This window comes from Macaca fascicularis, chromosome 2, assembly GCF_037993035.2.
Source record: "Macaca fascicularis isolate 582-1 chromosome 2, T2T-MFA8v1.1".
Lineage (NCBI taxonomy): Eukaryota > Metazoa > Chordata > Mammalia > Primates > Cercopithecidae > Macaca > Macaca fascicularis.
The window spans coordinates 162323204-162611561 of record NC_088376.1 but is presented as its reverse complement, the minus strand read 5'-3'; the positions used below and the strand labels follow the sequence as shown (position 1 = coordinate 162611561).

General features: G+C 39.1%; 4 protein-coding genes, 1 long non-coding RNA gene and 1 pseudogene across 11 annotated transcripts; 3 read left to right on the top strand and 3 right to left on the bottom strand.

Annotated features, from left to right (window-relative positions):
- The first annotated feature begins 22619 nt into the window (after positions 1-22619).
- NDUFB4 (NADH:ubiquinone oxidoreductase subunit B4) lies at positions 22620-28476 on the top strand. Its single transcript, XM_005548045.3, has 3 exons — positions 22620-22827; positions 27276-27419; positions 28356-28476. Exons 1-3 carry the CDS (start codon positions 22648-22650, stop codon positions 28416-28418), a joined length of 387 nt encoding a protein of 128 aa, XP_005548102.2. The 5' UTR covers positions 22620-22647; the 3' UTR covers positions 28419-28476.
- Positions 28477-53779: 25303 nt separating this feature from the next.
- Positions 53780-107865, bottom strand: HGD (homogentisate 1,2-dioxygenase). Of its 3 annotated transcripts, none has more exons than XM_005548044.4 (14): positions 107711-107865; positions 102496-102567; positions 101595-101683; positions 97123-97228; positions 79334-79393; positions 77529-77620; positions 74311-74345; positions 73411-73490; positions 72748-72847; positions 70793-70917; positions 68063-68167; positions 64753-64879; positions 59794-59975; positions 53780-54138 (listed from the first exon to the last, which is right to left on the bottom strand). In XM_005548044.4, the coding sequence occupies exons 1-14, from the start codon at positions 107723-107725 to the stop codon at positions 53989-53991; spliced, it is 1338 nt and encodes a 445-aa protein (XP_005548101.1). In that variant the 5' UTR covers positions 107726-107865; the 3' UTR covers positions 53780-53988. The 3 variants fall into 3 exon arrangements, with proteins under 3 accessions (XP_005548101.1, XP_015301870.1, XP_073889477.1); XM_015446384.3 differs by having other exon boundaries at positions 79340-79393; XM_074033376.1 differs by lacking the exons at positions 53780-54138; positions 59794-59975; positions 64753-64879; positions 68063-68167 and having other exon boundaries at positions 70793-71093.
- Positions 107866-110618: 2753 nt separating this feature from the next.
- RABL3 (RAB, member of RAS oncogene family like 3) lies at positions 110619-149990 on the bottom strand. 4 transcript variants are annotated; one of them, XM_005548043.5, is made up of 8 exons: positions 149816-149870; positions 144148-144239; positions 131961-132090; positions 128640-128754; positions 121402-121552; positions 117146-117217; positions 113575-113613; positions 110619-113009 (listed from the first exon to the last, which is right to left on the bottom strand). In XM_005548043.5, the coding sequence occupies exons 1-8, from the start codon at positions 149859-149861 to the stop codon at positions 112944-112946; spliced, it is 711 nt and encodes a 236-aa protein (XP_005548100.1). In that variant the 5' UTR covers positions 149862-149870; the 3' UTR covers positions 110619-112943. The 4 variants fall into 4 exon arrangements, 2 of the variants coding, with proteins under 2 accessions (XP_005548100.1, XP_045241422.1); XR_012431669.1 differs by lacking the exon at positions 121402-121552; XM_045385487.3 differs by lacking the exon at positions 131961-132090 and having other exon boundaries at positions 149816-149990.
- Positions 149991-150090: 100 nt separating this feature from the next.
- Positions 150091-187164, top strand: GTF2E1 (general transcription factor IIE subunit 1). Of its 2 annotated transcripts, none has more exons than XM_005548042.4 (5): positions 150091-150141; positions 155302-155779; positions 174445-174616; positions 180090-180331; positions 185086-187164. In XM_005548042.4, the coding sequence occupies exons 2-5, from the start codon at positions 155332-155334 to the stop codon at positions 185511-185513; spliced, it is 1290 nt and encodes a 429-aa protein (XP_005548099.3). In that variant the 5' UTR covers positions 150091-150141; positions 155302-155331; the 3' UTR covers positions 185514-187164. The 2 variants fall into 2 exon arrangements, with proteins under 2 accessions (XP_005548099.3, XP_005548098.3); XM_005548041.4 differs by having other exon boundaries at positions 174415-174616.
- On the bottom strand, positions 166230-203013 carry LOC135969405 (uncharacterized). The gene is made up of 2 exons (XR_010584649.2): positions 202978-203013; positions 166230-166427 (listed from the first exon to the last, which is right to left on the bottom strand). It is a non-coding gene; the product is annotated as an uncharacterized lncRNA (long non-coding RNA).
- Positions 203014-209426: 6413 nt separating this feature from the next.
- On the top strand, positions 209427-210263 carry LOC102146262 (nucleosome assembly protein 1-like 1 pseudogene; annotated as a pseudogene).
- Positions 210264-288358: the final 78095 nt, after the last annotated feature.

The following is a 288358-nucleotide window of genomic DNA, read 5'->3' as shown; positions in this document are numbered from 1 at the left end:
GATCGTTGCATATCTCTGTGACTATATGGAAAGCCACGGAATTCTACACTTTTAAAAGGTAAATTTTAAGTATGTGAATTATATCTCAATAAAGCTGTTATTAAAAAAAGATTTGGGGCTGGGCACAGTGGATGATTCCTGTCATCCCAGCACTTTGGGAGGTTGAGGTGGGAGGATCACTTGAGCCCAAAAGTTCAAGAACATAGTAAGACCCCATCTCTACTGAAAAAAAAAAAAAAAAAAAGATTCGGACCAAAACAGACATTAACAGACACTATAGAAGGAAACTCAGAGCAGGAAACAAGGTGAATATAAAGAGAACATTTGACTTCTGGGACAGCCAGCCCTACCCCCATCCAAAAAAGTACTTTGGATGAGAACAGAGTAGGTTTAGTTCAGGTTAAAGACAGAGGCAGCCAAATTCAGTGTAGGAAGCAAAGAGAATTATCCACAAAGCTGAACTGACCTTGCATCTTCTCCAGCTGACCCACCTGTAAAGAGTTAACACCTCTCTGATCATGCTGGCTTTGGTAATATGGGTGCTGGTTCACTCAAGGCAAGAGGACCACATTTGAGCTGATGTCATGGTGACAGAAGGTGCAGAGGGAAATAAGGGAGAATCACACTCTTCAAACCACAGTAACAAGAAAGGCTTCCCAAGCTCTCAGGAGGTGGCAAGGAAGGAAGGTGATAATAGTTAAGTCACCAGCTCAGCTGCCAGGGAACTTCATGGTTACACTTGAGTTCCAAGTATATTACCAGTGACACCCAAGAGGCCAGAAGAAGCCTGTGCTCTATTCCTTCTGTAGTAGCCGCCACAGCACCTTGCAGAGGTTGGGCCTATGAGAGCCCTTAGTAAATACTTGGAAAAGGCGGATAAATTAAGAAATAGATGAGCACACAACTCCAAAGGGCAAGGGAAGTACCCTGAATGACAGAAGCCAGGGCCAGGTGCAGCCTTGTTCAGTGCATTGGAGAGGAACTATCCTTGAACGAGAAAGATAAGGAGATGCCTGCTCTTTATCAGAGCCATCCACTCATCCATCACGGGACTTGCCTGGCTGAGTTTAAGCAGGGCCATGTCTCAGGCGCATCTGGACACATCCGTCTGCTATGGCATGCTTGGTATGCCTCATTTCTCACCTTCCTCCAATTCCTGGGCAGAAACTGTAATGTGTTGATATCATTGTGTGAGATAGAGCCAAACTTTGTATTGTTTAGAAACAAAACATCCTAGAAGATGCACTAGAAGATGCACTTGTCACTATGTCCTTGTCACTATGAAGATATTCTGCATAAGAGCAGGCCTTTTAAAATTTGTGTTTACTGATTTGAAAACAAAACAAAACAAACCTCTCTGTTCTGTAATTGCGTTTGGTGATCAGGGAGAGCAATGATACTAGGGTATGATCAAATGTTTTCCAGTCCTGTGTTTTTCTCCAAGTCTGGTCCTCTGGGTGAATGTTATGCATTTCAGGGAGCCAGGGAATAGATCTAACTATGCCTTACAAAATTAGCTTAATTATAGATTCAGCCAAGGCATGGGAACTCAGTAACTAATTATGTATCTAGAGCTTCATATGGGCATTGGAGCCAAAGCTCCATAGAACTCTTTATGTAGTAAATGAGAGGTTAAAAACAATGGCTAAATACCAATTGTTTTAAATAAATTATATGAGTTCAGTAGTGAAAAGAATTGGATTTGGGAGTTGGGCAGATCTGGGCTTAAAACCTGGTTACTTCCTTCAGTTATGCCTTTAGTAAGTCTGCATTGATCACCTACAATGTACAAGGCATTCTTTTAGGCATTGACAATAAAAGCACAAATGAGAAAGACAGTCTGTATCCTCAGAGAGCTTACAGTCCCACAGCTACACTAAATACCTGTTATCTTTAAAAGGTTACTAAACCTGCTGGGTGCCGTGGCTCATGCCTGTAATCCCAGTACTTTGGGAGGCTAAAGTGAGTGGATCACCTGAGGTCAGGAGTTAGAGACCATCCTGGCCAACATGGTGAAACCCCGTCTCTACTAAAAATACAAAAATTAGCTGGGCATGGTGGTGGGCACCTGTAATCCCAGCTACTCGGGAGGCTGACACTGGAGAACGCTTGAGCCCAGGAGGCGAAGATTGTAGTGAGCCAAGATCGTGCCACTGTACTCCAGTTTGGGCAACAGAGTGAGACTCTGTCTCAAAAAAGAAAAAAAAAAAAAAAGGTTACTAAACCTTTCTGTGTTTACATCTGTAAAATGAAAACAAAAACAAAAACAAATTTGAAGGTTGTTGTAAGGATTAAATTGAATACCATAAACAAAATGCTTCGAATATTGCATTAAAATAGTATTGCTTCCCTTCTCCTTATGTATATCCCCTTGGTACCGTTTTATCATTTGCTACCACTTACTACTACCTTTAATTGAACATTCCTAGCTTAAAGGGAGACCAAATGTGTCAGGGGTTTGAAATGGAAACCCCAAAGCAACTCCATTAGGTAACAGTATGTGTTGTAGTTGAGGACATGGGGGTTGACATCAGAGAGACCCCAATTAGAAACTAACCCTGTTACTTGCTGATTTGGAGCAAGTTATTTAACCTCTCTGAGCCTCAGTTTCCTTCTCTGTGAAGGCTAATAACCCTATTCTCCCAGAGTTGTTGAGAGGTTTAGTGAGATGCTATATGTAAAACACTTAGCTCATTGTCTGGTACATCATAGGTGCTTGGCAACGATTGTTACTCTTATTTGTTTGTCTTACTTTTAGAATATCAATTTTTAGGGCTGGCACTTGTCTTGAATAGCATTATGGCCAATTTCTCATTTTACAGATAAGGAAACTGAGGTTCAAAGCAGGTTGGCCAAATCATACAGTTAGTTGGTGTCAGAATTGGAATCTCTGATTCCTGCCCCAGTTTTCTTTGCCTCTACTTCATGTTCAGGGGTGGATTTGACTAGAATATTGGTTTTAAGGAACATTAAGTTCACACATGTAGGATGTGGTAGGAAGCCTTTTTCCTTTCCCAATCCTCAGTTTCTTCTTGTACAGTGATGGAGTTGTCTAAATGATTCTACTCAAGGTTTTGAGACACAATGTCTTTTTGAAGAGTAGCTAGGAAACACAGGTAACCATGGACAACTTCACTTCACCTGCCCTTGCTAGGTTCAAGCTCTTGATCTTCCAAAGATTAGGTGCAAACAGATGGAAGATTGTAGCCCATGTCCTCCCCTACAAGGCAACCATGCCTGGCCTTCCAGGTGGCTGCTCTTTCAATGGAAGTGATTTTTAAACTGCAGATCATAACTTATTAGTGAGTCTTGAAATAAATTTAGTGAGTATTTCAAAAATGGAAATAGAAGTGATTTTAAAATATCAAAGTATGCCACAAGTTATAATAATCAGTATTACTTTGTGAAATCCTTGTTATATATGTCATATTTGTGTGTGAATTTATGTACTGTGATGTCACAATTTTAAAAATATTTTTTACCGTGGGCTGTAGTCCAAAAAGATTGAAAACTACTGCTTTAAGACATAATTTGTGTTTCCTGCAATTTAAAACAATTCTCACTTTTAAATTGCACATTATTCATTACTCAACAAATGTTTATTGAGTGCCTACCAAATGCCAGGCACTCTTTTAGGCACTGGGAATACAGCAGTAAACAAAAGAAACAAAAATTCCTGCACTCATGGAGCTTACCTTCTGGTGGGAGAAACACAAGCAACACATAGGTAAGGTACAAAAGGTAGGAAACACAGGAGAAAGGCAAGAAGGAAGGATGAGAGGAAGGAAGGAAGAAGGAAGGAAGGAAAGAGGGATGGAGGGAGGGAGGGAGAGAGGGAGGAAGAAAGAAAGAAAGGAAGAAAGAAAGAAAGAAAAGAAAAGAAAGAGAAAGAAAAAGAGAGAAAGAAATAAGAAAGAAAGAGAAAGAAAGAAAGAAAGAAAAAGAGAGAAAAAAGAAAGAAAGAAAGAAGGAAGGGAAGAAAGGAAAAAAGCAAAGGACATTCATAAACATTTAACCCAGTAAAAACACTGTTGGCATTTTGGTGTATGTCCTTACTGACTTCATCATATGCACATGTCATTTATCTTGCCATTTAGAGGACTTCCAGGTAATAGTCCTCACATAAATGTGCAGGATGCTGCTGACCAAAGTCCTGTCCTCTGAAGCATGAAAGGAGAGGCTCTGCTTTCCTCTCTGCCTGCTTCCCTCCTCCCTCCTTCTTTCTCTTCTGTATTAATTGCACTACCAGGCCCTTGGCCTTGGGCACAGAGACTTCTGCTGCATGTTAATTAGGCACAGCACCATCTGACCCTGCTCACTGGGAAGTTCTATGTCAGAGTTCTGTTGCATACTGTCCTTTAATAGCCTTAATGATTTAATCATTTTATAGATTGAAAACATTGAGGTCCAGAGAGGTTGTGACTTGTCTGAGTTCTGACAAACGGTAAATGGAGGCAAGAGTCTGAAATGCCTTGGGCTCCACCGCCTGAGAGCCCGGGTTTGGCCCCTTCATCTGCTGTGCATTTCACATTCCTTTCTTATTGTGCCAATATAGTCAAAAGAATTTTTTTTCTGATACTAAGCTGTGATTTTAAGTTTTTGTTTTCTAACAAGTACAAACTGGTTAGACTCGTCCTGGCTTAAGTGACCGTTAATTTAGTAAATCTCCTTGGTTTTTGTGACTTCTATGCTAAAAGTCTTAAAAATAAATGTAATAAGAAGCTGCCCTTGGGTCCAGCAGAGAAGAAGATAGAATTGGATCCTTTTCAAAGCCAGTGTTTACAATCACATGCCTCTGGCTTTCTCGTTTACTTTAATAAGCTATGTCATGAGGTAACTTTATCTTTACAGATACTTTTTTTTTTTTTGAAGGAGAGATGGTTTTTAGCAGAGAACAAGGAACTTAAAATCAAGAGGTTTGCGTTCTAGTTCCAATTCTGTTAAGTAACCCTAGACCAGTCACTTGCCCTCTGTGAGCCTAAGCTGTGGTCAGTGGGGCCTCAGGACTTCCAGGACATATTTCTGGGCTACCACTGGAGACCTACAGTGAAGGCTCAGAGGCTGCCGTCCCAGAACCACACTGCCCCCTTGTCTCCCTCCCTCCCCTACTCAGAGCAGCTCTCCTTTCATTTGTTTTAAAGGGTACAGTCTGCATAAGATTTTATTTAAAAGAAAAGTTCTGCTGTTGTCAGTATATAAAAATCACCAGACCAGCTAGATGATCTGAAAGATCCTTTCCAGCTCTAACGTTCTGGAGTGTCTGAGTTTAAAGATCGGCTCTTGCTTTTTTTTTAGCTACCTCTTTGCTCCATGGACATGCCAACCGATCACCTCTAAATTATAAATATTCTCTCTGCTGCCCCCAGCTGACTGCAAGCTATGTATTATGCTGGCTGTAAAGATCCTGGAAATGAGCTTGTCTGCTACTCCTGCCCTAATAATGTTGTGACCGGCAGGGAAGAACATTTGTAGCAGTACTTATTTGCTAACCAGGGATTTTATTTTATTTTATTTTTAAGCTTGCATTTGTTTTAACCGCTTGGGAAAAACAGTTCCAGAACTATCCCCAGCCCTGACCAGCACAGCAGCATCCTCATTCATATGCTGCTGCTTTGTCTGGCAAAAGGCATTCTGCAACACCATTCCTAATCGCTTCCCACTGTGGTAAGCAGCTATTTGGATTGGATCCCACATCCTCTCCTGGACATTTTGTTTGTCAGGCTGTCTGTCTTACTGCATGCTCCCAAAGTTTCCTCTGAAAGCCAGTGATCTTTGGCTGCCACTGCAGTCCGGCCAGGCCTGAGCCAGGCTGTGCCTGCACTGCCCTACCTAGAGCACCACATCCCTCTCTGGTGCTGATTTATTTCACATGCACTGTGCCTGCTTTGCCCAGAGTAGAGCAAGACCAATTTTTCCTTTACAGATAAGTGATTTAAACTTTCATCGAAAATTCACTGGTGCTAAAAGCAGACGAAGATAAATCAGCATTTTCTACTCACTACATGTCAGTAAGGTTCAAGAATTTGCTGCTAGATGTGTAAATCAGGATATAGGATGGGAGAAGCAAATGCTGATCGCACTCTGAGTGTTTCTTACCTCCCTTCATCCTTATAATAACACTCCTAGGTAGATATTCTCATCTCCATTTGTTAGAGGAAGAAACAGGCTGGGGGAGGTAGAATAACTTGTCTAGACACAGTTAGGAAGTGGCAGATGCAGGAATTGAACTTGTTCTATCTGGCACCAAATGCCCTGTTCTTTCCACGACACCATGCTGCCTTCTTGATGAGCATGCTGACTCATTTGGGAAGTTATGTAAGCTTGTAAATCACATTGAGATTCCCAGATAATGTGACTGCATAAAGAAGAACAAAGTGCTGCCACGAGTGGCTTTGGTGCAGTGACAGAAGCACAGGGGAGAGGCTCTGCACTGTCGAGAAGGGGTCAGCAAAGCTGTTGAGAGGAGAGGGGCTGCACCATTGGGCCCCAAACCACAGGCGATCGTTTATCTCTTCCCTTCCCAACCTGTTCTGTAAATAAACAGGTTTTAATTATAAATATATGAATAAAGCTATCTATTCATTTAATTCACAGACAGTTACTGAAAATCCAGTCCAAGCTTAGACCACCTGCAGAAGGTATGCCAAAGGTGCCCAGGGTCAGATGGCTTGGCAGCACTCCAGTCACCTGCATCAGGCGAAATAAGCAAGGTAGATCTTTAGCATCATCCACATATGCTTTAATTGACTGGGGGAGTGTCATAATCAGATTTGCACTTCGGAAAGTTATCGCAGGCCTCTGTTGGGAAAGGGAGAAGGGAGGCAATGCAGTGGTGCTGTCAGTGACCCACCCACATCCAATTAGTATGCACCCCACACTCCCAAGGCCTGTGACCCTCTGTGCTCTGGCTTGGCAGCATGCACAGCCCATACACAGTGCAGGAGGGCAGGCCAGACGTGCTGGGTAGTTGATGTCCCTGAGATCAGCCCTCAAACAATGATGAATGGGAGAGTTGATGGGTAAACACCCCAGCTTCCTTGCCTGTTGGTTGGGATAACTCTAAGTCGTATTCTACTCTGTGTCTTAGAGTTTCTCAGTGAGGTGGAGCTCCAGTGGAGTTTCTCAGTGGCATGGAGCTCTGCAGTGCTTAGTAACACGTCCTTTATTGACTTCTTCCACTTCCCTGTCCTGCTCTCTGAATCAGCTCCCAGGGTTTCCTGAGATCACCTCTCAAATGAACTATTTATAGTAGAATCCATGTTCCAGGTTTTGTTTCCAGAGGAAGTCAGATAAAGACCATTCAGAAGCTGGTGTGGTGGTTCATGCCTATAATCCCAGCACTTTAGAAGGCTGAGGTGGGTGGATCACTTGAGGCCACGAGTTGAAAACCAGCCCAGCCAACATGACAAAAGCCTCATCTAAAAAAGAAAAAAAAAAAAAAATACCATTCAGTACCTCAGTGTCGAGATGGATAATGTGCACTAGACAAAGGGAACAGAAGTGGGAATGGAGAAGAGGGGGTTACTATGAGAAATATTCACTCTGAGATTTAGAACTTCATTATAAGAAACTCCTACATTCAATAGTAATAATTAAAAAAAAAAAACAACAAAAAACTAACCCCTAGTTTTAAAAATAGGCTAAGGACTGGAATAGACATTTCTCCAAAGAAGACATACAAATAGCCAACAGGCATATGAAAATGTTCAACATCACTAATCATCAGAGAAACGCAAATCAAACCATAATGAGATACCACCTCACACCTGCTAGGATGGCTGTTATATATATAAAGATAACAAGTGCTGGTGAGGATGTGGAGGAAACTGGAACCCTCATGTACTATTGGTAGGAATGCAAAATGGTGCAGCCACTATGGAAAACAGTGTGAAAGTTCCTAAGAAAATTAAAAATAGAACTACCATATGATCCAGCAATCCCACTTCTGGATATTTATCCAAAAGAATCGAAATTAGAATCCCAAAATGATATTAGTATACCCATGTTCATTGCAGCACTATTCACAATAGCCAAGATGTGAAAACATCTTAAATGTCCATCAACAGATGAACGGATAAAAAGAAAATGTGGTACATACATACAATGGAATATTATTCAGCTTTAAAAAGGAAATTTGGCAATGTGTAACAATATATATGAACCTTGAGGACATTACACTAAGTGAAATAAGTCAGTCACTGAAAGGCAAATATTGCATGACTCCACTTATATGAAATATCTAAGATGAAGTATCTATGATTCAAATTAATAGAATCATAGAATGGTGGCAGCCAGGGCTGGGAGGAAGAGGAAATGGGGAATCACTAACAATGAGCATTGTGTCTCAGTCAAGCAAAACAAATCAGCTCTGGGGAGCTGTTGTACAACCTTGTACCTATAGTCAACAATGATGTATTGTATACTTAAAATTTTGTTAAGAAGGTAGATCCTGTGTTAAATGTTATCACGATTTTAAAAAACTGGTTAAATGGAGGGGTAAGAGAGAAAGGAGGGAGAGAAAAGACTCTACAAGAATTCTGGGTCTGTTGCTTAAGCTCCTGGGTGGATACTGATGCCTTACACTGAACTACAGAATACATTTCAGGGGTAAGAAAGTAAATCCAATTTCGGATATGTAGGAGAAAGTGACATCTGGCTCTGTGATGTCATTTGCAAAAATGAAAGTGCCCCCTTTGCCAAAAGCATCTTCCCAAACCTCTTACCATAGTGCTTGAAATTCTCTATTACTCACTTATTTGGCTTGCTTTTTCCAGAAGACTATTTTTAAAATGCTCCTGAGATTATTGATACTTTTGTTACGTGTGATAATAGCATTGTGGTTATGTAGGAAAAAACCTCCTTAACTGTTAAAAATACATGCCAAAGTATTTAATGGATAATATACAACACTGTGAGGGACTGCTTTCAAATAATCCAGCAAAAAGAAAAATGAAGGGTATATGTAGGGGGATGGATAAAACAACATGGACAAAATATTTAAAATGATAAAGCTTGGGAATGAATACAGAGGGTCCATTATATCATTTCCTCTACTTTTGTGTGGGGGAAGTTTCCATAACAAAAAAATAGAAGTTACCCTGGTATTTTTAAAATGGTCTTGGCAGGATATCTTATCCAATTGTCTTTAACACCTGTGAAAGAACAACCACAAAAGTGTGTTTTGAAACTTTGGTTGGGTTTCATATATTTAGAATATTTAGAAGAAAAGGAGGCTGGTTCTTTCAAAAAATAGACTTGTAAGGAGCTGGATTTTAAAAGAGAGAAGAAACCAAGATTCAGATGTAGAATTTCATATGTTTTTTGCCAGCCATGTGATTCCTTCCACCATTTTCCAGAGCATAAGAAGGCATCTCATGACCCTCCATCATGCCTTACCACGATGGTCAGGGCCTTTGTGTACCTGCTGTTATTTTATCTCCAAAATGCTCTCTAGGCATCCATTTCAAAGATGAAGGAACTCAGGTTGGAGAGGTCAGGTTTTCTGCCTATAGACCATAGAGTGATCAATTCCAGGGGCATTGGGAGAAGGGCCCAGGTGTGATGTTCCATGTATCTGACTCCAAAGTCTGGTATGTTCTACAGCCTTCAGTCTAGTTTGCTGTGGTTGGCCTTAGGTCACCTTGCCATTCCAAGAAGTGGTCATTCACAAACTAGCTTCAGCAGAATTGATTTTCTGGGAATCAGCCTGTTTCTGCTGAGGACGAGCTTAAACCAAGAAAAATTAACAGCATGCCTCCTTGGGCAGGGACGATAGAGTGATAGAGTTCATAGACCAAGTGAGAACTGTCAGGAAAGCATCGTGTCTGTTTATTCCACAGCCTTGAGGCATTGACAGTTGACAGGAAGGGTGGAGGTGGGCACAACACCTAGAAGAGGCAACTGGGTGGAAAGCAAAGATAAATACAACTGTAAAAAAGCATATAATTCCATAAGCAAACATAAAATGCTTTAAAAAGTGGTGTTTCCTTATCTAAGTACTTACTGATGCTTTTTAGAAAACCAACCTTAGGGCTTTGCACAGTGGCTCACACATGTAATCCCAGTGCTTTGGGAGGCCAAGGCAGGTGGATCATCTGAGGTCAGGAGTTCAAGATGAGCCTGACCAACAGGACAAAACTCCATCTCTACTAAAAATATAAAAATTAGCTGGGTGTAGTGGCGGGCGCCTGTAATCCCAACTACTTGGGAGGCTGAGGCAGGAGAGTCACTTGAACCCAGGAGATGGAGGTTGCAGTGACCCAAGATAGAACCACTGGACTCCAGCCTGGGTGACAGAGGGAGACTCTGTCTCAAAAAAAAGCAAACCAACCTTAAAGTCAAGTAAAGGAGATAATTAAGTAAATTATAATTATTTCCTATTGTTGGAGTATTATATGTCCATAGGATAGTTTATGGATGTTATTATCCATAATAAAGTTTATGGAAAACTGTTTATTTAAAAAATTTAACTGAAAAAGCAGAATATAGAATACACATAGGATAATTACAATTTTCTAAAACATCCTGTGTGTGGAAAAAAGATTGGAAGAAAGAAATGTCAAAAATGTTGTGTGATTGTCCTTAGGCTGACGAAAGTTGGGTTTCAAATATTTTAATTTTTCATTCTATTTTAAAATTTTCCTATAATGAAATGTATTACTTTTGGAATGGAAAAAATGCTTTAAAACCCCCAAAGAACTTCATTTTACTTTTTATCCTTCTTTAATCCAGGGTAATGCTTATAAGAACGAAGGAAGTTAAAGATAATTCATGTTGAGAATTTAAGTATAATTTGGTAGGAACTCTGAGCAAGTGATACTAAGTTACGCCTTGGCTTCCCTAAGTTAGCCATATACACATTAAGCAAACCTCATCACTGGGTCTCCATCCCCTTTCCTTGGTCAGGTGACTATGAAACACTAAGAAGTCTGTTCACCTGGCTGGGCGCAGTGGCTCACACCTGTAATCCCAGCATTTTGGGAGGCCAAGGTGGGTGGATCATGAGGTCAGGAGTTCAAGACCAGCCTGGCCAACATGGTGGAACCCCGTCTCTACCAAAAATACAAAAAATTAGCCAGGCGCAGTGGCAGGCACCTGTAATCCCAGCTACTCAGAAGGCTGAGGCAGGAGAATCACTTGAACCCGGGAGGTAGAGGTTGCAGTGAGCTGAGATCGTGCCATTGCACTCTAGCCTGGGTGCCAGGCTTTTTTTGAGACTCCATATCAAAAAAAAAAAAAAAAAAAAGAGAGAAAAAAGAACTCTATTCACCTAAAGATCATACCAATGATGGCAGAATACAGACTCTAGCAATAGGTCTAGCAAAGTTTGGTATATTCCACAACCTTCAGTTTAACTTGCTGTGGTTGGCCCTAGGTCACCTTGCCATACCAAGAAGTGGTCATTCACAAACTGGCTTCCACTGAATTGATTTTCTGGGAATCAGCCTGCTGCTGCTGAGGCCAAACTTGAACCAAAAGATAGGAGACCTCAGGAGGTTAAATTCATAAGCCAATATTTTTAATTAGCCATCCTTGGTATATTTAACAATTCACAAGAGTTAGATTCTGTAAATAATAGTCTTTCAGAGGCCAGGCCTGTGCTGCATTTTTAGAAATTCAGAGTCAGCCCAGGCAAAAATTTCAATGATATATTTTACCTGGAGAGAGAACATCTCTCTAAGACTGTTAAATCAAAAGCTATACTACACTCACCCACAATAGCTACAGAATTCCTTGGCAGGGGCTAGTGGTTTCTTCTAGCTGATTCTGAAATTGAAATATTGAATATCTGTCATTTAGGAACATGAAATTCAGCAGCTTTCTTAAAGAAACTTAAACCAACATGGGAGAAAAATATAAAAAGTTTCCTTATAACCTAACCAGCATTACGGCCTGCCATGCACCCCGAGTCCTGGGCCAGTTTCTTCAGGAGACATGTGGAGTAAGAAACAGAAATTGTTCTTAAGGAGAGGGAGAAAAAAAACAAGTACAAAATTGCCCGTAATATCAAATAGAATAAAAGAAGTAGGATGCAGATTTAGGGAAGAGAAAAATCACCTCTACTTGGGGGCCATAAGGGAAGATTTCCAGAGAATGAGGCATTTGAAGCAGACCTTGATAGACATAAGATTTCAGTCAGCCATAGGCAGCAGGGAAGGTACAAGATAACACTGATGGAGGGAAGAATATTATCAAGCAAAAGAAGATATGAAAAAAAAGATGACATGTTCCAATCCAAATTTCTAAAAATGCAAATGGCCCTATGAACTGAGTACCGGGGAGTCATGGCCTGGCCTATGGTTGGGCTTTGTTTTGCTGGGTATGAACTTATAGCTCTGTGAACTTTTGAGATTCAGGTGGAGGAGGAGGCTGCTTGGCTGGTGGGGCTCCCAGAACAGACTTATGGAGTGGGGGAGAAGAGGAATGAGAGCTCTTACTGCTACAGAGATAAGAACTTGGTAGGAAGCAAATAAGAGATATTAAAAAGATATCATTGGGGCATTTTGCTTTGTGATATAACTCCCCTCCTCTGTATCCACATAAATCTTTGATCACAATCGACATTACTAGACAATGTGTTAGACTTGAATTTTGAGTGTTTGTGTGTGTGTGTGTGTGTGTGTGTGTGTGTGTGTGTGGTGGTGGGGGGTGTATGTGTGTATGGGTTGAGGGGTGGTGGGTATAAAGTACATCCTGGAGGTGAGAGTGGGATGAAAGCAGAGGCAGCAAGAGGGGTGTAGGCACATTGGTGAATAGACTTACCTGGAAGTGAAGAAAGACAACTAGTCATTCATTCATTCACCACTACTATGTTGTACCAAACACTGTGCTAGTGTCGAGATGCAGTGGATCCAAGTCTGATGTGGTCCTGGTCTACAAAGAGCCTGCATTCTCGTTGGGATGGGGGCAGAGATGAACTAAATAATTTTAAAAATGCATAATTAGGATTGCAGTTAGTACTATGAAGGAGAAGCCTATATTGCTATGAAAGTTCGTAGAGGGATTTGACCTTGTTGGTTAGTTAAGGGGCTATGGAATTGAGTTCTGAAGGACGAATAGGAATGTAGAGTGTAGTGTTTAAGGTAGAGCAAAGAGTAAGTGCAAAGGCCCTGTGGAAAGAAGGAACTGAAAACAGGCCAGCATGTCTGAAGCATAGACAGTGATGAGGAACATGGAGTCAAGCACTGCTGAAGAGACAGGAAGCAGACCACCACTGGGTGTTACAAGTCAGGTAAGGGTTTAATTGGGGGTGATAGGATCATTTATATTTAAGAAGGCCACTCTGGCTGCTGTATGGAAAAGGAATGAGAGTATGACAAGAGTAGATGTATGCAAGAAAATCAACTAAGAAGCTGCTTCTCTCCCCAGGGAAAAGATGATGATAGGACTATACTTTATCACAAATAAGAAAGCATGACATAGCCTCAGCTAAGAGGATTAACTCTCTTTTATATTTAAATTGAAAATGTGCAAGAAAATGTCACCTTACCCTTTGTAGGAAACGTATTGTTCCTTTCAAGTACAAATATGTGCTTATGTAAGTGACTTTAGCAATAAGAACAGATATATGCTAACACTAGGATGAAAAGACTGTCTCTGAAGAAGTGGAATGCAAAATGTAATATTCATAAGCTTTTGGATGTCTACCTGACAGATGTGTTTCTAAGTGTACTGTATATTTTGGGCAGAATTTTTTTTTCTTGGCTGGTTTGTATACAGCACACTGAATGGATAGAGGAAGCAAAGCATTATATATGAGTTACTTTGTCTTTATATACAAACAATTCACAGAGGCATTCCCACTAAAATGCTTCCATTTCACCTTCAATTCTTCTTGTATACTCTACTTTTGTTCAAGGAGAAATTAACAAATCACAATGACATTGGGAGATTATAATACATCTCTATAGATGAAATAGACAAAATGAATAAAGGTATGAGAGATTCAAACCACGCAATTAACAAGCTTGATCTAACCCTGCACTCAATAAATATGGAATATATATATTCTTTTTAAGCTCACATGGAACTATTATATACATTGACTATGTATGATTACTAGGTAAGTTCATTTTCTAATAACAGAATATACATAATTTTTGTATTTTTCTACATGTATGTTAAATTTCCATAAAATGACTTGTTTTTTTAAAAAGCCAAACGAAACCAGAGCAAATAAAGATAAAGTCTCAAAGAGAGACTCAGCAAATTTCAAAGAGATATCACACCAGTTTCTCTGACAATAATACAATTAAATTAAAATTTAACAATAAAATGGGTTCTGTTAAAAAACAAAGTAGACAATCCTCTAGCAGAATGGATGAAGGAAAAAGCAATAATATTAGAAGTAAAGGGAGGAACATAATTATAAAGAAAAGCAATTTTGGAAAGCAAAAAAATGCATTTCTAAAGAATTTGTGACTTAAGAAAAAAATCATACAGGAAACTATCAAATACTCAGAACTGTATACCAATGAAAATGATAATAACTTGTGGAGATGTAATTAAATGAAATGTACAGAATAATATGCATGTATTATAAGCATAAAAACAAAAATGAATGAGATAAGCATTCGGTTTAAAAATCTGGAAGAAAGACATTAGAGTAAGTGCAAGAAAAGCAGAAGAGAGGAAAAAGTATTGATTAGAAATGATTAACTAAATCAAAATGGAATCCCAATCAAAGTTCCAGCAATTTACTTTGTGGATATCAACGATCTGACTCTAAGGTTTATATGCAGCAGCAAAAGACCCAGAATAGCCAACACTATATAAATAAATACTGGGCCAAAGACCTTAACAGACACCTCATCAAAGAAGACACACAGATGACAAACACATGAAAAGATGCATCATGTCATGTGCCATCAGGAAAATGCAAATTGAAACAACAATGAGCCACCCCTATACACCTATTAGAATTGTCAAAATCAGAACACTGACAACATCAAATGCTGGAGAGAATGTGGAGCAACAGGAATGCTCATTCATTGTTTTTGGGAATGCAAAATGGTATAGCCACTTTGGAAGACTGTTTGATGCTTTCTTATAAACAAAATATACTTTTTTTTTTTTTGAGGTAAATTCTAACTCTATCACCTAGACTGAAGTGCAGTGGTGCGATCTCAGCTCACTGCAACCTCTGCCTCCCAGGTTCAAACCAACCTTGTGCCTCAGTCTTCCGAGTAGCTAGGATTATAGGCACCTACCACTATGCCTGGCTAATTTTTGTATTTTTAGTAGAGAAGGGGTTTCACCATGTTGGCCAGGCTGGTCTCAAACTCCTGACCTCAGGTGATCCACCTGCCTTGATCTCCCAAAGTGCTGGGATTACAGGCGTGAGCCACTGTGCCCGGCGAAAACTAAACATATTCTTACCATACAATTCAGCAATTATTCTCCTTGGTATTTACCTAAAGGAGTTGAAAGCTTATATCCACACTAAAACCTGAACGTGGATGTTTATAGTAGCTTTATTCATAATTACCCAAACTTAGAAGCCACCAAGATGTCCTTCAGTAGGTGAATGGATGAATAAATTCTGGTACCTGAAGACAATGGAATGTTACCCAGCCCTAAAAATAAATGAGCTATCAAGTCATGAAAAGATATGAAGGAGCCTTAAATGCATATTTCTAAGTGAAAGAAGACAATCTGAAAAGGCCACATACCGTAGGATTCCAACTATTGACATTCTAGAAAAGGCAAGATTATGGAAAGAGAAAAAGATCAGTGGTTGCCAGAGGTTGGTGAGAAGGTGAGAGGAAGGTTAAATATGCAGAGCACAGGTAATTTTTAGGGCAGGGAAAATAAACTGTATGATACTATAACATTGGATATGTGTCACTATAGGTTTGTCCAATACATAGAATGTGCAACATCAAGAGTAAACCACAACGTAAACTATGGACTTTGGGTAATAATGATGTCAATGTTGGTTAATCAACTGTAACAAATGTACTACTCTGGTGGAGGATGTTGATAATGGGGGAGGCTATCTATGTGAGGGCACAGGTGGTATATGGACAATCTCTGTATCTTCCTCTTAATTTTGCTGTGAAACTAAAACTTCTCTAAAAAATAAAATCTTAAAAATGGGTTCTATTAAAAGACAAAGTAGACAATCCTCTAGCAGAATGGATGAAGGAAAAAGCAATAATATTAGAAGTAAAGGGAGGAACATAATTATAAAGACAGTGGAGATTGAAAAAATTCATAGGATGAGATCAGAAACTCTACGGCAGTACATTTAAAACAAGATATTTGAGAAAATATAAATTATCAAAATCAATTCAAGAAGAAAGAGAAAAACTGAACAAACCAACAACCATTACAGAAATTAAAATGATAGCCAAAAATCTCCCCTGAAAAAAACATTGAAGGCCCAGATAGTTATACAAGTTAATTCACCAAGCTTTCATCAAATAGATAGTCCTATCTTATACAAACTGTTTTGGAGAGTTAAAAAAAGAAAAAAAAAAACAAGAGAAATCTATCTAACTCATTTCATGTAAATATACTACCCCCATTAAAAAAGAAGGAAGTATATCCCATGTATTCATGTAAATATAAAAAAACTAGACAAGAACAAAATAAGCTAAAAAAAACCTTTAGAGCCAATTCACCTATAAACATAAATGACAAAATTCAAAGTAAAATGCCAACAAATGTAATTAATCAGCATATTAAGAAACATACATCATGGCCATGACATAGGATTAATTCCAGAATGCAAAACAACTCCACATCAAAACAACTTACCAAAGTTATCTGCCTTTTTAATAGACTAATAGAGAAAAAAACGAACAATAGATCTTAAAAATGTTGAAATAGCATTTGATCAATTAAACACCCATACATGATTTAAAAAAAAGACAAACAAACAACTTTTGCCAAGGAATATAAGGGAATTTTCTTAACTCAATAAAGGGTTTCTGTCAAAACTTATAGTAAGCATCATATATGATGGTGAAATATCAGATGATTTTCTATTAGAGTTGGGAACAAGATAGGAGATCCCTTATTTCCACTATTACACAACATTGTACTACAGGTCGTCCTAGAGAATGCAATAGGAGAGAGACAGAAAATAAGTTTAAGACTTGGAAAAGAAAAGGCAAGACTGCTATTTGCACGAGATATGACTGACTACATAGACGAATCCTAGGAATATAAAGAAAAGCTAATAGGACTAATAAAAATTTTAACAAGGTTACTGATTTCAAGATAAGTATATAAAAATCAATAATATTCCTATATCCCAGCAATAACCAAATGGAAGATGAAATTGAAAAAGTAAACAATAGCAGCAATAAAAATCTATTACTGTATTAAAGAGGCAAGAGTTATTTATGGAGAAAGTTACAAAACATGATTGAAGGACATGAAAGGAGATCTGACTAATGATCACGATGGGAAGATACAATATTTACAAAGATGTCTATTCTCTCCAAGTCAAGCTATAAATTTAGTGCAATTCCAATAAAAATCTCAATGGATTTTTTCATAAGATTTGATAACTTAATTGTAAAATTCATCTGAAAGAGAAGAGGAACAAATGTAACTTAGACAATTTTGAACTATAATAAAACAGAGGGATTTGCCCCACGAAATAACAAGACATTACAAAGCCATAGTAAAAACACATAGAAAGTAACACATGTTTGTCATGGACAGGCCTTGTAGTCTCAAAGTGCCTGCTGGATACATTACCACGTAGGAAGAAAGTAGTCCTAGATGGGTCTTTTCTAAATATCATAAACTTCTGTGACTTAGGTGTACCTATTGGGTGAAAACAGTTGTATGCTTATTCATGAATTGGATGAATTCATGAATTGATGACTTGGACAGTGCCCAAGTCAACAGAACTACAGAGGAGTTGGATACAATGAAAGCCAACCTCCCATGTGGTGCTTTGGGGGCAATCTAGATTGAAGTGTCAAACTGACCCAGTAATGTCTTATTTTGGAAGAAGAGTAAGTGCTAGGTAAACAAATACAAAGTGGGTTATCAAGCTCAAGTAGGACCCTGAAAACCCTAAAATATTGTTCTTATTCTCCCTTAGGGCTGCTGTTCATTCCAATATTGGGAGGCAACCAAACAGATGACTGTCCTTGCTACCCCATGTTCCTGGATCTTCTTACCAATTAAATTAATTCACGTAGCACTCTGTGTCTCTTCCTTGCAGCCTTAATAAGACTAACAGGAAGATCCAGGTTTGAGGAAGATCCAGGTTTTGGAGGAAGCGTCTTTAAGAAAAATTACACAAAATTACAAATACAATTAGATATAAATGATAAAAATCACAATAAATTATAAATTTAAAACATAAACATCACAAAATGAAATATATAAAAGAAATAATAAAATATTTGTATTAATTTTCTGATATACCTCTATGTTTTTTCCTATGTATTTTGACTGCATCCACTTTGTTTACCTCTTCAGATGGCAAGCTTGTTGTAATACTGTATTCTATAGAGGAAAATGCAAGATAATACAGTGCTTTCTGGAGTCACCTTTCTTACAGTTTTTATATCCACCTGTTCCCCAAAACACTGCCCTATCAACATAACTCAACCACCCCTTCCCATCTGCATTCCTTCTTCACTTCACCACATCATCCCCCTTCTTCCAGCCAAACACAGGTACATATACTTTGTCCTTGTAACCCATGACCTGATAAATTCTGTTAGGAGGTTTCTTAGGAAGTAAAAGGCTTCAAAACAGGAAATATTCATTGATGAAATGACAACTTGTGAAATTTTTCCCCACTTAAATTGTCCAATCTTTTAACCTTAGGGCCTATACCCACTTCTATCAAAATCCTGGTCATTCACTTGGAAATATCCAGCCCTCAAATGCAACTGAAATCTATTGCAAATTAAAAGCGCAAATTTGCAAAAGATGTGGAATTTCATGACCTTGAAATTGATGTTAGTAAACTGCTGGATCCACATGCAAAGTCATTAATAAAGGAGGACTTCACAGAGTTGGACCAGATAACAAATGAAAAAGAGAAAATCAATGAGAACGATGTTGACATCAGTACATCAAAAGGAAATAATCTGATTTCAAAGGATTAAGAGAGGACTTCGGGAAAACTAGATAAATGCTTCCAAAACTTTTGCAAATAAGACCCTGCTGCAAAAATCAAATGCACAATGAAGGATAATGAGCCATATAAAAAATTATGTCCCTCCTCCAAAACATTTGAGTTACCAGAATTAGCACATACTTGCAACTGTAACCTAACGTGTTAAATATAAGATAAATTCATTTTTATAAGTTTTGGTTGAATTTTTTTCAATATAAAGTTCAAATCAAGTCTTTTTCTTTCACTCTTTCACCATGGAATATACGTCTCTATTTTTAATGGATTCACTGTAAGAGGGTCTTTTCTGGTACCAATTATCTTTGGAAAAGAAAGACCTTTTGTACTCATCTCTGTTTTACAAGCCTGCAATATATTTTAATACCACCACTCCCCCACTGGAAATTGTAAAAAATACAGACTCTTGGGTTCCTCTGCCATACCAGTTTTGAATCTCCAGGTGGAGGACACGAACTAGGAGTTAAAAAATTTTTCCATATTTTAATTTACTAATTATTTTTACTTCTTCTTCTTCTTTTTTTTTTTTTTTTAGAGGTGTAGTCTCACTATATTGCCTAGGCTGGACTTAAACTCCTGGGATCAAGGGATCTTCTGGCTTCAGCCTCTCCAGTAGCTGGGACTGCAGGTACATGTTACCACACCTGGCTAAACTCCCTATTTTTAACACTCATCATAAGCAATCCTCGTGATAATCAGGCAAGTGTGGTAATAGCTACTTTAAGTCATCCAAAGCTTTCTCTCTTTATAGTAACCTTAAGAAATCTTTAACCTAGTCAGCTGGTTTTGAGGTAGGAGGTAGGACTCCGACACCGAACCAAATTGAGCACTAGCCTGAACAGGTCGGAGGTGGAAGCCGCTTTCCATCAGATAGGCACAGCAGTGTGTCAGTTCATCATTGCCATGGCAACACCCGGGAGTTACCACCCCTTTCCAGGGCAATGACCTGATGACCCAAAAGTTACTACCCCTTGCCTAGAAATGTCTGCATAAACTGCCTCTTTTTTTTTTTTTTTTTTTTTTGAGACGGAGTCTCGCTCTGTCGCCCAGGCTGGAGTGGTGCTATCTCGGCTCACTGCAAGCTCCGCCTCCCGGGTTCACAGCATTCTTCTGCCTCAGCCTCCCGAGTAGCTGAGACTACAGGCTACCACGCCCGGCTAATTTTTTGTATTTTTAGTAGAGACAGGGTTTCACCGTGTTAGCCAGGATGGTCTCGATCTCTTGACCTCGTGATCCGCCCGCCTTGGCCTCCCAAAGTGCTGGGATTACAGGCGTGAGCCACCGTGCCCGGCCAAACTGCCTCTTAATCTGCGTGTTATTAAAAGTGGTAATAAATGTGGGTATAGATGTGACTGAAAGCTGGTCTGAGCTGGTGCTTTCTGCCTATGAGGTGGCTCTACTCTACAGGAGCAGTCACGGCTGTGACACCACCAAAGCTGGAACACCGCCTCTTCAATAAAATTGTTTTCTTCTACCTCCGGGTTGCCCTTGAATTCTTTCCTCGGCAAAGCCAAGTACCCGGGCTGCCTAAGCCCCACTTTGGGGCTCGCCTTCCCCGCGTCAGTTCGTACTCGCTGGACTCATTCCTTTATCCTTTTATTGTTTTTACATGCTCTCCTTCCTAGATCCGTGTCTAATCTACACAGCTTTCTGAAACTTTATGTAGTCTTTAGAATTTTATAACCTGCTCCTGCTTTTCATATTGTATTATTTTCTTTTCTTTTTTTTTTTTTTTTTTTGAGACGGAGTCTCGCTCTGTCGCCCAGGCTGGAGTGCAGTGGCCGGATCTCAGCTCACTGCAAGCTCCGCCTCCCGGATTCCCGCCATTCTCCTGCCTCAGCCTCCCGAGTAGCTGGGACTACAGGCGCCCGCCACCTCACCCGGCTAGTTTTTTGTATTTTTTTAGTAGAGACGGGGTTTCACCGTGTTAGCCAGGATGGTCTCGATCTCCTGACCTCGTGATCCGCCCGTCTCGGCCTCCCAAAGTGCTGGGATTACAGGCTTGAGCCACCGCGCCCGGCCTATTGTATTATTTTCTTAATATTTCAAAACACCTTTGAACAAGTCAGAATTTCCTTTTTTTTTTTTTTTCTCCTTTAAAATTGAGTCTGAGTAACTCGTCTTGTGTTCATTTATTCTACATTCCCTCAGCCTGCATTCTCATGAGTCCATTTTGCTCTATATTCATCTGGACATTAGACTACTTTGCAAATATTACCATTTCTGCCCGTTCTTTCTGTACTGCTTGATTGTCAGCACCTGGAAGACAAACACCTCATCTTCCATTTTGTCTGGATTTCCCCCACTGAGCCTAGAAGACTGACTTAACACTGACTAGTGTGCTGTGTGCTTCACGCGGTGGGTGCTTAATAAACATTTTAAAACAGTATTAAAATGTTGAATAAATTTGACAGCAGTGCTGCTTCTCATCATTTCAAACGCCAACACTTTCTAGGTCCCTTTTCTAGCAACCATTTTCCAACATACCTACATGCCTCCAGACATTTCAGCCAAGCTGGGCTCTCTTTTGATCCATCTTTCTTTGCCCGAGTTATGGAAATATTGTTTACATTTTTTCCCCTGAGGAGGGAAACCCAAAGACCCTGCTGTGAAACTTGAAGTTGCTTTTTCACCTTGGTAATTGGGGGAGAGGAAAGGACAGCAAGGATAGAGAAGGTTTTATTTCCAATTACTTCAGTTTTCGCCCCAGATCGTCTTTTACAATAAGATACAATGCCCCTATGAGTATTTTCACATCTTTATGTTTTTAATTCTTTGCATCTGAAGAGTGCTAAGGATTTTAGGCAAGAGGTTTTAGTATTTTAACTAAGATGATTTCCTCATGAGCTTTATTCAATACCTCATTTTCTTCTTGACCTTCTATAGTCAGTCAGGCAACATTTCTCTTATAACATCATTTGTCCTATTAATCATTATTTCTTACCTGTGAAAAATAAGCTTACACTTAATGTTGTATGAATCTAGCATGGTAACGTACAGAAAAGCTTATTCTCTTCTTCTTGGGTAGGGAATTCTGTTCTGCTTAATCTATTTGTTAGCTTATTTAATCCTCACAACAACTTTGCTAGGTGGACAGGAGTCATTATCTCCAGGATAAGGAAAAGGAAACTCAGAGACGTTAAGTGACTTATCCAAGTGACACAGCACTGTTAGACCCACACTGAAAACCCGGACTTCTGACTCCACAGCTAGTCCCACACAGCTCAGCTTTACATAATAGGCCCTGGTTGTGTCAGTAGAGACAAGGCTGCTAGGAAGAAGCAGCCGAGTGACAGATGAGTAGGTAGGGAGCGGCGTTGGGGCAGGTCGAAACGCGAGAAGAGCACTTCGCGCATGCGCATATCACTGAGCGAACACGGCCGTGTTCAGGAAGGTAGGAGAAAGAGGCGGAGCTCCTTGTTAACGCCATCGCCAACCTCTGCTAACGCGCAGGCGCGCTTCCTGAAGCTGAAGGTCCGCATAAAGACAAAGGGCCTCAGAATCGCGCAGGCGCAGTTGTGCCCTGGGTCGCCAAGATGTCGACCTCAAAGTATAAGCCGTCGCACCTGGCCACTCTGCCCGAGAGCCTCGACCCAGCTGAATACGACACATCTCCGGAAACCCGGCGGGCGCAAGCCGAGCGGTTGGCTATAAGAGCCCGGCTGAAACAAGAGTACTTGCTTCAGTACAACGATCCCAACCGCCGAGGGCTCATCGTGAGTGCGGGGCCTGCCGGGCGGGAATAGGGTCCGAGTCCTGGGAGAGACCGAGAGACCACGCAATGTGTCGGCCACCGTTCCCGATCAGTATCGCAGACGCAGGTCTTCTTCAAGGCCTAGCCAACTCACTACCCTTTCACCTTTGCCAGAGCTTGGCCCTCGAGAGGACCGGCTCTGGAGTCAGACCTGGCTCGGTTTGAATCCTTGATCACTTCCTGCCTGCGTGACCTTAAGAAAGTTACTCACTCTGCTTATCCTCCCTCGATTTTCTGTCTGCAAAATGGGCGTAATATAGTGCTTACTCTTTTATCAGGCTGTTAGGATTAAATGAGATAGAGCGTGTGACTGGCCTAACACAGTGCCTAGTTCGTAAGGCGTGTTCAGAAAATGTTTCTCTATATATATATGCATATATATATATATATATATATATATATAATTTTAAAGAGCTGGTGTTTACTTTTCAGTTCACACCTCATAGGGGTACTGCTCTCTCCTGATGAGAATACAGTGATTCCTTCAGCCTGCATCTTTTAAAGACCCTGCAGCTTGTTGAAGTTCTAGGCTTTGGAGTCAGAACCCAAAGCACTACTCATTGGCTAACTCTATTACTTTGGGCAACTTTAACTCCTCTGAATTATAGTTTCCTGATTTCATATATAAATGATGTGCATTCTTTATAGAATTATGAGGTTAAATAAGATAGTCTGTGTAACATTCCCAGCACATAGTATATGCCCAGTAAACTGGTAATTAACAGGTATGCTTCTATCAGATAGTTTTCTATACAGGAGCTAAATAGGTCAAATACGATGTTAACAGAACAGGACATTTCCCACACGTTGCGTTGGTGTTTTGGAATTTTGGGAAGTTATGAGGATTGAATGAAAGTTACAATGTGCCAGGCACTGTGGTAAACTTTACATATCACAACTATTTGGATAATTAAGCTCTACTACTGTCCCCATTTTACAGATGAGAAGACAACGTGGGAAGGACAAGTAGGTCATATAGAGATGCCCCTTTAGCAGGTGATAGAGCAAAATTCTAACCCTGGTTTGTGTAACCCACAGCGTCTGCTTTTAACTAGTAGGCTGTACTGTCTCCAGCCAGAACCTTGTTAACTTGGGAAGAGGGTGCAGAAAGACACATTTATTACAAACTCACATGATTGGGTTTGATGTGTTAGTGTGATGCATTAAAAGAGAATAAGGCCTCAGTCAGACCTGAAACTGAAACCAAGATCTTCTATCTTCTAGCTATATGCCTCAGGGTAGTTTCAATTTTCTCATGTGTAAATAGAGGTAATACTACCAGTCTCTTTGGTTTTGTTGATTAAATGAGTGTGTGACACTATCATTCATTAATCAATACATGTAAATTGTCTTGCCTAATTTTTTTTTTTTTTCTTGAGAGAGGATCTTGCTCTGTTACCCAGGCTGGAGTGCAGTGGTGCGATCTCGGCTTAACTGCAACTTCTGCCTCCTGGGCTCAAGCTGTCCTCCCACCTCAGCTTTCCAAGTATCTGGGACCACAGATATGCGCCACCACGTCCGGTTAATTTTTTGTATTTTTTATAGAGATGGAGTTTCATCATGTTGCCCAGGCTGGTCTTGAACTCCTGAACTCAAGCGATCCTCCTGCCTCTGCCTCTCAGAGTGCTGGGATTACAGACTTGAGCCACTGCGCCCGGCCATCTTGCCTACTCTTTAAGAATGATTGATTGAATCAGTAAATAATTGCTCAGGGTCTATTATGGCCCTATTTTACATGCCAAGATAACAATGGAGATCAAAACAGGCAAAAATTCCTGTCCTTGTAGAACGAACTTTCTAGTAGGGGAGACAAGAAACAAGTTAAACAATTAAAATCATTTAACATATTAGGTAGTGGTAAATGATTTAAAAAAAAAATAAAGCAGGGGAGATTTGGAGTGTGAGTGAGTAGTAGGGGAGGGAGGTAGCTACAATCTTAGGCTCAGGGAAGGCCTCTGTTTGAAGGTGATATCTGAATAAAGATCTGAAAGAAGTGGGGTGAGGGACATAGCTCTCTAGGAAAGTAGCATCAGGGAATAGCAAGTGCAAGGGCCCTTAGGCAGGAGAGTGTCAGGTTAATTGAAAAACACTGGAGAGACCATTGTGCTTAAAGTGGAGAAAGGTGAGGGCAAAGTGGGACAAGATCACACCAGACCTCATAGGTCATTGTAAGGACTTTTACTGAATAGGGAATTTCGTGATCTGGACTTAACAAGTTCTCTGGCTGCTTAGTTGAGAATTGACTATGGGGAAAAGGACAGGATCAGGGAGACTAGGAGGCTTTTGTAGTAATCCAATCTGTTGATAGTGGCTACCAGGGTGGTGGCAGAAGGCGATGAGAAATGGTAGATTCTGGGTGTATTTTAAAAGTAGAGCCAACCAAGTTTGCTGATAGACTGGATGTGGTGTATGAAAGAGGAGTCAAGGATGACTCCGAGGTTTTTGACCTAAGTGATTTTAAGAATGAAGTTGCCTTTTACTAAGAAACACAGGAATGTGAGAGGATAAGGTATGGAGGTGGAGTAGACTATTGGGAAATCAGTTTGGGATATGTGACATTTTAGACGCCTGATAGACCGTATGTCAGAGTTGAGCAGTTGGTTGGATATTGAGTCTGGAGTTCAGGGTGGAGTTACAGGGCTGGAGGTAAAATGTTGGGAATCATCAGCCTTTAGATAGATTATTTAAAGATTATTTACTCCCTTGACACTGTCAAGGGAGTAAGTGTAGACAGGAAAGACCAGCAAGGTCTGAGGTCCGAGGTCCAATATTAAGAGATTGGGGAGATGTGGAGGAAAAGAGCAAAGAGATGAAGAGAAAATGGCCATAGAGTTGGCAGGAAATCCAAACAGGTGTGGGCCTGGAAGTCAAGTGAAGAAATGATTTCCAGGAGTTTTCACCATGTCAGATGCTACTGAGAGTTCACTGGACTTTTAGTGATGTCAGAGGAGGAAAACTCTTCCTAGTGTGTCTTTTGGAACCTCTCTTAGTAACATTACTGGGCTTAATGAACTATGTTCATGGGGCAATTGGTATTTTTATGAAATGAAATGTCTGTTTCTGGAAGACAGATCTGGCAGATATTAAAGCACAGAGAGGTGACTAGCAGATTGAGAAGTCTGCCATTTGATAGTCATTCAAATACATTTATAGCAGAAAGGATGTAAAAATAGATGCATTAATCCTTTCAGCTATTGAGCTTTAACATCCTCTTGGACCTACATCTGTGTCTTTACCCTCTTCTTGTTGGCAGTATAGGCATAATAATAAACAATGCTGCAGAAAACTTGCATGTGCTTTCGTTTTAATGTGCTGTGATAACATCAATAGTTTCTAGAACAGCAGAAGATATTTTGGGACTTTGTATATAGTAGTGAGTGCCTACACCCTTGAGGAATTTCAGTCTGACTGAAAGGAACCAGGAGCATTTCCATTATAAAGTTTTTTTTGTTTTTAAAACTTCTGAGCTGCAGCTGATTATCTCAGGGTAAAATTGTTGTAATTTAGTTTGAAATATGACTGTGAAATTATTTTAGTTCTACAAATCATGACTTCTTGATGTTGGTTAGGACCTTGAATATGCATGTTATATACTAAAGTCTGAAAGCTGATTTTATTTGCTTATTTTTATCTGTCAGTTAATTGGGGAGACTAATTTTGTAAAATCACTTGGGCATTTAGCTAATTAAATTTAATTATGTTTTTGTGGGTAGATTTGCTGTCCATGGATAGTTATTCTAGTATAAATATATGAAAATGGACAATTATTTTCTTAACCAAGACAGTCTGATTATTTTTCTTTAACAATTTGACCTTTCTACAAAACTTTTAATAGTGTGAAATGTCTGAATTAATGCTTTTAAAATATCAGTCAAGTCAGCTTAAAAAACTTACAGTTCAGCTAGCCTACCCCCTCCTTCATTTTCCTACAGCTTATTTGTAGCCTGGAAAGACTATTTTGGTAATAGCATTAGAAAGGATCCTGGAAACAAAATACAAAGCATGGTAGAGCATATGAAATCTGTTTCTCTTCATTGGGAATACTGCATGGTTCTGATGGTCACACTTGACAATGACGCTAAGAACAGTCCAGAGAAGAATAGATAAAAATGACAAAGGAGAAAAAGTGGCTTCTATGACAGTTTAAAGATTAGGATTCTTAAGTAAACAGAAAGCTAATTGGTGATATGAGCCTTCTACATACTGGAGGATTTGAACACGATCATCAGAATTCGAAAAACACCAGAAATGAAAGATCTTTCCTGAAACTGTTTAGGAGTATTCATGATATACCCTTAACTGTTCTAGAGAACAAAATGTGTCTGTGCTCCTTCACAGAAGTCCCTATGAATTTGTTTCTCAATGTGATCCTTCTTAAGCTCTATAGCTCTTTGTTTTCATTAATTTTAGGAAAATCCTGCCTTGCTTCGTTGGACCTATGCAAGAATAAATGTCTATCCTAATTTCAGACCCACTCCTAAAAACTCACTCCTGGGAGCTCTGTTTGGAATCGGGCCCCTCATCTTCCTGTATTGTATTATCAAAGCTGACAGGGTAAGTATTCAGACCAGATGTTTAGTATTTGAGTGACAGGGTCCCTCGCTAGGGGCCAGCTGCAGCTCCTTCTCCACCAGTGCCCCTCCCACCTTGGGGCTGTACGCTGCCTTCCCTTCCTCTCTTCTTTTATCTTTATTCCTTTCCAGCAGGAGTTAAAACAAAGTTTTCAGTTACCTTTGTCTATTTTTCTTAGTTCATTTGTTTTTAAAAAAGATGATGTTTATTGGGTGAAGTATTAGCAGAATACATAAATCATTTAGTGCGTTTCCTGTTTGTGTGAATTCTGTTTACGTTGGTCACATTTTGCGAATTAATGTTAAAACCTATTAATACTCTAGGGACAGAGAAGCACAAGCTGCCTGTGGGGAATAGCTGCCATCAGCAGCCTGGGTATATGATTGTAGAGAAAGTCAAGCTGATCTTTGGCACCAAACTGTTCCACATCTGGTACTAAAGCCTGAGCTGCAGCCCCCAGGATTGTGTTGCCACTGGAGCCCACTCATCTAGCTTTGTCTTTAACTGGCCCATCTGCTTTCCCATTAGAGCTCGTGTATTTTGATTATCTGGTAAATGATCTACTTAGCAGAAAGGTAGTCCACACTTTCCCAGAAAGTGTTTGCATTTTGCTGTCAGTGTATGCTTTTAAGTGGGATAATATATTTCTAATGACTAAAATGTGAGTAAGATGTTTTTGAATAGGAGCATTTTCTTACTGTCTCTTTAGTTCCTTAGATTACTATTTCTTCGCACACTCCCTGGGCTTTAGACAGTGGGATTGCAATTAGGTTTGGAGTGTTTCATTCTCTTTGTCAGTTGTACCATGGGTTGTGCCAAAATGCAGTTTTTCTTGTCTTTTTTATTATTTATTTTTATCTAATATAGCCAACTGGCAGAATATATTGTTTTTAATGTACTTTTTTTCTGTCTATACAGGATAAGAAAGAAAAACTTATCCGGGAAGGAAAATTGGATCGAACATTTCAGCTCTCATGTTAAGTCTGGCAATGATGACTATATGTATTCCTGCCTAAATAAATAGTTTATTAATCATTAAGTAGTAGTTTCTCTTTCTTAGTATTACCTTGATTCAATGTTAAAAACTTATTAACACCCTAATAACACAGAAGCAGAAGCGGCCTGTGTTGGGAATCACTGCTGTCAGAGTGACAGCAAACATTTGCTGGACGTTGAATGAATGAACATAAATCTCTTTCCTCATTAAACTGTGAGCTCTTAGAGTACAGATTCTACAATCAGTTGTTCAACAAGCAAGTGTTAGCTATGAGCCAGGCATTATGTTATGTGCAGAGAATACAACAGTCAATAAGACAGAGCCTGTTCTTAAGGAGTACATTCTCTGACAGCTATTTATTGAACAATTATTTCAGTGCTTACTACCTGTCTGGTACTATTTAATACCTAAGCCCTTGTCTGGCCCCAGCTGCAGTGGTAAATGCAGCCAAACTAACACCAATGTAAAAAATACAATCGAGATTCAGGAAAATGATGTAGGCAAGCTGATGAGAAGCAGTTCCACCTGAGGAATTTAGGAAGGTGGCATTTGATCTAGGCTCTGAAGTTCACAAGGCTGACAGGACAAAACAGAAACATGAAAGGGTAAGGTGTGTTGGGTATGGCTGGGTTGTGGGCTACTGTGGGGTGAGGAGATGGAGAGTGGAGGTCATGCTGAGGAACAGAAATATAATGGTTAGGGGCGTGAGCTTTGGAGGTCAAATCTGGGCTAGAATCCTAGCTCAAGTTAAACAGTTGGAATACTGGGCCTCCATATGCTCCTCTATAGCATGGAGATAGCCTGCTACCTCACAGGGTCATGAAGATGACAATGAAATAACAGTATTATGCTTTGAAGTTAAGTCTGGAAACAGTAGGGTGATAATTTCGCCACAAAGGCAGAGTAAAGTCAAGTGCTGTAGATAGTCAGCATGCTCTGTAGGGCTGGTTTAGATGGTATATTGGTCTTAACTTTCAAAGGCTATTCACGACTATACGACTACACTTTGATTTGATGCTTGCGTTAGCCTGGGTTGCCCCAGAAAGCAGAGACTGAGGGAAAGGCTTCTATGCAGGTAGTTTATGTTAGGAAGTGAGCCGAAGGAATAGAAGATTGGGAAGAGTGAAACATGGAAGGAGGGAAAGCCAGCAAACATGTGCCATGAACCTGTTACCTCTGAGAGTAACGGGCTCCCACTTGGGACCTGAGAAGCCCTGTGGAATGTACATTGAATTTTCCAACCAGATGTGGGAAAAGCCAATATTTGCCTTGTCTCCATTGGTCAAGGCTTATCCCATGCAATTCTCTTGTACATCAGGGTATGGACATACCTTGGAATGGCTGACTGTTTTTACAGGCATCACACATGCAGGAGAAAGGAAGCTTAGAGCAGAAAGCAAGTGATGTGCAGCTGAAGTAAAGTATTGTCAGGTCACACCTGCAGGCAGCTGACAGTTTCAGCAGTAGAGTTAAAAGGTGGACCAAGAGGTTGTGAGGTAGGCACAAGAGGTATAGGATTTCTTCCTCCACTTCATGCACTGCTTGGATCTGTTTGTACACACACAGTCCAATCTATAACATGTCCTTCAAGGTGATGGCTGTGTACAATCTACAGAACCCTCAGTATGGACCATTAAGGGAACAAGCTACAGTACATACTGTTGCAACTGGCCCATTCATCTCCCCTCAATGTACTTACTAGATTTCCCTTCCTTGGCCATCATTTTAGCAGGTCTAGATTGCTAGCCAGATGGAGTCACCAAAGCCTTCATTTCTAAGGACCAGAATCTTAGTTACTCTATCATCGTCAACCCTTTGTTGTAGCAATTGCATGTTTACAGTTGGGCTGGAAGTGGAAGCACCGAGTGTTCCAGTGAATCCCCTGGACTCCAGACATTACCCTTTTTGCCCCATTGTGTAGCAGCAACCCTAGCTCCAGGGGTCACTTACTGCTGCCAGTATGGAAATTTCTTCTTTGGTCTACTGTTTCCCAAATACAAGAAGTACCAGATTATTTTGTTTCCCTGGTGAAAGTGTTCTTACGCCTCAGCATGGGAATCAGGACTTCTTATCCAGTAGAACCTAAATTTGGAGGGAGGGGAAGCACATGTTCCACCATGAGTCACTGGGATGGCAAAAGGGGCCAATCCTACTTCTTGGTTCTCAAGAGTCATAAATTCTAGCTGTTGGGGCATAGCACTGTATCTATGACCACTGGTTCATTGCATGTACCACATGGTCAACCCTGAGCCTCAATCCTGCTACATGTCCTTAAGCTGGTACTTTAAGCCTTTAGTAGGCTTAGCTAAATTCATTTGTGCCCTAGAGCTGTTGTGTCCATCCAGCCACACGGCAGATCTTCTGACTGTCCAGATCTTGATGGGCAGTTCTGGTTGAACGGTCACCTCATCTCAGACTGGGTGCCCAGCTGCTTTTGGAATGGTGAATTTTTCTTTGCTGCAGAAGGCATGGCCTTCCTCCACAACCTAAGAAGTCAGCACTGCAACTATTCTAGTGCCAAGGTCTTGCAGGAGACTCCAAGCAGCATCCTTAGCTACCACAGACACCTAGAGTATTGCCTCTATCGTGTTATGTGACCCAAGTGGTTGCTGATTACACTGCAGCCTGGATCTGCTGCAGAGTCCTTTCTGGTCTCCATTCGAAACTGGCAGCTTATAGCCAGGCATGCCTAGTATGTGCCTAGCTAATTGGAAGGCTGAGATGTGAGGATTTCTTGAGCCCAAGAGTTCAAGGTTGCAGGGAGCTATGATCATGCCACCCACTCCACTCCAGCCTGGGTGACAAACTGTGACCCTGTCTCTGGAAAAGCAAAACTAGCAGCTTTACAAATCACTGCATAAATGGGTCAGAGTACTGTTCCCAAGTAGGGTACAACGTTGTGTCCAGAATCCAGAGGCCCACAAAGTGCTGTGCCTTTTTCTTTGTAGTGGAGGGTGTGAAGTGGTTCAACTTGTGCTTTACTTTGGAGGGGCTATCCTGGTATGCCAAAGATCACTGGATACCCACAAACATCACTGATACAGGAGGCTCCTAAACCTTTATAGAGATTATCTCCCACTTTCTGGATCTCATACTAGGACACTGAAGTAATGAGGAACCTAATCTATGAGTAAACAGAAGCTTTAAGGCAGAAATACTAGAAGGTGTGACAAACAGCAATTCAAAGGGGCCAGGGTGATAGACATGTGGGAGTAGCTGTGTGTAATGGTGGAGTAAAGATCCATGAATTCCTGCAAAATGGATCTTAAAACTATTTTGGATCTACAGCTACCATCCTGTGCCCATGAGACTTGACCAAATCTTATAATTTCCATGTGGTTCCTGTTTGCTAATTTGTCTCTGCCCGTATCATTACAATAACGGTAAGACCCTGCCTCTTCCACCCATCTTAATGACCATTATTGTTACATTGTTCTCCAGATCTTAAAGAATTGTATTACTTTATTCTCATTTTGCTAGAGGGCAAAAACAGAAGGAATCCTACGGTGACCTTCAGTCATTTTTTCTAGATGACTTTAGTGTACTCCGTAGTCCCCACTTATTCAGTTATCTGAAGTCAACCACAGTTCTAAAATAGGTGAGACAGTACAATAAGCCATTCTGAGAGAGAGAGACAACATTTCCATAACATAACACTGTTTACTATTATTATTACAGTATATAATGACAGTTCTATTTTACTATTAGTTATTGTTTTATTCTCTTTTGGTGGCTAATTTCTAAATGAAATTTTATTATCGGTATGTATTTGTAGGAAAAAACAGTATACATAGGGTTTGGTACTATCTGTATGGTTTCAGGCATCCACTGGGGGTCTTGGAATGTCTTTTCTGTTGATAAAAGGGAACATGCTATTCTAATAAGAATACAAGTATACAAGTCTATTATAAGAAAATTACAAATTTCCAAAAAAGAAAATTACAAATTAGTTAAGTAAAAGAATAAGATAAAAGCCGCTCCCAATTCCATCACACAGGGATGATATTTTGGTGTACAGTTGTCCTTCGGTATCTGCAAGGGATTGGTTTGGGACCCCCTGTGGTTACCTAATTCCTCAGATGCTAAAGTCCCTTATGTAAAATGGCTTAGTATTTGCATATAACTTATGCACATCTTCCTTGAAATCATCTCTAGATTACTTATAATACCTAATACAATGTAAATGCTATGCAAATAGTTGTTATACTGTCATGTTTATTTCTATAATTTTTTATTGTCATATTGACTTTATTTATTTAATTTCAATCTATGGTTGGTTGGATTCACAGATGTGGAACCGTCGGATATCGAGGGCCAACTGCATATCCTTCTAAAACTTTTTTTTCTCTGTGCTTATATATCTTTTCTTTTTTCAACAAAATGAGATACACTGTGCATAATAATTTGTAAATTTTTGGCTCAATGATTTGTCACAGACATCTTTCCATGCAATGACTTTTCTGCAACATTTTAAATAACTGCTAGTATTCCATGTGTCTACCACAATTTATTTAACCAATCTCATAGTTGAACATTTCATTTTCCAAGTTTTTCTTTTTTCTGAGACAGAGTCTCGCTCTGTCGTCCACGCTGGAGTGCAGTGGCACGATCTCAGCTCACTGCAACCTCTGCCTCCTGAGTTCAAGTGATTCTCCTGCCTCAGCCTCCCGAGTAGCTGGGATTACAGGCATGCACCACCATGCCTGGCTAATTTTTGTATTTTTAGTAGAGATGGGGTTTCACCATGTTGGCCAGGCTGGTTTCGAATTCCTGGCCTCAGGTGATCTGCCCACCTCGGCCTCCCAAAGTGCTGAGATTAAGGGAGTGAGCCACTGCGCCCGACTCGTTTTCCAATTTTTTTGCTGTTTAATTAATGTAATGAATGCTCATGCCACAAATTCTTGTGTGTGTCTTAACTTTTCTCATAGGATAAATTTCTGGGAGTGAAATTTCTGGATCAATAAGTATTCAAATGTTTTGTTTTGGGTGTAAATATGAAAGGTTTTATAATTTTATATTCCTGGGCAATGAATGCAGTGTCTGTTCCCTGTACCCCGAACATAGTCACAGAAGCCAAACTCTTTGCCCTTGTATCCTTGCTGTGTCACTTACTGGTGAAGTGACCTGGAAAGTGTTTACATTCTTTGTGCCTCAGTTTCCTTATCTTTATAATAGATGTACTAATAACACATAGTATTGTTTAATGATTTATTACTAATAAATGCAGGGTCTCACTTTATTGCCCAGACTGGAATGTAGTGGCGCCATCATGGCTCACTGCAGCCTTGACTTCCTGGGCTCAAGATCCTCCCGCCTCAGCCTCCCAAGTAGCTGGGACTACAGGCAAGTGCTACCATGCCCTGCTGGTTTTTGTATTTTTTTCGGAGAGACAGGGTGTTGCCATGTTGCCCGGGCTGATCTCGAAGTCTTGGGCTCAGGTGATCCGCCCACCTCAGCCTCTCAAAGTGCTGGGATTACAGGCATGAGCTGCTGTGCCCAGCCTGTATTTCCTTCTCTCTCTCTCTCTCTCTCTCTCTTTTTAATTGAAAAAAGAGAGGAGGTCTTATTATATTTCCCAGGCTGGTCTTGAACTCCTGAGTTTAACTGGTCTGCCCACCTTGGCCACCCAAAGTGCTAGGATTACAGGTGTAAGCCACCCGACCTGGCTCTGTTTTTCTGATAAATCTTTTTTCTTAATGATTTTAAGGCTTAAACAATATATATTAAAGACATTAATTCTTGATCATGCTAGTCTTCTTTCATCAAGAGTTATTTTTGTACCCCTCAGTAACAGGAAAAATATTTACAGTATATTCTTGGTACCTAAATGTTAAAAGAAGGCAGTACCTGAAGGAATTTTTACTTAGCAGGATTTTTAAAAAACATGTTTTAACGTTAGGAATTATTGAACAGTGTGTTCCTATGGGTCTAATCAGTTTCAATAGATTTTTTTATCAGTCAGGAACAACGAAAAGTCTGAAATCACACCGGGCAGTGGTCTGGTGCGGGCAACAATTGCCACCTCATCTGAGAACCACATGCTACCATCTGTCTGACCAATGCACTAGCTCTGGGCACTGGGCACAGGAGCTCACTCTGGTACTATTGAGCATCCAAAACATGATGTGTGCAATGAGAAAGGTAACCAAGAACCAGATCATAAAGCCCTTATCACATAAAGAGTTTAGGCTTTAGCCTGATGTCAGTGAGAGTCACTGAAGGGATTAAGCAGGACAAACCTGATTGGATTTTCATTTCTGGAAAATCATCTGGTTCCTGGATGGAGGATGATTGCAGGACGAGAGAGGCTGCAGGAGGACCATAATCATGTTCATTTTCAATCAGACATAATTTTCAATTTTTGAGACAGCCCTCAATGCAGAACAAAGCAATCCCTGCCAATACCAAGATGACTCATTTGGATGTGAACTTGTTGAAAGCTTTATGGAAGTCTAAATACATTATCTCTATGAGTTCTCCTTTACGCACATGTATGAGGAGTCAGTCTTACAATTCCTCACACTTTTATAACAACCTCTCCCCGTCCCTGTAACAATATTGCTTCCCTAACAGGCTGGTTCAAGTACTATGTCTTTTTACCCTTTATTGTGGATCCTGGAGAAAAGGATAACATCCATTCTCTGATTGAAATCCCAGTGGGTCCAGTCTCTGATTTATTTTCCTTTTTACGTTTTCTCATTCCTAGTGGCACCTGGCAGTCTTCTCATATCTTATTATCTATCTCTATATTCCTCAGGATAGTTAATGGGGTATTTGAAAAAATCAGAGATCTGCACAAGAAGCTCTCTCGATCAAATTTGTATGGTTACAAAATATGGATAGCACTTTAAAATTACTAAAAATGTAATTCTATACATATATTCAAAGATTCTGGATTTTCAAAGCTTTCACTGCCACTGTCTTTTTTAAAAAAACCTTTTATTTTGGGTTCAGGGGTATATGTGCAGTTTTGTTATATAGGTAAATTGTGTGTTGCAGGGGTTTGGTGTACAGATTATTTCATCTAGATAATAAGCATAGTACCTGATAGGTAGTTTTTTGATCCTCACCCTCCACCCTCCTCCCACCCTCCACCAGTGGTCTATTGTTTCTTTCTTTGTGTCCGTGTGTACCCAAGGTTTAGTTTCCACTTATGAGTGAGAACATGCAGTATTTGATTTTCTGTTCCTGTATTTGTTTGCTTAGGATAATGGCCTCCACCTCCATCCATGTTGTTGCAAAAGACATGATTTCATTCTTTTTTATGGCTGTGTAATATTCCATGGTGTATATGTACCAGATTTCTTTATCCAATCCACTGTTGACTTGATCCACTTTGATGATTCTGTGTCTTTACTATTGTAAATGGCACTGCAAGAAACACACAAGTGCAAGTGTCTTTTTGGTAGAACGATTTATATTCCTTTGGATATATACCTATAATGGGATTGCTGGGTCAAATGGTAGTTCTGTTTTGTCATTTGAGAAATCTCTAGACTGCTTTCCACAATGGTTGAACTAATTTACATTCCTTATACCAGTATATAAGCATCCCCTTTTCTCTGCATCCTCATCAGCATCTGTTATTTTTTGACACACTGCCACTTTCTACCTTTGTGTGAACAAATAGCATTTTATCGTGTTTCTATTCCTCATTTAGAGAACCCACTTATACCTATAAATACGACTAATACTTCCAATAGTTTCCCCTATGGCTGCATTGTTTACAGCCATTTCTGTGGTAAGATAGAGACTCTTCATTTTGCTGATACTCACTGTGGCCCGGAGAGACATGGCGCCACATCACCTATTTGGAGAACCTTCACTTTGAGTTACCAAGAAAGAACAGAGCACATCAATCTCATTGCCAAGCTTCAGGATTCAAAGTATTAAAGGAAGCTCAATTCCTGACATCTGACCTCTGAATTTCCTGGAGCTAGATGGCTGGTGGAACATCTGAGATTTCTGGAGCAAACCTGGCACTAGAGTTCACTTGTCCCCTTAATCACAAGGAGTATCACGTTATCAGTTTTGAGTTATTATTCACTTCTATCACCAACTGTATTTAAGTAATTCACCTATTATTTAATAACTACGCTTTGAGGAATCTTGGCACTGGGGGAAGGAGAAATTTGTCTGAAGTTGCTCCATAAATCAGTATAGGAGGTACTCAGGGGCTGAATTCTGGTATGAAATTATTGAGGGTAGGAGGAGAAGGTGGTAGGAGACTTCTGAAACTTTGCAGATTTAAGCACTTAAAAAAAAAAACAAACTCACGTTAGACTGGGCATGGTGGCTCACGCCTGTAATCCCAGCACTTTGGGAAGCCAAGGTAGGTGGATCACTTGAGGTCAGGAGTTCAAGACCAGCCTGGCCAACATGGCGAACCCCTGTCTCTACTAAAAATACAAAAATTAGCTGAGCATGGTGGCGCACACCTGTAATCCCAGCTACTTGAGATGCTGAGGCAGGAGAATCACTTGAACCCAGGAGCAGAGGTTGCAGTGAGCCAAGATCATGCCATTGCATTCCAGCCTGGGTGACAAAGAAAGACTCCATCTCAAACAACAACAACAACAACTTACATTATATGTTTCATATCCATTAAAAACATGAGTTTTCTAGAGAGGGTTTTACTCATATATTACAGAAAATGGAGAAAACATCAGAGAGTATTATTATTTTGTATGGGATGACTTGGGTGGAGGGTAGATGGAGATGGAACTGGCCAACTTCCCTGAAGCCATCTATTATAAGCGGAGCAGGCAGCTTACCCTCCAAAGTCATGTGGTGCAGAAAGGGTGGCCCAGAAGTGATTTGGTCCTTTCAGAACAGTTTTTCAGGCCGCAAGGAGGAAGAGCTGCTGTCAATCTGCAGATATTGGGGATGGTTGGATTTCTGGAGATGCTGGGGTAGAGGAGCCTATGTCCTATTGAATTCTTGTAGGTGTGCAGGCCTCCTCTGCATTGATCAAACACTTATTGAGCCCCTATCATCTGCTGAGCATTGAGGATACTAATATGAAGAAGATACAGCTCCTTCTTAGAAGAACTTATAGTGGACAAAGACAATTACAGCAGCCAACACTACTAACTCTGACTTGTGTTCCAGGCACTATGCTAAACTAAGGGCTTTAGACACCTCTCAAAATACCTCAAAACAACCCTTTCAGGTAGGTCCTAATAGCCCCTTTATGCCAAAGAGATTTAGAAGGATTAAATACTTTGCCTGAGTCCACGGAGCTAATAAGATGGGACTTAAATCTGAGCAGTCTGACTCCAGAGAACGTATCTTCAACCATGTTTTGAAAGGGATAAAGACTGATGCATTGGGGATCCAGGTACTGAGAAAGGACAACTGATCCAGCCTGGAGGGTTTAAGAGATGGTGCCTTAGAGAGCAAGGATTCCTGCTTGTGTCAGAGGTGTTCAAACCAGAGCGACTCCATCTTAAATAGGGATTGAGTAAAATAAGGCTGAGACCCTACTGGGCTGCATTCCCAGGAGGTTAGGCATTCTAAGTCACAGGATGAGATAGGAGGTCGGCACAAGATACAGGTCATAAAGACCTTGCTGATAAAACAGTTTGCAGTAAAGAAGCCAGCCAAATCCCACGAAAACCAAGATGGTGACGAAAGTGACCTCTGGTCATCCTTGCTGCTCATTAAACGCTAATTATAATGCATTCGTCTGCTAAAAGACACTCCCACCAGATCCATGACAGTTTACATATGCCATGAAAATGTCAGGAAGTTACCCTATATAGTCAAAAAAGGGGAGGAACCCTCAGTTCTGGGAATTGCCCACCCCTTTCCTGGAAAATTCATGAATAATCCACCCCTCGTTCAGCATATAATCAAGAAATAACTATAAGTATCCTTAGTCCAGCAGCCCAAGCTGCTGCTCTGCCTACAGAGTAGCCATTATTTTATTCGTTTGCTTTCTTAATGAACTTTCTTTCACTTTATGGACTCACTCTTTCTTGGGCAAGATCTAAGAACCCTCTCTTGTGGTCCAGATTGGGATCCCTTTCCAGTAACACTGTACTTTTAGGTTTCTAGCACATTCACAGACTTATAGAATGTTAGAGCTGGAAGGATCTTTAAAGATCTGCTAGTCTCACAGTCTAATTCTGTAGGAAAAGTTTGGACAGGAGAAATGACTTGTCCAGTTCTTCGAGAAACTCTACAAATTCAAGGATTAGGATTCTAGGTTTTGATTAGGAACTACTGTTCCGATTGCCCATGTCACCTGCTTGTGATTAGAAGTGAAACTGTCAGGCACTAAAGACGATGACCAGTTGACTTTCTTACCTCATACAAACAGAAGACTTGAAAAGCCATTTTAATAGGGAAAGATTTAGGAAGAAATCAGGCAGATGTTTGAAGCAATTTCGTGTGTGTGTAAAGTATTAGCAGATTTGTCTCTTCTTAGGGCTGTGGGAATGAAGATATTAGATTTAAGCTCAAAAGTCTCCCATATTGTTTGTTCTTGCTGGAGTGCCACAATACAAGAATCCATGGCGGGCACTAGCTATTGCCCACCAATAGCACCTATCTTTTATTTCTTTCCAATAGAACCCTGATTTGTTCAAGAGCTGGTGGGGATCCCTTTATCTCAGGGAGGGTGAGCATGACCCCAGCCCCAGAGAATGAATCAGGGATTCACAGGGATTGGTGTAAGGGTGGTCATGTGACCCAGTTCTGCCCATGGGGCCTAAGGAAAAATCTGCAGGGAGGGCTTCCTTTCCCTCCTCAGGAAAGAGCTTTCTGTTCATTCATCCTTTTGGTTTCTCCCCCTTCCTTTGACCTGGAACATGCATGTGAGGCCTAAAAATGAAGACAATAAGACAAAATGCCAGGAACAGAAAATCAGAAAGCACGTGGGTCTGGGATAAGTTTATCATTTTCCCTATCCTAAACTGCCAAACCTCAGACTTTTTCTTTTGGGAGATAAAGCCTTAGATGTTAGCTAATGTTAGATTTTCAGATACTTACAATTGAATGCACTCTTAATTGATACATATAAAGTGAAGTGATATCAAACAATATGCCTGCCCTTCAGATTTTAATTTTATTCATAGAATCCAAGATAAAGGTAGTAAATGCTCATGAATGAGCGAAACTGCCCCATTTGTTAAATTTCTCTTCTGGGAACTGTATAGAGTTGCATACACTTGGTTACAGGGTTTACAGCGTTTCACAGTCAATAGTGCCATGGTGGGTTGAGTCGAAGCTTCTAACATAATTTCAGCTTTTAAAAACCTAGTTTAGGCTAATTGGAGTCCCAAGGGCCCCCATAATCTAGATGATGTCGCATCTGTGCTCTTACATACTACACTGCCTCACAAAAGTATAAATTTTGAGTATACCTCAGATTTTGTGATGTAATTATATAAAGACAATAGCTAAAGAGCCATTATCTTATAATGGCTAATATTCATGTATGCTCTCCATGTCCCGAAAACCGTGTGGGTGCCTCTAGTGCATTACCTCATTTAACTCTCAGAAAATCCCTGTGAAATAAATCATTTACTTCTTTCAAACGAGGAAGGTAAGACTTAGAGAGTTGAATCACTTGCACAAGCTCATTCAGCTATGAAAGTGCAGTCTGGATTCCAGGGCCTGTATTCTTAATGACTATTCTTTTGAAAAAATTAAACTAATTGATAATGGTTATTATATTGATAATTTGACAATTATATTAAAAACTAATATATCAAGATCCAAATTTTAAAAACACCCTGAAATAATAGCTACTTGTTATATAGTGCTTATTATGTAAAAGGTTCTATTCTAAGCAATTTTCCTGTCTTAACTCATTTAATACACTAACACTATGAGGTAGGTACTATCATTATTATTTTCAAGCTGAGGAAAAAGAAACTCAGAGAGGTTAAGTAACTTGTTCAGGGTCACACAGCTAACACGTTGTAGAATCTGAATTTAAACCCAGGCAGTCTGGCTCTAGCATCTATTCTCTTATCTATACACTACTCGGTTTCACAAAATGATACATTTTGGACATAACTCAGGTTTGGTGATGTAGTTATATAAAGTTAATTATATATCAAAGGCTAGCCGATTACTAAATATAATAAAGAAGTTTAAATGCCAGCACTCAAGCCTATTTTTTCATTTTAATAGTTAAATATCTTTCTAGAAGGACACAATTTCCTTCACACGTGGAAGTGATAACTCTTTCGTCACTCTGGAAAGTCACAATACAGAGACAGCACATTAATTTGTAACTTACAGAAAGTTTATATCTAAGCCTTAGGTTTTTTAAAACTTCCCTCTCCTCCTTCCTTTGATACAGCTTCGATAAGTGGAGGAACACCGGGGCTCTTGTCTCGCATCGAATTGGAAAAAAACTACACGGACACATGTGGAGTGGTTTTAAGGAGCTGAGAGTTTAATAGGCAAGAAGGAACTGAGAAGCCAGAAAGAAGAAACTCCCTGCAAGCCTCTTGTATCGGTTGGAATCCAGAGAGCCCGCCAGCAAACAACACGAAGCGGTGTGGAGCAACACACTGTTTTTTTTTTTTTTTTTCCCATTCACATCGGTGGATTATTTACTTATTTTTACTTTTTAAAAATTATTATTATACATTAAATTCTAGGGTACATGTGCACAACGTGCAGGTTTGTTACATAGGGATACATGCACCATGTTGGTTTGTTGCACCCAACACCTCATCATTTACATTAGGTATTTCTCCTAACGCTATCCGCCCCCAGTCCCCCACCCACCAGCAGGCCCCGGTGTGTGATGTTCCCCACCCTGTTGTCCATGTGTTCTCATTGTTCAACTCCCACTTGTGAGTGAGAACATGCGGTGTTTGGTTTTCTGTCCTTGTGATATTTTGCTGAAAATGATGGTTTCCAGCTTCATCTATGTCCCTGTGAAGGACATGAATTCATCTTTTTTTATGGCTACATAGTATTCCGTGGAGTATATGTGCCACATTTTCTTTATCCAGTTTATTATTGATGGACATTTGGGTTGGTTCCACGTCTTTGCTATTGTGAATAGTGCCACAATAAACATACGTGTGCATGTCTTTATAGTAGCATGATTTATAATCCTTTGGATATATACCCAGTAATGGGATGGCTGGGTCAAATGGTGTTTCTAATTTTAGATCCTTGAGGAATTGCCACATTGTCTTCCACAATGGTTGAACTAATTTACATTCCCAACAACAGTGTAAAAGCGTTCCTATATGTCCACATCCTCTCCAGCATCTGTTGTTTCCTAACTTTTTATTGATCGCCAGTCTAACTGGCTTGAGATGGTATCTCATTGTGGTTTTGATTTGCATTTCTCCCAACAGGCTGTTTTAATGAGCGCCTGGGTGCAGGTGGGCTGAGGCCTAAAATGGCGTCAGCACCACATGAGGACAGGGCAGGGGTTTTATAGTCTCCTGTAAACAGGAAGTGTCTCAGTCTGATGTAACTGCTACCAGGTACCCGGGTGGCCTCTTTGTCAGTCTTCAGGGGGTATGTGTCTTCTGGCCAGCTGTCTTCCTGCTTCTGCTGTCTTGCTGACACATGCTGCTGGCACAAGTGGCCTGGAGCCTTGAGACTGGGCCTGAGGAGGGAGGAGTTACTCATTCCCTTAAGCTTTCAGGCCCTGGGGAGAATCTTTCACTCCCCTGTACAGAGAGACAGAGGGAGGGGGGCTCCCCCAAGCGCCATGGATATCAGCCAGTTTTATGAGTAGGCTGGAGGAGGCAGTGTCTGATTTGCACAGGGCTCAGGGGATTGGTTTGACCAGGCATGTCCTTCAGATAGCCCATGAAAAAGCTGGCCCTCCCCCGCTAGCCTTTTAATATGCAAGTACAGGTGGCCATGATGTTCTACATAGGGGATATGTGGGGGTGGCCATATTGCCAGGCACATGCAGGGGCAAGGGCAAGAGGACAAGGCTGGGAATCACCATGTTGGGTGGACCCAGTTTCTAATGGCCTGCATTTGCATATCAAAGGTTACCTGACTGGCCCTAAGTGCCTGGGCTTTACAAGAAAGGTTTCTGAAGATGCTTTAAAAAATGAAAACTTCCGAAGGACCTCTTTTCCTCTGTATCTGCCCAAAATAATTTCTTAATAACTCCTACAACACCTTGACTCTCCCTGTGCCCCACCTGAGCACCCTTGCAGAATTTGAGCTTATTATGGGAGGTAGTGCCCCTCCCCACACTGCTGTTATAAATAAAGTTTCAGTGCTGCAAAAGAAATAGCACTCAAATATAAAATTATCTTTTTAATTCTCAGCAGGGCAAGGTACTTCTATAGAAGGGTGCACCCTTACAGATGGAGCAATGGCGAGCACACACTTCGACAAGGGAGGGGAAGGGGTTCTTATCCCTGACGCACCTGGCCCCTGCTGCTGTGTCGTTCCCCTATTGGCTAGGGTTAGACTACACAGGCTAAACTAATTCCAATTGGCTAATTTAAAAAGAGTGACAGGGTGAGTGGTTTGGCGGGAAAAATGGTTATGACAGAGCAGGTAATCTGTCAGGGTGGAGAAGGTAATCAGAATGAGTCAGGGTGGAGAAGGTAATTGGAATAAGTCAGGGTGGAGCAGGTAATCGAAAAAGTTTACTTTATGAGGAAGTTAAGTTTAAAAGTAGAAGGCAAAGAATTGAACATACTGACATATTGATTCTTTGAAAAGAAATTTAGAACTCATACCTAATAGCCTCTCCTCTTGCATTTCCTTACAGCAATTTCTTTTCAAACTTTTTAACATGTCTTGGCTTAGTTGTTCTGCTGGATTTTCCAAAAGAAGAAGCTTCTCTGGATAAGGTGGAGGTTAGTTAAGGGAAGTTTTAGTAAGTGCCATTTTTATGAGCCTCTGTAGCAACCCACAGATGCATGGTGTGGCACAGCACCCAACAAGAATAAGTACACCCATTACGGCTGTGAGGGAAGTAAGAATTGAGGCTATTATTTTTTTTCCATTTACCAAACCACTTTTCTAGCCATTCTATAAAGGGGTCATTTACCCCTGAGTTGCTGGCTAACTCACTGGGTAGAGCAGTCAGACCTTGCAATGCCTTTGTTATACTTCCATATAAGTTGTTTAGGATGAAGGTGCAACATTGAGTTTTAATCATGACGCAAACTCCTCTTCTTTCTGCTAATATCATATCTAAGGCTATCCTGTTTTCCCAAGCCATCTGGCTAGTAGCCCCTAACTGCTCAGCTATTTCTTTAACAGCATCTCTAGTGTGGTTAATAAATCACTGTTGGTTGTAATAGATGTAATTTATCCAATCTACATTTTTTTTTTTGAGACGGAGTCTCGCTCTGTTGCCCAGGCTGGAGTGCAGTGGCACGATCTTGGCTCACTGCAAGCTCTGCTTCCTGGGTTCACGCCATTCTCCTGCCTCAGCCTCCTGAGTAGCTGGGACTACAGGCACCGGCCACCATGCCCAGCCAATTTGTTTTTTGTATTTTTAGTAGAGACAGGGTTTCATTGTGTTAGGCAGGATGGTCTCGATCTCCTGACCTCGTGATCCACCGCCTGAGCCTACCAAAGTGCTGGGATTACAGGCATGAGCCACCACGCCCAGCCCAATCTACATTTTTATTAATTGTCACCCACCAAAATATTGACTCAAATCCTGCAGCTATTTGATTTTGGGCTTTAAATTGATTTGGTATTCCTCATGGGACTCTGATTGCATTTAAATAGACATGAGAGTTGAAAGACCCATAAAGGGCTTCTCTTGCTTTATGATGTCTTATTTATCCTTCCTCTGGTTGACAAAATTCCAGGGTGAAAGGGATAGCCAACTGGACTAAAGCACAAGTGCCACTCCAGTTATTTGGCAGAGTGTCCAGTAAAGGTCCACCACACATCTGCTCGAGGATGAACAAGGGCTGACCGATTAAGGAAAATTGAATTGAAAATTCTAAAGCTCACTTCATCTCTTCAGGTCTCCAAGGAATGCTAAGTTTCCTCCCTGTCATGAGAGACATGAAGTGAACTTAGTGTCGGGAGATGGAAGCTTGATGGCTCTTGGGGGCTGACCCACAGGGTGCTGGACTTCAGGATACAGCAGAGAGAGTGCATGGCATGACTTGTTACTCCAGGCTGAAGAATCCTGGAAAAGAGCTATCATGCAGCCCATGCCCAGTCGACTGGAGGACCACCCTAGTGGAAAGGGGACAATATGGGCCTCTGGCCTGCAGTGCACACAAGCATAACAGTTGCTTTTGTTTAACGTGTGGACGGAATATTTGATCCATTCCAACCAGGCATTTGCATCTTGGTATCCTGTCTTAATTGCCAAAGTTTGTTTTAAGTCTTTAACTTCTACGATAGCTATCTTGGTCTTGTTAGATAGTGGAGAAGCAGTTGTTCCATTGTGAGAGGTTTTGGAAGAAGGCTTAGAGGAAGATGTGGGTGGTGGGGGATCAAAGAAATGCATTTCAAAGAATCCAAAGGGTCTGTCCCTGAAACCTTAACCCCCATACCATAAAACCGGCTTAAAGAAGTGAACCAGCTTAGAAAACGGGAAGAACTTTGAGGGTTCCAGACAATAACCTGTATAGGATTGCACCAGTTTAGCTGACAGTTGGCAGGGGAGGCTGTCCCTCTAGTAAAATGAATGTACGGTTTTAGGAAATTACAAAAACCAGTTGTGGCAGTCCATTCTTGCTCTTTAGTGGCCCACAGAACATTGGACCAACTATGGCATGAAAGTGCTACATCAGGGAGCAAGACTCCTGGTTGACACTGGGGTCTTTATTGAAATCTCCTCAGATTAAATGGTCCCAATTCACTAATGACCAGTCTGAGGAGAGTCAGGAGGGACAAAGGTACTTTTCTGAAATAGAGAGCTGTCTTTGACTTGGCAAGTTCCCACAGGGTGTAACAAGGCAAGCATTAAATGCAATAATTGAGGCAAAATTGACTTGGTTATGTTAATAACTAGATGGTCAGCAATAGAGCAAGGAAAGAAGAAGGAGTAATAGAATAGATGAAAGAGACTTAAATTTTTCTTAGCTTTAGGTTGGTAGGGTCTTCCCCCGGGACTATGGCCCATGGCTCTGGAGAGGGGGCGGCACTTTCTTGACTTGGATGTGATGAGTTCATCCCCTTTTCACTATACAAACAGCAGTCTCAGTGGTTAGCAGCACAAGGTAGGGTCCTTCTCAGGCTGGCTCAAGTTTTCTTTCTTTCCACCCTTTGATGAGAACATGATCCTCAGGCTGGTGCTGGTATACTGGAAATTCTACGGGTGGTACCTGTGCTAAAAGACTTTTAGTTTTGAGGGAAAGGAAAGTGGAAGATAAACCAAGTATATAATTTCTAAGAAATAGATCTTTTGTTTTAAATGTGGGGACATCAACAGTGGACTTTATAGTCCTTGGTGCCTTCTTACTGAGAAATCTCCTTTAGCACACATTTTTATTAGTTTTTAGACCAAAGAAAGTCAAACACCATTTTATATTTGACAGTGCTTCCTGTATGATTTTTATACCAGATAAGCTAAACTTCACCTTTATATTAGTGTGTTATTAATGTTAAACTTAATTTTAATAAAGCCTTGTACACATTTTAATCCAATTTTTAATGTCTGACCATAAAGTAAGATTTTTATAGACTCTTTTTAACCTTTTACAATTTTTGTTAAAGAGCAGGTTAAGGCTTTAAGAAAAACCTGTTGTGCTTTTATTTTAATGTCCAGTTCACAGAAAAACTGGATGATACCCCTTTAACTTTAGCCAATATGTTTACACACAGAATTTTCTTTACAATTAACATTTCAAAACTTGCTTAAACCTTTAAAACAAAATATTTTTTAACCTTTTAATAGGTAAAAATCGACATTCTTATGCCTCCTTATAATCGATTTACCAAAGGTATATTTTACTTTCCTTATACACCTTGCACATAAACTGTTTCTTCAATAGTTTTACATTCAGGAGGCCTAATTACTTTTAAACTACACAACATATCTTTCATAAATTCCCTTTTATAACATTTTTTTCCTCACGACTTTCACAGACAATTCTTAGACATGCCTCAACTTTCGGACTTGTTGCAAATATCCCTTTCTTTAAACAACCAGTTAATTTATTTTAGGACAAGATTTTACCATATAACATTCATTTTTACACAAAGATGATAATCATTCTTTTCCAAAGTAAACTTCCTTCATGTCTGTGGACTAGACTGTCTAAGGCCACAAGATCAGAAGTTAGCATGATACATGTTACACTGTTAAATTTTAGCAAACTTTACTTTTGTTGAAAACATTGTAAAACCTTGTAATTTTGGGATTTCAATTATCCTTTGCTATTAATAAGACCTTGTTTAGTCCAAATTAACTTAGAATTCGTATAGATGGTTCCTTCTTGATTCTGTAAGTACTTTAAGGCTTGGCTGAGTGCAAACAGATTGCATGTTTGAGCAGACCAATTATTAAGCAGTTTTCCTAACTCTGCTTCTGCAAGAATTTCTCTATCAATTACTGAATACCAATTGTGTCTTTTACCCTCAATCACCTGGGAGGAACCATCTATTGTCCTGTCCTGAAGGGAGTTCCTCCTAGGTCTGGTCGGACCATTGTATGGTAATTAATTGAGATTTAGATCCCCTGTTAGAAAACCTGCTGGGTTAAGGGAATTATCAGTGGTTAATGTTAAATCATCTTTTTCTAACAGAATAGCCCCATACTTTAAGATTTTTGAGTTAGTAAGCTACCTTTTGCTTTTTCTTCTTTTTTTTTTTTTGACTTAGAATAGTTCTAAACTGGTGACGTGTGCTCACAATGAGGTTTCCTCTAAAAGTTATTTCTCTACTTCTGGTAGTAAAGCTGTTGCCGCTACAGATTGAATGCTTTTGGGCCATCCACGGGTTACTGGTTTAAGGATTTGTATTTATTTATTTATTATTATTATTATTATTATTATTATTTTTGAGACGAAGTCTATCTCTGTTGTCCAGGCTGGAGTGCAGTGGCGCAATCTTGGCTCACTGTAAGCTCTGTCTCCTGGGTTCATGCTATTCTCCTGCCTCAACCTCCCAAGTAGCTGGGACTACAGGCGCCCGCCACCATGCCTGGCTAATTTTTTTGTAGTTTTAGTAGAGATGGGGTTTCACCATGTTAGCCAGGATGGTCTCAATCTCCTGACCTCCTGATCCGCCCACCTCAGGCTTCCAAAGTGCTGGGATTACAGGCGTGAGCCACCACGCCTGGCCTAGGATTTTTGATAGGAAGGCTATGGGTTGTCAGTGGCCTCAGTACTTTCAGGCTACGCCCTTGTTTACAGCGACAACAAGGTGGTATTGGAGTGTTAGAGTGTCATGGAGAAGACCTTCAATTATCAGTTATAGGTTTTAAATTTACCCTGGCTTTTAAAGGAATAGGGTACACTGTTTTCTCTTTACTACTTCTGTCTCTCTCTTTCTCTCTTTCTTTTTCTCTTTGAGTTTCTGTCTCTCTCTTTCTCTCTCTTTGACTCCCTCTTTTTCTCTCTCTCTTCCTCTCTGCCTCTCTCTCTCTCTTTCTCCTCTCTCTTTCCCCCCATCTCTCTTTCCTCTCTCTCAGTCTCTCTTTCCCCTCTGTCTCTATTCCCCCCTGTCCTTTTCCTCTCTGCTGTTCTTTCCCTGCCTCTGCCAGCCACTTATGCTGCTGTTCTCCCCTCTCCTTCCCCTTCCCCTAGAAGAAGCACTAGCGGGAGAGGAGCTACTCTTTCTTCCCCCAAGAAGAAAGGAAAGGGGAATTCTGAATATTTTTCTTACTACTGGAGGTTTGTGTGGGGTTCAGTACCCCCCATTGGGATTTCTCACCTCTTTTTGAGGTTCAACCTCCCCCATGGGGATTTCTCACCTCTTTTTGAGATTCAACCCCCACCATGGGGGATTTCTTACCTCTTTCTGAGGTTCAACCCCCTCTCATGGGGATTTCTCACCTCTTTCTGAGGCTCAACCCCCTCTCATGGGGATTTCTCACCTCTTTTTGAGGTTCAACGCCCCCCATGTGGATTTCTCACCTCTTTTTGAGGTTCAACCCCCATGGGTATTTTTCACCTCTTTTTGAGGTTCAACCCCCCTCATGGGGATTTCTCACCTCTTTTTGAGGTTCAACCCCTCATCATGGGGATTTCTCACCTCTTATTAACCTCCAAGACATCCCATCTAAGGAATACTTCACTGCCCCCATGGCTTTCTTTCCCTAGTCCCAACTAAGGAATGCTCTACTGCCCCTGTGATTTCTATCTCCTTGATATATCCTAACTAAGGAATGATTTACCACCTCACAGCTTTTTCCTTAGTCCTGATCACCAAGGGAATACTTTACCTGCTCCTGCGGCTTCTCCTTCCTTGATTTGTGCACAGAGTGGTTGTCGCAGTATGCGAGGATCCTTTAAGCTATGTTGCTGGCCAGTTATTTATTTATTTATTTTTCTGTGTTGCTGAGAGCTCAGATTACTCCTCGCACTGGGTGGGTCTTGATTTCTCACCCCTGAGGCTGCCACAAGGGGGCAGGGCACGCCTCCTCATGAGTGAGAACCAGAGAGTGTCCCCAGAGGGGAATGTAATCCTGGACGAGCCCCCAAATTGTTATAAATAAAGTTTCAGTGCTACAAAAGAAATGGCACTTGAATATGACATTTTCTTTTCAATTCTCACCAAGGCAAGTTACTTCTATAGAAGGGTGTGCCCTTACAGATGGAGCAATGGTGCGTGCACACTTGGACAAGGGAGATGAAGGGGTTCTTATCCCTGACACATGTGGCCCCTGCTGCTGTGTCATTCCCCTATTTGCTAGGGTTAGACCACACAGGCTAAACTAATTTCAATTGGCTAATTTAAAGAGAGTGAAGGGGTGAGTGGTTTGGCAGGAAAAATGGTTATGACAGAGCAGGTAATTGGAATGAGTCTGGGTGGAGAAGGTAATCGGAATGAATCAGGGTGGAGCAGGTAGCCAAAAAAGTTTGCTTTACGAAGAAGTTAAGTTTAAAACTAGAAGGCAAAGAATTGAACATACTGACATATTGATTCTTTGAAAAGAAATTTAGAACTCACATCTAACACTGCCCTGAAGGGCAATACTTCAGCTCATCCCATTATGTTATGCAAATGTTGGGAGACTTAGGGATTTTTCACCTCCTTTCCGTACACCTTAAGAAACCCTTACATGGATGGGCCTGGTGGCACATGCCTATAGTCCCAGCTGCTTGGGAGGCTGAGGCAGGAGGATCATTTGAGCCCATAAATTTGAGGCTAGCCTGGGCAACATAGTGAGACCCCTGTCCCTGAAAAATAAATAAAACAAAACCAGTCCCTGATTTGGACCAGGATCTGAGGTTGAAAACAGAGGGTGCTTTGGATAGTGATTTGAAATTCCTAAAAGAGTGGCTCTCAGCCTTGCCTGTGCATTGGAATCACCTGAGGAGTTTCAAAAACATTCTCATATTTGGGTCTCATGACTAGTGTTTCTATTTAGTTGATCTGAGGTGTGCTCTGGGCACTGTGAGTTATAGAGCTGTGAAAAGATCCAATGCACAGACGAACTTGAGAACCACTGCTTCTAGAGCAGGGTTTCTGAACCTCAGCACTATGGGCATTCAGCACCATGTAGTTCCTTGTTGTGGGAGATTGTCCTGTGCATTGTAGAATGTTTATCAGCATCTCTAGACTTTACTGACTAGATGCCAGGAGCACCCTCCCCAGTTGTGACAACAAAAAATGTCTCTAGACTTTGCCAGATGTCTTGGGGTAAGAGGGACAAAATTGCCTCTGTTGAGCACTGTTGGTCCTGAGCCATTGCTAGTAGTTCTGGCTGTGAAAGACATCTTTCAGAAAGAAAGAGAGAAGGTGGCTGTTATTGCACCCTTCTCTAAGAAAAAAAAATATGTATAAAGATGCCAAGGGGATCTGGCAGACAATTCTCCTGTCATTGGAAGAAACCTAGTCAGGGTGCTTTCTGTTCTTTAAGGTTTTCTATTTCTAAGCAAAGAGATGGCATATTTCTTGGGGAGCATAGTAGAGGAAGGCATCTTAGAAAACAGGGAATTAAGAAAATGATACAGGAAACTCTAGCTGATCTGAGGCACAACAAAAGGAAATGAAATATTTTTATAATTAGTATGAACAGTCTGGCTTGGATGAAATCTTGCCTCCAGCTAAGGAGTTGCAGCCAGCAGTGGGGTGACAAAGTAAAAGGGCTTGGGTGCTAAGTGGATGTCAACCAGAAATGTTGCATTAGCCCTAGGAAGGCTTTGCCACCAATTGAGAGTAGAGTGAGCTGAAATGGGTGAGTTGATATATGTGTATAAGAATAGCGATAGAATGAAGTAATAAGGGGAAGGCTGGGGTTTGTGAATGAAATATTTTAGTGGTTGTCTTAGTTATTGGTTGAGAGAAGAGTCCAGGAAGCACCCTAGGATAGTGGGGAAGTGAGAGGGAAGGGGAGGATGTGAATAATGGGTGCATTATCAAGAAGTTGCCATGTGGGCACTTGGAGTAGAATCCCTCTGGGAGCTGCAGAAAGTCAGGGCAGAACACAAACCTCAGAGGTACGAGGTGACAGAGCTGCTATATTAATCCATTAATTCCTATTTGTCATGGGTTAAGGGCTACATCCAAGGCCATTAATTCCTCAGCACTTTGGTTGAGTTCTGGCTTTGGCTTCAGGCAGAGTTGCCAGTGCTGGCAATTTCCAACTGGCACTGAATGGTGATTGCTGATGGGATGTAGGTAAGCCACTGGCAGCCTCTGCTACAGTGGTCAATTTTAAAACTTATTTTAAAGTACTGACTTCTTTGCTAGTTAATGTTTAATTTTTAATAGACTTTTTTATATGAAAGAATATCGGGACCAAGCATGGTGGCTCATACCTATAATCCCAGCACTTTGGGAAGCCAAAGTGGGAGGATAGGTTGAGCCTAGGAGTTCAAGACCAGCCAGGGAAACATGGCAAGATCTTATCTCTACAAAAAATAAAAAATCAGCTTGGTGTAGTGGTGTGTGCCTATAGTCTCAGTTACTCAGGAGGCTGAAGGTGGGAGGATCACTTGAGCCCGGGAGGTTGAGGCTGCAGTGAGCTGAGATTGTGCCACTGCACTCCAGCCTGGGTGACACAGTGAGATCCTGCCTCAAAAAAAAAAAAAAAAAAAAAAAAAAGGAAAAAAAAAAAAGAAAAAAAAAAAGGTATTCACATCTGTCAGCCTTAAAGATGTCTTCACCTTAGTTTTTGAGACCATGAAATACCATTGCCAGAAACCTAGCAGTCCTCCCAGCCCTGTCCTTAACTCTTCTTTGACTCACCCATTACATCTAATCCACCAAGTCATTTCAGGTCTACTCTCAAACATTCTGCAATTTATCCACTTCTGTCTCTGTTGCTACCTCATTAGTTCAGGACAAGGTTTATTTTTGCTTGGACTATTGCAATAGCTTCCTCTTGGGCACACCACATTCACTCCTCTTTCAGGCACTTGAACCCATGAGGCTTTTTCTTAAAATGCTTCTTCCCCTCCCACCTCTCCCCATCCCCACTCTTCCAATGACTTGCTCCTTTCTATTAGGTCTGGTTAAAGTCACATCTTCACTGAAGACCTTCCTTCCTCTGAAGAAAGATCTCTCCCAGGTCATACCATTTGTTATTCCATATCAATCCCTGTTCGATTTCTTCTCAGCACATTCCACAGTTTGTAATAATTTTGTTTACTGTGTTGTCTCCTTCTCTTTATTTTATTATAATCTTTTTTTGAGACAGAGTCTTGCTCTGTCACCCAGGCTGGAGTCCAGTGGTGTGATCTTGGCTCACTGCAACTTCTGCCACTAGGGTTCAAGCATTTCTCATGCCTCAGCCCCCAAGTAGCTGGGATTACAGACATGTGCCACCATGCCCAGCTAATTTTTGTATTTTTAGTAGAAATGGGGTTTCGCTATGTTGGGCAGGTTGGTCTTGAATTCTTGGCCTCAGGCAGTTTGCCCGCCTTGGCCTCTCAAAGTCCTGGGTTATAGGTGTGAGCCACTGCATTCGAACTCCTTCTATTTATTTATTTATTTATTTATTTATTTATTTATTTATTTTATTTGCTTTCTCTCCAGGGGGAAGTCATGTCATCTCCCTCTCTATAATGTAACCTTGGTAAGGGCAGGACCATGCCTATCTCCTTGACCACTTATCCCTAGTAGGATTGCCAAATTTAGCAAATAAAAATACAGGATACCCACTTAAATTAGAATTTCAGGTAACCCATTAATAATTTTTTAGCATAAGAATGTCCAAGTATTGTGCAGGACATACTTACACTAAAAACTATTTGTGGTTTGTCTGAAATTTAAATTTAACTGGGCCTCTTATATTTCATCTGGCAATCCTAATCCTTAGGCCCTGACACATAGCTGACTCTCACTACATCTTACTGAATGAAAATTTGGTAGCAGCATATCAAAATTGCTACTATGGCAACAAAGCTGGGGAAATGTGCTAAAAGTACAGAACTGAAGTAGTGAAAAACATCATTTTCCATCATATTTCTGTTCATATTTGCCTGTCTTTTCACACCAGGAGACTCTAATCAACTCTCATCCAAAGTCTTGGGCAGCACAGTACTCTGGGAGGGATGCTGACCATAGGAAGGGAACTGGTAGGTACAGCTTTTCACACAGTGGAAATTTTTGTCATGGCCTTGTACTCAGACCTTGATTTTCTTTGGCCCTTATCTCTCCAGACTGTGAGCTCCTTAAGGGGAGAGCCTGCTTCTTTTTATTCAACCCTCCATCCCCAGCATCTTCATCTGTAGCTGGTAGTAAGGATTCAACATGTGGTTCCCGAATGGACTGATAAATGAGTAAAGAGTAGGATAACTAACTCTCCTGGTTTGACCAGGACTGAGGGGTTTCCTGGGATGCGGGTCTTTCAGCGAAAAAATTGATGTAGTCCTGTACAAACTGGGACAGTTGATCACCCTAAGAAAATGAGTGGTTCTCACTTCTTGGTGGCTGGTGTTCTTCTCCAGTATCATCATATTGGCTGCTACGTGACTACCAAGATTAGACAACCTATTGGCCTGGTTCCTTATCCATTGAAAGCTGGATGTTTGGAGCGCTCATGATCCCCTAAATTTCCCCGTGTCTGGATTGGCTCCTAAGAGCTTTGCCATACCTCCAGTCTCATCTCATGGTCTTAATGCTTGGCTTTATGGCCTGGTCTTGTGATACCTAGCACATGCCTGGACTTGTGCTCCTAGAATGAAGGCCTTCAGGTCAACCACACAGGAAAGGACCCTGGGCCTTGGTTCAATCTTAGCAAGACTTACCTGACCTGCTAGGCTTGTTTCATCAACACCTGATTATGACCAATCACTACTTCCACAGAACACCAGCAAGTTTATTGAGTAATTAAGGTGACAGCCATAGAACTTTGCAAATGCGTTTCCGCAAAAGTTCTGAGTTACTTGACTATGAAAAGTGAGTTTTCATTTTAACCAACCCCCGCTCCCAATACTACCAGAAAGCATAAGATTCTGAAGAAACCTTCACAAATCTACTCTTAATTATGGTAGCAATGTTCCAGTCTCAATTAGGTTCTGCTGGGTTCCTGGAATTGGGAGTGAAGTGGCTCTTGAGTGGCTCCCAGCACTTGTAGTAGTTCTCATCCAAACACTTGGAGGCCTTGAGTCCCCACTTGGTGACCGCTAGACTTAGAGATGATTCAAACATAAATGCCTGGAGGAAGTGAGGATGGGGATGAGAAAAAAGAGGTGAGATAGATAATAAACACGTTTGATTAGATGTCAACAGAAGGTATGGGTAGGTAAAATCTTCCAATAACAAATCAAAGATTTGTGTGCTAGCATGGTGAGGAGAGCAGGCTCAAGCCCTGAGTTGTGGCTCTGGTCCTACCATTTGTAAGCTGATGAGACCTGGTACAAGACCCTTAACTTCTCAGGGCCTCAAGTTTCATTCTGTAAAATAAAATTTAGCCCTTAAGCTTCACATTGTCTTCATGGTATTAGGGAACTAAGTCTGCTAGATCCAAGGGCAGACGTGGGAGAATCCTGGGAATATCCACCTTCTCAGGGACTTCACTGACTGTGGCTATGTCCTTGTGAGAAAAGGCATACTTCCCACTTTACAGAGGAGGAATTAAGGCTGAGAGCCGGGAAACAACTTGCTTAAGGCGACAAGTCATGGCAGAGTTGGGATTTGAGCCTGTCTTTTCAGGACCCTGGCCAAAAGATGGGCTGGGAAAAAGAAAAAAGAGGGAGTACAGGGGGAGAGGGAGGTGAAGGAAAAGGCAGGAATGGCTGTAGCACTTTTAAAAGTCATATCTCAAAAGTGTCTGAAAGGTGGATGTTTCACTGTCAGGAGGTTTTTGTCCACAACAGAAAGAATATGCAAATACTCTGTGCATCTTAGACATTACAGCTTCATCAATTGCTGATTTTTCTTACCCAACATGGCTTTAAAAACAAAACAAAACAAAACCCCAAAACCAAACCCTACAATTTTTATATGCTCACATTTGGAAATTTGTAAAATATAGATAGGCAAAAAGAAAATAATAGAATTATCTTGTGCCACAACCCAAAGCACCCACATTAATGTTTGGGCTCTAATATACATTAACTTCTTTTTTTGCCTAAAACAATGGATATGAGTATCCCTGCCTGAATTTCTGTGACAGACTTGATGGAAAGACTGGATGAGATCATATGGAAGTGCTATGCAAGTTATACAGCACTATTCAAGATGCAGAAAAGGCTTTCAATAAAATTCAGTATATCTTCATGTTAAAAACTCTCAATAAACTAGGCATTGAAGGAACACATCTCAGAATAATAAGAGCCACTCATGACAAACCCGCAGCCAACATCATACTGAATGGGGAAAAGCTGGAAGCATTCCCTTTGCAAACCAGCATAAGACAAGGATGCTCTCTCTCACCACTCCTATTCAACATAGTCTTAGAAGTTCTGGCAAAGAGCAATCAGGCAAGAGAAAGAAATAAAGTGCATCCAAATAAGAAGAGAAGAAGTCAACCTATCCCTGTTTGCAGATGACCTGATTCTATATCTAGAAAACACCATAGTCTTGGCCCAAAAGCTACTTCAACAGATAAACAACTTTCAGCAAAGTTCATGATACAAAATCAATATACAAAAATCACTAGCATTCCTGTACACCAACAACAGTCAAGCTGAAAGCTAAATCAGGAATGCAATTCCATTCACAACTGCAACGAAAAGAATAAAATGCCTAGGAATACCCCTAACCAGAGAGGTGAAAGCTCTCTACAATGAGAATTACAAAACACTGCTCAAAGAAATCAGAGATGACACAAACAAATGAAAAAACTTTCCATGCTCATGGATAGGAAAAATCAATATCATTAAGATGACCATACTATCCAAAGCAATGTAAAGATTCAATGCTGTTCATGTCAAAATACCAGAGACATTCTTCGCAGAACTAGGAAAGACTATTTTAAAATTCATATAGAACGAAGAAAGAGCCCAAATACCCAAGGCAATCCTAAGCAAAAAGAACAAAGCAGGAGGCATCATGCTACCCAATGTCAAAGTACACTACAAGGCTACAGTAATCAAAACAGCATGGTAATGATACAGAAACAGGCACATAGACCAACGGAACAGAATAGAGAGCCCAGAAATAAGGCCACACACCTATAACCATCTGATTTTCAACGAAGCTGACAAAAACAAGCAACGGGGAAAGGACTCCGTATTCAAGAAACAGTGCTGGGACAACTGGCTAGGCATATGCAGAAGATTTAAACTGAACCCCTTCCATACATCATATACAAAAATCAACTCATGATGGATTAAAGACTTAAATGTAAAACCCCAAAACTATAAAAACTCTGGAAGACGACCTAGGCAATACCATTCAGGACATAGCCATGGGCAAAGATTTCATGACCAAAACATCAAAAGCCATTGGCAACAAAAGCAAAAATTGACAAATGGGATCTAATTAAACTTAAGAGCTTTTGCACAGCAAAAGAAACTACCAACAGAGTAAATAGACAACCTACAGAATGGGAGAAAATGTTTGCAAGTGACGCATCTGACAAATGTCTAATATCCAACATCTATAAGGAACTTGAACAAATTTACAAGAAAAAATAAACAACCCCATTAAAAAGTGGGCAAAGGACATGAACAGATGCTTTTCAAAGGAAGACATACATGCAGCCAACAAGCAAATGAGAAAAAGCTCAATATCACTTATCATTAGAGAAATGCAAATCAAAACCACATGAAATACCATCTCACACCAGTCTGAATGGATATTAGTAAAAAGCCAAAAAATAACAGATGCTGCTAAGGTTGCAGAGAAAAGGGAACACTTATACACTGTTGGTGAGAGTGTAAATTAGTTCAACCACTGTGGAAGGCAGTGTGGTGATTCCTCAAAGAACTAAAAAAAGAACTGCCATTCTACCCAGCAATCCCATTTCTGGGTATTTACCCAAAGGAATGTAAATCATTCTACCATAAAGACACATACATGCAAATATTCATTGCAGCACTATTCTCAATAGCAAAGACATAAAATCAACTTAATACCCATCAAGGACAGCCTGGATAAAGAAAATGTGGCATATATATATATATATATAGAGAGAGAGACATACATAGAGACATTTGTCAGATGCATCATTTGCAAATATTTTCTCCCATTCTGCAGGTTGTCTATTTACCCTGTTGGTGGTTTCTTTTGCTGTGCAAAAGCTCTTAAGTTTATTTAGATCCCGTATGTCAATTTTTGCTTTTGTTGCCAATGGCTTTTGATGTTTTTGTCATGAAATCTTTGCCCATGGCTATGTCCTGAATGGTATTGCCTAGGTCGTCTTCCAGAGTTTTTATAGTTTTGGGTTTTACACACACATATTATATGTATGTATATGTACACATACATACATATATTATATGTATGTATATATACACATACATACATATATGTATGTATATATACACATACATACATATATGTATATATACACATACATACATATATGTATGTATATATACACATACATACATATATGTATGTATATATACACATACATACATATATTATATGTATGTATATATGTAATGGAATACTATGCAGCCATAAAAAAGAACAAGATCATGTGTTTCTCAGGAACACGATGGAGCTGGAGGCCATTATCCTTAGCAAACTTAGAGGAACAGAAAACTAAATATTGTATGTTCTCACTTCTACATGGGAGCTAAATGATGAGAACTCATAGACACAAAGAGGGGAACAACAGACACTGGTGCCTACTTGAGAATAGAGGGTGGGAGGAGGGAGAAAATCAGAAAAAATAACTATTGGGTACATTTAGTACCCGAGTGATGAAATAATCTATACAATAAACCCCTGTGACATCAGTTTACCTATATAACAAATCTGCACATGTACCCCTGAACCTCAAATAAAAGTTAAAAATAAATAAATAAATAAATATGTAAAAGATAAAAATGAGTAAGACCTAGCATTTGATAGCATAACAGGGTGACTACAGTCAATAAAAATTTAATTGCACATTTTAAAATAACTGAAAGAGTATAGTTGGATTGTTTGTAACACAAAGGATAAATGCTTGAGGTAATGGATACCCCATTTATCCAATGATGTGATTATTACATATCATATGCCTGTATCATAATATCTCATGTACTCCATAAATATACATACTTATTATGTATCCATAAAAATAATAAGTAATAAAAAATTTGAAAAGCACTATTCAGACATAAGGATTATTATGGCTATTCCTATTGTCTCTTTGCTGGCTGCTTCTTAAAAGCCTCTCCATTTGGCTGGATTAACAAAAGCCCCATCCAGCTGACTTTGAAGACGGTGTTGTATCAAGTTAATCACTCCAAACAAGAATAAGGATAAGGTATATAGATAGACCTGGGTCTGAATTATACAATGGGAAATGGTGAGGACGACCAAAAGTTAGGTCTCGGTAAGATGTTGGACCCTCTGTCCTCAGGTATTCTGGCTCCTTGATACCCAGGGTCTCCCATCCTAGTAGGAGAGCTCTTTCTCACTAGTAATTCAAAGCATTGCTCCTCATAGAAACAGCCCTGTCCTATGCCTCACTGTTGTAAAACACAGCTCCCTCATAACATTGACCACCCAAAGCCAAATTGGGGCACCAAAGGTTATTGAGTGGCAACTCCGGAAGAGCCTCCAGGAATGCACCTCCAGGAGACTTCAGAGGTAACAGCTTAACTGAGACTGCCAAACTGCATCTCATTGAGATGTAGGGGTTCGACAGAAACTCCACAGAGGCCCTTGAAATGGGAAATAGAGCCAAAGCAAGCAAATGGGACTCTGTACACCCTCCTTTTGCAGAGGAGCTCCACCAACTCTGGCTCCAGGGTTGGGACTGAAAGCAAACTGCACTAGACAGAGGGAGATAATACTCACTGCTTAGGGTAATTTGTAAGCATGAAGCAGGCAAGTCTGTGCTATGGATTTTAAACCAGGTAGCATTCAAGGCATTTATTTTAAAAAGTTAAGCAAATTTGCATGTGATTTAGCATAAAATTACTCCCCGTGGACCATAAACTCTACCTCGAAGAATGCAAAATAAAATCAAGCACTGCAGCCAACTGCAATTGTGTTCAGCCTCAATGTTTACAGCCTGACACAGGAGGAATACAAAACAGGTTTTAAATCCCATCAGTTGCATCCATGCCAAAGCAGAGCAAAGAAAAATGAAAAAAACAGCTGAGAATTGCTTCTCACAAGCCCTGACTATAGTGAGGCAAGGGCTTTTTGACCCTCCTTGGTTTGAAACATGTGCTGAAGGTGACATCCTGCCTCCACCACTATTGTGGCCCTGGAGGATTACTTCAAAAAGCAGAAGACTCTGAGACATAGCATATTCCTAGGGCTGCATATGGATACAGGAAGAGGCTTCACATAGTATTAATAATATTCCCTTACATTTGAATAGTGTTGGACAGTCTGTTAGGTTCACTTATAGCCATCTGCTGGGTTGGATACTATATCCATTTTATAGATGGGGAAAATGAAACACAGAGAAGCTAAGTGAGTTGTTCAAGATCACACAGGAACTAAGAGATGGGACCTGAACTCAGAACCCAGGTCTGACTCCAAGTCCGAAGATCTTTCTACACCACCACAACAGAAGTCTAGCATATACACAAGGATGTGTGTATATATACATGGAAATGTACTTATGCAGTCATGTAACTCTCCCCCTTTTGACTCTTCCTCTGTGACTTTGGAGAAATGAAAAATGGCCACCTCTTTCAGCAAGGGTGGGGAGTTCAGAGGCCACCGGAATCTGGCAGTTAACATACTTACCATAGTGCCATCGGCAATCCTCTCAGGTGCCAGCTTGGCCTTGCTGGCCTTCTCAAAGCAGTCAGCATCAGGTCCATGGGGGGTCATTGTGCTGTGCAGACTGCCTCCACCCGGCAGGAACCCACCTTGCTTTGCCTCATAGTGACCTCGGATGAGTCCCATGAACTCACTCATGCAGTTCCCTGGGAAGGTTGAAGCAGGATTATTTTTATTATCCAAGCAAGGCAAGACCAGTAAAACACAAAGATCCCTTAAGCATTATTTCTGCAGAATTCCAAGAACATAGGAGAAACTAATAAATTGTATAGGATTAATAAAGAATGTGGATTGACAGAAGAACAATCACAAAACATTCATATTGGCATTCTTGGCAGGCATGGCTCTACTCCATGGCCATGTGGATTATCAGAGGTCTTGAGTTCCACTATCTTACAGGAATCAGGCTAGATCTAAAGAAAATCAGGGCCCAGAGAAGACAATAATAATTAAAATGGTAGTCATAATAAAGAGTGAATGTACTCTATCATGTAAGCTTACAAGCCCTCTATCAAAGTTATCTTATCTCCCAGATCATAACCCTTTCCCAGGCAGCTCCACTGTAGGACACAGCAACACCATATTTCTAATTCCCAATCTAGAAGGCTTAGATTGGGTGTGTGTGTGTTTTGATGGATGATGATGTAATGAAAAGAACTCCAGACTTAAAGTCCATTATCAGATGATAATCTGTGTGAAAGAGTCTTGGTATGTGTATAAAACAGACCAGAAATGCTATTTATTATGACAAATATTATCTTCTATAGATGAATCTGTTATCCTCTTGTTTTTCTGTTCTTCAAAATGTCTTCTGGATTTGTTTTTATTTTTTCTATTTTCATTGATACCCTATTCATAGAGTCCTAAACCTTAAAATTGGAAGGGATCCTTACTTCTACTCAATGTAGAAGAAATTTCTATATCTTTCCTGACTGATTACCTCCTGGGCTCTGCCTGGATGTGAATGGAAGTTTTCCACTCTACAAAGCGTATCATATTATTGAAGAGCTCTGTGCATAAGAAAGCTCTTATATTAAATGGAAATTTGCTTTTATATGAGTTAAATTCATTGGTCCTAGTTTGCTTTCTAGAGTTACACAAAATTTAACAAAAACCACCATGCTTCCACTCTTCCAATCTTATGCTTCTATTGAAATAAAGCTCTTTATTAGAGTAGCAATACAATAGAGCAGGAATTAAAGAAATATAACACCTGAGCAAATTTAAGTGTCTTTCCATCTCAAACCACACATCTACTCATCCATTCATTCATCTGTCCTTTTCCCCCTTCACCCATCTGCCCATCCAGCCAGCCAGCATATATAATTAGATACTGTGCTGGGTACCATGAGACAGAGATGAATAAGAAATAGCTTTTAAAGCTACTTAAAAAAGAAATAATTAACAACAACAACAACAACACAGCCTTTAAAGCTACTCATAGTCTGTCCTGTGAGAGTACTGAGAGTGTAAACTAAGGACGGAGTAGAGAGATGTGGCAGTGGCAACCCTTACAAAATTACACTGGACAGGATGCATGCCTGCCCTCTTGCTTACATGTGCAGTATAACCAAGTGCCAAATGCTTTTATAATTTACTAAGCAACCACACCCACCCTGCTCAGAAACAGAAAGCTACTGCAGGCCCCTACAAAGTGAGTGAGAGTTTGTGAGCTCCTGCTGAAGAGGGAGACCCAGACCATAGCTCTACTTGTTTCTCTATGAAGTGGAAATACAGAAAAAGCAGCAAATGTAAGCATAAAGTGTCTAAGTTTAAAAAACAGTTCAGCTCATGACTTAAATTTGGTGTCATGCTCCTTGCTCTAGTATGTGTCCTCAGGGTCACCTTCATGGCTTAATTTTAAGAAGAGAGCAAAATGGAATTCAGCTTTGATCTGAATATGAATTTAGATAGCAATGAGCTTGGTGATGACATTTCTATATCATTTTCTATATTTCAAAGGACAGTGGGAGGATAGACCTTGCCTTTCTGATTAAAGCTGAATCTAGTTGACTAAGGCACATTAAGATGATCGGAGGTAATATTTCTATAGAAATAATTCTCCATTTTCTCTTATAATAAAGTCACATCAAAGTAGCAAAGATTTTGAGTATTGCCAAGGCAATATTTTTAATATCTCTAGAAAACGCTTTTCTAACCTGGGATTCTGTAGTTTTTTCCAACTAACTCAGAGTACCCATACCTTTATAAGATCTACCCTGGGGCCAAATTTACTTTGAGAGTCATTAAAAAACTACAGGAGGCATCTCTCAAGGTTATTTGTGTCAGGAAGTCTGAACTACAAATAAAAATTAAGGAGTGGGTTGAGACCCTATAGCACAGTAGTAAACTTGTCTAAATCAGATGACTCTATTATTCCTCCACCTAGGGCCAGGGACATGCTCTAGGCTGGTATTTCTCAACAAGCAGTCTGTAAACCTCCTTCATCAGAATCCCCTGACTTGCCAGTGAAAAAAAATGCAGATTCTGGCCAACCACGGTGGCTCACACCTGTAATCCCAGCACTTTGGGAAGTCAAGGCAGGTGGATTGCTTGAGTTTAGGAGTTCGAGACCAGCCTGGGCAACATGGCGAGATTTCGTCTGTGCTAAAAATGCAAAAAAAAAAAAAAAAGCCAGCTGTGATGGTGCACACCTGTGGTCCAAGCTACTCAGGAGACTGAGCAGGGAGGATCACTTGAGCCTGGCGAGTGGAGGTTGCAGTGAGCTGAGATTGTACAACTTGCACTCCAGCCTGGGTGACAGAGCGAGACCCTGTCTCAAAAAAAAAAAAAAAAAAAAAAAAAAAAAAAAGCAGATTCAGCATCACTTGGGAACTTGTTAAAAATGCAGATTCTTAGGTCCTATCCCAGACCTACTGAAGCAGAAATTCTGAGGATGGAGCCCAATAATCTGTGTTTTAATAAACCTTCCAGCTGACTCTGACACATGGTAAATGTAAGAACCACTACAGGCACACAGAGTAACCTCAATAAAAGAACAAGAGTGAAACAGTGAATTATTAAGGAGTAGCATGTGAAGTACAGACTATCAGCCAGGGCAATTTTCTCTCCTTGACAACAGGCCTGTAGGTCACTAACTTCCAGGAGGAGAAAAGTTAGAGTCCTTAGTAGGCTTGACATTTTTTAGAAGGGACTTATGATGCTATTCACAAAATAGCTGGTGTCTTTGCAGTGGTAACCGATTGTTTTCTTTTCTCTACCATGATGGTGTTATCTGAAAAGGGGATGCTGGCATTTGACCATGGAGTGGCCTTCGTCCGTCCTGAGGGCCTTCATTCCTGATGCTATAAAATAGCTAAATTGGCCATTCAGTGCACTGTTGTTTTCTGTTGAGCCCTGACACCTGGGAACTGGTATATATAAAGAGGGACCTAATATAAACAGAAGGCCCTGGAGTTTACTAAAGAAAGGAATTGGTTTTCTAGAATGTTCCAGGTGGAATGCCTCTTAGAGTCTTCCCAGAACTCTATGTACAAAAAAATGCACACTCCAGGAAGTAGAATTGCACACTGACCTTTGATTGGATTTTCAGCTAGCTATTGCACAATTAAAAATGTCAACCTCATTAAGTACAGCCATGAAATACTTTATTTATTCTTGTTGACACATTCACTTATTAAATAAACATTTATTAGAAGCATGCTATATATCAGGCACTATGCTAGCCATACCAGTTAGTGGTCATGAGTGTTTGCTCTGGAGTCAGACAGCCTGCAATTAAATCCTGACTCTACACTTAACTTGCTGTGAGTCCTTGAGAGAGTTACTTAATCCCTCTTGTGTCAGTTTAATTTTCTGAAAAAAGGGGCGGGGGGGACAATAATACTACTTGTCTCTTACAATTATTATAAACACTTCATGAGTTAGTTTTTTAAAAAACTTGTAACAGGGCCATAGAAATTGGCCAATAACTATTAGGTGCTAAGAATAATAATATTAATAAAATAAAAATAGTAGATTTGTTAGGTCTTGTACTAGGCAACAAATATTCTGTAGAAACTCTTTCCAGAATAGAGTCTATTCCCTAATGTAGGCTGCAGTCTGCTTTGCCCTGCCAAAATAATTGGAGAATGCACATTTCTGTTTTTCTCTCTCTCTCTTTTTCTTTCTCTGGTTCTCTGAACTAGACTTAGGTGATGAACTTTCCCAAAACAACAGACTAACTAACAATTTCCCCAGCATTCTCCAAAACGAAACATCTAAAATGTGAGGAAACTTGTTTAGAAGCCTTTCTAACAAGGCTTCTAAACTTTACCAGCCTTTCTGCCTCTTATAGGGACAGAGAAACCGGAAACCAGGCTCAGAGTCAATGCATCACTATTGATATAATTTGGATGTATGTTCCTTCCAACTCTCATGTTGAAATGTGATCTCCAGTGTTGGAGCTGGGGCCTGGTGGGAGGTGTTTGGGTAATGGAGGCAGATACCTCATAAATGACTTGATGCCGTCATGACGGTTATGAGTAAGTTCTCACTCTATGAGTTCACATGAGGTTTGGCTGCTCAAAAGAGGCTGGGACTTCCTCTTTTCTCTCTTGCTTGCTCTCCTCATGTGATACGCCAGCTCCCCCCTTGCCTGCCACTATGATTGTGTTTCCTGAGGCCTCATTAGAAAAAGATGCCAGCACCATGCAGCTTGTACAGCCTGCATAACCATGAGCCAAATGAACCTCTTTTCATTATAAATTAAGTAGCCTCAGGTATTCTTTATAGCAATGAAGAATGGACTAACACAATTACCATCCCTTAAAGAGATGAAAGCTTGGCCTTGTGAGGCAGGATCCTGAATTCAAGCCAGGGTAGGTGTCCAGAAACAACCCAGGCATTATTCCCAATGGGTAGTGCTCACTGCTTTGTTGTCTCTTTGGCTTACAAATGTGGCTTGGTAAAATAGAGACTTACTATGGTAATAAGGAGGCCTGAAGGTCTTATCAGCAACCCCCCATCGAGGTGGGAAGATGACAAAATCAGCGATGGCCACTCCAGGGCGGACAGACTTGGCAGTCAACACTGTGAAAATGGATGGGTCCTGTGAATACACAAGGAGAGACTGAACGCACGATGCAAGGGAGGTGACTGGACAATGACACATATTGCATGCATACATGAAGGTGTTTGCAAGTGACATGCTAATTTCTTTTTATTTATTTTTATTCAACTTTTAATTTCAACTTTTATTTTAGATACAGGAGTACATGTGCAGGTTTGTTACACAGGTATATTGTGTGATGCTGAGGTTTGGGGTAGGGATCTGATATGGTTTGGCTGTGACCCCACCCAAATCTCATCCTGAATTGTAGTTTCCATAATCTCCACATGTTGTGAGAAGGACCCAATGGGAAGTAATTGAATCGTGGGGGTGGGTTTTCCTGTGCTGTTCTCGTGATAGTGAATAAGTTTCACAAGATCCGATGGTTTTATAAAGGGCAGTTCCCCTACACATGCTGTCTTGATTGCTGCCACACAAGACACGGCTTTGCTCCTCCTTCGCCTTCTGCCATGATTGTGAGGTCCCCCCAGCCATGTGGAATTGTGGATACATTAAACCCCCCCTTTTTTTTTAATAAAGTACCCAGTCTCAGGTATTTCTTCATAGCAGTATGAAAATGGACTAATACAGGATCCCATCACCCAGGTAGTGGGCATAATATCCAATAGGTAGTTTTTCCACCCTCCCCCTTTTAGTAGTCTCCAGTGTCTATTTTTCTCATGTTTATGTCCATGGGTGCTCAGTGTTTAGCTCTGACTTATAAGTGAGAACATGCAGTATTTGGTCTTCTATTCATGCATTAATTTGCTTAGGATTATGGCTTCCAGCTGCATCCATGTTGCTGCAAAGGGACCGCCTAATTTCTGATCAAACAACAGAAGTCTGGGCTTGTCATCAAGGTGCAGTAATCACTCATATGACTTTTTCCTCTTGCTGTGCTTGAGGCAAAATGAATTAACACCAGCTGAAAGCATTCTGAACTACTTTTTCACCCTGCTGAGCCCACATTACATGCAACCTATTACCCCGTGGGTCTCAGAACCAATAGTGCCTGCTTCTCAATCTCAGGTCAAGTTGACTAGAGCTGAGATGTGCAGCAGAAGGGATGCTCAGAGCAAAGTGGAAATAGAAATAAAGCAAAATCCAAGTTTTGGTGTAGGTGTGCTCCTCTTTGGGAGAACACAGAGATTCCAGATTGTATCCATTGGCAGAAAAGTCTGAGAAGTCGTTCATTGCTTTCCTACCTTTGTTTGACTTTCAGGTCTAAAACACATCATTTACATCACTAGTCTTCATAGTGGTAGCGTAAGATGGAATAGGTTGAGGGACGAGATTATACTTTTGAAAAATCTTCAGAATTCTTTAGTGAAAAGATTGAGATTCAATTTAATTGAAATCAACAATCATGTTCCCTTTCAGATGCCATGCAAGAGTCTGGAGATTCAAAGATCATGGGGATAGATTCCCTGCTTCTTTAGCATTAACTGGGGGGTGGCGGTTGGGCAGCTAATTCTACCTGAAAGGGTCAAAGAGGGCTTCAAAGAGGAGGTGACATTTGAGGTAAGTATTCAAGAATGAACAGAAAGAAAGAAAAAGAGAGAGAGAGAAAGAGAGAGAGAGAGAAGGGAAGGAAGGAGGGAAAGAAGGAAGGAGCACATGTACCCTTGAACCTAAAATAAAAGTTTAAAAGAGAGAGAGAGAGCGGAGAAACCTACACATGTACCCTTGAATCTAAAATAAAAGTAAAAAAAAAAAAAAAGAAAGGAAGGAAGGAAGGTGGGGGGGATGGGGGAAAAAGGGAGGGAGGGAGGAAGGACTAAGGAAGTGGGAAGGAAGGGAAATGACATTTTAATCACAGAAAACACATGAAAGTGCACAGAGATTTTGTTAAGAGGAGATAAGGCTAAAACCCCAGTGCATTGACAGAAGGGAGAGGGGCAAGAGGTGATACTGGAAAATGAGTCCAGGGACAGATGGTGAAGAGCATCAAACACCATGCTTCAGAGCTCAGACTTAATCCTAAGCCATGGGAAACTTGCAAAGGCTTTCTAATGAGTACAGTGGTAGCATGATCAGAACTGAATTTTGGAAAAATAATTATAGCAGCAATACAGAGAAGATTGCACCTGTGTAAATTCAAATAAAAATAAACCCAACCCTTATTGCTGTGAGAGCTGACATTTCTGCATCTGTCATGGGAAATGGTCTAAACTATTCAAGCAAAGGTAGTGAAGCAGCAAAGGTGGTGAAGTAGCAAAGGTAGTGAAGCAGCAAAGGTGGTGAAGTAGCAAAGGTAGTGAAGCAGCAAAGGTGGTGAAGCAGCAAAGGTAGTGAAGCAGCAAATCAAGCTTTATCAGTGTCTCGGGATCCTTTCTCATGCTGCTTGTTTGGGGTCTGATATCTCACTTTTCTTTTCCCCTTTGCTTTTATTAAGAGTTGCTGCTGTTCGGAGAGGTGGTTTTGTCCCCCCAGAGATAAACTGAACTAGCTCAGGATGATCCTTTTGCCTCTGAGTCTCTGACTTCTGCTCTAATCATCCTTCCAGCCTGTGGGTTAAGTTCATCTCTTATGAAGTGGGCTGCAGAATGAACTGCCCCCCACCCCCCGATCTCAGAACCATCACTTTATTAAGAATGTAGGGTCTTGGGAGCCTGCACTGTAGACCAGACACTTATTTGTGGCCCCCTAACTGAGTGAAAAATATGACCAAGTTCATGCTCTAGAATTTCTTTTTTAAACTCAAGCACTGAACGTTATGAGTAACTTTAGAAGTGGGCTGTTCGTTCTGTCACTGCCAAATACAGCCAGGAGTGAAGGCACTGGGGTGAGAAGGCAGAGATCATAGACGAGACTCTTGAGAGTTGTGAGGTCAGAGACTTCTTCAAATTCACAAAGTTCCTTTCTCCTCCTTCTACCACTGACATTACCACTTGGTTGTTTTGGGGGATAAATTTTCCACAAAGAAATTGTTTATCCACTTAGTTTGGCAAACACAAGTCAGACTATCACGAATGCTCTGTAGAGAACAAAGCTGTGTTCACAGGGAATGTTGAGTATCTGGCTTGGCTCCCCTACTAGCTATGTTATTTACTCCTTCACCATAAGATAAATGACTATATCTAGGGCTTCCAACGATGACTCTGGAAATGTCAGGAGTCTACTGTGGACCCCTCCCACCAAAGGGTTGCCTCACCCCAATGCCCCTGCAAGGTTCAGACTTACTGCATGGTCAAAGGCCACTGAGTTGATAACCATGAAATTCTTCAGGTTGTACTTGTAGGGTGTATAATTCCCGTGCCAGGCCACAACATTGAATGGGGAGACATCCTAATCACAAAAAGCAGGAAAGGATGATTTTACCATCAAATGCTTTTGTAACTGTGATCCCACAATATGTACTGGGCATACCTCTCTCTTCTTTTGATTTGATTTTGTTCTTGATTTAATTTTACTATCCTTTTGGAGAAGTACAACCCTGAATCATTTTGTGGTTGCTCCACACACCCTCTACTTAGCCACTAACCCTATTTTTCTGGTTCATAAGCTGCAGCTGCCTTCTGATCACAAATGCAGCAGAAGCACAGCACATTCTCCAAGTAGTGCCTTTTCAACAATTTTTAACCTAACTGTGAGGATCTGTGGATGTCAGCAATTCTCAAACAATCTGGGCTACCTTCTGTTTCCTGGAGCAGAGAGTACCTGCTGTGATAGTTCTCCAGGTAATTTCAGCCTAGAGGAACTTGCAATAGACACAGTGCCTGGGTTGGTGAGTCCAGGAGAGGGGAGAAGGCCTCTAAAAGTTCCCACTCCAAGGACTTGAGATTTCAGAGCAATCCTAACATAATATTTCTTGGTCCTGTCCTGGGGTAGAAGAGGATCAGTGTTCTGCTATAGGAAGGTTGTCCCTTCTGTATCTATGGGTCTGAAAGCTCTAGAGATTTTAATGAAGGCACTACTCATAGAGGCATGGTTAGGGTTAACTGGAATGACTAGAAGTGTTGAGGTATCTGAGCCTAGCAATAGTGGGAAGACACTGCCATTCCTGGGCATGTGGAATAAGGAGGGAAATATTGTTATAGTAGTTCAGCAAATGCTAGGACTATAAAGAAGGGTGCTACCCAGTGGTGTGCTGGTAAATATTTAACAACTAGCACTCTGAAAAAATATATAAAGCATTGACATATAGTGTTTACTGATTTCTAAGGTGGATATAGTCTCACCATGATGATTTTCTAGCTACCAATATGACATCACTGAATACAGAGTTGGACAGAAGTGTGCATATCAGCTTTTGCAAGTCACTATGAATCAGCTCCAGCATACCACTAGGGCTGTCCAACAGGAACTGAGGTCATATGGGGGATGCAGCTACTGCCAGAAACACAGTCCTAAACAGGGAGGAAGCAGGGGAAGAAATCTCCCAATTTGTCTTTCCTCCTGCCTTGCAGTTTCCTGTGGGTTGAACCCAACAGAAGCCAGCTGGCTAGAGAGCCTGGGTGATACAGTTAACCTTCCAGGACACAGATCATGGCAAAGAGGGAGGATGGATCAGTGGGGACTCACACAGAGAATAACCAGCACAGGGTCTACCTGGAAAGTGCAAATCTTTCTGGAGGAGATACTGGCTGGTTCTAGAATTGTGGTTCTTTAACAATTGTATGTAAACAATGATCTGGGGAACATGCTTAAAATGAATGTAGGTTTCCATGTCCCATCTCCAGAGCTTATCATTTTTTGCAAGGCTAGAGTAATATCTGAGGATCTGCATTTTTTTTTTTTGAGAGGGAGTCTTGCTCTGTTGCCCAGGCTGGAGTGCAATGGCATGATCTTGGCTCACTGCAACCTCTGCCTCCTGGGTTCAAGCAATTCTCCTGCCTCGGCCTCCCAAGTAGCTGGGATTACAGGTGTGCACCACCACGTCTGGCTAATTTTTGTATTTTTAGTAGAGACGGGGTTTTGCCATGTTGGCCAGGCTGGTGTTGAACTCCCGACCTCAGATGATCCATCTGCTTCAGCCTCCCAAAGTGCTGGGATTACAGGGGTGAGCCACCATGCCCGGCCTAGGATCTGTATTTTAAACAAGCCTCCTTGAGGGTTTCTGATACAAATAGCCCTGGAATTTTGAGAGACCCTGACCCAGAGAATATGAAAATAACAATGTGTCTGCTTCAAGGGTTAGTTTTAAGTGCCAAACTGGTTGGCCTCAGCTGGTTCGCATTATCTCTAGATGTTGCCTGAGAAGAATAACATACCTTGGAAAACATAAGGAATAAGTCAAATAGACAAAATGAAGCAAACGAATAATGCTAAACAGAAGAGATCTTTGGGTTCTTCTTATTATATGATTATTTTATTCTAATATATATTCAGTATATTTCATAATATGTTATAGAGTCCATATTACATTGTTGTTATTATTATTTATTAAGATCTGTGCCTTTGCTTGTGTCCTGAATTTGCCAGCCTGGTGGTACAAACCAAGCCAAGCTAATTAACTGAATTCTACTTGTTTTGTAGAATTGCTTGCATTTGAAATAGGGTGGTATTGGAGAGTATAAATCTTGGTTGATCTGTTAACTCATTTCCTTTTCAGAACATATTATGCTGCCCATATATTATGCTTTCCACACCATTTACAGAGACCCACATATTGCTAAGATTTTCATTGCTTGGTGAGTAGAAAGGGCACAGCCTTTGGAGTCAGATAGATATGGGTTCAAATGCTGGTTCTGCCACCTACTGTGAAGTTGGTAAATTATTTATCATTACTGGCCTTTTTCATGACTATGAAGGTATCATTGACTACTAGAACTATTTGCTTTATCTGTAGTGCCATAGTGGTATGATAACAATGAAAGGATATATGTAAAGTTTCTAACACTCGCCTTGGCAATCAGTAAGTGCTCAATCACCCTTCATTTCCTCCCCTGCCTGCCAACCCTCTTACTTTACCTGTTTGGCAGCAAACAGCTTGCCCTGGTATTTATTAATGACAGTGTAACCACCTGGTACTTGGCGATCCTCATACCAGGCAACGGGTATCAAGAAATCACGAGGATTGGCCAAGCCATTGGCCCCTAGAACACAGTAACCCAAAAGTCTTTTAGAAACTTCCAAAACATAGGAAAGACGCCCATGGTTGCATGAAGAGAAAGGCTTTCTTTCATGTCAAGAGCCACTCCACAAATCGCTTTCATTGCTTAAAGATTCACTGGATTTCCAGTCTGGTACCTTTTAGGAAGACCCAAGGAATCTGGTCAGAAAAAAATTCACAAAAACCAGCATTACCTTCTAAGGTTGTGGAGTGACTATGGTTAACAAAACCACCTTATATGCATTATCTTATCACTACAGGTGAGGGGAAGGGAAAAGAGAAAGAGACCTGAAAAGAGGAAAAGGGAATATCTGATAGAACTCTAGAACTTTTTCTTTTAAAGGAACGCCTGAATACTCTAGAACTCATGACAGTCCTTGATCTCAGATAGGAAGGGTTACGTGCTGTTGCCTGAGGCATGCCTCTGCTCCTTAGACAGAATTCAGATTCCAAGTCTGAAAACTGCTCTCCAGCCTGAAAAACCCCGTCTGCCACTCAGGAAGAAGTATTTAGGACCTGCCTGCTTACCTTTGGTTAGGAGTGAGTGTTTCCTCCAGAGAAAGAAAATAAATCAAAAGAGCAAACATGAAAAACGTACATGCAAAAACAATGCAACTCTGAGAGGAGCGAGCTGAGGAGTGTTTTACCATTTCCAGCTCCTGGGGTTAAAAAAAAATAAGCCCCCGGCTGGTTAGCAAATTATAGATATTTTCCAGAGGGTACATGTTCCATGGAACCTGGAGGCTATGCTGACTATAGAGCAGCAGGAAGCCAGAGCAGAGTGGGAAGAGTGGGCGGTGAACAGGATGACAGACGGCCCACCACGGCTCCAGCTGCCTCTTGCTGCCTCCCACCTTCCTCTGCATATTTGGATTCCTCAGGGGAGTTGACCAGAAGGCACACACTGGCCTGTCCCTGTTTGCTCTAAAAAGCTGTTGACAAGGAAGGGAAGAACTGGGAGATGTGACCAAAGAGGAAACCAAGGACCAATTTTTCCAGTCACTCCTTTCACTCCAAGAGACAGTTTGAGAACAACCCCTCCTAACATTTTCACTTCCTCCAGCTTGCCAGAAGAATGGGGGCTGGGGGGACCTTGGTTCACTTTTGAATGTTTTGATCTGCCTCCTGGAGTGTGGTTTCTAGATCCTTCATAGCACTGAGTTATGTACTTTTTTGACTGCTAAGTGTGTGAATTTGGTGGGGTGTACACAGAGGTTCGTAGACTATGTGTCACCCAGTCCATCCCTCCTTTCCATAGGAATACAGCCCAGGGAGTTTTTATGGCCTTCCTACTTTATAGTCTTACAATATACAAAACAAAAAGCAACCCAAACCAATCCATTATAAATCTCACTGACTTAACAAAAAGATCTTCTTCTTAATCACAAAGCTCATTCTCACTTGTATGCTTTTACAAAGCTGTTCCCTTTCCTCTTTACTCTCCTCAACTTTTCATAAAGAATTAGTCAAATTCTCATCTCTTCTGTGGAGCTGTTTCTGGCGACCCTAGCCCACAGTAACCCAAACTTCTATATTCATTCCTGTACACACTATGCAACCAGAAATCTATTACATGCTGCCTTTATCTCCAATGCCTATATACTATTCTAGAGAGATTTATAATAGATTGGTTTGGGTTGCTTTCTGTTCTGCATATATTTTCTGGCAGACCCTTGGTCTAGAGAAGAATTTGTCTAGAGAGAAAAGTGGAAGTTTGAGTGAGACAGCGAAGCGAGAAGGATGTTTAACTTTCATGCAATTATCTGTGTCCTACATCTCAAGCGAGGCGTAGAGGCTTGCAATGAAGATTTACCAATTGGTCCAAGGTCAGGTAACTCAAAGTGGACACCGTAGACCTCCAAGAGGTAGCCCCTGGTCTCCTCAAAGACATCTATGCTGAACCGCATTCCTCTCTGGAATGGAAAGCAGACACTGGTGTGCCTTCTGAAATCACAGCTGTAGTTATAAAGAAGCTGCCCAGAGCCATAGCATGTCCCACATGCAAAAGTAAAGCTCTGGTTTGTTGAGCTGCTTGGGAGGTTACCAGAGCAAACATGAGTTAAAAAGAAAAACTTAAATCCTAATCACATATTGACCCAAGCCAATTCTAGTCTACCCTCTCATTGGGTCCAGAGATAACGGAAGCCTGATTTAGCCACATTTAAAAAAAAATGTCCACCTTCACTGCCTCTACTGCCATTAGTGGGAACAGGGCCTTATCCAGAGTGTAGGTAAATATTTAGGAAAGTGCAGTGACAAGTGGTCTTTGTTTTAGAATTATGTGCTATATTAAAACAAAGCAGGCACCCAAGCTTGCTTACTCTTCAGCACATGGAACCTTCTGCATAACTCAAATTCCCTTCTCGTTGCCCAGACATGACAGAGAAATTTTAGAGTTGGAAATAGCAGCAGCTGAAACATCTGACTGCTCCCAAATTAGTGAGAGGCAGGGAAGAGAAGGGGACACATCACCAACCTGAATGACGCAGATCTCATTGGGCTGTACAAGCATCTTGCCAAACTCAGTGTAAATGAGAAGGTTCCCTTTCTGGGGAACTGAACAAAAAAAGACAGGGCAGTGGTGAGCAATTCTTTTGGTGTGATAACCATTTCATGAACAGGAAAGGCTTAAGGCTGCATTTGCTTTTTCATTCCAAATGAAAAGAGCTTTCTTGAGTCTCTTGGGGAAAAAGATAAATTCTGACAACTTAGATTAGTTATTTTCCTATCTAGAAGAATGTGAATAAAACAATGACTCTGCTTTTTTGGTCACCAGGCAAGAAACTTGTATATGCACAATTTTGTGACATGGCCAAAAAGGGGTAGCAGAAATAGGATGGAAAATCACCCATTTCTGATAGTTCCAGTGAAAGGCTGACGTTTGCTTGTGTAACATATACACCAAAATGTTGATTCCAAAATATTGATACTAAAAAAACCATCAAATATAATAGGCAGACCAGAACAATATCTGATAGACTTTACATTTTAGATGGTCTCATGAAAATTTGAATTTAAATTGCAGTTACTAATGATAAATGGGCTTTTACTGAGTGAGTTTGAAGGCAAATACAGTTACCTTAATAAGTTAATCCTACTAGTATTAGTCTTCATTTCTTTTCAGCTGCCCAGGTCTCCCATATCAGAAAGGTCCAGAAGGGAAGGGCAAAGACAGACAAGGAAATAGAATAGGAGCTTTGAGGTACACTAGAAATCTTTTCCAGACCACCTGTGGCCTCTAGACCTCAGTCTCTGGATTGCACTAAATGAAATAAGAGATTGGAGAATGAAGGAAAATAATGTGCATAAAATTAGAAAGCAGCTTGTAGTTAGGGGTCAATTAACAGTGAGGAGGTCGGAAGTCTTCAGAACTCACCAATCAAGAAGTCCCCATCTGAATTGTAAAAGCATCTGAAATATATAGAGTAATTCTTGTGATTTTCATTTCTAACATTATCTAGACAAATTACTTCATAACACAAATCATTGTTTAGTGCCTATGTACCAAGCTAAGAGCTGGGTATAAAATGGGGAGCAAAATGACCCAGGCTCTGCCCCTGTGGAACTTAGAGTCTAGTGGGGAGTCAGAGAGCAATCAAATAATTACAGAACAATATCACTGCAGACAGTAATGACCCTGTGAAAATCAAGTTCAAGGGAATGAAAGAATAGGGACTTGGTTAGTTTGAAGAATCAGCAAAGGCTTCTTCAAAGAAGGGACACATTTGACCTGAGGTCTGAAGGTGTTATCTAGGTGAGGGTTTGGAGAAAGGAAAGAATGTTCCAGGCAGAAGGAACAGCAAGCGCAAATGCTTAGAAGGAGGAGGGCACGTGGCAGGTTGAAAGAAGTGAATGAAGCCCAGTGTGGCTCAAGTGGAGAGAGTGGAGGTGGGCTGATACGAAATTTGACCCAAAGAGAGGCCTCCAGAGCCTTGTCATAGGGCTGTGATCTTGTCCCTGATTCATGGCTCACAAATCGCCATTGGGCTTTGGACACAAATGGTCCAGTTCCAGAGGTAGTGTATAATAAGGCAGGAATGCCATTTGCATACTTTGTTTTGCAAAGCCAGTATATAAGCTCCTCTACTTAGGAATTTTAAGCTTACACAGAACTATTAGCTGAAGCCAAAGTCGGGTAGCCTGCTACCAACAGGTGGTCCTAAAGGAAACTCACACAGTGTGACCTGGGACTCAAGAACAGCCCTGGGGAATCTTAGAAATTAAGGATATTCAAAGGCACATGTTCTCAGGATCTCCTGAGGGCTGGGTCATGGGTCACTGGTCACTCATATTTGGCTCAGAATACATCAATTCAAATATTTTACATATTAATAGTTTGACTAATTTTGTCGACAATAATTTGGCACCTGGACAAATTGGGCCTCAGAGAAGATTCAGAACCCTGAAGGAGTTGCCTGAACTCAGAGCTAAGGTACCAGCAGGGACCCATTGAAAGCGCCTTCAACTTTGGGCTTCTCCTCTGATGGAACTAAGTCCTCCTGAGCCCTGTTTCGTTGACAGTTCTTGATTTTTTCCTCCTAGGAAGTTCTCATTTAGGTTCCTAATTCTAGTTCACAGGTGCATTCTAAAGGATTTTCTCCATTGCATTTTTCTTCTTCTTTCGTCTTTCTTCTGTCTTCTTTCTTCTTTCTTCTTCTTCTTCTTTTTTGAGATGGAGTCTCACACTGTCCGGCCTGGAGTGCAATGGTGTGATCTTGGCTCACTGCAACCTCCGCCTCCCAGGTTCAAGCAATTCTCCTTCCTCAGCCTCCTGAGTAGCTGGGATTACAGGCGCCCGCCACCACGCCTGGCTAATTTTTTGTATTTTTTAGTAGAGACGGGGTTTCAGTATGTTGGCCAAGCTGGTCTCAAGCTCCTGACCTTGTGATCCGCCCACCTCGGCCTCTCAAAGTGCTGGGATTACAGGCATGAGTCACTGTGCCCAGCCTCCATTGTCTTTTTCTAAAGACAACAAGAATGACCCCCTTTTGGGTACCATGTTTGGTTTCCAGTTTGGAGGTGCATTCTAAATGGTCTTCTCCATTGTTTTTTCTCCCAAAATTTAGCACAACTGGCTTGCCTGCGCATTCGCGTGACTGTCATTTTTGTACATAAATGAGAGACTGAGCTCCTAAGCTCTGAAGAGAAAGGGCATTTTGTTCCTCCCAGCTGAAAGGCACCCTGGGTGACTAGGGGCTGAGTTGCAGTGTCTGGGGGATTCATCCCCTGTGATGTGCAGTGGCCCTACAGGGAAACCCCCAGCAAAATAGTTTAAAAAGATTTGTCCCGGAAACGCGTATAAGAGCTGACCACTTGGCATTTTGAGGCCTGTCAGAGGTGCTAGATCTCTGGAGAGAGAAACTGAGACAGCTAAGAGGGTGGAGACGACTCAGCAGTGAAACACTGTGGAGTCCTGCCTACAAACAGTACACCAATCCACCACCCAAAAACCCCTAGGCCACAGCTCAGTTCCAAAAAAAAAAAAAAAACAGGGTACACAAATAATCTAAGAATGAGGAAAGACAAGGAGAAAGGTGCCTCTACTTGCAAGTGTTTGCGTAAAATGGAAAAGTTCAAGGGCATGCCAGGGTTTCTAGTACTCCAGCTGGTTACCTATTACAGTCTGTTGTGCACATTTTAAACCGATGGGAAAATTGTATCATTCAGAGCCCAAAGGTCAACCTGCAACTACAGAGTTTCTAAGTTCTCTATTTCTCTGTTTTCTTTTTTGCCTGCTTTAAATCTGCTATTACTTTTCTACTGAGATAAAAACCACAGGTTGGGCTGGGCGCGGTGGCTCACTCTTGTAATCCCAGCACTTTGGGAGGCCGAGGCAGGCGGATCACAAGGTCAGAAGATTGAGACCATCCTGGCTAACACAGTGAAACCCCCTCTCTACTAAAAATACATAAAAATTAGCCGGGCGTGGTGGCGGGCGCCTGAAGTCCCAGCTACTCGGGAGGCTGAGGCAGGAGAATGGCGTGAACCCGGGAGGCGGAGCTTGCAGGGAGCAGAGATCGTGCCACTGCACTCCAGCCTGGGTAACAGAGAAAGACCCCGTCTCAAAACAAAACAAAACGAAACAAAACACCACAGTTTGGATGTGATGTACACCTTATATGTGTTGATTGATGTCTTATGCCTCCCTAAAATGTATAAAACCAAGCCGTAGCCCAATCATCTTGGGTACATGTTCTCAGGATCTCCTCACGGCTGTGTCCATTGGTCACTCATATTTGGCTCTGAAAAATCCTTGAAATATTAAACAACAACAACAAAAGGATATTTGGACTCAAAGTCAAAATGCCTTTCGATCTACTCCTGCATTCCAGGGCTCCATCCTCCCTTTTCTGTTTACATTGTTATGTGATGTTCTTGTTTATATCACGGATATTAGTCAAGATAAATGCCTTTTGTCTCATTGATCATCATTGTCAATAAATATATATCAATATTGCCTTGAGAAAAAAACCAGTAACAAAAATAACTATGTATGTGCATATGTGACTTCAGAAGAGTGAAACCTGGAGTTTGCCTTCTGGCCAACAGCCCTTAGAAGATGGGCATGTCCTGCCCTAGAACTGAGCCACTTACCTGTTCTCCATGGAGGTATTGCAGAGGAAAATGTGGATAGCAAGCCCATTGTTAGACTTTATGTCTCCAGCTCCACACAAGGTGTGCAGGCCCTGGGAGAGAGCCACAGAAGAGGGAAAGGTTAATGTGAATGATGCCCAAGAGGCAGCCCTTCCACTGGTCCCTGAGGGTCATGAGGTACATTTCTACTAGGGTCTTCCCTTTGGGACTGGTGGGACATTTGGAATCCAGGCAGCCTCTGAGGAGCCTGAATTACTGACTCATGTTTGGTAGTTTGTGGTTTACCCTAGTCTCCAGCCATGGCCTAAATCTGGATTGTCTCAGTGGCTATATCAGAAGAACTTACAGAGCATCAGTTCATTACTTGGTATTTTATCAATTTGATGCTTGACATCAACTGGAAGAAGAGATTCTGTTGGAGGTACCATCAGGCATCTAGGAGGCTTGGGGAGGAAGGTTGCAGCATCAGGGACCAGTTAATGCCCCTCAAGTACACTCCACTATGGGCAGCCCTCTGCTTATGAATAGGGTCAGCCTAATCTCTCTGGAACAGGGCAGAGGACTGCATTCTGACAGACTGTGTAATTCTCTCTGCTGTGTGACCAGATGATCCACAGTTCAAGAAACCTTAACACATGGGTCTTCTCAAAATAGCCCTCAGCTCCAAACCTGCAGATAGAAAGCCAAAAGAAGGGAGCTCTGCTCCTCCAGATAGCTACAATTCACACAAGAAAGGAGATGGGGGTATCATTTTGTATTTTAACTCAATTTGTAAGTTTAGGGTGTATTTAAGTGAGTCTACACAGGGTTTGGAGCATTTAATAAAGATGAGAACTTCAAGATGTTTCCAACAATTTGTCCTGTGGCCGGGCACTTGGACTGTCCCTAAGTAAGCCATGAGCTGAGGCTGGTCTGCAGAACCCTCCACTGGTCTCTTTGAGTCCCACTTCCTTAGAGCTCCTTTCTCCTCAGCCCCAGATACTCCTTGCTCTGGGCAGTTATTCCAATACTCCCGGGACCTATAACTACCAAACAGAGCTTCCAATCAGCATTGTACTAACTAGAGTTGCCATGCTGAATTGACGCCATTCTAGCCCAAGCATCTACTTCAGGGAGATCATGAACTTGGATGGGAAATATGTTATTATATTTACTTCTGCTAATCTCTGAGTGAAATTTATCATTTCCTTCAACTAACATGAATGTAGGCAACAAATTACAGTGGTATTAGAGGTGCCTATAACTTTATCAGTGATAAAAATCATTATAGTCGTTATAGATTCCTCAAAATATATTTATGCTCATACCATAATTATTAGATGTTTTCCATAGATATTATGATTTAGCACATTAACAAGAAAGCATATGAATGACGATAAACCAAATCAAATTTGTTTTTAATAGTATTTTTATCATTATATTTCAATATCATTAGCTTCTTTGTAATATTATATAATTTATTTTATATATTCATAAACAAAGACATCATCAGACTATCAAAGCGAGCAAAAAGATTAAAAGCCCCCGTTCTAGCCAAAAGAAAGGAGCTTAAGTAGGAAAATGTTCAATTGCCATTGACCTTTCTGAGATATAAATAGTTCATGAATACCCTTTGGTGTCAGGGGCCATATGGTTTCTGTAAGTAAGACATCGCTCCGCCAGCCCCCAAAGCATACGCAGGTGGTTTTGTCTCTGCTGCCTCCTGATAGGGCTGCTTCTGCTTGGCATTCAGCCTGCAAATGGTTGGCTCACTCACCACAGAAGAGAGGAGAGCAGTAGGAAGGGTGTGGATGGGACTGACTTACACTCACAAAGTCTACTTTCTTCTGAGATGCTTTTGGAATCTCAAATGGTTTCCATCTAAGCTGGAAAAAAAATACACATACAGAAAAATTACTTCATAAGGGTAAACCATAGACATTCTAAATAAATTGCATCAATTACATGGAAAAGAAAGGACAGCTACCCCCTCTGTGAGGCTCTACTTGTGATTTTGTTATTTTAAAATGATTATCCATCATTTCCTTAAAGGGAATCTGTTAGTGTTTATGTTATTTGTGCACGTGCACATGCGCTTGTGTGTGTTTAAAACTATATGAATATAAACTGCTTTTGTTCCTTAGCACTTTAAATTATAAAAACAAAAGAAAACCATTGCTTCCTCTTTTAGAAGCTATTTGTTTCTTTTAACATTTTGCTCAGGCACATCAGTGAGTTTTGACTGATGCTGCTTTTCATGCTATTTATAATCAGGTCCCTTTCCTGTCATGCCAGCCTCTCTGTGTGGGCTCCTGACACTGCAGGGGAAGGTTCTACTTCTACTTCAAGCCCTTAGAGTTCTAAATTATTTTTTTAAGAGAAAGAAAGAGCACCCAGCTGAGATCTGATTTGGTAAATGCAGTACCAGGTTCAGTTGCTTCACCAAACCCCATGTTTGTCCCTAGGCTGCCTGACAGTTCAGTTTAAATCACAACAATCTTTAATTTAATAATGAAATGATCTAAGGAAGAGGGGAGGAAAATCAGCAGGTTTAGGTCCTTCTTGAAGTGTCAGCCCAGCGCTTATTAATCAACTTGGCAGCAGGCCTGACTTAGCCAGGCTCACAGCTGATAAGCCCAGCTGCCACGTTTCATGGAGTGACCTGCACCCTGAGGGCTAGCTCCACTGGCTGCAGCACCTGGTCAAGGTGGGCATGGCAGGACCTCCATCAGGTCATAGGGCTCAGCTCATTCTGTATTTCAGGGAGGGAGCCAGATGGGAAAGGAAACAGCAAGTGGAAAAGGCAGCCCTGGGATTACTCTGCCTCTCTGACATAAACAGGCAGCAGCCTTCATTTCTTAAAAGCAAAGCAGGATGGTTACATTCTAAGATACTGAAAAAGGATGTAAAATGTTGATTTGGGAAACAGTGCTGAAATCATGCTTCAGAAAGAAGGAAATGCTTTAGGACTAATTTCATTAAGGATGTTATCTCTTAGGGATGTAATAGGGGGACCTGAGGGCAAGGATCTAGGAAATGGTTTCTCAACCTTGGCACTATTGACAGTTTGCACCAAATAATTCTTTGTTGTGGGGAGGTGTTCTGTGCATTGTGGGATGTTTAGCATCATCCATGGCCTGCCTCCACCAGGCTCCAGTGGCATTCCACCAGGTTGTAACAAGCAAAAATGTCTCCAGACATTGCCAAACATCATTTGGGGGGAAATTTTCTCCCAGTTGAGAACCACTGACCTAGGAGGATATTTCCCTGACATCAGGAAGTGCCACAGCTAAGCGCTGCTGGATTTTTTAGGGGAAGTTCTGGTCTACCACTAACCATTACCTGCTGCTTCCTTCTGTAGTAACAGAGCAGAGTATTTATACCCAGGAACATTGTTAGGAAGACTATAATACCTAGAATCCTAGTTTCAGAAAGAAAATCCAGAGAGAGTCATCTTTCTGGATTTCCCAGTAGAAGGGATTTAAGTATCAGATCAATGGTTGCCTGGGTAACCTTTTAGCTCTATCCAGAGATTCTCAATCCTGGCCACCCATGAGAATCACATGGACAGCCTTTGAGACCAAGACCAAATTAAATCAGAATCTGTGAAGGTAGGGCCCAGACATATTTTATAAAAGTTCTTCTAATGTGCAGCTAGGCTTTAAGAATCAGCACACCCAGTCCAGAGGTTCTGTGATTCTTGTACTGATGAACCAAGCATCACGCTCGGAAAAGTCCACCCAGTCAACCAACCAACCAACCAACCAACCAACTGATCAATCAACTAAATTCTGGCATCTTGGGCCATATGTGGCAGTGACAATGACAGTTACTAAATAGCAAGAATGATTAATTAGTACAAGTCTAAGGATTTATAAATCTAAGGAAAAAAGTGACCAAGAAAAAAGAAGAAAGAGCAAGGGGAAAGAAAGGAGAGAGAGAGAGAGAGAGAAAGAGAAAGAAAGAAATAACGAGAAATCCCAGTATCTGGGGATTTCCTGCCTGGTTTGTTGTACTGGGACGATACCTTTGTACATCTGCCTGATGTTAAAATACGTGTGGTAAGGCCAGGGGTGGTGGCTTACATTTGTAATCACAGCATTTTGGGAGGCCAAGGCGGGTAGATCACGAGGTCAGGAGTTTGAGACAAGCCTGGCCAACATAGTGAAACCCCATCTCTACTAAAAATACAAAAATTAGCTGGGTGTGGTGGTGTGCACCTATAATCCCAGCTACTTGGGAGGCTGAGGCAGGAGAATCATCTGAACCCAGGAGGTGGAGGTTGCAGTGACCCAAGACCTCACCATTGCACTCCAGCTTGAGCAACAGAGTGAGACTCTGTCTCAGAGAAAACAAACAAACGAACAAACAAACCTGTTGCGAGTAGAAACAAAGTCCTGGCCCTCAGAGAAGGGCTTTGTTTTCTTTGAGTGGAAAAGACTGAGTCAGAGAGAATGGTGGGTTGACCAGTTCAGCTGGTCATTTTTCAAGGTCTTCTGTAGCACATTAGCCCTCAAGTCATGAGAAGAGAGCCTGGAGTGGTGGATGAAAATGCAACTACATTTCATATTGAGGGAAGCATACCTTCAATACCCACAATCTGGAAGAAGCAACGACCTTGATGAACCTTTTCTAATGCAAAAAATGATCCCCACCAAATGACAGAGATGGTATATGGAGAGGAGTCATTTATCTGTTGGCCCTGATGGCAGAAGATTATGCAGAGTCTATATTCAGATCGTACTGGGCCTGTATCATGAAAGATAATAAAATCCCCAAGGTGGTTCTAATAAACTCAGTACTCACAAGAGAAAGCAGAGATTTCGGTTGGGAGCTCTGATGTGATATTTTGGTAAGTGTGAGGAGGGAGATTTGAGCAGAGGATTAATAGGAAGAGTCCATGGAGTGCATGGTAGAAACATCTATTAAAGCCAGCTGCAGCTTCATTGTAGGCTGTGGAGCGGTAACTCTCTGATCCTAGGCCAGACCAAAAGGACAGTGCACTGAAGACTTGGTTTTTGCTGCTGTCTCTGTTCCCATTTACTCTGTGATCTTCAGGAAAGCCATTTTCTCTCTCCAAATTTTGTTTTTTTCTTACACATAACAACAGGGTGCTGGGTGAGAACTATAGTCCCATAATTCTCTCCAGAGAAGAACCTCTGAAAGAAGTAAAGGATGCTTGCTGACTGATTTAGTCCTTGTTATGGGCTAAATTGTGTCCTCTTCCAAATTTGCGTGTTGAAGCCCTAACCTCCAGTGTGACTATGTTTAGAGATGGGTTTTAAGGTTAAAAGATATCATTAATGTGCGGCCCTAATCTGATAGGATCGATGGCCTTATAAGAAGAAGAGACCTCTCTCTCTCTGCGTGCGCTCAGAGGACAGGCTATGTGACGATACAGTAAGAAGGACTGTCTTTAAACCAAAGAGGAGCCCTCACAAGACATCAGCCTGCTAAAACCTTGGACTTGGATTCTCAGTTTTCAGAACGGTAAGAAGATACATTTCTGTTGTTTAAACCACCCAGTCTGTGGTATTTTGTTATGGTAGCTTGATCAGACTAATATAGTCCTACAACTTTTCAAAATAGTTCATTTTATTTATACTATATACTCTTGTTAAATAGTTTCTTCTATATAGAATTTACTTATTAAACATTTCAAAAACAATAAAATTAATTGTAACACCCAAGCAATGGCTTGATTATAGTAGGCGTTAGTATTTGTTGAATGACTGAATAGATGAATAAATCTAAGGCACTAAGAACATTGCTAAGAACAAGACTAAGGCAAATTTTTGAGATTTTTTTTTCTGGGATGGGGTCTCGCTCTGTCACCCAGACTGGAGTGCAGTGGCACAATATCGGCTCACTGCAACCTTTATCTCCTGGGTTCAAATGATTCTTCTGCCTCAGGCTCCTAAGTAGCTGGGACTATAGGTGTATGCCACCATGCCTGGCTAGTTTTTGTACTTTTAGTAGAGATGAGGTTTCACCATGTTGGCCAGGCTGGTCTTGAACTTCTGACCTCAGGTGATCCACCTGCTTCGCCCTTCCAAAGTGCTGGGATTACAGGCATGAGTCACTGTGCACGACCTGTGAGATCTTTTGGAAGTCAAAATAACATTCAGGCAATAGCTAGAAAATCAAATATTTCTAAAAGTCCAAAGGTGATTTCTAAAATGTCAGTTCTTCATATGTGTGTGAAATCATCACTTCCATTTCTTTTCTTTTTTAAAAAAACTTTTTTCCAATCCTGCTACTTCTGTAGATCACTTCTATATCTTTTCTGACTTTCTGTTCAATCGTTCTATCAACAGTTGAGAGAGGGGTGTTGAAGTCTCCAACTAAAATTGTGGATATGTCTATTTATCCTTTTAGTTATATTATTGCTTCACATATTTTACAACTATATTCTATGAGTTCTATTGGAAGATAAACTTTTACTTGCTAGAAATGTGGTGGTCAAAAATAATTTGAAAGCATCTTTAAGGGTGTCCGAAGTTAGAATTAAAAATTATTTAAGATTGCCAAAGGAGGAAGACAGAATTGGTGTCAATACTTGATGATCAAGATTCAAAATTCATACTCAGAAATGAAAAGGAAATATTAGATAATTGACCTAAGTATTTCCAGTTAGAATACTGGGAGTTGAACTAGATGATCCAAGTATCCCGTTCAAAACTGAGATTCTTTAATTTACTGAGATTCCCTCCAAATTTCCCATGGACTCAACTAGATTGGATGACCTGAGTACTCTCAACAACACTGGCTGAGGATAGACAGATATATCATTAGAAGTCAGTACCACCTATCCAAGAATTTTGAAGTAACTTCTAGGTGAAATAGTCATCATAATGTACATATTAGTCTGTTCTCACATTGCTATAAAGAAATACCTGATACTGGGTAATTTATGAAGAAAAGAGGTTTAATTGGCCCACAGTTCTTCAGACTGTACAGGAAGCATGATGCTAGCATCTGCTCAGCTTCTGAGGAGGCCTCAGGAAATGTACAATCATGACAGAAAGTGAAGCAGGAGCAGGCATGGCTTACATTGTGGGAACAGGAGAAAGGGGGGGGGGAGAGAGAGAGAGAAAGAGAGAGAGAGAGAGGTGGGAGGTGCCGCACACTTTTAAATGAGCAAACCTCATGAGAACTCACTCACTAGCATGAGGACAGTACCAACACGGATGGTGCTAAACCATTCTTGAGAAACTGCCCCCAAGATCCGATCACCTCCTGCCAGGCCCCACCTCCAACATTAGGGATTACAATTTGATATGAAATTTGGGTGGGGACACAGATCCAAACCATATTATTCTGCCCTTAGCTCCTCCCAAATCTTCTGTTCTTCTTACATGTCAAAATATAACCATGCCTTCCCAGCAGTGCCCAAAAGTCTTAACTCATTCTAGCATTAACTCAAATGTCCAAAGTCTCATCCGAGACAAGTTAAGTCCCTTCCACCTATGAGCCTGTAAAATATAAAATAAGTTAGTTACTTCCAAGATACAATGGGGGTATAGACATTAGGTAAATACTCCCATTCCCAAAGGGAGAAATTGGCCAAAACAAAGAGTCTACAGGCTCCATGCATGTCTGAAACACAGCAGGGAAGTCATTAAATTTTAAAACTCCAAAAAAATCTCCTTTGATCTCATGTCCACAACCAGGGTACACTGGCGTGAGGGGTGGGCTCCCAAGGCCTTGGGCAGCCCCACTCAAGTGGCTTTGCAGGGTTCAGCACCTGCAGCTGCTCTCATGGGCTGCCATTGGGTGTCTGTGGCTTTTCCAGGTGCATGATGCAATCTGTGGATGGATCTACCTTTCTGGAGTCTAGAGGATGGTAGCCCTCTTCTCATAGCTCCACTAGTAAGTGCCCCAGTGGGGACTCTGTGTGGAAGTTCCAGCCCCACATTTCCCCTCCACACTGCCCTAGTAGAGGTTCTCTGTGAGCACTCCACCCCTGCAGGAGGCTTCTTCCTGAACATTTAAGTTTTTCTGTACATCATCTAAAATCTAGTTGGGAGCTCTCAAGCCTTAACTCTTGTATCCTGTGCACCTGCAGTCTTAACACCACATGGAAGCTACCAAGCGTTATGGCTTGTACCCTTTGAAGCAGTCCTTGGGTCTCTTTGAGCCACAGGAGAGCTGGAGCAGCTGGGATGCAGGAAACAGTGGCCTGAGGTTATGCAGGGTAGCAAAGCCCTGGGCCTGGCCCACAAAATCATTCTTCCCTCCTAGGCCTCTGGGCCTGTAATGGGAGGAACTGCCCCAAAGGTCTGTGAAATGCCTTTGAGGCCTTTCCCACATTGTCTTGGCTATCAGCATTTAGCTCATTTTATTTATGTAAATTTCTGCAGCCTGTTTGAATTCTTCTCCTGAAAATGGACTTTTCTTTTCTACCACATGGCCAGGCTGCAAAATTTCCAAACCACTCTACTTCCCTTTAAATACAAGTTAAAATTTAAATATAAGTTCAAATCTAAATTTATTTTTAAATGTAAGTTCCAACTTCAGGTCATGTGGGCATAGGCTGTTAGAAGCAGCCCAGTCACATCTTGAATGCTTTTCTGCTTAGAAATTTCTTCTACCAGACACCTTAAATCATCATTCTCAAGTTCAGAGTTCCACAGATCCCTAGGGCAGGAGCACAATGCAGTCAAGTTCTTTGCTAAGGCAAAACAAAAGTGACCTTTGCTCTAGTTCCTAATAAGTTCCTCATTTTCATCTGAGATTTCCTTGGCCTGGACTTTATTGTTCATATCACTATTGGCATTTTTGTTTCAACAATTTAACAAGTCTCTAGGAAGTTCCAAACTATCCTTCATCTTCCTGTCTTCTGAGCCCTCCACACTCTTCCAACCTCTGCCAGTTACCCAGTTCCAAAGTCATGTCCACATTTTCAGGTATCTTGATAGCAATGTCCCACTTCTTGGTATCAATTTTCTTTGTTAGTTCGTTCTTGCACTGCTATAAAGAAAGACCTGAAACTGAGTAATTTGTAAAGAAAAGAGGTTTGCTTCGATCATAGTTCTGCAGGCTGTACAGGAAACATAGCAGCTTCTGCTTCTGCAGAGGCCCAGGAAGCTTTCAATCATGGCAGAAGGCAAAGAAGGAATGAAGCATCTCGCATGATGAAAGCAGGACCAAGAGAGAGTAGGGGAGGTGGTTGCATAATGGGGGTGGATTTCTCACAAAGGGCTTAGCACCATCCTTTTGGTGCTGTTCTCATGACAGTGAGTTCTCATGAGATCTGGTCATTTAAAAGTGTGTAGCACCTCCCTCCTCTCTGTCTTGCTCCTGCTCCTGCTCCTGCCATCTGAGATGTTTTGCTCCCCCTTTGCCTTCCACCATGATTGGAAGCATCCTGAGGCCCCTCCCAGAAGCAGAAGCCACTATGCTTCCTGTACACCCTATAGAACTATGAGCCTCCTTTCTTTGTAAGTTACCCAGTCTCAGAAATTTCTTTACAACAGAATGGAGTAATACAATGTATAAATAGCTGTTAGCAGAGAGATCCAGGGTAATTTGTGGTGGTGAGTTTCAGTCAGACTAAAAAGATAGGAAGTATTAAAATAAAACAGAGGCTCACTTGAATTCTTCAGAAACTTTGGAAATTTGAGGAAAAAAAGGTAGCATGAATTATGTGGAGAGAAATCAGGTTTTGGTTGATCCACTGGAGTTTTTTGAGGTGATAGGAAGAGTATAGGTAAGGAGGATCCACGTCACTGTAATTTAGATTTCTAAAAGTCTTTCAGGCCAAATGAGGTGGTTCACGCCTGTAATCCCAGCACTTCGGGAGGCCAAGGCGGGCAGATCACCTGAGGTAAGGAGTTCAAAACCAGCCTGGCCAACATGGTAAAACCGTGTCTCTATTAAAAATACAAAAATTAGCCAGGCATGGTGGTGGGCACCTGTAATCCCAGGTACTTGGGAGGCTGAGGCAGGAGAATCGCTTGAACCCAAGAGGAGGAGGTTGCAGTGAGCTGAGATCACACCACTGCATTCCAGCCTGGGTGACAGAGCAAGGCTCTGTCTCAAAAAAACAAACCAAACCAAACCAAACAAAACAAAAGTCTTTTGTGAGGCTACAAATGAAGATGAACCATCAAGGATAAAAACTTGGATTCTCATTTGACCTTGCCCTTGAATGTAAACCCAAGAGCTTTAAATCCGTTACCCAGCACCTAGCACAGAGTACAGAACATAATAGTCACTCAATAAATATTTGTTGGATGACATTTAATTCTCACAACAACTCTCTGAGGCTCCCTATGATTATTATCTCTATTTTAGAAGTGAAAAAACTGATGGTTTAGAACAGTTAAATTTTCTCTACTAAGAACTGATGCCAACACTTTCTCAGCCCCTCTTACTAACCTACACCCTGAGCCCTTTGATCTTAGCCTGTCTTGACCTGTTTCCCAAATTATTCCTGATCTCCTTGGCTCCTAAACCCAAGCTTTCCCTCCTTTTAATGGTCTTGTACCTGGTCTTCCAAACTGACCTTTGTTTACTGTTCCTCCAGTGCTGAATCACCCTGGCCAGTCTGATTCCTGGGACACCAACCCTGCTTAGGTCCTTCAGGGTCAACGTTCTTGTCTAATCCCCTTATATTAATTCTTTCAAACAATATTTATTGAACCTATCTGTGTGCTGGATTTGATGCTAGATGCTGGAGGTGAACATGACATTGTCTCTTCCCTCAGGTAATCCATTACAGAAGATCCTGGAAATGTGAAAACCTCATGATAGAAAAACAAGGAAGTGGATCAGCAAATAACTTTGGAAGAGAAATGTAAATAGAAATGTTCCCTCAGGAATGAGTCCTGGCACAGGGCCTATTTAACATTCTTATATATGGAAAATAAGAGATATAAGCAATGAAATCATCTGGTTTGCAGACAGCTCCAATATCTTTGCAAGAAGTGAAATGTAAATTGATGGAGATGAACTGTAAAAAGAGCTAGCAAGCTGTCCAAAAGGGCTGAGCAGGGGAATGTGCACTGCAATGCTGGAACACACCACTGAATGCATTTAGAGAAATGCAATCTAGTTTATTTACAGAATGATAGGATCTGAACTGTTAGGGAGTAAATTCAACGAATACTTGCGATTCTATTTGGAAGAAGGCACGTACTGGATATTGCAGATCAGATGAAGATTATAGAGCCATAGAATCTTAAATACTCTGAGAAATATTGAAAGGGCGTAATGAAGAAAGTATTATTTAAAATGAATCATAAATCATGAGTGGGATTTAGATGGGTGAATATTTGTGAAGGAAGAACAGGAAATCTCAAGTAGATAAAAGAGCATCCAGCATGAAGGCAGGAGAACTTAGGGAGTTGTCCTGGAATGATGATGGTTTAGTGTGACTGATAGGTAGGGGACATGGAAGGGAGTGGAGAGTCTGAAAGGCTGTGACAGTGAATCAGAGCTGTTGATCTCTTATCTTGGAAGTCTGCACTGGATTGGCTGGGCAGTGGAGGGGGTGGGTGATAGTTAGATTTAAAGATTTTTGGGATGATAATTTAGCATGCTGATTCTGGCAGCACGGTGTGGGATAGGCAGGGGAACACATATGAATCGGGTAGAAGGTCATTATAATAGTCTAGATAAGAAGAAGTGAGGTCTGAACCAGGTGGAGGTAGGAAAAGGAAAAAAGGAACCAGAGAGATCCTGAAAGCACACTCTACAGCAGAATTTCATAAAGTGTGGTCCAGCACCAACCTGCATGGAAATCATCTGGGGAGACTCCTGAGTACCACCTTAGACCTACTGAACTAGGATCTCTGAGGAGCAAAACTGAGGAATCTACATTTTCAGCAAGTTCCCTGTTAACTCTTATGTATACTCAGGCATCACCATTCTGTGGACTTGGCACCTGATTCAGTGTAGTGAGCTAGCAAAATCCTCTATTGCTAAAGGAGTTCCTCCTGTTAGTATGTCCCACTTGGTTATTTCTTATCAACAACAACTATCCCTTCATCTCTAAGGCAAAGAGAATCCAAAAGAATGGGAATCCTTAGTTGATATTTGGAGGGAAAAAGAAGGAGAAGGAGAGAATTATGGGCTAGATTGTATTCCTCCTCCAAATTCATATGTTGAAGTCCTAACCCCCTGTATTTCAGAATGTGACTTTATTTGGAGATGAAGTCTTTACAGGAATAATTAAATCAAAATGAGGTCACTAGAGTGGACCCTAATCTGATATGATTGCTGTCCTTGTAAGAAGAGGAAATTTGGCTATAGACACAGAAGGAAGATGATGGGAGGAGCCAAGGAGAAGATACAAGCCAACGAGAGAGGCCTCGGAAGAAAGCAACCCTGCTGATACCTCAATCTTGGAATCCAGAACTGTTAGAAAATAAATCTCTTTTGCTTAAGCCACCCAGTATCTTTTTGTTATGATAGCTCTAGCAGACAAATACAGAGGGGAAGGGGAAGGTTGGGCTGATGAGAAGGAGAAGAAAAGCGGAGGATAAGAAAGACAGTAAGGAAGGGGAGGAGAAGCGAGACAGTAAGTACTTCCGCTTCTCTCAGAGGAGAGATGATGATAAGGGGGAGGTGAGAGTTGTATTAGTCCATTTTCACGCTGCTGATAAAGACATTCCCGAGACGGAGTAATTTATAAAGGAAAGAGGTTCAATTGGACTTACAGTTCCAATTAAGTGGCTGGGGAAGCCTCACAATCATGGCAGAAGGCAAGGAGGAGAAAGTCATGTCTCACATGGATGGCAGCAGGCAAAGAAAGAGCTTGTGCAGATAGACTACCTCCCACCAGGTCCCTACCATAACAAGTGAGAATTCAAGATGAGATTTGGGTGGGAGCACAGTCAAACTATACCAAAAGTCTAGTTCAAGACCTTGAAGGCCACTTATTTTGCAGGTTTAGGAATCATGCAATGTCATGGAACCCAGGAAAAAAGGGAGATTCAGGAAGAAAAGAAGGAGGTCAGTTGTTCCAGGCTGGGATGTTGAGGAGAAAAGGATTATATTTAACGTGGATTTACTACATAATTGCAAAAATGGAAAAAATTCAAATATCTCACAATATAGGAATTGTTTTATAAACATTTATTGGATTTTAATATAATATCAAAAATTATCTACACTCAAGAAGTTTAAAAAGACATGGAAGAAGGTGCAAAATATGATATTTAAATAAAAACAATTTAAAACTGCTTTACACCATGAGCTTAATTATAGTAAATATATATGTAACTGATTTTTTTTTTTAAAAAGCACTATTATAAGTGTATTCACAGCCTCTTCCTCTTCCCTTCCCTGATCTCTACAGGAAATTCAGATTTGCCTATTCTCATTGGAGTCCCTTGAACTGTAGTATAGACATGGAGGTCAGTGTTATGTGTGTGTGTGTCTCCCAGCCAAAGGGGATAGGGGATCTACAGTGCAGGAATCATTTTCTTGAGGCAGAATGTACAGGGAGGAAGACAGAGGTCAACAATCAATGTTGACAAGGCATGAAGAGCTTGGGGAAGGTGAGAGGTGAGGTGAGGTGAGAGAAGACAGATATGAGAGGGTTGGGGTCTGGGAAAAACTGGAAAAAGGGGATTTTAAAAAGTGTTGCTGTGGGTCATATATTGGATACTCTTTAATGTTTTCAGGAAAAGCAAGTAAAGATTTCCCTCCCCTCTCCTCCCCTCCCCTTCCCTCCCCTCCCCTTCCCTTCTTTCTTCTTTCTTTCTCATACGGTTTCACACTGTTGCCCAGGCTGGAGTGCATTGGCATGAACAGGGCTCACCACAGCCCTGACCTCCCAGGCTCCAGCAGTCCTCCCACCTCAGCCTCCTGAGTGCCTGGGACTACTGGTGCTTGCCACCATGCTCATCTACTTTTTTTCACTTTTTTGTAGAGCTGGGGTCTTGCCATGTTGCCAGGGCTGGTCTCAAACTCCTGGACTCAAGTGAACCTTTCATCTTGGCCTCCCAAAGTGCTGGGATTACAGGCATGAGCCACTGTGCCTGGCCAGATATTATTTTAAATTACTTTTGGTTACTGGCTACAAGGGACCCTAGGACTTATTTATTTACATATAGGTACAAAAAGAAAAGGCTTGAAAGAACCCAAAACATTAAAAGTTGTTAACTCTGTGTTAGTGGAATTATTGGGCATTGACACTTTTATGTAAGTTTTAAATAAAAATATGTATTAATTAGAGAGTGATGCACTATTGTGCAAAGAGGGTATAAATATTTTCAATACAGTCATCTGGGCAGGCTGAATTTCATAGGGTTAAAGAGTGAATGGAAGTGATACAGTGGGTTTAGATTATTTCTCAAGGAGTCTGGCTGTGAATAGGAGAGACTTGGGCAAGAGAGGCAGGAAAATCCAAGACATTCATGGAGGTAAGGGGATTTCAGGATGGTAAAACCTGGAAAGTTTGACAAATTAGACAGCAAATACCCTGTAAGGGTGTATTGTTTTGAAACATTTTTTTATAATTTGCATGTACTGGAGACAGAAGGCATTTTATGATATGTTCTTTAGTTAGCTTTGAGGTATTTCTACTTGGTCCAAATTATACTGGTTAAGAACCAAGAGGTAATTTTCTCAGCTGAGTCTCAACTGAGTCAATAATCTGATTTTTCAACAATCAAGAGGTTAGAGATGAAATAAAGAAAAGTAAATTTTAAAGGACCCTTAAAGAGAAATGCTAATTCAGGAATTCCAGCTGAAATCTGTAAAATGGTTAAAATGGATATAGATTAGTTCATTAAATTCTGAGACTTCAGAAATTAGAGGCAGACACATAAAATTAGGGATACTTCCTATGTGAGATAATAATGAATTGAATTTATGTCCTCAGGCTGAATTTAAATACACTCAAAAAGAGGCTACATTAATTCTGGGATAACTGATTAAATATACACTAAAGAAAATGAAGGCTTTAGGGGGCGCAGCCCCCAGTCTTCCTGAGAGGGTGTCAAGGATGACAGTGATGACAGCATATTGCATGATGCAGTCTTTGGGACTAAACGTTACACACGAGGACACATCAGGCAATTCTCAGGTCTTCAAATTCCCAGAGATGACTAATGTGGATATTTGGTGAGGCTGATGCAATATTGGATTTGGTCTATGACAGCTGAAGACATGCCTATCACACAGGCTTCAGCTGGGAAGGACTGTCAGAGGGGTACCTAAATATAATTTTCTCAGCCTTTCTTGCTGAGAGTCTGGAGTACATATTTGGAGGAGGTTATGAGGGAGAAAGTGATGAATGCAAAATACTGTGGTTAAATAATGAAGTATAAAATTGGAAAGAGATATTAATGTGTAAAGAAGAAAAATGAAAAGACAAAAGGGTAGATTTTGCAAGAACAGCCAGGGTTTATCAGGGAAAGAGAAGTAGTTGGCAGGTGACAGAGGTCACAAGTAAGAAAGATCATAAACTGCTACCTGGATGGAGCCAGTGTTCACAGAGACACCGAGACACTATTGAACTCTGAGGCACATCTCTCCCAGAGTGTGTGAAGACGAGATCTCAAAGGAACAGGGAAGATATTGGAGAAGAAATTCATTTGGTGGCTACCATACAGAAAGTGTTCAGGGAATTCAAAACAGGAGAAAGGCAACAAGCTCAAGGACAAAAGCAAAGCCATTCTAACCATAGGTTAGGATGGCAAACATGGGAAGTGAGGAGAAGGGGAACAAATATGGGCTGACAGTCTACTAGAAAACAAGCAGAAACTTCTAATACAGCTATTATTATTATTGTTATTATTATTTTGAGACGGAGTTTTGCTCTTGTTGCCCAGGCTGGAGTCCAATGGCGCAATCTGGGCTCACCACAACCTCCGCCTCCTGGGTTCAAGCGATTCTCCTGCCTCAGCCTCCTGAGTAGTTGGGATTTCAGGCATGCGCCACCATGCCTGGCTAATTTTGTATTTTTAGTAGAGATGGAGTTTCTCCAAGTTGGTCAGGCTGGTCTCGAACTCCTGACCTCAGGTGAGACTGGTCTCGAACTCCCAATCTCAGGTGATCCACCTGCCTTGGCCTCCCAAAGTGCTGGGATTACAGGCATGAGCCACCATGCCCGCCCTGATACAGCTATTTTGATGCCTTTGTGTTAATTCAAGCTTCTTAATCCAGTTGCTTCAGACTTCTTGCCAAAATGTCTGTCAACTATTTATGAAATAATGAATTAACATGTACAACTTATATACGTGACTCTCACTTATGATGGGAGACTTCCAGTAATATTTTATTAATTTCTACAATATTTTTGAGTTTTTATAAGTATATGTTACTGATATAATCAGACAAAGCTAAGCTGGGTGCAGTTGTTCATACCTGTAATTCCAGCACTTTGGGAGGCTCAGGCAGGCAGATCGCTTGAGTCCAGGAGTTCGAGACCAGCCTGAGCAACATGGTGAAACCCTGTCTCTACCAAAAATACAGAAAACTAGCCGGCCATTGTGGTGCATACCTGTACTCCCAGCTACTCAGGAGGCTGAGGTAGGAGGATCATCTGAGCCTGGGAAGTCAAGGCTGTAGTGAGCTGTAATCATACCATTTTACTCCAGCCTGAGCAACAGAGTGAGACTCTTGTCTCAAAAAAAAAAAAAAAAAAGCTAGAAAAATTCTCTTAGAACAAGGTTATGTTCTTAGAACCTGGATATGTCACCCAAACTCCAAAATAATTCCTATGAAAGGGTGTATTCATGTTAAATAAAATGTGGCAATGATAGTCAAGGAAATAATAATATATAATAAAGGAATATTACTGAGCATATTACACATCACACATTTTCCTTAAAGGTTAGGTTTAAAACCTAATCCCTCACCCAAATTAAACTATATAAAAATGTGGCTCCACTGTCGTCCACACAACTACAAACAAATCTATGAAGATTTATTAAGGTTGAGAGGCTTAGACAATTGTGATTGATATGAGCAGGGAGGAGCCCTGGAACTCCCCAGCCTACCCTGTCAACTACTAGTGATTTGATTGCTATCTTGAAGCAAAATAATAATAAATAATTATTTATTATTAGAAATAAACAATAATTTAAATTCTCCAAATCTGCCCATGGACTTTTCTTATAATCCCTCATTCAGTTAACTTTATATACATAATTACTATACCCATATTACTTGAACCCACATGAGACTCAAGAATGAGGTGAAGTCAGGGTCCCCAGGTTGTGCCCTGCACAAGGGCCTTGTCCGACTGAAGGGGAAAGGGAGGAGCTGAATGCCCAGCCTGTGTCCCTTTGTGTCGGGGACGGAGTCTGAGGGATTGGGGGTTAGAATAGGGGCTGCATTTTGCAATGTGCTTGAAGGCAACATATAGGCCAGCTAGGGACCAGGGAGGATGTCTGCTTTATGCATTAAACTTCATGCAAGTTTAAGGGTCATTATTTAGACTAAATGTCTTAGTTTCAAAGTGGCTATAAGGTAGACAATATTTTAAACACCAATTCACATTTTTCCACCCTAAATGCCTCCCTCCCTTCCTGTCCCTGGTAGAGAGGGGTGGTAGCATATAAGCAGACGCTTACTTTGCTGAGATTTCCATAATTAAGACAAGAGAGAGAACTGGGCAGGAAACCAAAAGTGTCTATAAATTATTTTGACTTTTGTCTTATAAAAAGTCTAAGCACTTAGGAGAGGGATATTTGCAGGTATAGACAAAATGTCTTGGTAAACAAAGGAGAAGCAGGAGATTTCCTTGGGCTGTGGAAAGTGGGGGTAGGGAGAGAGGGAGGGAGGGGGAGAGAGAGAGAGAGAGAGAGAGAGAGTAGGAGGGAGGGAAAGATGGCAGAAGATGACTTCGGAGTAAAACATAATATAAAATGTAGAAATAAATTTACCTGAATAATGTAAATTCAGGTAGATATAAACAGCTGTATCAGAATCATGGTTCTTGCCTGTCACATGCCAGGCATTGTACAAAGCAGGTTCACACCTATTCTCTCATAATCTTCACAATAGCACTGCAAGGTAGATGTTATCATCCCATTTTAGAGTTGAAACATCATAGCTTAAGACACAGCTAGTAAGTAGGGGGGCAGGGATGCAAACCCAGGTCTGTTTTTCTTCCTGCCTTACATACCTATTATCAGCGACATGTACCTAAACTCAGGGACAAAGGCAATACACTGGGGTTCTCAGAAGGTTAAAAAAAAAGAGAGCTCAGTCCATTATAGCACTGGGTCTATCTCATTGCTATAGTACTGGTTCTGTCTCATTCTATCTTATATACTCTGGAAGCAGAGAAAAAGCCCACTATTACTAGACCAAAAAGAGGAAACACCTAGAAAAAGAATGGAAGTCCTAGGTCTGAAGAGACTGTGATAGTGATCTGTGACCACAATAGACTTACATAATTCAGCCCAGACAGCAAGACTCTCACCCCTATGCCAGATTTCAAAGGCCTCTCTTCAAAGATATCAGTATTGAATGTGTTTTCTGTATTTCGTGGTAAGTTTAGATTAACAAAAAAAACCTATGAGCATGTAGATATTTTGACCAACCTACATAATTTCCACTCATCCAATTCACCTGAGCAGTTCTACTAAGTCCGAGTTACTCCTGTGTCCATCTATATGCCATTAGGCTAGAAAGTTACAAGTTTATGTGTGCACGTGCACACATGCGCGCGCGCACACACACACACACACACACATATGCAGGTTGTTAATCAAATTTATCCTAAATCTGCCTCCTTACATATTTTAAGTTCTGCCTAAAGGTTTCTCCATACATAGTGAACCATAACCTAATTGGATGTGTAACCTACTCTTATGCCAATCATTGTGACACACCGTTAAAGCTGTGTTCAAGAAAGTCATATGCTGAGCTGCAATCAATCTGGCTATTTCTGTACCTCATTTCTGTTTTCCGTACATCACTTTCCTTTTTCTGTCCATAAATCGTCTTCTACTAGTATCTGTGCTGGAGTCTCTCAGAACCTATCCTGGCTCAGGTAGAACAATTTGTGAATTGGCCTTTACCCAATTAAATTCTGTTAAATTAGATTTGTCTAAGGTTTTTCTTTTAACAATATGTATATACATAATCAATCAATCAGCTCCAAAATTCCCACCTCATATGGTTTGGCTGTGTCCCTACCCAAATCTCATCTTGAATTATAGTTCCCATAATCCTCATGTTTTGTGGGAGGGACCTTCACAGTGGGAGGTAGTTGAATCATGGGGATGGTTACCCTCATGCTGTTCTCATGCTAGTGAGTTCTCACAAGACATGATGGTTTTATAAGGGACTTTCCCCCTTTCGCTTAACATGTCTCTCTCCTGCTACCATGTGAAGAAGAATGTGTCTGCTTCTCCTTCTGCCATGATTGTAAGTTTCTTGAGGCCTCCCCAGCCATGCAGAACTGTGAGTCAATTAAAAATATTTCCTTTATAAATTACCCAGTCTTGGTTACTTCTCCATAGCAGCGTAAGAATGGACTAATACACCACCCCAGTTTGAGCAGAAAACAGACACACTTTAGCATTTATTAAAATAATGCTTTAAAAAGCTACCTATTTTTTTCAATGACCATGGTATTCTATTTAGGTATTTCTAGTCAAGGCTTTGGATACATGATATGCTTCAATTCACAGGACCAGGTTACCTGGTTAGGATCAGGATCAACTTCATCCCAGTTGTGAGTGACATGGCCTTCATCAATGGATTCAAAGGGCTTGTGAGAAACTGAAGGTAGAATCCTATACAGCCAGCTAGAGGGAAAACATATGAGATATACAAGCCTTAGAGTAATGTTTTAAGTGATACACAGAATGACTCAGGCAGTACCATCAGGAAGACACGCAAGTCAACAACGACCTGTGGACTCTAATGTGTGAAGCTGTGAAGCAATGTCACGGCATTACTTTTTAATGGCCATCTGCTGCCCACAGCCCTGGCCTCTTCTCACCTTTTCACTCCACCCATCATGTTTCAAATTGACTTTGACTCATGCTTATTTCCATGCGGCCAAAAAATGAAGAATTGTCTTTTCTAAAAACTGCAAGGAAGCGGGGAAGTACCTTGGTGGGTATCTGTGTAGGAAAATCCATAGAGAAACATCAGCTTATGTGTCTCATAGGATGCTAGTCCCTGCTCTGGAAGGCAAGAACAACGAGTTCTATGTAGCTTGAGAGAATATGGGTGGTATCGTTGTTATTTTTGAAATAATAAATCAATTTTCTCCTTTAAAATCATAAAAGTAATACATGCCAATGGTAAAAATAATTCAAGTAATTTAAAAAGTCCTGAAAGGTAAATGGTGCCTTCCTCCTTCAGTTTCTTCAGGGCTATTCCTCAGAGGCATCAGAGCTTAATGATTTTCTTATATATTTCTTACATATTCTTTCAGATACATCCAATGCATTTCTAAGCAAAATTGTCAGATCATTTTAATACTTTATTATCATACTAACCATGTGTGAGTGCCTGGTCACCCACATCTTCACAAATCTGGAGTATTGCTAAAAATTTTAGTGTTTTAGGTGAAAAATAGTATCTTATTTTATTTTGTATTTCCTTTATTAGGAGTTATAAAATACAAAATATTTCCAAAAAACAAGTCTATTCATTTGTTGATTGGCTCTCTACAGATTTTCTATGAATTACTTGTAAAAGTCCTTTATCATTTTCTATTGGGTCTGTCTTTTTGATACTAATTTATAAGAGAAACAGATGCTGGAGAGCCTGTGGAGAGATAAGAATGCTTTTACACTGTTGGTGGGAATGTAAATTAGTTCAACCATTGTGGAAGGCAGTGTGGTGATTCCTCAAAGACCAACAATGAGAAATACCATTTGGCCCAGCAATCCCATTATTGGGTATATACCCAAAGGAATATAAAGCATTCTGTTATGAAGATACATGCACACATATGTTTATTGCAGCACTATTCACAATGGCAAAGACATAGAATCAACCCAAATGCCCATCAATGATAGACTGGATAAAGAAAATGTGGTACATATACACCGTGGGATACTATGCAGCCATAAAAAGGAATGAGATCATGTCCTTTGCAGGGACATGGATGGAACTGGAAGCCAATATTCTCAGCGAACTAAAGCAGGAACAGAAAACCAAATGCCACATGCTCTCACTCATAATTGGGAGCTGAACAATGAGAACACATGGACACAGTGAGGGGAATAACACACACTGGGGCCTGTTGAGGGGTGGGAGTTGGGGGAGGGAGAGCTTAAAAAAATGGCTAATGTATGCTGGGCTTAATACTTAGGTGATGGGTTGATAGGTGCAGCAAACCACCAGGGCACACACTTACCTATGTAACAAACCTGCGCATCCTGCACCTTTACCCCAGAACTTATAATAAAATAAAAATAAATTAACGCCTCTGTACTCCAAAATTTTAAGACTGTATGTCCACGTTTTATTGTAGTACATTTATGCCTTTATTTGTTTTTCTTTCTTTTCTTTTTAAAACGTGTCCTCTCTACCAGGACCAGATCTCAGGCTTCAGGAAGGGAAGAAGACTCTGTAAAGGAATCCTAAAGGACACCAGGATGAGAACCTTCCAGAAGCTGGAAAGGACATTGAAACTCACTGAGAGGGACCCAAGTCCTTTCAGAGGCTACTACACTGACAAAATACAGAAGGACAATGGAAGACCAGACCTGAATCAACAGGCTCTGGCCCTTTTAAGCCCAAGGACAGTCTATCTCAGTGGGTTGAGTTGGCCTGGCCCAACATTGAGCCATCTGGGGGAAAATGGGCTACATCTGTTTAGTTTCCATTTGATTACTCCATCTCTTCATGACGTGACCTCGGACCTTGGTCTTACTAAGCCTCTCCAGCTCCCAGTATATGAAGTTCAGAGCATGTGTGTATGTCTTGGAACCACCTGTGTGATTCTGGGAGAGTTACTAAACTTCCTGAACCTTATGTTCTTCATCCTTGTCTCCTAAGATTGTTGTGAGGACTCAAAGAGTTTGTGTACCAAAAATGCCTGGCATACAGGAGGTGCTGGCTTATTAGACATTTGTTAAATTGCCTTTCTTCTCTTAATCTTCTGAATTTTTATCACGGTCCACATTTTCCAAATTCTCTCTCCTCACTCTTGCCTTTTCGAGACCCAAGGGATCAATCAACTAGCTAATCTGATAAAAATTAATCCTTGATAGGTAGGTAGGTAGGTAGGTAGACAGACTCTTTAATAGTTTTGTGGTGGCCCTGCATGCTGTGGTTCAGATGAGTAGTAACTAAGAATTTCAGGCTGGCCTACTTTTGGATGGGACTGGTCCCATCTTCCCACTGGAGATTTTGAGTGGAAAGCATTTCTACACAATTCTTGTGGCTATCTTTGAAGAGTTCTTCTAAAGAGATGGGTGAGCCATACCTAGTATCCCTTATTTTTTAGCTGAGTTTATAAAACTCCCCAGGCAGCACTACATTGCCCTGAACAGAGATTTAATTCTGATTCAGGGAACAGTGCCAGCTTCTTAATGAAATGCCAACAGCTCCTTTTCAGCCTCCTGGAACAAAGCTCAGCTCCTGCTGGCTGAAGATATTGCTGAATAATGGGGACAGGTAGCAGAATCTGGAGACCAGGTGGCCTGTTAGGGAAAGGGCCACAAAGTCAAGAACATAGTCATAGAGGCCAGGTTGTCATAAATTAGAATGGACAGAATTATCTGTGTGCTTACCTTACCCTGTCTATTTGGGCTTACAGAGAGAGAGAGAGAGAGAGAGAGAATTAAATAGTGATGGAATTGTCCCCTGATTTTTGACATGTATAGAAAACTTTCTCTATCTCTTCCTCTTTCCACTCACATATCTACTGAGAGAAAAGCACTGTTGATACTGACATTGTAACATAGCACCTGCCATATATCATGCCCAGTTCTCTTGACAGCCTCCTAGAGATACCCTGGAAATGAGGCAGAAACTCTGCTATGATGGCAATACTTAATGATAGTTATTATGACAATAACTAGCATTAACTGAACACTAACCATGTACCGGGCAATGTGCTAAGCTAAGATAATGTGCTTTACACACATCCTTTCTTTTAATCCTCACCACAGCTATGAAATAGGTACTATAATTATCTTTGTTTTACGAATGAAGAACTAGAGGATCCAAGGGGGCAGATGATTTACCTAAGGCCACACAGCTGGAAAAGGAGCCAGGATTTATACTCAGGGGGCCTGCCTCCAGGGTGGCCATGATTAAACCGTGCAATCTTTATCATTTGTTTGGTCCATTATAGTTTTGTACTTACTATCTCATTTGCTTCTCAGAAGGATCTGTGGAGATAAACCCAGGCTGCCCTAATAAGCAGTACAAGACCACAAGCCCTTCTCTCCAAGTCTCTGGTATCAGCAGCATTCCTCTTCACAAATGCCTTAGCCTAAAATTTCTATAACTAGACACCATTTGTTTAAATCACAACACTTACTGCCTCCCAAAACTATAACACATACTGCATCCAACCTGAGTTAATCAAGGGATCATGTTCATTGACCTGGATGTAGCATTAGAGCAAGCATGGAACATGGCATACTATGTTAATGAATATGATGGTTTCTAGCAAAGGCAAATTCCAGAATAAAAACCTTATTAATTCAAACCACAGTGGGCCTTAATACATGACTTTTAACTATCCAAGCTTGGATTACCCAACATTTTCTTGCAAAGACCATACCTCTAGTCAGCTGAGAGAGATATTGCTCTGAATCTTCCCTAATTGTGACTTTGTCATTATAAAACAAAACAAAAACAAAACAGGTAAACCCCAAGCCAAAACTCAACAGGACAGTCTTTAGAAGAAGGCCAAACTATTAGGAATATTTTCTTCTGAGTATAAGAGATAATTTGTAAATGGAACTGGACATGTGTATTTTCCCAGCTCTGTGCAGTTTTCCTTCACCTTCTTCCAGTAGTCACTTGGTGCTAGCTGGGAGGAAGTCCATTCTCTTCCGACTATGACCCAGACCATAGCCTATAAGAAGCAGGATCTTGGGCAGCTCTGGGAGGCTGTGGCCCAGGGGAAGGAGGCAGCACAAAGTCCCTGTCATAGTTCCCACAGTCTACAGGTCAGAATTCATCTAATCCTTGTACCTTCTCTTATTGGTGCTCCGTGGACAAGTGAAAGCCGATCCTGAGAGCTGCTCAGCGTAGAGATTGTAGGGGCAGACCTGAGGATTATTCTGAAATAAAGGATGCAATAAACAATATTACTCCCATCTGAAAAGCATCCCACCTTCCCACCAACCAACTCAGTAGGGGGATGGGGATACTCTGGGCCACTGCACATGACCATGTCCAACCCAATATGTTTCTTGTAACGACTTCTGATGTGACTTGCCCCCCGATTATAAAAGTAATATATACTTATTGTAGAAAATGTATAAACTATATGATATCACCCATTATCTCACAACCAGAAATAACAGAGTGTTAACATGTTGGTATTTTTCCTCGCATTCTTAACCTCCAAAATTGTGACGCTATGATACGTATAATCCTGTAATAATCACGCTTTTTTTTTTCTTTTTTTTTTTAAGAAAACATTATACCATGAGGATTTTTTATGCCATGATACAGCCTTCAAAAAGTTTTGAAAATATTTTGTTTATTGTGTTGTTGCTTTTCTAACCAGCAATAGTATGAACATCTTTGTGCATACATGTTAAAGCATCTTGTTATTTTCTCATAATTGTCACATCCATGGTGCTCAAGGGGAATATGAGGAATTCCCCTTAACCCTGGATTTTGGGAATCCTACTGGAAACCCTACAGTTAATTTTACTAGTTTGGATTGGCTGCTGTGCCACCAATCCAATTTTAATCTTTGTATTGTCATTGCTCTGTATCTTCATTGCCCCTATGACTTAGGAAACCCCTAGACAGTTCACAGGCTAGACTGGAAGAGCCACAGTGGGTGGAGGCACTTTGGCCTGAAAGCTAGTGATCCAGGAATAGGATTCAGAGCTCTTCTAAGCACGTTATTTGCTTGTACCTGTCCTTCTGGCAGGGAACCTGGGCAGCGAGGATCCTCTGAAGCACACTCATTCCCAAATCCAGAAATGTACTGTATGTGACAAAGACATAAATGCCACCATTAGTAGGATTTAAAGAGCATTTCACAAAGTTGGCAGTCCACAAATGTAAGAATTTCTATATAGACATACGTTTGTGTATGACGTTCTATGTATAATATCTTTACTGTGTCTTGACATATGAATCATTTAGGGAAGACAATATACTTTCTGTGAATTTTAAAGACTTCCAATTAATCAGAAGAGTGCTGGATATTGCATAGACCTCTCCACCTTTAGCTGTACTTAGCTGATTTATGGGTCTACACTGTAACCTCCCTGAACTTGAGACTCCATTTCCCTTTCAAACTCTGGAAAAAAAAGAAAAACCATCTAGGAAGAGATGTGTGGGTCCAACCCCTGACAGCAAAACCCTCTGCAAACTAGCCTTGCTGCAGGCAGAAGCCTCTGCTATCTGCCTCACCTATGGAACACATCTATATTTGTGTGAATGCATGAAAATAAAGTTTAAAGATATGGGTGGCCTTCAGGAGACATGCTAGCCCAGAATCTTTTCACAATGATACAATGAAACCTACTCTGATTGCCATCTCTTCACTTCACTCCCAGAGGAAACAAAAGTTAAAAGGTTTCTCAGCAAGGTTAAGTCACGGGGAGCTCCTGAAACTTACTCTTACAACACTCAACACACTTGAGAGTTCTTGTGCACTGTCTGGCTCTTTTGCTAGCCTAGAAGCTGCATGAAGGTGGGACTATGGCAGTCTTGGGTCAGAGAAAGTAATCAGTGGAAATCTATTGATTGATTGAGTTTTTCACTTAAAGCCAATTTTAATATAAGTGTATGTGTGCTGCTGTAAATAGGGTTAGAAGCCTCTTTGCTCTAACTTAAATACCAATTGATTTTAGCCCAGGATAATGAAAGTGCAGTCTTGCTCAGCGAGTGAAATGCCACCATCTGAACACATCTCCTTAAGAGATATAAGAAGGGTGGAAGCAGGTGAAGGGTAGGCCCTCCAGAATGCTCAGCGGCATGGAGATGTAACAAGCCTGGATGTGTGAGTGATGATCAGGCCAACAACAGTCTATATTTGGAAGAAATATCAGATGTGAATGTTATGACCTGGGAAGCAATGGAAGTGAAATGATTCTTTTTGCCTTCAGACTCAATATTTTGCATATTTGAAAATTTGTCATCACAAAAAATACTAAGCTATATACTGATTTGTTAAAAGCAGCAGCATGCAGTTAGGATATCTTTGGGGAAATGGCAGAGGCCATCCAGCATTCTGATTCTCTGCTGCATCCAATTTTCTTCTCTCAAAATGAACCCCATGCTCACCATCAACGGGATTGAATTTGAGCTGCTGAGAATTGGTAATAACCCCAAATTATCTTCAATTCTGTGAAATGGAATTTTAGACCAGCCTATGACTGAAGCCACTGGGCATTACAGTGCCTTCGCTTTGTTCAACTGCCGCATTGTTTCTCTCTGCAAGAGAGGAAAGAAGGCTGGAGTACAGCTGAGCTTTCTGGCAGGCACCGGTGGATTTATTCATTAACCTTCCCCATTCTTTGCAACTGCTTGCCTCAGAAGAGAGTTCAGGGTTATGTGTTTGCAACAAGAGCTAGTATATATGTTTCTGAAGCCCTTGATTCAGACTGTGCTTTACAAAATAGAAAAGAAAGTAGAAAGAACAGCTGGTGGTTTGGAAGGGAGCCACCAAGCACCAAGAGGTGTGAGTTCTGAATCCGTTTCTCAATCTTAGCTGCAGTGCATTGGCTGAAGAGGAAGGTGAAAACTGCTGAGTCACTATCAAATCTATTGGTTTTTCTGATCCCCTGAGAGAAAAATTACAGATGAGTTTATTACAGCTTTAAAATGCCATGTCCCTCACTGCCAAAGGCATCTGAATTAAGGAAGCAGTATTCGCAGCTGCTTTCTCCAGACATTGAGCTCAAGGACAGAATCTGAACTCTGCTTTTATCAGCTGCGAAAATCCAAGCATTCATTTCCAGCTGGTTCAGTGCCTATGTAAAAGTATATTGGGTACAAAAATAAGACTAAAAACCTAACATTAAGCAAGTGTGTTTGTATGTTTTCTACAGTTCAGATTTCTGAATAATTTGATCCGACAGAAAAATATGATTTCATTTCTTTTCAAGAGAATTATATGCATACTTTCTAAATGCAAGAATAAATTTCTGAGCTCCATGTGACTTTAGTACCATCAGTTCTTTGGCAGCTTACCAGTATACAGCTTTTTAATTCTCACCTGGTCCCCAGGATATGGTTTACTTGTCAGAGTAGTTTTATGAGGTGCTTTCTCCTGACTCTGATTCTAGGTAACACCTGATGAGATGAACAGATGGTGCACCTCACTTCCTCTTACTGGGCATGAAGGAAAGAGAGAGGAGTCAGGGGAGAGATGAAACTACTGCTACATTTTTTTTTTCTGTGGAAAAAGAGTCTAATATTTCTAGTTAACCTTGATGGGAACATAGCACATAGATTGTAAAGAGAACTTGCAGATTATTGCAGTAGGCTGAATAATGGCTCGCTCTGACAGATACGTATGGCTTAACCCCAAAACCTGTGAATGTTACCTTTTCTAGCCAAACAGACTTTCGCATATAAGATTAAGGAATTTGGGATGGAGAGATATCCTAATTATTTGGGTGTATCCTAAATGTCATCACAAGTGTCATTATAAGAGGGAGGCAAAGGGAGATTTGACTTATAAGAGGAGAAAAGGTGATGTGATTACAAAAGCAGAGAGATACATTTTTTTGAAGATAGAGGAAGAGGCTACAAACCAAGGAATGTCGGTAGCCTCTAGAAGAGGAAACAGAATCCATGGAAAAGGCAGGGAAACACAATCTCTCATAGAGTCTCCAGAAGAAACCAGCCACACTGACACCTCGACTTTACCCCAGTGAAACTGATTTCAGACTTGTGACCTCCACAACTTCAAGATAATAAATTTGTGCTGTTTTAAGCCAATAAATTTGTGGTAATTTTTTACAGCAGCAACAGGAAATCAGTTGTGTAGAATAGCAGGCTCCGTCTCTGGCTAATCATTAGAATCACTCCAGAAGCTTGTTACATACAAACCCAGAGCCAGCGAATCAAGGATTTGGTGGTGGGGCTCAGAGCCTGAATGTTAAGCAAGCTCTTTGTTTCAGAAATGAGGAAACCAAGGTTGGGAGAAGCTAAGCAACTTACTCAGATACACAGGGTATTTCATTTTAAATTTAATTTTATTATTGTATCTTTTGAATTTTCTTCCCCTAGCTGTACTTTTGTGTAAATGTGATTTCATTTATGGCTTTGTGTTGACATATTCATTAAAATGAAGAAATAAAAGATGAGAAACAGTTTAAACATTATGTAATGTTTATTGAGTAGAATGAATATGATGCAATCCGGTTTTCTGTGCTCGGATTCCTGACCTCTGGAGTTAACCTTTCCTTGTAAAGATTAGACAGCAGGCGGGGAAGAATGCCTTTGAAACTGAGAGCAAAGACTGGCATGCAATTTACATTGATGTCCTGGTGCTGTGCATAATAAGTTGCTTAAACATGACAGCAGGATAAGATTTTATATATAATTTATTTATAAATGGTAAAGATGTTTCCAACCCCTGCTGAACTTCCTCACAGAATGTTCATCAGAAAACAAAGTTTCTATCTACTCTTTCTTCCAAGACTTCAACTCCTACCATTGACATCATGACTCTCAGTTCTATTCCCCTTGCCCTGCCCACTCCCCTGAAATCCAACCACCACCTAGGTATCTCAATTTGGCTGTCCTTCCATCAACTCAAATTTGGCTGACAGAGTTTTGGATTCTAGAGCATGCAGGCATTCTGTATGTGCTGTGCCTTTGCACTCACTCTTTCCTCCAGACCCCATCCTTCTTCACTTGGCCAGTTCCTACTTCTCTCTTAAGATTCAGTTTAGGTACAGGCTCCTTTAGGAAGTTTCTTTTGACTCTTCCTAGCCCAGACTCAGTTCCTCTACTATATTAATCTGCAGTATCATGCACTAGCACAAAATATTTGCTGAATGAAAGAATGAGAGTTAACTTTTAGTCAGGCATAAAGATAAAAAACCAAAGTCTTTCACTCTGGTGTTGAGTGTTTTCAGGATTCCTATCAAATAGGAAGGTGTTTGATTCTTCAAACTCAGAAACACCTCCCTTTAACTGATGGATTCTTCAAACTCAGCATCAGTTAGAGGGCATTAGGGCACTTCTCAAACCCTGCATTCTGGGAAGATGTCTGTTGTGGGGTGGTCTGGCCCACTAGGCCTGAGCCAAGGTTCTGGGCAGTTCTGTTCAGTTACACATGCATGTGTTGAGCACTGATGCAAGCCTGGGCTGGGCGCTAGGCATGGCTTCAGATATTAGGTACATATTCTGTTTTCCTTGCCTTAAGATAACCAGTCTAGTAGGAGCCACTGAGGCCCCTTTTTGAGCCTAGACTTTGCATTCAAACATACCCTGGTTCTAATCCAGTCATCTATTGGCAGTGACCTTGGGCAAATCATAGTCTCTCCAAGCATTACTTTTCTAATTGAAACAAGAACCTCTCTCTACACGCCAGATTTATTTTGAGGATTATGAGTTAATTCATAGTTAAAATGCCTAGCGCCTAACAGCATGTAACCCACACATACTTTTCAATTGCGCATTACTTAAAAGAAGAATGATTTCCTAGAGGAGGTGCTAGGGCTTCTACTGGCCAAGGGCTGATGGCTGATTCAGAGCCTCAATTAACTAAATAGATTAAGCATATCTAATTGGTCACCGGAAGTGGTCCATGAAGCTGTAGCAATGGGAAGGTGTCAGAGCAGGGGGTGAGAAAGAGACATGGTGAGAAACGTGTGTGTCCGTAGTGGAGGGGAGCTCTTAGGATGTCTACAGATTTCCAAGACAATAATTGAAACGAACAAAGGCAAGGGATGACCAATAAGAGCTTCATTTCTTTCCTTTGTTACCCTTCCCTTGTTCTTCAGCCCCAGCCATGCCCAGACACCACAGTGAAGCCTCTGAACACAGGGGTTTGAACCAGGGCCTCTCCCAGTCTTTTCCAACTCTGATACCCTGGAGTTCTCAGAAGCTTCCATAAATTTTGGCTGAAGAAGGCACAGTAAACTTGCCAGCTGGTTTCTTACCTTTAACTCAGCCATTTTTTCTGTCTTCTATGTATGATGACTTCAGGAAACCCAGGCCCAGAGGATATAAAGCCACAATGCTTCTTTCTCCTTCAAACCACTCTTTGGATATTCTGGTTCCCACTGCTTCACTGCGCTTCACTGGTCAGCGTGTCACTCAAACTAGCTGAAAGAATTGCCTAACTCATACATAGGGACAAAGTCCAACAAGCTTATTGAACAGGTTACACAAATGCTTTTGGTTTTTACAGTTTGTTCCTAAGTGTTTGCAGAGGCTTCACTCCTCTTCACCTGAGGTACAGATTGACCAATTATTTGTTCCAGTTAAAAATAGGCTTATTTCAAAAGGCAGAGAATTTGAAGCTATCAGGGAGAGGAACTGTGGCAGATAGTGCCTGCTGTTTGTGGTGGAGGATTCTCTGCTCAGTCCTGACTCAGGTTAGGAAGGAACAGGGCAGTGCTGAGTCTCCTGGAGAGCAGTGAGAACACCCCCAGACGTTTACCAGCTGCAGATGTTTACACTGGGGTAAGATGTTTACACACAGCCACCTGAAGACAGGGACCGGGACCAGAATCAGTTTTCTGCAGGTGCTTCCCAGGAATGGGCTCAGGTTCTTGGTTGAATCATTCAGAGCCTGAAACATTTCACTTAGAGCAAACTGAGATGTTTCCTACTGCTCCTTTTAATTTCTTAAAGTACATTTAGTTTTCTTATACATTCTGTAAGAGTTTTGTTTCCTAATGCCTTTATACTTCTAAAACAGACCAAGGGATTACTTTCCAGCCACCTCCTCTATGACTCCCTTGCTCTTCATCTTGGCCGCTCTCCTTGGTCATTGGCAGGTAGCAGCTTCATGACTAGTAGTGTTCAGAAAGGGGAAGACATATACTGAGTGCCTGCTTTTGTTAGATTTTTCCATATCGAATTCCACAAGAACAATCTTGTAAATTAGGCATTATCACAACTCAAATGCCAACAGACGAGGAAGTGTAAATGAATAAAGTAGGCTAGCTGATTTTTCAAGATAAGATGAAGCTCCAATTTTTAAACATTGGCAATTAGAATGAGAGAGAGAGAGAGAGAGAGAGAGAGAGAGAGAAAACACCCTGTGGTTGATGGCAAAAATGCCCAAATTCCTCTTGTACACTATCGAAATGAGGACTCAGAAACTCTGATTACGGGAGCAATTAGGTGCTCTTCGCCTCAGTCTGATGTCCCTGCACATCAGTTCCATGAAGTCCATTTTCAGAATGAACAGAAAAACAACAGTGTCAGGGCACCTGGATTATATCATGAATGCCTTAAGTTTGAGGAATTCTAAGAACCCGAGCTAAAACTAATATGGATCAATTCTTTTGGAAATAGCTTTTCTTAGAGCACTGTAGGGAAGAAGAGCTTTCTTTCTTCACACATCACTAGGTTCACAAATGAGGCACCTATAACAAAAGACAGATTATTGAGAAAAGCACACAAATTTATTTACCGTAAGTTTTACATGACAGGAATCTTCAGAAATGAAGACACAAAAGAAACAGAAAAACTTGCGTATTTTTATGTACAGTCTCATGCAGAAGTATAATCAGAGGACAAAAGGACATAATCTAATGGTAATAAACTGGAGAACTTAGCAAGTCCTATTTGTCCAGATTCTTCTTGGTGTTTCTGTATCTGTGAGGATATAGGGTACCTATGGAATGAAGGTTTTATGATCTACTTCAGGGGACAGTCACTTAGGTTTTATGGCCTGCTTCAGGGGAGAAGGGGTAAGAGGAAGGTATGAGAAACCTTGCTTCTGCAGTTTTCTCAAATATCAGGGTACAATATTTTGGGGTTGTGTGTCCTGAATCCCATCAACATTAAGATGGAGAGACCAGCCCAAATCTTTAGTTGGATTCCAACTAAGTCTTATCCACCCAAGGGACAGAGGAGTAGTCATAGATACGCCTTCACATCTGGTCACCTTCATTGGTTAGACACTGAAATCACAACAGGAAAAAAAAAAAAAATCTTTATTGCTACCAACTTGTCCCATCAAGAGAGTAAGATATACATATGTAAAGAGATGGAGTCCCACTCTATCGCTGCTGGAAAGCAGTGGTGCAGTCATGAATCACTGCAGCCTCAAACTCCTAGGCTCAAGTGATCCTTCTGCCTCGGTCTCCTAGAGTGCTGGGATTATAGGCGTGAGCCAGCACCCAGCCAATTACACTTTTTAAAAAATATTTTGACATTTATACTTGTTTATTATCTAAAAGCATTTTTTTACCAATAGTTCTCAAGAAGTCCTAGCAAAAATTATGCTTCATGCTTTTTTGAAGAACTCTAGCTAATAACATTCATTTGTGCAAAAGCCTTATTATGCTGCTGCTAATAATTGAAACAAATTTACCTTAGATTATTAAAAACTATTTTTTTCTTGGAAAACCTTAATTCAAGGAATCAAGCTTGGCTGCAGAAAGAAATAGAGTTAAGGAATACTGTTAATTTTTCCAGATTGACCCTGGAGTCATCAGCAATGGTTTATTTATTTACTTATTTATTTAAGATGGAGTCTCACTGTGTCACCCAGACTGGAGTGCAGTGGCATGATCTTGACTCACTGCAACCTCCACCTCCCGGCTTCAAGTGATTCTCCTGTCTCAGCCTCCCGAGTAGCTGGGATTACAGGTGTGTGCCACCATGCCTGGCTAATTTTTGTATTTTTAGTAGAGACAGTGTTTTGCCATGTTGGCCAGGCTGGTCTCAAACTCCTGATCTCAAGTGATCCACCCACCTTGGCCTCCCAAAGTGTTGGGATTACAGGGGTGAGCCACCGCACCTGGCCTATTTTTATTTTTTAAATAAGATAGAAAATAAAAAAATCAGGGTGAATTTTTTTTTTAAATTAAAAGAAAGAGGAAGAAAGCATAGGGAAGGAAGGCATTTGATTTATTTCTTAAAGGAGAAATACAAAGAGCTTTAGTTGGGTTAGGTCTCTGTGTAGCATTTCGTTTCCACTTCCCAACTCTATAGCCTATCCCACAACACATTTGTGACCAATTCTACATATAGATCATGATTTGCATAGCTTTCCTTTGTGTCAAAAAGAAACCAGGGCTATGTCCTTTCAAAGAGGAAGTAAAGAAAGGCTGGAGAACAGTCTAGCTGATGAAAGCTGCTTTAAAAAAGCCATAAAAAAGGATGAGTTTGTGTCCTTTGTAGGGACATGGATGCAGCTGGAAACCATCATTCTCAGCAAACTATCACAAGAACAGAAAACCAAATACCACATGTTCTCACTCATAGGTGGGAACTGAACAATGAGATCACTTGGACTCGGGAAGGGGAACATCACACACCGGGGCCTATCACGGGGAGGGGGCAGGGGGGAGGGATTGCATTGGGAGTTATACCTGATGTAAATGACGAGTTGATGGGTGCGCACACCAACATGGCACAAGTATACATATGTAACAAACCTGCACGTTATGCACATGTACCCTAGAACTTAAAGTATAATTAAAAAAAAAAATCCTTTTCCAAATTCCCAAGACTGCCTTTCTAAAAGGACTGTCTAACATTCTTATTTTAATATTCTCTTGCAGCATACCTTGATTTCCAAGGTACTTCTGAAACCTAATTAAAATGGAATAGAAAGTGAATTTGGTGTTTTCTACCTAGGTTTTAAATGAGAAATGAAAACTGTATATTTATTATTATTATTTAAAAGTATGGAGCAAAATCAGGAGTGCAGACCTGCAGCAGAGCCAGAGAGAGAATATGAGTGATAAAGTGTTGAATAAATTGTTTTTAGAAATCAAATTCACATACTAAGGAAGAACTGGGGCAGAGAAGATTAAGCAAGCAAAAAGATAGATTAAAAAAATGATGAGGCCGGGCGCGGTGGCTCAAGCCTGTAATCCCAGCACTTTGGGAGGTTGAGGCGGGCGGATCACAAGGTCAGGAGATCGAGACCACAGTGAAACCCCGTCTCTACTAAAAATACAAAAAATTAGCCGGGCGCGGTGGCGGGCGCCTGTAGTCCCAGCTACTCAGGAGGCTGAGGCAGGAGAATGGCGGGAACCCGGGAGGCGGAGCTTGCAGTGAGCCGGAGCTTGCAGTGAGCCGAGATCGCGCCACTGCACTCCAGCCTGGGCAACAGCGTGAGACTCCGTCTCAAAAAAAAAAAAAAAAAAATGATGAACAATTATGGACACACACACACACACACACATACACACACACCCCACCCCCAAAAAGCTTTGGAGTGATTATGAAATCCAAGAATCCTAGTTCATAATTCATGTAAATGTGTTGCTGTGGAACTTATTTTTACTTCTCTCCATAAATACATTGTTGACACAAGAATAATATTCTTAGTTTTCTGACTATAGCTAAGGGACATTTCAGGAGTTGACTTTTCCTTAAAAAAAAAAATGGAGAGGAGGCTGTACATCTCTCTCATTGCCCTTGCGCAGGTATTAGATTTTGCCCTACCTATTTCCAAACAGAAAGCCTAGACTGCATACAGCAACAACCTTAAGAGTGAGGGAGTTGCCAATTTTTTCACATCATTTTACCAGAATTCTTTTTTTCTGGTATTGCTGTTCTCTATGTATTATTAATTTGTATTTATATTTAACTCTGGCTATCAGTCCACCTCTTCCAGTCACTGAGCCATTTGCAAAGGAGAGAAGAGGGAGCCAAGGGTAGATATTATTAGGCATTCCTGTGTGTGACGAGGGTGGAGACAAATAACACGATCTTGCATCTTTGAAAATGACAAAGATTGTTTGGGGTGGACAACTCAGGACTGGTTAACAAGGCCTTTTCCCTCAAGAAGGTAAAACAATAGAGATACATTTTTGAAGTACTTAATTAAGCTTTCAGCAATGTGTGGGGAAAAAGTACAGACCCGTAAAAACCCTCCCGTTGTAGGCAAGAGTAAATTTTCTCTGCAGTACACTGTCATTGCTCATTTACTGCATCATTTTGACAACATCTCATATTTCCACAAGGCTTTTACATAATCTATACACAGGGACAGAAAGGTAAGGAACACAGAGAACAGGGACAAAGTTTGGACCTCCCGTGTTGTCACTTCCTATCATTTTTCCATTAAAGGGTGAGGCTGAAGGGTAGCATTTAAGATGATTTCGTTAAAAGGCTGTGATGGTAATAACTGAACACAGCAAGAGGAAAGCTGTGAAAAACTGCCACTGCTTGCTCACTCTTCCAAAGGATGAGTGTAACTCAGTCATAATGAAGGCTCTTTAATGTTCCTGCCCCAAATCTTTTCCGATCAGGAAAGCCTGGAATCTGTAGGCAAGAAAGATAATTATATTAAGTCTCAAGCAATAAAAGTTCAAATACTAATAGTAATTTTTCCCTTCTTTTCCATTTCTGTATGGCAGCGTGTTGTTCCTTAAAAAAAAACCAGCTTTCTGAGGTTTTACTCAGAAAGCCACAGATTAAATAATAAAAATAAATTTTACCAAAATGGAAAACATTTGCCAACAAATTGGTGATAGTGTCATCTAAATCAGAAAGAATGAAGGTAAATCTCATAATACCTACTAGACTTTTATATAAATTATTTGTATTGTGACAGACCCTGAATGTATACTCTTGGAGTCCCAAGCAAATTATTTTCTTCTTCTATTTTATAACACAATCTTATTTCTAGATTATTCTTGTTTCCTAGATCCTTATTTTCCCTTTGTTCTGATTTTCCCCTTTTGTATTTAACAGGATAGAAGGAAATCAGTTGCTTGTGCCTACAAAGGGCTTTTCCCAACTTTTTAAAACTACTTCTGAACTTAAATTTGGAAATCACCTATCTAAATTTAAGAATCTATTTTATCAAGAAAAGATAGATACCAACCTGATTACCTTCTCTTAAAAAGTATCTCTTCTCTATGACCTGTGAAAAACAAAGATTTTAAAAGCTTAGCACACATACCTGCAAAAAGTGGCTAACTGAAACAACCACTAATGGTACTAAAAGGAATATATCCAAACTAAGAATCTTTTCCGCAGCAGTAGACATGTAGTAGAGTGAGCTAAAATCTGGTGTTAATTAGATCAGAATTGTGGGAGTATTTCCATAAAAGCCTGCCTCATTCCAAAACGCATTAATGATAGATCAAAAAATAAATAAATAACAGAAACTAAATAATGACAGAATGACATAAGAACCCATGCAATTCTTAGAGTATGGCAGCAAATCTGACTCTAAGTTTCCTAGCAGTCAGTCCCAAAAGGTACTAACCAGAATCCATAAGATAAAAAAAGCACTTGCCTGCTACAATAGTCTTGTCTATTTCTTAAAGAGGGGACTGTTTAACATAGCAAACCACCACATCCCTATAGTAAGTGGTGAAAAATTCTATATGTCCTCAATATAGACAGATGACACAACATCAAAAGCAGTCTAATGACTGTTGTAGAAAAAACAAGTTCAAGCAGTAGATGTACCTGCACAAATCCATCACCATTATTGAAAAGAAACCCTCAAAATATATGTTCAAATGTAATGAGTTTAAGAACACCATGTTTTCATTTTTTCCCCCCAAACTGCTGTGAACACTAAAGAGCACTATGTTTTCAGATGATGAAAAACATTTTCAAGAAAAATAAATTCTGTTCTGACACTTCAGAAACTGCAGTGGTTACAGAGGAAGTATTATAAATGTCTCTGATTTAGGATGGCTTGACTACGATTTTTTGACTTTATGGTGGTGTGAAAGCAACATGCACTCAGTAGAAACTGTACTTTGAGTGCCCATACAATAGGCATTTTTTTCACTTTCAGTATAGTATTCAATAAATTACATGAGTCATTCACAACTTTTTAATAAAATAGGCTTGTGTTAGATGATTCTGCCCAACTGTAGGCTAACGTAAGTGTTCTGAGCATGTTTAAGGAAGGCTAGGCTAAGCTCTGATGCTTGGTAAGTTAGGTGTAATCAATGTATTTTTGACTAACAACATTTCCAATTTACATGGGGTTTACTGAAATATAACCCTATCGCAAGTTGAGGAGTATCTGTATTTCCTTTACACAGACCTGCTGTGATAAGAAAAGTTAATCGGATAATGATACAGATCAGCTGGAGATGAACTCTAAGACATTCAAATCTGAAATTACGCAGCTAAGAGTTCCTCTGAATTAGAACAGAGCATGTTCTTCTAAGGCCAAGGCCAGCTTGCTCTCTCTGGTACGACAGCGATTCATTCAGATTCTTGCTGTCTTAAAGACTATAGCTGGATTATTTTTAGCCACAAGACACCAGGGCAAAGTTGCATTTACTTACCCCAGAGGTAGAAAAGTTGGTTTATCATTAGTGTACATCTTAAAACAATCCCACAAAAACCAAGAAGGAGACTGATTCCCTTTCCTGTCTATGGTAGGACAGGAAAATCTGATTATTCTGGAGTGTGAGGAGTTACTATTAGAAGGAGTTAGACTTCCTTTTGGAGAAGAAATCTTTTTTTTTTTTTTTTTTTTTTTTGAGATGGAGTCTTGCTCTGTCACCCAGGCTGCTGGAGGGCAGTGGCATGAACTCGGCTCACTGCAAGCTCCGCCTCCCGGGTTCACACCATTCTCCTGCCTCAGCCTCCCAAGTAGCTGGGACTACAGGTGCCCACTACCGCGCCCAGCTAATTTTTTGTGTTTTTAGTAGAGATGGGGTTTCACTGTGCTAGCCAGGATGGTCTCAATCTCCTGACCTTGTGATCCGCCCGCCTCGGCCTCCCAAAGTGTTGGGATTACAGGCGTGAGGCACTGTGCCTAGAAGGAGAAGAAATCTTTATGCTAAATTCTGGAAGAACTGATGTATAGAAACTGGGTGAAATTTGGTTGTCAGCTCCTTTGATTTCAGGCAACCACCTCAGTCTGGAGGTCTGGCCAACCTCCTAACCCACATACATTTTGTTGTGATTCAGGCAATAAAAAGAGAAGTTACCTTTTTGGTTTTGGTCATAATTCTTTACCCCTGACTTGCAGCGTGTACTCCTGATTTTTTAAAAAATAAAGCCTTGCCTGACAACTTGGATTATACCAGTCAATAATCCAGTTTCTCTAGGATGTAATTTAGTATATCTTATTTTTTAATTTTAGAACTAATAAAAATTTAAATTTAAACAACATACTGTGGGATCTTCCCAGGTCAGGGCAGATCTGTAAGATGTTGCTCATAGGGGACAAATTTTGTATTGATGCGGCCACGGATCTAAACCAAATGGAAATTCTTACATTTTAAGTTTGAAAGCAATGTGGAGAGAAAATCTGGCTCCTTGCAGTGCTGCACAACATTTTTCATGTCATGGTACACGTAGAAAATGCTGATATTTCCACAGCACACTGGGGAAAATGGAAGAGGCTGCCAATCACCCAACCCCCCACCCTGAGGGCTCTGGCTGCTCTGAGAATTGAGGGAAATCAGTATCTAGGCACATCTGTACCCTATTTGCCACATACCAGTTAAGAAGTTTTGCAGTGAGTCAAAATTTTCCTAGTGGCCTAATATTAATCGAGGAGGGTACTGGAGCTTATCTAATGCTGACAAAAAGGCCGAATATTAAATCCCAAATTAACTAAACCTGGGGCTTATCTAATGCTGAACAAAATGGCCAAATATTAAATCCCTAAACAGTTAAAAGAAAAAAGTGATTGCTAAAGAAGAGCTATGGCGAAGATGATTTTCTTAGGAGATGTCACTTAAAAAGAAATATAACACAGGAGTTAACCTTTTTCAATAATACAGGCAGAAAGATCCTATTTTACCTTACTATGCAATGTCAGCATTGGGCAAACAACTTAAACTTGGTCAATACTATGTGCAATGCAGTTGTATGGCCTTGTGAAGGAAAGACAAACAGTGCTCAAATTTACCAGTATGCTGAGTCATTCTACATTTTCCTTCCAGTTGAGGACAATAAAATGATGTTAGCAGAGAGTCAATAATTGGAATGCAAATATTTCTGAGAGGGAAACACTAGGAAATCTAGATGACGACATTACCTTAAAAGGTAACAGTAACATTTATGTGGAGAATATTAACAGCTGGGAGAGCAAAAAGAACTCAGGGCTTTAAGCAGAATCTCCTCAGTTCAGTGCCTTTATGTGGGTGGGAGGGTGAATAAGTGAAAAAAAGAGCTAGAAAATGGGTAAATAGAAATTATTTTAAGGAGAGGAATTAGATATCTTTTTAAAACCCCCATTTAAATCCAGTAGCTTTTACCCTTTACTTAGAGAACACTGGTGATGGAATAAATATGTCAGCAGGCCTTGGGCAATTATACCAACAGATAAGAGAGACCAAAACAAGTATTAGTCAGGCTGTGAAATTTTGGACAAAAAAAAAATAAAGGGTCACAGGATTCTACAAAAAAATTTTAAACTCTCATAATATATAAATTAAGTTTAAAAATAACTTAATTGAAGCCATTACCTTATCAAAAAACCTACTGAGCTTGACAGCATTGGAAGAACCTGCAGCTAAGTACCGTGGATTTGTGCAGTCCTAGAAGATAAAACATAAGATCCACAAGTGAAAGTTAGGAAACCCAAGCTCTTTGCTATTCATAACTCATCCTGTTGCACATTTCTATAGGCATAATACTGTTAGGTATAATACTCTCGTAAAATATTCAAATAATTTTCAAATTATGGTGCACAAAGCAAGGAGGAAAGTACTAAAGGAAAATACGGTCACTTAATCTTTGTCATTTAAACAATTTTAGAGTATATCAAATCAATGTATTCATCATCAAATAATTCACAGAGGAAGACAAGATTACTAATATTTTACTAATAACAAAACCAAGGTACTAATGGAGTGACCTACCTACATTTACCCTGAAAACCAGAGAGACAGCCATGAAAAACAGTAAGCGTTTCACTTTTGTACTCGTTATTCACCAGTGCTCAACTAATTTAGTACCATGCAGTTCATATGAACTGCAGAAAGCATGAAAATAAGGATTTAGAGGCGCAAAGAACAAACAGAACAATTGCCAAGGGTTTCTCTTTGGATGCAAGGTACTACATCTTTTGGTAGGCCACAAACATATATTATTTTTGGTAATAAACATCTACTACTATCGTTTGATAATAAAGATATATTACTACTCTTGGATGGAAGTTTTTTATAGGGAAAAAAAATGGGCCCAGAAGGGACAGAACAATCTGCAACATTAATCATTACAATAACTTTAAAACCTTAAAAGGCCTACTATTCGATGGAATCCCAGTGTAGCTGTTTTGTTTTTTGCTTGTCACTCTTGACTTGTCACCTTGTGAGATAGAGTACTTTGATTTTTACCTGAAATGTACCTAAGACCAAACTATAAGGGCTACCATGTAAGCTCCTTTGCAAGCATGAAATTTTATCTTTTAGCTATACACCCTCTGTGCCCCTAGAAATTACTAAAATTACTGTTGTTACATTTATTCTGTTTTTGTAATCTCCAGGCCCACAGGATTCCTTTCTAATGAAGCCTCCTATTTTATTCATATGCAACATTCCAAGGCTCACATTTTAAATTTTGGTCAGAAATTATAATACATTCTCCAAAACTACAAAAAAGAGAGGCTACAACAAAGTTGTCAAAGATCACAGAGTACTAGAAATCAGGGGTCTTCAAAGCCAGCAAGCTCTAAATCGGAATACCTATTCCAACATTTCTACTCTGTGTAACATTGGTTAGGTAACTAAACCTTTAAATTTGGGCTTACTGATTTGTGGAATGGGGATAACAATATTTTATCTGATGGGATTTTTGTGAAAAATTAAATAATCCATACCTGGATACAGTGGGTAGTAGAACATTAGTCCTTCTCTCTTCAATCTAAGAAAATGCTAGCAGAGTGAATTTTCAAGCACAACAAGCACTTACCATAATAAAGATAATTCCACATATGGATTACATAGACTGAAACATCATTGCACAAACTATGGTATTTGAAATAGTGTTTGAACACATTTCTACAGCAATTGGGGCATATAAGAGACAAATCTTAGACCTGTGGTAGAAACGTTTTATAAAATAGATATTGATTAGCTAGTCATCAGAATGTCAAAAGTTTGAGACAATTCTAAATAGAGCTGAAGTACTATATACAAAAACTAAAGCAAACAAAAACACACCCCCAAAACCTTAATTCTATGGTACCATAATTTCAGGTTGAGCAGCCTAGAGAAACACTATGATTTTTGGGATGAGAAATTTAGAGCTGAAAGAGTCATCTGCCATTTATCATAGCTGAGGGAAAAGTCTGAAAATTAATAGCTCCAAATAGCTTGTCTGAGCTTGAGAAAGGACTATTAACCAGGGAAGATACTTCAATATGATCACTTCAAAGTAAATACATAACAGAGAAAATTTTTTACGGGGTACAATAAGCCTAACAGGATTTTAGAAAATAAGTAATCGTTCACCTATTTATAATTTAAACAATTTGCATTTATTCAGGCAGTTATTTATTAACTTTGATTCCACCTTTGATGTATACATTTGTTAATTCTTACTTTTCTACAGTTTCAAGTAAATTTATACAGTAACTGATTTAGCACTAATATTGTTACATTAGTTTTTATTTGAGGCTTTATATTTAATTGCTGAATCTTTTTGATGGCTATTTCTTTTTGAAACTCTCATATTCAATCTTCTTCCTCATTTTTTCCTCCCTTCATTCTCCGAACCTCTCCTAGTCTTATTTGTGCTGTGTTCTTGAAGCTGTACACTGATAAAGGCCAGAAACATGTTATATTTGAACTCTTTGGGGACTGTGTGTGCTGAAGTCTCACTAACTGAGTACCTTTACATCTGACTTACAGTTAAAACAAGGCCTTGGCTTTGTAAGGCAAGTAGGAATAACACACACACACAGACACACACAGACACACAGGCAATTATCACAGAAACCCACAAGCACTAGAAACAGATACATTCTAAAATATATTAAAAGTAAGCACTGGAACAAATTAAGTGTTTTCAATGGTAAATTTCCCTTTGGAAATAATGTTCAAAGTAATCTCAGCACTTCTTCAACAAGAATATTGTATATCTATATAGCAAGAATCCTTTGGAATATCATGGTTCAGTGCTGACTACCTGGGGTATGCCCATCAATATTCCATTGTGGCAGCTGAGAAAAATAAGGGGCTCTCCACTGCAAAGCAGAAAGTAAAAAACAATGGAATGACAGGCAGAAGCTGGGGGTAGAGGTGGGGCTGAACCAAGCAGTGTTTACAAACGTTGATTCACAGAACAAGGCATCAGAATCACCTGAGTTATTTGTTAGAACTGCAGATTCCTGGTCCTCCTGCCAGGCTTTATGAATAAAAAGCTCCAGCTGTGGGGCAGTTATTCAAAATTTTCCATAGGTACTATTGGTAATATAAATACACAATCCGATTTGGGTAACTGTTGGTCTAGATGATTTCTACGAGATTTTTCAGCCGCCAAATTCTCAAGGTGAGTTGAAGGATTAATTAAGTGGAAAAGAGGCTTAACTGTAGAGCACAGGCTCTGAATCTGAATACCCCATTTGACCTGGGTAACCTTCCTTGGTCTTGTTACCTCTCTCCTTCTTGTCTTCATCATTAAGAAGAGGACAGTAATAGTATCTGTCTTATAGAGTTGATTGTGAAGATGATGCATGTGAGATCATATATGTAAATAACTAAAACAGTTTTCAACCCCTAAGTGCTCAACAAATGTTGGTCACTAGTACTATTGCACCACCACCACTGCATTTCTGGAATGCCAGTGCACAGTTGCAGAAATCCTATTTGTGAACAACATGACCATGACTGAAGTTGCTGGCCAGGATCTTTTTCTGGGATCCTAACAGGCTTACATGACAACCATTTCTTAGCTTTTTTAAGCACTCAGTTCTAATTGAGCTAGTTATCTTATCAAGGGACTCAATCCTCTATATATGCATAAGTGTACATAAATTAGTCCTTATGAAGCACTCCTAGTTTAAAGTTTGTAATTTTTTCATGTATCTGTTAGGTTGCCCTTTAAGGTAAAATTTGTAGTTTAAGAAGCTAAGAGGCTTTTTACAAGCAATAATAATAAACTTATAATGCCACTTTAATCAATTTATTTTAATTTTGGTGTGATTTTTAAAAACTTTCTCAAGAAAAAGTCCATGGACCAGGTGCAGTGGCTCACGCCTGTAATCCCAGCACTTTGGGAGGTCAAGGCGGGCAAATCCCTGGCAGTCAGGAGTTCAAGACTAGCCTGGGCAACATGGCAAAACCCCATCACTACTAAAAATATTTTAAAAATTAGCTGGACATGGTGGTATATGCCTGTAAACCCAGCTACTCGGGTGGCCTAGGCATGATAATTGCTTGAACCCAGTAGGTAGAGTTTGCAGTGAGCTGAGATCACGCCACTGCACTCCAGTCTGGGCGACAGAGCGAGACTGTCTCAAAAAAAGAAGCCCATGATTTAAATTATTCATAGAATAAAGTTGGAACATTCCAACAGATCAACATAAAAGGCTGAAGTGACTGTGCACATCTCTCAGTCTAGATATGTTGATTCCAATCTTGACTACATTTTGGACTAGAATCCAAAAAGCCTGATTTCAAGTATAAAGTTTCTTTCACTAGAATATATAATTTGAACATGTCTTTAGTTTTGTCTTTACGTGATAATAATACAAGCATGCATTAGTGAAAATACACACCAAATTAATTTCTTCTGGATTGAAATCCTCAGCCAGGAAAGCAGTCCTAGTTAAAACTTCATGGCGCTTTGTTTCATGAATCTGGTCCAGCTTAGTCCCTATTACCAACAGCGGTATTTGGTTATCAGCAAACTGTTCTCGATCATAATCCCTGTGATAAATAATAATGAAGAGGTGAAGAGAATTTACCTTTCTGATGTAGATGTGTAATATTTAAATGCAACTAACTTAAACTATTTTACTGAAAATTAACTGATTTTTGCTGCCTTCACCTATAAATCCACTTTCCTTCCAACTTCTTCCATCTACTTGTTCTTTTATCAATCCATCCTCATCATCTATCAAATTCCAGCTATTCATCTAACTTCTCAAAATTTGGTCCCATGTTTTTATTGAATGTTGAATAATACTGAATAATTGAACAACTAAGTGCCCATCAAGTACATTATAGTCAGTGGACTTGACTTCCAATGTAGCTCTGTCTTCTAAGGCTAACATAACAACTCAGGAATGTTTCAGAGTAGAAGCAGAGAGTGGATTTAAGTCTCTGTGTAGAGAAAACCCAAAAGCCTAGCATGGTGTGCTGCAAGACAAAATGGCAAGCTTCTTGGGTACCTTTTGGGGTATGCATTAGCTCTGTATCTACAATACACATTTCTGTCTGAATAGTAAAGAAATAAGAAGAATAAGAAAATAGAAATAAGGAAGCTGAAACCCAGAATAAATCAAATATAGGTGATACTATAGCCTGAGAAAGGTGGGTTAAACACATGGAAATGGAAGGAAACAACTGAAATGCAAAATGAATAGTAAAAGGAAAGAACTTAGTACCAAGTAGTTGTTTCCTGAAATGAGAGCCATGGGAGATAGAGGACGGGCAATAAGAATCACTTAGGGTTAGTGGCCTTGGATCACTGGCTATTATAATCCTTATTTTTTAAAAAAATTATTTATCCAAAGAACAGAGTGGTGATGTAAATTAAACTTTTCATTACTGAAAAGAACACAGAGGCCATTGCTGTTGAATTAATTTAAATTCTACTCACATATTAGAAATAAAGCAGATTTGGATTTCTGACACGTCATAAGCTCAATTTACAAAAGTCAGCAAAATCTGGTTATGCACAATTTATGACAGTAAATCAATATTGCATAATCCAATCACTATAACCCAGTTGAGCAAAGCTTTTTTTCTTCCTTTAACACTACCTTTTCTTTCTCTTAGAGAAATTCTAAATTGGGGTAAGGGGGAAAGTTACTAAGTATTTATGTCCTTCACAATAATCTTACAGAGCCTCAACAAACTGTTCAGCCTCAGAACACAACTGTTTTAAATATATAACCTCCCATCTCACAAAAATATTACCATTCTATTTATTGCATCAAAGTCAATAATAGCATGATCAAGACCTTTGATTATTCATACCAACAGCAACCCTAATTAAAGAGACATGGTTCAAAGCTGCAATTCGCTTTGTTAGGGAATAAAGTTTTGAGCGTGTCTTTTGTTTAGGACTGTTTCCTTCTGTCTCACACATAAATTTTTGCATATCTTCTATCAAATACCATCTTTGATGTACATACATCTCTCACATAGTCTTGCACAATTCCTTGCACATTGACACATATAAAGCATACATATATAGTTTGCTCTCTTATTTCTCTTTTTAGGTTTCCTTTTATCTTTTTCATAAAATCTTGCAGCATCCAATTTAAAATTTAATCTTGAAATCTTTTCTGGTAACCTTCTGAAGGACTTTATCATGGATGGATAAGGCTGATAACTCCTTAACATCACAGAGAGACACACAGCCAGGTATCATATTATATGCGTAATACTGGGTGGAAAAATAAAGACAAAAAACTTGCATCTTTCAGATCACTATATTTAATTATCACTTTAGAGAAGATTTAGAATTCAGAGAAACAAGTTTAAAAGACAATACAGGGAGACAATCAGCAAATCCAGAATATAGGAAACTGTACAAGACAAACAGCCATCTTCTACAAATAAACTGCTAGGAGGTTGGAAAAAAAACAACTAAGAAGGGAGAACCTAAGATTTGACTCTTAAGAAACGAAATACAATCAGAGGACTTATTTAGATACTGTTTCAAAAAAATCAACTACAACATTTATGAGACAATTGGGGAAATTAAAATAATATTTGGTTATTAAAGAATTATTATTAAAGTTTTGGCTGTGATAATTATATGCTGTCATGTTAAAAAAAAAAAAAAGCCCTTATGTTTTGAAGTATATATGGATGAAGTGATAGGATGTTTTAACATTTGGTTCAAAATAATCCAGTTGAGAGTGGGAGAAGATAGAAAGTAGGTAGAGATATGGATGAAACAAGACTGGCTATATGTTGATAATTGTTGAAACTAGGTGACAGGTATATGGGAGTTCATTTTCCATTCTTCGTATTTACATACGTTTAAAATTTTCTATAATAAAAAATTAAAATTTATTGTGGTAAAAACCACATAACATTTATCTAAATTGTTTAAATATGGCTAAAAACTCAATCTGATATAAAAGATATATATGCTAAGCAGTCTTGCTCCTACCACTGCACCCATCCACCCATTTCCCCTGGCCCCCTATAGGTTATCATTTTTGTTAGTTTCTTATTTATCTTTTCACTGATTCTTTATCCAAATACAAATATATATTCTTATTTCTTTCCTTTCTTACACAATAGAAAGTATATGATATATATTCTCTGCATTTTGATTTGTTAAACCTAATAATGTACCCTTTGTAGATCTTTCTAATTTAGTTCATAGAGATCTTCCTGATTATTTTTCAGATGTTGAATACTACTCCAGTATGTGGATATATCATTATTTAGTCTATGAATCTTTTGTTGCTCGGACACTAGGGTTGTTTCCAAATCTTTTGATGCTATAAAATAATGCACCAACAAAGCACACCAATGTATTAAGGTTGTTTTATACATTTGCAGGTTTATCTATAGGATCAAAATGAAGCTGTACTGTCAAAATGCAAATGGGTACAGAATTTTTACTGAATTCCCTCACATAAATACAGATTTCATTCTGATATGAATATGCTGTCTCCTAATCCTAAATTTAAAGATAAGTTTCTTAAGTAGAAATTTTAGTAGAAAATAGAGAACAAGCTAGGTTAATGAAGACATCAGTGATGAAAGGAATTGAGATAGGAAACAAGAAATATCAACTAGGCTTTGAAATATAGGTTTTAAATTAGTTGTGCTTATTCTTCATTAGGTATTACAGGAATCTACATATATATACTCAAACTTATATTACATTTAGGTTTCACATAACAATTAGACTTCCACACAGAAAACAAAGTCTTTGAAAGACTTGCTTCAATCAAAAAATAGAAAATGGGGTTCTGTTCTAGGTAAGACAGAATAAGCAAACTCTATTTTGTCTTTCCCAGTGAATGCAGCTAAAAAACCTGGACAGGATGCATGAAGTGGCTATTTGAAGACTCTGAAAAATTCATAGTGAGCATCTTGAGGAAGACCGCAATGTGAAGAACCATTGAATTAGCAGTTCCCTTCCATATCCCCTTGTCTGAATGCAACTCAGCTTAAAACTCAGAAGTGCGAACAGAAAACTCCAGAAGGCGGCCTGCAGTTCTGGCTCATGAAACAAGAAAGGGGGCTCCCGAATACTTGGAGATAGCGTAGAAATACAATATTTTTCCTTCTGTTGTAAGCCAGCCTCTGAGCAATTTCATGATAGTTGTGGCAAAGGCGGTAACACAAGCAGAATGCTCAAAAGCAACAACAGTCCCCAACCTTGTTGGTACCAGGGACTGGTTTCATGGAAGACAATTTTTCCATGGACAGGTGTTTCAGGATGAAGCTGTTCCACCTCAGATCACCAGGCATTAGATTCTCATAAGGAGCCTGCAACCTAGATCCCTCACACGCACAGTTCACAATAGGATTCATGCTCCTATGAGAATCTAACGCCTCTGTCGATCTGACAGGAGGTGGTAATGCCCACTAACCTGCCACCCACCTCTCACTGTGTGGCCTGGTTCCTAACAGGCCATGGACCAGGGGTTGGGAACCCCTGCTTATGAGTACAGAGGAAGGGAAATTTTTCCGATTGACAGAACTGTATCTCAAGATGGTGGGGCAAATTCCCATTGCTTTTATTCTTTGTCCTTCTACCACTGGGCCCTGGGGACATAGGTGCAGTTGCGCAAGTGCATGAGAAAATTTGGCTTGGGGACCAAAAAAGGGAGCCCCAGCAAATCACAAAGTATGGCAGAGACTGCAGAGAGGGTGAAGTGTGAGAAAGCAACCCCATGAAGTAGTTCATGAATGCCTGAGCTCATTGTCAAAGCTGTGCATGCATGGATTTGATCCTCCTTAGCATACCAAAGACACTGAAAACTGAAACAACAGAGATAACACCCAAGTCACATACTGGGTGTTGCACAAATATAAAATAAGTGAAACCATATAAAGTATGCTCTTAGATCATGATAAAATTAAGCTAGAAGTCAATAGTAAAGAATAACTTGAAAGCCTCTAAATACATGGAAACTAAATAATACATTTCTAAACAGCCCATGGGAAAATCTCAAGAAGTATTAGAAAATATTGTGAACTAAATGAAAATAAAAGTAAAACATTCAAACATTTGCAGGATGCAGCTAAAGCAGTGTTTAGAGGGAAATTTATAGCATTAAAATGCTTGCATTAGCAAAAATGCAAGGTATCCAATCAGTAATCTAAGAAGCTATAAAGAGAGAACAAAATAAAGCAAAAGCAAGCAGTAGGAAAGAAATAAGAGCAGAAATCAATTAAACTCTATACGGAAAAACAATAGAGAAAAATCAATGAAGCCAAAAGTTGCTTCTTTGGAAAAAAAAAATCAATACAATTGATAAACCTCTACAAGTCTGACAAGAAAAAGAGAAACATAAAATACCAAAATCAGAATGAAAAAGGTCATATCACTACAAACCGTGAAACTATCAAAAGGCCTATAAACAAATACTATAAACAACTCTATTGATATAAATTCAAAAATTTAATGAAATAGATGAATTCCTTGAAAATCACAAACTACCAAAACTCATCCAAGATGAAATAGATAACTTGAACAATCCTATTACTAAAGAAGTTGATTTTGTGGTTAAAAACCTTTCAAATAAGAAACCTCCAGGCCCAGATGGTCTCTTGGTAAATTCTGCCAAACCTTCAAAGAAGAAATAACACCAAATATACGCAATTTCTCCTAAAAAATAGAAGAGGAAGGAATACTTCCAATTCATTCTATGGGGCCAACATTATCCTCACACTAAAACCAGTCAAAGACATTATGAGAACAGAAAACTACACACTAACGCTTGTCATGGATAAAAATCCTGAAGAAAATATTAGCAAATCAAATCCAGCAACATATAAAATGAGTAATATACCATGACCAAGGAACGGAAGGCTGGTTCAATATTTGAAAATCAGTGAATGTAATCCACCAATATTGAAAATCAGTGAATGTAATCCACCATACTAACAGCCGAAAGAAGCAGCCACACATCCATACCAATTGATGCAGAAAAGGCTTTTGACAGAATTCAGTATCTGTTCATGATATTAATAAAACTATCAGCAAATTAGGGATATAATGAAATTTTCTCAACCTGATAAATGGTGTCAACCAAAAAACCTAAAGCTTACATCATACTTAATAGTGAAATGACTGCTTTCCCCCTAAGATTGTGAATAACACATAGATATTCACTCTTATCACTCCCAGTTAGTACCCTTTTGGAAGTTGCTGCCAGTGTGATAAGGCAAGAAATAAGACAACAAGCACACAGATTGAAAAAGAAAAAATAAACTTGTCTATGTAGAGCATCCTAAGGATTTTACTAAAAACTCCGGTCACAGGATACAGGTCAGCACTCAAAATCAATTCTGCTTTTTTATACTAGCAATGGACAATTTGAAACTGAAGTTTAAATATACCATTTATGGCCAGGTACAGTGGCTCATGCCTGTAACCCAGCACTTTCAGGTGGATCACCTGAGATCAGGAGTTCGAGATCAGCCTGGCCAAGATGGTGAAACCCTGTCTCTGCCAAAAATACAAAAATCAGCCAGGTGTAGTGGCACATGCCTGTAATCCCAGCTACTTGGGAGGCTGAGGCACAACTGCTTGAACCTGGGAGACAAAGGTTGCAGTGAACTGAGATCGTGCTACTGCACTCCAGCCTGGGCAATAGAGCAAGGCTCAGTCTCAAAACAAAACAAAACAAAAAACAATTTATAATAGCTTCAAAAATATTAAATAATTTGGTATAAATCTAATAAAACATGCACAGGATTTGTATGATGAAAGCTACAAAATGCTGATAAGAGAAATAAAAGAAGATCTAAATAAATTTAGAGATACATTGTGTTCATGAACTGGAAGATGCAACAGAATAAAGATATTAATTCTCTCCAATGTGATCAATAGGTTTAATGCATTTCTAATAAAAGTCCAACCAAAATTTTTGTCAATATAGACAAGCTGATTCTCAAAATTTATGTGGAAAACAAAACTATAATAGCTAAACAATTATGAAAAAGAATAAAGTAGAAGGAATCATACTGCTCAATTTTAAGACTATAATCAAGACAGTGTAGTACTGGTGAAGGGAGAGACACATAGATCAATGGAACAGAACTAGAGTACAGAAATAGACTCATACTAATATGGTCAACTGATTTTTGGCAAAGGAGCAACAGCAATTCAATGGAGAAAGGATATCTTTTCAATAAATGGTGCTGGAATAATTAGACATTCATATGCAAACATTAACCTCAACCAAAACCTCACATCTTGTACAAAACTAACTTAAAACAGATCATGAATCTAAATGTAAACTTAGAAAACTTAAAATGTTTTATATAAATGGTTTACTATAAAAATGTAAAACCATACAATCTGTAGAGGAAAACATAAGAGAAAACCTGCATCATCTAGGATTAGGCAAAGAGTTCTTAGACATGATATCAAAAGCACAATCCACAAAAGAAAAAAAGAGTAATCAGACTTCATCAAAATTAGAACTATTGCTTTGTGAAAGATACTGTTAAAAGGAAAAGATAATCTATACACTGAAAGAAAAATCTTTGCAAATCAAACATCTTACAAAGTGTTACGCAGGGGAGTACATTCCTGTGATTGCTGCAACCTTTCAAACCAATTGTGAAATAATTCTGGGCTTACCCATTTGTTACCAAGACCCCAGTGGGCACCAAATCCCTGTTGAGAGCTTCCAATGACCAACGACGCAAGTTTTGGGAGGACTTCTTATTTGTTAAGTCGTGTACGAAAATAATACCTAAAATAATCAGAGAAAAAAATGTTAGTCCCTTAACAATTCCTCTTCATTTCACAATTGGCCAAATGAAGCTTAGTAAATAGAAGCATTAGGTTGCTTAATGAATCTAGCATTCTAGTATGACTAACTCAGACACAACTATTTTAAAATTTCCTCTACAAATATTTATAAATAATTAGCCATAAACTTTTCTCTGTCAGTTTTATAACTCTTTATTTTACAAGGGCTGACGAAATGCCATTAAACTTTTAGCAGATCTTTACTTCATTCAACACTTTTTGAGTGCCTACTCCATGCCTGTTCCTACTTGTAGAACCACTTCATTAATCAAGAGAATCAAAACTACTTCAAGTACATATGAAATTATTCATCCAAAAAGCTATGTTGTTTCTTCACTGTACATAGTACTGCCATAGATACCAGTACATACATATATTATTTATACTCATTACTTATACTCACTAAAAATAATACTAAGTAATGAAAATCTACTAAAATAGTACTGATATGATACAATTGCTATTCTTCAGCTGACAAAATAGTGTCCTGTAGATCACCTGAGGCTAATCTACTCAAATGTCTAATTTTCTAGTTCTTTGAATAATGTTTAGTCATGTAAGCTTCCTACCTGTAAGAGATTTAGTTATGAGAGCAAAAGAAATATGCCACTACAAGAGAGTGGGTGGAGACATTAAATAGTAAAGAAGTATGAATAGTAGAAAGTACATGCATGGATTTCGATAGACTGAGAAAAATAACAAAATGTAATGAGGCCCAGAAATACAATAAAATACAACTGAAGAGAATCAATTAAAATCCTAGATAGAAAGGTAAATCCAGGAATTAATTATTACAGCAAGATATAGACAAAAGAGAAAAACCTTTGATGCCCACTAGAATTTAGGATATCATCTTATGGTCAAAACACTATAGGTTTCAAACTCCCAACCCTTTTCTATATTACCCAGATTGTGAATAGGACATGAAACCAATGATCCCTCCATCTTCAAGAGGTGGTATGTGTCCATTTGAAAAAGAAAAGCAGAATAGGTAGAATTAGCTGGCTTCTACAGTTTTTACAGCCATCTGTGTAACTAAAGGGCTTGTACAAGCTATAGTTGAGTTGTTCCAGCCAGCTTAGATAAACCTGCATCTCTTCTGGTGTCTGAAACTAATAGAGATCCGACACTTGCCCTAATATCCAACTGTACCCACTCTTCCTTCCTCAATGAGGGGTTTTAATCAGCATCGGTGGCATAGATTTAAAAAAAGGAATAAAGAACTACCATCAAAGACCACAGCTAATATTTATTCAGTACTTATGTGCCAAATATTGTGCTTTACATGTGTTACCTAATTTAATTTTCAGAACAGTCCTATGAAGCAAGAATTATTATTATCTTTATACACAAGAGAAAACTGAAGTTCAGAGAAGTTGAGTAACTTGCCCTTGGGCACATGATAAGTCAGAATTTGCACACAGGTAATCTGACAGTAAAGACATAAAGACTAGTGGTAAGCAGAATAAAATCTCATTTTAGGGCAAACAACTGGCATATATTTTCTGCCTTTTCTTTTCCCCAGGTTATAAACATGGCAAAACTACAGGTGAGAATTTTGGACGGGGGAGTGAAAGGATTACAAAGGCCTAAGTTGGCTATTAGATGGACAGGGAAAACTTTATTGAGGATCTTTAGGTAAGACTTTTGAGCTTTTAAGGGCATTTGAGTACCCTTTTCCCCTATTCTTTCTCTTTCATTTGGGCTGAGAGTTCTTGCTTTGCAGAACATGTGCTAGAAGAACCAAGGCGGGGCTGAGATGAAAGGAGTCAGGGTTATGGCAAATGGTAATATATCTTAATCTTAAGGGAGAGAAGTAAAGACACTTCTGTCTCAAAAATACCCAAACATTGAAGGTGTTATATATTCAGACTTCTCTGTGCCAGATCAGATAGATATCTTACTTTGACAAGTAATTTTACTGATACAAGTATAAGTCTAAACTAGGTTTCACTTCCCTCTCTTTCTCTAAGAGGTCACCTCACACTATACTAGTCTTATTATTGTTTTTCTTATTTATATGCATTCTATTAATATATACCATTATATATACTTTTCTGCACGATGATGGCATATATTAAGGTCATCTTATAACTGTATTTTGTCTCATTTATGAATGCTTTGTTTCTTTATTAAGACTGTGACATTTTCAGATAGAATTCTGAGCTAAATAGGATATGAGTCTGAACTGACACGTCTCATTCTATATCCTATAATATGTATCCAGTGAAAAGAACCTTCTCTACGTCTTTTTGTAGAATCTACAACACCTCATGATATGGGAAGACATCAAAAGAGGAATATAAGGAATGAACATACTGAATAAATGTAACGCTTACCTAATATTGAGTGAGATCTAAGCACAGCATAAATGAGGTCTATTAATGGCTATGCATTTACCAGGGGGGAAATGCCAACTCCTTTGGTATATTAATCAAACAGAAGTTGGAATTATGTTTCACAGTAAAGACAGATTTTAAAAATGAATTTTTAAGAAGACTAAGAAAGAAACTGTATTGGCAAATCATAGGTATAAGCAGTTTAGTCTCTTGATATAGAGTAGGTACTCTATGAAAGGAAATTATGTCCTATATTACACACCTCCATCTGGAAGTCTGCTCCAGGTATTTGAATATTTATAACTGGATAAAATTTCTGCACCCATAAAGACTCCCTTAAGCAGCTCTTCATAAGTAGCTAAGAAAGAGCCTTAGGGCTCTTTCTAAGGGGCAAATGAACAAAATCCCTCTATCTCTGTGATATCTGGCTTAAGACTATGAGAATCCTATGGTCCTACTGTACTTAGTCAACTCACTGGAGAGATAGCACCCCCAGAGGACAACATTTTAAGTTCCATGTTTTATGTCAAGTATCAAAAATATGATTTTATTTCTCAATATTTAGTTTACGACAATCATATAAATAGAAACACTTAAGACAAAGCACAGGTTCAATGTTCTGAATTAAATTAGATGGCTACAATGTAGAAACACAAACTGGAATGTACTATGCAGATTTAAATCAAGGGTTGTGAGTACATTACATCTTTCTCAAATTAAGATGAGTCTGGCATGCTATGGCATTCCATATCAGATGATCTATACTCTTAGATCATTAATATAAGATAGAAATTAAAAAATGCTTTACCATTTACAGAGTTGTAGAATACTGCTCTTGTGCTTTTCACGCTGCTGGCACTGCCCACAGAGCCTCCAACATCCCATAATTCTATGTAGTAGGTCTTCTCTTCTGGGGTTCCTTCTTTGTAATCATGAACCTAACAAATCAATTAAAATAATATAGCCACTAAACAAACTAGTAAGTACCCTTATTCCAGTTTAAAGCATTTCAGCATCTTACTCTGAGTTTCTGATTGCTACTTCTTATCTTTTAAGCTTACTCTCTTTAATACTTTAATAATTTTTACTCCAGAGGACCTTTTGGTTAATTGATCTTAACATCTTTCACAGCTCTCTGTTCCACTTCCAAAGCCTTACCACCCTCTTAACTAAGCATAAATTCCATGATCCATCATTACAGTCACTCCTTTGCCCCTCTCTCATATTGCATTCATCTGACAAAATTCCACTCTGGGTTATATCTACCTTTTGCCCTCTTCCATGTCTACAACCCAGCAACCGAATGTGGAGCTCAGAAAAATACGCATTCAAGATAAATGGATTCTTCCTAAATTTAAGTGTACCTTTGGAGCTGTCTTTTAATCAATTCCACAGTTAATTTACCATTTTTCTCTTCCAGATAACTATTTCATACTTATTATTCTTTTTAAACTTCCAGTATCTCTTCCCCATCCTCAATCACAACTAACTTTGCTTCCTACTGCAGAAGCAATTAGAAAAGAACTTCTACAACCTGTTCTTCCTGTATTTATCCACCTTCCTCCATCTGTGCCCACATAATCTGCTTTCTTTCTTGTTGTTTTCTTAGGCTGCCTGTGTCCCTAAGGCTAAATCCTCTCTCTATGCATGAGATCCCATCCCCAGTTTCTTGCTCAAAGATGTAATTCTACCAGTTCTCCCCTCTCTCCCTTATATCATTAAATTTTCCTTCTCAGCTGGATAATCCTCACCACACAATTCAATCCTCAGCATACAAACATGGCATAATTTTCCTCATCTAAAAAAAATCCTTCTCTTGACCTCAAGTCCTCTTCCAGCTACCATGCCACTTTCCTTTTCCTTTTCACAGCAAAAGTCTTCCAAAGAGTTGTCTATTCTTAGTGGTAATTCTTTTCTTCACATTATCTTTTGAACTCATTTCTATCAAACTTATGCCCTAATGACCCCAATGAACTACTCCTTGTCAAGGTCACCAATGACCTCCACATTGCTAACTCCAATGGTCAATTAACAGTTTTCATTTTACTCCACCATTTGATCCACCTAGTCACTTCTTGTGTCTTGCAATATTTTTTCACCTGGCTTCTGGGATATCACACTCTTCTAGTTTTCTTCCTATCTCATTGGCTAGTGCTTTTCAGCTTCCATTTGGGTTCTTCTTCTCTCTCTGATTTCTAATTGCTACTGTGTCTCAAGGTTTAGTTCTTCAGTTTCTTTTCTTTTCTATCAATACTTGTTCTTGTGGCAATTTCATCTAAAAGGCAGTTTTATTCTTCCAGTTACTTGGGCCAAAAACTTAAGACTGATCCTTGACTCCTTTCATATTGCATTATTGCATTTGTCAACAAGTTCTGTTGCTTTGACTTTAAAAAAATGTGGCAAAAATCTGTTCATTTCTCCCTATCTCCACTATTACCACCCAGGTCAAAGTCTGTATCTCCTTGCCTGAATTGATGTAATGGTCTCTAACTGATCTCCCTACTAGAGGCATCCCCCAACCTCCCTGTTTGTCTTCCATACAGTAGCTAGAGTGATCCTTTTAAAATGCAAGTTATATCATATGCCCTTTTGCTCAAAATCCTCCAATGACTTTCTCACTCACAGTTATCTCCAAAGACTCTCTTTTCCTTATGTCTAGGCTCTACAGGCATTTATTGCCTGTACTGTATAACTATTCAGAAACAAATTATGATATGTGGCAAGCAGATTAAAGTATGCTGGTTCCTGAGTACACATTGGCATCTTCCAAGAATTAATTTTTTTTTTAAGAAATATACATGCCAGTCTTACTGAATCAGGACCTTTGGGATTAAATACTAGGCATGTATATTTTGAACAATTCTCCAAATGATTCTGCTGTAACCCCCTCATTAAGAACTGCTGCTTTTATAGAATGGGACTATTCTGATATCAGGAGGCCTAGATTCTACTCCTTGATTGCCACTGATTATCCTTGGTATCTTGGAGCCTCAGTTCCTTTGCCTATAAAATGAAAGAGTTGTATTATGTGATTTCTAAAGTATCTACTGGCTTTGACATCATAATTAAAAAAACAAAATCAGTAGTTAAAACAGATGTCATAAAATGCACTAAAACTCACATACTACATTCAACTTAATGCTTTACACTTTTACTTATTCACATTTTTTTCGTCCAAATCCTTTTGGCCAAGGAAAAATTTAAATAAATATGCTACTCTATAAACAGCCACATTAACATTAAGAAGACAATTATCAGACTGACATCAAAGACAGTATGACAGAAAAATGAAAACAGCACAGTCACAGCAGCTGAGGACCATTTGGGATAATGGAAATTAATTTTGTATACTACAATAGAAGGCATCACTATTTTGTTATATGGCAAAAATAACTTATAATATGTGATCATGCCAAGTCAGCAATAAAAAAGTTAAACCAAGAAGAAAAAACACATGTTTTAGCAAGATTTCTAAGCAAAACAATGAGAAAAAGCAGTATGAGGTCTTATAAGGAGTAAGTTTTCTGTCATGAAAAAGCTCAGCCACTTCAGTTAAGTCTTTCTGATCCTACCTTCCTTCTGGGCCCAAATCAACCAGAGCACGTTTTGCACTCCTCCTATTTGCTTCCATAGCATCCTACACACCTCTATCATTTCACTAAGCACACTGTCTTATTTATCTACTGATATCTCTTCTTCTGGGCTCTGAGTGTAAGGGCAGGGACCATGTATTATTCATCCTTTAGCCCTAGAAAATAGCATAATATCTAGCATATATTAGATGCTTAGACAGGTTTGTTAAATACATGAATACATTTTGGATAACTCATCCTCCAGGTTTTTATTATATTCAGTTTATTATTTACCAAATTCCAGTGTTTCTCCAGTACAGTTCCGAGAGCAAACTAAATCAAAACCAATAGGAAATTTGTTAAAAAAATACAGATTCCTGGACTGTCCTTGAAGCTTCTGGGATGGGGCTCAAAAGTCTGTATATTTTTTTTAAGTTCCCTAGGTGATTCTGATACATGATTAAGTTTGGCAACCACTGCAGCACACCATTTTTTCTCTAAATTATTTCAAGTATTTAATGTTGCCTCCTCTAAAAGACTATAACTCCTCTGAGAATAGCCACTATCCAATATAAATTTCTAGGCAGCATACCCTCTTTGCCTTGCATTGTACCAAACCTGTTAGCCAGCACCTTTCAGGCTATGCATATTCCCAAGCCAGACTGACTCACTCATCTATACTCTTCTCTACCACAAATTACCTTTCCTAGTCAAATCCTTTCCTGTTTCCTTCTGAAATCAGAAGATAAGGTGTCCTCCTTCCTTTCCAACTTAATTAATACTGGCTAAGTTTAACCTAATTCACGTGGAATGAATCCCAATGACTTTAAATCAGTAGCTTACAGCTTGTAGTTATGACATCACATCTTTCATATGTGTGAGTAATCTCCAAGGGAAAGCCTGACATTATAACAAGTATTGCTCTCGACACAGTAAGTAGTACTTTGGTGCTATACTGAGAGCCCAACATGATGGGAGGTAACGCCAAACTCCTTTGACTCCTTTCATATTGCATTATTGCATTTGTCAACAAGTTCTGTTGCTTTGACTTTAAAAAAATGTGGCAAAAATCTGTTCATTTCTCCCTATCTCCACTATTACCACCCAGGTCAAAGTCTGTATCTCCTTGCCTGAATTGATGTAATGGTCTCTAACTGATCTCCCTACTAGAGGCATCCCCCAACCTCCCTGTTTGTCTTCCATACAGTAGCTAGAGTGATCCTTTTAAAATGCAAGTTATATCATATGCCCTTTTGCTCAAAATCCTCCAATGACTTTCTCACTCACAGTTATCTCCAAAGACTCTCTTTTCCTTATGTCTAGGCTCTACAGGCATTTATTGCCTGTACTGTATAACTATTCAGTGTGTTTTATATTTAAAGCAGGTCATTGAGGATCTGATACTTAGAGTCACTGCAGACCTTACAGCTATACAATAAAGGATTTTCTTAACAGGAAGCAACAGTACAGCTGATCATCAAATGGAAAAAGGAATACTCCTCAACGATGCTGCCACTTTGGACCTTCTCATTTATTCAGCTTTTGACTTTTTCTTGAAAACAATATTAAGACCTATGTACATAAGGTTTTGTTTCATTTGAAGAGTTCATTCATTGTAACTTTTAAAATGCAGAAACACATTTAGAAAGAAAATGACACACATCAAGAAAGAACAGTGGATATTGTAGATGCTAATAAGTTTGGTTCAGTATTTGTACCTGCAGAATCATTATTAAAGAGAGGAAGGGAGGTAGGAGGTCTTAGGAGGGAGTTGGTAACAAAGAGAGAAAGGTGAAAAAGACATACTAGGAGAATATACCACAGGAGCAGAAATTAATTTCTCTCATTCACTGCTATACTTCCAGTTCCTTGCACAGTGTCTGATACCAAGGAAGTATGCAACATATGTACTGAAGGAACAAATGAACAAATGAATAGTGTCAAGGTTACTGCTGCTGTCTCTTCCCTGCTGGTTACTGCTCTTTTGCCTTCAGTCAAGCTTAATGTTTTCTATTTTTTAAAAAGCCCTTCACTTTCCCTTCCATTCTGTAATCATTTGCTCCTTTATTTAATGTCTAAACTTTGTGAAAAATTGATTTAAACCTGTCTCTGTTTCCTCTCTGCCAGTCATATCATTTGGTTTCTGCCACAAATATTCCATTGCACTTTCATAGGTCAGCAGAGACTTTATCATCACCATATCCAGTTTTATTTTCCTCTCTCAGTCCTCATATTGCTACTGTTTCAAACTAAAAATCAATCCCTCTATGAAGTTCTCCTCTCTCTTTGCTCTTGTAGTTCATTTTGGCTATCCTCTTATTTCTTTGATTAGTCTTTCTCTGACCCCTCTTTTCCCATCAACTCTCTAAATATATCCCAAGATTCTCCCCACCTTTTTCTAAATTTTCTCTTTTAGAAATTGAATCAGTTCTAGCGGTTCAGGATTATTTCTATAAATATGACTCCAACTCAGAATCGTCTTTTGAGCTTTAGCATTTCATTTCCAGGACAGTTCCAGTTGGCTATCTCACAGATACCTCCTTTCACCATGTTTGGAACTGAACTTACTATTGTTTCCTTCTTTTTCACCTATAATATGGCCCTCTTCTTGGGGACAGTTCATCTAGCCACTTACTCAAGCCACCCATTCAATCATTAGTGTCTAGGATAATTTTACACTTACTTTCTTGAACTATTATAACACTTATTTTCTATATCAGTGCTGTCCCCATGGAATTTTCTACAGCCATAGAAATGTCCAATACAGGCTGGGTGTGGTGGCTCATGCCTATAATCCCAGCACATTGGGAGGCTGAGGCAGGCAGATCACTTGAGGCCAAGAGTTTGAGACCAGCCTGGTCAACACGGTGAAACCCTGCCTCTACTAAAAATACAAAAATTAGCTGGGCATGGTGGCACGTGCCTATAATCTCAGCTACTCGGGAGGCTGAGGCACAAGAATCTCTTGAGCCTGGGAGGCAGAAGTTGCAGTGAACCGAGATGGTGCCACTGCACCCTAGCCTGGGCAACAAAATGAGACCCTGTTTCAAAAAAATAAAAAAATAAATAAATAATAAAAAAAAGAAAGAGTGGATGAAATGTCCAATACAGTAACCATTAGCAACATGTGACTACTTAGCAATTGAAATGTGGCTTGTTTAACTGAGGAGCTAAATTTTTAATTTTAGTCAATTTAAATTGCCACATGAGGCTACTGGCTACTATATTGAACAGTATGAGAATTTTTTTTTTTTCTTAATACTGTTCTGGAACAAGAGGCAGTACAGAGTGGTGATCAGAAACACAGGTTCTTGAAGCAGATTGCCTGGGTTTGAATCTCAATTCCATAACTTACTAACTATATGATCCAGGACAAGTCACGTAGCACCTCTGCGCTTCAACTGCTTCTATGTCAAACGAATAGGGGCACTAATAGTTTCTGCCTCAGAGGGTTGTGAGAATTAAATGAATTAGTATGAAAATGGATGCCTAGCCAAAGTAAGCAATAAAAAGTGTCCCACCTCATATGCTTAGTGAAGACAGAGACTATTCCTTTAACTTCTCCCCAGTGCCTGTATATTGATATGCTGTCCAAAGAGGAATTCAATAAATATCAATTGTATGAAATGTGTAAACTAGAGAGTTAAATTACCATTAAAGTGAACTAGAAATGACAAATCAATTTGCTTATTTATAATTTGTGAAAAGATTAAATTTGTTAAGTCTTGTTTTCATAATGAAGAGTAGCCATGCATTTATATTACTTCCATTAGACTTGGGGCAGCGAAGTTAAAGACAGGAATGAATGAAGAATACTACAAAATAAAACTTTTCCTTCTTTTCTCTTCAGTTCAGTTGTGAACACCTCTGTACTAAATACTAAATCCAAAATTTTCATAATTACTGAGCACATACATTAAACTCATTAGCTTCACCTGGTACTTAAGATTAAACAATTACATCATCACCGCTATCATCTCTATTTTCAGTTGGCTCTTAATAGATTTGAAGTAAAAGAGGCAACTGTTTCTAAGAGTTTTGAGAAGTGTGTATTCATGAATCTACACTAATTCTGGAGATCCCTTCTCACAGGTTTCACTAAAACAAACACTATAACTGCAATATAAAAGCTGCTACAGGTAACAGTGTTCTCCCAAGTTATTTAGGTAAAGGCTTTATAAGCTTCAGTTATTCTTTCTATAGAAAAGAACTGTTCACTTTATTATAACAACAAAGTGATTTACATGTCTATGACAACTTTCCTTAAGGTTATCATTTAAAAATGCCTCTTACTTATGTTGTCACTCAAGCAATGCATTATTCTAAAAAATGGAAGACGTGGCCAGGCATGGTGGCTCACTCCTGTAATCCCAGCATGTTGGGAGGCCGAGGCGGGTGCATCACCTGGGGTCAGGAGTTTGAGACCAGCCTGGCTAACATTGTAAAACACTGTCTCTACTCAAAATACAAAAAAAGGTAGCCAGGCGTGGTGGCACATGCCTGTAATCCCAGTTACTTGGGAGGCTGAGGCAGGAGAATCGCTTGAACCTGGGAGGTGGAGGTTGTAGTAAGCCGAGATCGCACCACTGCACTCCAGCCTGGGCAACAAGAACAAAACTCCATCTCAAAAAAAAAAAAAAAAGACAGAAGTCAACTGGCTTAAGATACAATGAACAGTAAAGCAAGTCATTTTCAGCTGTGTCCCATTCTTCCACAATAATACAATTCAGGTAAGACTGTCTTTAAAGGAATCAATTAGTGCCACACTCATTCCAGTAAACCCAGTCACATAATTATATGACATTTGACTTTTTGTTTTGTTTTTGAGACAGAGTCTTGCTCTGTTGCCCAGGCTGAAGTGCAGTGGCCTGATCTCGGCTCACTGCGACCTCCGCCTCCTAGATTCAAGTGATTCTTCTGCCTCAGCCTCCTGAGTAGCTAGGATTACAGGTGTGTGCCAGCACGCCCAGCTAATTTTTGTATCTTTAGTAGAGATGAGAGTTCACCATGTTGACCAGGCTGGTCTCGAACTCCTGACCTCATGTGATCCAATGACTTTTGGCCTCCCAAGGTGCTGGGATTACAGGTGTGACCCACCGCACCCGGCCCCAAAGCAGAAGTTTCTAAAGGGAATTACTTCTAAAACTTGGTCAGCGTCTTGAGAACTAACTAGTAATCTCATGTTGGCCTGCTCTCTGGGACTTTGCACAAAAGCATTCCTTGCAGACAAAATCAAGTCTCCACTCTCACATACAGGGGACTGCTGAGATAAAGTTTCTTTTGGAAACTTTGCCACCAGCTATACTCAAGATATTTATATCCCAGTTATCCTCTGTTACTATATATATTGGGTCCTTAATTGGTCTCTCATATTCTTATTCCCAGACTGCTTTTGCTTCCTCTACCCATCATTAAACTCCTAATTGTTTTCTTCTCCAAATATTTCCACTTTTCTCCTGGAATCTTACTCCACGGTTACAAAATTCCATTATATCCTACCCTCAGTCTCATTCTATTAACAAATCTCTGCTTCTGCCTTGAAAACACAACTTCTTATGTCCTCTCAGATAGATGCTGTTCACTTTTCAAAATTCTAATTACCTTGGAGTTCAGAAAATAGGAAATGCCTTGCTTACTCTCCAAAGCTACTTCTAGTGTGTTATTCCTCTACTCTTATATTAAAAATCTGTCTTCTTTAGATGCTCTGGACCATCAGCTATACTCCCTTCCCTCCTTGTCTTATCGTTAATATGTACTAGCTTCCTATTAGCATCTCATTCTTAGTCTTGTCCCTCTGTTCTATAAGTCCTGTCATTAAACACTTCTATATCCACTTGGCGATCTGATTCCACACCTTACCCAGTATTTCTCAAGGCATTATTCACCTACAACAGAATCATCAAGATGCTTCTTAAAATGCAGATGCTTGGGCACCAATCATAGCTCTGAGTCAGAATATCTGGGGGCAAGGCTCAAGAACCAAATAAAAATACTAAGACTGTCAGACTGGTCATCAAAACAAAATTTAGTGTATCTTACTTATAAGAGATATCCCATAAATGTTAGGACACAGAAAGTACGAAAGTTGAAATATGTAAATAAGGTAAACCACACAAGCACTAACTAAAAATAAGTTGGCTTTAACTATTTTAATATCAGACAAAATAGTCTTCAAGGTACAATGTATTACCAGATATAGGGAGGCGCATATTAAAATAATAAAATGTTAAACCCTTTAGGAAGTTCAAACAATCATAAATTAGTACTCATCTAGTAATATAATCTCAAAGTATATAAATGAAAAATGGACAGAAATAAAATGAGGAACAGACTAATTCACACTTATAGTTGGAGATTATATTACTCATTCCTTAGCAATTGATGGAAAAAACAGACCAAAAAAACCCCCACCCAATAGAGATGGAGAAGATTTAAAAAATGATTACCACATATTTAGAACACTGCACCCAACGATTACATAATATACTTTGTTTTCAAGAGAATATGAAATTTTTATCAAAATTGACCATAAAATTGGACATGGAGCAAATCTCAACAAACTTCAAAGGATGAAAGCATACAGCGTATATTCTCTAAGCACAATGAAAGGTAACTGAAATCAATCATTAAAAGATAATAAACATTGTCAAATGTTTGGAAATTAAGAAGCATATTTAGAGTTTTTACAGGACTGCAAGGTTGGTTTAACATTCAAAAAAATTAATCAACATAATTTACCACAGTAATGGAATAAATCAGGAAAATCATGATTATCATGAAGAGGTGACTGGTAAATTCGACACCCATTCATGATACAAACTCTCATTGTAAGAGGAATAGAAGGACATTTCTTTAATCAAATATACCTATAAAAAACCCTCTAGCAAATACTTTACTAAATAGTGTTATACTGAAAATTTCCCATGAGATGGGAATGAAACAAAGATGCTTGTTGGTGCCACTTCTATTCAACATGGTACTGGAGTTTTAGCTAATTCAGTAAGACAAGCGGGAAAGAAAACCAAGACAAGAGGTGAACAACATGAATAGAATGCATGCTGGGTGGGGATAGGAAAAAGGAGTAGGGCAGAAGGCAGGGAAGGGGCAGAAAATTGGACTAAAGTTCAATTACAACTTAACATTGTAAAGCACTAGACCATAACTTCCCTCTTACTAAGCTTCTCTGATCCTTCCTACAAACCTGTAGACTCAATAAAGCACATATTATTGACCTCTGTTTTCCAGATGATGTAACTATGCCTCAAAGAGGTAAACTGATTAGTCTAAGGTCACTCTTTCAGAAGTGAAGGGCAATTGACTCAGGAAGTGAGGGTTTAAATCTAAGTTTCTTTTCAATATATCATGCTCTTTCACAGAATGGGAGCTAGAAAAATCCAAAGGGAAAATTTGTTCAGAACTTGCTATTGGGTCTCCCAAACCTAAATAAAGTTGCCACTGAATTTAGGAATATGGTTGGCCAAAATGACACAAAATAGGTCAGCTCCTACTTCAAACTTATAGAAATGCTATAAAAATATTTTGAGACAGAAAGACTAGACAGAGGAGAGACAGAGAAGACTAGCTCAAGAGAAAGTAAGGAGAAAGGAAGGAATATCCCCAAATGCTAGAAATGAAGAAAAAACTTAAAATCAGAGTGAGATATGATTTTAAGTTTTTTAAGTTCAGAGGAACTGACATAGATTCAGATATAGCTTCAGGGCTGGTGCCTGGAGTCTTAATGCCCATCCAGGAATAGCAGACCTGTTTTCCAGCGTTCAAGGCAAAAGTATATGTGGATGAGTGATGAAGACTAGACTGTAGTTGCCTTTTTGAAATCTGAACCTTTGATGAGCTGCCCTGTGAAAAGAGAGGTGGAAAAACATTGTCCACAGGCTCAGGGAAATGGCAAAAACTTTCAGTCAGGGGCCTCAGACAGAAGGTAGAGATAAGATAAATGGTCCACAAGAAATGGAAACTACAGGTCTGTGCTGCAATCAGATGCTGGGGGAATTTACATTACCTAGATTTACATTATCTGAGCTGAGAAATTGAAATCCTTAGGGTCTTGGCAATGACAGAAATGAAAAGGCACTGTATAGGGATACTTTCACAATATAGCATACAGCACTGCCAAAGGGAGAGGAAAAAAATCCTGTTGAAGATGTGATCATCTTAAAGAATTACAAGCCATACAAGGAGATACATTTCCATGAAGCAGAGTAGCATATATAGCAAGAAGCATAGCTACCTCTCCTCCAGAAAAAAATAACTATGTTAGAAATGATTAAAATAAAAAAACAGACACCATAATGAAGGATCAGGACATTTTGGAAAATTTTTACATTTTAAAAAGAACTAAAAGGAACATCTAGAAATTAAAAAGTATAGGTACTTGGGATGAAAAACAGTGTAGATATATTAAAAAGCAGATTAGATATAATTGAAGAGATTCTTAGTTAACTGGAAGGCAGATATGAGTACACCATCCAGAAGGCAGCAAGGAGAAATATTAACAGTTATGAAGAACAAAAATCTCATAGAAAGCCAAGAGGAAGGGATAGAAGAAATGAGGGAAGACAGATAATGACTTAAAATTCTGAAGAATAAAGACATGAGAACCATGACTACTACTGAATAGGATGAATAAAAACGAACCTACACCTAGATACAGGTTAGCAAAACAACGAAATATCAAAGATTAAAAAAACACAAAAAATATTTTAAAAGCAACCAAAGAAGAAATTACCTTAAAAAGGAATAATAATTAGGCTGATGGAAGATTTCTAATCAGCAGCAATGTAAATCAGAGCTATGGAACAATAGTTTCAAAGAACAGAAGGAAAATAACTATCAATCTAGCCAACTACGTTGCCTTCCCTATGTTTCTTAACATAAAGGAGAGAGGTGTGCCAGCAGATGAGAGACTTGTCAGAACTAGCTGGCATTAGCAAGGACCAATGATATCTGGGAAGATATTTAATTTAATTAAAACTATACCTAATTCCTAAACACAAGATGGAACAAATGACCCAGACATGAAGCTCCAGGAGCTTTTGCCTTTGCATTATATTTCTAGCTGAAAGCTGGCCGTCTTAATAGCACAAGCTTAGACAGAATTATTTACAGAGGATGCTATGTGAACTCTAGATAAATAGCATAGTGATTAAAACTGAAGTCTGTGGCATCAAACTGTTCAAATCTTGACTTTGCCTTAGTTTCTGCACCTACACATCTCAGTTTTAAAAAGGTGAAATAAGAAGAGACATGTAAAGCAACTGGCACAGTACCTGGCACATAGTATGAATGTAACAAATTCTAGCTATTGCTATTAATCTTGACCATAGTACTGTAATTTGATCATGTAACCAGAAGCAGTTATCTTTAGTACAATTATTGAAAAACTAAAATATAAAAGACACATACTCTGACATCCACTGAGCAGCCCACAGTCCATGATGGATTTCCCAGTACTTGATTTTGGCATAGAAGATGGACTAATGAAGATTTCCCAACACCTGTAAGAGATACAAGAACTCTAGTCATGTAAGAGACGATGCTGAAATCTGTTTTGGAAAGAGTAAGACTAATACTACACAGGAATAATGTTAAGTAAAGCATAGTTGTTAGAATGCCATACCAACAATATAAGCTTCACTGAATAAAATGAAGATGGTAAAGGCAGTGGTTCTCTCAAATTTAGTATCAGAATCACCCAGAGGGTGGGTTAAAACATGGAATGCTGGGCTCCACCCCCATACTTTCTGATTTAGAGGGTCTGTCTTGGGGACCAAGATTTCTAACAAGTTCCCAAGTGATACTGATACTGGTCCAGGGGTCTCACTTTGAGAACCACTGGTCTAGGGCAATTTCATATTAATGAATCCCTTTCCTTTTGAATGATTTAATCAATTTAGCCTATTTTAGAATTGTAGAATCTCAACAGATCTTAGAAGTAATCCCTCTCTCCTTCACACCAACGCTGAGGTCCCCTCCATGGCATCCTGTTAGAGGGTCTTCGGTCTTCCAGACTGAGCTTGAATACTGTCAGTGAGAGGGATTCACCATTTCACAATTCTAAATTTAGACACTCCAGTTCTCCCACATGGTGATTTAAAAAAAGCAGCCAATCACTTAGCCCAGACTTAGCTTTTGGAAAAAAGATCAACTCCCTCTTCTACATCATGTCCCTTTAAGTCACCATTTGATCTTCTTTTCGATTTCTTGGGCTTAGGGAAACCTAGTTATTAATGCTAAGGATAGCATTCAGAGATTTGTATCAAGAGGAAAGGGAATGAGCTCTTCCTCTACATCCATGTGTGGAGTCACTCACGCATTCATTTAACAGCATTTTTGGGGTTCCATTATGACAAACATGGTTGGTATTTTTACAAATCACTAGTTTTATCAAAAATTTAGATCATCTCTTTGATCCTACTGTGTATGAACCTATTGTTTATGTTAATTTTTATTATTAAAAGTTACATTTACAACCTAGAAAGTATGTACAAATGAAGGCCAGGCACGGTGGCTCACATCTGTACTCCCAGTGCTTTGGGAGGCTGAGGCAGGAGGATCACTTGAGCCCAGGGGTTTGCGACCAGCCTGGGCAACATAGCAAGACTGCATCTCTACAAAAAACAAATATTAAAGAAATTAGCCAGGCACGGTGGCCTGCGTCTGTAGTCCTAGCTACTCAGCAGGCTGAGGCAGATAATCCCTTGAGCTCAGGAGTTGGAGGTTGCAGTGAGCTATGATCACACTCATGTACTCCAGCCTGGGTGACAGAGTGAGACCCTGTCTCTCTTAAAAAAAAAAAAAAAAAAAAAAAAAAAAACACCTTAAGACTACTGTCAACATGAAGGTTTATTTAATTCCACATGAAAAGTTTTTCTATGAGCAGGTGGTTATTGTGATTATATACACAGTATACTTAAAAACAATAAAACAACATAAGCCTCTGCTTCCATAGCTTGTTCTGTCTGGAATATCCTACCCATCCTCTCCTTTCCCTCCCCTCCCACATTGGCCTGGCGAATTTACCTTTGGAGACTCAGCATCATTCTAGTTATAAGGTATTTTCTGACCCAACACAGGGAGAACTAAGCATAACATCCACTATCCTCTGGGCCTCCACTGTACCCTGTACATTTTCCTACAGAGCACTTAAAATACATTATCATATGTGTTTGTTTATAGGTTTTATCAACTCTATTTAATTTTAAGTTCCTTGAGGGTTCTCATGCATCTTTTTTATCTTCAGTACTTAGATCAGAACCTTAATTAGAATTTATTGACTAAAAGTTTCCATATTATTCCAAAATCTTCATAAACATTTAAAGTATCTCCATAGTACTTCAAAGAGTAGACATAAAAATTTACTTAACCATTCTTCCATTATTAGATATTTAGGGTGTTTTGAAATTTTTGATATGCTAGTGAAAGGTTATTTCTGTTTAAACCTTTGTTTAAAATTAAAATTATGTCCTTAGTATACCTTCCCAGAAGTAAACTCAGTACTTAAAAGGAAACATTTGAAGTTCTAGATATGTATTGACAAATAACTTCATGGGGTTATGCTGCCATCAGCCATACACTTGAGCCTGCAGGTCTTGTTGCACCTCAACAGTATCATGTAGTTGGTTTTTCATCTTTGTTAACCTGATAAAGGAATAAAAGAGACATCTTGGCCAGGCGCTTTGGCTCACGTCTGTAATCCCAGCACTTTGGGAGGCTGAGGCAGGCAGATCATGAGGTCAGGAGCTCGAGATCAGCCTGGCCAACATGGTGAAGCCCGTCTCTACTAAAAATACAAAAATTAGCCGGGCGTGGTGGTGGGCACCTGTAAGCCCAGCAACTTGGGAGGCTGAGGCAGGAGAACTGCTTTAACCCAGGAGGTGGAGGCTGCAGTGAGCTGAGGTCGGCCACTGCACTCCAGGCTGGGTGACAGAACAACACTCTATCTCAGTGGGGCGGGGGGGAGTGACATCTTACTTTAGTCTGCATTTCTTTACTTTCTGATAAAGATCAAAGATTATCATTATGATTATCCTGGCAAATCAGTTGTTTTTCCTCTCATAAATTCTCTGTGGATCTGTTCTGTACGTTTATCTACCGGGTTTTAGTGTTATTAATTGATATGAGCTCTTTATCTATTAAATATATTAATCATTTTATGTATGTGTAATTGAATCAAACATTTTACCAGGCTTCCCTTCATTCTTTTAATTTTTTTACATAGAAACATTCAAGATTTTTAAACACTCAAAATTATATTTGTCATTGAGTTTACTGCATTGTATCTGATATCTGTAACTTTTAGGATATACCATTGATTCTGTATTTGTAAATAGGTTTGTTTATGTTCAAGGAATGTATCTAGCCACTTAATTGCTTGATGCAACACTTGAGGCCTAGTTTAGCTTAATTGTGTTAGGGTAAACATTTCTAGGCAGTAAAATCGTATAGCTCTCCATGAATTAACTGCTTTGGATGATTAAGTATTAGCTAACACGGGATGAAACCCTAAACAGTAAGAACAGTTGAAGTGCTAGGGAATAATGGCTAATTTCATTTCTTTAAGAATTTTGGGAGCTTCTGACTCTATGTGTTCACCTTTAGAACTAAATTGGATCAAAAGAATGCACTTGACGTACTTGGGGGGAAAAAAGTCCCAATATAAATAAATGTCAGCTCCAAATACAGCTATTTGGTAACATGTTAAACTAGTCCCTAATCTCTGAAAGAAAGAGAAAACCAGATGGTAGTGAGACTTTCAGGGTTCTTCACCAAATTACCAAATATCTCAATAGGATAGAAAACAAATCTCCAAATATCAACTCATTTCTTTCTTCTTTTTATTTTTATCTTTGAGATAGGGTCTCACTCTATTATCCAGACTAGAGCGTAGTGGCACGATCCTAGCTCACTGCAGCCTCAAATTTCCGGGCTCAACTGATTTTCTCACCTCAGCCTCCTGAGTAGCTGGGACTACAGGCGTGCACCACCACGCCTGGCTAACTTTCTGTATTGTTTTTGGTTTAGAGAGGGTCTTGCCATGTTGCCCAGGCTGGTCTTGAACTAAGCTCAAGCAATCCACTCGACTCAAACTCCCCAAGTGCTGGGATTATAGGCAAGGGCCACCTTGTCTGGCTAAGTCATTTCTTTATATATTTGTGAAACCCTCAAAATTTTATGAGGGAAATGGTCTTTATTTAAAAATAAACTTTCAGGTTTGAAACAAAGGCAGAGGAAGTGTAAAAAGTGTATTCTAACCTGTCAGACTGTGTACTATTAAATGACAGTTAAAAGGAGACTGACAAAATTGCCTTTTAAAAAGATAAAAAGACAATAACTAACTTTGCACATAAAGGTTAACATTAGTGAATGTGTGATAACATCTGCACATAAAGGTTAACATTAGTGAATGTGTGACAATATCAATCACTTTCCTGGCCATCACAGCTGTGTCTTCTGCTTCACAACTAAACCATAAGGGTGGGGGGGTGGGGGTAGGGAAGCTTATCAATTGCCTGATTACTTTTCCACATTTAATGTAGCAGCTAATTCTACCCCTGTTATATGATGCATTAATTCCACAGTTATAACCCCAGAACCTAATACAGTGCCTGCTGGAAAGAAAATAAATTGACTAGTTGCAGCAGTTTGCAATATGAAGGGATTGTTACATACAACAGAAAATGGAATTATAGAGGACAGAAAACACTCACTTAACATATCGTGAAGAAGTCTGTTAGTTCTGGATTCTAAATTCTACTCAGTGATACTCTTGCTAAGTCCCTTTAGGCCACCATTACTTTCTTTATCTGTAAAACTGAGTGATTTTATTAAATTAACTTTGGCACCACTTCAAGCTACCTGATAGAAATGAAGTCGACATAAATTGTGATTATGTCCATTGAGTTTCAAAAGGCAACTTTCTTAGGGGAATATTAAATAATGCTTTCTGTAAAATATTTCGTAATGCAAATAATACTCAGGGCAATGTGAAAACAGTCTTAACCTATCTTTGCCGGCCACAATTTTATTTAGTTTCTGTTAAGCTAGTTTTCAAGCCTCTCCACCTCCAAGCATCTAGCACAATGTCTCTGCTCACAACACACGCTCTTAGGCCAACTCCAGAAGAGCACATCTATAAAATGCAAGTTCAGCATTTATTGAAGTTACTAAGGAGAGATGAACTGGGGATTATGGAAGAAAAGATAAGGGCAGTGAGGTGGGAGCTGGAAATCCAGAAGTCAGCTGTAGTTCTCAAATGTCCCAGGGGTCAAAATAATTTTTCTTTGCATCCATTGAGATAAAAAAAAAAAAAAAAGAATTTTAACACTAGGATTAAATTCGGCTCAGCGTTAAATCCTAGCTGCTTCAGAATAAAACTCTTACTTTAATTTCTCTATCGTACAGTCTAGGACATAATAGGTTTTCAATGAAGATCAAACGAGAACCAGGAAGTCAAGAAGCTCAGTTAAGAATAAAACAGGACCACCACCCAATATGTCACTGCGTATTTATAACTTAGCGTTTAAGTTTGTGGACTCTGCGTTCAAAAGGATTCTGCCACTCACATCTCTCTGCCTCACTACTCTCATCCGTAAAATGTGATCATAGGACTAATCTCAGAATTAAATGAGTTAATGTATGAGAAGCGCTTGCCAGTTCACGTTTGTCAGTGCACGTTTGACTTCCTTAATGAACAAAATCTCTTGAAGGCACGGTCCTACTAACTTCTGTACCCTTAACACAGAACTCCATACAATACTCAATGCCTGCCTTTTTTTTTTTTTTTTCCAAATAAAATAACTGACAATACACTCTAGGCTGCAGTCTTCTGGGAGACTGATGTGGAAAGCCGCGAAGGAAAAAGACCCGGGCTCCGCGACCCCCACCCGCGCGACGCCGCCGCCGCCGCGTCGTCACACGGAGCAAAGTCCCCTGGGAAGTGTAGTCTTCAGGACTTCGGAGGGACTTCAGCCACGGGCCGAAGAGCCAGGGAGTTGAGGGAAGGAAGGTAAGGGGAGGGTTACTGGGTAACTCAAAAGTGTCTGGAGCCCCAGAGGTGGGGTAAGACGCTCACCTGAGTCTCCCAACACCAGTACCTTCACCCGATCCAGGGACGCCATCTTGCCACTGCCTTCCTTGGGTTAACGCCTGTTCCGGGATTGTAAGCCAATCAGAGTTGGGCATGGAGGGCAGAGCTTTCAATTTCATTGGCCGCTCGGAGCGTGACTGTCTGAATCGAAGGCTTCACTGAGCTGATTGGCTGGTCTGGTAGCGGGGTGTTTCCCCAGCTGGTCTCAGGAATAGTGCGTTTTCTTTGTCGCGTAAGAGGCGTGGCTCATTTAAGCCGGTAGTTGAAGAGCTGAGGGCAGCTGTAGTGGGAGTGTTCCAGGATTCGCTTTGGTAAACCTTGTTCCCTGTTCCTTGTTCGGAGTTCCCTGGCCGGGCATTGCATTTCATGATTTCTTCTTCCTTTCGCTCCCTCTTAACTGTCCTCCCCTATTGAATTACCCTCTTGCCTTGGTCCTCTTGGTTCTCCAAAGAACCATTGACCCCGGAACGGCCCGTGTGGGACCTCGGGTAGGGCGGGCTTGGGTGCGCCGAGTGTGGCCCTAGACCCAACTGGGAGAGTCCGAGGGAGTTTGGGGTCTCGGGGTCTCGCAGTGGGGAGGAGTGCATATCACCGAACGCGTCTCGTGGAGGGCAGCTGGGTCCGGAGGTTTCGCAGTAGTTTGCCGCTATGTGTTCAGTGAAGGCGTGGAAAGTGCCATGAAATGTGGTACCAGAACACCGCAGTTAGATGTGTAGAATCCCAGGTTGTTCTAGAACTGGCGTAGTGGTGTACTGAAGTAATCTAACTGGACTCTTCGCATCCAGCTTTTTTCTCCATTCTGCAGTCAGCGCACACTTTTAACATCGTGAATTTGATCCACTCACCTCCAGCTTAAAACTGTTTTAAATTTAAGAAGAGAGTGCCCAATAGCCTGTCCAATTCTACCGTGGAAGCAAGAGTGGAGGAAGTGAAGCGGGGGGAAGCTGGCAAAATGAGCCGTGTTGGAACAACACGTGTCTAGGACACATATGGAAAGTTTTATGGAAGTACTTGTCTGGCTGTGCTAGATACTGGAAATTAATTGGTGAACAAAATGAAGTCTGGTCTTAGAGATAGACATGGAGAAAGTACAAGAAGGGAGAAAGAGCCATGGAACATGTGAGAGGGGATGATTGTACGCTACCTAATGGGGAGTCTGGGAAGGCCTCTATGAGGAAACGTCATTTGAGACTTGAAGGATGATTAGGAGAAGGGGGTTGGCTTAGTTGTAGGGGCAGAAGGAACAGCATGTGCAAAGCTCTGGTAAGCACGGAAAGCACATGTGGCTTATGGAATTGAGAATATGCTAGTGTGGCTGGATATGAGGCTGACAGAGTAGACAGAGGGCAGAGGGTGCATTCTTTTCAACTTTGTTTCTCTAGCTCCGTGCCTGGTGCACAATAGTCCTTAAATGTTTATATGATTAAAATACACGTGTCTGGACTGGGGTAGGGAGGTGAGGCTGGGATATGACTCATGGACTATGAAGATCAAAGGAAGAAACAAAAGGTCCTAGGAGGTACCACACTCAGAAGTCTCCAGAGACCAGCCATACTCCTTCCCTAATAATGCCAGCTGCTATTCGTCTTCAGCTTATTGTTTCCATGTGGGACCATGGGCTCACTTTTTCCTCAGATATTTCCAATTTTTCAGGAGGAGCTGGAAGTTGAAATTTATGTGAACTCTTACAATTTTTAAATGTTGACAACTAATTCAGAAAATTTTTGAAACATTTCTTTGGGTGAAACAATGCGTTGGGGGGCTGCCAGTTTGAGAATTCTTACCTAAGACCTCTAGAGATTGAGTAAGGAGATTCAGTGTGAGTGGGTAGTGGTGGAGGAGAGAAGTTAGTGGTCAGGAAGGAGGATTTTAGAATGCACAGATTTTGAACAAGGTGGCACAGCTTCATTTCATTCCTAAGCTCTAGTTTCATTTGTTCAGCTACCTGCTGGGCATATTCAGAGGAATATCCTATGGTATTTCCTCAGAGACACTTCTAAAAATGATTTCCTCATTTCTTCCATATCTGCTCCTCTTCAAGTGTCACCTATTTCTCATGGCAGTACTTTTCCTAGCTACACTGGCTCAAAACAGAGCTATTTAAGATTTTTCCTACTCTCATATTCTGTATCCAATATATTTTGTTGGGTCCTTGTTATTTTTTTTTCTGTAATAACTTTCATTCATTCTGTTCTCTTCTTGCAATTTTTTGCCTTCTTCCGTAGTTTGATTTTATACACCCAGTACTTCCACATTGCCTCCACCTTCACCCATTTGAGTCCATTCTTCATATTGGTATAAGAGTCGTTTTTCTAAATAGGGGATTTATTATGAATGCCAGTACTTAATTGAACTCTCATGCCAGCCCTGAAAGCAGAACACTTTGCATTAATTATCTCACTGAGTTCATACATTAACTGTGTGAGCAGGGGACCGTTAATCACTTTTTTTTTTTTTTTTTTGAGGGTCATGTCCTGTCACCTAGGCTAGAGTGCAGTGGCTCAATCATGGCTCATTGCAGCCTTGACCTCCTGGCTCAGTTGATCCACCTCAGCTGGTACTACAGGTGCACAGCACCATACCTGGCTAAGTTTTAAAATTTTTATAGAGGTGGGGTCTTACTGTGTTTCCTAGGCTGGTCTTCAACTTCTGGACTCTAGCAGTCCCCCCATCTCGGCCTCCCAAGGTGTTACAATTACAGGTATTAGCCACTGCACCTGGCCTAATCACTTTTTATATATAAGGAAACTGAGTCTGAGAATTTTCTGGGGTCAGGGGGGCTAAGAAATACTGGAACTGGGATTTAAACCCCAAAACTGTTGGATTGTAAAGTCTTCACATCACTCCCTGACTTTAGTCTTCACAGCTCCCTAGGGTGTTTTAGGCAAAGGAAACAGGCTGAGCGATTAGTGGCACAGGGACCTCTCCATGCAGGATGAGCATTGGCAGGATATATAGTAGGTACTTTCGCTGTATAGTAGAGCCACCTAAAGAGCTTTAAAAATTTGTGTGATGCCAAATCTGGCCACCCCGAACCACCTGAGACAAAACCTTTAGGAATGGGGCCCATGGTCAGTATTCTTGAAACGTTCCCTAGATGATTCTGCTTTAAAACCAGGCTTGAGAACTATTAGTCTGGGACATGGCATGTATGGAGCAGGGAAGGAGAATACAATAGTAGGAAATAATCCTGGAAACAGGTTATGTTGACATTTTTTTGCTGTTCTTTGTTGAATGTTTCAGAAGCCATATGTTGTGTTCTGACAACTGTTGAGGATGTAAAACAACAAAAAACCAAAACTGGGTTCAAGTACAATGTACAGACCAAACTGAGAAGGAGAGCAAAGTGTGTCCAGTAGTATGGCTGTGGTACTACTTTGGTGTCTAGCCCAGGCACTTGCCGGGCATCCTTAAGCCCTGGGGTAGCGGAAAGGCTCTAGGTTCACAGATTTGGATCTAGGTGCTACTTTGTTATATCTTATAATATATAGTCATACCTGAGTATTTATAACCTAAAGTACGTGTTTTCTTTTGACTGCCTTTTCCTTTATTACACGAAGGGCCTTATATTTTCCCCCCAAAATATGTGCATAGATTGGTTATAGATTGGTGTGTAGAGTTTCCTTATAGTATGATACTATGGATATCAAAACATTTCTTATTAAAAGAGTATTAAATCTGTTGCGGTTGATAACCATTGATTTCAAATAAAAAGGTCAGTTGAAACTAGTATTAATAACAGAATATGATTCTCCATGAAATATTTCAGTGGGATGTCTGTTAAAAATTATCCTGTGGAGCCTGGCCAAGATGGTGAAACCCTGTCTCTACTAAAAATTCAAAAATTAGACAGGTGTGGTGGTACACGCCTATAGTCCCAACAACTCAGGAGGCTGAGGCAGGAGGATCGCTTGAACCCGTGAGGCAGAAGTTGCAGTGAGCTGAGCTCGCGCCACTGCACTCCAGCCTAGGTGACAGACTGAGACCCTGTCTCCAAAAAAAAAAAAAAAAAAAAAAATTCTGTGCTGGGTGTGGTGGCTCACATCTATAATCCCAGCACTTTAGGAAGCCCCCAACATGGGTGGATCCCTTGAGCTCAGAAGTTCGAGACCAGCCTGGGCAAAATGGTGAAACCCTGTCCCTACAAAAAATACAAAAATTAGTCAGTCATGGTGGTGTCCACCTGTAGTCTCAGCTACCGGGGAGTTTGAGGTGGGAGGATTGCTTGAGCCCAGGAGGTTGAGACTGCATTGAGCCAAGTCACACCACTGAACTCTAGTCTGGGCAACAGGGCACCTGTCTCTATTAAAAGAAAAAAAAAAAAATTCCCTGTGGGCTAGGGAAATTTAACTTGATTTAATCTATGTGGATAGTCTAGCCATTTTTAGTTTGGAACATATTAAGTTGATATGGAAGCTGTCCTTCCTAAGCACTTTAATTACATTCTTATTAATCACAACAACTCCATTGAGGTAGTTGATACTATCCTTATATCTTAGAGAGTAAAATGTGGCTTGAAATTGTTTAAGGGATTTGCTCAGGATTACATAGTTACCAAAACACAGGCTGGTACTCTGAATTTCAAAGCCCAGGTTTTTTTTCTTTTTTTTTTTTTTTGAGACTGAGTTTCGCTGTTGTTGCCCAGGCTGGAGTGCAGTGGCGCAATCTTGGCTCACCGCAACCTCCACCTTCAGAAGCCCAGGTTTTTAAATTAAACCACATGCCAATATGGGCTTTGAGAAGACAGCTTTCTGGGTCATGGTATGGAAATGAGATACACTTAGTTTCTGCTTTGTTAAGGGATTCAGTATTTAAGAATATTTTGGGCTGCGCTCCCTCTCTCATTTTCTACCTTTTTAAGGACTGGATGGTCTTTCCTTGATTATGAGATTTAATTTTTCAAGGTTAGTAAAACTATCTGGATCTAAGTATTACTTTCTTTCAGTTTTACACCAGTTCATGATTTTGTCAAACACCCCAGGTGGTGATTACTTATGTGTTTATTGGTTTGTTGTGATATTATTGTGAAAGCATGAGTATGTAAAACATCCTAGAATCTTGGTAGAAAAATTTTACTCAAGAAAAGAAACAAAGACACTTTTAGGAAATGCTAACTGCTAGTTTTCTCAGGGTTTCCAGCATTCCCAAAGAATAGTGAGCATTTCATGTAGCTTTTTTTGTGTTTCTCTTCTGAAGTAAAGGAGACTTGACATAATATATTGTTTTATAAAAAGTTACTTTTTAATCAAACATACTCTAGATCATAAAAGTAGCTATTTAAGAAATATGTAAAACTTTTTGTGTGTAATCTTTTGTGCACTCTAGAGGAAAATCTTGTTCTGCTCTGTTAAATGCTTAGATATTAGGAATGTTTTAAAACTCTTTGAGTACTTCTCTGGCACTGCAAGAATGGTGGATATGATTACCATGTTTTTATACCTGGCTAATTTTCTATTTTTTTCTGAATTCAGTATATTTAAAGTTGGAGTTCGTTGCTAAAGATGGCAGACCCAGATGTCCTCACTGAAGTTCCAGCAGCACTGAAGCGGTTAGCCAAGTATGTGATCCGGGGATTTTATGGCATTGAGCATGCCTTGGCCTTGGACATCTTGATCAGGAACCCCTGTGTGAAAGAGGAGGATATGTTGGAGCTGCTCAAGTTTGATCGGAAGCAACTTCGATCAGTTTTGAATAATTTAAAGGGAGACAAGTTTATCAAATGCAGAATGAGGGTAGAGACTGCTGCAGACGGAAAAACCACTCGCCATAACTACTACTTCATCAATTATCGTACTCTTGTTAATGTGGTAAAATATAAATTAGACCACATGAGAAGGAGGATTGAGACCGATGAGAGAGATTCGACCAACCGGGCTTCCTTCAAATGTCCTGTCTGTTGTAGTACTTTCACAGACCTAGAAGCTAATCAGCTCTTTGATCCTATGACAGGTGAGGTTTATCCAGTTTGTGAATCTTTAAAATAAAGTGTGTACTACCCTTTTTCTTAAATTGACTCATCTAATTTTTAAACCATCATATATATTATTATAAAAGTGAATGGATCAGTGTAAGTCACAGCATGCAGTCAGTCTTACTGTCCTGTTTGGCTGTCGCACTACTTTGAGAAGCCTTTGCAAAGCCTTTCTCCTTCACAAGGGAGTTTCTCACTTCTGGCCCTCCTACCTCTGCCCACCCCGCCTTATTTACAACTGCAATCTACTCTGAAGGGTTGATTTCTCTACCACTTTGAGGCTGTTCTAATTTTATTTTTGACCTCTAGACAGTTGCAATACAGTGTATTTAAATGCTTTGTTAGTAAAAGTAGAAAGTGGTATCAGGAGTATATAACTAGGGCATGTAATCTGGATTTGGGGAAGGCCTCTGGAAGAAGTTAACGTTTGAGACCTAAAAGATAGTAAGAGTTAGCCAGATGAAATAAGAGGGGAATTCTTTCTAAGGTAAGACATTTAGTGTCCTTTAGATAGACATTATTATTGGAAGAAAATTGTCAACAAGATATATAATTGGCCTGATTTGATTGAATAGTTTTAAGGATTTTTAACACAATTTAGAAATGTTTCTGAAAATATAATATGTATTTTCTGCATATTTCTGAAAATACATTTTTCTGAAAGTACAATATGTCTAGCATAAACATGAGAAACTAAATTTCTCAGCTATATAGTTATTTTATCTTGTTATCTGTTTACACAATAAAAAGAGACTAGTTTTGCTGAATACTCAATGGATCAATTTTGTCTTATTTTCTACAGGTAAAAATCTATAGAAGGACTCAATGCTATTAGATTAAGTCATTTTGTTATGATTGAATTCAGGAGTATAGGCTGCTTTTCAGTTCATAGATCTGTCTTTTTAAAAACTTCATCTGAAAGTTTAAACTTTGACCCATGAAATATTTTGTCGTACAAAAGTACAGATTTCTGTGTATGTTTTATTTTCTGATTTTTATGTTATATATGGTACATTTTAAATAATTTTAAAATTATTTTTTTAAGTGGGAAATAACCCCAATATAAATTCAGGTTATGACAAAAAGAGCCAGAAACAATCTGTGACCTTTTTTTTCTTATTTACTGTGAGGCAATGATTTTGGATGCATTTAAAGAATTCACAATTAAACATTTAATTTGTCTGAGCCTAGCTTTTTACCTTGAAAGGGCTCCACAAGGAGAGATCTTGATTATAAGAAAGTCTTAACCATCCTCGGTATGAGAATTGCTTGAGTGTTCTATAGAGAAAGGTTGTAGAATATATCTGGAGCTCTTCAAAATAGGCTAGAAAAGTCTCATGATTCTTGCCATTCACTCTAACAGATTTCTTACAGGAGGTCTGGGTTTGGTTTTGTAATTCTCTATGGATGTTGGTTTTAACACTCTTGTTAAAGAGATGTTTAAGATGTTGGCTTCATCACTCTTGACCACAGTAAAAGGTGTTATCCAGTCCCTTAGAGCAATCTAAAATAACATGCTTCTACTACATTTATTTGTCATTTGAGTCATATTTAATTTAATGAAACTTTCCAAAAGGAGATGATTTCTACTACTTATATATCAGTATTTAGGAGATTGATCATGATACTCTTGAATTTCACCTAGATTCTGAATGAAACTAGTTGAACTCAATAGATGGCCTGTGAAAGAGATGGCCTAACATTCTGGTACAGTCAAGGGACTTGAATCAAGGAGTTAGGGTAGAGGGCATGAAAGTATTTTATGAAATAAAGCTAAAACTGAAACAATTGAGTTGTGACCAGTGTGAACAAAGACTATTTTTAATGTGACGGCTATGGTCAGCATGAAGATGAAAAGAAGGGGTACCTGAGAGCAAGAATAAGTCACTTAATCTTGATGTCACTCAGGGGAGGGTGCCCTTATCAGCCAACACTGTTTGACTTAATTGGCAGTTATGTCCTACAGTGAAGCCTGAGGTATTATGATTAAAAATTTATAATCATTAGGGACCCTCATTCTGAGAACATACTTGCCTTTTTATTGTAATGTGGCTTTTCATTTAGATGCTCCTTTAAGGGGAAAATGTGCTGATTAGGCAATATTAGGCCCCGGTTGCTTGCCAGTTCTGATGTTGTGAGTTTTGTGTTTGTTTTGTTTTGTTTTTAAACTGTTAATACCCAACAACCTCCTTTGGTCTATACATTTCTTTTAGAAATCTTTGTATTTTTCTTTATTATTCTTTCTTGTTTTGCTCAGTATTCATCTCTCTCTTCTCTACTCCCACCCCATTATGAGGAAGATGGGCAATAAAAATTTGGTGTGTATAGTAAGGTAGGAGGGAACTTTTTCTGCTGTGATAATTATACTTTGTGTAAATTGGTAGATTGCAGTTTTCTTTCTAAGCCCGGTCCTGTACAAATCCAGTTTCCTGGTTGCTAGAGGAGATTGATAATATTTCTGATCAAGTGATGGAAGTATTTAATGGACTTCTACCTGCATTTCTTTTCAGTAGTTCTCAGATTGACTTGTGGTGTGCATGAGCAATTAGGGGATACTCAGGAATTGGATTTGCAGCCTTCTAGGCTTTACTGTTTTCCCTGACAGAAAATGCTTAACTCAAGTGTATGGGCAACTCTCTGCCACAGGACAAAGGGTAGTAACTCCTAGATGAGCTCCTGAGGACCACCTGCAAATTCTGGACTGAGGAAACAGACCAGCAAGGATTGTTTACCATTGTTAATTCACACATAAGCCATCGATCTTCCTACTTCAGTTTACCACTTTTCCCTACTCCATCTCTACTTTTCCTAAAGATTGTAGATTTTCTCCATACTTTCCATTTAGATTTGCTTTTGGTATTTCTGGGTTGAACTCTCTTCAGATGTATAGATACATTATTTACTAAAATGGAATAACCTATTCTTTGCACACTAGTCCCTCAGAAGCTTAATCATTAAGGTAAAACAGCTGTTTTAAGTTTCTAAAATATGGGAGGATTATGTAATCAAAACAAAAACATGACATGAAATCTCTCAATGAATCAGCAAAATAACATCTTGTGTTTCATAAATGCGTGTTTTAGATTTAGCAAGCTTCCTGACCGTTTAAATAGACTTAAGTATTTCTGTTTTAGCAGTCTCAGCCATGGGTGATTGAGTTAATGGCACTTCTAAGTTAAGTTCAACAGCATGCTTCTCCTGAGGGGGAGAGGGGGATCTTATCTCTTTTTAGATGTTAAGGTTAGATGATTTGGAAATAGCTTTATGTTTTCCATTTTTAGTTTAAAAATTATGCAACCATAATGCCAGGGACAAATTTGAAGAGAAAAAAATCACTCACAAAGCCACCAGCCTTTTACATATTACCTACAATTACAATCATAGCTTAGAATAGTTTATGATCTCTTGGTTTCTTAATGTACCAAACTCTCCTGTTTCTATCTAGTGTTCAAAGTATGTTTTAATAGGTGTAATTTTTTCCCATTTTCCTTTCCCCTCCTTTTGGGCACTTCCGTGGTATCTATTTTTTGCTGGTATAGATAAGATGCTTTGAATACTTTTGTATATATAGCATGTTATTCGTGTTCACATTTTTCCTTATGAATTCTTGGCAGCGGGAATATTGGGCAAAAAAATACAATTTTAGAGCTTCTCTAAAAACATATATGGCGTTGTAGTTTTACCATGGGTGAGTGGAGTAGAATTGTTAGATGTTTGAATTGGAAATAATTTGGGAGCCCCTTTTACTGTATTCACCTAGAGAAGGAGTCACATTTTAAATTTTGACATGAGATAATTTAAATTTTTTTAAAAAGGAATCTTATAAATGTATATTTAATAAAATCTTAGAAATAGAAATTGAGAGATTATCGAGTTCAACTCATCAAATAATGTGTATGTGGGTGCAATGTACATGCCTGTGTTGTACTCTTGGATTTGGAAGATCTTATAATGTAATAAAGAATAAATTTAGGGGTATATACATTGCTAGACTGTTTTAGATTTACTATTAAGGGAGAATATGACACTTCTTACGGAGATTCATCTTGTTTTGTTTGGCTCCATGGAAAGACTTAGCAACAGATTTTAGGATTAGCATAAAAATGTCTTTGATAATTAAGTAAGTCTCTAATAAATAACTCTTAAAAACAGCCAACAATTGAATAGTTCTCTTCTAGTGATGAGCTCTGAGTCACTTGGAATAGTCAAGTAAACTTGGTATCTACTTAAGATATTCATATGTAAGTTTGGAGTTAAATTATATGAGTCCCTTCTTGGCTTGTGACTACAGATAAAGCTTTTTGATTTGGACAGATCCGTTTCCTGATGGCCTCATTCATTGAGATTCCTTTTCTGTTCCCTTACCCTAACGTTTAAAAATTATTAGGATTCTGTATTTGTGAGATTCAGTTAAAGAGTTTGCCTTCATAGGGCAGGCTACTTTTTCCTGTCTTCATCTCTTTCTACTTAGGATAGGAGATACCTTTAAAATTTTTTTTAATTAAAAGAAATTTTTTTGTGGCTAAGTAAGTGTTTATGTTTATGGGGTACATGAGATATTTTGATATAGGCATGCAATGTATAATAATCACGTCATGGAGAATGGCATATCCATCCCCTCAAACATTTATCTTTTGTGTTACAAACAATCCAATTATACTCTTAGTTATTTTTAAATGTATAATTATTGACTATAGTTACCTGGTTGTGCTATCAAATAGTAGGTCTTACTCATTCTTTCTAACTATTTTTTTGTACTAGTTAGCCATCCCCCATCCCTACTACCCTTTCCAGCTTCTGGTAACCATCCTTTCACTCTCTATGTCCCTGAATTCAATTGTTTTGATTTTTAGATCCCACAGATAAGTGAGAATATACAATGTTGATCCTTCTGTACCTGGCTTATTTCACTTAACATGATGATTTCCAGTTCCGTCCATGTTGCAAATGACTGAATCTCATTCTTTTTTGTGGCTGAATAGTACTCCATTGTGTATGTGTACCACAGTTTCTTTATCTAGTCATCTGTTGATGAACACTTAGGTTGCTTCCAAATCTTAGCTATTGTGAACAGTGCTGCCGCAAACATGGGAGTGCAGATATCTCTTTGATATACTGATTTCCTTTCTTTTGGGTATATACTTAGCAGTGAGATTACTGGATCATATGGTAGCTTTATTTTTAGTTTTGTGAGGAACCTCCAAACTGTTCTCCATAGTGGTTATACTAATTTACATTTCTACCAGCAGTGTACAACAGTTCCCTTTCCTCCACATTGCTTGCCAGCATTTGTTATTGCCAGGACAGGAGGTATCTTATAAGCAGTGTTTTCAATTCCTGAAGTGCTAAAAACACAAACAAGAAGAAGTCTTTCCAAGGTTGTTTTGCTCAGTTGTTGAGTTCTCAGTCTTTGGAATCTTACCCAGCATGGGTTAATTAGACAATTATGCTGCAAAGCTCAAAAGTATGGATTGGGGAGTGGGGGGAGCAAGAGAGGGGGGTGTTTATTAGAATAAGTTAAAATAGATATAAAAACAAGTTCTGGAAAGATAGGAACAAGTATCGTTCCTCTTCTACCCTTCCCCCCCAAAACCTTTAGGTCTGATTTTTAAAAATTCTGCAGCTTTTGATTTTGAGGATTTGAGAACTTTTTTAAAAAAACAACGTTTTGGCTGGCCTCAGTGGCTCATGCCTGTAAACCCAGCACCTTGGGAAGCCAAGGTGGGCGGATCATTTGAGCTCAGGAGTTCGAGACCATCCTGGCTGACATAGCAAAACCCTGTCTCTACTAAAAATACAAAAATTAGCTGGGCGTGGTGGAGCGCACCTGTAATCCCAGCTACTTGGGAGGCTGAGGCAGGAGAATCCGTTGAACCCAGGAGCCAGAGGTTGCGGTGAGCTGAGATTGCACCACTGCACTCCAGCCTGGGCGACAGAGTGAAACTTCATCTCAAAAAACAAAACAAAACAAAAAATCTTTTATCTTTTTTGTATTTCAATGCCAATGACATAAGAGCTAATTTATTTGCTTATTTGTGAAGAGTTGCTTTCAGGTTTTGATGCTTTGGGGTTTGATATAATATTCTATTCATTATTGTCTTTCAGATAGTTGAGATGAGTTTGATTTGGGCCTAATTTAGAGAATTTATTGCAAGCTTTAATATTCATCCATGTACCATCCTTCAGTTTGTTGTTTTCTACCCTTCTTCTCCCACATTGTACCTTTTTTCCCCTTTATCATAAATTCCAGAATTGAGGAATGATGCATGATTAGAACAAATTCAGGTAAATTCCTATTTAAGGAAAGAGAAGCCAATTTTATTGATTAAATTGAATTTTGGAGGGTGAGGTTGTGTTGTGTAAATCATTGATACATTTGATTCTGAATTTCAAAAACATTAAATCTGATTTTTCTTTTGCATGCAGATGAATGAGTATTTTGCAGTGTTACGTGTTCTGTGGTGAATTTTTAAAAGATAATTTTTCAAATTTCTTTTTATTATAGGTAAAATAATTAAATGTAATGTAAAACTATGTTCCTGTCATGTGTGCTACTGTTTGCTAATAGCAACTCCTTTTTCTATACATTTTCCCTTGCCCAGTTAAACTGAAGAAATTTGCTTTATGAAAATAAAGTTTAGGAATTAGACTAAAAGGTGACTTTTTGAGACTTCAAAATTACGTTTTAATAGATATTCCCCTGAACATTATAAGTTATAAAAATTGCAACAAAGGACTTGATAATGCTTTCAGAAAAGCCCAGGAATGACTGTATAGCTTCTGCATATTGATTAAGAGGGAATTGAATGTTTTTGGAGAGTTCAATATGGCATTCGTTTTCTTTCTTTTAAAAGTACATAAGTAATATATGGCCGGGAGTGGTAGCTCAACGTGTGTAATCCAAGCACTTTGGGAGGCTGAGGTGGGCGCATCACATGAGGTCAGGAGTTCAAGACCAGCCTGGCCTACAGGGTAAAACCCCGTCTCTACTAAATATACAAAAAGCTAGGCGTGGTGGCGCACACCTGTAGTTCCAGCTACTCGGGAGGCTGAGGCACGAGGATCGCTTGAACCTCGGAGGCAGAGGTTGCAGTGAGCCGAGATCATGCCACTGCCAGCCTGGGCAACAGAGCGAAACTCTGTGTAGTAAAATAAAATAAGTAATATATGAATGAAAACTTGGTAAAGACACAAATAGTAGAGAGCTATGTAAACTAAAATGGCAAACTAGTTTTTCCTCTCTGTGACTTTTCCACTTACCCACCAATTTTCTCTGTCATAACAGAGAAACTATGAAGTTTTTGCTTATCCTTCCAGTCCTGTTACCTTGTATCCCTAACACCATCCTTCAGAAGCCCTTTAGAAATCTAACAATGCATAGTGATTCTTTATTTTCTTTTTAAAAAATTTTATTTTTTTATTATACTTTAAGTTCTGGGGTACATGTGCACAACATGCAGGTTTGTTACATAGGTATACATGTGTCATGTTGGTTTGCTGCACCCAACAACCTGTCATTTACATTAGGTATTTATTTCTCCTGCTAATCCCTCCCTAGCCTCCCACTCCCTGACAGGCCCTGGTGTGTGATGTTGCCCGCCTTGTGTCCATGTGTTCTTATTCAACTCCCACCTGTGAGTGAGAATATGCGGTGTTTGATTTTCTGTCCTTGTGATAGGTTACTGAGAATGATGGTGTCTGGCTTCATCCATGTCCCTGCAAAGGACATGCACTTGTCCTTCCTAATGGCTGCGTAGTATTCGATAGTATATATGTGCCACATTTTCTTAATCCCGTCTATCATTGATGGTCATTTGGGTTGGTTCCAAGTGTTTGCTATTGTGAATAGTGCCACAATAAACATATGTGTGCATGTGTCTTTATAGTAGCATGATTTATAATCCTTTGGGTATACCCCCAGTAGTGGGATGGCTGTGTCAAATGGTATTTCTAGTTCTAGATCCTTGAGGAATCACCACACTGTCTTGCACAATGGTTGAACTAATTTACACTCCCACCAGTAGTGTAAAAGCATTCCTATTTCTCCAGATCCTCTCCAGCATCTGTTGTTTCCTGACTTTTTAATGATTGTCATTCTAACTGGTGTGAGATGGTATCTCATTGTGGTTTTCATTTGCATTTCTCTGATGACCGGTGATGATGAGCAGTTTTTCATACGTCATCTATGCTGTATATGCATATGTTGGTTGCATAAATGTCTTCTTTTGAGAAGTGTCTGTTCATATCCTTTACCCACTTTTTGATGGGGTCGTTTGTTTTTTTCTTGTAAATTTGTTTGAGTTCTTTGTAGATTCTGGTTATTCGCCCTGTGTCAGATGGGTAGATTGCAAAGATTTTCTCCCATTCTGTAGGTTGCCTGTTCACTCTGATGATAGTTTCTTTTGCTCTGTAGAAGCTCTTTAGTATAATTAGATCCCATTTGTCTATTTTGGCTTTTGTTGCCATTGCTTTTGGTGTTTTAGTCATGAAGTCTTTGCCCATGCCTATGTCCTGAATGGTATTGCCTAGGTTTTCTTCTAGGGTTTTTGTGGTGTTAGGTCTTACATTTAAGTCTTTAATCCATCTTTAGTAAGGAAGGGATCCAATTTCAGCTTTCTACATAGGACTAGCCAGTTTTCCCAGCACCATTTATTAAGTAGGGAATCCTTTCCCTTTTTCTTTGTTTTTGTCAGGTTTGTCAAAGATCAGATGGTTGTAGATGTGTGGTGTTATTTCTGAGGCCTCTGTTCTATTCCATTGGTCTATATATTTGTTTTGGTACCAGTACCATGCTGTTTTGGTTACTGTAGCCTTGTAGTATAGTTTGAAGTCAGGTAGTGTGATGCCTCCAGCTTTGTTCTTTTTGCTTAGGATTGTCTTGGCTATGTGGGCTCTTTTTTGCTTCCATATTAAATTTAAAGTAGTTTTTTCCAATTCTGTGAAGAAAGTCAGTGATAGCTTGATGGGGATAGCATTGCAATTATAAATTACCTTGGCCAGTATGGCCATTTTCATTATATTGATTCTTCCTATGCTTGAATATGGAATGTTCTTCCATTTGTGTCCTCCTTTATTTCGTTGAGCAGTGGTTTGTAGTTCTCCTTGAAGAGGTCCTTCACATCCCTTGTAAGTTGGATTCCTATGTATTTTATTCTCTTTGTAGCAGTTATGAATGGGAATTCACTCATGATTTGGAGCTCTGTTTGTTTATTATTGGTGTGTAGGAATGCTTGTGATTTCTGCACATTGATTTTGTGTCCTGAGACTTTGCTGAAGTTGCTTATTAGCTTAAGGAGATTTTAGGCTGAGATGATGGGGTTTTCTAAATATACAATCATGTCATCTGCAAACAAAGACAGTTTGACGTCCTGTTTTCCTAACCGAATACCCTTTATTTCTTTCTCTTGCCTGATTGCCCTAGCCAGAACCTCTACCACTATGTTGAATAGGCATGGTGAGAGAGGGCATCCTTGTCTTGTGTTTATAGTATTCTATGATGGTAATTTGTATTTCTGTGGCATTGGTGGTGATATCCCCTTTATCATTTGTTAATTGTGTCTATTTGATTCTTCTCTCTTTTTCTTTATTAGTCTGACTAGCAGTCTATCTATTTTGTTGATCTTTTCAAAGAACCAGCTCCTGGATTCATTAGGGTGTTTTGTGTCTTTGTCTCCTTCAGTTCTGCTCTGATCTCAGTTATTTCTTGCCTTCTGCTAACTTTTGAATTTGTTTGTTCTTGCTTCTCTAGTTCTTTTAATTGTGATGTTAGGGCGTCAATTTTCGATCTTTCCTGCTTTCTCTTGTGGGCATTTAGTGCTGTAAATTTCCCTCTAAACACTGCTTTAAATATGTCCCAGAGATTCTGCTATGTTGTGTCTTTGTTGTCATTGGTTTCAAAGAACATCTTTATTTCTGCCTTCATTTCGTTATTTACCCAGTAGTCATTCAGGAGCAGGTTGTTCAGTTTCCATGTAGTTCTGCAGTTTTGAGTGAGTTTCTTATTCCTGAGTTTTAATTTGATTGCACTGTGGTCTGAGAGACAGTTAGTTTGTTGCGATTTCTGTTGCTGCAGAGTGTTTTACTACCAATTATGTGGTCAATTTTAGAATAAGTGCGATTTGGTGCTGAAAAGGATGTATATTCTGTTGATTTTAGGTGGAGAGATCTGTAAAGGTTTATTAGGTCCACTTGGTCTAGAGCTGAGTTCAAGTCCTGGGTATCCTTGTTAATCTTCTGTTTCATTGAGCTGTGTAATATTGACAGTGGGGTGTTAAAGTCTCTCATTATTATTGTGTGGGAGTCTAAGTCTCTTTGTAGGTCTCTAAGGACTTGCTTTATGAATCTAGGTGCTCTTTTACTGGGTGCATATACATTTAGGATAGTTAGCTCTTCTTGTTGAATTGATCTCTTTACCTTTATGTAGTGGCCTTCTTTGTCTCTTTTGATGCAAAGTGCTTCTTAAATACTTTGTTAAAACAGCTTATGGTTAGTAATGCTTGATCAACTTCTCATAATATTGTATGGTTTTATTTAGAACACTTATTATGTTGAATCCTTTTGCATAATCATTGTGTTCAGTGTTCATGTCATTTCCAGAAGTTTTTTGGGTTTTCTTTTCAGCAGTGGCTGTAAGACAGTAAAACAAGAGGATATTAAGATTCCAGAGCCCTGACTTTTAGTCTTAGTCATGTTAGTAACTGTTACCTTGGGCAAATCCTGTAACCATTCTTGGCCTTCTTTTAGCATGTGTAAAATGGTAAGTTCATCCTATTCTATATCATATATGGCTTCTCTCAACTCTAATTTTATACTTACTCTTTGATTTGGAACATATTTGACATTCTAAAAGTATGGAGAAGCTTGGGGGTTTTATCACTGGTTTTAGAGGATTATGTTAGTCACTTTGGGTTAATTTAGAAGCCTTGGTTAGGAATTGGAACCCCCCAGTTATAGTATTCATATAGAAAATATGCTCTGTTTAATTATGTCATCTTCAGAAATGCACAGGCATAATGGAGAATATTTAAGCTGGCTTATTTTTCCAAGCTCCCCAATTCACTACCTTCCATATATATATATATATTCTATTGGCTATTGTCTTTCAGATAGTTGAGATGAGTTTGATTCTGCATGCTGAAATGAATTTGATTTGGGCCTAGTTTAGATAATGTATTGCAAGCTTTAATATTCATCCATGTACTATCCTTCAATTTGTTGTTTTCTGCCCTTCCTCCCCCATATTGCACCTTTTTTCCCCTTCATAATGAGGTCCAGAATGGAGGAATGATGCATGATTAGACCAAATCCAGATAAATTCCCATTTAAGGAAGGACAGACTAAATTGAATTTTGGGGGGTGGTTATATATATTTCATAAAATATTCAGTGGGAGGGGAAAACAGTATCTAAATATGCTTCCTAAGCTATGTGGTGGTTGGATGTTTACGGTGCAGTAAAATTAATCATATATGTTAGTGTTATGTCTTGAAATTTTATAGTTTCCTCCTTATCTCACTAAAATCCTGGGAGTTCTGTTTCTAGCTACTTAGTTTTAACATGGAACTCTGAAGTGTCTTTTGTTTTTTTCTTTTTCCGGGAAGCTTTTTGAGTGAAGGGGAGTAAAAAACTTGGATTCAAAGTTTTTTCATAAGATTGTCCAGAAAAATTATGCATGCCATTATCTCTTGCTTAGATTTTGCAAAGCTCTCTTAGATAGTTTCCTTGCTTTCACTCTTGCTTCCCATGTAGACTGTTTGTCATAGCAACTAGTGCTCCTTCTAGCATATCAGGGCATGCCACTCCTCTGTTAAAAATCTTACAGAGGCGTCTTCTTTCCCTCAGAAAAGTCAAAGTCCTCAACAGAATTTATAAAGTCTTCTAGTTGCTTCTTCCCCAATTTCACCTTTTGGAGACTATTTCTATCACTCTTCCCATGTTCACAGCAGCCACCTTATTTGTGCTTTGTGTGCACCAGGCATGCCTTTACTTTATTTGCCTTTTTGCATGCTATTTTCCCTTGTCCAAACATTTGCATGACTTGCTCCCATCAAGTCTCTGCTCATACATTACTATATCAGAGAGGCCTGCCCTGAGTTTCCTGTATAACAGAGCAACACCCCTTTCCCTTCACCTTCTTTCTTCCCTGCTTTTTTCCCCCATAATACTTATATACTACTGATGTGATTTTTTTGTGTCTTAACTACCCCCAACTAGAATGTGAGGGCCATGAAAGTAGCTCAGAAGATGATTGGCTGAACTTCTTAGGAAGTTCTGAATGTCAGAAGCCCTGAGGATGTCAAACCCACTATTCTGGGGTGAGGGCTCTGTAGCAGCAGACATTTGATCCTCCCTGTTTCCTTGGCCAGCCTTGAGGACATGGGCTGCAATATGAGTCCCACTTGAGCACTGAAGCACCCTGTGCCATATCAAAGCATTTGAGCTTATTTTGATTTTTTAAAAATTTGTGGGAGAAATGGCTGAATATTTCAGTTGCAACTAATGCCTTTGCAAACATTTGTCAGTGAATTGTGGGCATTAGCTGATGGCTTATTCATTGTATATACTGGACTGAAGAGAGAAAAATATAATGCTAAGTAATGACTAATTGAGGGTTTGACTAATAGTGTCTTCTGCCCATAGTATAATGGGTCTATGTCCTTTTTGTCAATTATGCATTTCCAGGGCACATACATGTCAAACTTAAGAGAATAAACAAGTTTTTGGTGGGGTTTTCTTTTTTTTTGCTTTGGTTTTTTTCGTATTTATTTATTCTCTTAACTGAATACCCATATAATTACAGTGAGTAACATGTATGTTAAAATGAGTAATATGTTGGAAGCAGTTAAGTTGAAGGCCTTGGCTGGTATAATATATACCACTTAAATTTTCTTCTGTGTTTAGCAAAGGAAAAATGTCAAGTTTCAAATTTTGCTGAGCATTACTGGTTTTTTTTTATTGTTGTTACCAATCCCTTCCCCCCACCCTCCCCACTGCCAATTCATTTTTGCTTTTACTTTTATTATTTTGGAGAAAGTTAAAATTAAAATGGTGTAGAACTCTTTCCCTTCCCCCCCGCTTCTGCCACTGTCCCCCTCATCCCCACAATTAGGTATCCATTTCTTTTCTCATTTGGAGTGATAACTTAGCTTCCGTAGAAGAATCCTGAGTCATAAAATTGGGACATTCCTATACTACTGAGTAGATAACCCTAAAATATAGCTTTGAAATACTATTTATAAAAGGTATTTTTTTCTTCCCATTTTCAATGCCTGTTGGTTATCTGCAGTTGGATTTATTTTTATTTGTTTGGCAAACCTGATAGGTTAAGACTCAGCCAAGTAAATGCGAGGTATGTGACAGGCACTTATGTTTGTTAAATAAATTATTTGTTATAAATCTTTTCTCTTATTCAATATTTTTAAAAAATAAAGCTAATGTATATACATGGGAAAAGTTTGCTAAATTGTAGCTGGCAGGGCTGATAGGAGGTTGGAAAAGGAATGTACAATTCAGGATTAGTGCATTTAGTATTTTGAGACAGATTTGTATTTGAATCCAAGTTTAGTGATTTTTGTTTTCAAGCTATGACTTGGTAAACTTAACGCCTCTTAAGCGTTCATTTGCTTTTATGTCAGATTTGGGTAGAATTATTGCATAGATTTGCTTCTGATGAATATATAGGAATATTTGTAAATAGCTTTCTTAATTCTTTTTGTGGTTTCTGAGTATAGTTGATCAAACAAATGTGTTGTCATAGAACTCCTTTTTTCTTCCTAACCCCATCATTTGTCAAGCTTTGCCTAAAGAATCTTTGTAGCCTTCATTTTCTCTCTGTTGCCACATTCTTAGATCTAGCTTGCATGTTCCCCCTTGCATGCCTTGGATTCACCGTTTCTGGTTTTTGCCTTCTTGATCTTATATGTGAAAAGGGAAAAATTGTGCAGAGCTCTGAGTTTCAATTCCAGTTTCTTCTCTCATTCTTGAGTAATATAGTCTATGCACACTACTTAGTGTAGAATGGTCTAGTTACAAGAAGAGTTGGGATGTTTATCATATTGCTTAATAGCAGCTCTCTACCAGGTGTAAGCATCAGAATTCCTTGTGTAACTTTAAAAATTCTCATTCCTGGGCCCCACTCTGGACCTCCGGGATCAGCATTTCTGGCATGGAGCCTGAGTATAAATTCCACAGGGGATTTTTATGCAGACACTCAGTTAAGAACTGCCTTATTGGGAGGCCATCTCAAGCCACTCAAGCAGATCAATATATGTAAATACTAGTTTTCATGACCTAATGGTCTTTCCTAACACCCTTCTATGACTTTCCTATTACTAAAGAATAAAGTCAAAATGAAGCGTATCATTCAAGATCTACTTATGGTCACCCCAGTTTATCTTGTTAATTCTGTTTTTTATCATTCTTTTTGGTATTTTCCTATCAGACTGAAATTGTAGTCTAGCATCATTTTTCAACCACTCTACTTCTCTTATGATGATCTAGAATGTCCTATTCCTTTACCCCTTCATCTTCTTCATCTTTTATTTTCTAAACTCTATCTCAAAAAGGTTTACCTTCTCGATAAGCTGTTCCTAGTGCCCTCAGCTAGAAGTCACATTCCTTCTTTGAACTCCAAAACATTTATGTACTTTATTTTTTGCACTGATCCCTGATTGTTTTATCTCCAGACATCTTTCTTCCCTGCTAAAGCTTCTTGATGACTGGTTCTGTCTGTGTATGCCACCACCACTCTCTCAGTTACTTGGGTGCTTCCTTGGTACATAGTGTGTGCTGGGTTTCCGTGTCCTCCTGCCCCTTGCCAGTTGCCCCTTCTGATTTCAGGAAAACTGATTTGCATTTTTATAATGCGTAGTGAAATGTATACAAAATGCTGCTGGTGTATTAAACCAGTCTTAAGTCATTTTCCATAAAATGTCAAATTTCTTACTTTTCTTGGATTTTTTAGGGTCCGAGAAGAAAAATAAGAAATTCTACATTTGGCTTTGACAGGCTTCTCATTTACAACTAATGTTTTTGTGATAAACATAGGGCTCAGAGATGTCGGGCTAGCTTTTCCTTTTGTAATATTTGCTAGACGTGGTAATTATTGGGAGACTATTCTCCATGGATCTCTCACATGTTGTGCATGTCTTACGAGCAGAGATACAGACTGCATTTTTCCTGGACTATCATTTTCAAGGATGTTTATGTAGTGAGCTGCCTTGGAAGACAGAGATAGTATTTCTCTTCAGAGCAAAGAGCAGGTTTGCTTATGGTCCAGTATAAAAAGTGTCTCCTTCCAGAGCATGTTTACATAGAGTTTAGTGCAGTAAGGATAATGCCACCCTTCAGTGCAAAGAATGGGCATGCTTATGCTCATTTAAAATATTTGAGTTCCTATTAAGCTCAGGTTTTCTTTCCTGTAACACAACCCATTGCATGTGTAATTGTTACCTGGCCCTTGTATCACACCCCATGGAAATTGGGGCATGGGGAACTGGCTTAAATATTGACACTGGCTACTGCTATTGCCTTGAGTAGTGAAGTTCTTTGTCTCTGACCTGGAGTCTTGTGTCTTCTACCAGCACCCATGAAACTGGCAGAATAACTTGTTAGCTTACAAGTAGGGTAAAATCTCAGACCCTTCACAGTTCTTAATAATAGTTTTAAAGCTGCTCTTTTCATACCTGCAAAATCAGCCCTTCTGTAAGTAACTCTTGTTAAATTTGGCTGAGATTAGAATTCAGTTGCCTTATGACTATATACTTTGTTTATTTTTCCCTCTATTCTTTTTCATGAAAATAAATTACTCTAGTTAAAGGACTGTCATTCTGAGATTGTCCTTCTGTGAAATAATGGTATTAGTAGTGTTCTCTATCTTTCTCTCTTTTCCCCAAATAAAAGCACTGCTGTTTTACGAGGATGAGCTACACTGACAAGCATGTTGATTTGTTTACTTAAAGCTGAAGTTTGGAGTACATATTGTCTTGAAATGAGAAATGGGGTTTTTGGGAGGACATTTTTTTAAAATTCAGGTATAACATGACTTTTTAATGATAAATTAGATAAATAGTAAAACATGTTGGATAATGATAATGCTAAGGGAAAAGAAAATGAAAGAGGATAAGATTGTTTGAGTGGACAAGACAGTATTGAAATTTTAGATAATGCTGGCTATGGAAGGCCTTACTTATGGCTTCTGAGTAAAAAACTGGAGTAAATTTGGAGATGAGCCATGTGATTTTCTGGAGGGAAGGCATCTGGGTAGAGGGCACAGCAGTGCAAAGGTTCTGCAGCAGAGTGTGCCTGATGGGAAGCATTGAGGAGGCCAGTTTGTGATGCTTTGAAAACAGATAATGAGAGGGTTGGAGTATTGACCTCTGTCTTAGCTGTGTTTCTTGACTTTACTCCGGAGCATTTGCTTTTATGTTTATATATTAACCCCCTTTCCATTTGAGAAATGGGATTCCTTTCTTTAAAAACATATTCGAAAACTACAGAACTAGATAACTTGTCTTCCAAACTATTCTTAGTTCTCATTGACAGTCTCTGTAGGTGCTTATTTTTCAACAGTCAGTTTAAGTCCCAGTCTCACATTGGTGTGTTTTTTAATTCAGCAGGTATTTGAGAGCTATATTCAACCCTACTTTTTGTGGTTTATTTTTAAGCCCCCACATGATTATATTCCTTGCTTCTGTTGAAGAGAAGAGGCTGAGACAGCTTGGAACAGTTAGAGAATAATAAAACATTCTACCTAAAACCCCTCTGGCCAAGGTTGCTTCTTACCCTTTGTTACCAAATATAAAGGCTAGTTTTCAACTCTTGTTGGCCTTGAAATATTAGGACTATACCATTTCCTTGGAACACCATCCTGTCACTCTGGTTGCACCATTTCTGTTTCTCAAGGATTCCTCATTCCTTGAGTTTATGCCTTAACTGCCTCTTCTCACTCTCTTTAATCTCTTTGGATGCTCCTATCTACTATATGGCTTCAGTTACCACCTATAGGTTGTTGATTCTCATATCTAAATTTGTAGTCTAAACCCCTCTCTTGGGCTGAGTTGTTAGCAGTTGTAATAAGTTGGCTTTCTACGTATTCATTTTTATATTTAAAGCAATTTGATATCTTTTACTTAAAAAAAAACAAAAACAAAAAAAAAACTTGTTCTTCCTGTCTTTACTTTGGTAAATAGTATTCTTGTCCATTTGATTAAGTTATAATCTTTATGTTGGTGACCATTAGTCAAAGACTATCAGGTACACACCTGTAGTAAACAAAGTTAAGTTTATTGATGCTTTCCACAGCAAGGGAAGCCACATACCATGGGGAACCATGAAATGTCAGTAAGATGATGTTGGACAGACTTAGAGAATGTGGGCTTTTGTTGGGTAATTTTGGGGAGGATTCAGGGAAGCGATGAAGGTTTCCTTTGGATTAGATGCTGTGAAGAAATGGGGAAATTCTATGATTGGGTATCTTAATAAATCTTATCTAGGAGATGACAAGAACAGGGTGACGCTAAAACTAATTGGTAAAGAAGCAGCAGTCACTTGTGCAAGATAGGATTTTTTGTGGTTTGCATGGAGTCCTTGCTTTTGTCTGTTCTCAGACGCAATTCCACAGTGGCTTGGGTTTGCCTCACTTCCATCATAGTCTGATGTTGGTGGTCTGTGAGATCCTGTTTGACAGAAAAATGCTAAAGTCTAGTGAGTGCTGAGCCACCTTCCAGCTCTGAGGGGTTGCTTTTCTCTCTCTTTCTCAGTTATTTGGGATAGATGTAGATTAGGTGGCATTCAGACAATAGGAAGATGTATTTTAGGGTATTCGAACAAATAATTTACATGCTATTGGCTATGTGTGAGGGGCAGTAAAGAAAATTATTATACTGGTAATATATCAGTAGGCTCTAGTGTTATGTTGAAGTAGAGATCACTTGGTTGTTTATTCTTTATGTATCAGTCATACATGGGGCCTTTTATAGCTAAATGTTTGAGTACTTAACTATTTGCCAGACACTAAGTACTTATATGTTCTCTTTTAATCTTTCAAGTAAGTTGACTCAGAAAGGAAGGATGTATATTCCTGTCTTTGGGAATAACCAAACTGGAAATCCAGGTGTGGCTAGTGGTGTAGACTGTTAAGTAATGTTTAAGAATGTGAGTTTTAGCATAATAGATTGGATTGATTAGATGACCAGAAACTCTTGGTTTTAGGTATTTATTTAGCTTTTCGCATTATGTAGGCCCAAATGTGTAATGTGAAAAAAAAGAAAAGAAAAAAGCTGCCAAGAAAGGGTATAAGTTGTGGTAAGCTGTAAAAAATTTGGCTTTAAGTTAAAATAAATATATGTTAGAAATATTGTGATTAAAAACTATGCTGAAGTTAGGGATGAAATTACTTTGAAATACATCAAAAATGATAGATGGATAGATATGTGATGAATAGCAAAATGCTAACTGTAGAATCTAAATGGTGTTCACATGGCTGTTCACTGTGAAATTCTTTCAACCTTTGTGTATATTTGAAAGTTTTAATAATAAGATATTGGGGGAGGGTGGAGATATAAACTGTCTGCTAAAGTCTTCTCCCTGACCTGAGATACTTATTTTCTCTGTAGGAACTTTCCGCTGTACTTTTTGTCATACAGAGGTAGAAGAGGATGAATCAGCAATGCCCAAAAAAGATGCACGCACGCTTTTGGCAAGGTTTAATGAACAAATTGAGCCCATTTATGCATTGCTTCGGGAGACAGAGGATGTGAACTTGGCCTATGAAATACTTGAGCCAGAGCCCACAGAAATCCCAGCCCTGAAACAGAGGTGAGTGTAGGCCCTGTGCTCTTACTAAGAATACTTTTCAACCTGTTCTTGTTTTAACTACCTATACTTTGGAGAGCAAGAGTGGGTAATTTACTAGGAGACTCAAGACTGTAATGTTACACAGGTTCTCAGTTCTGCCACATTTGTCTTATTATCATGTGCCTGTGATGAAATTCGTTTGTTCTAAATGCAGAACACTGTGGACTTTAGGCAAAAGTCTTTAAATATTTAGGTTTGACTTCAAGTACTCATTCTGCTTGGGCCTGTAGCAACTCAGCCAATTGTTAGCTAATCCTAAATTAGTTGTGCCACTTGGGTATATTTGAATTTTCCTAGCCAGCTTCTGAAGGCTGAAGTCCTTTAAGGAATTCAGCATTTTCTTTTTTGTTTTTGAAGCAATTTAACCACCTTTCTTTCTTAGTTGTAATTGCAACTTCCTTGAAAGTAAAATATAGCTGGTGTTACCTGTGGGTTAATACTCCTAATAGTGGCTCCCTATTTTTATCAGTGTTCCCTAATGTTTGAATTGCAGAGGTAGGCTTAGTTTTGCCATGCCAGAAAAAGTTGTTTATATTTTCTTGAAAAGCATAAACAAAAATGGGGGTCAGGGAGTGCTCTCCTACTCTACCCTTTTTTTTTCTCTCCGTCTTCCCAGCATCAAGTAAGGGATATCTTTATTTAGATACCCTTCACTCCACCCACTCCCTGCGAAAGAGCTGAACAATCAGGTTGTATCTGTATAGTTTTTAGGAGCATTCTTAGTATTTTATTTCCTGTGGAACTGATGTTACAGAATAGCCAGTCCTGAGTAAATTTGGCTTCTTTTAGATGGTTAAAAGCAATCCAATTCTACAGAAAATTTTGTGTCTGTAAGAGTTATGAATTTTCTAATCCAGTACCATGTGTCAGTTAGGATGCCTTTGCCTGTGATAACAGAATATCTAACTCTAGTTGGAATTAGAATCCAGTCTAGAAGTAGATTGAACAGTAAGAAAATTTGTCTTGCATGACTGGAAGTCCTGAAGTAGTACAGTTCAAAACTGGTTAGTTTCACAGCTCAATTATATTTTCAGGGATCTAGATTTGTTACATCTTTCTACGCTGCTGAACTCAGCCTGTTGATTGTCCTCTTGGAACCATGAGGGGAGCTAGCCTAAGATGGCCATGTATTTCTAGGTATCACATGCAGATGAAAATGTTCAAATGCAGAAAAAGGGACCATCCCTTCCTTGTGTCCTATTTTAAAACTGAAGAAAGGTTTCCCAGAGGGCCCCCTAGGATACTCTATTTATCCCCGATGTCTCACTGGCTACAGTTGCCTTATATGCATATTTCTAAACCAGCAGCTGGCAAAGGAAATGAGATCACATGACTGGTACTTATAGTAGTTAAGGTTTACCTTCTAGGACTGGGGAAGGTCCCAGAGCTCTTTGGAGCAAATTGCCATTGGTATTTTAATAAAGCCAATAAGCAAAGAAAGAAAGGAGCCACAGTTGATAGGAAACTAATAACATCCGTATCACAGATAGCTTTAACTTTTGGTACTGGTTATTTCTTTCTTTTTGTATACGAAAAGGATTTCCTCTTTTGAAAAAGGAATTTATTTCTTTCTGTATCTTTTTCAGTCCTTTTAAGTTATATTGTAGCTCTAACATACAAGGTTATGAGGGAAATTGATTTTACAAAAATACAAAATTTTCTAAGCTTATGGGGGGGATTATTTCATGTTGAAGTATGCATCAGTGTACTATTTGATTTCTTCCTACACAATATACTATCTGAATTATTCTGATGTTTCCTCTCCTACCTGTAGTTATTTGTCCTGTTTATCAAGATGCTTCTCCACTACAATAGCATTCAGTCACCCACCACCACTGACTTCCTGTCTCTAATGTTCTCCACCTACCACAATCCAGCTCCCCTTCCAGGATCTTTATTTCGATATCCCCCACTCACTGCAGGCCTGAGATGAGTCTTAGTGGTACAGTGACACCAGAGGCCCAATAGCAGCTCTCTGTATCAGGTCACCTTCTTCTCATCAGGAATGATGGTGACTTCAGGGATGAAGAAGAACCAGGAAGTAGAGGAAATAAACTGATCAGGAAAAAAGGATACCCAACAATCTGGCCATTAAGAAAAAAGGGAGGAAATGGAGGCAGACAAGAAAGACAGAATGGGGTTCCTAGAGCTGCCAGCCAGACCAAAGTAAAACCGTTTCCATGTGGTCAGGAAAAAAAACATTAGGTTAGAAGATGTTACTGAGATTATAATATCCCCACCAAAGCATTTGACAAATTCCACTCCTTGTATATAACATCCTGGAGGTGATATTGATTTGGCCTTTCTGTACTATAGGAGTATGGAGTTTTGAAATGGCCCATCCTGCCTCAGTACAAGAGAAGAAGCATCAGTAGAGTGGTATGGGAGCTCAGAGATGATAGCTCTTTTTTTTTTTTTTTTAAATAAGTGGCAATATTGTTAGTTTGATTACTGATCTGTAATCAGTTAAATTGTAGCTTGTCCCTAGGTCAGAAACCAGGGGCTATCTCTGCAGAACTGTCAGTAGGCCTAACCCAAGAGTTGATGGACAATTCTATCCTTTCAGCAAGTCAACCTATTGATGATATATAAAAATCTTCCTGTCTTTCTAAAGTGGAATTCTCTGCTAGTAATCCCTTTTTCATCATCTCTTAACACCTTAAAGATCTTTAAAAATTTAGTTTTGAAATAATCTTCCCCTCTCTGAACAGGAGTTATATTTTTTAAAAGTTCTAAAATTTCTTAAATAATATAAAAAGATTCAAACATGAATTGTCATTTTTGTCATCTTCAATTAAAATTGTTCCAGATTTTAAAATTTGTTTGACTTGTGGTCAAATGTCTGCTGCCTCACACTGGAATAAAACCCATCTTGAATTTCTGTGACAGAATACTGAAAACAAAAGACTTTTTAAAAGTACTCTTGTGTTAACATTTATTTTAATTGTTCTGTTCTTGCTCTCTAGCTTTCTTGTTTTTCTCAAAGTACTCCTCATACCTTCATGAGATAGTCTTTAGTCAATGCTAAAGATAGAGAATAGAGAAAAACTCTGTGTTCAGGATTATATATAAAGAGAAACAGTAACCTCAGAGTGAGTGAGTCATTTAAGTCTGGATCAAGGAAAGATAAGGATGTGGTTGGCCAGATCAGAGAAATATGCCTATTCTGTCTCTCCCAGGTAGGGTTAGCTAACTCGGGGAGATACATTTTGGGGTGGTGGATATATAGAGCAGACTCAGCACATCAAGATGGGGGTGTTGGCTGAGGGTAGAAGAGGCATTGAAAGGAGTCAGAGAGACAAATGGGTGCAGGAGGAGAGGCCAGAATGTAGAGTAAGCCCAGAAACATAAAAAACCAGATCAGACCAAGAGAGAAGAGAAAGAAAAGTGAATGCTGAAGGAGACAAAACTTCAAAAAGCCAACCTATACAAAGTAAGCAGCATCATATTACAGTGACGGCAGCAACACAGCCTTTAAAAGACCACCCAGAACAGATGGAAGATAGAAAATGACTAGAGACAGTTAATAGTTACATTGAGATGAACGAGAAATGATACACAAAGTAACATCAATGAATGCAGAAAGAAATAGCAGAGAGAAACCAGTTATTTGCATTTGCAATTGTAGCATAAGACTTCAGAATATAGCAAAAAAAAAAAAAAAAAAAAAAAAAAAATGGTTTGGATATGTTTACAGAGAGATGCCTCATAGTCCTAGATTTAGAGAGCAAATAACTGGTAGAAAGTAGGAGCAGTGAGGAGGCAAAAGAAGTGATTGAGACATGGAACAGGTAGAACAGGCACCTGGAAGGAAAAGGCTGTGGGAGAAAGTGGTTTACAAAGTAGCCCTGGGAACAGAGGTGGAATAATGAAAAGAATGCAAAGGCAGTACCTGGAAGGCATGGATTAAATGACTGGATCAGTGTGGATTGGACAACTGGAAATAACATTATTTTTTTGTTGCACAAGTAGCAGTGGCCCTATAGATATCCAGAGGTAGGACAGGATAGGTGGGATAGCTAAGCCCAAGTTTACCTCCAGAGGATGGTCAGAAACAGTGTAATTAGGGAAAGATGTGATGGGCTAATCAGATACACGGACACAGACCTCAGCTAAGTATGAGTTAGAAAACCCTGGTAGATAAGAAGTGACCCGGAAAGAAGTGAAGAGTAAGGGAGTAAGCAGAGATGAAGTAAGACAAAAGTGAAGGCAAAATAGTGAATGGCTTAGGAGGAAAGACTAATGAAGTATTTATTAGATTCAGAATGAGTCGGCGCTTCACGCGGGAGATAATTCAGGATCCGTGGAAAAGAGTGAGAAAAATGGATGAAAAATAAAGGAGAGACGTGAGGCCAGGTCAGTCATGGACACTGAAAGAAACACCCAAAAGGTCTGGAGTGAGCAGGCAGTTCAAGAAACATGAAGATTGTTACAGGATAAAAAATAGCTGTCTGGACAGAGGGAGGTGGAGAAGCATATGTAGAAGTTGAGGTGGAAAGCGTCAGTAGCAGGCAGAGAAAGGCATGAGCTCAGAGAATCAGGATATTCAAAAGAATTTGGAACAGATTGAGAGTGAAACAGGCAGATAAAATGGGGAACCATCAGAAATACTGAAAACTTGGCCTAACACAGAGGTTAGGGGGGAACATAAGTGCCTAGAAGATAAGGACGTGATCAGACCTGGAACAGGCTAACAGACAAAAAAGATCATGGGTGGTAAAAGTAAAAAGCAAAACAAAATAGACTGAGTGAAACAGACCATTGTCACTGCAGAGTAGAATCTGGTTGGGGATGGATACAGAGTATCAGCATAGATGTGGAGATAGAAAGATACAACTCCATATAAAAGAAGCTAGTCTCTGCAGAGGATTATACCTTATTCCATGGGTGGCCGGAGAAGAACACTACTTGAGGTCAGTCTTTGTAGAATAGTTTTCTAGCTTTTTCCATGATCAGCACACAAAAGAAAGGAAAAAGCACATAGAACCACTTTGAATTATTCTGGGTTGAGCTGAGATAACATTTTTAAAAATTCAGTGTGTTTTGTTTTTGTTTTCTATACAAAATACTGGGAGAGATTTTTGCCAGACTAGTGGCTTTAAGTAGATGATGTCACCATATCACTCTCTCCTTCTCCAAGTATTAATAGATTTATTGAAACATCTTAAATCTATAAAACCTCAGTCATTTATATACACCAGAGGATCCTGTGTTTGAGGAACTTAAATATAAATATGATGTGTTTTTCTAACACATGCACCTTTTACCCTGAGGTTTAGAAGCCCTTTCTTGGCCTTGTTGAAGCATGTGTGCATGATTACTAAATAGCATTTACATGTAGTATTTCAGTAATTGCCTCCCCAGCTGCCCTTCTTTTCCAACATCAAGACATTAATTTTTCTTCTTCCTATATTCCTCTATTCTTTTTATATAGCAAGGACCATGCAGCAACTACTGCTGGAGCTGGTAGCCTGGCAGGTGGGCACCACCGGGAAGCATGGGCCACCAAAGGTCCTTCCTATGAGGACTTATACACTCAGAATGTTGTCATTAACATGGATGACCAAGAAGATCTTCATCGAGCCTCACTGGAAGGGAAATCTGCCAAAGAGAGGCCCATTTGGTTGAGAGAAAGCACTGTCCAAGGGGCGTATAGTTCTGAAGATATGAAAGAAGGTAAGAGTAGAAGTCAGCAAAATGGATATGTCTTAGGTTCAGTAGAACATGAACTTGGTTTAGTGGGAAGCTGCCTGAGCGATTCTGGATCTGTTCTACAGAACAATTAATTGCATTATATTAGGAAGTAAGAAATTGAGCAATAAGATAAAAACCAACTAGTATACTTGCATTGCCCTTCAACTTAGTGAAAATGACAAATAGCCTTTTAAATTTTCAATTTTAGATTTGAAAAATTGTCATCTTATCTTAATTTCTTGGAAAAATGCTATCTATTGTTTTCAAGGTAGCCATACTCACCTCTCCTTTAATCTTATATTACCCTGACTTATATGCATTTAATTTTTCTGAATTGGGAGCCAAAACTATACACTCCCCCAAACTTTATGTTGTTTCTTCATAAATACCAAGGAGTGTGTGCTACCTGAAATATATACAAAGAGTCCACATGAATAAAGGATTGAGCATTCTCACAGTCCAAGACGGTTAGCAGAACTTTGTTCTAGAGGATTTTGGAAATTTCTGAGCCATAAAGGGTTAAGAATTGCATACTAATCTTCAGAAGTTAGAGAACTGCAAGATTTTACTTTTTTAGTCTAAGTTACTGGATTCAGGACTTTGAGTGATGATAGTTTACGAGTATGTAGAAAATGGGAGGCGAAAATGGATGACGATGACTCAAGCTGGAAAGTAGAGAGGAAAGGTGTCTCTATTTCTGGCTGGATTATATCAGTGTAACAATCTATGTGCTGCTACTCCCAAGTTAATATATCGTTACTAACATATCACCAAACTCAAGTTACTAACATATCACCGAACTCAAGTTACTAACATATCACCTGAGTTTGGTGATCTGTTAGTGCCAAAGAATAATCAGTAACTGAAAACCACTTGTTTTTTGACCTTTCTCCTAGCCTCTTTTCCCTTTGGTATTAGCATTTAGTATATGTATATACTAGAAACCGTGAAGGTAATGTGGAGTTTGGTAGTGATGGTAAAGCAGCTAATACCTCCACTGTGCTTCTCTTTGATATATTAATTTTAATAAGAAAAAATTTTCCAAGGTAACCATACTTTACCTTCCTTCTTCCTCACTGATTAGCCTGCCACGTTGGTTTTTTTGACGGAGTCTCGCTCTGTTGCCTAGGTTGGAGTGCAGTGGTGCGATCTTGGCTCGCTAAAACCTCTGCTTTCCGTGTTCAAGTGATTATCTTGCCTCAGCCTCCTGAGTAGCTGGGATTACAGGAGCAAGCCACCATGGCCAGCTAATTTTTGTATTTTTAGTAGAGATGGGGTTTCGCCATGTTGTCCAGGCTGGTCTCAAACTCCTGACCTCAACTGATCTGCCTGCCAAAGTGCTGGGATTACAGGCATGAGCCAGTGTGCCCAGCCTGTTGTGCTATTTACATTCAAGTTGTTTTAGATTATACAGTAGTTAGGCTATACTACTATTTAATAAATTTGTTTTTCCCACCTTGGCTCTTGCCTGTTTTTAAAGCAGCCTTCTTTTCTTTGAACTTAGGAAGAAAACCGAATAAAATAAAACTATTATTAACCAACATTATATATTAAGCTCATAAGTTTAACATTCTAGTTTACAGTTCCTAGAATGATAGAATATGAATCGTATGGGCCTTAAATAAGTTATCTGGTCTACTTAAGTTTTATAAATATTTATTTCAACATAAAATAGGATAGTATATTGTCATGTCTAAATTTGTCTTAAGTTTCTTGATAGTAGAGCAGACTCTATCCAGTGAATGTATGAAGTGGGTCTTACACTTGATTTTCCTCAAACTTCAAGTCATGTTGATATCTTTCACAACTGTATTAACTTCAGTCATTGTTCTCATTACCATACTGAAGAAAGTTCTAATTCCTTTTGATTATGTTTTCCTTAAACAGTTCTCTTTTCCACTGTTACCACCTCCTACTGTTTTTGTTTATTTTTGTCTTTTTCTGGACCATCTCTAATTGTAATATACTTTACTTGAGACATAGTGACCAGAATGATACATGTTGTTCATGCATGGATTCACCATTGATTTGAGTTTTATTTCCAGTATATCTTTCTGGTTTTTACTTGAGATTTTCTTTTTTGCTTTGGTTCTGGAAGCATGTTAAGACCAAAAACTTTAGAAACACATAGAGGTACTTTTTAGGATCTTCTCTGCCTTGAATTCAATAGCTTGGATCATATCTTTCAGTATATTTTAGATTATTTTTCTGTAGGCAGATTTTCTTGCACTTGCTGAAATAGAAATAGATCTGCTACTTTTCTGCCCACGTATACAACCTTCAGCTCTTCCTATGTTTTTTTGCTGCAATTTGGCCTTTCGGTACCCACAATTGTTTAGCATCAATTCCGTGAATATAGTTTCCCAGTATACATCTTCTTTGTAATTTATAACTCTGTTGAAAAAGACTGTTCCTAGAACCACTGTTTCTACTTTACCATCCAGAAATTAGCTCACTCATTTATCCTTGTTTTTTGTTTTCTGTCTTCATCTGTAACAGAATAATTCTTTTTTTCTCCAAACCTCTCAAGACCCTTGTCGAAATCTGTTACGTGTGACTTAATTTAGTTTACAAAACTAATTTTCTTTTTCCCTAATTTTATATTTAAATATTAATCAAAATAGTGTGTTGATATTATTAAACTATTTGGAACATTCTTTTAGGAGCAATTATTGTTTTAAAGGCTTGCATGCATTCCCTCTTTTCTTTCTGTTGTAATGCTGCATTGGCAGTAAGCTCTAGGGAAGAGGTTCAGCCTTTGACAATATTTTGAAGTAGTTAAGTTTGATTTTAACTCTCATTTTGACAGTCATATTACCAAAAGCCCCTTTTCTCTGACCTAAATTTTTAACTTATCTGTTTCTATTTCCCTTTCTGTCTCTCACCTGCCCAGTATCTCATTTTAGGAGTTCTGTGCTTTCTAAAATATCCAGGGTTTTAGCTAATTCATTCTAATGTGTTAATGAAAAGATGTTTTCACTTTATCCATAGTCAGAATTGACTATTTCTGCGCCTTCTCGTGATAGTGATGGTGATGATGATGATGATAGGTAGGTAGATAGATAGACAACACTATTCTAAGTGCCAGGCCCATTCTAGACACTTCACAGACATTCACTTAATCCCCACAGTAATCTAGTGAAGTAAATACTATTTTCCCCCTTTCTGTACTTGAGAAAATTGAAGTGGAGAGATGAAATAACTTGGCCAAAACATATGGCTAAATAGTGTTAGGATTCGAATTAGGGAGTCAGGTTCCAAACAATACTTTTAATCTTTTTATATATTTTCAATGGCAGTATGTTTGGTAGCAGTATCAGAATGCAAAATGCAGATAGTTTTCTTAAATATTTAATCTGCAGTATATCAGGTAAGATATGTACGCAAAATGATAGGAGGTGTGTGGTGAAAGAAGCTTCATTCCTAAAATTAGATTCTTTCTTTATAAAGAGTTTGAAGTATGCCTAGTTTGCTTCATGAAAATAAAACTCACATTTATTCACTCATTTGTCAAATGTTTATTCAGTGCCTAACAGAGTGGCAGGTACTATCCAGGTAAATGGGATATATCCATGAATAAACAAGATAAATATCTGTTGTGGTGGAACCTACACCCTTGGAAAGGGGATGACAAAGACAATAGATGTAAGTTATTCATTATGTTAGGAAATAAGTGCTATGGGGGAAAAATAGAGCATTGGGAATGTAGGGATGGGATACATTTAAAAGATAACATTTGAATAAAGACATGAAAGATGGAAGGGAGTTAACTGTGTGAGTACCTAAAGGAAAAATATTCCAGGCAGAGGGAACAGGCAGTGCAAAGGCCCTGAGGTAGGAGTGTGTCTGATATGTACAAGGAATACCATGGAGGCTACTGTGACTAGACGAGAATGAGCAGGGTAAAGAAATAAGAGGTAGATGGTCAGGAAGGATTCCAGATGAGGTAGTATCCTATAGGCCATTGCAAAGCTTTTACCTTGAGTGAGATAAAAAGCCATGTTTTGAGGCCGGGCGCGGTTGCTCAAGCCTGTAATCCCAGCACTTTGGGAGGCCGAGACGGGCGGATCATGAGGTCAGGAGATCGAGACCATGCTGGCTAATACGGTGAAACCCCGTCTCTACTAAAAATACAAAAAACTAGCCGGGCGAGGTGGCGGGTGCCTGTGGTCCCAGCTACTCGGGAGGCTGAGGCAGGAGAATGGCGGGAACCCGAGAGGCGGAGCTTGCAGTGAGCTGAGATCCGGCCACTGCACTCCAGCCCGGGCGACAGAGCCAGACTCCGTCTCAAAAAAAAAAAAAAAAAAAAAAAAAAGCCATGTTTTGATTTTCTATTATGCCAGCTACCGTAGTCGAGTCGATTCTTCATAGACATTATTGTTTATGTTTTTATCCAGAATCTTAGAAAGTCGATGCTTTTATCACCTCATTTTACAGAAAAAGGTATTGAAGTTTAGAGATTAAATAACTTGCCCAAGATGCTTGTGTATAGAAGAACCAGGATTCAACTCTATGCTATAATACTGTTAAAGCCGATGTACTTGACCATTATACTACTTAAGTTCCAGTTTGTAAGAAATATTTTGAATATTTTATGGATAGCAGCTCAAAAATAGAACCAGTGAAGTCTGTTATTTTATTGTATCATTTAAATATATGTTAAAATATTATCTATATGTTATAAAGAAATGCCATTTATATTTAAGATTATTGACTTTCTGAGTTTTACTCCCCAGGGGGCATAGATATGTATGCATTTCAGGAGCGTGAGGAAGGCCGTACTGGGCCTGATGATAATGAAGAGGTCATGCGAGCACTGCTCATTCATGAGAAAAAGACTTCCTCTGCCATGGCTGGTTCAGTGGGGGCAGCCGCTCCAGTGACCACTGCCAATGGCAGTGACTCGGAAAGCGAGACCAGTGAGTCAGATGATGATTCTCCACCCCGTCCGGCAGCTGTGGCTGCGCATAAACGAGAAGAGGATGAAGAGGAAGATGACGAGTTTGAAGAAGTAGCAGATGACCCCATTGTCATGGTGGCTGGCCGTCCGTTCTCCTACAGTGAAGTGAGCCAACGGCCAGAGCTAGTGGCCCAGATGACACCAGAAGAAAAGGAAGCATATATAGCCATGGGACAACGCATGTTTGAGGACCTCTTTGAGTGAGATTTCCCTACTTCTTTCTCCTTTCTCTAATGCTTAGTTCAAAAAGAAAGGTCTCATCTTTGAAGAAAAGTATTTAAGTGGCTTTCTGCCCCTCTTGATGGTGATCCTTGTGCAAAGAATGATGGTAGAGAGTTTGACTTTTATGCCAGAAACTTTCCCAGCAAGGTGGGGTGCTGGGAATCCTACCCTTCCTTGCTGTCACTACAGTACTAATATTTTACTGTATTTTCTTTTCTTTTCTTTTTCTTTTTGAGACGAAGTCTCACTCTTGTCTCCCAGGCTGGAGTGCAATGGTGCAATCTCGGCTCACTGCAACCTCTGCCTCCTGGGGTCAAGTGATTCTCCTGCCTCAGCCTCCCAAATAGCGGGGATTACGGGCACCCGCCACCACACCTGGCTACTTTTTTGTATTTTTAGTAGAGACAGGGTTTCACCGTGTTAGCCAGGATGATCTCGATCTCCTGACCTCATGATCTGCCTGCCTCAGCCTCCCAAAGTGCTGTATTTTCTTACCTAATTTTTTTCTTGCCTTATTAAGACATAATTTTCTCCCTTCTGAAATGAATGAGGGATGTTCATAAGGTAAATCTTTCCCATCCATCTGTTTACTACAATAGGTTACAATAATTCACTGATCACATCCATTTTATCTGTTCTAGCCAGGCATTCCAAACAACTTCTTATACTGCTGCCCACCAAAGCAGCTTGCCAACAGTCAAATCATTGATTGGGGGGAAAAATCCTGAAAGTTGCTTAGAATTTGAGCATTTCCTCAAAATTGAGATAGGTCAATATGTAATGGGAGGTGGAAGTGTGTGTGGAAGGGGGATAGATATACTTGAGTCTCATGATTAATGTCTAAACCAGAATTTGTGTCTTTAGAACTGACCAGACTGTTAGATTTAATTGTATTGCTTAATGTCTTTTGGTTTAGGTTTGGGATGATAGAAAGCAGAAAGTGTAATTGGTAAACCCTTAGGAAGAAACTAGAAAAACACGGACATTGGACGAGAAGTCTGTGTAAAGGGTTGAAGAGTGACAAACATTGCGAACAGTGCCTTAGAACTGTGTCAGTTAGTCTGATTTGCAAATCCTTTATATAAAGCTGAGACTGGTCCTGGTTTTGTTCCCTTTGGGTACAGACCTCTTGTCAGTGCTATAAATTGTTTAATGAGGCCATTCCAGCAGAAATCAACATAGAATAATTGATTACTCTTCTCTGTCACTCTCCCTCTTTCTAAACATCATTGAAGGCTGTCTCTCTTTTGATTCTTGTCAGACATGGTATTTTAGGGTACATCCAGTATACCATTGAGCATTGTAACCTCAACAAACAGTTTATTTTGGGTTCTGATATGTAGCATGGTATTTTCCCTAAGGCAGAACTCTAAAGAACTTTCACACAAGGGTCTATAACAATTGTATATCTTAAAATATTTTTCCTTGCATTGTAATTTTTACGTATTTATCATTTTATAGTACACGTGTAAAGGATATATGAGCCTTGTATGGAGTGATGTTTCATTTACCTGGGTTGTATTAATGACTGAATGTTGACAATAAATCTATTTTATACTGACTGAAATTTGTTCATTTTAAGCCCTGTAACATCTTGGAGCATATTAAACTGAAAATTCTTCCCATTAAAAAATGTTAAAGACTTTTTTATTAGTCATATTTTAAATAATAGATGCATCATATGGGATCTAAACTTTTTGTGCAGTAAGATACCTTTGTACCTTGTATACGTATTCAGCTTTTACACTTGATCTTAGCCAAAAGACCAGGAAGCAATGTTATTCAGCTTTAAACATTGTTTTTTAAACTTTTATAGTTCTAGAAGTTAATTTAAATAAAATGGTAATCAGATGTTAATTTTTAAAATGTAGTTAATTTTTTAAACTATTTTTTGTGAGTGTGTTCGTGTGTATGTAGAATTCGTGTTATGAAAAAATGTCACAAGCGAATATGGAGATAAGAATAAAGGTATTCATTGCAGCAGTATTTGAAATAGAATAAAAAGATAGATACACTCACTAAATCTGTATTTCGTCCTAAGTACTCAGGACACCAAGGCAGGAGGATTGTGTAAGCCAGGAGTTCAAGGCTAGCCTGGGTAACATAATGAGATGCCATCCCTCCCCCAAAAAGAATGTATTGAGAGAAAAGATATCCATAATGTGTTAAATATTGGATTCAGTTTTTCTAGGGGAGTGTGTATTGCGTGTGTGTGTGTGTGTGTGTGTGCGCGTGTGAAGGAGAAAGTAGCTAACATATAGTGAACTATGTGCCAGACACTATTTTAAGTGCTTTATATATGTTAACTCATTCAATCTTTTATAATACATCTGTGAGGTAGGTATACATATATAAATATATATATGAATTAGGGATGACAATTACAGTGATCTTAATATGTTGTTATGAGAAAGATATTTTTATTTTGAAAGAGAATCAAACACATTTAATGAAAGAAATAGTAGAGTGTCAAAAGCAAGGTCTTTTTAGGTTAATGCTAGGATTTTTAGGTGAGTAGGCCCTCAGTTAAGTAAAATGAAAAAATCCAGAGTTTATCATTTTTTTGGATAAACATCTCTAAATTACTCAAAATCAATGGGAAGATACAATTTAATAGGTAACTATCCCCCATTCAGTGACATCTAATAAGACTCAATAGAATTTATATTACTTTATCAGATAGGTTTATCTCTTGAGTGGCAAAATAATCTGGTGAGGAGAGACAGTCAGTGACAGAAGGACCAAAAATGGCAGCCCTGCCGATTAGCCTCTGAAGCTCTAGTAAGGGCAGGCTCACACCCAAGGTTGGTAGATACATGTAGTCACTGTGTCTCTTGACCCCAGGAAAGCTAGAGTCATCACCACACACAGCCCATAAGCGATGATGGAGGAGCTTGGTTTCCCTGAATGTGGTTGACTATATTCGTGTATCTCAAGTGTCAGCTGAACAAGTATCCCAGCTTTCCCACTGTCCTTTAAGATTTAAATAGAACTTTTTATCCTAACATGTTGGACTACTTCTTCTAGTATCATTTCTTTTGGGAGATGACAGTTTTTTGCAGGTGGTAGGGGACAGGGGAGTATAGGCAGGGAGCTTGTATCCTCTGGCTTCACGTTTCTGCTTCCCTGGCTTTTCCATCTCTCCTCTACACCACCTGTCCTTGACCCCCCAATACCATCAACATAAGTTTGTGTAGCAGATCTTCCCTGAAGCTTTTACAGTAGAGAGCAAAAGCAGCAGGGCTATGAGAGAGGGATTTTTGTTTCTGTATTCCTTTTATTTTTAGTTGACATATGATAATTGTACATATTTGTGGGATGCAGAGTGATTATTTCTTCCAACTTTTAGGCTCAGGGGTATATGACATGCAGGTTTCTTATATAGGTAAATTGCGTGTCATGGAGTTTGGTGCACAGATTATTTTGCCACCCAGGTAATAAGCACTGCATCTGATAAGTAGTTTTTCAGTCGTCACCCTCCTCTCACCCTCCACTCTCAAGAAGGCCCTGGTGTCTGTTGTTCCCTTCTTTGTGTCCATGTGTACTCAGTGTTTAGTTCCCACTTATAAGTAAGAACATGGGGTGTTTGGTCTTGATTCTTGCATTAATTCACCTGGGATAATGGCCTCCAGCTCCATCCATGTTGCTGCAAAAGATAGGATCTCATTCTTTTTTATGGCTGCATAGTGTTCCGTGGTGTGTATGTACCACATTTTCTTTATCCAGTCCACCAGTGATGGGCATGTGTTTTTATGGTAGAATGACTTATATTTCCTTGGGTATAAATATACTCAGTAATGGGATTGCTGAGTTAAATGGTAGCTCTATTTGGGGTGTTTTTTTTGTTTGTTTTTTTTTTTGAGACAGTCTCTCTCTTGCCCAGGCTGGAGTGCAGTGGCATGATCTTGGCTGGTGTGCCGCAGCCTCTTGAGTAGCTGGGATTACAAGTGTGCACCACTACGCCCAGCTAATTTTTATATTTTTAGTAGAGAAGGGGTTTCACCATGTTGGCCAGGCTGGTCTCGAACTGACTGCAGGTGATCCACCCGCCTTGGCCTCCCAAAGTGCTGGGATTACAGGTGTGAGCCACCATGCCTGGCCAATTTCTGTATTTTTAGTAGAGACAAGGTTTCACCTTGTTGGCCTGGCTGGTCTCTGACCTCAGGTGATCTGCCTGCCTCGGCCTCCCAAAGTGTGCTGGGATTACAGGTGTGAGCCACCATGCCCAGCCCAATAGCTCTGTTTTAAGCTCTTTGAGAAATTTCCAGACTGCATTCCACAGTGGCTGAACTAGTTTACATTCCCACCAGCAATGTATAAGCCTTCCCTTTTCTCTGCAACCTTGCCAGCATCTGCTCTTTTTGACTTTTTAATAATAGCCATTCTGACTAGTGTGAGATGTTGTCTCATTGTGGTTTTGATTTACATTTCTCTAATGATTAGTGATACTGAACATTTTTGTATATGCTTGTTGGCCACGTGTATGTTTTCTTTTGAGTAATGTCTATTTTTTTTGCCCATTTTTTAAATGGAATTGTTCATTTTTTGCTTGTTGATTTAAGTTCCTTATCGATTCTGGATATTAGACCTTTGTTGAATGCATAGTTTGCAAATATTTTCTCTATTCTGTAGGTTGTTTACTCTGTTGATAGTTTCATTTGCTGTGTAGAAGTTCTTAAGTTTAATTGGGTCCCATTTGTCAGTTTTTGTTTTTATTGCAATTTTTTTTTTATTATTATACTTTTAGGTTCTAGGGTACATGTGCACAATGTGCAGGTTTGTTACATATGTATACATGTGCCATGTTGGTGTGCTACACCCATTAACTCGTCATTTACATTAGGTATATCTCCTAATGCTATCCCTCCCCCTTGAACAATGCATTTGTTTTTGACATCTTCATTGTAAAATTTTTGCCTGGGCCTATGTCCAGAATGGTATTAACTAGGTTTTCTTCTAGAGTTTTTGTAGTTTTACGTTTTATATTTAAGTCTTTCATTCATCTTCAGTTGATTTTTGTATGTGATGAAAGGAAGGGGTCCAGTTTCAGTCTTCTGCATATGGCTAGCCAGTTATCCTAGCACCACTATATTGAATAGGGAGTCCTTTCCCCATTGCCTGTTTTTGTTGACTTTGTCACAAAGATTGGATGATTGTCGGTGTGTGACTTTATTTCTGGGTTTCCTGTTTTCTGTTCCATTGGTCTATGTGTCTGTTTTTATACCAGTACCATGCTATTTTGGTTACTGTAGCGTTGCAGTATAGTTTGAAGTCGCGTAGTGTGATGCCTCTGGCTTTGTTCTTTTTGCTTAGGATTGCTTTGGCTATTTGGGCTCTTTTTTGGTCTTCTCATATGCGAAAATAATTCAAACCAGGTGAAGGATATTTTAATTAAGGGATTAATATAGGTGGCAGGTTTAGGATTGAGGTTGTAGCAAATCACAGCAAAAGCATGAGTTAATTTGGTTTCTCCTTCCTCATCTTGCCAAGTTACTTCATTTCTAGTCATCTGAATGCGTGAGGGAGAAATAATTGATTCATTTCATAACTTGTTGGTATTACCTGAGACAACTGGACACTGAGTGGAAACAAGTTTGGGAAGAACAGTTCATTTTATTTTCTAGCAGTTGGCTTGATGGCTGGACCACAATTGAAAGACTTACATATGCACTTTCTTATTCTCTTTATTCTTGAGTTTAAAAGTAGAAAATAACAATCAAAAAACAAATATAAAAATCCTTAGAATTTAGAAATTGGTATAATTTCACCTTTGTTTTGTTTCCACTAAAGCTACTTTATGTCATCTCTAACAGAGCTGAGCTATCACTTGATTTTTTTTAATATCTAAAAATGAGGAAGATTTCCAGAAAGGAACTGGCACTATAATAAATTTACTGTCAATTCTGTTGGTTCTTTCTGCTACAGAAGAAGCAAAATACGCAGTGAACAAGATAAGTACAGGTACTTTTAAAACATCTAATGCCAAAATGGGTTGGGAAGGGGAAAGAGTTATGAAATTTTACTTCTTCCTTTGAAGAGCTAAAGGAATGAACCTATTTTGACATGTCCTCGGGGCAGGAACAAGTACCTTAGCTTCTCTTCAGAAAGAGCTTCATGACCTTCTAAGTATCAGAGGTGGCCTTTCCTATTCTAGTTGCAGAGCAGGTAGGCCTAGTACACAATCCAGTTTCGACAGTCAACCCACGTTTCCCATAATGCAGAAGTGCATAATCTCCTACCTAATGTAAATAAGTCTGAGAAATTAGTCTGGAAAGAAGGCTGGTGCCAGGTCTGAAAATCCCTTCAATCGTTGAGGCATACAGGATGGTTGTACAGTTTTTTGTTGTTAATGTTTTAATTATTTAAAAATTCATTCAATAGGAAATGTATATAGTAAAAAATGAAAACTCCCCAGCCCACCGCTGTCTTACTAGACTGAGGTAATCATTGTTGATAGTTTAATGTGTATCCTCCCAGACCTTTTCTAGGCCTTTAGAAGCCACACATACATACTACAGTGCTGTTTACACAAATGGAATCATATTATACACATTGCCATTTGATTTTGAAATATCTTGGAGAGCTTTCCATTCAGTATATTTAGATCTTCATTTTAAAAAATAAAATAGAATTTTATAGTTGTATAATGGTTTATGTAAAAATTCCTTTATTGACGGGCATTTAGATAGTGTCCAGTTTTTCACTATTACATGCTGTAATCAATTACTCATTTTCATTTTCTTCGAGTATTTCTACAGAATAGAATCATAAAAAAGAAATAACCAAACAAAGGGCATGTCTATTTTAAACTCTGATATATACTGCTAAATTGCTCTTCAAAAAGATTGCTGGATAATTTTAAACAGAGGAGTAATTTGTAGTATTTATACTGGATTGGAGTTTAAACCTAGAGATTATTAAGGCCATTTCAATAGTCTTGGTAAGTAATTTAATCAAAAGACCTGAGCAAGTCAATGGGGATGAGAAAGTGGGGACAAATTTAAGAAACTCTGGGGAGGTAAAATTAATGAGATTTGGTGACTGTTTGGATAGGGCAGTGTCTTGGATGATTCTCAGGTGTCGAGCTGGTTAGTTATTCCATTAACGCCATAACAAATACAGGAGAAGCAGGTTTTCCTCCTGTTCCAGACTCAGTAAATGTCACCACCATTTTACCTACAAGCTCAAGCCAAAAGTCTCAATATTTGACTATCCTTTCTTTTTTTTATCCCACATCCAACTTACCAGCAAGTCCTGTTAGACTCAAAATATTATCTGATTTTGAAAGTAGAGGTGACAGGGCTTGCTAATAAATTGAAACTATACTCTAAATCTGACTTCATTGCTCCCACCACCTCCACCCTACTCCCAGCCATGTGAACTCTCACCTTGACTACTACAGCAACCTCCCAGCTGGCCTCACTGCTTCCTTGCTTATCCCCCTCTCACACATACATGCATTTTAACCAATTCCCACACACAAAGGGATCTTTTAAATGTAAATTAGATTATCTCACTCCCCTTAAAACCCTTAATTGATTTTTCTTAGAATAACATCCAAACTTACTCTATTTAGTAGGCTTTACATGGTCTGGCCCCTGGCTGGCTACATCTGCTAGTCTACTCTCTAACCATATTGACATTCTCTGTGTTTCTCAAATGTGCCAGCCTTTTTCCTGCCTTAGATCTTTGCCCTAGCGGTATACTTCACTCTTGTCCCTGTTATTTCATTCTCAGCTTCAGCACCACCTCACAGAAGTCAGTCTTCTTTCTCTAAAGGAATCTCTTCCATTCACTATCATATATTTTATTTTCTTCATAGAAAAATTATTTGAAATGAACTTGTTTATTTCTTATTTGATTGTTTATGTCTATCAACCCCTCAAAAGACTAAGCTCCTTGGGGGCATATAGAATTAATTCTGGCACATAGTAGGGTCTCAATAAATGTTGAATGGATAGATGGACAGAATTGGCACTAGGGAGAACATAGCATTTCTCCACCAGGGCTCATCATCTTGTTCCTGCTTGAATGGCAAGTCAGTTAATTATGTTCATTTGTGGAACATGTTACCTAGGGCTATGTCTCCAGGACCATCAGTAGGGGATGCTAGGATATAGCTTCTAGGGCATATAGTTTAGAGGCGTTAGTACCCATTAGCTTTAATGTTTTTAGAAAAGGGAATTAAGTGAGTACTTTGTCTAGGGCTGTGGTGTTCAAATACTTGCATTTTTCCTCACATACAGGTTTTTTACCTGAATCCTGTGCCCACCCTCCTCTCCTCCCCTACCCTCTACCTGAAAGGTAGGTTTTACTTTGTTTGTAGGCTCTTTGTTCTTGGGAATGAATGGATTTTGTTTCTGGTTTATTTTTTTCCCACTGAGGAGGTAGGTTGGGGTGGTTGGGGTAATGTGTTTTGTTTGTTGCTTTTTTCTTGAAGTAGAATAGAATGGAAGGAAACTGTAGTAATGGTGATAAGGAACTGAAATTTTTAATTACTGAGACCAATGGTGTGATATTAACAAAGCTGCTGACTTTTGGGTCACTGAGGAACCTGAGCACCCTGTGAAGCTATGCCAGAGATGGAGGAGCTAAGAGCCAGTCCTAAATCAGAGGAGAGTTGGAAGCCCAATGTGTTGATCTAGATGCATGTATTAATAGATATTGTATGTTAAATTGCTCATGTGTTTATTATCTATCCTCCCCCGCCCCACTAGAATGTACACTCCATGACAGCAGAAGCTTTATCTTGCTTGCTCCCTGTAGTATTCTGGCTCAATGCCTGGCACATAATCATTAATAACTATTTGTTGAATGAATAAACAATTAAGTGGCAACTTCTTCAGGCCATGAGTAAACTATGGACCTTATATAAAGGGCTTCTATTTTCCATTTATGTCGTTATTTCTATACCTCATATCTGTGATGCTATTTTGTATTAATTTTTTTGTCCAGAACTTCCTGTTTGGAATGCTTACAGATAGTAAGTGCTGATCTGTGTAGCAAAGGGCATTTTCTCAGCACCTGGTGAAGCCACTTAACCAAAAATACCAAGACTTGCGCATTAATTTGTTCACTTAGTCTACCTTAAGATCACTCTTTAAAGAGGACATTTGTAAAGAACAAAGATTGCGCTGTTTGTTTTGTTTTTAAATCTAGGAGTTTTATTTTTTTCATAAAAAATGGTGGTTCTGTGGTTGCCTTCATGATATCAAAGACCCAGTTTGCTTTTATCTTTATGCTTAGCCTGCTTTGGCAAATGCTTGTTGCTTCATAATGCCTGATCCATCTTCACCTTCAGGTAGAAGGAAAGGAGGGTATTGGGGGATAAATGTGTATGCCAGCTGAGTCAGTATTCCCCCACTTTTTTGTGTGTGTGGTGAAATTAACTTAACGTAAAATTAACCATTTTAAAGTGAACGATTCAGTGGCAATTAGTATATTCATGGTATTGTGTAACCCCCACCTCTATTCCGTTGCAAACCACTTTCATCACTACAAAAGAAAACCCAGTATCTGTAAAACATTTACTCCTCATTCTCCCTTCCCCCAAACCCTTGGCAACCACCAGTCTTCTTTCTGTCTCTGTGGATTTACTTATTATGAATATTCCATATAAATGGGATCATATGGTATGTGATCTTTTATGTCTGGCTTTTTCACTTAACATGTTTTTGAGGTTTTTACATGTTGCAACATGTATCAGTATTTTGTTCCTTTTTATGGCTGAGTGGGTATCCCATTATATGTATATACCACAATTTTGTTTATCCATTCAGCTATTGATGAATTTAGGTTGTTTCCATATTTTGGCTATTTTGGATAGTGCCCCTATGAATGTTTTTGTTAAGTATTTGTTTGAGTACCTGTATTCAGTTTTGGGGAGTATGTACCTAGGAACTGTTGAGTCATATGTTCTATGTTTCTGTGCTATTTCATTTTAAAGTAATACTTCTTCCTGTACTATCTGCAATAATTACTGTTATCCAATGGGGAGTAGTACAAGATGACTTGTGGATGTGGGAGTCAACACAGAATACCAGAACTCTAGGGTCTGTGACCAGAGAAGATTTCCTGGTAATAACTACAGAGGAGAGATTACTAGGAAATATGCATATGAGGTAAGAATTCAGGAATTCCAGGCCCCAACCCTCCACCCCCGGGAAGGAATTAGGTTCTCTAAGTCACCCTTTACATTTTTCCTGGGATTCAGTCTCTTAGTCAAACGATGGATTCATCCTAGCCTTCTAGCGCCTTAATCTGGAACTGTGACCTGTATGCTACAATTCTCTGTCATAGTCAAGCCTTCAAGTACAGGATCAGCGGTGGGCTAATAGCTTCATTTGGTTAAGCATGGAGGTGAGGCCCTTCTGTTTGAACATACTTGGAACTGTAGCAATATCAGGGGTGGTAGTGATGGCAGTTGTTAGCATCCAGAGGATGGATCCAGAGCAAAATTGCCTCTCACAGTATTTACGCAGTATGGAGTCAGCGTTAATCAGCGCTATTCTACCAGCTTCAAAAATTGGAGGCTGGCAGCTTTTAATTTCAGGGTAGTGACCTACCTGGGAGGTCTAAAGAATGGTTCTGACAATGTTCCAAGAGAATCTTTTCCTGCTGCTGTGTGCTTGTGTGCAGGTATTATGTGTATGTAGGAGGGTGGAAAAAAGGCAAGACAGGGTGGGCCTTTATGTTTAGTGTGTGGGTGGGGAGGACCTACCGTGTGGTATATGTCAGTCACATTTCACATTTCTGACAGTCTGTAACTTCTGGTAAATTTAGTGATAATTTCTTTGCTGCTTTTTTCACTGAGACGCATTAAGCTATAAAATTATCACAGTGTTATGGGCATCTGTGTCCATGTTTCCAGCATCATTTAGGCATCTGGCTGCTTCCTACTGTTGCAGCCTTCTTACCCCTCTCACCCCCTCCCCTGCCCTACCAACAGTTGGGAACAAAACACTCCCCAAGCTGAGAACGAACTGAAAGAATGTGACAGTGGCTGCTTCTCCCTCCTCAGCTACTAGTTCTCAAGAAGCATTTTGGGCCACTTTGGAAATTCTTAACTATGTCCTTGCTGCCCTCCCCCTATTTGACTCACAGATGTCTTTCCACACCACCTCCCCATCCCCCAAAATGCACTTGGTAAGTCCCTTTCTAAACTTGCCTTTCTCCTTGAGTGATACTCTCCCTAGGCTACGCCTTGGATCCTCCCTTGATTTTCTTCCCTCCTCTGTCCTGCATCCTCTTCTCCGCAGTCATCACTTCTGGAACAAGCCTCTTAAACCTACTTCCAATGGTGAGCATGAGTGGTTTTCATGTGCTTCCCTGCAGTTTTTATTCCTTCCCCACTCTCCATCCATGTGATTCAGCTGGGATTGACACCCATCATAGTGACTGGATATGGGCTCCAGGACAATCACATTACCTAAGGGTTTTTGTTGAAATGGAAAAAAAAAAAAAAGCCACTCTTTTTTTCTATAAGGATTACTAAGACAGAGACTAGAGGTGGGGAGAGACAGATTTCCAATCATGACACTTGAGCTCCTAAATTCTGCCACGCTTGTAGCCATTCTTACCCTTACAATGATTTCCTGTTGTGTGAATCAATACATTTTATTTTATTCTTGGGCCAATCTGAGATGGGTTTTTATCCCTTGCAATTAAAAGAACTGACCAAGACAAGGCCTGTCAGCCTACTGTTATCTCCACTTCTGCAGTTCCCTCTGGGCCCTATTCAATTGGAGATAGCATCTTGCCCATATCCTTAACCTTCTCAACCCCTGCCACTGACTCACTTCAGCATTAAAATTCCTACATACACTAGGGCTTTTTAGTCTATCAAGAGGCTTTCCTGTCTAATTCGATCTTTACATAAAGCTTTGAGGAAGATAGAGGAGGAATTTTTATCCCTTTTCTTCTGCTGAGGAAACAAGTTGAAAGAAGTTTATGCTGATTTACCCGTTTCAAGCTTCAAGCTATTCGTAGTCACTGCTGGGACTCAAACCTGATTTTCCTAACTGCAGATCTAGAGTTTCTCTTCTTTTCTTTTCCTTTCCTTTCTTTTCCTTCTCTCTCTGTTTCTTTTTTGTTTATTTGAGATGGGGCCAGGTTGGCCTTGAACTCCTGGCCTCAGGCAATCCTCCCACAGTGCTAGGATTATAGGCCTGAGCCATTGGACCTGGTCTTAGAGTTCTTTCTTTTATAAATTGTGTGTTGCCTCCCCTGGGTAGAAACATGGCTCTAATGTAAACACACTGCCTTCTCCCATGGAAACCTTTTTTTAACACCTGTAAGGCCCTGTGGGACAGAAGGCCTTTGTTTCACTATCTTTCAGATTGCTGTCCTCCATTTTTCATTATTTGGATAACATTTCATCTTTGTGTACCATCTACCACAGTCTTTGTTTCTGTTACAGGTTCCTTCTCAAGGACTTATTCTAGTTTAAAAATATGACTTTTGCCCAAATTTGATTTGGGTCCTAGTGCCCACTGGAGAACCCCTTGACTTCTTCCATCCTTCAACAACCCAAGACCTCCCACAAAGCCCGTCAAATCATTCATCATTTCTACTCTTCCTGATCTGCTACTTATGATCCCATTCCTGGGCTGGGAAGTGCAACAGCAAAGAGACTAACGCATGCACTATTGGCCTTGCTGCCTATTTTCATCTGGGCCCTTTCTGCTGTGCAGATCTCCAGCTGGCTACATTCCTATAGTGGCTGCTTCTCAACCTTTGCCAGTCTGTTCATTGTCTTGCTTTCTCTATTTAATGTCTGAAACCAGTTTGCCTTCATAGAACTTCTATAATAAACATTATTGTTTGCCTACTTAGCATCTATTGCTTCCTTCCTTATAATATCTGATTTTTACTAAGGGATCCCCTTACCAAGGAAGTACATGTGTTTTAAGAGAAGCTAACTCTACACTCATATCCACAGTTGGTCCTGATTGAGCCAAGGGTAATTACAGTAGTAATTGGGGCTGTTCATAAATATTCTGGTTCTCCTTGGGACATAGTAGAATTCTATTTCCCAGCTTGTTGAAGTTAGGAGTGACCATATGACTTGCTTTGGTCAGTAAAATGCGAATAGGAATGATATATGTCACTTCTAGGCAAACACCTTTAAAAGCCAGCGTGTGATTCACCAGACCACCTTCCCTCTGCTGCAATGGTTGCTAAAGCCTGTGTCAAGGTGAAGCCTCCATTAGCCTCCATCTTAGGGTGACTATAATGGTAGAGCGCCCCCTGCTGACACACACTGGCATGTAGTGAGAGCAATAAAATTTTAGCTGTATTAAATAGACACTGAGATTTGAGGGTTGACTGCCATTGCAGTTTAAGTCCTAACCAAAATAGTAATCACGTCCTCTAACCTGTACCTGGGTCAGGAACCTAGCCTAAGCCAAGGAATAGGTTGAAAAAAAGCTTGTGACTCAGTTGGTACACTGACATGAGAAGGGAGATTTGCTGGGGCTTTGATGAAAGAAGTAAGTTACTTTTAGGAAAGCCATCAGAAGAGATGAATCCTCTCTTTCTCTGGATGTTGTGTGTAAACGTGAAGCCTGGAATTATTGTAGTCATCTTGCTACCTGCCTGAGGATAAAGCCAATGCAGGGGGAGAGCAGTACTAAAAGAATCACAGAGAAATGAAGCCAAAGCCCTCATTGAATCATAATCAATCATTACTCTACTTCTGGACTTTTTCATTTAGGAAAACCAATAAATTTCCTTTACTGTTTAAGTCTTTTGAGTTTTCTGTTACCTGCCTCCAAAAGCATCTTAACAGTTGCAACTTCTTTCTCAGTTCTTATTTCCACTTCCCACTCTTCCATTCAGTCTAAAAGAAATAATAACTAATAATGGCATTTGTTTAGAGAAGACTTACTGTGTAGCTGACACTATACGAGTGCTTTTCAGAAGGAGATTATCATTCCATTTCAGAGTAGCAAAATGTGTGAGCTCCTTGAGAGCAAGATATATGTATTTTTAAATTTGTAGTTTTTGTAGAGATAAGGTGTTGCTAGGGCTGGTCTCAAACTCCTGGCCTCAAGCAGTCCTCCCACCTTGGCCTCCCAGGTGTTGGGATTACAAGCGTGAGCCACCGTGCCCTACTTGTAAGAATCTTTTCTTATTTGTACATATTTGTTTTCACTGCAATTATGATATAGTACAAAGCCGGTACTGAGCAAATATTAACTGAACAAATATAAGTTGACCTTCATCCTTAAAGGGCTTACAGTATTGTTGTATAGTCAAGTGTTAGAAACCTGGATGATTCAAGACCAATACAAGACAGCATGTACTGTTACTAAATTGAAGATCCAAAGGGCATGGTACTAGTAGTAAAGGCTATGAAAGAAAGATATTGTTATTATCATGATTGCCTGAAGGTTGGGAGCAAAAACTTTTTGGAAAAGGTCAAATTTGATCAAAAAAGAAGGATCAGAATTGAATAGTACAGCAGATTGGGGGAGTGGATATCACCTAAAATCAGGGCAATAACAGAAGCAATAAATAGCATGGTGTCAAAAAGAACTTGGTGCATTGAAGAGCATGCAGTATATCCAACTGAAGTGCTCAATGTTAGACCTTTTATTTCATTTTTCTAATCACAATAGACAATAGAAAGCCATTTGCCTTTGAATTGCTTGAGGTAGACTTGATATAAAAGAGGTATTGTGGCCACTACTCTGACTATATACTCAAACCCCTTGCACACAGTAGTTAATGATGTTTGTAAACTTGCAAATGCATCCATCCATGTACTGTTTCTCCCCAAAGAGAGCAGAAGCTTCCAAGGGCTTTTGTGCCAAGCATTCTGCTTCTTTCCTGGCTTTCTTAACTCAATGCTAGACACATACTGATGTACAGTAGGCCCTCAGTTAAGTACTGACTAAATTGATTCAAATTGTCTGGTTTGGGGAAAGAAGTTATGTGCCTAGTGAGCCTGGTTTCTCAGCACATTAACACTTCATCAAACCTCTGTCAGATCAGATTCTCAATAGGATATCTTAAATACATGCTATTAAAATACCTAAGTAGAAGTTCCATCTGTTTGAATAGACTGAGCCTGATGAATCAGCCAGAGGTGGGAGGCTGATCCAGCCAGACATGAACCCATCGGGTGGGGAACAGGCAGCTAGCTCTCCCTCCTTTTGCTACCCTGGTAGTGCTCACACTACAATGTACAGATTTATAAAGACAAAACATGATCAACCAGTTAGCAAAACGCAAAAACTGGAGAAAGCTGTAGGGCATTGTTTGTGGGCTCGTTAACAGAGGTCCGGCTGGAACCCCGCATCCCAGCTGTAGATCACGCTGAAGCCCTTGTTAGAGTAGGAGAAAGAGGAGCTCTGGGACCTGCCCTTTTCACAAATCCTGGGCCACTGGAGTCTAGATTTTGTTTTCGTGCCATTGTAAAAAAATGTTTAAAAGACACACACACAAAAAAACAGGACTTATTTTGAAAACTGTCACCAGTGAAGTCACTAAGGACTTAAAGACAAAAATACAAAGATGGAAAAATGTTGAGGAAGCTGCATCCTTTTATATTTGCCCAGCAAAATTTTGGACAAACATCCATCCTTAATGAGATGTCATCAAGCCCAAATTTCCAAATGGTCTTGGCTGCCAGAATTCTAGTTACAATCAACTTCTCCCCTTTCCCATTTTCCCTTAAATACCCTGGTTTTGGGTTGCATTTTTTGATGCTGTGATTAAAGAAGGAAAATGATTTTGGGGTCACTCTTCACACCGAAATACATGTTTCAAAATGTTCTTTTCTAAACTTTGCTTCAATTGGTAGCACTTAGTACACAAGGCCTTGCACACAATAGGTGCTCAGTAAATAATTTGTTGAATTAAATTGAATCAGACTTTCATTTTTCTAAACTAAGAAAAAATTGAGTGTGTTTTCTTATTACCACCACTGTCTGATTTCTCTTCTGCTGGGCTGTCAACTTGCCTTCCGTATCTGTAGCCTTAGCCCAGCCCCGCCCCCAACACAAATACATGCAAACACAGTCCCATGCTATCCCATTCAGGTGTTTCTATTGCTCCTTTATGGGTCTGCTTATGGTATTTACTTTGTTAAATGAGAAGGTAAGTGAAAAGAATAATGTCTAAGAGTCAAAAGACCTGGATTCTCGTCCTACTTGTGTCATTTACTTTGGATCTTAGGTAAGTGACTATATGCTCAGATTCCTCATCTCTGAAATAATAATAATAATATTGACCTACCTCCCAGGATTGTTGTGAATATCAAATGAGCTAATATATGTGAAAACCCTTTGAGAACAGAAAAGGCTTTTTAAAGAACTGTTCTTATAAGAACCTCACCCCAGTTCATGCACCCAATAAAGAACACCAGCATCAAAAAGGTCTTCCATACTGTGTTTCCCTGGGAAATGGGTTCCTTCTCACCACCTTTCTCCAGGAGAGGCTTACTGGCTGACTTCCTGGGACACATTTAATCCGATGAATACACTGAGGTCCAGGGTTGGACCCTCAGCTTTGCAGCACCAGAAACTGGATCTTGGCAGAGCCTCTGAGTTGATCAGACTCAGAGATGCTGACTCATACTAATCCACAAGACTGGTATATAACCAGAATGCCAGTTGATTAATTTACAGTGGGAAACATTTGGCCTGATCTGCCCCTTTTCTCCCTATAGGCCAGTTGCATGGGAAGAGAGATCATCTGACAGTTGCTCAATGAATAAGGAACTTTGACAAAGGGAGTTACATTATTCAGTGTTTGATAACATAGGACTCTGCTCAACTGGAGCCTCTGTCTCCTCAACAGGAGTCTGCTCCAGATGATCTAGATGTTTCAGGCACTTTGGCGGAAGCCCCCATTCCTGAACCATGCACACAGGAGCCGTTGTACCATGTGTGCCCTTTTCCCCACATTCTCTCTGTTGACCAACACATTGCTCTTTATATATATTAATCCTTTTGAGACTTCTTGCAGTGCAACTGTGGTTCCCAAAGCCAGTCTGCTGACCAGAAAGAAGCTGGTTGCCACAAAAGTACCTGGGGTACATGTAAAGAAATAATGGGCTTGTATAGCTCTATTGGAAATTCTAATAATTAGGTCTGTGGAGGGGTCTAGGAATCTGAATGTTTACAGGCATTCCAAGTGACTCTGATCATCAGCCAGGTTGGGGAACCACTGATATAAAAGTCTTATTTGGTTAAGAATCTATTCTACCACTTTAAGATGACTTTGCATATTCTGATCAGATCCATTACAGACCGATTGTATAGATAAACTCTCAGAACAAAACATTACTTCCTACTTCTCAAAGGCCAGTTGCTGTTGTATCCTTGAGCCTGCTTCCTTCATTCTTTCTTTCCTTCCCTCTTTCCTTCTTTTCCTTCCTCCCCCCACCCCTCTCCCTTACATAAATATTTATAAATACATAATGCATAAGGAAGCTTACCAAGAGGAGGCTGTAGCAGTTGACACTCCAAGAGCCAAAACCAAAAGCTTCTTTCAGGTGATAATAGACTTGGAGGATTAGGATATATAAGCCTGGTGCACAGACAGCTCTAAGGCCAGCCAGTAATACCAAGGCCTGACATTGAACAATCTTGAGATAATATCTCTGCGGTAAGCAACCCTGGGCCTTGGCATACTTCCTGAGTTGATGTGCTGTAGGAAACAACATTATGCTCCCAAGGGACCTTGAGGGAAACTCCAAGAACCATGTTCCCGTCCCACTCATGACAAAGCAGACAGCCGTCTTTCCTCTCAAATATGGCTCCCATGTCGCTAGCACCTGGCGGTCCCTTGCTTCCAGCAGAGCACCAAAATCAGGACAGCAAAGTGAGAATCAAATCTAAGGAGGGATGCCAATGTGTGATGGGCATCTCTTTATACCAGGCTCTGTGTTCCCATACTATATATCCTATGCATCACAAAAATCACTGAAACAGGTTTCAATATCTCCATTTTCCAGATGAAGAAATTGAGGCTCAAAGGGATGAAGTAACTTGCTAAATAAAGGTCATGCAAGCAGTTAAGTGGTGGAATTGGGATTTGAATCCAAGCTCACTCCATTCCAAATTCTATGTTCTTTCCATAATCCCATGCTGCTTAGTAAACAGGGAGGTTGGAAGTGGGAGTTTTGAACATAAGCTTCATTTGCTATGCATACGTATTTATAGATAATTTTTATAATTTCTCTGTATAGAATGACATAAATAAATACATATTTTTTTCAAATATTCCATAACAAGTATCACATTCCTACATATAAAATATACTAGCATCTAAATCTGCATTTGGTTAATCCTGACTCTTTTCTCAGAGGGAAAAGGGTGGCTATAATTAGGGATAGGACTGGGAGTCAGGATACCTAGTTTATAGTCCTGGCTTTGCCTTTCACTCACTGGGTACATTGGGAAATTCCTTTTTTCTTCCTGAGCCTAATTTTCATCATCTGTCAAAGGAAGGGTTGGATTAGATCTTTTACATGCTAGGATTCTAAAAATCTAGTAACACTGTTGTTACCATGTTTCTTAATCGTTTTAGATCAAAGCACAGAAATTGAACAGTAGAAAAAGAAAGCTGAACACATATATTAGAAGCCTGTTTAATAATAACTAATTTTATTGAACACTGTTTGTATGCCAGGGACTGTACTAACTAGTTTGTATTACTTATTTTCATTACTTCTTATCACATCAACTCTATTGTTATTTATCCATCTCTTAGGAGTAGAGAGGTAAGTAATTTGCCCAAGATCACATGGCTGGTAAGTGGAGAAGCCAATGCTGAAATCCAGGCCCAAGCCTAGGGCTAGCTCCTAAATATAGTCCTAGCCTCCACTCTTGCTTTACAGCTCCCACTGTGATGACTGTGTAGGACATTTATTAAAATTGCATTTGAGATTATCTGATCTTGGGACATGAGGAAAAAGGAGGGCACATATCAGCCCATGTAACAGAATTTTCTAGAGATTATTGCTATGATTATCTCCCTTAGGAAAGGAAGCTGTAAAAGTTATATAGAATATGTTCAGGTTCAGAGAATTAACTGCATCAGAGAAAACATTATACTGGTCAGCAGGCCCTAGACATAAAATTACTTCTATTCCTTAATATTATTAGTAAGCTTTGTTTTCCTAACACCAAGGTCATAAAAGTTAGGCCCCAGTTTCTCTGCCTAGGTCTAAGTAGGAGGAAATAAATCAAGAAGGAGAAGAACTTTTCTTGCTCTTACTGATCTGTGGAGGTGAAGGCAAGTGGGAGGAAGAAATGGTTGCTGGCGGGTAGATAAAGAACTATCAAAAGGCTGAGTCCTGTACAGATGGGGATGCTGTATTTGATATCCACCCTATTCAAATGATGCCTTGATATCTACCTATTGCCTCTGATCTCCCTGGACAGGGAAGTTGGGTGGCAAGGCTGAGCCATGGTCTAGGATGAACTATAAAAACATTATGAACCATTTCCATCCCCAAAGGATAATACCTAGACAAAACTACAAGAATGTCCAATCTTGGGAGCCGGGATGGAATAGAGAGCGAGCTACCAGCAATGCCACTACTTCTTTCTGTTTTCTTCCTTGCTCACTACCCACATTAAGTAGGACTCTTTTTCTTTTTTGTGAGCTTTGTATTACATGTCATGCAGGTGGGTTGGAGAGAAGTGAAAAAGGCTGTCTATAAATTGCTGTAGCTAATTTAGAAGTCATTTTGCATCGTGTACCCAAGCCTACACTTTCAATAATGTCAGAAAAGTTTGCTTTACTTTTGCAATGCATCGATAGGTTAAATGGCATTTTTATTAAACCTACAGGTGACACAAAGCTGGAAAGTATACTTATAGCTACAGAGCTAAATCAGAATTCAAAATTGTCTAGACAGTCTGGAGTTTCTTGTCTAACTCAATAAGTTGGAATATATCAGAAATAATTGCAGAATTCTATATTTAGGGTAAAAAGAAAACCATCATATAAGTTCAGGATGGAGATGATTACCCGAACAGCATTTGTTCATATGAAAGGACTGGGGACTTTATCCACAAGTTGAATATTTTCCAACATTATCATGTGTCTGCTGGATAAAAACAACCCAATCTTTGACTGCATGAAGGGAAGTGAGGGAGAGATTATAGGAAGCCCTGGTCCTAGTGCAGTGGGCTGTGGTCAGACCACACTGAAGTACTGGGTTCTGTGGTAGGTACCACAATTCTTGGGGGATTTTGATCAACTAGAAGAAAAGTAATGGGTTGGTAAGGGGTAGGAAATCAGGAATAGTCGATATAAATTATCACATTTAGCCTAGAGAAGAAAAAAAAAGTCAACCAAAGGAATACCATATCCTAGTCTGCAAATATTTAAAAGGCTCCTTGTGTGACAGGCAGAATAAATTTGTTCTGCCCTGTCAAGATGTAGAGCTAGATTAAAGAGCAGAAGTTAAAGAAGGTAGATTTCAGTACAATATAAGAGCTTTTCAATACCTGAGCTGTTGTCCTAAAGAAAGAGAGAGCTCCTAGCATCTAGAGGTACTATAGCTATGGCTACCTTAAAGGAGACCTTTACACTGGGCAGAGGTGAAGTACGAAGAAGACACCACTGTCTGTTTTGCCAGGACTGGATTCCTTGCTCTTATTTCACCTGATATTTCGTATATATTCTTGGGCTTCAACTTGGAAGCCATGAATTTTGGCTGAAGAACCAGGCCCATGACTTTCTGAGCAGGGACTACCACTTCGGAATGCCTGAGCTTATAGCCCCTTCCTTAGGAATTCTCTGAACAGTGAAACTCACTCTCTTGTACTTACCCATTTGCCTAATAACAGAATGGCTCACTTTGCTTCTTGAGCATATATTAGGCACTTATTTTTTTTTTATTTTTATTTATTTTTTTGAGACAGAGTTTCACTCACTCTGTCACCTAGGCTGGAGTGCCGTGAGTGGTGTGATCTCGGCTCACTGCAACGTTTGCCTACCAGGTTCAAGCAATTCTCCTGCCTCAGCCTCCTGAGTAGCTGGGATTACAGGCATACACCACTACACGCAGCTAATTTTTGTATTCTTAGAAGAGGTGGGGTTTTGCCATCTTAGCCAGGCTGATCTCAAACTCCTGACCCCAAGTGATTCGCCCGCCTTGGCCTCCCAAAGTGCTGGGATTACAGGCATGAGCCACCACGACTGGTCACATATTGTTTCTGCTATAGAAATATTTTATTACTCCATAGATTGCACTTTTATTTCTTTGAATTTCATTTGTTAATATTTAGACATTTTTTTTCTGAACAGACCTTTGATAATATAATGATTTTAATAATAATTAGAATTGTTACACGAAAAGAAACGAAAATTTCTGCTCAGAGGCTTGGCTGTACTGTTAATAATAGTGCCAGGAAGCCAGGTGTGGTGGCTTACACCTGTAATCCCAGCACTTTGGGAGGCCAAGGCAGGCAGATTATGAGGTCAGGAGTTCGAGACCAGCCTGGCCAGCATGGTGAAACCCTGTCTCTACTAAAATTACCAAAAAAAAAAAAAATTAGCCGGGCATGGTGGCGTGTGCCTGTAGTTGCAGCTACTTGGGAGACTGACACAGGAGAATCGCTTGAATCCGGGAGGCAGAGGTTACGGTAAGCTGAGATCACACCACTGTACTCCAGTCTGGTGACAGAGCGAGACTCCATCTCAAAAAACCAAAACCAAAACAAAACAAAACAAAAAACAAACAATAATGCCAGGAAACTTCTCCCTGCAAGATACATCTATTCAGCCCCTAAGAGAGTTGCTATCATGCCCCAACCCATCTTTATCCTACTGGGAAAGGCAGGTAGCCTCATTCTTAAAATCCATTATCCAGGAGCTTAGGAGAAATAAAATCGAAATTTCTTTTCAGGAGATGTAAGAGACTGGAAAAACTGGTCCTTTGGTTTTTCACACACTACTCCACACAACACTTCTGACACTGGATGTGTGAATTCTTTTCCCCACACACCAAATAATTTTCCACTGGACATCAGGAGGGTGTCCTATAATTCAGTTCTGACACATCTACCTAGAGTAGATCTCACAGGTTGAGGGCGCAGCCTCTCAAGACTCCCTCTCGCTTTAGATGCCAACTGCAAGTCCCAGGTTGCAGCCTGTACTCCTGACTGTCTGGCTATAAATTGGGGTTCTCATGACCCTCCTCCTCAGGTTTTATTAATTTGCTAAAGTGGTTCACAGAATTCAGGGAAACATATTTACCCATTTATTGTAAAGGGTTTTATAAAGGATACAGAAGAAAAGTCAGATGGAGAGATGCCTAGGGCAAGGCATGTGGGAAGGGGTGCTCTGCTCCAGGCACCTTTATGTGGTCAGCTCTCCAGTGGCTCCCTGAACCCACTGCTCCTGGGTTTTTAATGGAGGCTTCATTACATAGGCATGATTGATGATATCACTGGCCATTGGTGATTGACTCAACCGTTAGCCCCCTCCCCTCCTGGGAGGTCAAATGGTGGAACTTAATGTTCCAACCCTCTAATTACAGATTGGTTCCCCTGGCAAACCAATAGAGATGGGGTTTTGCCATGCTGCCCAGGCTGGTCTCAAACTCCTGAGCTCAAGCGATCCTTCAGTCCCGGCTTCCCAAAGTGCTGGGATTATAGGCATGAGCCACTGTGCTCGGCCATCTTCTCATTTTTATAACAGTCCAATTCCCTAAGATAAACCCATGATTAAGTTTCTAGTTTCAATATCTTACAACCAAATAAATGTAGTAGTTAAGAGTTCTGACTTTAATGTCAGATAGACCAGAGCTCATATACAGAGTACCCACTGAGAAGTTACTTACTTTCTTCAGCTTCCTTATATGTAAATTCACAGATTTGTAAAGAGGATTAAGTGAGATAAAATATGTAATGTGCTTAGCACAGTGCCTGGCCCAGAGTCAGTGTGCAGGAAATGTTAGAGCTCATTAATATGTATTATAATCAAATAAAATATGAGGAGACTGAAAAAGAATAAAATCACCCATAGTTCCACCACCTGAACTGATCTTGAACTATTTTCTTTTTGTCTTTTATCTGTGTGTATGAGAAAGAAATGTTATATATGATTCTGAGAGGCAGTCCTGGTAGTTAGAATGCCCTTTGTTTGCCAAGTCATCATAGGTGGTGGGGATAAAATCTGGAGGTGGAAGCTGGGGTGTGTGAGTGCAGAACTGCTCTGCATAATGAAGGGAAAAGGCAAATGAGATTCCCTAAGGGAGAAATAGTTTAATCCCTGGGTTAGATCTTTTAAGCACTCCCTAAAGACAGAGAAGGAAGCCATTAAATGTTCTGAGTCTTAGAACTACCCCTGTTAGACTAGATCACCTTTGTAATATCTTTTATACCAGTTCCCAATTTGCTGAGAGTACTAAGTCCCTGAGAACTGAGCCTGAGACACTTGTGCCGAGAGCCCTTTATCAATCCTTCTATCTCCTTCAAGTCATTCTTTTCTGACCCATTCCTCCTAGGCAGCCATGGTGGTCTCTTCCATGTTTCCCTATCTCAGGTCAGGCTCTTTTGAAAGTGGGCGTACACATGACCATCTTAAATCACATTAGTCAGTAGTTCTGCGGATACCTTATTAGTAGGGAATCTGGATCAGGAAGATTGCTTTCCTATGGGCTTGGGTAAAAGCCACTAGAACCCAAGGAGACAATACTTGTCCAAACTGATTTACAAACAAAAGCTAGTGTTACTGAGTGGTAACACAGGGAAAAAATTTATTTACTACTAACATCTAGGAGCCAATATTTTAATTTAATAATTTACTTTTATTTATTTCTATTCACAAGTTGAATATTTTAGATTGGTTTGAAAGTTATCACTTCTCTATGCTGTTCTCTCTCAGCCTCTATTTCTATTTGATAAGCAATTTGAGATTATTAATGCAATTTATGAACCTATGGAAGAAGAATGTGAATGGAAACCAGATGAAGAAGACAAGATTTCGGAGCAGTTGAAAGAAAAGGCCAAGATTGAAGAAGAGAAGAAAGATGAAGAAAAAGAAGAGCCCATAGGAATTCCTGAATTTTGGTTAACTATTTTTAAGAATGTTGACTTGCTCAGTGATATGCTTCAGGAACATGATGAACCTATTCTGAAGCACTTGAAATATATTAAAATGAAGTTCTCGGATGCTGACCAGCCTATGAGTTTTGTCTTAGAATTTCACTTTGAACCCAGTGAATATTTTACAAATGAAGTGCCAACAAAGACATATAGGATGAGGTCAGAACCAGATGATTCTGATCCCTTTTGATGGACCAGAAATTATGGGTTGTACAGGGTGCCAGATAGATTGGAAAAAAGGAAAGAATGTCACTTTGAGAACCATTAAGAAGAAGCAGAAACACAAGGGACGTGGGACAGTTTGTACTGTGACTAAAACAGTTTCCAATGACTCTTGCTTTAATTTTTTTGCCCCTCCTGAAGTTCCTGAGAGTGGAGATCTGGATGATGATGCTGAAGCTATCCATGCTGCAGATTTCGAAATCGGTCACTTTTTACCTGAGCGCATAATCCCAAGATCAGTGTTACATTTTACTGGAGAAGTTATTGAAGATGATGATGATGATTATGATGATGAAGGCAAACAAGCAGATGAGGAACGGGAAAAAGAAGGAGATGAGGAAAATAATCCAGACTATGAACCAAAGAAAGATCAAAACCTAGCAGAGTGCAAGCAGTAGTGAAGCAGGATGTATGTGGCCTTGAGGATAACCTGCACTGTAATAGCCTGAACACAACTCTTATTTACTTATAGGCTTACGCTTTTGTATTTTCTTGGTAGACTAGGTCATTTTTTTTAAAGGACAGGAAACTGATATTTTAAAGACCAATTTGTCCTACGTAGAATTTTAACTAGTTTTTCCGCCAGATATGTTGAATGCACAAATTCTGTCACGCATGTTCATTCATTGCTACGTAATTTGGTTCTTCTGGAACATTTTCATGTAGCTCTTGGAGTACAACTGTGAAAATTAACAACTGCTAAAGGAAACACTTTTTTTCGTAATTTTTTCCTTAAAGAACCAAAGTATTTTTTTCAGCTGGTTGTTGAATAGGGTTAAGTCCACTTGGATTAGTTGTGCCTTTCATTAATTTGTTACAGAAATGCAGTGACTTATATTAAGACAATTCATTGTTTAAAAATAAAATTGACAAGACAACTATATGGTTAAGAATTTCCAGTATGACCACATCCAATAACTGTATTAGATTGTTAATGGATTAATGTGTTATAGGTGACACAGTTAACTGTAAAGTAACCTGACTCAGGATAGTTACTGGTACCACAGTGAGGTGAATAAAACAGGATTTTCAGAAGTTAGCCCTAATTTAACTGTACTTTTAAATTTAACCTCCATTAACTAAGCATCTTTTCTTTGTGGTAGAGTCTACCTTCTGCTTCCCTGGAAAGGATGAATTTACATAATTTGACAGGCCTATTTTCAAGTTATTTGCTATTTGTTTGCTTGTTTTTGCTTTTGCAGCCTAAAATAAAAATTTCAAATACAATTTTGTTCTTACAAGATAATGTCTCAATTTTGTACCAATTCAGGTAGAAGCAGAGGCCTAGCTTGAATTAAGGGTTATACTCAGTTTTTACCACATTATTGAAGAAAAGGGGAAAAAAAAAAGCTTTGGAAAGACATACTATACTAATAAGCAACTGTGGAAGAGGAAGAGGAAGAAGAAGAAAGAAGAAGGAGGAGGAAGAGGAGAAGAAGGAGGAGGAGGAGGAAGAGGAGGAGGAGGAGGAGGAGGAGGGGAAGATCTTAAGTGATTTGATGCTTTTTGTAAAACAAAAATTATTCTTTGGGTTAGAGCTAGATAAAAGGCCCCAAGCTTCTGTGGTTTATTCTAATTCTTATTGCTTAAAGCATGAGTATGTCACTTACCCATGCTTCTTTTACTATGTATTAAAATGTGTAGTACTGTTTACCTAACTACCTCATGGATGTGTTAAGGCATGTTGAGTTAAATCTCATAAAATGTTTCTCAATCTCATTAAAAGCTCAAAATTTGGGGCCTATTTGTAATGCCAGTGTGACACTCAGCATTTTGTTCACACCACAGTTTGATAACTAAATTGGAAAACAAAGGTTAAGTACCTCTGTTCTGGACCTGGGCAGGCAACACTCTTTTAGATCTTTGTGTGGCTCCTATTTTTACAGAAGTGGATGGACGCACTATTTCACAAAGTCCAAGAATTTTTTTCAGGTGTTTTTGCTGACTGTGTAGTAGTAAATACTACGGGGATAGCACTATAGTATTGTAGTCATGAGACTAAAGTGGAAATAAGACTATTTTTGACAAAAGATGCCATTAAATTTCAGACTGTAGAGCCACATTTACAATACCTCAGGCTAATTACTGTTAAATTTGGGGTTGAACCTTTTTTTGATGACAGCGAGGGTGGACTATTGGGTTGTCATTTAGAGGAAGGTCTAGATTTCCTGCTGTTAATAAAATTACACTGAATTCATTTTTAGAGGTGATGAAAACTTCCTTTCTGAGAAGTTAGTGTTAAGGTCTTGGAATGTGAACACATTGTTTGTAGTGCTATCCATTCCTCCCCTGAGATTTTTAACTTACTACTGGAAATCCTTAACCAATTATAATAGCTTTTTTTCTCTTTATTTTCAAAATGTTTTCCTTTGCTTTGATTAGACACTCTGTGCTTTTTTTTTTTTTTTTTTTTTTGGTAACCACAGTTCATCTAAATTCAGCTTTTTCTAACTTTAAAGCTGGAATCTCATTTCTAATGAACTGAAGTAGCAAAATCATCTTTTTCATTCTTTTAGGAAATAGCTATTGCCAAGGTGAAGATGTAGATAATACCTAGTCTTGTTATATAACGGTGATGTGGTTTGCAGAAGAATTTTCTTTATAAAATTGAAGTTTCAAGGGATGTCAGTGTTTATGCCATTTTTCCAGTTCCAAAATGATTCCATTTCATACTAGAAATTTGAAGTATGTAACTTGAAATCCTTAATAAAATTTGAATTTAATTATATAAAAAAAGAAAGTTATCACTTCTTCATTAAGTAAATCTGGACCCTAAAGATTGAAGATTCTGTTTGTTGCCAGAATCATAACTTGATTAGAAAGATTAAGAGGTAAAAAGAATGAAATGGAATAGGCCTTCTATGGCTAACGTTTGGGAAAAAATTTTTTATAGAAACAGAAGCTTCTTCATTAGCCACCTATTGATAGATTTTAGGCTGTGTCTAATTCACAGTGATTACCCCTCACTAGAACCATTTTATGGCCTTTTGGCTTAACTAGTCACTCAGTTTGATAGAGATTGTTAGGAAGGGGGGAAAATAAATTTGGAAATCTTAGATAAAAATCACTTGAGAAGATGTTAGAGAATGTCCTACAAATAAATACTACATGTAAATATTCTATTAAGCATTTGGTAGAGAGTTGGCCAAGATGACCCCTAGCAGGTGCACAAACTAAATTGGGGTGGGGATGGGAGTAAGGACAGGTAAGATTTGGAAGCAGCAAGAGCTTCCCAGGCAAAGTCAGGACCTTTTGGGGAATGCAGCTGGAAAAAGGGGCAGTGTAAGAGGAAAAGAGCTCAGCACTACAAGTCCAGAGTGTTAAGCCCAAAGAGTCCAAAAGCTGAGGTTCTGGCTTTGCCAAGATACCAACATGGAAGGTAGGAGTGCATAGAGATGACTGGGGAATCCCAGGTAACCAAAAGATTCAGGCTCAGAGGAGCCATTAGGGCTTCAAGAGAAGCTTTCCTTGTACACATTTCAGGATTATTTGGCTCCTATACTAACTAGTACTTTTTAGCTTCAAGTCAAAAACAATCTAATAAAAAATGTGGCTTAAGTAAAATGGAAATGTGCCTTTCTCTCAAGCAATGTAAAGTTGAGCAGTCGTTAGTCCAGAGCTTGTATAGAAGCACCACAATGTCAGTGAATCCCACCCTTATTCTTTCAGATGCCAACATCCTTAGCATCTAGTTTCAATCTTCAGTATTGCTTCGTGGTTAGTCACAGTTAGTTACTATAGCTCCAACCATCACATCCACCATACAGGGAGGAGGAAGGAGGAAGAGAGGAAAACAAACATACACTTATCACCTAAGTCAGCCAGTCCCCTTTAAAGAGCATTCTCTTCAGTACTCCACCCTGTGATTTCTGCTTACATCCTTTCACCAAATCTGTTTGATATGACCAATCCTAATTAAAAAAGAAGCTGTGGAAAGACAGTTTTTAAACTTGGTACTGAGTTGCTGTCAACAAAATTGAAGTTCTCTTAGTAAGATAAAAGGGAATAATGAACATTAAATAGCAATTAGAAATCTCTGCCACAACCTCCTAACCAAAGAATGGCTGAAAACTTATTTCCAACTCCCAGTTATGTGTTGGGTGAGGCTCTAGATGTATTGATGTTCTTGGGATGCTTTTTCATTGATTCCAGGGCAAGGCAGTTTATAGACAGCTTATTCCAACACTGGGTTTGAACTAAGTTGAATTATGGAAAAATAATGATAATAAAAAGGGAATGCCTACAGGAACAGTCTAAAGGAAGTGAACTAATATGATTTGACTCTTGTCCCCACCCAAATCTCATTTTGTAGCTCCCACGTGTTGTGGGAGAAACCTGGTGGGAGATAATTGAATCATGGGGGTGGGTCTGTCCCATGCTGTTCTCATGATGGTGAATAAGTCTCATGAGATCTGATGGTTTTAAAAACAGGAGTTTCCCTGCACAAGCTCTCTCTTTGCCTGCTGCCATCCATGTAAGATATGACTTGCTTCTCCTTGCCTTCCACCATGATTGTGAGGCTTCCCCAGCCATGTGGAGCTGCAAGACCATTAAACCTCTTTCCTTTGTAAATTGCCCAGTCTCAGGTATGTCTTTATCAGCAGCATGAAAGCAGACTAATATATGCATCATCATAATGGTTACAGTGTTGGGTGAGGTGATGGGATCATGACTTTTCTAGTTTTCTGTTATGCATTTGTATTATTTCAAATGTTCTTGTATTCTTTTAATTTCCTATTGAATTCTTTTTTCTATTTTAAGACTCCCTGGAGAAGGAAGGCATTTGGGCCATCCTACTTAAAGTGAGACACATGCCCAATGTGCAAATTAAGCCAAAAGGCCATAAAATGTGTTTAGGAAACAAACCAGGGCATGTGAGATTACACTTGCATAAACATGTTGTATGTGTGTAATATTGATCTCCATCTCACAGGGGAGCAATAATGAGCTGGCAAAGGCTCCTGGGAGAGAAAATTAGAGGATGAGAAAGCTACTCCATGAAAGTTATTGAAGAGTAGGTGGCATGTTTGGAGGCCTTCGGTAGAAAGACCTGGGTTCTAGGCCTTTTCCCATTCTTCCCCTTAAACAGCTGCATGATCCTGGGGAGATTAACCTATTTAGTCTTGGATTTTTAACCTATAAAATGGGAAAAGAGAATAATATGATAATTAAAATCCTTTGAAATATAAATAATTTTATTTTCCATAACTGCTGAGCCAAAAGAGAAAATGATGAAATATTTTGGGAAGTGAGGCTAAGGGGGAATGAAAACAGACAAGTAGCCTAACATATGAAGAGGTTTCACCAAGAGTAAGAAACTTAGAATAACATGAAAGTAAGAAAACCATTTGGGGGCAATTTTAAGTGCATAGTAGCTATGTGCAACCTCTTTAGATTGGGAGAATCACCCAACTGATGAATCGAACTCTGTTGTTGAATTGAACATCCTGATGGCAGTTCTAGCACCAGGAGGGGATTCCTCATGTGCATCTGGTTGTAGCCACCCAATTAAAATTCCCACAAAAAGGAATTAATTTTATAACTATCTAAGTCAGTGAAATGGACTAATTTCCATTAGGAAGATTTCTAACGCAATTATTTTTAAATAGCATTAATTCCACAATTCTTTTAACCTTGCCATGTAGCTTTCCCTAATGCCTGTTCCTCCAACCCCAAGTCCTTTTATTTTTAAACCTCTACAAGTCTTTCTCTCTTTAAATTTAGGAACATCCCCTGATCAATTTATCTTCCTTTTCAAATTGCTTTTTAATTGAAGTATATGTACTTTTAAGTGGAAAATTCAGTGTGTGTGTGTGTGTGTGTGTATCTGTGTGTAGGCACACATGCCCGTGCAAGAGACCGCTATGGTTCTTCTCAAACATTTTTCTGGAAAATATCTTATAATATAACATACTGCTCTAATGAGATAGTTTTTTCAAATGCAAATAATGCCCCGAATTCCATAGAAGAAATGGAGTTTCTTTCCCTGCACTATCAGACTAATTACAATTATTTTGTTACATTAGCTCTTCCTTGAGCAAAACCTTGCTTATTTATCCTGCCTTCAGCAGCTTGAGGATAAGGAGATAAATCTGTTTCCTGGGTTGGTGGGTAAGCCAATGAGCAGAATGTTAAGGAAGAGGAAGAAGAATAGTGGAGATTTAGCCCAAATTCAGTGGAAATTCAGGCTTCTTTCCTTCAACTATGGCCTCAATGCATCCTCTACTCTTTGAACTCTGTAAGCCTCAGCCTTCACATTTCTTTGATAAATTCAGGATTCTAAAACTTCTGGTCCAAGTTCCTGTTTTCGTTTTCAGCAAATGGCACTCTCATAATTCCTCACAAGTCTGCTCTTTCAAAGTCTTCCTTCACTGTAACATAGAGAGAGAAAACTGTTCCCATCCTTCTTCCCTTATTTTATCCTGTTTATCCAGAGAAATAGGTATCTCTTTGTCTATAGTTAATTCTTGCAATTGATACTCCTCCAAAATCCTGGGAGAACTTATCTCTAGATAAACCTGAATGAGTTGGGCTATCTAGCTCTTCCTTCAAGGCCAGATTAGGTACATAATTGGAGACTAAAAACAAAACAAAACAAACAAACAAAAACCCTGAAACAAAAATAAGCAGTCTAGGTATTTACTAAAGTTTCTTAAGGAGATGGGGAAGGAATATATAAAACTTCTTGAAATATATTGTTGATTTTCCTTTCTAAATCCCACTTCCTTGCCTGTATCTCCTCCCTCTACTTCCCACTACCCAGTCTTTCCTTCTGGAAGTGAAATTAATTATCTGAAGCCATTTGGCTGCTATCACATTTTCTAGTGATCCTCTCTCCTCATTACATGGCACAACTAAGGCTCAACAATTAGCTGCCCAAGAAAATTTTATTTTTCTTTAGAGCGCAGGGGATTGGGTGATACGCATCATTCAACATTATAGAACAAGGATAAGAATTATACTTCATAGAGTTGTTGTGAGAATTAAGTGAGATAATATAAGCCAAATTTTTAGGATAGTGACTGGCACTAGGTAATAACTCAATACATTTTAGTTCCTATCATTTTTAGCTATTTTTTCCCAGCATATAACAATTACGTTTGCTTCTCTAGCAGTTTTTATTTTGCACTTGCTCATGTTCTCTGTCCAAACCAACCTACATTTTTGGATCATTTCCAACTATTATTTTCTTTTTAAAAAAAATGCTAAGCTTCTTGAAAAGATAAGCTATGCTTTATGCCTATTGCCTCATCAAGTCTCTGATTTCTAAGAGTTTAAAGAAGTGAAAAGAACATGAAAAGGATGTAAGGACACATTCCAATACAAACTATAGCTTTACAGTGCTCTGTTATTACCAGAAGGATGATGAAAAGAAGGGAATATCGGGCTATGTGGAGTGGGCCAGAAAGACTTTAGCAGAGTTTGGAACAAGAGGAAAATAATTTTTGGCATAGAATGGGGAAAGGCATTCAGATGGGCAAGAACTGTGGTTTGGAGCAAAAATGTAGAAATGTGTTCAGAGAACAGGAAGAGTTTTAAAACAAAGCATAATGTCTGAAATAGAGCAATGAAATGTGAAGTTATTGAACAGTACTATTTATGATAAATAAAGAGGTAACTGGTAGAGAGCTTAAAGTGAATGTAAAAGTGTCCAGATTTAATGAAGGCAGTAAGTAATATTATGTAATTCAGGCTTATAATAACAATAATTATTATTATTTTATATTATTATTATTATTATTATTATTTTGAGACAGAGTCTCACTTTGTCACCCACGTTGGAGTGCAGTGGCGTGATCTCAGCTCACTGCAGCCTCAGCCTCCCAGGTTCAAGTGATTCTCCTGCCTCAGCCAACCAAGTAACTGGGACTCCAGGCACAGGCCACTAAGCCTGGCTAAATTTTATTTGTATTTTTTTGTTGAAACGGGGTTTCATCATGTTGCCCAGGTTGGTTTCGAACTCCTGAGCTCAAGTGATCCATCCACCTCAGCCACCCGATGTGCTAGGATTATAGGTGTGAACCACTGCACCCGGCTAGGCTTATAATTATTAATAATGACCATGTCGGTCTTATTTTTAGAGGGCTTACTACTATGTGCAAAACATGTGCAAGAACCTCCTGAGTGGTTTTCCTGCATTTCCTCTTGTTCTGCTAATTCTTTCCTCAACATAACAGCCACAGTAATTTTTAAAAATGCAAATCTGATCATGTTATTGACTCCTCCACATCTTTCTTAAATCCTTCACCAGCTTCCCTTTCCTCTTAAGATAAAGACCAAAATCCTAACACATCCTTCTAGGCCCTACTGTATCTGACTCCAGCCTCTTCAGCTTCAATTCTTGTTCTCTTTTTGTCCCTTAAAACAAGCACTGCTGTCTCTTGGCTTGGTGCTTCACATGTGTTCTTTCTTTCTTTCTTTTATTATTATACTGTAAGTTCTAGGGTACATGTGCACAATGTGCAGGTTTGTTACATATGTATACATGTGCCATGTTGGTGTTCTGCACCCATTAACTCATCATTTACATTAGGTGTATCTTCTAATGCTATCCCTCCCCATCCACTCCTCCCCACAATAGGCCCTGATGTGTGATCTTTCTTAATCCTGGACAGCTCCTGCCTACACCTCTGGGTCTGATTTACACTGCCTCATCCTCCACATCTCCGAGAAACTTTGTCAGGGTAAGCCTAGGCAACCTCTCCTATCGATTCCTTTACAGTGTGGACAGCTGTGGGGGTACACCAAGTGGATGTCCCTTCAAGATCTTGCCATTCAGCTGAAAGGAGTGCAGATGACTAACTGCCTTCAGCTGTTAGTGTCTCAGGGCCTGCCTTAGCCACACTTTTCTGGAGAAGCCCCATTGTCGTGACTGGACGTAGTAAGGGGACTAGCATCTGATCATTTCTATCCAATCTGGGATTCCTCTATCAGGCAATCTTTGTTTCCAAGTCTCTCTTGAATTGGCCAAGACTTTGACAGAAGAGCACCCTTAATTTTTCTCTAACATTAACCCCCAATGAACCTTGTATGCTTCTGACTCTTTCTCTGAATCTACTCTCTGCAGAACCCAATGACACATAGCATTTACCATTATTTCAATCTATAATTTTATTTATGTAATACTTAGTTAATATAGACACCACACTGCAAATTTATGAGAGGAGAAGCCACATCTACAACTCAAAGCTGTATCCTTAGTTATCTTCTAAAATGCTCAATATATAGAATATCTCAAAAAATATTTGTGGAAAAAAGTGAAGAACTTTTACATGAGCTATCTCACTAATTCTTTGAGAAATATACTATCACTGCGCCCTTTTACAGGTGGGGAAACTGAAGGAGAGAGATTAACTTGCCCAAATTTGAATCCAAGTGTGTCTGATTTCCAAGATATTCTGAATCTCTATTTAATTTTCTTCCTGAGCAGATGAACAAGAAGTTCAGAATGGCTCATCAGCTAGGACCCTTGGGTTTTTACATTGCTAGGTTTTTCTTTTATCAAACATTGTGAGTTTGATTTGGAAAAGGATCTTAATTCATTTCTGTATTTCTAATAATGCCTGGCACATAAAAGTGCTTGCTCAGTGTGTAGTGAATTGGATGAGCAGTGGAGGATGGGAATGATGCTTGAAATAGATGGTTTTTGCTGGTCTCTACAGACTCTACTGCTTCTCAAGAGAAACCGATGTCCAGGACAGCTGGAGCACAGCTTTATTTGATAACAGCTCCTCTCCTCCATATCTAAGGCTATATGGCAGGGTTCTCTGTAAAGAATTTCCATTTGTGCTGCAAAAAGCAGTAAGTGGACCTGAGAACCAATCGTTTTCCTCTTGCCTTCAGAGTTGTGATGCACTTGATGCAGCTGGGAATGAATTATTGCAGCAGAGCTTGGAAGGAACGTTAAAGAAAGATTTAGCCTATTTATTTTGTAAAGGGAAGAAATTGAGGTCCAGAGATATAAAGCAAGCCAAAATGGAACTGGAACGAGATCTCATGTCTCTCCTTTGCAGACTTCCAGCCTACAAAAGAAATTAAGAATCTTCATTTTACTTCCTAGCTATGAGGCTAAACTTTGCCTCAGAGAGAGTCATGCAGCCACCTTTTGCTGGGATGTGACCCAGGGAAAGAGGTATGGACCGTGGCAGGCACAGAAGATTCTAGAATCACAGTACTGTGCAAGAATCAGTATTTCCTAGACAAGCACAACTTCTGACAATAAGATATACTCACTGGAAAGAGAAGTATAATTGCTTGACTAGAGGTACCTAACCTAGTTTGGATTTTATTGTTGGAAAGTCTGATCAAATTTGAGTTCTTCTGTATGACTTTCTCAAATATTTAGTGGTTCTAGCCTAAAGCAATCACTGCTCTCTTCCAAGGAGCTCTTACCACTGCTGTGACATTGAGTCTCTTTCTTTGTGAATATTCGTACCTTCCTGGTGTTATTTTTATCTTATAAATTTAAAAGGAAGCCAAAATAGGCATATGTCCTGCCAGAGGTCATGCCACTTCAATATTAGGACCAGTCTCTCTTCATTTATGAGGGTAAAGGCAATTCTCAGGCTGGGAGAGATGGACCAGACAGCCCCAGTTCTCTCCTGGCCGCTGGTCCTCCCTGGTACCCATCAGCCTGCCAGGAGCTGGTACTGCAACTCTGTCTTAGTGCCCATCATTCTCCTGGTTGGCTGGGAGGCCCTGCTGGGTTTAGAGAGGGTCAGGGCACAATGCCAGGCAAGATGAGAGGCCACAGAGAAGAAGTGAAGAAAAAAAATCCTGGCAAAATGCATCAAAACAGTACTGAAAGTAAACCTTGGTGTGGACTGAGGATTGGCAAGAAAGTGAAGTATCCCTGTCCAAGGTCAGAGCAGTGCAAACATTCTCAAGCTGGAAGCTGAAATCAATTTTTCTTCCCTTTCAGTCTGGCAGCTGCATATGGTGGGTACGTCGGAAGCTAGAACACTAAGAATCAGCCCTGGCAACAGTAACACTAGGAAAAGGCAAAGGGGCCCACAAAGGACTGGGGCCAAAAGGGGCATTGATCCTTGTTGTTAAGCCCCTTGCTAACAAGGCAGAGCTGGTCCCTGGCCTATGAAAGGCATCATGGGAGTATCGATTCTTGTGGGTTCCTATTTTTATCATAATTAGTTTTTCATGAGTTTTTTTTAAAATAATTCTTTAAAATAATTATATGTCCTCATAGCTAAGGCCATGTTTTGATGAGAGGGGAATAAGAAGAGACTCTTCCTCTATTATGAGGCTTAAAATTCAGGACAGGGAAGCTGCTGCACTTCTGATCAGTCAGTTCTTGCCAAGACAGGTCCAAAGATTTTGGATCAATGGAGGACAGAGGAAGGGAGGTGGGGAATGTAGGGAAATCAAGCTCCTTTTCTGTCTCTTCTGCCACACTGCTCTGTGGAGTGTATAAGGGTGAAGGTAATTTAAGGATGGAAAAGGAAGCAAGGGAAAACACTGTCCAGTGAACAAAAATATCACAGAATAAGAATTTTTAGAGACAGAAGAAAATCCATATTTTGAAAACTTAAATGTGATAGATTCTCACACATTTATAGCTTATATAGATCTGTAAATGAACAAGTAAACTGAGAAGGGAAAGGAGGAGAGAACACATTGTCCAGAACAAGGTCGGCTGTAGGCAGATGACAGCCTCCGCAATGGAGAAGACAGAGGAGATGCAGTGGAGCCTAACAGTCTTCCCTTTGCACATTTCAAGTCAATGAACATTTGTTGAGCGCCTATTAGGTGCCAAGTATTGTGCTGGACCCTGGACATTTAGAAGCTAGTAAGTTATACCATCATAACATTTTAGAGAATAAGGTAGATCTGTTCATAGACAACCTCAAAACAAGGCATAATGTGACAGGTTCAACAGAGGTAGAAGCTGTATGTTACAGGAAGACAGAAGAGGCTAAGGGTGATTCTATCTAGTAGATCACAGAATCCTTCAAGGAGGAGGGGTCATTTGATCTAAAAATTGAAAGATGATTTTCTTTTCTTTTTCTTTGCTCTATACATTGATGTTTTATTTGAATAGGTAAATTCATTAACTTAAGAACATTAAATCCCTTCACTTTGCACTAAAACAACAGCAGCACAATATGTATGATGAATTCCTAGGGATATTATCATTCTGTATCAGAGCTCAGGTTCACATTTGATTGTTCCAATAGCAGTGCAAAGGGTCTTTTTTTTTTTTTTTTACTTTTACTTTAAGTTCTGGGATACATGTGCAGGTTTGTTATATAGATGTACATGTGCCATGGTGGTTTGCTGTACCTATCAACCCGTCATCTAGGTTTTAAGCCCCACATGCATGCATTAGGTATTTGTCCTAATGCTCTCCCTCCCCTTGTCCCCCATCTCCCAACAGGCCCCGGTGTGTGATGTTCCCCTCCCTGTGCCCATGTGTTCTCATTGTTCAACTCCCAACATGTGGTGTTTGGTTTTCTGTTCCTGTGTTAGTTTGTGCAAAGGGTCTTATGGAAACAAGAGAATGCAGAGTCCAGAGAAAACCTAACAAGCTACAATAAGAAACAGAAACTTCTCCAGCGAAAATGACAACTCATTATTTAAGAAAAGCAACACTGCCCTTTCCCCAATAATATGCAGCTACTGCATCCTTGTGATTGTAGATCAGATCATATTTATAACCCACTGTTATAGTGAAATTGCTTAAGACCATAGGAAGTATTAAAGTCAGAGACTGGATCACTTCATTCAGGTGTTTTAATTAGAGGTCAGCAAACTTTCTGTAAAAGCCCAGATAGCAAATATTTTCAGCTTTGCAGGCCACACGGTCTTTGTTGTGACTATTTGACTCTGCCATTATAGCATGAAAGCAGCCACAGACAAGATGTAAATGAATGAAAGTGGCTGTGTTCTAATAAAGCTTTCTTTACAAAAACAGCTGGATTTGATCCTAGAGCCATAGTGTTCCAAGCTCCGCATTTTTTTTTTTTTTTTTTTTTTTTTTTTTTTTTTTTGAGATAGAGTCTCCCTCTGTCGCCCAGGCTGGAGTGCAGTGGCGCGATCTTGGCTCACTGCAAGCTCCGCCTCCTGGGTTCACGCCATTCTCCTGCCTCAGCCTCCTGAGTAGCTGGGACTACAGGCACCTGCCACCACACCCGGCTAATTTTTTTGTATTTTTAGTAGAGACGGGGTTTCACTATGTTAGCCAGGATGGTCTCGATCTCCTGCCCTCATGATCAGCCCGCCTCAGCCTCCCAAAGTGCTGGGATTACAGGCATGAGCCACCGCACCCGGCCTCAAGCCCGGCTTTTACTAATCACTTTAAAGTGACTCCTCCCCATTCCTGCTACACTCTCACTTCTGCAACATGAAGGGCTGTGGAGGTATCCATTAAGAGCATAGCTCTCCTTTCCAATCCCACATTAGTATTTTCCAATCAATAGTTATTTTCCTTTTTATGTTTAAGAATCAAAACATTCTATCCTGGCTGGGTGTGGTAGCTCACGCCTGTAATCCCAGCACTTTGGGAGGCTGAGGTGGGTGGATCACTTGAGGTTAGGAGTTAGAGACCAGCCTGGCAAACATGGTGAAACCCTGTCTCTACTAAAAATACAAAAACTAGCTGGGCATGGTGGTGCATGCCTGTAATCCCATCTACTTAGGAGGCTGAGGCAAGAGAATCACTTGAATCTGGAAGGTGAAGTTTGCAGTGAGCCGAGATCACACCACTGCACTCTAGCCTGGATGACAGAGTGAGACTCTGTTTTTTAAAAAAAAAAAATTGTATCTCTACTCTTTTACATAAATTTATGCCTCCATTTTTTTTTCTACATCTATCCAGGCATATCTCAATGATCATATGGATTAATATTTCCTTATCCTTAGCAACAACTGTGGCTAAGCTGCTCTGGAAACAGAATTTCCAGAGCTCCATTCTGAAATGTCACACAGATTGCTAGTTGTTTACCTCAATATCTATTCTTCTCTTTCCATAGTTATATAACTCCCAATATTTATCTAGGCACACAGCCACCCAGAATATAGACATTTCCCACTCTCTTTGCAGCTAAGATTAAGTTCTAGCTAATGTGACATAAGCAGAAAGATTGTGCAGCACCTTCCAGGAAACAGTTTGAAAATGCAGTCACTGAGTGCCTTCTCCCCTTCTTCTTCATCTCTTTCTCCATTATGCAACCTGGAAAAGGGAGGTGATGACTGAGCTCTAGCTGCCATCTTGGACCATGAATATGGACTTTGTCATGAGGATGTCAAAACAGAGCTGGAGGAAGCATTAATATTAAGGACTGTGGATTCTCATACTAGCCCTTGACCACCTTACTTTTTCTGATAGAAAAATAAACTGCTCTGTTTAATTCACCATTGTTTATAGTCATATCTATTCCTAATGAATACATTCAGTTACTTCAAATTTTTTATTTTTATTTTTATTTTTTTTTGAGACAGTCTCGCTCTGTCGCCCAGGCTAGAGTGCAGTGGTATGATCTTGGCTCACTGCAACCTCTGCCTCCTGGGTTCAAGCAATTCTCCTGCCTCAGCCTCCTGAGTAGCTGGGACTACAGGTGTGTGCCACCACGCCTGGCTAATTTTTGTATTTTTAGTAGACAGGGGGTTTCACCATGTTGGCCAGGTTGGTCTTAAACTTCTGACCTCATGATCCACCCATCTTGGCCTCCCAAAGTGCTGGGATTACAGGTGTGAGCCACTGCACCTGGCCCTTTAACATTTTAAATAAGGACTTTTTTTAAACAAAGGCTGAGATGAGCTTCATTATAGTTCTTAATGACTATTTTAGAAAACAGTAATCATCTTACATTTTAAAATCATTGGATATTTATATTTGTTAAATGTGGCAGGATGGAGCACAAGAGTTGTCTATCTGAATTTATTGGACTTTTGTACTATAGCTTTAAAATGTTCATTGCTTCTTGTGAATTCAAATAACAAATAGAGGCAACTGAGAAACATTTACTATGTTAAGTAAGCCTAGGATATACAGCCTGCCTGGTTCTCTTAGCAACAGTTGTTAAAGCAACAGGGCAAAGGTTGTGCTGTATAGCCAGGTTAACTGGACACTGTCAGGTTGCTGAACAGAGCAGTTCCTCTCAGAAGGGCTGAAGGTGGGCAGGCAACATACATACAAATGCAATTCATTCATTGCCTACTTACACTCTAGGCCTGCAATCATCTGCAGCAATCCCCCTATCCACACCCTACAACCACCAGTCAAGCTTGAACTGTATGGTTAGCTTCTTGTGGATTACAGGTTATGTGATAGCACCAGGAGTTCCCATAGGTAACAGTTTACATTCTTGATTCTTTGGAGAGGAACTTGTCTTTTGGTCACCAATCACACTGCCTGAGTTTTCACACTGCTGTAGGAGGTCCCTGTGAGGGGAGACCTTACAGAACAATCCTTTCCTGCTCATTACCCCAATACTGGGCAGCATAATTTGTCTTTTTTTCTTTACACTTAGCATGGGCATTCCATGCCATGTTGATTTGTAAGACACAGGATAGACACAAAAAGGATTACCTACAAGGCTGCACAATGGCCCTGTGTTTCTCTATCTGCTGCTAGCTGGGCAACCTGGAAGCAAAGATTGTTCTTTTCTTGTTGCACTTTACCTTAGAAAATAAAAAGTAATAAACCACAATTCTTTACTTTCATTGCTCAGAAATGCTCTAAGGCAGTGGCCATAAGGTTCCTGAAAGACTTGTCTTTCAAGGGCCCAAGATATCCCAGCCCCTGCTTTTTTGTCTTTCCAGCCTTAGTTCCACATACTCTACACTTCTGTATTCTCTTACTAGAATGAGATGCTACTGCCCTTCATCCTGCAATGCCACATTTTAGTTGGATCTACTATGTGACACCCTATTCCTGGTATCAATTTCAGGTTTAGTTAAGTTCCTTTGGTTGCAAGGAACAGAGACAAATGGGGTGAGGGGGGAGGTATTCTAAGGGTATACTTGAACTATAGTCGAGCCTGAAAATCTGGTGAGAGCCAAAGCAATCTAGAAAATAACTGCTTTTTTGAATTTTCTCAGGGACATATGGCTTCTCTAAATAATATCATCTCTGTGACTTTCTTGTTTCTCCGGATTGCTTTCTCTTCATTCATTCACAAATATTTATTGATGTGCAGGATACTGCTCTATGTACCAAGAATGAAGTGTTGAAAAAAATAGACAAAATCATGGAGTTCAGACTTTAACAGATAGAGACAGGCAACAAGCAGATGATAAATATATAATGCCAAGCAGCAATAAATGCTATGGAGAAAAATAAAGCAGGGAAGGAAAATAGGCAATAGCAGGATGCTATTTTAGATAGGATAATCAGAGAAAGTCTCTCCAAGAAGGTAAAATTTGAGCACAGACCTGAATGAATTGAGAGAGGAAGCCACAGGGCTAGGATCTTCCCGGTAGAGGAAGCAGCAAGTGCAAAGACCCTAAGACAAGAATATGCTTGTTGTGCTAGGATCAACACCAGAATCAGCTGGGGATGGAGTGCTGAAAGTAGAGGGAAAATTCACGGATAATAGAGTCAGAAAGGTATCCAGGGATCTGATTAAGTAAGGCCTTGTAGGGTCTGGTAAGAACAGTTATATGTTAAATTTGAATTATTTATTAGCATGAGGCAGGATTGACAAATTAAAAGCATGTGATCTGGGACCAGATTCGTTTAGGTTAATCTCTTAGTTCTGCCAATTTCTAGCTGTGAGATATTTTGCCTCAGTTTCTTCTTCTGTGAAGTGAGTATATTAATAGCTTCTGTCTCATGGGGTTGTTGAAAGTATTAAATGAGTTACTTACAAATAAAAGCATGTAGAACAGTGGTTAGAACGCCATGCCTTGTGGGCCAATCCTGTTCACTATTTGTTTTTTATGGCCAGAAGAATGCTAAGAATGTGTGTTTCTTTGTTGTTGTTTTTTTTAAATTTATAAATGGTTTAAAAATATAAAACTATTTCTTATTTTATTTATTAATTTTTTAAAATCAGGCAGGTTCCCAAGCCAGAATAGGCTCAGAGACTCTCAAAATACTATTTCTCGACTTATGAAAATTATATCAAATTCAAATTTCAGTGTCCAAAAATAAAAGTTTCTTTTTTATACACAGACATGCTAATTCATTTACATGCTGTTTATGGATGTTTTCATACTATAACAGCAGAGTCGAGTGGTTATGACCAAGGCTATAAGGCCTACAAAATGTCAGATATTTGCTATCTAGCCATTTTTAGAAAAAGTTTGTTGACCTCTGATACAGAACATCAACAGGTATGAAAACACTCGATACTTGTCAGCTGTAAGCTTTAGTAGATAGTTCAGTTACTGCTCAGTCTCTACTCTTTTCTAAAGGAACATTTCACACAGTCCACACTGGCCTCAAATCTGTGTCATTGCTTTGCATTGTGCTTGCCATGGCTTCCCAATCTCAGCGTGATCTGGCTTCTGTCTCCCTCTCTGATCTCATCTTTCCCTCTTGCTCACTCTGCTCCAGTTGCCCTGGCTGTCTGTCAGTTCTGGGAATCTGCTGAGAATTTCCTTCCTCCGGGTCTTTGCAATTGCTTCTCCTTATATTTGGAACATTCTTTCCCCAGCTATACACAAATCTGAATCTCCATCATTCTTCAGATCTCAGTTTAAATATCACATCTCAGAGAGCCCTTCCCAAACCACCTTATATAGAGTGTCCCTCCCCCTTGCTATTCCTTGTCCAAATTCTTTATTTACTTCATTCATGGCAATAATAATCACCTGCCATTCTTTCATTTATTTATTTGTTTCACTGCTTTTTGTCCTCTTTCCCACTAGAATGTTAGTTCCTTGAAGACAGGCACTTTATGTTTTTAATTATTTGTTATAGTATAGTACTGCACTCTATAAGTATTTGTTGGATGAATGAATGATATTTTTGCTTCAACTCTCATGGTGAAGTACACTAATTCTCTTGTTTGTTGATTTGTTTTTCTCATACTGTCATACTAAGGAAAATGATTTATCTTATCTTTTTCTCAAGGCTATGTCACAGGTCACTGGCTGGGCTATTGTTTGGCTGACTTTGGTCAGATAGCCTTCCCTGGTCTAATGAACTATGGCCAGGAGTTGGGAATGAGGTGGCATCACAAGGGACAAACTGGCTCCTTTCAGCGGGACCTATGGACAGACAGCACAAAGTGGGGTGCAATCAGGAAACAGCTTTGTACTTTCCCTTTACTGCCTGTACTCTGCAGTTACATCTTCATCTGCTCTCAGATGAAATCTGGGGTAGAGCTCATATCTTATATGCTTACCATTAGACAATAAAGTCTGTCTCCTCTGGTCACTTGATTTCTTAAAACAGCCTTAGTTCAATAATTAATATATCTAGTCCACTATAATAGTAAAAATTTTGAAATTCATTCAAAGTTACATCTTTTCGTTTTCCCCAATTTGGACCTGCTTCAAGTGGAAGCTTGCTGTGCAGGTGGGTGTGGATGGGAGCACGTGGGTTGTTTCCCTTCCTTCTGCCCCACTCACTAGGCTCTCTCTGGCTCCTTTAATATTGAAGTACAGGAAGGCAGCAGAGGTGTAGGATAGCAAAAGTCTGACTAGCACCACTTTAGTGGTCTTAATTTCCTCTGGCTATGGCAGAGATGCAAGCAAAGCACCTAGTGGTACTGTTGTGACCTCCTCAAACATTCCCCTGGTGGGTTACTCAACCGTACCCTCCTCCCCTACTTGCAACTTCTGTACCCATAGATATTTCTGAGCTTCTTTCTGCTGAAGATTGTCTTATCCCCCTCTAAAAATCCTCCTGGGCACTCTCCTAACCAGTTCCGGGCCAGCAGCCTTTCTTCTGTGTTTCTCACAACTGATCCATGGCACACAAGCACCTTAGCCCTTTTGTTAGCAGTGACCTAGTTACCTACCAACAAGATAATGCTATGTCTTGCTAGCTCGGGTTACTTCAGGCAGCCTTTAACCCTCTAGATTTCTCATGATTGACCTGGAGACACATACTGAATTCTCTGATGCTGTCCTTGGCACTCCTGTCACTGGGCTTGGGGTACTGTGGAGGGCTCCATGTTGGGACAAAGTGGGCACAATAGAGAAAGAAAATGACAGTTCCACAATTCACTCTAGAATAAACCTTTTTTTTTTTAAATTGCCAAAAACTTCCTCAGCATGTTCAACCTTATTTTTACAGGCAGGGGTTGGGTGAACAATTAATGGTCATAAAGCTGTAAGCCCTGCTCTGAGGAGCTTCACCTCACTTTTGAATAGGGAATGGACTGCAATTCATTATCTTAGGGTTCTCAGTCAAAAAGAGACAGAATCTCTCCTACTCTTTTTTTGAGACAGGGCCTCATTCTGTCACCCAGGCTGGGGTGCAGTAGTGAGATCCTGGCTCACTGCAGCCTCAACTTCCCATACTCAAGTGATCCCCCCACCTCAGCCTCCCAAGTAGCTGGGAGAACAAGCACATGACACTATGCCCAGTTAATTTACTTTTATTTTTAGTAGACACAAGGTCTCACTATGTTGCTCATGCTGGGCTTGAACTCTAGGCTTAAGTGACCCTTCCACCTCAGCTTCCCAAACTGCTGGGGTTACAGGCATAAGCCATCAAGCCTGCCTCTTTTTAAACATTCTATTACATGTCTGGTACACTCTGAAATGTTACATGTCTCATGCATAAAACACTCATTTTAAATCATGTGTGTAATGGTTTTTATTAATTCTATAGACTGCATTATAGACTTTTCAGTTCTGGAGGGTTTACAAAGGCCCATGGCCAAAAGGTTTTAACTTCATTTATGGACTAACTTTGGGTCTATATCAAAGACATCATGAGAAAAAAAAAAAAAAAAGACAAAGAAAAGGAAATTTTTGTAATAGGTTTAGGTGTTCTGAGTAGGGTGGTATGGTTTTATTGCATGGTAGATTCTACTTCTATCCCTTGAGGCATCATTTTTGCAACACAGCTTATAAAGGCAGCAGAAGGTAGTTCTGCGTTTATTACTTATGTGTTGGTGGAGTGAGAAAGAACAATTTCTAATTTCTGCCAGTAAAATTCTTTTCTGTTCCTGTCTGTTGAGCTTGTTCTGGCAGTATTCGTATTCTCCCTCCCCCTTTCTCCCCCTAGCCTTAACAGAGATACATTTGTGCTTATGCTGGATTGATGTAGGAAAAGTGAAAAAACTCTTCTTTTTTAAGAATCATTAATTTCTCCTAGAATTCACAAATTACGATTGAGTAGCCTACATGTCTAATTGTCTTCTCTGCTATAAAATGGAGAAAGCTTATGAAGACAGATGAAGAGTTAAACGCTTTGTGGCATTTTATCAACAGCCTGTGTCTCTTTAGCCCTCACTAATTGTTTTTCTCTACTCCTTTATTCATTGACCACTCTTTTCTATGCTTGTCCTTTTTTGAGTATGGGTGATATTGTTCTGGATCAGAGGAGGTACCTGGTGTATGTTAATAAATAAATGACTGCTTTTCTAGTAGTATCTACCTATAAAAGTTTCCATGGGTACTGTAACACTCAATGGGCCTCATGTGAGGGCTGATCAGATATATGGCTTTTAGGTCAAGTGGCCATGAAACTGGAGGGATAGTCATAAAGGGGAGGTCTCTTTTCTAGTTGATGCTAGTTGTCTATATACTCAACCTAAACAAAAATAGTTTGATCCACACTTTATCTTCCCAACGGTGACCTTAACTGGCTAGGAGAAGAATAATGGTAGACTCTTACACACTCTGGCTTAAAAAAAAAAAAAAAAACGTAAAAAGAGCATGGGTCATATTTTACATCACTCCTAGTTAATGCCTGAATGAACCGTTGACATAGCTCTTAGGAACTCCACCCACCAACAAAGCTGTTAATATTTAGTTTTCTTCTATAGCAATAAGGAGTTTTGTGGAAGATGATCTTTGGGAGCCCTGGGGCATCCTCATACAGAGACCTGGCTCCCTTACATTAGAGACCATACTCTCTAGTCAGAAAGAGCAGCTGCGGTAGTTCACCATGCATGCCTCTCTCTCCTTTACAAGCTCCTTCTCTACCTTACCTTTTAAAACTCAGTTTTATCTTATCTTAGTACTTATCTGAGTAAAAACTGCCATTTATTGATCTTTTACTATATGCAAGCCACTGTGCTAAGTACTTTACATACATTATCACATTTAATCTTTCAATATTCCATCTTAAGTCCTGAATTATGCTCTTTCTTTTTTCTGTTCACTCTGGGGAGCTCATCTGTTCCAAAGGCTTCAGCTATCACCACCATACTTAATCTCAAAATCTGGATATATCTACATCCCCAGGTCCATACCACCAAAAGCTCAGTTGGTGTTTTCCCATGGATGACTTGCCATCACCAGTCTTGACTTCAACATCTCAGAAACTCTTCCCACTCTCCTCTTCTGCCTTATTTTTTGTGTATTAAATTGTCATATTTGCCACAAGTCAGATTTAAATCTTACAGTTATTTTAATACATAGGTATCTATGTATGATATAGATACATATCTCTCTAAATATATATCTATATGTATGATGTATGTACATATAGATATATGGAGAAAGAAGCAGAGAGAGAGAGAGAGAGAGAGAGAACAAGTCCTGATGATTTTTCTTCCCTCTGTCCCTTCATCACAATGCTACTTCAGGCCTCCTCACCTCACATATGAATTACTTCAACTGACTGTAGGGGCCTCCATGATTCTAGACACTCTGCTCTTTGATGCATTTCACCACCACCCTTGGCTGCTCTTCTGTACACCCTTTGAGGTGTTGCCATTGAGGCCCATTGAGTTGAATCCACATCCTTATTTTGGCTGTATTTATTGAACTCTATCCATGCAAGCAGTTGACCTGGATTGAAACCTATTTTAATCCTCAAGACTGTGCTTGCTTTCCTCAGTGACAACTACTTGTTTCAGAATAAGATGAACATAGGATGAAATTCACAGATGGAAACTCAAACTACATTTGTATAGAGTTTGCCTAATAATAAAATACTACCAGCTTAGGCCAGCATCAGCTCCTGAAGACTGTCTCCTTTGTGCTGGACCCCAGCCATGGCAAATGAAGACATTTCAACACCTCCCGCCAAATTAATCTGCAAAATATGGCTCAATTTTTAATAGCTTTCCATCTGTAGTCCCTTAAAGAAAACTTCAAATTTGAAGAAAACAATAGTAAGATGCCTACAGTTTATTTCAGCCACTGAAATCCTCTACTAAATTTCAAATTCAATCATAGGAGTATTGCCCCTAGTTGTCCTCGGTTTGCACTTTAAGCTGCACCCAAAGTTCCAGCATCAGTTTTTTAATGATTCTAAAAAAGGATGAGATAGCATATGTTCAAGCTGAGCAAGTTACTAGGATGCCAATTGTATGTTTCTGTAAACTTTTGATTGTGAATTTCCTAGGCAAATAGGACTTCTCTGGCTAGTTTTGCTTTTAACTAAGGACATGCCCTTTAGTTCAAATGAATATCAAAGATTATTAGACTCTGATCTGAAGTATTTCTTAAGGGTATTCATAGTGCAGAGACATGGATTTGTGATCTGGCTGGTAACTTGCTGAATAACCAACAAATGTCTTTTCTCCATCTCAGTTTCCTTCTCTAATAAAGGAAGGCAACAATGGTCTCTTTCCATTCTCCCAGGGGTATCAAAGGATTAAGGATGTTGGTGAACATTATTAAAAGAGAGGTTACCTTTAATTAAATGTAAAACTCATAAATATAATCACATCATGGCAATAGCTGAGTTTTATTACAGGTCCATACAATGAACAGTTTTTGTTACTCATTAGTCAGCCTCATTGTCATGACCACATTGATTTCAGTCCGAAAAGTCAGATTATCAGAAACATAAACATTAAATTTGATTCAAGCTGACAGCACTCATGGCCTTGAAAATCTTTAGGTAGAATTAGAAACTAGGCAGTTGTCAAAATCTGCCTCTGGAATCTTCTACACTTTTCTAAGATTTTAGTGTTTGGGTTCCAGAGGCTGGCTGCTAATAGTAGCAGAAGATACGTCAATCTGATTCCAAACTCTCCAAGCCATGATGAAAAGCTAAACATCTGTGATGATCACAGTAACTTCTTTCCACTGCCTTCCCAGTAAAAGAATACCATGCATTATACCACAAACTGATACTACTGACAACTCATTCTTTTATTAATTCAGCACCTAGTGTGTATAAAACATTCTTTCTAATTATGGGAGGTGGGGAGAAAGTTTTAAATGATGAATAAGACCCAATCTCTATCCCAAAGGAATTTATAATCCAACACAAATATGTTGTATTATCAATATCATAATTTATATTTCATATCTAATAATGGAATTATTTGTCTACTTTCTTTCTTTTTATACATCCAATAGTGTAAAAAGCTTCAGATGAGTGGTTTGAAAGCTTAAGTCTTTCAACTGGCTCTGCTATTGACCTGCTTATTTGACTTTGGTAAGTCACTTTACTTATCTGGGTTCCAGTGTTTTTAATCTGTAAATTCTGAGCTTTAAAATTCTACTCACTCCTCTAACATTCATCAGCTATTGTTACAGTACCTACTACATACCTACTACATGCAAGGCAATGGTCAGTTACTTGGGATGCCTTAGTTACTGAAACAGACACATATGCCTGCCCTCCTCCTCCCTCACATTCTACAGGGAAGGAAGACAAATAATGAACAGTAAACACAATAATAAATAAGTAAAATAATTTATCAGAAGGTTACAGTCTTATGGAATAATGGGCACAATGTAAGAGGGAATCAGAAGTGTGGGATGGGGCAGAGTTCCAATTTTATACAGAGTGGTCAGCTGGGACTAAGGAGATGTCATTCAAGCAAAGACTTGACAATGCCCTGTCCAGTGCCCTCTAAAAAGTATTTTTTTTTCCTGTATGGTATGAAGGAAAATTATTAAAGAAGTGCTGGAGCAAACACCACAGAAATAGTGTTACCGAATCAAACTGGGCTCTACTCACCCAGCACAGTAAGGCCAAACATTCACACTGAAAGTTTGCAGTGGGAGAAGGAGGGCGTTTATTTGCAAGATGCCAAGAAAGGAGAATTGGGCAGCTCACGCTTAAGATCCGACCTTTCTGATACAAGTAAGGGTTTTAAAAAGCAGGGATAAATTTCAGGAAAACAGAAGTTACAGGCAAATTATAAATGGAGGTTATATATTGCTGTGGCCTAAAAAGGTGGATATCTTGAAGCAGGTGGCTTATAAGTCATAGGTAGAGTTAAAAGTTTCCTGATTTGCAATTGTTTAAAGAAGAGAAGCTGTGTTTTAAAATCTGGGGTCAGCAGAAAGAAAGTGTAGGTCTGGCTCATGGGCATGGCTTCCTCACAGGGTTGTCCAAGGAAGAGAATATAGCCATGGGTTCCTAGTTTGTTTCTGGTTGAACCAGTAAAGCCCCTTCCTCATCCCTCTTTTCCACTTATCACTAGAGACAGAAACTGAAAACCGTCACTTCAGGCTGCTAAAAGCCTAAAATAAAACAAAGCAAAACAGAACAACAATAACAACAACAACAACAACAAAATAAGGTGGGTTGGATAAACTTGCACCCCTCAGGAAGAACTTTAGAACAAAGAATGACTGTTCAGTCCTCAGTTTCTCCCTAGCTGAGGTCTATGTGCCAGTGGATTTGTTTGATGGGGGTCCAGGTCTCTAAAAAACAACTCAGGGACATATGTTAAGATGTTATTGCTAGTTTCTATATGGAACCAAACATCTCACAGCTCTAACTTCCCTGGCTATTGTTTTAAGCTACTATTACCTCTTGCTTATCAAGTTGCTCATTTACTTTTCAGGACTAGCTAAGTACCTGGAATTTCCCTTGAAGGAACTCAAGATTTTCTTTTATTTCCTGGCTCCCTGGGGAGAGGGTGCGGGGTAGGGGAGAAGCAGGCCCCTAAGAGGAGTCTAGACTCCATCCCAATGGCCCAGCCTTTGTTGCTTTGCTCTTTCCTTTCCTTGCAGTTGAAGCCAGATATAAGACCTAGAACTTCTTTGTCCAATATAGTAGTCATTAGTCATATGTGGCTATTGAGTTCTTAAAATGTGGCTAGTTCAAACTGAGATATTCTGTAAGTGGGAAATACAAACTGGATTTCTAAAAATGTAAATACTTCCTTAATGTTTTTGTATTAATTTCATGTTGTAATGGGAATATTGTGTGCATGTTGGATTAAATAAAATATATTTCTAAATTTAATTTTGTTTTTTACGTTTTTAATGTAGCTACCAGAAATTTTTTTTTAAAAATTTCTTGTAGAGACAGGTTCTCACTATGTTGCTCAGGCTAGTCTTGAACTCCTGGCCTCAAGCAATCCTCCTGCCTCAGCCTCCCCAAGTATTGGAATTACAGGCATGAGCCAGTGCACCTGGACTGCTACCAAGAAAATTTAAATATGCACATAACTCACATGATCTTTCTATTGGGTAGCACGTATCTAGAACTTGAAATGGGGGTTTTGCTATTAGCATGTATGTCACTCTTGCCTTGGTAGGTAAGTCATCTCGTTTTGCTAGTTGTCTTTCCTTTTGTATTCTTTAGAATTCTTCTCCCTAGGGCCTCTGGATCAAGGAATGCAAGCATAGGATTCACATTTCTAGAATTCAGGATACTTTCGTGCTATCATCAGCATATAATTTGGGAGAGGTAGAAGAGGAAAAGATATTTAGGTCCTGGGATAGAATATAGGATTCAAGGGCATGTTTTAGAAACTATAAGACAGACTATTTTGATTATATTGTTATGCTAATGAGGGTACATTATTTTTATCTTTAGCGTTCATTCTGCACTTAGTGACAGAAAATGTTAGCTGTCATAAGTGGTGAGTGAGAGTAACGCTACTATAAAATAGAATCCATTTTCCCCACACCATAGCTAGTCATGGAGGTCAACAAACTGTGAAGGGTCAAACTAAAAATTAGGAGAAATACCTATATAAAATACAGATATCTCTTTTTTTATAGAGTCAGGATATAGCATGGGACCAATTCAACATACAGTTCTAAACAATTCCCTTACCAGATTCCTGAATTTCCCTGAACCATGTTTTTTAAGGTAATCAAGGGCCAGAGAGGGTGTTGAAAGATTGTTCAGCTACCTTTCTTTAAGTAAGCAAAGAACTAAATCCTTCAGCTCAAGGAGTTTTTTATTCTCTTTATGATTCCCCAAGGATAGCAATAAATCTTACTGACTGACTAGAGATTCCACAATCTCCCTTAGAAGCCCATTTCAGTATTTTATCCCTCATCAGTAAAGAAAGCATTGCTGGTGTACAACCAAATATAATATTCTTCATTCTAAGCTAATCTTCCATTCTCTTTTTTCCTCTCCTCTCCTTGCTTTTGTCTTCTCCCCTCCCCTCCTTTTCCCTCCCCTCCCCTCCCCTCCTCTCTTCTCTTCTTCTTTCTCCTTCCTTCCCTTTTCCCTCCTTCCTTCCTTCCTTCCTCCCTCCCTCCCTCCCTCCCTCCCTCCCTCCCTCCTTTCTTTCTTTCTTTCTTTCTTTCTTTCTTTCTTTCTTTCTTTCTTTCTTTCTTTCTTTCTTTCTTTCTTTCTTTCTTTCTTTCTTTCTTTCTTCCTTTCTTCCTTTCTTCCTTTCTTCCTTTCTTCCTTCCTTCCTTTCTTTCTTTCTTTCTTTCTTTCTTTCTTTCTTTCTTTCTTTCTTTCTTTCTTTCTTTCTTTCTTTCTTTCTTTTCTTTCTTTCTTTCTTTCCTCTCTTTCTCTCTCTCTCTTTTTCCTTGTCTTCTCTTTTCTTCCTTTCTTCTCTCTCTTTTCCATGGAGAACAACTGATAAGCACTAGCTTCTCAAAAATTTTTAAAGTACATAAGCAGTTTAAATGCAATTCATCTTTCTCTTCTTCTTTTCCCCAAAACATTAGTTGCAAAGCTCTACACAGTTGCACAGTATTGCTCCCTACCTTATATTTATGTGTGTGTTTCTGTTTATAAATCAACTACCTGGAGTTTTCTTTGACTTTCATCCTGTTTTATTTTCTCACTTATCTAGGTTACTATCAATGTTTTTTCTTTCACTTTATCTTACCAAATAGATGTGTTCCTGGACCTACAATATCAGAATGTCATAAACCATGGCACTACTAAAATATACGTTCCAATAAGGAACCAACAGAAATCAGGTTTCACTGAAGAACACAGAAGTGAAAAGCACAAAGAATATGGGATTGCGAGGAAATCTATAATTGAAAACCAGACAAGAGCCACTCACCACAGAACATCAGGGAAGATGAAAAGATAGAATTTACTGAAAATAAAATAATTCCTACGTATCTGGAATTAAGTTATATAATCTGGATAATCTCAAATAATAGGCTATTTAGAAGGCCCCTTCCCCTCCAGTTTAGAACAATTTGGTTTGGGCTTTTTTGTGCAGACCACTTTTCTTTGAGAACAATGGAGATTAAATCTTGTTCAAGTCCCAAAGGTTCTTCTCATCTTTCTTCTTCAACCAGTGCTCCCATTAGTGAGTTATTCAATCTAACTGCTATTGTCTTGCTGGGAACCAAATAAAATTCTAAATGCAGGAAATATGACCAGGTCAGAAGAATAATCACTTCAATAACAATGAAGAATACTCATGAGTCAACTGCTAACTGATGGACCAATCATCCTGGAAAAGTGAGGGTAGAATCATACTGCCTTTTGTGACTGTGTGAGTGGGAAAGGACAATTCCTAGAAAGATAGATGGTAACTACAGGTGTCTGATACAATTACAACTATCTAGTTTCTTCTCTGTGTCTTTCACTGGTCTGTGAGTTCCTTGAGAGTCGTGATGGTGTCTCATTCATCTTGGGATCTCCAGCTCTCACATCAGGGCTCAAGACAAAGTAGGTATTCCATAAATAGTTGATTTTTGAATAAATAAATCTATGAATGAATGACTCAAGTTATCTATCCATGAAGGACAACAAGTGGCAATGCCAACATTTCAAAGTAAAATTATTTATTTCTTTAAAATGCCTTATTAGTAATCTAGTTTATGAATAATTCCACTCTACACTGATGAAAAATTAGTAGAGTCCCTTTATTTTATATAAATTAGTTTGGAAAATAACATGTAAAAAGAATTTTATATATATGTATATGTACATAGATGTATGTAGATGTATTTGTATCTGTCTGTCTGTCTGATAGTACATGGAAATGAAAATCAAGGTGATCACCAAGGAGAGTAGCAAGTGAATATTGAATCTGATTTTAATTGAGTGGTGGTCATGAATTGATGGGGAGATGCTGAGAGCCACCCAGGCAAAGGGAAAGATCATAAACAAATGAAAAAAAATGAGAATGATCAAGAGTTGAGAGAAAAATGATAAGGCTACCAATTTGGTTTGTAGTAATATTTCTTGGTACTAGAGTAGCGGAAATATTAATACACATGCGTATCTATCCATTTCTTTCTTTTTGAGCCAATATGAAGTTGGAAGGAATTAGATTCTTAAGCAAAAGAATGACATGATGAAAAGGTTGTTTTGAAAGTTGTGCCCAGAAGAACTGGATGCCAGAGGAAGAAATTTCAGTTGGGAAGATATCATAATGCTGACAATGAAGCGACTAGGGCCTCCATGAGAATAATGCCTATGGGATTAGATAGGAAGAGGGATACAATGAGGATATATGTATCCTCTCTTTTTCCTCATTCAAAATCTCCAAGTTAATTTTTACTTTTTGTTGTTCCATGTATACCTCATGGCACAAAGTTCTATGGTTTGTTCTATGAATGTCTACCTACCTCTAGGCCTCAACACTGTCTTTGGGACTTTCTTCTGAGAGGGTCTTTAGAATTGCCTTTTCTCTCTCTCTCTTACTGTCACCTTCTTTGAAGGCCAAGAAAAGGAATCTGTTCTCTCCCTAAGAGTTGTCATCCTGCTACCTGTACTAGTGCTGGCTGGCGCTCTACCGTCGAATTTGTCTGAGTCTGGCTTCAAACTGCAACTCATCATCTGCCTCCAATTCCACAGATTTGCCTCTTCCTTCCATCTTTTCTTCATATGTCTGTAATGCTCTTTTGTTTTTGTTTTGTTTTTTGAGACAGGGTCTCATTCTGTCACCCAGGTTGGAGTGCAGTGGTGCAATGACAACTCACTGTGGTCTCGACCTCCCCTGTTTCAGATGATCCTCCCACCCAAGCCTCCGGAGCAGTTGAGACTATAGACACATGCCACCATGCCTGGCTAATTTTTTATCTTTTGTAGAGATGGGGTTTATCCATGTTGCCCCAGAGTTGGTCTCAAACTCCTGGACTCAAGCAATCCTCCCACCTCGGCCTCCCAAAGTGCTGGGATTACAGGCATGAGCCACCATACCTGGCCCACTCTTTTGGATTCTCCAGGGGTATCCTAGATCAGTGCTTCACAAATTTAAGTTGCATAGGAATCACCTGGGGGTCATTTAAAATGTAGATTCTACTTTAGTAGGTCTGGGCTGTGACCTGGGATTCTGAACTTCTAAAAGCATCTCAGGTGAAGCTGATGCTGCTGATCCATGGATCACACTTTGAGTAGCAGGGTCCTAGTCCTAGAAGACCTGGAGACTCTCTTCTTGCAGGGGTATCCCAGCTCAGGTCTACATAAGCCACCTCATTCTAATGTGGTCACCACTGCATCTGCCTGGCCCAGTTATGCTCCCTTTCACCCTCATTCCTGGATCCCTGAGCGTCCAACTGAGTCTCCCTGGGGACTTAGCATAAGTGGAATCAACCTCATATCTGGTCACCAAACTTTAGAGAACCTCACACAGGCCCTTCCTCTCAGCCTCAAGGTTTCTAGAGCAGCTCTCTGTATTCTGCTTTTCTTTTGTAGCTGTTGCCGTCCCTGGAGATCTGCCCCAACTTGACCACAGAGTGGGACACAGACTCCTTAGCTCCCCAGTCACATGGCCTTTTGAAGGGAAGCTCACAGGCTGTATTGGTTTTAAGGATTTTCCTTCAAGTTGTGTTGCCAAAACAATTTTTACTGTATTTATAGTAAAAATTATAAACATAAAGAAGTTACAAAGATTAAGGTTCTTAAAATCCTGGTCCCTGTTTTACACAACTGCAGTTATCTTCCTCTGAGATGGTAAAATAGATGCCTAAAATCTTTTCCTTCTGTTGTGAAAGTTCTACATTCTTCTGGATGCCTTATATCTGCTATCTTACGGTTTCTCCCTGCTTCTCTGGCTTTGTGACCTCACTTCTTGGTTGCTGTCCAGTATCTGACCCAGCCTCCCTATCACCTTCTCACTTCTTGGCTCTTCTGACTCTGAATTTCTACTCTGGTCCTTTTCCTGCTTCAAACTGCCCAACCCACTGTTTTTCCTCCTCAAAGGAGGTGAGGAATCAGGAAACTCTGTTGGCTTGACAGCAGCCTTTTAGATGTTTTAGAGTGCTACCTTGCCAATATTATTTGACTTCAGTTCTGGCTCCTGACTAGTACTTTGGACCTTGCCTGTGTTTATGCTATGCCTTTTTCAACTGCCTGAGCATGCCACGAAATTGATTGTTTTCTGACACTTAATTTGGACTCCTGTCCCTATCCCCATTTTCCAGTTCTACCACAGACCTGTTGTCAAACAAGTTCTTGGCATAGAGCAATCAGGGCTTTCTCACATCTGTATAAGATTTATTACGAACAAGCTGACTGTTCTTGCTCCTCTTTAAAAGAGTTGAAAAATCAAAACCGTGTATTCTATAGTCAAAATAAACTGAAAGGAAATATGCATTTCTTTAAAAGTCGACCCAAGTATCTATGAACAGATGAATGGATAAAGAAAATATGGTATATATACACAAAGGAATATTATTCAGCCTTAAAAAAGAAAAAATTCTGTCATTTGCAACAACAAGGATGAACCTGAAGGACATTATGTTGAGTGAAATTACCTAGGCATATAAAGACAAATACTTTGCGATCTCACTTACTATGTGGAATTAAAAGAAAATCAACTCAGAAACAAAGAAAAATGGTGGTTACCAGAGGCTAGGGTTTGGGGGATTGGGGAGATTTTAGTCAAAGGACATAAAATTTCAGTTAGAGAGAAGAAATAAGTTAAAGATATCTATTGTATATCATGGTGACTGTGGTTAATAATAATACACTGCACACTTGAAAACTGCTAAGAATAAATTTTGTGTTCTGACCACAAAAGATACATCTGTAAGGTAATGCATATTTGAACAGCTTGATTTAGCCATTCCACAATGTATACATGCATAGAAGCATCATATTGTATACCATAGATACATGCAATTGTGACTTGTCAATTAAAACATAAATTAAAATGTAAAAAGTTAACTCACGACTCACAGACTGCACTGGCCTAGGCATATGCTGTTTCCTCCTAACACTTTCCCCTCTGCGTTTTACATAGCTGATTTCTTCTCATCATTTACATCTCAACTCAAACATCACCTTCCAGACTCCCTGACCCTCTAAGATGTTTCCTCCTTCTTGTTCCACTATGCTCAGATACTTTATTCTGTTTGTTTTCTGCCTAATCACAAATGGTACTTGTATACTTATTCATATCTTATTTTTATTCATATCTATTTTATTTATTTATTTATTTATTTATTTGAGACAGAGTCTCACTCTGTCGCTCAGACTGGAGTACAGTGGCACAATCTCGGCTAACTGCAACCTCCGCCTCCTGGGTTCAGGCAATTCTCCTGTCTCAGTCTCCAAAGTAGCTGGGATTACAGGCATGTACCACCACACCCAGCTAATTTTTAGTAGAAACAACGTTTCGCCATGCTGGCCTGGCTGGTCTCGGACTCCTGACCTCAGGTGATCCACTGCCTCAAAGTGCTGGGATTACAGGCATGTGCCACACCATACCTGGCTAATTTTTGTATTTTTAGTAGAGATGGGTTTTGCCATGTTGGCCAGGCTGGTCTCAACCTCCTGACCTCAGGTTATCCACTCACCTCGCCCTCCCAAAGTGCTGAGATTACAGCCCTGAGCCACTGCGCCTGGCCTCATATCTATTTTATTTTTCATATACTCATTAGGCTATAAATTCTAAAAGGACACAAGAACTATGTTTGGTTAGTTTGATATTAAATAAAGAGCATGCTGATTTAAATAAGTATTTAAATATGCATGGCATGTTGTAGGTGTTCAATAAATATTTGGTAAATGAATGCTGCAGTTGGATCTAACCTTGATAGGAGACAAATATGCCAGCATTGACTCAATAAAACTATGTGATGAAGAGTGTTTTAAGGCTTTTCATTGACGATGAATACTCAAAACTTTGAGTTGAAATAGGCTGAATGGGAAGCCTGTAGAAATACATATATTAGAAACATTTTTATTAACTGTAGTTGGGAGTAAAAGTGCACCCTGGCTGGAGTCATGTGGAGTCTTATAATCCCATAAATCCTAGATAGGTTTCAAGGCTAATCAGCAATCAAGCATGACAGGCCCTTGACCTAGTTTTTGCTGAAATCCCTCCTGAGACCATCGAACCTGATAAATTACTGGATTAGCAGACTAAAGATTAATGGTGCCTTCTGGTTCAGATGGTTTGAAAAGCTGATGTAAGGCATTCATATCCTCTTAGTCTGTCCCTTGAAAGATTTTTTTTTCTGCCCTTAAATATTTTCTGTAGCTCCTGTATATAACTGAAAGGATAACCACCTGTGGATTTTTGTTTTTCTTTCAGTACAGTTAAAAAAGCAGATGTGAGATCAAGAAGTGGATGGGGAGAAGGACAGTCTGGTATGATCAGGGAATGGCACTCTGCATGAGTTTAGAAAAGTTAAATGTAAGGTTAAACTCCCTGACAAAAGCACCGAAGATAACTAAGAATTTTCTGTCATGGTTGTGAGAAGGAGGACAGTGAAGGCTTTTATGCAACGTTCTCAGTCTCTATTCACAGAATAAGGCTCCATTATGCTTAGATTATTTGACTTTATTAAATCTAGGCAAAGCAAGCCTCATGTTAAAGAATAACACATATATGCACGTGGGTAAGTGTAACTGGAAAAGGAGAAGAGGAAGGTCACTGTGTGGACAGCAAAAAACAAGAACAAGGTTCTCCCCCTGGAGTGTGAAATCATTAGAACTTCAAAAGTGCTTGGCAGGACTAAAAGTCAAATATGCGAATACCATATGACTCAGCAATTCTACTTCCAGGTATACACTCGACAGAAAGGCACATATCATATATATATTCACCAAAAAGAAGGTATTTGAATGCATATAGAAGCACAATTTATAATAACCTCAAATTAGAAACTACCCAAATGAAATAACAATAGAAAGGAAAAATAAATTGTGGTATATTCACACCATAAAATACTATCCTGCCATGGAGAATTAAGATATAAAATTGTTCATGACAATATGAAACAAATGCATAAATATACCATTAAGCAAAAGAAAACAGGCACACAGAGTACATACAAAATGATTCAAGTTCTATAAAACATGAATACAGGCAAATGTATGCTATCAGAAATAAGAATTGCAGTTACCCTTGAAGAGGAAAGTAGGGACTACAGGGGGTCACTGGGATTTAGGGTTTCTGGAATGCTGGCAATATTCTTCTTGATCTGGGTATTGGTTAAATGACTGTATTATGTTTTTGAAAATTCATCAAGTTGAATGCTTATATGTACTTTTCTGTAGGTATATATTATATATTAATTTTTTTAAAAAACCTTCTTTGGGACTAAGGATCCTCTGCTTCCCCAATCATCAAATGAATACTCTCTTTTCTCCCTGTTTTCATTCTTTTTTGTCAGTATCTTGAAAATTTAAAAGAGGAACAGAAGTAGTGATTTAAAATGGTTAAAACCAAATGAAAAGATAACAAAGAAAGTTAAAAGTAAAAAAAGAAGAAAAAGGAATGCAAGAAAGAAAGAAAGAAAAAGAAAGGAAGGAAGAAAGGAGAGAGAGAGAGAGATCCCATCAGCCAGTGTCAGCCCTTACCACTCGCTTCTGCTGATAGCTACTAGACCTTCTCTTCGAGAATAGCCATTTTCCCTTGGCCTACCCATAACAGAATAGCCAAGTTCTACACAGTCTAGGGATTTTGTCAGAAAGACATGGCTGAAAGAGGAAGGAGAAATTTTTAAAAAGGGGAGGAAAGGATAAAAAGAAGGAAAGGAAGCCTCCACCTTCAGTGGGGCACTCTATAAATCACCACTTGCAAACTGCTCTGAAAACGTTTTACATTTTCTTGTCACTTAACTTTCAATGACTATTTTGGGAAATATACTCAATAAAAAATATTAGGTTGTAATATTCAAATAAAAACATTTAAACAAGATACAACTTCTTCATTTATTCTTTAATATAAACAAAAACACTAAACTTACTTATTCTTTCAATTCTATGACCAAATTTTATCTTTTATCTATTTCAAACAGTATTTATGTAAGTGAATTGCTTTTGTTCTCAGAAAAGGTTGTTGGTCTGTCTGCAGGAAATGAGACTAAAAATTACTTTCTGACAAGACTCTCTCAAGTGGTTGAAACCTTACCTGGCTTGGATTAGTGAATTAAGCCACAGAATACAGAAAAAAGAGTCAAACATTTCAATCCCAAATATCCTTAATGTATAGCATAATTTGTGATGGCTTTTACTTATTTATGGAATGTCTACAAAATTACTTCTAAATGAAAAAGGTCAATTGACTTTTATCTATACAATGCCAAATCTTCAGAAACATTTTGATCCATTTTCCATCCAGAAAGGAAGTATTAACATATGCATCGTTATTGTTTTCCACTAAGTTGGAAAACAAACTCTCAGAAGTCAAAAGAAGCCTCATGGCCTGCAGTCCTAAGTAGAAGAAACTCCAGTGACCACTTGGTACCAATTCCTCATTTTTATAGATGGGCAGGCAGAGACCACTCAAGGTTACACAGATGGTGACTAGAGCCCAGGCCAATACATTTGTGTCATCCCTGGGTAATATGTGATATATGTTATCTATTACTTTTAAGACTGGTTTCAGTTCAGTTTCAGGGCACAGAAGAGACTTAAACTATTTTCAGTTTTTAAACTCTAGCTATTAAACAATGATTATAGAACTGGGAGTGCAAATTGTAGAATAAATGCCCCCCGAAGCCTCTTCTTTAAAAATATATTCCTACAATAAAATTTTCTCCATTCCTCATCCTTTCTTCCATAAAAGATTTCTTCTTTCCTGCCTGTTCCCAATATTACATAGTCTTTCATTATCTGTTTTTATTCACTCAACTCATTCTTTTTATTTCTAGGTTCAATTGGAGGATGATTTTAAATTAATTACATAATGAAAATGTTCACATACAGACCTTTCAGTAGTTTAAATAACCAAGTTATAAGAATATTGAAGTATGAATAAAATTCTCTTACATGAAATTCTACCCAAATTCTATTTCTTTTTGAAAAGTATTTTGGTGCAGAACATCCTTCTGAATTCTTGAAAATAAATTATTTCTCTCCACCTTAATCTTGAATAATTGTGAAATTTAAAGTATACTTGGTAAAAAATATTGTTATGTATATTTTTTACAAAGTCTTTAAAATAAAAGAATGTTTATTTTTCTCCTTTGGAAAAACTAAGACTTAAAAGAGTTGTCTTAGACACTAGAGTATCATGAGACGAGGATATAATATTTTAGTTTACAAAATATTTTGAGACAAATTAAACTTGCTTGATTCTTATAAAAGCATGAGAAGTAGGCATGAGAAACACTATTATTGAATTTCACAGATGAGGAAACTGAGACTAAAAGAGGTGAAGAAATGTTTGCACAGTCACATAGCAATTTAGCGGCAAGAAACAACTTGAAACTAGGTTTTCGGTCTCTAAGTTCTGTATGTTTTTTAATGCTATATTAGAGCTTCTGCCCCTCTTCTCCCTCACTCTCCCATCAAGTGCTCTTCCCATTCCACAAAGTACTTCTAAGCTGGACTATTCAGAGAATATACGCAGGAAGACATATTGGATTAAGAATTCTGGCTGCGGAAGCCTTCACCCTCCTACCCAAATGAAAAATTTCTGGCAAAGCCATCTGTTTAGTCAAGCATTTGCCTGATGGCTGTGGGAGGATCGACAACTGTACCACCATGGATTCAGTCCCTAGAGAGTAAATATTGAAACATGTGTTTGTTTCTGTACATGTGCCTCAGAGCTCAGTGATGGGCACATTTTAAAGATCTAAATAATAATAGTCACGGAGATGCTGCCAGCCCTAGTGCTACTGCAGTACCTGAGCGTCACTTGAAGGAGAGCTGTGGCCATTTTGCTGATTATACGACTTCCCTCCCATTTACGTAATGTTTCCAGCCAAATCCCTGCTGTCCCCATATACCTCCCTTGATTCTCTCCTTCCTACTCTCCCAGCCATATTTTCTCTTTTGAAGGGGCCCACCATGTATTCCCACGGGTTCTTGATAATGGATTTCTTTTTTCTTTTTTTTTCTTTTTTTTTTTTTGAGATGGAGTCTCACTCTGTCGCCAGGCTGGAGTGCAATGGTGCGATCTCGGCTCACTGCAACCTCCTCCTTCCGGGTTCAAGCGATTCTCCTGCCTCAGCCTCCTGAGTAGCTGGTACTACAGGCACGCACCACCACGCCAAGCTAATTTTTGTAATTTGTTTTAGTAGAGACGGGGTTTCACCATGTTGACCAGATGGTCTCGATTTCTTGACCTCTTGATCCGCCCGCTTCAGCTTCCCAAAGTTCTGGGATTACAGGCCTGAGCCAGCCTGCCCGGCTGATAATGGACTTCTTCCAAGGAGATGCCTAAGTTTCCTTCTTTCTTTTTTTTTTTTTTTTCCTCCATATGGTAGGATACCTACTCCATGTATCAGTAAGAAGCAAATAACACAGTTATCAAAGATTGCTTGGGTAGGGTATGCATCAGATGTTGTAGGAATATACAAAACAAATAGAAACCTGTACCTGCCCTCAAGAACCATTACCACTGGTCTGGAAGATAAAGAATGAGATCACCTAAGAAAAGCAACCTTTAACTAGATGCCCCAAATTATATGTGATGGTACATACAAAAGAGTCAAGAGAATTCTGAATAAAGGAATCAGGTGGTGTTACACAGGGGTGGCTTTTAGGAAGAAGAGAAAATGGTGTCAAGCGGTGATTTAGGTGGGCTTAGAGCCAATAATCTTTATCAGCACTCATTCTGAAACTACCCCAAATAAACCACTTACCACAGTACACTAGATTACTTTAGTTCACATAATCCTCTGACAAAAGTGTTATGAATCCTGTTTTAGATGATGCAGTAAAGGGATTAAGATGGTTGATCAAAGTCACATGGCCTAATAAGTGGCACGTCTGTCCAACTCTGCAGCTCATGGTCTCTCCCCTTTCCATAATTTAAAGTAGTTAAAGTTGACTATGCTAGGAAATGTTATTTTTTCTTACAGGTTTCATTTTCAATTACATTTTATTTTTGTGAGTAATATATGCATATAGTTTATAAAAACATGACAAATTTAGCAGTTCCCCATCTACCTTTCCCTCCCCATCTTCAGGCACTGCTTCTCAGAGGCAACCATGTCCATTTTTATTTATTTTTTTTCATTCTATCACATTCTCCATATTTCAAAATGATATGCTTATACTATTTATTACTTTATCATTTTAACATTATCTATTGTTATCTTATTTTTGTAGATGAAGATTTATGTTTTATCTAGCTCCACCTCTTCTTCCTCTCTCTACTGCATCTTTTCAACAGTTACATAATTTTTAAGGTAAATTAATATTCAATGCTTACATTATAATGTAGATACTGTTTATTGCCCACTAGGTAATGTACCTTGACTATGTTTCCTTCCTGTACAACTTTTTGCTTTTTTGGAGTAAAAAAATGCCTCAATTTTTTAACAATCTTGTTTCTTATATTCCATATATTTTTAAAATGCCTCACAATGCTGTTTCCATATGGTTAAATGTATCAGATAATTTATCAGTTATCTTTTATTTTTCGGTCTTTGAGAACCTCTCTCTGCCCCATCTCTTGTCTGGACCAATTGCTCTGCTGTCACCCTTCACTACTCTCCTTTGCTGGAGTTCACGTTTCCTGAATTCTGTATCTTCCTATTACTCTATTGGTTTTAGTGGAGCACATCCTCCAATAGTACTCTAAGAAAGCGTATGTTAAAGGAATAGTTTTGAGTCCTCGAATGCCTAAAAAGCCTTTATTCTTACAAATGATTGATAATTTGACTATGTATAGAATTTAACATTAAATTTTCTCTTAGATTTTTGAAAGTATTTCTCCACTATCTTACAGCCTTCAAGTGTTGCTATTGAAAAGTTCAGTGACTTTCAAACCTTTCCTTTGTGATTTTTCTCTGTCTTTTTTTTTTTTTAATTTTGTCTTTATCTCATGCTATTATTTTCTACAAGTCTTGGGTACCTGGGTCTTTCTCTTATCTTTCCCCTTCTGTTATCCATCTCTTTGTCTTCTATTCTATATTTAAGACCTTGCCACACCTTTGTATTCCAAGCCTTCTATTGCATTTTTATTATCAAATTTTTATTTACCAAAAGTTCTTAATCTCTAATTATTCTTCCCTCCCCATTTTTGCTTCATGGATGCAATCACTTCTCTTTTTTCTCCCCACAGATATTAAATTATGAGTATTTTGTTATTGGAAGCATTTTTTTTTCTTCTCCTTGTGTTTTCACTGTTTGTTTTATGCCTTTCTTTGTTTTGGTCTGTTTTTCTTATTGAAGGTTTTCTTCAACTGTCTGGTAGTCCTTTCCTGCCCATTTGTATTTAAGAGTGAGGAACTACAAAGCTGGAAGCTCTGGGTGTGGAGGCAGTTAGAATGATAGAGCAGCCAAATTGTTTTTTGTTGTTGTTGTTGTTGAAGACTTGCAAGTGTCAGTGTTGGGTAGTTATGTTTTCTCAGGAGTCATTCAGTTTCTCCAGAGAAAAATCTCCCATCTATTGTCTGGGGGCAACAAGCTGGCCTCTGTGAGAGAGAGCTAATGGGAGGAAGCAGACTAGAGGTGAGCTGTCTTCCTCTTGAATACATAGGCTTTCATTTATTTCCCCTATTTTTAGCTCCAAGCCTCACCCCGTTCTAGCGATGCTAGTATTCTCAAATTTAGAGTCTCCCTGGTCCATTTTTCCAAGAAATAAATCTCTAGTCTTATGCAAGGATAAAGGAAAAGACCTGGGGTTGTACCCTATTGATATATTGATTTCAGTCAAGCCCTGTTTTCAGCTTTGCTCTTGCATTTGTCTCCAGGAACGCCTGTCCATCCAAATTCTGAGTCTTTTGGAGATTCTATGGAAGAAATCACTCAAATCCTCATTTATGTCACACTTTGCAAGACATTTCTGTTGCTTTCTTCTTTCTGCTAAGACAACTTTTATTTCTTCATCCACTGAACTTCTTTTCTTGTTCTCTTTAACCTAATCAGTTAAAAAATAAACAAAATTACTTTACCTTCATTTTAGTGGGTTTCTGCGATATGGAAGATATGAGCATGCCTAATCTGCCATGTTTAGTATCATTACAGTTTGTGTTCACTGGAAGCAGATGCTGAGATAGTTTGGGGTTCAAGGTTAGAGATCAATGTTGTGAAAGACAGTGGGAGGAAGCAGGATTGAGCAGAGGAAGCAGTCCAAGCATGATGCAGGTCTGTCAAAGCTTCAGCCAACCCAGCAGGGAGCTCTGGAGTGAGCAGTGCTGGTAAGAATTGTCCTTCATCCAGCAGAAATGGCTGGGCTTTCACTCCCTGCCTCACTGGGATGTGGGCTGCCCTAGGAATGGTGTGGCTTTGGCCAAGGCAGCTCCCTGGAGCTGTGGCTGACTCTGAAGGAGCTGACAGCTGTAGGCTATCTGCTGACTGTACTCCTCACAGCTGGGCTATCCTTCCTTGAAGGGGAATTTAGGTAGCCGTGTCTACCATAAACAGGAAGCCCACCATAGGTTAAAAAAAAAACAAACCCAGCTTTTTAAAGACATAATCCATGTAACATAAAATTCGCCCATTTAAAGTATACAATTCAATGACTTTTAGTATATTCAGAGTTGTATATCCATCACCACTATTCATTTAGAATTCAATTAGAGTTGTATATCCATCACCACTATCAATCTTCATTACTAAAAATAAAAACTCTGCTCCCCTTAGCTGTCACCTCTCAGTCCCCTCATTACCCTCATTCCTAGGCAACCACTAATTTACTTTCTGTGCCTATTTTGGACACTTTATATACATGGAATCATACAACATGTGGTCATTTGTGACTGGATTTTTCATGTAGCATAATGTTTTCAAAGTCCATCAGTGTTGAAGCCTATATGAGTTATTCATTTCTTTTTATTGCTAAATAATATTCCATTATATGAATATTATTTATCCGTTTACCAGTTAATAGGCATTTGAGTTATTTACATGTTTTTACTATTATAAATAATGTGCTGTAAATACTCAGGTGCAAGTTTTTGTGTGGATGTGTTTTCGTATGCATGTGTTTTTATTTCTCTTGATAAGAATTCCTAGAAGTGGAATTGGATCATATGGTAGCTCTATTTAACTGTGTGAAGCCCTGCCAGACTGTTTTCCAAACAGCTACCCCATTTTATATTCCCATCGGTAGTTTATGAGAATTCCAGTTTCTTCACATCATTGCCAATACTTGTTATTATCTGTTTTTTGATTATAGTCATTCTAGTGGTGTGAAGTGATATTCCTTGTGGTTTTGATTTATATTTTCTTGATGGCTAATAATGTTGAACGTCTTCTCATATGCAGAAATATCTATTAAAATCCTTTGTTCATTTAAAAATTGTGTTATTTGTCCTTTTATCATTGAGTTGTAATCTTTCTTTTTAGGCTCTAGATTCAAGTCCCTTATCAGATACATAATTTGCAAACATTTTTCTCCCATTCTGTGAGTTGTCTTTTCACTTTATTAATAGTGTCCATTGAAGCACAGAAGTTTTAAATTTTTGATGATGCTCAGCTTATCTAGTTTTTCTTTTATCATTCATGCCTCTGGTGTATCATTCATGCCTCTGTATGTTTTTTAATGCTATATTAGAGCTTCTGCCTCTCTTCTCCCTCACTCTCCCATCAAGTACTCTTCCCATTCCACAAGGTACTTCTAAGCTGGACATATCTAAGAAATCATTCAATAATCTAAGGTCATGAAGGTTTATACTTATGTTTTCTTCAAAGAGTTTTATAGTTTAGGCTTTTAAATTTAGGTCTTTTCTACTTTAACAATGCCAAGTTAACAGCAAAAGAATCTCAGCAAAATACTTCATATTGAAACTTTGGCAGTAGCAGCAATGTGACCAAGTAATAATAGGGCTAGAGGGGACCAAAAAATAAGAGCCTCCCTTCTGTCCTATTCTTCCCAGAAGAGAGAAAATCCAAAAGAATGTGAATCATATGTGTCTAGTTCCATTTTCCTGAGCTCACATCATTCAATAAGCCCACTCCACCCTGGGGTAGAGGAAGAGGGCTCGGTAAGTTCCTCCCAAACTTCCCCCTTTGGAGCGTTAATGGTTTCTCTCTCCCAGACCTAACTTAGATAAGCATTTATTGGCAGGAATTATGTTCACAATGTATTACTAAATGAAGATTATTTCAAAGCAATATGGATGGTGGGGGGAGTATATACCATCCCAAAGTGTTAGTAGTGCTTAACTCTCATAAGTAGGATTGGGAATGTTGTTAATCTTGTCTTTCCTTACCTGTACTTTCTAACATTTATAATTCAAATAATAAAAAAATGGCTTTTGTAACAAGAAAAAAATAGATTTAGATCTTTGATTCATTCTGAGTTATTTTTAGATGTACTATGAGGTAGGGGTCCAAATGAGGATATTCAGATGTCCTAACTACCATAAGAAAAAAGCTATTGAACATATATATTCTATATGCAGCATTATATTGGGCACTGTAGAATACAGAGCCACTGTCTTCTTAATGGCTTCTATTTTCCAATTCTTATTCACTAGAACATTTACCTGTAAAATTTTATTTATTTTTTGCTAGTATTAAAGTGTTGAATAGAATAATGGTCATGCACAGAGTATTTAAAATATACCTCATAAGAATTCTTTCATGGTTGATCTGCTGTTCATCACACAGTTCATTTTGAGTAGGTTTGTTTAAGCACTTATGAATTCAGGAAAAATGGATTGGCTACCTGGTATTTGCCAGGCATTGAATTAGGTGCCACAGATACAAAGAAATATAAAACATGCTTTTTTTCTGTGATTGAGGTCACAGTCTAGTGGGAGAGAGTGATACATTCTTAAGAAATGTCAGCTATCTAAACCACCATTCTAGCTCACACCAAATCATCCTGTCCATGACATTCTAAGAGATTTACTGAAATCATAATTTGTCTTTGGAATTCCTTCTATTCAGTATACCTCTAATCTTATTAAGGGAAATGATGTTTTTCTTTCTTTGCATCCCATGCTGCCTTCTGATATTCACTGCTTCACTTTCCATGTGCTTACAAACCATTGTAAATAAATCAGTTTCAGACCTTTGGAAAGATGCAATTTTATACTTATTTGTCTATGGTGCCTAGTCATAGAGAGCTACTCTCTCTTCTACCCTACCATTTTTGTTAATTGGGCAAAAATTATCCATTTCCAATCTTCAATTTCCTTTACTATCTTCTGTGATCACTAAATGTTCACTTATAATGTAAAAATTGACACTGAAATTGACTTTACTTGCTAATTTAAAGTTAGTCAGGAAAATTTTCAATCTTATATATGAAACATTTTCCATAGTAGTCTTCTTTTCCATCACAGTTAATTGTAATCACTTAATAGTGGACCACATATGGCAGAGAGATATACTCCAAAATTAAGAGCTGTAATTAAGAAATTACACTGTACAAGGTAGAAAAACAACAATTTTCTTTAAAAAGATAAGGTGACTCTATAATTTAATGAAATGGGAAAATATACAAGGAAGAGTATAAAGACTTCACAATTATCTAATCTTTAAAGTATAGCATATGTTTTCAGTTCTAAGGTTACTAGTAAAGATGGTAAAACTTATCTGAATCTCAAATCTTCTTATCTTAAAATAAATACACTTTGGTCTGAGGCATGGTGCAGATTTATAGATGTCTTTCCTACCTTACTTCTCAAATTCCAGCCTCCTCTTGGCTACTCGGATTCTGGGGGTCTGATTATATCTTATTTCCTATGAACTGGCTTAATTGGCCTTCTTGCTTCCTCTCAGAGCAAATTCCTTTTTTTTCCTCTAGTTTAAAACTCCCAGAATTCATTGAGTCCTCACATTTAACCAGGATTTCTCATCTGAGGGATGTGCCTTATTCACAGAATGGCAAAGTATTTGACGTGTTCCTTTCTGAGCTCAACTTACTTATTCTCACAACCCTGGGTAATTTGAAGATAAGGAATTACTAGAGAATGTAATGTTTCCTCAAGGTTTCAGGATTTTGTAGAATGAGTGAATCTTTCTGTGAATGAGTGAATCACCTATGATTGCAGATAATGCACACAGCAAAAGTTTGCAAGATTGTACCAATTCATTATTACTCAGGACATTCTTTAAAATTACTTTAAAAATTACATCCATGATGTCTAATTTTTTGTCCATTTTCTCCTTTTAAAAATATAGAGCCATAGAAAACATTCTTAAGTGATCCCAGCCTCCCATGAACAGATATTTTAATATAATAAGAAAATCCAGGAAATGGAAAATGCTTTTGTAAAAACCACAAAAACAAATGATTATAATCCAAATCCACCAATGTTTCTAACTCATGATTAGAAGGAAAATATTTTAAGTATTTCCCCTTATTTTTATATGCAGTCAAAGAATTATGTAAGTGGTATTTATTGTAAATTCACTGTTTATACTGCACCATGATGAGAGGAGCACTCTATCTGAAATCATTATGAATTATTGTTGGCAGGAAGAACAGCCAGAATAAGTGATTAAAAAAGAGAATAAGACAAGGGTCTGGTGGGGATAGGGTGTGGAGCTGCAGCTGCTACCTCAGCGTGAGAACAGAGACCTGTTATGCACGCAGGAGGAACACATGGTCTGCTTCCATCCTTGCAGAGCCCTTATTTCCGCTGAGTTCTCTGCTGACTCTAGTTCTCAGTCCAGAAGGAACTGGCACAGTGTTTACTACCTGGAGGGATCAGAAATAAAGAGTAAGCCCCCCATGGTGCCTCTGAACAAGTAAGCTTAGAAAGCCACAGAAGGGGAGACAGATTGCTAATAGCAAAGGGGTAGGGCATGGCTTCTGTAGTATTGTCCTAAGGGAATTCTATCTATGGGCAACCAGGAAGAAGGAAGAGTAAGATCTCTGCCATACAAATATCTCATTGCCTGGGTAGAAACTGGTTGAGATGATGGCCGTGTGTTTGTATACCATTTAGAGGACTGCTTAGGAAAAATGGGCACACAGAAGCAGTCATTCCTTTGTTGGAAATTGCCTTTTGGCAATTTCCTTCCCTTGGCATAGTGAGCCCTCATTTTTCACATAAAATGCACTGGCACCTAGACACAAAACTCCTTGGAAATTCCCCTGAGTGTACTTTCTGGGACATGCCAGGTTCATGGCAGTAACTTGGGATCACAGAACTTTAGAATTAAAAAGCCAGAAGGGGCCTTAGAGGTCATCCAGTCAGCTGTGTATGCCCAACAGATTCTAGGTGAATCATGAGTTTTCATCAAGTTAGGCATCTGCCTGTGAATTTGGATGATGTCACTTCAATGCTGACAAATGATCAGCCTGGCTAGAGCCAACACTTGTGTGGGATGCTTCATCCACAGGCGTTAGCTGGTTAATTTGATGATAAATCAGTTCTTTTTGACTCAGTGGACTGCAGTACCAGCAGTTTTGCCTGGTCTGGGCTTCATTTACCTGTCACTGTCACTGTGATTGCTGGGTCTCTGAGTTATTCCTTTCCCCACTCTACTGATGCTAACTTTTTAGCAGACTAGCTAATTGGCTCACTCTTCTGTCCTCTGCCCAGTCCCCTCCAGCCTACTGCCTTTTCACAATCTCTGTATTCACATCAGGGAAAAAGGAGTAGAGATCAGGTCTCATGTCTGAGGATGAGGGTTGATGGTCCATCTTCTCCCCAACTAAATTCTTCCCTTCTCTTCTGATGTCAGGATCTCTCCATTCCTCTCATCCCCTTCCTCAGCAGCATATTGGGAGGATTAGGCAATGGAAAGAGATGCATTTAGCCTAATTTCAGGCTACAGGTCAGGGAATGGGATCAGTCCATGCATAGAGATTTAGCTCCAGAGAATACTCTGCAGTTAGGTGAAGATGCCATTGTCTGCATCCTTAAGTTAACGTGACCTCCTAGCTACAGAAGCAATGAAGCAGAGGTGGGGCTGGCTGCAGGCCTTTCTTTTAAACTCACTTGGCCAAAAACTGTCTCCTAACCTGAGGCCATGTGCCTGAGAAAGATAAAGGAATGTTGACAGAAACCAGATGGACTATTTGACAGAGATAAACCAAAACAGGAAAAGACAAATTTCACGTTAGAGATGAAAACAAGCAGGTCTGTCCCTACCATCTCTGAACCAAAAAGTAATTCTAATCTTGTCGAAAACCTTGAGAATTATGATAGTTAAATATCAGTACTAAGGGGGAAAATACCCATATATTCTGAATCAGTGATTTTCAAGCGTGGCTTCACATTGAAATCATCTGGGGAGCTTTAAAAAGTACTGATGCCTTTGTCTCACTCTCAGAAATTTTGATTTAATTGGTTTGGAGTGCTGGCAAGGCACTGGGATCTTTCAAATTAGCCTAGGTAAATCTAATCTAACAGTCAAGACTGAGAACCACTGTTCTAAAAGGAAATTGTCATATGCAACAGCGTAACTTTCCAGAGATTATATTTTTTCTTTTCTTTAGAGAGAGAGGCACTGTAAAAGCACCATGGAATCACCTTAGGCCTCTCTTTCAGAAGAGAAATTACTGTGGAACCTGAAGGTGGTTTCTTTCAGACAGGCAATTGGATAGGAGTTCTTAGAATCTGAACTCAATAGTTACTGTCTAGAATAAGGGGGGTATAATTAGATGCTTTGCATTTTGACAGTTCAAAAGCAAAGGTTACATAACCCTTAGTTTCAAATTTCCAGATAGAGAAAAGGGATAGCAGTTGAGGGTCCCCTAATGTCCTGGCAGATATCTGTAAACGACTGTTATCTTTGCTTTTCCTGCTGTGTACCTGAAAATTCCCACTTCCTCTCATCAAGTTTCTAGCTCAAATATCAGCTACCCTCCCTGAAGCTTTTCCTGGCCACCTCAGGTAAAATTAATCTATCTTGCAATCCTAGAGTGCTGCATGCATATTTCTATTCCCGCACTTGTCACCTTATATTACAGTTACTTGTTTACATGCTTGTCTTCCATCATAGCTAGACTGTGAACTTCCTAAAATCAGAAACTTCACTTTTTATCTTTATGTAATAAATGTCAAGTCATAAATGACATATGATATGTGCATAACAAATATTTATGGAATTAATCAGAAACAATAAACTAGGTTCTTAGAGAGTCCAGAATTCTATTTCACTTACAATGTAATTGAAATAAATGTACAATGAATGGTAGAAAGCAATAATGTAGAACAAATTTTTTGTCTTTAAAGTATCATGAAATTTGTTTAAATACAGAATAAACAAGAACATAAAATGCATAAGGCAGAAATTTCCCAACATGCCATCAGTCAGTGGTCCAGGGGCTTGGAGCATCATGTCTGGAAGGGTAGAAGAGTGGCTGGAGGTGAGGCTGGGGATACTCACTGGAACTCACTGTGGGAAGCTCTATGTGCAATGGGAGGCATTTGGACCTTGAGGGGGTTCTCTAAGCAGGAAATGACAAAATTAGATTTGCCATTGGTTTAGAAAAGCATCAATCTTTGGCTTTCTGGTGGATTTACCACAGCATCGTAAAGTGGGAAGACCAGGGAGGAGTTTACTATCCAGGTGAGTGATTGGAAAATGTGTCTTCTATTTCTGTTCCAAATAATAGACCTCCCAATTGTTTTAGACTTAATTGTGTCTCCCCCAAAATTCACATGTTGAAGTCCTAATCCCCTAGTACCTCAGAATGTGACCATGTTTCAAAATATTTAAAGGGGTAATTAAGTTAAAACAAAGAAAGTTAGGGTGAGCCCTAATGCAATATGACTGATTTCCTTATAAGGAAAGGACATTAGGACACAAACAACACACACACACACACACACACACACACACACACACACACACACACGGAAGGCCATATGAAGATATGAGGAGAACACAGCCATCTGCAAGTTGGGAGAAAGGTCACAAGAAGCCAACCTTGCAACACACCTTGATCTTGATTTCTGGCTCCCAGAATTGTGAGAAAACACATTTCTTTATTGTTATATTCATTTGTTAAAGATGCCATAGCAAACTAATACATTAAGAAACTTTTAGGACATAATTTATTGTTAAGTTGTATGCTGCTCTTACGTATTATTTTTTGCTACCTTAAGCCCCAGGACTTGAAGCAGTTTGTGGGGCAGAGAACAGACATTTTAGCACAGTGTCTTTCACTAAACTTTAAAATAGGGATATCCTAGAAGTGCCCCCTAGAAACCTAGGGTTTGAGCAAACAATATGAAACCTTAAAGATAATTTTTCATCTATTTTAGATTTTTTAAATGAATATATTAGAAATGGATATTTACCATTTTTCTCCCCCAACCCCATTCAACCCCAAACATGCACTCATATATATTTAACCACATATTCTATTGAGAGAATCTGCAATATAGCTCTAGTGGCAAATAACCCTGTCTTACTTTGCTTGGTGACAGTGACCACAGGGGTATCATTTGAATCAAAGGGAATAATGTACAGACTGAGCTGACTGAGCAGGCTCTCTCTCTCTCTCTAATTTGAACCAAGAAAGCTAGAAACTGAGGACATTGGTAGCTGAGTAGTGCTTATGGTGGAAACAGAATGACTATTGCTGGAGTTTCCTGATTTGCTTGGTTTTTGGGAGGCCTCTTGATTTGTAGATCTGTATCATTATTATAAGCCCCACAGCCCCCTTTACTTGAACCATGTTAAGTAGATTTCTCTTCCCTGCAAGCAAATGTGCCACAATACAAAGGATAAAATTAATTCTAAGGCTGAGATTAAGCTTTAGAGACTAAAACCATGAATAACCACAGATATATCCTGAAATATATGTAATTCCATATATCCTTTTATTTCCTAGAACAAGAGACAAAACCTATACCACAAAGAGGGAGAGGAAACTGAGGTGGCAAAGTAGCTGCTTCCATGATTCATGTAAACTTTATTTTTAATCTTCTTAATTTTCATTTGAATATGAATGAGTATATATGTATGAACACACACACATGCAAAATATACCAGAGAAATGGATAGTTTTACTCGGGAAAAGAAAAAAGGCAGAGGATATGGAATTGAAGCATGAAGTTCCATGATACACACAGAAAGCAATTTAAAATCTACCCCTATAATACTGAAATGTACAGATGAAACTGAAAGGTCTTATCTAAACCTATATATTATTCTGAATAAGGAAAATTTTAGTAGCTTTCTGAATTGCAATTGAATTCCTATATGTGAGCATTTAAATCATTCTTAATTCTCTGAAAACACTTGGTGAGGTGATTTTGAAGTGTGAGTTATTTTCCTCTCCTCTCTGACTCAGTTTTGTGAAGCAAACATTGCTTTTTATGGGCACTGTCATATATTCAGGCTAATGGCCCAGCTTTCTTTTCCTCATTAGAGGACGTACAAGGTTTGGGGAGGCTTTCTGGATTCAGCTAATCTACATTTCAAGGCAGGGCTTTGCATTCAACATTAGATCTGAGAATGGGATTCTATGTGGAGGAGGGATGGCCCTCCAAGGGACAGGCCTGGGCGCTTTCCTCTTCCTGACCAGGACTGGTTGCCCTGCAGATGGCCCTCTGACTGGCTTTTCTTAGGAGAAGAGAGAAGCCAGGCAACAGGCATCTGGCCTTCCCTTTATAGCACCTGTGACAGAGAAAATAATTAAAAACCAAATATTAAGTGATCGGTCTAGAGTCAGAAACATGGAGGCCAGGCTGACTCAGAGGACAGAGGAAGCAAAGCAATAAGGTGAAGTACTAACCATATATGGACAAGACAGGATGGTCTGGTATTTATGTGCACAGATACTGAGTCAGCCTGCTGGGGCTCAAACTCCAGCCTGCTGTTTGTTTATGAGTTTCTTGACCTCCCCAAGTCCTAATTTCCCCATCTAGATAGACAATGGTAATAATAGTACCTACCTCATAATGTTGTTAATTAAATGTGATAATATATGTAAGATGATTTGCATTCCATCTCATGTGTGACAAAGGTATTATGTTATTAATATAAAGCTTGCCAACCTAGAGGAGAGATATGCAGTGAAGGGGGGCAGGGCCATGGGCCATAACACAGAGGGGAGATGGGGTGGCATACGCTGCATCTCACACCACATTGTTCTCTACCTGCATTTGGCACAGAGGGAAACCATGTTCCTCTGGCTGGGCAGCTGCACCAACACATAATAAAATAAGAGATTTGGAGAACTCTTCACAAAGCAAAGAACAGCTGTGCCTTTCTCCTCCGTTTAGCTTATTTTTGTTCCTCATGAAGGCCACTCTAGCTACTGAGATTAAAAACAACATCCCTCTCTCCACCGCGCCCCCCCTCCAAAAAAAAAAAAAAAAAAAGTCTTTCTCCAGTGAACCAAGAGATTTAAGTAGCAGCTCCAATGACAGAATATCTGACTGGCTGTCTGGCTCCTGTGTGCTGGCGCCTCTCCATCCCCACCCATCCCCATCCTAGTTTTGGCTTTCCTACTCAGACTTCTCTGCATAGCAGCAGAGGGTGTGCTCAGCAGCTCTGCCCAATGACTGATGGACCTGCAGCAGCCCCCGCGGAGCAGGCCAGGCAGTGATTCAGACTTCAGAGCATATTTGAAGGGTATAGATTCTCAGCTGCCAGTAACTGCATTAGACTTGCACTTGGTTAGTGATGGGCACTTTGTGGTCACTTTTCTGATTAATAAGTTACCTTACCTATGTGACCCTCTTTCCAACTACCCTTTATTTTTGCCCCCCTCCCCTTATATCAATTTCCTTATTTATCCTTGTGAATAAATACATATTTCAATATCTTTGGATATAAATTCCTCTCTCTAATCTGATGGACACATAAAACTTAATTGTGGGAAAGTTCCATTTAATAACAGGCAAGGCTGCTCCAAGGAAGCCCCTATATGCCCAAAGCCTGTCTAGTGGGAAAAGAGGGTCCTCAGCTGGCCTATACATCCCGTAGACATTTCATTCAGCCCTCAGGTTCCCAGATTCAGGGGACTCTCAGTATGAGCACAAGTACTATCAGACTATTCCTTCCAGAGCCTGGACTCTGAGCCTTCAGGGACAAGTCTGGTACCTCTCCTTTTGTGCTATAATAATGTACACACATATTGTGTTTTTCAAAAATGGTGGTTGGCAGTGCACACAGACCTGTAGTTGATTGTGACTGAGATATTTATAACATAAGGACTAGACTACAGCACTAGAGTTCAACAAAGTTTTCGCAGAGATTGTTGTAGTGAAAGTAAGTGAGTGTGGAGAAGGAAGTTGGCAGGCTCTGAAGACCCCACCCCTATTCAACAGGAAAAATTCTGCTTGATGAGTTTTGCATATTTGGTTCTGTGCTGGATATCTTCTGTTTGCTTGTTTAAATCCATTCTCTGTCCTTTTCATTTTGCCTTTTGTCTCAGGAGGCTGACTTCTATGGATTGCATTAATTGGACTTCCTTGACCTTTAGCTTTCTATTGGGTTCAGTCAATGGAAGAAGCAGCAGGAGATTGGAGGTCAGAAGGAGAGAGAAGCAGGGGTATTTCTTTTCCAGATTCCTTCATTTCTAGGTTGTGGTTGGCAATGGCTTCATTGATCTACGAAAGCCCACCTCTCTTATTTGGTGGCCCTCTCCCATAGCTTCATTTCTTGCCAGGTCTTGATCATCACTCTGCCCTCTTTCTTGCACCTTCAGGCCTAGGGGTGGCAACACCATTCCTGGCCCTGAGGTACTCTCACCTTCCCTTGTAGTTTTCCCTTTATCCCACCCAGACCTTTGTGAATAGTCCTTTCATTAAACTCTATTCACTTTCCCTTTTTGAGTTTTCCTTCAGTGTGAATTTGTCATGGTAGGACTATGACTGATCCAGTCTTCTATTGTAAGGTTTCGTTTAGTAAAAGATTTTACTGCTAAATGAAATTTGTGAAACCACGGCACTGGACAATCAGAAGCATTGTGAGAACAAATGTCATATTCTTTGTGGTTGTAAATTACCCAAGATGGCTACAGCAATGTCTTAAAAAAATCATTAAATTCATGATCTTTACTATACAGTTTAAAGTTTGTATTAAGGAATATATTTAATTCAGTACTAAATTTACTAACTAAATTGACTTTGGAATCAGACAGGCTTGCAGTCTGACTCTGGCACTTACCAGCTCTTTAATCTTGAGTAAGCTATTTAACTTCCCCAAGCCTCAGTTTTCTCATCCATAAGAGAGAAGCAATAACATTCTCTATTTCATGGAACTGTTATGAGAATTAAATGAGTTGATGTACATAGAGTGTTTAATGCTGAGCTTGATACTTAGCTTGATGCCCAATAAACTTTAGTGTTTGCTATTATTATTTATAATAATAATATGGTGAAGAATATATCAAACTAGCAAAAGTGAGCCATTTGAAGAAAGACTAGTTTGAAAATCTAAAGGTCTGGATGGGTAAGCAACAAGTGCTTCACTTAGACAAAGACCAGACCTGGTTCTGCCTGCCTCTTGCAAGCATCTAAATCAGCCTTCCTGTCCAAAGATCTGTGGTGAAACAACATGCATTCTGGGCCAGCAGAGATTCACTGGCCATAACAGTAAATTAAGACAGGCATATAAAAGGCAGAGAAAGCAGAAGTCATATACGGAAGTTGAAGAAAACCTCCTTCAAATCTTGGTTCAAATATTATGCTTTCAATGAGACTTACCCCAGACCTACTAAAAACTGACTCACTCCCAATCCCCAGAGCTCCTGATCTCCCATGTCCCACTCTATTTGTTTTCTTCACTCCATTGCACCCATCACCTCCTAGCATACCACACAATTGCTTTATTTATTTATGACATTTTCTGCTTACTGTCTCTCTCTTCCAGCTAGAATATAAGCTCCACAATAGCAGGACATTTTTGGCATGTACATAGATGTTTTCCAACTCAGTACTCAATAAATATTTGTTGAATGTTGTTGAGTCATCTCTGCATTACATTGTGTATGACGTTTGGTTACCCAAAGATGCCAAGTGATAACCACTGGGTGATTATTTGATTGTATTCAATGGATGTTTACATCAGTTTTACAAGTTAGTCATCATTTATGACTGGTCCCACACTTGAATCATGTCTGCTTAAAAGTCTGGCACAAAGTGGGCACTCAATAGGTATTATTCCCCCCATGTTGTGGAACTATGTGTTGTGTTTAGCTTTTTAAAAAAAATTAGTTTTCATGTACAGGTATCTGTGCAGGTGGGTACACTGCAAAGCACATCTGCGTTTACGCGCGGTGTTAAAAGCTCTCAACTATCTGTTTGCAGCTTATCAGAGAGAAGACATTAATTGCTTCTTTAGTATCCCTTTTTCACTTTGAGTGTTCCCTCTCATTTCCTTCCTTCTTTGGTTTTCCTAAGTTTTAGCCATTTAGTTTGTTTTCCATACTGAGTGGTTGATAGCACAGAAACAAGCAAAATCCAACAAAAAATTTTTAATCAATTTAGGTCCTGTTTGTACTGTTTTTTTCTTTTCCGTATTAGAAAGTCTCATGACTCCTGTCCAAATTATCTTCTAGGGTAATTAGGAGTCCTTTCACTTGCTTTCCTCTGATTGAAGGTGGGATTGAAAATTCATTTGATAGTTCATAGCAATAAGTTCAAAGGCATAGTCCAAAAAGCTGGAATTAAGTCCAAAACAAAGGATTTATGGTGGAGGATACATGATATTAAGTGGAAGTATTTTGGAAGGGGAAACCAGAGTTTTCTGATGCAATAAGAAGAAAGCTTTTAAAGGATACGTGTAACATGAACTGTTAAGGGTTCTCATCTGCTCTGGAAGGCTATTACCCGTTTCCTGAAGACCCGTGGAGATAAGGCATTATCATAAGGGATAACAAATGGGTTCTATATTATGGATCAGTTGAGTCTGGTCGTGGTAGTAGTTGACAGGAACAGTGTTTCTCAGAGTGTGGACCCCCAACCAGCAACATCAGCATCACTTGGAAACTTGTCAGAAATGCAAATTCTTGGTCTTTGCTCCAGACCTTCTACATCAGGAACTCTGAGGTCATCTCTATCTTAAATAAGTCTTCCAGGTGATTCTGATGCACCCCAAAGTTTGAGAATACAGGGTTGCAGGAGTGTGTTGAGGATTCTAATCTGGGCTCCGTGTAGAAAAAAAAAAACAATAATTCATTAATTATGTCTGCCATGAACATAGGAGGGAGGGATGGCAGCAAGTGCTCTATGTATTTGCAATCTCATTTCTGGTGGAATTGATAAACATCATGCAAACAAATGAGCTAAACAAGATAGTAGTTACCCAAAAGTTCTAAAGAACTGAAAGGACAATTTTTCAAAGTAAATAACAAATGTGGATGAAAAGGTGCCAGTGGACTGTTGGAGAGCCACATAACTCCTTGTCCATATATAGTGCTTTCAGGGAGACTTTAGAAAATAAGAGTTTCACTCTAAATTTGGCAAGATGTAATGGTAATAAACATCATATTTATAGCAACATGAAAAAAATAACTCACAAGTATCCAGAGCTTCTTTTCTCTTGATCCATAAGGAGAATTATGTGTTTGCCAGCTGAGTTTTATAGGTCTATCCTGGGCAGAATCAGTGTGAGAGGTGAAGAAGATAATTGAAAGGAACCCAGCTAGAAGGGCTTGCTCTATAGGGGTAAGAGAAGAGAGTTATTGGAAAACTAAAATAATAGACCAAAAAGGTGAAAGAAACTGGGGATCAGAGTAAGAGTGGGCTGGTTTGGGGAAGAGGTTTATTCTGAGGTTTGAAGTTGGTTTGGAGATAGAACTAAAGAGGATGAAAGGAATACAGAGAGAGATGGAGAAAGAAAAATTTAAGAACTTTTTCTATGTGTTAGGCTAAAATTTCCATTTGGTATTTTTGAGAGACTTCTGTAAATATTTAAATTGCTTTTTAGTTACTATAATACTATCAATCATTATTATTTTTGTTGTTAAACTTTTTCTTTCAGAGTGATGCCATGCTAAAGCTGAGCTTTATTTAGATTATTTGTATAGTTTTTTGTGTGTTTATCTTCTGTCTTCCTCTAAAAATGCTTTATTTAAAGTGGCATACAGAGAACAGTAATGCTAAGAGCTTGTGTTTGTTAAAAATTTTGCAATTATAAAGTCATTTCATACATTATTTTCAGTAGAATATTATAGTGATGCAGGCAGAAGTGACATTATTATCCCCGTTTTCCAGATGAGGACACTGGAAATCTGTGGAGTTTCTGCCTTGCTTGGAGTGAAATAACTAGCAAATGATGGATTTTGGGATTCAAACTTGGATGTTCTAACACCAAATGCTCATTCTTTTTATTACTTCTGATGGTACTAAGAGTGGTATAACGAAACAAGTCTCCTGTAGTTGAAGGTAAATTACTTTAAACTTTAAATTTATACAGTATCTCATAAGCTGTGGTTATACATGTAGACACATCTTGGCAGGTAAGGAATTAGGATCTCATCTGAAAGGCGAGATTATTACAGAAATAAATTTCCTGAGAAGAGGAAAGTTTTTTAGATTAGAAATTGGATCAGTAATAGGTTGCAAGCAAAAGCCACCTAGTCTTGCTTAGTCTAGCTACAGATGATTAAAAGGAACTCTTGGTGGAGATTATTAAGAGAAGACTTTGAGGCTATGCACATGTCTCAGACAGCAGGCACATGCAGGACAGATAGCAAGAGTATCAGGAACCTGTGCTTGGAAACTGTATTGATTTTACATTTTTGTACTCTTATTTCCCTTTCTTCTCTTCCCTTCCTATAGTAGAGTTGTGCTGAAAGTTCTAACCTGCCTAAGCCATGCCAAAGGAAACCAAGGAAAGGGGTTTTCTTCCTATTCGGGGTGCAGTTTTATTGTAGACCCCTGAGGATTCAGAATGGTGGCATCAATGGGAAGGTGAACCCCAAGGACATAGAGTTGGGGTGGAGTGTTCAGTTGTCTCCTCCCACCTAGAGATCCCATTCCTCGAAAAATCGGAAAAATGTACTCTTTTATTTTTGTTTTTTATTCCCCTTCTGAGAGAGAATCTCTGAAAAGATGACTGCCGAGAGTGTCCAGTTCACATGATTTGTAGGAGAGATGAGTCAGGATGAAGGGGTAGTGAGAAAGAAAAATTAAATAGTTATTTTCTAAATACAGAATTTAAAAATATATACTAAAAATAAAATTGTTTAAAATATTAATAAAATGTTCAGAATGAAGTTTTTTTCTATTGCTCTCTAGCTTTTGCATTTCCCAAACTCAAAAGAATGTTTTCTTATGTAACAATCTGCACAATGTCAGTTGACAAGCAACACAGTGTAGTTCTCAAATACAAAAGTAAAAATCAGGATACCCATCCATTTTCCCAAGCTGAGAAGAAGAAAGAATGAAGATATTTCTTTGCTTATAGAATTCTCATTTAAAAGTTGGGAAGTTTTCCTATTCTGCTGATTAAGACTTGAAGCTTGTGGGTAAATAGTGGTTGCAGCAGAAATCTGCCCCTTAGAGACTGGAATCAAGAAGCATATTGCCCTAACACTTAAAACACATGAGAGGGAGAGACAGAGAGAGACAGAGAGAAAGAGAGAGAGAGAGAGAGAGAGAAAGAATGAGAGAGAGAGGAGGAAGAGAAAGAGAGAAAAAAGAATAAATAAATCTAAAAATAAAAATATGGCAATTAGAATATGGATTTCCACAAAGGAATTGAAAGATCATTGATAGGCAAGGGTTTATATAGATATGAGTGAGAATACTGGACTATATTTCAACAACATTAGCATATCTTCCTAGCTTATATAAATTGCCATTGAAGTTTTACTTATGTGGTGTTATTGCATAATCACTTGCTTGACCTTGGCAGTGAAGTAAAGCTTGTAGGACTAGAAATTTGTTTATATTTAACCCATCTCTACATTGGTATGTGCTGTAGGTTGGCATTTATATGCAAAGTAGCCAATTATCTATATTTTTCTTTGTTTCCCCTACAGCAGAATGGTGAAACCAGTTTCTTGCATGTATAATTCTAAGAAATTTAATGCTAATGAGGAAAAAGAAAGACTCATATACTGTCCAAAATGTATAATTCCAGTGCTACTGGGATGACCAAGTGCATTTTTATATGTAAGTTCGATGCAGTTTATTTTTTAAAGAAATCTTTCATAGATATAAGAGAGGAAGAACCACACAAAAGAAAGACAAGTTGCGTTTCTCACCCTTCTCTCACCAGATGTTCTCCTGTTGCTGCTTCTGCAAAGTGAACAGAGTGAGGTGACCAATTAACTTCCTTGAGTAACCAAATATTTAAAACAAATGAATACAGAAAAACCTTTCAGCGGCCTTCATTTGTAGGCAAGGTAACCACAGAGAAGCAGTCAATAAATTGACCAAGCACTTGTAAGAAGAATGTCTTTGTCACAGGGCTGTGCTGCTCACTGACAGTGCACCTAACTGGCTTCTTAACCCGGGCAGCTCCTTTGTCCCAAACCCAGGCTCTGCTTCCTTTCAGGGTTTTGGAATAAGTCCTACCCAATTTGTTAATTTGAGATAAAGTCCGATTTGTTGCTGGCCCCTGTCTAAGCCTGGTGTCCCATCTGTTCTTGGTTAGGTTTATTTGCTATCTCATAATTACACCATTGACTGAGCTTTCTGCCAATTTCTACAGCTCTCATGTTATTCTCTGAAGCTTATGTATTAGTTTGCCAAGGCTGCTGTAACACAGTACCACAAACTGGATAGCTTGAACAACAAAAATTTATTGTCTCACGGTTCTAAAAGCTATAAGTCTAAAGTGTCACCAGGGTTGGTTCCTTCTGCGGACTATGAGAGAGAATCTGTTCCACAACTTTCCCCTAGTTTCTGGTGATTTGCTGGCAATCTTTAGCAATTCTTTGACTTGCAGAGGCATCACCTTGATCTCTGTCTTCAGGCTCACATGGTGTTGTCTCTTTATAAGGATATCAGTCATCTTGGATTAGGGGCACACTGTACTTCATTATGACCTCATCTTAACTGATTACATCTGCAGGGATATTATTCCTAAATAAGGTCACATCCAAGAAACTGGGGCTTAGAACTTCAATGTATCAATTTTGGGGATACACAATTCAACCCATTCAACCCATAACAGCTTATTAACTCTTGTCCTAATTTCCAGACGCTGCCCTGCTTGATTTCTGCCAATGGCCTATACATGATTTACCTTTGATTGCTTATTTTACTACACAGCCCTCTTAGATTTGATTTGAACTTCACCTGACTGTGCTCATGATCTTTCTGCCCTCTTTTTAGGACACTAATGTCCTAGGTCTATATTTACCATGAGATTTACATCTCACTGTGTCTAGTTCTGTGTGGTGGGCAGAACAATGATTCCCCGAAGACATCCGAGTCCTAATCCCCAGAACCTGTGCATATGTTAAGTTCCATGGCAAAAAGGAATCAAAGTTGCAGATGGAATCAAGTTTGTATTCAACTGCCTTTAAAATAGGGAGATTATCCTGGATTATCCAATTGGGCCCAATGTAATCAAGCTTTTAAAAGTGAAAGAAGGAGATAAAAGAAGACAGAGGAACATATATGCCAATGGAAGTATGGTTCAAACGATACTTTATTGCTGGCTTTGAAGATGCAAGAAGGGGGCTTCAAACTGAGGAATGCAGGTGGCCTCTATAGATGGAAAAGGCAGGAAGATGTATTATTTTCTATGGCTTCCAGAAAGCTACACAACCATGCTGATACCTTGATTTTGGTCCAGTGAGGCCCATGTTGGACTCTTGAAGTACAGAATTATAAGTAAATTTGAATTGACTTAAGCCAGTAAGTTTGTGGTAATTTGTTAAGGCAGCAACAGAAATCTAATACATTTTAGAATAAAAAATTCCTGGGCATGCCCTCATATTTAGATGCCAGCCTTTATCCTACCCTGAAAGTTCTTCCTGTTCTCCTAGGCTTATTCCAATTAATTTATTTCACCACTGCTTCAAAACTTAGAATTAACATGCATTAGATGTAACATGGTGTAACAGAATTTGCATGGGTGTTGGAATCAGACTTGACTGCAAATTCTGGTTCTGTTACTTTTTAGCTGTGTGACCTTAGATAAATTATTAAACCTTTCTGAGCTTCAGTTACCTCTCTTTTATCTACAAAGTGGAGATAATAAGACATACCTTTTTCTGTGAGGATTAATAATAAAATCTTTAAATGCGCCTAACACAATGCATTGTATATGTTAGGTATTCAGTAAGTGGTAGCTATTCTAAAGGCGTTTTAAATTCTTAAGCCCACCATTTAATTTTTCTAGCACATGTTATTTTTAAAGCAAGGCTCATTTTATTATTATTATTTTTGAGACAGGGTCTGTCTCTTGCCCAGGCCAGAATGCAGTGGCACAATTTCGGCTCACTGAAATATCTACTTCCTGGCCTCAAGCGATCCGCCCATCTCAGTCTCCCAAGTAGCTGGGACCACAAACACGGGACCACATCCGGCTAAATTTTTTTTTTAAATTTTTTGCAGAGACAAGGTTTTGCCATGTTGCCCAGGCTGGTCTCTAATTCTTGGGCTCAAGCAATTGCTGGCCTCAGCCTCCCAAAGTGCTGGGATTACATGTATGAGCCACCGCGCCTGGCCAAGTCTCATTTTAGATTCAAAATATAAACAAGTAATGGGATCTTGAAAGGAGGAATCAGTGAGGCATTGTGTCTTATAGCACTTATTGGTAAATGGATAAATATTCAGGAATAAGAAAACACAAAACTGTCAAAAATATGTCCAATTATTTTTTTGTAGGAGACACCCTGAGACAGAAGAGGACAGCACTCAGGAGACTGAGTTAATTGTGAAATATGTGCTGTCCTGCAGTAGGCAGAGAATGGGAAGATATTTGCTCTGTTGAATAATAACGATGTAAGTGACGTGAAAGCATTTTGGAAGATAATATGCATGTCTCCTTTTGCCTTCAAAGGACTCTACATACCATGGCCTAAATCTGCTTCATTGTGTCATCATGAAGTTGCATACCATAAAAGATATTTAGGAAAATGTTAGTTATAAAATATGTAAAAATTACTTATAACAAAGAATAGTTTATTTAAAAACTATTTTTAAAAGTTTCTTCTGGTTTTCTGTCCTTGTGATAGTTTGCTCAAAATGATGGTTTCCAGCTTCATCCATGTCCCTGCAAAGGATATGAACTCATCCTTTTTTATGGCTGCATAGTATTTTATGGTATATATGTGCCACATTTTCTTAATCCAGTCTATTACTGATGGACATTTGGGTTGGTTCCAAGTTTTTGCTATTGTGAATAGTGCCACAATACACATATGTGTGCATGTGTCTTTATAGTAGCATGATTTCACATGTTCTCACTCGTAGGTGGGAATTGAACAATGAGAACACTTGGACACAGAGCGGGGGACATTACACATGGGGGCCTGTTGTGGGGTGGGGGCAGGGGGAGGGATAGCATTAGGAAAAATACCTAATGTAAATGATGAGTTAATGGGTGCAGCAAACCAGCATGGCACATGTATACCTATGTAACAAACTTGCACGTTGTGCGCATGTACCCTAGAACTTAAAGTGTAATAATAAAAAAAGTTTCTTCTATTTAAAAAAGAACCGGGGTGGAGGGCGGAATGAATAAGTAACACTGAAACATTGCAGCAAAACTTGATAGAGTGAATTAAAATTTTTCTTTGAGAGTTAAAAATGATTCTTCAAGAAACAGCAATAGTTATTGAGGATCTTACTGTACTCAGAAAAACAGGGGCAACCTCCCTAAGACAGTACCTTCTGAGCTTAAGTGCAGAGATGTAAACTTCACAATATTTTAAAACCATGACATTAGCAACCATTGCATCTGGCTCAGATAGTGCAGTTTTAGCTAATATTTGTCAACTAAATGAGTAGAATAAACTCACCTGAAAATACATTTTGAATCTCAAGAACCAGGGAACATAAGTAAAATACTCTTATTAAGAAATAGTAGTTGCCATTAGTCAATTCTTGTTGCTGCAAATTTCTTAAATCTCAAATCTAAAAAGGGAAATACAGGACTAGAAAACAAGTGGAATTACTGTTGGAGGAACAGATGGGATCCAACAGATAATTCCAGTTGCAGAGAGCAAAAGACGTGGGTAGAGGTGAAGTCAGAACAGTAGGTATAAGGTAGAGGCTCTCCAGAGGGTGAGGGAAGATCCATGATGGGATAGAAGTACAGCACCTGAAAGAAATACATACTTCCCTCCTGGGGAGGAGCCAGAAGCCAGATTCAGACAAATTGGAGGTCAGAGTGTGGCATCAGAATACATGTGGTACACAAGGAAGCAAATGGGATTCATGAGGAAGTAAGAAGTTACTAGCTATGTCTAAGGGAGAGAGGAATGAAGAAATAGAACCAGGAACAACAAGATGTCACTCAGGATCACTGATCAGGAGTAGAGTAGGGAACACACCATGAAGTTTTAGAATCCAGCAGGCAGTTAGTCCTAATGATGAACTTGTGGGCATAGCCTATTTTCTATAATATCTTCTGACCATTATTTTCAATTTGTAAAATGGTCAGGCCTGGCCAGGTGGACAACAGTGTGAGTCTTGGCAAGCAACATTCTTGTGATTTGATATTACAAAACAGAATGTCCTAAGGTAGTAGGTCCCAGGACACAGTCTGGGGCTCTGCCAAACAATTCCAGAAACATGATGGCAAGGCCTGTGCAAGCCAAAGTCATTGGTGCCTCTTTCTTCTTGTCTGATGAAGATGTCCTCATCTTCTTCAGCTAGTGACAAAATTAAACACTCACTCCAGACCAATACATAAGCCAATTTGTGATTAAAACAAGATAAACTTGTTTTAATTTGGGAAATTCTATAAATTTTAGAAATATGTGAAATGAGACAAATGAGATATCAGATGGCCAGAGTCAGTTGAGAACTTCCTAATTCATCTCAGTTACTGACTTATGTAATGATGTCTGGCAAATGGCCTTGGAAAAGGAGTTCAAGTCCCAAACTGCATTTATAATTTCAAGTGGTATATATTGGTGATATCTGGATCTTTGGGTTGGGAACACCCTAACCTCATTTCAAAGATTGATAAATGGGTGGTTATATGATGTAAGAGTGTTTGCTATCACTTACCTAGATGAACAAGTAAGTAGACCTGGCTACAATACAGAAAAACCCCCAAAACATTGCAGTTTAATGCTACATGCAACCCACATCTAATCAGAAATAATATTATTTTAATTCTGCCTCCTAAATATCTCCCAAACAAAAAATAATTTTTTTCCTCAACTTACTGTGACATTGACCTAGTTCAAGCTCCTTCGCCTGGACTATTAAAACAGCTTCTTAATTGGTTTCTAGTCTAGCTTTCCCTCATTTATTCCAATTTCTTTTCCATACACAGTGATTACTGTTTTTCTAAATATCCAACCTGATAATTTCATTGCTATGATTCAAACCTTTAGTGGTACCCAGTTTTTTTGTATAAAGCCAACATTTCTTAAAATGGTCTATGAAGATGTTCATAATCTGCTTGTCATTTGTTTTTCCAATTTGAATTCCACATTCCAGCCCCACTGAACAACTTTCAGCTCCCAAATGTCATGCTGTCTCACCTCTGAGTCTTGCACTTTATGTTTTCTCTGCCTGTAACTTTCTTCATTGCCTCTTTCCTACTATTGCTACTATTTCCTACTATTGCACCAATGCTCATTATCTTTATACATTGCAGAATGTCACATGAAATGTGAAAGAAGAGGTGAGTGGGCTAATTTCTACTCACCGCTCAGGTTTGGGCAGGCAAACTACTTGTGCTCACAGTATCCATCTTTCCTTCTTTATCCTTGGCATGTGGATAGACTACATTTCCTAGCCTCCCTGGAAGTTAGGTGTGGTCATATGACTAAATAAAATGTGAGTGGAAGTGATATGCCTGCCACAAGCCCATAAAAAAACCTGTCACAAGCAAACCAAACCTTCCTCAACCTCTCCATCCACCCATCTCACTGGAAAGGACTCAGAGGACTTTGAGGAGGATGGAGTCCTAAGAAAGGTGTCTGGGACTTTCATTTGACTGTAACATGAGCAAGAAATAAATCATTAGTGTGTTGAACTGTGGAGAACTTGGGGTTGTTTCAGCAGCTGGCATTACTATCCTTAAGTGACTCAAGGTTTTTGTTGCCTTACAACTTTGGGAAACCTCTAGTTGAAAATATTTGTCTTCTCTATGCTACTATAAGCTTGGTAAGGGCAGACACCATTATCTTATTCACTGTTTTATCTTCTGTTCTTATTACAATGTCTGTACACAATGTGTAAACACCCGAAAATATCTCTTAAATGTTAAATCAATGGGCTTTATATTGAAGCTTAGAAAATTCACATTTCAGTTTCCAGAGATTAAACATATAGGATTAAATTTAGAAAGTACATTTAATTCCTTTATCTGACAGAGCAGAAACTGGGAAAACTGGGAAATTCTTACATCTTAACAAGCAAACAACTTGAAAGACCAAATCAGCATTTTGGGACAAGAAAGTTAGTACAAAGTGAGGTTTACATTTTGATACTCGAGCTGGTCTGCTGCTTGATTTTACTTAAAAGAGGTAAGGATATCTGTCATGTGGCATGTCAAGAAGCTTCTGAAAAGCTGAAATAGGCTCTAATTTTTCTTATCAATTTTCAGAACTCTAGGCAATTCAAACCTGTTCAAAGTGTCAGTTGACATGTCCAGTAACGGTCGGTGCACTTTGTTACAAGACCACAAAAGGTAATAGTTGTCTACTTATGAGAAAAATATTACCAAGAGAAAGAAACTTGTCATCTCTACAGCATTAACGTAAAACAATTTGTAGTTATTGAATACAATGGATCTCTACCTTTGGCCAAGGTTTTTTTTTGTGTGTGAAGTGACCACAATCTTCTCTCTTAATTAGGGTGTGATGGACTTTAGAGTAGCCCATAGAAATCATCCTGAAAATAGAAGAATGAATGAATTTTCAGAAAGAAAAGAGGTAAGAGAAAATGAGTGGGAGGGAGAGAGAAAGAGAGACAGAGACAGAGAGATCACATACTAGAATATTCTCTATGTGAATAAAGAGCCTAAGATTTTCATACTTCATGGACCTTCCTCAACTAGAAGAAAGTCTGCTGCTGCGGATTTTCACTAAAATTAATTATGGCATGGATAGGAGAGAATAAGGAGAAAGAAGTATTCATAATTTACTATACTTCTACTTTTCTTTTATCTATAAGAAATTATTGAATTTTTTTCCTTACCTTTTTGCTAAAGGATTGCAAAAAATACAGTTTCAGATTGGATATTAAAGGCAAACAAAATTAGTTATCTGTTCTAAATGTATTATTTGTTTCTTTCTTGCTACAGAAGCCTGATGACTAGTATGCCAATTATGATACTTTTCCTTTCCTATTCTTTTCAGCTTGGGGTAGCCACATGATGGAGTTCTCTCCAATGAGACCTAAGATGAAATCTGTTGATGAAATTTCTGGGGATTTTTTTTTTAAATTAAAAAGGAACATATACTGTTGACACTGTTCTCCCTTACTTCCAGCCCCCTCCTATTCTTCTTACTTTGAATGCATATATGGAGTCTACAGCTTCAGAGGCCATTTTGCTACTATGAGGCAGTTAGCATGAGGACAAAATCCAACATGCTTTGGATGAAAAATAGAAAAGAGCTTAGGCCCCTGGCATTGTTGAGACGATTAATACCAGCAGAGATAAACATTTATCTCTAGACTCTCTGTAATATGAGAAAAATAAACCACTATATATTTAAGCCTTCATTAGTCAGATTTTCAAAAACATTCAAACACTTGGCCAATACATAGAGGCAGAAGAGTAGAGAACATATTGAAACATATTTAAGACTCACACCAGATTCCAATGCATACCTTTCTCTTGCTGATTTGCCAGAATCGTCTAGGATACAGGACTTATACACATTTGGATATTCAGTTTAATGGTAGAACTTCGAAGACGGGAACAATGAGTGAAAACCATTTAGTTAAGAAATGCTGTTGCCAGTTACTTAAAAACAAAGCCTGTGCAAATTTTTAAAAAACGTTTTATAGGCTGTAAATCAAAGAAAATACTAAGGTGAATTTCAATCATTTTAGAGGTTTATTTCGCCAAGGTTAAGGACACACTCAGGAAAAAGGAACACACATACACAAAATACAAAATTAGCTGGGCGTGGTGGTGCACACCTGTAATCCCAGCTACCTGGGAGGCTGAGGCTAGAGAATTGCTTGAATCCAGAAGGCAGAGGTTGCAGTGAGCCAAGATCGGGCCATTGTACTCCAGCCTGGGCAACAAGACTGAAACTCCATCTCAAAAAACAAAACAAAACAAAACAAAACAAAAAACCCAACCAACCAACCAAACAAAAAACCCCCAAGAAACAAAGCAAAACACAGGAACAATCTGTGATACATGCTTTTTCCACAGAGGATCTAGGAGCTTCAATATTTAGGGGAAAGAGCAGGCAGTAGGAGAAAGAGGAAGGAAAATAAAAAGAGGGGAAGATAGATAAAGGGGGCAGCTGTTGCATTCTCTTGAGTCTTCAATTAGTGTTCACTGAATCCACATCTTATATGTGGATTTTTATATATGTCAATTTATGACATATATGACTTATATATGTCAATTTACATTGTCAGGGTGAAATTCGACAGATTTGTTTTAGGGTAAAGATCTTGGGGCTTACACGGAATTTTCTGGTAAGCAAATTGTGAGGGAGGTATGTAGCCTTTTATCTTTGTAGCTATCTATTTAGGAAGAAAATGGGAGGCAGGTTTACATGACCCAGTTCCCAGCTTGACTTTTCCCTTTGGCTTAGTGAGTTTGGAATCCTGAGATTTTGTTTTCCTTTCACAGGCAAAAGCATGTTTATAAGAACATAGATACTATATCACATGGGACTGACAGACTGAGATATTATTCTTACATGTGAGGCTTTTTTTGTAGTTACTCAGGATTAAGAACAGGATTGGTCATCAAGTCTGGGGCATAGCTGTCGATGAAGAGTTAAATGGTGTAAAATATTTGCTTTAAAATATTTGAAGAGATTTCTTCTGAGCCATATATGAGTGAGCAATGGCCTGTGACACAGCTGTCAGGAGATCCACTAAGGTGGTCAGGCCATAGCTTGGTTTTATACATTTTAGGGAGACATAAGACATCAATGAACACATGTAAGATGTACATTGGTTTGGTCTGGAAAGGCAGGACATCTCGAAGTCAGGGCTTCCAAGTCACAGGTAGATGCAAAGATTTTCTGATTGGCAGTTGGCTGAAAGGTTAAGTTATTGTCCAAAGACCTAGAATCAATAGATGGGAATGTCTGGGTTAAGAAGAGGAGTTGTGGGTTATTCAGAGGAAGCCTCCGGTAGCAGGCTTCAGAGGGAATACATTGTAAATGTTTTTAATCACTGCTGATTCTTTCCTGAATCAGGAAAAAGGCCTGGAAAAGGAAGGGGATTCTCTTTAGAATGTAGATTTTTCCCACAAGAGACAGCTTTGCAGGACTATTTCAAGATATGGCAAAGGAACATAATTTGGGGTGAAACATTTCATTTTCTTTCAGGCCTGCTATCTGTCATGTGATGCTATACTAGAGTCAGGCTAGAATTTGGTATCTTGTTGCTACAAAGTCTGCTTTGTCAGTCTTAAGATCTATTTCAATGTTAATGCTAGTCAGCTGTGCCAGAATTCCTACAGGGAGGAGGAAATAATGAGGCATGTCCAACTCCCCTTCTCATTATGGTCTGAACTAGTTTTTTGGGTTAACTTTGAAATGCCCTTGGCCAAGGGTAGGGTCCATCAGTCAACCAAGGGGCTTAGAATTTTAGATTTTTGTTTACGTTGCTAAACCCATAGCCTAAGACAGATACACAGACTTGATTGTGGGATTGGAAAAGATAAGTGACTGGTGGATAATTGTCTAGAAAATTTTGGTAAAGTCATGGCTATGTATCCCCATCAACCTATTAAGAGGATTAGAGATATTTTATTAATTCTTAATTTTAGAGGGTTAGAATCTTGGAACCGCCTCATCAAATGTCATTCAGTATTGGAGTTAGGGTAGCTGAACCATTGATCTAAACCAGAACATATGAAGAAAGAGCAAATGTTTGGAATCAGAAGGTTTAAGATCAGTGCTCTGACAATAGTTCATTGACTTTGGGAAAAATCACTCTGATCCTCAGTTTTCTCAGCTGCACAATGGATATAATAACACTTTTTCTCTGTTCTTTCTAGGGTTGTTCTGAGGCAGAGATAAGAAAGTGTGTGTAAGGTCTTTTTGTATACTGTTAAATGTTACATGGATGTTAATTGTTATGATGATGATGATGATGATGATGATATGCCTAATGTGCAGCCTGGTATTTTTCAGGGATTACTAATCCGTCTTTATTACTTCCTTCTAGTAATCACAGCAAACGCCTGAGCAATGTCATTCTATAAACATCCCTGGTTGGGTTTAGGGAGCAAACAGAAATCTAGGGTCCAATTGCTGGAGTCATCTCTGTGATATCAGCTAGCACATTTCTGAAAACTCCTCAACCTTCATGACAACCTGAAATGTGATTTTCAGCTCAGACCCCTGTCATTTTCTGTCAGAGACTGAGAGATTTTTAGCACAGGAAGAAAAGCCTAAGAGTCCTTTCCTTCTTGGCCTTGAAAAGAAAATATAACTGTTTGGCAGAAAAAAAAAAAAAAACATTCACAGGTCTGACAAAGAACTAATATTTATTCTTTTAAAATGTACTTCTGAAATAGTTCAGATATATAAAAAAATTTTAACAATTATAATGAACACTCACGTTTCCACCCACCTTAAGAAATAAAACACCAACAAAATAAGACTTTTGGTACCCCTCTGAAATTGTATCCCAGATAAGCAGTATCTTGAATTTTGTTGTTTGTCATACATTTCTCGGCATTTTTGCCGTTGATCAACATCAATTCCTTATAAGGGCATATCTTTAGCTAGGCATGGTGACACGTGCCTGTAGTCCCTGCTACCTGGGAGGCTGAGGTGGGAGTTCACTTAAGCCCAGGAGTTAGAGGTTACAATGAGCTATAATCATTGCCACTGCACTCCAGTATAGTGAGACCCTGTCTTTATAAAAGGTATTTTTTAAAACAATTTTTTAAAGTGAGCAGAATCTTTCCAGACTTATCACAGTTCTATACATCAATATTCCTTCTTCATCTCCTGTTTTAAAGGTTATAGCATTTCTTTTTAAAATTGTAAGTTTCTCACTAACATACACGTTTTTGACATCTTAAGAATTGAGCTTGGTGAAATATATATATATTTGGTCAAAAATAAAGCACCAATGTTCATTATCTTTATACATTGCAGAATGTCTCCCCTGCTCCCCCCTCTTCCTGAACCTCTTCTCCCTTCTTTATTTGCATTGGCATGTGGACTTCTTGTTCCCACCAAATGAGTCAGTGAGATAGAACGGATGTCAGTGTCTCCTGAAAAAAAAAGATGCCATACTGTCTTGTAGAGTCACAAAAAGCATTAGTTTGAGCCAACACTGAAAAAACTTGGGAGAGCTCACATAAAAGTCTGGATTTCTGGCTTCTTTAGTAAATGCTGATAACACACTGCCAACATTCCCACATAACAATCATCCACTTGAACCAAGAAGCAGCTGAGTCTTTTAAATGGGGCACCTTCCATTTTATCATGTGATGTTCCTATCACTCCTTTTTTCTCCCTAAGAACAATGTCAGTTGTCATTTATTACTATACTTGGACTGCTGATGTTCCTTATGGTAGAGGAAAAAGTTTTTTCCTTACCCATATAAATACTCTCGAAAGTAGGGAAAGAAAAAACAAAAAAATCAATCAAAAGGGCCAAACCCACTCTGAAGTCACCCTTAAACAAGCAGATAGTCTAGGAAAAAAGTGTGCTCACTCCAAAATCACAACTTTAAGAGAAGCTCCCCTGACTTTTTTTTAATCAATTAGATTGCTGCTTCTAAGACCGTCTTCTATAGGAATTTACTTCAGTAACCTGTCACCCCAAACCCTCACACCAACTTCCAGTCTCCTCTAGATTCATATGTAATTTTAACTTAGACTTAAGACAATGAGTGGAAAATGAGACAAGAGAAATGTAGGAAGAGGATAAATGTTAAAAGACTCTCAACATAAAAGACTCCAAACATTCAAAGACATCCCAGCTTTGAATTCAGGGATGAGGCACAGAAATCAACACACAGTGGATACGATTATTTAAAAACAATTTCACAAAAGGAGATCCACTTTAAATATAATTTAAAAAGTGTTGCTGCTAAGGTTAAGGTTTTTTTTTTTTTTTTTTTTTTTTCCTAACATCTCATCAAATTTAAGCCAGTCTAAAATGGGATGATAGAGAATAAGCTCTAACCTTGGAAATTATATTTAGGTTGTAATGACTGAAGCACTTGGTAGGCCAATAGAAAATATTAAAAATGAAGAGAGGCAAATTAAAGAAATTGTAAGTATTTAGCTAGCAGCATTCAAGGAAAAAAGGCACTGTGTATCTGGCCTCTATATAAAACACAGGAATTCCAGCCACTAGCAAGGTGTTCTCTGGACAGAGTAGGTATAAATCATTTGGCTTCTATATAAATTATTCAAGTACTTCTTTGTCACTTTAAGCTTAAGAAGAATTTTATAAATATTATTATGGGAAAAGTATGTCTTAGCTAAGAGACATGAGAACAAGTAATCCTTGATGTATGAATAACTATCTGATTTAAAAGCAACTGGTAACATTGTAGTATTTTCTCCATATTACTCACAACCCTGTCCCACATATCACTCTTCCCATAGGTGATACCCCGATATTTTTTCTACTTTTGCAGGTCACATGAAAAGTGAAGGATAGAGGTAAGAAATAAAATGTTATGGGTGTCTAGAAATATTAACTCTGGCCGTGGGTTACTACTCCAACAGCAGTCCCCCTCTTCCACCTCTTTTTCCTTAGACCCCTTGGCCACCTCTGTCATGGGAGGGAGAGGGTCAAGGGAAAGCTGCTGAAACAAGATAAATTCTTGTACCTTCATGTAGAATTCTGAATGTCTTTTCCTATAGAAATACTATTATAAATTGTGGTTACATTTAGTTTAAATAGTACTGAGTGTACCATACTTAAGCATGTTTTTTGCTAGATCAATCCTTTTGAATTAGCCTACGACTCCAAAAATGATTGAAAAACATATTCCACAGTCATAAACATATATGTACAAGTGAAATTTTGGAAGCAATCTGTTTCTCAGTTTGAGAAATGCCTTGGTCTCTCATTATTATAAATTATTGCCCATTATTAATTTATAATCACCCTGGCTTTGTTATCTTTGAATTTAGGGTAGGAAGAATTAATGCTGAGTTAAGACTGAGAGTCCTAAATTGCAATACTGAGATTCATTCATTCACGAATAGCTACTATATATTAGTAGGCACCGTACTAGGTTTTGGGATACAGAATGATTAAAACAGATGCACTCCCTGCTGTCATGAAACCTGCAGTTTATATGAGGGAAGACAAATATTAAGCAGTTGACCACACCAATAATTAACTATGAGTCCTATAAAGGGACAGTGCTGGGGGGGGAAAAAAAACAAAAAACTTAAGTAAGGGAACCTGACCTCTTGTGGGAGTTAGGGAAGACTAAGGAAGGCTATATGGGGCTTGAAAGATGAATATGAATTAGCCACTTAAACAAGTGGAGAATTAGTATCCCAGTTAAAGGGACCAGTATCTGAAAAAAACCCGGGGTGAGAAGAAGCTTGGGGCATTGGAAGAAATAAAAGGAGGCTAATGTGTCTAGAGCATATTAGCATGAGCAAAGGCTGGACTAGCAGGTAAGGGCCAAATAAAGCAGGATGCTTTAGGTCATGTAACAGATTTTAGACTTCTCTCTAATATCAATAGGAAGCCACTGGAGTATTTCATTTATTATGATTATAATTAGCATCTTGCTATGCTGCACAGGCTGCACTTGAACTCTTGAGCTCAAGTGATCCTCCTGCCTCAGACTCCCTAAGAGCTAGGACCACAGGTGTGCACCACTGCACTTGGCTCTGGAGCATTTTAATCAGAATGATGTGATTAGATTAAGCTTTAGAGCCAGTCTCTAATCTCTAGTGACTCCACATAGATGTAGTTATATCCTTAAATTAGCTTGTAGCAAATAGCTGCCTCAGTCCACTCTACTGCAATCAGCAGCATTCTATATAATGCATTTCTAAGCTCCTTCTTAAACTAATTCCTCAAAACATAGGATCATTTTGTCCCACATTGCCTCCTAGAAAAATTAACTAACTCTTCAGTATGTGGAATAAACAGTTACTGTTTTCTTTATTTCATCTTTACTCTTTTAAACTCTAAATAATTTATTACTTCTTCTACTAGCCTCTAAGCTCCTGTTCAGAAGTTTGACAGGAATTCAGAATCTATGTCAACTGTCAGGCCACTAGGAATTCATTTAGGGAATTGAAGTGGCAATTTATTAGCAAACTGGTGTGGAAGCCCATTTTCTTATCTTTGTACTGTATTTTTTTCTGCATTTGGGCCATTCTGAAAGTGGCAGTTACTCATGGCCTGAGACAGTAAATGCAGTGTTCAGATCGCTGAATTTGTGCCACAAGAGATTGTACTGGAAGAATTTTATTACAAAATGCTTTATATTATAAGCACATCCAGTGACTCTTTGGCATCAATCTCCTCTAAAAAATTAAATAATCAAAAGTAACTAAATATAATTCAAACCTACCTCCAGACTCGTGCTATTGTTTTTTTTTTCTTGCATATGCAGAGCTCTCTGATTATCCAGAGAGCTCAGCCTGCAGAAGCAGTGTGTGCGGGGGCGGGGTGGACAGAACAAGATTTTGGCCCTCCATTGCAAACTGTTGCCTTTTCAAATGATGCACACATGCTTGGTCCATCTGTCATCAAGGACTCTGCAGAATAGTCAGTAAAACTTTCTATTCCATGTTTGAAGCTGCATTGCCAAATATTAGTAACTCATTTTATTTATAACCGATTCTCCAAAGTAGGAAAAACAGGTGGTACTCATGAAGAACTCAATAGTAGCCAAATTTCAAAGGTCAGATGCTGCAAGTATGGAATAAGAGGAAGCATTCTGTGTTCATACTCTTACTATAAAAACGTTTGCCTGTGGATCCTTTCCCCAACTATGATAGTAGTACTTAAGGCTGCCCAGGACCTCTTTCTAGAGCCTTGCCCCCAAACCCCAGCCAAATTACTGTTCTCCAGGAAGTTCCCCAGGCTGCAGACTTTTAAAAATACTCTCATGGGGACTCCTTCCTAACTCATTTTATGAGGCCAGTATCATCCTGATACCAAAACCTGGCAGAGATACAATAAAAAAACTTTAGGACAATATCCCTGATAAGCATCGATGCAAAAATCCTCAATAAAATACTGGAAAAATGAATCCAGCAGCACATCAAAAAGCTTATCCATCATGATCAAGTCAGCATCATCCCTGGGATGCAAGGCTGGTTCAACATACACAAATCAATAAACGTAATTTGTCACATAAACAAAGCTAAAGACAAAAACCACATGATTATCTCAATAGATGCAGAAAAGTCCTTTGATAAAATTCAACATCCCTTCATGTTAAAAATTCTCAATATGCTAGGTATTGATGGAACATAACTCAAAATAATAAGAGCCATTTATGACAAACTCACAGCCAACATTACACTGAATGGACAAAAACCGAAAGCATTCCCCTTGAAAAGCAGCACAAGACAAGGATGCCTCTCTCACCACTACTATTCAACATAGAATTGGGAGTTCTGGCGAAGGCAGTCAGGCAAGAGAAAGAAATAAACGGTATTCAAATAGGAAGAGAGGAAGTCAAACTGTTTCTGTTTGCAGATGACATGATCGTATATCTAGAAAACCCCATGTGTTAGCCCAAAAGCTTCTTAAGCTAATAAGCAACTTCAGCAAGGTCTCAGGATACAAAATTAATGTGCAAAAAACACAAGCATTCCTATACACCAAGAACAGACAAGCAGAGAGCTCAATCATGAATCAACTATTATTCACAATTGCTACAAAGAGAATAAAACACCTAGGGATACAGCTAATGAGGGAAGTGAAGGACCTCTTCAAGGAGAACTACAAACCACTGCTCAAGGAAAGAGAGGACAAAAACAAAAAAACATTCCATGCTCATGGATAGGAAGAATCAATATTGTGAAAATGGCCACATTACCCAAAGTAATTTATAGATTCAATGCTATTTCCATTAAAATACCATTGATACTCTTCACATAATTAGAAAAAACTACTTTAAAATTAATATGAAGCCAAGAAAGAGCCTGTATAGCCATGACAATTCTAAGCAAAAGGAACAAAGCTGGAGGCATCACATTGCCCAACTTCAAACTGTATTACAAGGCTACAGTAACCAAAACAGCATGGTACTGCTACCAAAACAGACACATAGACTAATGGAACAGAATAGAGACCTCAGAAATAAGACTTCACAGCTACAACCATCTGAACTTTGACAAACCTGACAAAAACAAGCAATGGGGAAGGGATTCCCTATTTAATAAATGGTGCTGGGACACTGGCTAACCACACGCAAAAAACTGAAAGTGGACACCTTCCTTACACCTTATGCAAAAATTACCTCAAGATGGATTAAAGACTTAAATGTAAAACCCCAAAGTATAAAAACTCTGGAAGAAAATCTAGGCAATACCACTCAGAACATAGGTACGGGGAAAGGTTTCATGATGAAAATGTCAAAAGCAATTGCAACAAAAGCAAAAATTGACAAACGGGATCTAATTAAAACTAAAGAGCTTCTGCACAGCAAAAGAAACTATTATCAGAGTGAACAGACAACCTACAGAATGGGAGAAAATTTTTGCAATCTATCCGTCTGACAAAGGTCTAATATCCAGAATCTACAAGGAATTTTTAAAAATTTACAAGAAAAAAACCAAAGAACTCCATTAAAAAACGGGCAAAGGACATGAACAAACACTTCTCAAAAGAAGAGATACATGCAGCCAACAAACATATGAAAAAAAGCTCAACATCACTATCATTAGAAAAATGTAAATCAAAACCACAGTGACATACCATCTCATGCCAGTCAGAATGGTGATTATTAAAAAGTCAAAAAAGAGCAGATATTGGCGAGGCTGTGGAGAAAAAGGTATGCCTTTATACTGTTGGTTGGAATGTAAATTAGTTCAACAATTGTGGAAGACTGTGTGTGGTGATTCTTCAAAGACCTAGAACCAGAAATACCATTTGACCCAACAGTTACATTACTGGGTATATACCCAAAGGAATATAAATCATTCTGTTATAAAGATACATGCACACATATGTTCATTGCAGCACTATTCACAATAGCAAAGACACAGAATCAACCCAAATTCCCATCAATTATAGACTGGGTAAAGAAAATATGGTTCATATACACCATTGTATACTATGCAGCCATAAAAAGGAATGAGATCATGTCCTTTGCAGGGACATGGATGGAGCTGGAAGCCATTATCCTCAGCAAACTAATGCAGTAACAAAAAACCAAACTCTGCATGTTCTCACTTATAAGTGGAAGCTGACAAAGAGAACACATGGACACAGGGAGGGGAACAATACACACTGGGGTCTGTTGCTGAGGGGAGCAGGGGGAGGAAAGGCATCAGGAAAAAGAGCTAACACATGCTGGGCTTAATACCTAGGGATGGGTTGATAGGTGCAGCAAACCACCATGGCATATGTTTACCTATGTAACAAAACTGCATATCCTGCACATGTATTCCAGAACTTAAAGTAGTAAAAAATACCCTCATGGTCCTCCATTTCCTTCCTGCGTGGTTTTGTGCTGATAAATTATGGTCATCTAATCTCAAAAATTCATCCACGAATTGTTTTAGTGATGATTGTTTGGTGTTAAACCCCTCCTGGAGATGACTACAAAAAACAATGGCTATAATGTCAAAAGACTTTAGCTACATTGCATGTCAGTAGGCAAGACAATATCGTGGGCAGGAAAGATCTTTCTCTTGTTGGTCTCTTATACTGTGATCATGAGAACAGCAACAAATTTCTGAGGAATTAAGAATAGAAGAAATACTGGGAGACAGCTTAATAAAGTTCAGATTTTCAAAAGGGAAAGAAGGATGTGTTTTGGCCGTCTAGTATCCTTCTTTTTTTTATATAACACTGATTTTTTTCTGTTGGGAAATTACCTCTTTCCCCATTGGAGTGGAATATTACAATGCCTTGATGTCCTCTAGCCAGGGGATGGGCTTGTGACTCAATATAGCCCATCAATTTGCACACTTTGAGTGACTATTAAAATGACCGAATTTTTGTGGACTTTATTTACCCTGATAGGGCACTTTAAACAGGCCATCCATTTCTTCTTGCTGTTGAGACACCTAGAACTAGCTTGGTTCTTGGTCTTTCTGAACCTGGTTATTTAATCTTCTCTTTTTAGTTCTTCCAATGAATTCTTTTTTATTCTGTTGTTTGCAAACAACAGAAAAGGACACTAATTGCACAAATATTCATTCTAAACTGGTAAATGTGATATTTATCCTGTAAGTTTCTAGAGAGATTATCTACTAAATCTAATTCTTCTACTATTGATGTGGTGGGACTCCTATTCCTAGTCCCTTTTGAAGTGAAGTATGCTCATGTGATTTTCTTTGGCCACAGAAAGGTGATTTGGAGTGATATGTAGCATTTCTAGGTAGAAACTTTGAAAACCAGTGTGCAGTTTGCCACTGTTCTGGTGATCAGGGAAGTTTGTGTCAAAATGAAATCTCTATTAGCATGGGTATCTGAGGGACTATGATGAAAAGAGCTCCTCTGCTGCCCTACATTAGGCTTCTAGTATAAGGTAGTTATAAACTTTTGCCATGTTAAACTATTGAGATTTGGCCAGGTTGGTAGCTTGGGGGGATGTTATTTTGACTAACATAAGAGTGACTTTAGAGGATGTAGAAAAATGGGTAGTTATTTCTGGTTGTCAGCTAGCATGGAGTCCTCAAGGATAAGACATGTTAGATATTTTACTCTCACTTTTAAAAATCAGAGTTGTTAGACCAGAAATATAAGAGAAATGGAAAAGGCTGAATTTTTCTCCTAAAGTAATATATAAACCCTATTAACAAGAAAGAAGAGGGCCAAGCGCGGTGGCTCACGCCTGTAATCCCAACACTCTGGGAAGCTGAGGTGGGCGGATCACGAGGTCAGGAGATCAAGACCATCCTGGCTAACATGGTGAAACCCTGCCGCTACTAAAAATACAAAAAAAATTTAGCAGGGCATGGTGGACAGCGCCTGTAGTCCCAGCTACTCGGGAGGCTGAGGCAGGAGAATGGCGTGAATCCGGGAAGCGGAGCTTGCAGTGAGCCGAGATCTCACCACTGCCCTCCAGCCTGGGCGACAGAGTGAGACTTGGTCTCAAAGAAACAAAAACAAAAACAAAAACAAAAACAAAGAAGAAAGAAGATAGAATCTGTTTAAATTATTTTTATTTTAATGATAAATATAAATAAAACTATAAAGCAAGATCATCAAATATGAATTATAAAAAAGCTACAAAACTAGTATTATTAAAATTCATCCCATTAATTAAAATAAAATTGCTATTTAGTAATGTGAACATGGTACTGACTTCCATAGGTTTAGTCTTCTGATTCTATCACATGCCATATGATGATTCAGGTCACCCACGTTTTTTCTTTATTTGAAACACTGCAAAATCATCATTTATAGAGGACACAGTGATGTCATCTAGCCTGCTTTTGGTGTGCATGCATCATTTAAGTATTAAGGCATTTCTTTTTTTAACTAAAAACAATTAGAGTAGTACTTTTTGGTACCAATGTGAGGATAAATGCAGACCCAGGAACAAAAGTAGTGTGCCAATCCTCAGTTATAAAAGGGTCATTCAAATTATATTGAATACATTTGTATCAATTAAAAAACTATTATTAAAATGAAATGATAACATTAGCATAATTCTCATAAGGGACTTGAGAATCTGAGAATATGTGGATTACCAAGAACTGCATGAAATAGTCCGAAAAACATTGCACTTGTTGTGAAATATCAACATTTCAGCAAGACATGACATCTCTCACAACACTGGACATCCTCATGGATGAACAAGATAATAATTATTGAACCATAGCAATAATTCATGGAATGTTTATTAATGGGTCAGTATCAATCCAGAGAGACGTTTCTAGTGACATAGCTCAGAGCCTTATCCCAAACTTGTTTTATTTTGTAACTTAACTGAAGCCACCAATAAAAGTGCAGAATGTGTTAAACAAATATATTAATGACAAGCTGGAGATGAAAACAAATATGGTGCATGAAAAAGAAATATGCAAAACAACCTCTACTCCACCTCCCTTCCAAGATTTGATTCCTATATCATCAGATGTCTATTCCACCCATGAGCCCTCCCTTTTGGAGTCATGTACTGACCCCAAGAAGATCACTCCTCCTCATTTCTGTCTCTTTCTCCAGTAATATAACTGTCTTTATTCTTGGTAATTTCCTCATAGAGATGGATAATCCTTCCAATTGCCTGACTTTTTGGTTTCTTTACCTCCTTCCTTTCTTCCAATGTCCTTGTCTTCCATCTTCCCTCAGTCACTCTACAGGCGTATCTTAAATTTTGTAACTGTGAATAACTGAAATCTCTGCATAATCTCAATCTCAAGCTTTCTGTTCTTACCTCCTCCTCCTCTAACCTTTTCAGTTCATTTCTTTCAGTACCTGAATTCCAACAATCCTTTGAACCCACTAAGACCATAAAGTATCTATTCTACTATCTAATCACTCACGTCTTTTGTCCCTTTGTTATTCAGTTTGAATTCTATGATCTATCAGTATACTAACTCCAGTACTTATACCCTTACCTTCTTTCCACTTGCCACTCTCTCACCATATTGCTTTCACTTGTCTTCAATCAAGACTAAATCCAATTTTATGCCATTATATATCTGTACTTGTTTAGTCAATATGACTAGAAAAAAACACAGAACAATGTTGACTTGTTTCACTTTGTATTCATGATCATTAACCTTAAGTGGACTCTTAATGCTGCTTACCAATTACACATACGCCTACTCTGTTAGATTCAGATAATTATTTCATTCTTCTCCTTTCTCTTTAAATTTTCAATACTTCTTCCCTCATAAGCTTCACTTTTAGCTTATGACCTTGCTTCCACTTTGCCTGATAAAATAGAAGCAATATTTAAGAACTTGCAAAAACTATACCACCTTTTCTACCTTTCTTAATATACTTGTGACCATATACTTTGCTTTCTCCTCTGTTATTATGGATAAGTTCTATGTACTTCTAAATAAGTCCAGGTCTTCAACTTTTCTAGATCTTTTCCCTTCTCTCCAACTCAGGGATGTCCTCCAACTATTCTTCCTACTTTCATGCATCATTGATTTCTCAATAGTAAACATTCCGTTTTTATTATATTATCATAAAATAAATAACTAAATAAATAGATAAACAAATTAGCCTTTTCTTGAACTCACTTCCTTGCCAGCTCACATGCCATTTCCCTTTACAAAAAAACCCTAAGGAAAAGGTATTTATACACTTGATCTCCAATTTCTCTCTTCTCCTTCTTCCTGGAATGCATTCTAAATAAGCTTTTACCCTTGCCACTCCACCACAACCACTCCTGTCAATATCATCCATGACCTCATGTCCTCATCTTATTAGACTTTCAGCAGCGTTTGACAGACATGAGCACTCCCTCCTTTTCACTTGGCATGGACAACACACTCTATTAGTTTTTCAACTACCTCATTTACTGTTCCTTTTTATTCTCTCTTCTTGGTTATTACTCATTTCTTTACATTGGAATGCCTTAGGTTTCAGTCATTGCATCTCTACTCTTTTCTATCCATACCCATTCCCTTGGTGGTTTGATCCAGTACCATGATTGTTTGTTTGTTCAGAGATGGGGTCTTACTCTGTTGATCAGAGCTGGAATGCAGGCCTACAGGTGTGTGAGCCACTGTGTCTGGCTCTTTAAATGCA

What these genes read in the sequence shown, in the direction of transcription:
- NDUFB4 (XM_005548045.3), top strand. Translation starts at nt 22,648, where the DNA reads ATGTCGACCTCAAAGTATAAGCCGTCGCACCTGGCCACTCTGCCCGAG. An exon ending in CCAACCGCCGAGGGCTCATC is followed by an intron (nt 22,828 to 27,275) that starts GTGAGTGCGGGG and finishes CATTAATTTTAG; the next exon opens with GAAAATCCTGCCTTGCTTCG. An exon ending in GTATTATCAAAGCTGACAGG is followed by an intron (nt 27,420 to 28,355) that starts GTAAGTATTCAG and finishes CTGTCTATACAG; the next exon opens with GATAAGAAAGAAAAACTTAT.
- HGD (XM_005548044.4), bottom strand. An exon ending in AGCTGTTTGCTGCCAAACAG is followed by an intron (nt 68,168 to 70,792) that starts GTAAAGTAAGAG and finishes TTTTGTGATTAG; the next exon opens with GATGTCTCCCCATTCAATGT. An exon ending in CAGGCCTCCTTATTACCATA is followed by an intron (nt 59,976 to 64,752) that starts GTAAGTCTCTAT and finishes CAACCTTCCCAG; the next exon opens with GGAACTGCATGAGTGAGTTC.
- RABL3 (XM_005548043.5), bottom strand. Translation starts at nt 149,861, where the DNA reads ATGGCGTCCCTGGATCGGGTGAAGGTACTGGTGTTGGGAGACTCAG. An exon ending in GCTGCTCAGTGGATGTCAGA is followed by an intron (nt 132,091 to 144,147) that starts GTATGTGTCTTT and finishes TTGATTTGTTAG; the next exon opens with GTTCATGATTACAAAGAAGG. An exon ending in GGGGTCTTGGTAACAAATGG is followed by an intron (nt 121,553 to 128,639) that starts GTAAGCCCAGAA and finishes TATTTATCACAG; the next exon opens with GGATTATGATCGAGAACAGT.
- GTF2E1 (XM_005548041.4), top strand. Translation starts at nt 155,332, where the DNA reads ATGGCAGACCCAGATGTCCTCACTGAAGTTCCAGCAGCACTGAAGCGG. An exon ending in GCTCTTTGATCCTATGACAG is followed by an intron (nt 155,780 to 174,414) that starts GTGAGGTTTATC and finishes TTTTCTCTGTAG; the next exon opens with GAACTTTCCGCTGTACTTTT. An exon ending in TTCTGAAGATATGAAAGAAG is followed by an intron (nt 180,332 to 185,085) that starts GTAAGAGTAGAA and finishes TTTACTCCCCAG; the next exon opens with GGGGCATAGATATGTATGCA.